This window comes from Trachinotus anak, unplaced genomic scaffold, assembly GCF_046630095.1.
Source record: "Trachinotus anak isolate AG129_WGS33_773 ecotype Australia unplaced genomic scaffold, CSIRO_AGI_Tana_v1 ptg000003l, whole genome shotgun sequence".
Taxonomy (NCBI): domain Eukaryota; kingdom Metazoa; phylum Chordata; class Actinopteri; order Carangiformes; family Carangidae; genus Trachinotus; species Trachinotus anak.
The window spans coordinates 6366664-6641954 of NW_027273854.1; the positions used below are offsets into that span (position 1 = coordinate 6366664).

General features: G+C 41.9%; 29 protein-coding genes across 74 annotated transcripts in view; 16 read left to right on the forward strand and 13 right to left on the reverse strand.

The window, feature by feature from the left end:
• Window positions 1-4408: 4408 nt before the first annotated feature.
• pde4a (phosphodiesterase 4A, cAMP-specific) lies at window positions 4409-45785 on the forward strand. Of its 3 annotated transcripts, none has more exons than XM_071469792.1 (15): window positions 4409-6463; window positions 29062-29247; window positions 29722-29758; window positions 29951-30021; window positions 30818-30867; window positions 32134-32246; window positions 37631-37724; window positions 37849-38012; window positions 38300-38398; window positions 38483-38647; window positions 38803-38902; window positions 39538-39692; window positions 39796-39918; window positions 41206-41388; window positions 41621-45785. In XM_071469792.1, exons 1-15 carry the CDS (start codon window positions 6168-6170, stop codon window positions 42149-42151), a joined length of 2367 nt encoding a protein of 788 aa, XP_071325893.1. In that variant the 5' UTR covers window positions 4409-6167; the 3' UTR covers window positions 42152-45785. The 3 variants fall into 3 exon arrangements, with proteins under 3 accessions (XP_071325893.1, XP_071325902.1, XP_071325911.1); XM_071469801.1 differs by lacking the exon at window positions 4409-6463 and adding an exon at window positions 26320-27350; XM_071469810.1 differs by lacking the exons at window positions 4409-6463; window positions 29062-29247; window positions 29722-29758; ... (1 more) ...; window positions 30818-30867; window positions 32134-32246 and adding an exon at window positions 33198-35171.
• Window positions 45786-46737: 952 nt separating this feature from the next.
• prkcsh (PRKCSH beta subunit of glucosidase II) lies at window positions 46738-54432 on the forward strand. The gene is made up of 18 exons (XM_071469822.1): window positions 46738-46893; window positions 47164-47330; window positions 48519-48635; window positions 48777-48872; window positions 48960-49017; window positions 49159-49276; window positions 49782-49911; window positions 50183-50267; window positions 50640-50718; window positions 50861-50944; window positions 51025-51180; window positions 51271-51361; window positions 51767-51836; window positions 52046-52135; window positions 52236-52310; window positions 52402-52501; window positions 52614-52770; window positions 54033-54432. Exons 2-17 carry the CDS (start codon window positions 47225-47227, stop codon window positions 52755-52757), a joined length of 1599 nt encoding a protein of 532 aa, XP_071325923.1. The 5' UTR covers window positions 46738-46893; window positions 47164-47224; the 3' UTR covers window positions 52758-52770; window positions 54033-54432.
• Window positions 54433-54751: 319 nt separating this feature from the next.
• elavl3 (ELAV like neuron-specific RNA binding protein 3) lies at window positions 54752-73089 on the reverse strand. Of its 16 annotated transcripts, none has more exons than XM_071469861.1 (8): window positions 72664-73089; window positions 65475-65694; window positions 65279-65382; window positions 62880-63033; window positions 62509-62737; window positions 61933-61986; window positions 61289-61327; window positions 54752-60486 (listed from the first exon to the last, which is right to left on the reverse strand). In XM_071469861.1, exons 1-8 carry the CDS (start codon window positions 72670-72672, stop codon window positions 60159-60161), a joined length of 1137 nt encoding a protein of 378 aa, XP_071325962.1. In that variant the 5' UTR covers window positions 72673-73089; the 3' UTR covers window positions 54752-60158. The 16 variants fall into 16 exon arrangements, with proteins under 16 accessions (XP_071325962.1, XP_071325936.1, XP_071325944.1 ...); XM_071469835.1 differs by having other exon boundaries at window positions 54752-60507; XM_071469843.1 differs by having other exon boundaries at window positions 54752-60507; window positions 65475-65691; window positions 72664-73088.
• dock6 (dedicator of cytokinesis 6) lies at window positions 70988-107241 on the forward strand. 12 transcript variants are annotated; one of them, XM_071469660.1, is made up of 51 exons: window positions 70988-71064; window positions 73895-74020; window positions 83476-83563; window positions 84544-84722; window positions 84940-85008; window positions 85156-85282; window positions 85740-85952; window positions 86797-86882; window positions 86999-87065; window positions 87332-87481; window positions 87659-87739; window positions 87968-88124; window positions 88258-88406; window positions 88771-88864; window positions 88981-89143; window positions 92293-92410; window positions 93215-93285; window positions 93389-93527; window positions 93656-93757; window positions 93855-93941; window positions 94317-94548; window positions 94918-95082; window positions 95187-95362; window positions 96103-96204; window positions 96629-96715; window positions 97158-97253; window positions 97367-97507; window positions 97712-97825; window positions 97944-98114; window positions 98305-98444; window positions 98561-98730; window positions 98843-98994; window positions 99301-99483; window positions 99759-99885; window positions 99997-100081; window positions 100215-100311; window positions 100417-100551; window positions 100899-101051; window positions 101215-101373; window positions 101466-101566; window positions 101655-101847; window positions 102011-102154; window positions 102296-102427; window positions 102552-102566; window positions 103115-103240; window positions 103327-103416; window positions 103510-103746; window positions 103843-103986; window positions 104164-104270; window positions 104366-104539; window positions 105451-107241. In XM_071469660.1, the coding sequence occupies exons 1-51, from the start codon at window positions 71003-71005 to the stop codon at window positions 105491-105493; spliced, it is 6519 nt and encodes a 2172-aa protein (XP_071325761.1). In that variant the 5' UTR covers window positions 70988-71002; the 3' UTR covers window positions 105494-107241. The 12 variants fall into 12 exon arrangements, with proteins under 12 accessions (XP_071325761.1, XP_071325768.1, XP_071325777.1 ...); XM_071469667.1 differs by having other exon boundaries at window positions 95190-95362; XM_071469676.1 differs by having other exon boundaries at window positions 88276-88406.
• Window positions 89203-92017, reverse strand: angptl8 (angiopoietin like 8). The gene is made up of 4 exons (XM_071469973.1): window positions 90929-92017; window positions 90300-90449; window positions 89982-90092; window positions 89203-89882 (listed from the first exon to the last, which is right to left on the reverse strand). Exons 1-4 carry the CDS (start codon window positions 91232-91234, stop codon window positions 89874-89876), a joined length of 576 nt encoding a protein of 191 aa, XP_071326074.1. The 5' UTR covers window positions 91235-92017; the 3' UTR covers window positions 89203-89873.
• A 1811-nt stretch (window positions 107242-109052) lies between the features above and the next one.
• Window positions 109053-126446, forward strand: kank2 (KN motif and ankyrin repeat domains 2). Of its 3 annotated transcripts, none has more exons than XM_071469763.1 (13): window positions 109053-109178; window positions 115403-115487; window positions 118428-118510; window positions 118823-120184; window positions 120516-120701; window positions 120814-120919; window positions 121168-121806; window positions 121903-121990; window positions 122565-122784; window positions 123180-123322; window positions 123561-123761; window positions 123862-123960; window positions 124885-126446. In XM_071469763.1, exons 3-13 carry the CDS (start codon window positions 118474-118476, stop codon window positions 124939-124941), a joined length of 3138 nt encoding a protein of 1045 aa, XP_071325864.1. In that variant the 5' UTR covers window positions 109053-109178; window positions 115403-115487; window positions 118428-118473; the 3' UTR covers window positions 124942-126446. The 3 variants fall into 3 exon arrangements, with proteins under 3 accessions (XP_071325864.1, XP_071325874.1, XP_071325881.1); XM_071469773.1 differs by lacking the exon at window positions 109053-109178 and adding an exon at window positions 110041-110178; XM_071469780.1 differs by lacking the exon at window positions 109053-109178 and adding an exon at window positions 113530-113608.
• Window positions 126447-128842: 2396 nt separating this feature from the next.
• On the forward strand, window positions 128843-129695 carry LOC139613378 (hemoglobin embryonic subunit alpha-like). The gene is made up of 3 exons (XM_071469985.1): window positions 128843-128990; window positions 129083-129290; window positions 129481-129695. Exons 1-3 carry the CDS (start codon window positions 128893-128895, stop codon window positions 129607-129609), a joined length of 435 nt encoding a protein of 144 aa, XP_071326086.1. The 5' UTR covers window positions 128843-128892; the 3' UTR covers window positions 129610-129695.
• A 1299-nt stretch (window positions 129696-130994) lies between these two features.
• Window positions 130995-131835, reverse strand: LOC139613411 (hemoglobin subunit beta-2-like). The gene is made up of 3 exons (XM_071470029.1): window positions 131680-131835; window positions 131348-131570; window positions 130995-131225 (listed from the first exon to the last, which is right to left on the reverse strand). Exons 1-3 carry the CDS (start codon window positions 131769-131771, stop codon window positions 131097-131099), a joined length of 444 nt encoding a protein of 147 aa, XP_071326130.1. The 5' UTR covers window positions 131772-131835; the 3' UTR covers window positions 130995-131096.
• A 908-nt stretch (window positions 131836-132743) lies between these two features.
• LOC139613394 (hemoglobin embryonic subunit alpha-like) lies at window positions 132744-133606 on the forward strand. The gene is made up of 3 exons (XM_071470010.1): window positions 132744-132901; window positions 132994-133201; window positions 133392-133606. The coding sequence occupies exons 1-3, from the start codon at window positions 132804-132806 to the stop codon at window positions 133518-133520; spliced, it is 435 nt and encodes a 144-aa protein (XP_071326111.1). The 5' UTR covers window positions 132744-132803; the 3' UTR covers window positions 133521-133606.
• A 1543-nt stretch (window positions 133607-135149) lies between these two features.
• Window positions 135150-135990, reverse strand: LOC139613401 (hemoglobin subunit beta-2-like). The gene is made up of 3 exons (XM_071470021.1): window positions 135835-135990; window positions 135503-135725; window positions 135150-135380 (listed from the first exon to the last, which is right to left on the reverse strand). The coding sequence occupies exons 1-3, from the start codon at window positions 135924-135926 to the stop codon at window positions 135252-135254; spliced, it is 444 nt and encodes a 147-aa protein (XP_071326122.1). The 5' UTR covers window positions 135927-135990; the 3' UTR covers window positions 135150-135251.
• A 906-nt stretch (window positions 135991-136896) lies between these two features.
• LOC139613387 (hemoglobin embryonic subunit alpha-like) lies at window positions 136897-137759 on the forward strand. The gene is made up of 3 exons (XM_071469997.1): window positions 136897-137054; window positions 137147-137354; window positions 137545-137759. Exons 1-3 carry the CDS (start codon window positions 136957-136959, stop codon window positions 137671-137673), a joined length of 435 nt encoding a protein of 144 aa, XP_071326098.1. The 5' UTR covers window positions 136897-136956; the 3' UTR covers window positions 137674-137759.
• Window positions 137760-139058: 1299 nt separating this feature from the next.
• Window positions 139059-139899, reverse strand: LOC139613414 (hemoglobin subunit beta-2-like). The gene is made up of 3 exons (XM_071470045.1): window positions 139744-139899; window positions 139412-139634; window positions 139059-139289 (listed from the first exon to the last, which is right to left on the reverse strand). The coding sequence occupies exons 1-3, from the start codon at window positions 139833-139835 to the stop codon at window positions 139161-139163; spliced, it is 444 nt and encodes a 147-aa protein (XP_071326146.1). The 5' UTR covers window positions 139836-139899; the 3' UTR covers window positions 139059-139160.
• A 1624-nt stretch (window positions 139900-141523) lies between these two features.
• On the reverse strand, window positions 141524-142536 carry LOC139613427 (hemoglobin subunit alpha-B-like). Its single transcript, XM_071470068.1, has 3 exons — window positions 142376-142536; window positions 142058-142268; window positions 141524-141760 (listed from the first exon to the last, which is right to left on the reverse strand). Exons 1-3 carry the CDS (start codon window positions 142468-142470, stop codon window positions 141632-141634), a joined length of 435 nt encoding a protein of 144 aa, XP_071326169.1. The 5' UTR covers window positions 142471-142536; the 3' UTR covers window positions 141524-141631.
• Window positions 142537-143522: 986 nt separating this feature from the next.
• On the forward strand, window positions 143523-144454 carry LOC139613422 (hemoglobin subunit beta-A-like). Its single transcript, XM_071470055.1, has 3 exons — window positions 143523-143686; window positions 143889-144111; window positions 144206-144454. The coding sequence occupies exons 1-3, from the start codon at window positions 143595-143597 to the stop codon at window positions 144335-144337; spliced, it is 447 nt and encodes a 148-aa protein (XP_071326156.1). The 5' UTR covers window positions 143523-143594; the 3' UTR covers window positions 144338-144454.
• Window positions 144455-145622: 1168 nt separating this feature from the next.
• Window positions 145623-146922, forward strand: LOC139613438 (hemoglobin cathodic subunit beta-like). 2 transcript variants are annotated; one of them, XM_071470087.1, is made up of 3 exons: window positions 145623-146055; window positions 146438-146639; window positions 146753-146922. In XM_071470087.1, the coding sequence occupies exons 1-3, from the start codon at window positions 145964-145966 to the stop codon at window positions 146879-146881; spliced, it is 423 nt and encodes a 140-aa protein (XP_071326188.1). In that variant the 5' UTR covers window positions 145623-145963; the 3' UTR covers window positions 146882-146922. The 2 variants fall into 2 exon arrangements, with proteins under 2 accessions (XP_071326188.1, XP_071326179.1); XM_071470078.1 differs by having other exon boundaries at window positions 145642-146055; window positions 146438-146660.
• A 3708-nt stretch (window positions 146923-150630) lies between these two features.
• LOC139613448 (hemoglobin embryonic subunit alpha) lies at window positions 150631-152102 on the forward strand. Its single transcript, XM_071470100.1, has 3 exons — window positions 150631-150788; window positions 150895-151102; window positions 151879-152102. The coding sequence occupies exons 1-3, from the start codon at window positions 150691-150693 to the stop codon at window positions 152005-152007; spliced, it is 435 nt and encodes a 144-aa protein (XP_071326201.1). The 5' UTR covers window positions 150631-150690; the 3' UTR covers window positions 152008-152102.
• A 1662-nt stretch (window positions 152103-153764) lies between these two features.
• Window positions 153765-154612, reverse strand: LOC139613461 (hemoglobin subunit beta-2). Its single transcript, XM_071470126.1, has 3 exons — window positions 154455-154612; window positions 154124-154346; window positions 153765-154001 (listed from the first exon to the last, which is right to left on the reverse strand). Exons 1-3 carry the CDS (start codon window positions 154544-154546, stop codon window positions 153873-153875), a joined length of 444 nt encoding a protein of 147 aa, XP_071326227.1. The 5' UTR covers window positions 154547-154612; the 3' UTR covers window positions 153765-153872.
• A 1807-nt stretch (window positions 154613-156419) lies between these two features.
• LOC139613468 (hemoglobin subunit alpha-A) lies at window positions 156420-157365 on the reverse strand. Its single transcript, XM_071470138.1, has 3 exons — window positions 157203-157365; window positions 156904-157111; window positions 156420-156675 (listed from the first exon to the last, which is right to left on the reverse strand). Exons 1-3 carry the CDS (start codon window positions 157295-157297, stop codon window positions 156547-156549), a joined length of 432 nt encoding a protein of 143 aa, XP_071326239.1. The 5' UTR covers window positions 157298-157365; the 3' UTR covers window positions 156420-156546.
• A 1661-nt stretch (window positions 157366-159026) lies between these two features.
• LOC139613453 (hemoglobin subunit beta-A) lies at window positions 159027-160043 on the forward strand. The gene is made up of 3 exons (XM_071470113.1): window positions 159027-159188; window positions 159452-159674; window positions 159789-160043. Exons 1-3 carry the CDS (start codon window positions 159097-159099, stop codon window positions 159918-159920), a joined length of 447 nt encoding a protein of 148 aa, XP_071326214.1. The 5' UTR covers window positions 159027-159096; the 3' UTR covers window positions 159921-160043.
• A 959-nt stretch (window positions 160044-161002) lies between these two features.
• On the forward strand, window positions 161003-172612 carry nprl3 (NPR3-like, GATOR1 complex subunit). 4 transcript variants are annotated; one of them, XM_071470160.1, is made up of 14 exons: window positions 161003-161436; window positions 162412-162481; window positions 163866-163904; window positions 164676-164808; window positions 165963-166037; window positions 167259-167412; window positions 167641-167719; window positions 168162-168299; window positions 169273-169429; window positions 169916-170022; window positions 170375-170504; window positions 171232-171421; window positions 171515-171707; window positions 172210-172612. In XM_071470160.1, exons 1-14 carry the CDS (start codon window positions 161241-161243, stop codon window positions 172373-172375), a joined length of 1827 nt encoding a protein of 608 aa, XP_071326261.1. In that variant the 5' UTR covers window positions 161003-161240; the 3' UTR covers window positions 172376-172612. The 4 variants fall into 4 exon arrangements, with proteins under 4 accessions (XP_071326261.1, XP_071326275.1, XP_071326253.1 ...); XM_071470152.1 differs by having other exon boundaries at window positions 161098-161436; window positions 167638-167719; XM_071470174.1 differs by lacking the exon at window positions 163866-163904.
• A 585-nt stretch (window positions 172613-173197) lies between these two features.
• On the reverse strand, window positions 173198-174924 carry mpg (N-methylpurine DNA glycosylase). Its single transcript, XM_071470187.1, has 3 exons — window positions 174512-174924; window positions 173970-174174; window positions 173198-173778 (listed from the first exon to the last, which is right to left on the reverse strand). Exons 1-3 carry the CDS (start codon window positions 174776-174778, stop codon window positions 173336-173338), a joined length of 915 nt encoding a protein of 304 aa, XP_071326288.1. The 5' UTR covers window positions 174779-174924; the 3' UTR covers window positions 173198-173335.
• A 7571-nt stretch (window positions 174925-182495) lies between these two features.
• Window positions 182496-210165, forward strand: rhbdf1a (rhomboid 5 homolog 1a (Drosophila)). Of its 2 annotated transcripts, XM_071470199.1 has the most exons (19): window positions 182726-182869; window positions 200661-200805; window positions 200913-201052; window positions 201635-201742; window positions 203233-203446; window positions 203904-204110; window positions 204338-204460; window positions 204619-204782; window positions 205157-205408; window positions 205513-205624; window positions 205734-205808; window positions 205907-206068; window positions 206175-206275; window positions 206370-206433; window positions 207039-207133; window positions 207229-207304; window positions 207633-207733; window positions 208812-208965; window positions 209083-210165. In XM_071470199.1, exons 2-19 carry the CDS (start codon window positions 200689-200691, stop codon window positions 209500-209502), a joined length of 2685 nt encoding a protein of 894 aa, XP_071326300.1. In that variant the 5' UTR covers window positions 182726-182869; window positions 200661-200688; the 3' UTR covers window positions 209503-210165. The 2 variants fall into 2 exon arrangements, with proteins under 2 accessions (XP_071326308.1, XP_071326300.1); XM_071470207.1 differs by lacking the exon at window positions 201635-201742 and having other exon boundaries at window positions 182496-182869.
• Window positions 210166-210400: 235 nt separating this feature from the next.
• aanat2 (arylalkylamine N-acetyltransferase 2) lies at window positions 210401-212112 on the reverse strand. The gene is made up of 3 exons (XM_071470220.1): window positions 211658-212112; window positions 211286-211440; window positions 210401-211147 (listed from the first exon to the last, which is right to left on the reverse strand). The coding sequence occupies exons 1-3, from the start codon at window positions 211821-211823 to the stop codon at window positions 210842-210844; spliced, it is 627 nt and encodes a 208-aa protein (XP_071326321.1). The 5' UTR covers window positions 211824-212112; the 3' UTR covers window positions 210401-210841.
• A 3184-nt stretch (window positions 212113-215296) lies between these two features.
• Window positions 215297-224594, reverse strand: mgrn1b (mahogunin, ring finger 1b). 2 transcript variants are annotated; one of them, XM_071470244.1, is made up of 17 exons: window positions 224252-224594; window positions 222815-222933; window positions 222566-222654; window positions 222303-222449; window positions 221516-221633; window positions 221201-221267; window positions 220960-221003; window positions 220803-220850; window positions 220090-220158; window positions 219830-219989; window positions 219581-219690; window positions 218689-218903; window positions 218217-218328; window positions 218060-218105; window positions 217855-217959; window positions 217392-217437; window positions 216792-217132 (listed from the first exon to the last, which is right to left on the reverse strand). In XM_071470244.1, exons 1-16 carry the CDS (start codon window positions 224337-224339, stop codon window positions 217397-217399), a joined length of 1578 nt encoding a protein of 525 aa, XP_071326345.1. In that variant the 5' UTR covers window positions 224340-224594; the 3' UTR covers window positions 216792-217132; window positions 217392-217396. The 2 variants fall into 2 exon arrangements, with proteins under 2 accessions (XP_071326335.1, XP_071326345.1); XM_071470234.1 differs by lacking the exon at window positions 217392-217437 and having other exon boundaries at window positions 215297-217132.
• Window positions 224595-226299: 1705 nt separating this feature from the next.
• Window positions 226300-233210, forward strand: cdip1 (cell death-inducing p53 target 1). 2 transcript variants are annotated; one of them, XM_071470438.1, is made up of 5 exons: window positions 226300-226455; window positions 228414-228563; window positions 229362-229520; window positions 230117-230393; window positions 231316-233210. In XM_071470438.1, exons 2-5 carry the CDS (start codon window positions 228488-228490, stop codon window positions 231425-231427), a joined length of 624 nt encoding a protein of 207 aa, XP_071326539.1. In that variant the 5' UTR covers window positions 226300-226455; window positions 228414-228487; the 3' UTR covers window positions 231428-233210. The 2 variants fall into 2 exon arrangements, with proteins under 2 accessions (XP_071326539.1, XP_071326548.1); XM_071470447.1 differs by lacking the exon at window positions 226300-226455 and adding an exon at window positions 226573-227141.
• A 196-nt stretch (window positions 233211-233406) lies between these two features.
• Window positions 233407-235317, reverse strand: polr3k (polymerase (RNA) III (DNA directed) polypeptide K). The gene is made up of 3 exons (XM_071470456.1): window positions 235070-235317; window positions 234803-234890; window positions 233407-233592 (listed from the first exon to the last, which is right to left on the reverse strand). The coding sequence occupies exons 1-3, from the start codon at window positions 235178-235180 to the stop codon at window positions 233465-233467; spliced, it is 327 nt and encodes a 108-aa protein (XP_071326557.1). The 5' UTR covers window positions 235181-235317; the 3' UTR covers window positions 233407-233464.
• A 302-nt stretch (window positions 235318-235619) lies between these two features.
• snrnp25 (small nuclear ribonucleoprotein 25) lies at window positions 235620-237727 on the forward strand. Of its 2 annotated transcripts, XM_071470428.1 has the most exons (6): window positions 235620-235737; window positions 235846-235971; window positions 236727-236817; window positions 236966-237071; window positions 237194-237268; window positions 237375-237727. In XM_071470428.1, exons 1-6 carry the CDS (start codon window positions 235660-235662, stop codon window positions 237430-237432), a joined length of 534 nt encoding a protein of 177 aa, XP_071326529.1. In that variant the 5' UTR covers window positions 235620-235659; the 3' UTR covers window positions 237433-237727. The 2 variants fall into 2 exon arrangements, with proteins under 2 accessions (XP_071326529.1, XP_071326520.1); XM_071470419.1 differs by having other exon boundaries at window positions 235660-235971.
• A 96-nt stretch (window positions 237728-237823) lies between these two features.
• Window positions 237824-240442, forward strand: LOC139613605 (lipopolysaccharide-induced tumor necrosis factor-alpha factor homolog). Of its 2 annotated transcripts, XM_071470406.1 has the most exons (6): window positions 237824-237926; window positions 238812-238967; window positions 239109-239243; window positions 239331-239420; window positions 239998-240145; window positions 240249-240442. In XM_071470406.1, exons 2-6 carry the CDS (start codon window positions 238829-238831, stop codon window positions 240355-240357), a joined length of 621 nt encoding a protein of 206 aa, XP_071326507.1. In that variant the 5' UTR covers window positions 237824-237926; window positions 238812-238828; the 3' UTR covers window positions 240358-240442. The 2 variants fall into 2 exon arrangements, with proteins under 2 accessions (XP_071326507.1, XP_071326500.1); XM_071470399.1 differs by lacking the exon at window positions 237824-237926 and having other exon boundaries at window positions 238291-238967.
• A 147-nt stretch (window positions 240443-240589) lies between these two features.
• The window catches only part of mrtfbb (myocardin related transcription factor Bb), a 76213-nt gene continuing 41511 nt past the window's right edge, over window positions 240590-275291 (reverse strand). For 4 of the 7 annotated variants that reach the window (XM_071470297.1, XM_071470312.1, XM_071470305.1 and 1 more), the window contains 14 exons: window positions 257338-261246; window positions 253963-254028; window positions 249495-249550; window positions 249306-249381; window positions 248911-249072; window positions 247827-248008; window positions 247242-247388; window positions 246084-246331; window positions 245707-245839; window positions 244666-245604; window positions 243768-243878; window positions 243364-243495; window positions 243202-243262; window positions 240590-243121 (listed from right to left, as the gene is read on the reverse strand). In XM_071470297.1, the coding sequence (XP_071326398.1) occupies window positions 242676-243121; window positions 243202-243262; window positions 243364-243495; window positions 243768-243878; window positions 244666-245604; window positions 245707-245839; window positions 246084-246331; window positions 247242-247388; window positions 247827-248008; window positions 248911-249072; window positions 249306-249381; window positions 249495-249550; window positions 253963-254028; window positions 257338-257437 (2859 nt within the window). In that variant the 5' untranslated portion in view covers window positions 257438-261246 and the 3' untranslated portion in view covers window positions 240590-242675. Of the gene's footprint in view, window positions 243122-243201; window positions 243263-243363; window positions 243496-243767; window positions 243879-244665; window positions 245605-245706; window positions 245840-246083; window positions 246332-247241; window positions 247389-247826; window positions 248009-248910; window positions 249073-249305; window positions 249382-249494; window positions 249551-253962; window positions 254029-257337; window positions 261247-275291 lie in introns of those variants that run through there. The other 3 variants (XM_071470287.1, XM_071470329.1, XM_071470337.1) reach the window with 3 other exon arrangements.

Sequence of the window (275291 nt, forward strand, 5' to 3'; positions counted from 1 at the left end):
CACAGAAAAACAAGCTGAAGTTATTTCACGAGTCCTTTTAACACTTAATATAAATGACCTGAGAGCCTGCTGAAACAGTGTTACATATCACTGCAGCTCCACCACGTCTGGACATGCCTGAATCTCACCCTCTCTTCCTTTCTCACACAAACACCCACGTTCTAGCACGTTCCATTTACTTTTCATTGTCCTGCATACGTGTAAGTGCACACATGCGAGCACGCAGGCACATTAGCTGCACGACTATTGCTCACTGTCAGGGAAGAGGTGTGGGTTAATATTTCATGGCCCTCCTCTGGCAGAAAGTGGATTCATTTCCCAGCATTCCCGGATGCCCGATGGGTAGACTCAGTGTGAGCCAGAGGCCAGACAGGCTGTTGATGGGCTTTCTGCTGGACATGCGGAGTTCACTGCCCTCTGTGATTGGTTCTTAGCTGTAATGGAGAAATTCTTCACAAGTGAAGTTTAAGATTAAATATCTGAATATATACACACACAAACTCTCTCCCATACACACAAATGGTAAGAACGCATTACACACAGGCCTGCACAACCAGCATATACTGTACTGTAAGTAAGACTGCTTGGCATTTCAATGATTCCTCACAATATGAATCTATAACGTGGTGAGCCATTGGGCGAGGTAGGTCATAATAAATCAGATGCTCTCTAAATGAAGCGTGCAGCTGACTCAAGCAAGAGGAACATTTCTTTTCCACACCACAATGGAGCTCTCCAGTCCGCACTGTGGTCCGCGGTCATTTCTTCATCCACTTCATCCTCCTTTCGTTGCTTTTTTTTTTTTTTCTTAAAAAAATTATTTGGGATAGAATATAAATAAAAAACATGATGAACTGGCTCAGTACCTTTTCTATGTCATCATGACAGAAAAAGATGGCATCAGCATTTCAATACCCTTTCAGTGTCATTGTATATAAACATATTAGTAGAGTTAGATGCTGCTGCTGAGTTTACTGAAGGATTTGAAATTTCTTTCACAGGCAGTTGGATAAAAATGTTGTTTTAGAAAAATATTACCTGGCTCACATTCCCAAGGTCTGCCTGTTTTTTTTTTTTTTTTACCATCTTTTGGTCCCTTCTAGATGAAGGTGATGTGGTCAAAAGCCTGGATAGTTAATAAAAGTCTAATACAGGACTCTGTGTGGGCACATTCATTCATATTTGGTCAAGGTTTTTGAGATGAAATAAAAGCAAGTGTGTTTCTTTAGTTAGCGTGTGAGAAACAAGAAAGGTACTCTGTGAGTCTTTGTGTGCTTATTCGCCTTCTAATGAAGCTACTGAATCAGATGTTTAACTGTGCTCAAATCGTTCTTCGGAGATGAAATCCTCACAGGGCAGTTCAACTTAACTGAAAAGCATATTTTCATTTTAAAGGCTGAGGTGTTTCCCAGAGAAACAAAACTCTAATCAGTGATTCTGCAGCCTGGAGTTGCCCATTTAGGGGCATTTTTTTCTGAACCCAAAACAGCCTTTTAATACAATGCTGTTTTTTCATCATTCCATCAGCTTCAAATAGGTAAATGCAGTTATTTCAACACATCCAGCTAGAGGCAGCTTTCATTTTGTCCTGTTCATTTTCTAAGGACGTGTACTACAACTGACAATTTTCTCTCAAGGAGACAGTATTGAATGAAGTTTAGCACAGCTGCCCTGAAAGAAAATAATATTTCAAAGTTAGAATTAAATTGCAGATTTATTCTGTGTGGTAGCAGGGACATCAAGTAGAAGAAGGTATAAAACTGTAAGCAAGGCTGAAGACGTGCATATACAAGCAAAAACATTTCATTTTATAAGTAGTTCAGGGTCAAAGGGCACAATCTATTCTCTTTATTTTTGAGCTCAGTCGGATCTAAATTATGTGCAAATGTAAGAGTTGATGTGTGAATCCTGCACAGATGCTGGTTGTATGATTAAATTTGTCATTTCTGAGATTTCTGTCATGAAGAAACTCACAGTTCAGGTTTCTGATTGTGTTCAACCTACGTGTCGTCCTCAGATATTCCTGAAAGCTAACAAAACCATACACACAGACTGCGCATCAGACGTACACATCAACATCGAGATTCTCTGACTCCCTCTGAAATAAATTTGCATTAGTCAGCGACAAGAACCTCAACGACTTGACATTTTCAGCTTGCCATATTTAACCCATTTTAAAGGATAAGACAAGCAAAAAAGCGAGTTCAATTGTGTTGTGTTTTTTTTTTTTTATATTCGGCTGAGAAAACACTTCTAAAATTAGGCCTGCCCTGGCTTTAAAGACACAGACAAAATGATTAATGCTTTTCTGTTGAGCCTGAACTACTGCAAAGCTTCTGCACGTGCCCCCGCAAAGCTTCTGCAGCTTGGCTCCGGTTTATAATGCTGCTATTTTTCTCTAAAGGTAATTTTTCTAAATGAGTTGAAACCACTTCACTTCAATGGGTTTTGTGGAAAACATTTAATGATCATGATGATTTGAATACTTTTGAAGCCTTGAGATAAGAAATCTTGGGCACTGCCAGAACCAGGCTATAACAGATTACCTTGGTGATACATAATTTATGATATGGTGATATTCAGCAATCAGGTACCAAGGCTACATGTTCACATTGTCACTTAGTTATTTAATGTAGTGCTAATGTAGCCCTTTTACTTTGGAGTATATTAATTTGATGTTTAAAATCACAGCTCAAAGCAATATTTATTCATGTCAGGCACATCACACAGAAAAGGCAACGGCAGTATGTTTTTCTTCAGCCCGACCTAAGCGCAGGATAAAATAATGATTTAATTGAGGCTGAGGCAGAAAGGAAAAGAGTGAAAAAGCATGTGGACAAGAGAGAAACAACAGTCTATTTCTAAAGCCAGTAATTAGAGTATAGATAGAAAGCAGACTAACAGTCTATGCACTCACAGCCCTGTGAGGTTACAGAAAAAACAAAATTATTGATTCAGTGGTCTCTTCATGGTAATGCACTTGTTTATCCAAAAAAACCCCAGAAAAAAACCCACAATGTCTGACGGTTTGCATAAAGGTGTTGATGTCTTGTCAGAATACAGGGGATATTTTGATATATCGGGGAGGAGGAGGCAGAAAATGTTACATGTTTTTTTTTTTTCATTAGTGTTCATAGATAGAGCTTGATATGACATTTCTTTCTGGTCACATCCTTCCCTTCTGTTCCAATCTATCACAGTGGAGGCACCACCCGTGTGGAGAAGTGAGGGAATGCTTTCAGGAGACCCCAAGGAAAACTGGACGTTTAGTTAATTCTTAGTGGCATCGCTGCTTCCCGAGCGCAGCTTTTAAGCCACCACAGTACAGTGTGGTGCTACGTTCTGTAGACAGTGGCCATTTGTCTGGACTGGCCTGAGGTGTGAGGCCTGAGGTTGGAGCAGCCCATGCTGTAGTTCAGCCAGTCAGCATTGGATGGAGCCAGTGGGTGGGACTGAAGCAGTTCTGTGGCTTTATTAAAGTTATTACAGTCTGGAAGTACCATCTTTTTTTAAATTCTGTTTTCTTGGATGCCTTCATTGCTTCCTTGCTTGTTGTCAAACTTCATATTATTCAGAGCATCACTCCTGAAAGCAACCAGGGTTGCTGACGGGGGAAGAAGAGCAGGAGCAACAAACAAGTTTACAGTACATCCAAACATCAGTCGCTCTGTTTTTCAGCTCCCTAACTGTGTCAGGGTCACTGGTGGCAATATGCAGAACAACTCAGATGCCCTGTTTGCCAACAGCCTCCTCCAGCTCTTCTCAGGGAAGCCTGAAGGAGCTTCCAGGGCAGCCGAGGACGGGGCTGTAATGAGTTCACTCAGCATGGTGCTTCCTGGTGGGCTGCATCACCAACAGGAAATGTCTGAGAGGCATCTTTTCTCAGTGTCTGGATCACCTTTTTTTTAACTCCTGCTTTTGAGGAGCTATTACTGTCCATCTAAAGCTGGGGCAATGATTCAGGAGAGCACGCTCATACTCATCACAACCACGTCATATTCAGCTACAATGCCCTTCAGTGCAAAGGTTAACACAGCTGCAAACACCTGAATGTCACTGAACTAATCAGTTACTAGACCGCAGCTGCACCTTGATTACAGCATGACCCCGGTGTTTGACACCTATAATCAAGAACAAGCTTAATTTAATAAAGACAGCTCTGACTCGGAGTGTTCAGGTCTATTATGCTACGTTTTAATTTCCAGTTATCTAAGGATTATTTAAAGGTGATAAGGCAAAGCTAACATAACTCGCTTTATGCTCCTGTGAAGAAATCAACTTGTACATCTTGACATTTGCTAGTTAACCCATCGCAGGGTGAGTGAACATCATCTTTAGCCTTATTTTTTTTTTAAATTTTTTTTTATGCCAGTTATATTGTTGAGTAGATTCCAAGTCTTAACCAGATTGATTTTCATTCTTTATCACATAAAAACAAAACAAAGGCTGCCAGGAAGGTGCTGAGATAATGTAACGCACTGAATGTGAATTACAATAACTCAGCTGAAACAGTGTGAGCCCTTCAAAATTTGCAGATAATAACAGTGTGTTTCTTCTATCTCTGTAGCCCACCATGTAGCGCCCTTGGTAGCAACTGCTCAAAAGTGACGTCTGATCTTTACATCATTTAAAATGCACAGTAGATCACTGCACCCTGTCAGCACATTGTCACGAATGTCACCAGTCACATGCTGTCATCCGAAGTGTTAAGAGCACCATTAAACGTGGTGGCCCCTGGTGGGAATAAGACCTTTAACCCAACAATGTTTTTCCCCTCTGCAGCTCCCCCTGCAACAAGATCTTTTTGCTTTTGTTCCCCTATCTAAAAATACCACACTGGATGCTGGGGCACCATGGGGAGGACTGGGAGGTCTTTTCACTCCAGGGTGCTCACATGTGAAAAATATAGTAGCTACACCTCAGGCTTGGCCAGGGTGAGTCAAAGTGAGGATTTTCAGTTACAAATAGGTAAAATGATGGACAGTGGCGTTTTAGCTGTCATGCCTGTTATGGAGCTCCCTGCCCAGCTGACACCGTTTAAGCAATTTGTTGTGTTTGTTTTCTGTCAAGGGAAATGCGCGGTGGATGAGCGCACAAGAGGTTCAAAAGCCTCCAATGCTGAAAAATTACTGAAGAGAACAACCATCCAACCACCACACAAAGAGTCTGGACTTACCGAGAGAGAGAGAGGGAGAGAGAGAGGGGGGAGAGAGAGAGAGAGAGAGAGAGAGAGAGGTGGTGGTGGTGGTGAAGCCAATGTTTGTCGTCGAACTCCAGCAAATATGAGGATGGGAAGATAATGGCCCACACTGAGCAGGAGGACTGAATCTCCGCAATTATCAGTTTGTGTCCTTTTGTGATGCATTCTGACAAAACAAAACCTGAAGAAGAGAGTCTGGACAGCAAAGAACAAAGGATCGCATATGCTTTTTGGACATATCCAACCGTTCTTCAGACCATCCTGATTTACTGAAGAAGGATGGTTTGATGGTCTGAGTCCAGTTTATTATCTTATTGAAATCACTGGATGCAACATCTCCATGGAGGAATTACTGGAGACTTCAGCGGTGTGTGTGCGCGCAGAGACGCCGTAGCTCTACATGAACCGTGATAGATTTAAGTACTTTTATGGAAATTGATTGGAAAATTCAGCTCAGCTGAAAGACAGCAATAATACCACAGCACACATACACACAGAGAAAAAGCCAGCGCCGGGTGTCTGCTCGTCTGTGTGTCTCTGCAATAAGTGGCTGATAAAAAGCAATAAATTCTCTAAAATAAATACAGTCATCCGGCTGTGCGCCATGGGCGACGAGGCGTCAAACTTCAGGAGAAGCAGCAGGACCGGTGTCTCATCACCAAAACCCAGGACTGGTGAGGATCAGGGCAGAGAGATTCTGGACTGAATTCAAACTGATCACCACTGAAAACAATGAGATTAATGATTCTTGGATGACTTGTCAGATTAGCACTGTGACAGTTTTTGATGTTATTCAGAAAACAGGATTCAGATCTGGGCTGTGCTGGACTTGGTCACTTTGATTTGTTCGCTCAGATCAAGTGGCAGAGAGGGACATGAACCGTTTTGCTTTGTGCTTGAAATAAAAGAATACAGCCATATTATCTAATCAATAAGTTAAAAAGGGATCTTAATTTTTTTTTGCACTATGATGGAAGCACCACCATGCTCGAAGAAGAGCCTGTCCCTGTCGCTCCCGGTTCCGCGGGAAGGACAGGCGACTCTGAAGCCTCCGCAGCATCTCTGGAGACAACCCCGCACCCCGATCAAAATCAAACACCGGGGATACTCCGACACCGACCGACATCACCACCGGCACATGGAGCGCTCCAACGCCGTGGATACGAGCGACAGACCAGGACTGAAAAAGTCTCGGATGTCCTGGCCATCCTCTTTCCACGGGACCACTAACACATCCATCGGAAATTGCGTCGGGCATAAACGGTAGGCGAGAGAGAGAGGTGTGCATTCCAAACATCCCAATAATAGCCCATGACAGCCCACAAGGCATATGCGTAAACGGGAGGGGGGGTGGGGGTGGGGGCATTTTAATGAGTGCGTAATAACGCAATGTGCCTGAAGGGTTAACTGATGTGAGGCGCTTTCTATCGGGAGGCGGGACGCGTGGGTTTTCAGTGCTGATGCGTTATGCGTCTTTGGAGAGACTGTGTCAGATGGGCATGAAGCGCAAACCAGACCGCCCACTCGAAACGCAGGAGCAGCATCTGTAAATACCAGTAACATTTTAAAGAGCGTCCGCATGTTACATATAGTCGATAAGAGAAACGAGGCGCGGTGGGTTTAATGGCACCAAAGGTCTAGTGGGTGCGTCCATGCGTGCAGGGCTGAGATATCTGCCACTGTGCGCTCTCCAGTCCAGGCCTTTATCAGCTTGTTTGCAGAGGGAAGTCTGGGGCCCAGTGGGCCGACCACCACAAGTTTAAGCCCCTGTTCAGGCCACAGGGTTGCACTTTGCTTAAGTGTCCTCCAGCCAGACAGTGTGTCTCTTTACTCCAAGAGTAGCTGATCCTGACCTCTGACCCCACGAGGTGTTGCTGAATGAGGTGAAAACAGACTCTCCTGATGGTGTAAATAAGATGTGACAAAGTTATGAAGTGTTACCTGGACCTGTGTGTGCAGGAGTGTCTCTCAGATGATTTCTAACTGGCACACTGCGGCTCGTCTCTGATCAGATGTGACAGCTCAAAAATTCCCTGCATTAGGGAGAGGACACTGACGGGCCCCGGAGACAAACACAGCAGAATTACACGAAGCTAACAACTCCACCAGCACTTCAATCAAATTACATAATGCATGTTTATCAAGCTGATTTGATTAAAGGCAGTTAATTAAATTAGTCATGGAAAGGTAAAATTCTGATATGATAACTTTGTCCTTACACAGCAATTGCTTCATTTATCCTCTTAACAAGACACCGACTGAAGCACCTGGGTGTTTTTTTCTTTATTGTTAAACAGCTTCTTTTCCATATACAGGGCACATTTTGGAGAACACCCAAGAAGTTGAGCCTGTACAACATGGGTAGGAGTGAGGTTGGCTGTTGATGTGACTCACTTTTGTTATTTCTCACATTTGTAAAAAGGGGGCAGGGGGTATCCCTGTTTCTGTGAGAGATACAGAGAGAAAATTCAAACTATAAATGCATGTTTCCGGTTTGCTTCCTCTTCCACTCTGTCCTTTGTGTGGCCTGAAATCCTCAGATGTTCTTTCAAGTGGAAGAATTAACATGTTGGACTCCCTTATTATCCCCCTCACCTTCTCCCAGTCACTGAAGTCGCACTCCTTCCACTGGAGTAACACATTAAACAGGGTGATTATTAGAGTAATAACACGTCCCCTAGAGTGCGGTGGATCTCGCGAGGACTGTTGGGGTCCTGTATTTTTTTTCCTGTCCCGTTATTATTTGTTTTCTTTCTTTCATTTTTTTACTTCCAATGCCACAGACGCCTTCCTGGCAGGCCCCTGGGAGAAGGGCCAATTCCAGCTGACTGGAGGAAGGGCCGATTTTGTATTTTAGTCCCCAGGACACACACTGAGGCAGTCCAATCTTTAGTGCATTGGGACTGACTCTGCCTGCCCTTCTCCTTCTGTGGGCGGCAAACCATGAGAGGGCAGAGAGAGAGAGAGAGAGAGGTAATTCGATTCTGACAAGCTCAGTTCTGAGAGTACACCAAGCTGGCTCCAACTGAGTGTGTGTGTGTGTGTTTGTGTGTGTGTCTGTGCCTTAGCACATCCGTGAGGTGATGTGTACAATCTGTGGGTGTTTGTGCTACACACTGATCAGGAAGGAGGGTGCTCGGAGGAACGGAGGCTGGTAGATGAATGTTGTGTGTCATGAGTAGTGCTGAAATGCTGCACGCACTGTGTGTGTGTGTGTGTGTGTGGAGGTATTTATGAGTGGGCTGTGCACAGGTTAGTGTCTGACCTGTAGCCTGTATGGATTGCAATAGGCCTCATTTTATCTGTCTTCATATCAGTGGGAGGCCAGAGGGATTTCCATTGTGTTGATATTGTTTTCATTCTGTTCACATATTACAGCGGCTGTATGTTCTGCCTCTTTGCTTATGTCTGAATAGAGGACGCTTCAAGCTGGACGCCTCATCTCCTCGCTCGATTTATCAGGCTGTGTGAACATCTATGCGGCTACAGCAGCTCTGTGTCTTTAGCTCAAGGATGAGTTGCATTGTGTCCATCCTATGCAAGGCAGCACCAATGACATCTGCTCTCACTGCTGTTTCTGAGTGCTTTTATCTACATGCACTCAGTATCGTACCCTAAATCCTGCTCATATCGACAATGTTGTTCGGATCAATTCATTTAACAAACAAAGGTTTTAAGCAAAAAATGAGGCTTTATATTTTCCTGCTGAGATTTTTCTATTTAAAGATGTGAATCAAAGATACATTTTCAACATTTTAGCTTTGTGCAAACATGTTTTTTTCCATCATAATGACAAATACTGTAAGATCACATTCATCAGCTAAGGAACATGAAGTGACTTTTATTGTTGGAGACTGGAAAGAGTCATTGGTCTTCGATTGGTTTGACACTGATCGACCCAGCGGCTGACCTTAGTGTCTGGAGGAAGCAGGCCGCTCCATCACTGAAGAGTCGGTCAAGACCTCATCTGGATGTTCGAAAGATCAATAAGTACAAGAGCTGCTGCTGATATTGTTTCGGACAAGGTTCAGGGAGAAACAGATCATGTCATGTTACTGTAATTGATACAGCTGCTTTTGAAAATGAAGCACTCCCAACAGTCACCAATCCAGGGATGGGTGTTGTGCAAGAGGGATGCTGGGTGTTAATTGTTTGGAGAATCATTGTCTGCGACTGTTTTCACTCATCTATTTCTGTCGGTGTGTTGTATCCCACAAAATGGCAGTCTTAGTGGCAATCAGCTCCCCCACCAAAGAGTGTCAGTCTGCCTCCTCTTCCCACCCCCGGTGTCTTTTGTTCGACCGTCTTTTTTGTCAGAGGATGCTAATACAAGCGTATCAGTCATCAGGTCCCATGCCCAATACGCTCTGGGAAGTTCCAACACGAAAATGAATGACTGACACCGAACGAGTAACAGCTCTTCCCGCAATTCTGTTGCTATGGTTACACGTTTTGTGCATTCGTAGAATAGATTTCATTTACCCAAAAAAGGCAAAGCCTACAGGCACTCGACGGGCTTGACTGCATAGGTTGTCAGTGTGTGGCAGATCCCACTGGATGTGCATCATGGCTTGTGTGTTTATGAGGTGAATAAGTGAATATTAATGCACCGCTGCTGAAGAAGTGAAGTCTGCCGAGTTTAATCACAGCGCAGAGCCAGTTTCCTGTTCAGTCCTCAGCAACAATTTTTAACCAAAGCTTCCCTCCCTCCCTCACCTACCACCTTTTTTTTCCCCACACTGGGATCCAGTGCTGATTTGTAAGCTGCTCTTTTTTCCTGCCTGACTGGCCGGCTGCCATAATAATTTAGTCCATAATAAGGTACAGCTCCAGTTAATTACCACAATGGCTGTATTTTATTATTGATCATACATTTACATTTCTACACTCCAGAAACTTAAAGTCTCATGCAGAGTGTATTCAGGAATTATCCCAACAAATGTGTCTTAATAGCATTAAGCAATAGACCTCTTATCTCATTTGTGTAGTGGAACCATCTGTTTAAGCTACAGATTGCACTCTTCTGTGAATACACTGTGCTTTCTCACTACCCTCAGCGCTAATTAGTATCTGGAGGCAGTTCATGCACGGGAACGGCACTCACTTTTGGTTGGCTCAGGCAGATCCCAGAGAGCTCAGGTAAAAAAATCCCTCTGAGATCTTTTAGCGGTGACACCAAACAGGTTGCACGCTCGAAGGGAATGTATGCGGCTCTCATCCAAGGCCCTTCTTTTGTGTTTGTTCTCTGCTCATCAATTTGTCTCACTGGAGGACGCAGTAGGCTCTCACAGGCTCCTCAGATACTCAGGCCACTGGTAACTACATTTACACAGTCACTTTGCCTTGTGAATTGTCTGGAAACCTTGGCATCTTTGCATTTTAATTAATTTCACACTGATTTTTTTGTTGTTGTTGTTGTTTTTTTGTTTTTGACAAGTGTGGATGGGCAAAGATCCCAGCAAGAGGAAACAAAATGAGCTATGGTGTCAAAAATCCAAGTTGCAAACAAGTCCACCTGTTACCAAAATGTTTCCCTGATTGAAACAACCAGTCTGCTCACATTATTTCTGCAACAGCACCCAGTTCTTATTCTCCTTCTCCTTTCGTGTCATGTTCATGTCCCCTAAATGGCCTTCATGGAGCTTTCTGCCACATTTAATTATGTGACAGTTTCCTCTGCCTCTCTCAAGATGTCCATTTTGATTATAATAAGCCTCATACTGGCCATTTCTTTCTTATCTAATAATATTATTTGAGTCAGTCTTTTGTCCATAAAAATACAGTCTGATTGCTGCATTTCTCCCTTTTTGATCCTCTATCCTCTCAGCGCTTTATTTCGCCCCAGTGTAAATGGAGAATATTGATTCCATCTCTATTTCTGTTCTCTTCTTCATCTCTATTGTGTGGCGCGTCTTGCTGCTGTAGCTTCGGAGATTCTCTCTGATAGCCTTGTTCTTGCTTACAGCGGCATTAAGCACACAGCATCTCTGTCATAAATCTATCATTTTCATCCCACTCTCCCTCTGTTGTCCACTGAGATCATCAGCTGCTTGCAGAGTCTTTCCCCCCTCGAAGCCATATCTGAATCTCAAACCTTTGTCTCCCCAGTGGTGGAATGAACTGCCCACCACTGACAGTGTGCAGTGCCTCATATCCTCCTATAGCCGTCTCCTTGAAGGTATTTTACACGGATATAATTTTCTTCATGCTGTAGCTGTTTCTAGAAAAATCAGACTTCAAGGGCAGAGCAGACACAAATACCCTCATCATATGTCTGCAAGTCAGCTGTCATTAAAGAGGGAGTTCAAACAGGCCTGTGCATCAAAGAGCAGTCTTTTTGAAGAAAATATAGTTAACTATTTTGCCATTAGATGAAAATACATACTGGAAACCATCCTGTGCCAATTCAGGATGAACTTTTCTTTAGATTTATTTCTCAACTGACACAAAAATAAAGCTTTTTAGTCATAGAAATTGTATTTTATGCTTTGAGCACATAGGCTCTAAGAGGGACTAAAAGGGAAAAAAAACCTTTTAAGTGTAATCAAGTCTCCCACTTCAAACCAAGAAAAAGGCCTTCATTGCTGAGACTTGGGAGAATTTAAATGTCAAAATGTGCAGCACATTCAGTTTCAAAATAAGTGGTAGTCTTTCACCTCTCAGCAAACGGCTCTGCTTGAGGGAAAACTGTAATATGCTTGTTCTGTGTGAGATTTCCTCTCAAGGTAGATGTGTGAATAAGGATACTGTGTCCACCATAATTCAGAAACAGCCGGCGGTCTGTGATGCTGTGGCGCAGAGTGACGCCACTGAGGGGACAACCCTGCTGAAATGTGCTGCAGGCTGCTGTCTTAAGCACAGATCTGCCTGAAATGACTGAGACTGACAAACTCTCTGTCAGCTGTGTGTCAGTGCAGCACACACACACACACACACACACACACACACACACACACACACACACGGTGGAGCAGAGAGAACAAACAGCACACACCTGTCGAGCAGGGCACCATGTCAGACTAATGTGAGGTGCATCAGGGGAGAGCACTGGGAGAGTTTAGTTCAAATCAAGAACTCCCAGCAAATCAGAGCTGAAAAGGATGAGTGCACCTGGAAACCACACTTGGCACGGACAGATACCGTTCAACTGCCAGCGTCTAATCTGCGGTATCACTTCCAGACCTCCTGCCCCGGGACAGTGTCCTTACCCAAAATTACTGGTGTAACATCAGCTTCCCTGGATGATTCAAGCATGTCAGTCCTGTTTACAGAAGGACAAATGGCATTAATACTCACCATGTCACAAGGTTCTTTACTGTGGCCCAGTTCCAGCAACTGGGACCATGGCTCTGTTCAGAAGTTCATTTTAATTCCATGCGATGTGAAACATACTCTACATCATTTTGTGCTCAGACAGCGTTGACAGAAAAAGGAGCATGTCTGAGAGTGAAATATAACAGGAAGTAGTTTGTTGTCGCCCATTCTTGGTCTGACTCAGCTCTGCTGTTGTTGTGTGAGCTTGATTGTTGAAAAGCTGCAAACAACAGCAAATAACATTCGGTTGCTATCGAAAACAGTAACAGCACAACAGCTCGCTGAATGTGCCACTAAATATTTCATAGTGTGCTAATTTGGAAAGCAGAAAACCAAATCAGCCAGAAACTGTTAATTGTCATTTGGGCTGTTGTTGGATGAAAACTGTGGATCTCCTATGCAGTGATGGAGGAATGATTCCAAACCTTCCCTTAAGTAATACCACAATGTAAAAATACTTCATTATGTAAGTACAAGTATGACAATAAAATGTACTTTAAGTTGCAAACGTAGAAGTACTCATGGAAAAATGGCTCCTATGAGTGTTATGCTTTTATATATTATTATCATTATTGCTGATGAAATTGTGTGTAAGCAGGATTTTACTGTTTTAGGTCAAGTTTGAGGTCTTTTGACAATTTGATATATTCATGGGCAGTTAAAGCTATAACAATAGGTTTTATTTTATGTTATTTTTAGGTACATTATTTCCCTATGAAATAAACTGGAGTAGATATATAAGTAAAGTACAACTACCTTTAAACCATGCTTAAATACACAGCTTGAGTAAAGGCGCTCCACAGTGAAACTAACAAAAGCAGCCTTGTTTTTAGCTTCATGACCAAGCAGTTTTGAAAGAATGCATGTTGTTTTTAAACTTATTCACCTCCATTTGTTATAATTATATTTTTCTCTTAAAGTCTTTGGTTTTCAAAAATATATGTCACAATGAGGGCACGTGTTGAATGTGTATTATTGCCTATTACAATTAGGAAACAATGACACGTGCAGCGCATGGTGCAGTACACGTGTACATGTGTATACTACAGTAAATTTTTACTGTATGTTGCTGGTGATAATTCGATGCCAGCTGGGGCTTGTGCTCAGGAAAGCACTGCATGTGTTGCTTCCCGTCGAAAATAATTATTTATTGCCACCGAAACGGAGTGATTCAGAGACCCGCCAAAATAAAACAGATGTAATAGATTTGTGTGAGGAGAATCTGTGTGTGTATATATATATATATATATATATATATATATATATATATATATATATATATATATATATATATATATATATATATATATATATATATATATATGTAAAATAAAACTGACAATCTGTGCATCTGCAACAAGGTTTGTGGAAGCACTTGATAGTTTTACATAATGCATGAAGCAGCGTATGATTTATAGCTGACCAAAGGTGTTGTACACAGGCTGATGCACACCTCTGTTTGGGCTCCTGACCTCTGCTGCATCAGACCGTGAGCGTAACCCATCTTGTCAGAGCAGTGAGCCTGTTTCTTGTAGGTCATGTTCATGTTCACACATTAACACTCAACATCCAGGCTGTTGGAGGGCAGAGAGGGGAGAAAAAAGAGCGTGGCCCGAGGGTTCAGGATGGTATTTTCATTTGATGCTCTACTTTTCAGTTTGAGATCTGTTTTTTTTTTGAAGATTGCATTTTTTTTTTTCTTGGGCCAAGCCCACAGCAGGAGTCTTTCAGTAACATCCTCCATTAAACTCTGACTGGATGAGATTTCTAATGATGCTGATGCAGGCTGGGAGGTGTATTTTACCCCTAACAAAAGCAAAGTAATTAACAACAGTGAGGCTTCAGTTTAGGTTCTCTCTCTTCCTTTCTTCTTGTGTGCATGTGTGTGTATCAAGGGGGTTATTGTGTGATTACTTGTGTGGACTGGAAGTATTGTTGTGAGAGTTTTCCTTCAGAGTTGAGTTTTTTCTTACTCCATGCAGCTTTCTTCCCTAAGCGTCTCTTTTTTGTTGCTGCCATTTTTTTTTTAGGAAGAACTTGAAAGGCTTCTTGTGCAATCCACAGCACTATCAGTGCCCAGTAAAAGTTTCAAAGTGTCCCTGAGCAAGGATACCTAATCCTCATGTGTGTTTGCATCAGCGTAGTCGAGAGACACAGGCTGGAAAGAAGCCGAAATCAGCTCAATCAACACAAGAATTTTCATCCTCACTCTCAGTTTAAGTGCCAGGAAATACTAGTGAAAGATTCTGGTGTAATTGCAGCTGCGGCAACAGCAGCAGAAGAGGAAGGAAAAAGAAGTGGGTGCTCCCCTTGCACACAGACGCAGCCTGCTTTAATATAAGACAACCCCTGAGCCCATTTCTTTGCATCAAACAGGTGGAACGAGGGAAACCGACACCAGGGAGAAGGTGTGAAGATAAGGAGAGCGGAGAGGAACAGAAGGTAAACGTGGCAAATGAGAACGCGGGCATGTGTCTGGAGAATACAGAACGAGGGCGGTTGTCTTCACAGATCACTGGCAATTGTGTATTTTGTCACATCAAATTTGATGCAAGACCTGTCTGCGATTGGTCGAGTCCCTTGCCGCTCACAGCCACGGATGCACGGGCCAGTGATGTTGTGTACATGAACGCCAGCCTTCCTCTCTCTCTGAGGGTGCTATAAATAGGGGGAGAGAAGCCTCGGGCTCCCAGTGTAATGAGATTAAACCAAACCAGCCTCAGCTCCCAGTGTTTTATTGAGCTTTATTTCAGTTTTCATTCCGCGTTGCAATATGTATAAGAAAGATATTGAGTGTGGCTGCTTCTGCGTGCTAGACAGAGTCTATGTAAGAACATTTTGTTGGGCATCAGTGTGTCAGTGTGTGTTTACATGCTTTTAAATGTGTGCGTGTATGTGTGTAATGTCCTCATTTTGCACGCCGCAGGGCATGGCACATCTCCTAAAGATGTGTTCATCGTGATGGTAAAGCATTTGTCACCATAAAATTGTTCCTGCACGAAGTTCTGTCCACTGGCTTTAAATCACTGTGAATTCCCCCACTCTGCTTCCTGGCTTTCCAGTAGTTTCCATGTTAGGCATGTGTCTGTTGCTGCCAGTGGAAAAGTGATAGTTAACCGCAGCGCACACACAGCTCGTGCATTGCCTCTGTTGAATCCTGAACTGTGAAAGGCAGACAGAGCACAGTACCGGTACAGCTATTGTGGCCGAACGTCTTGTGTGTGAGCGAGTGCACGTGCGAATGCTTTTGTGAGACGGTAAGTGTCTGGGGACATGCAGAGTGGGAGACGTGCATTCTGTCTGGACATACTGCTGATTCTCGCAGCCCTTACTGTGGCGTTTTGGAATGATCTGCTAGACTCTGACTGCGTTTTCCTACCACGACGCCGAGGCCTCATTACCCAATCACAGCTTCTTCCTCCATCATTATACCATCAAGTTAGGGAGCGCTTGGCTCCCTAGGTTCACTCGATTCTCAGCTGATAAATATATCTCTTATTCGTCTCCAGTTTCTGTTCCCATTAGCAGTGAGTTTAACATTATCAACATCTTATCTGCACCTTTAAGACTCATCACAGAACATATTCACCAGAAAAAGGAAGACAGCAGGTCGGAGCGGAGCCTCTTTGCTTTTATATCTTTTCCATCTTTTACAGTTTTGTTTGCATATCCTCTAGCTTTTATTTAGCATCCTCAGTGCACCAACCTTTCCAGCCACCTTTGACCAGATTCAGACAAGAGAGAAGAACCGTTGAGTCGACAGGACAGGTGACTTTTTGTCAGCTTGGGCCACTAGTGACAGAACAGAGTCAGACAGATGCTGAAAAGTTCAAACTTTCTGGCGTGATGTGATGTGAGGAGAAGAAGAAGCAGAGACAGACAGGGCGCCTCTGAATTGGAGAAAATTTTTGACATCTAAAATTACAGTGCTCATACTCAACAAAAATTGGGAATTTTGAAGGTCGACAGCACAGTGAATGACATAAGAATAAAAATGAGAGACAGATCATCAGACAGCCCTGCTGCAAGACAGGCCTTGAGTTCAGAAACAGGACAAATTAATCCACACAAATAATTCTGTCTTTTCCTCTCTAATGGTATTGAGCTGCTATCTAGGATAATCACACTGATGAGTTTCTTATTGTTCTCTTACTAACATGATTAACGCCTATTATAACAGCACTATAATTGGAGTACCGTTTTGCTAATTGTCCTTGTTAAATTTATGGTATATTTTATCTCCAAGGATGTAATTTGCCTGAACATGAAATACTGAGCTTTTGATTTGGCAAAACTGATGATTTTATTCATCTTTTTCAGAGTATAATTCTTAATGATATAAATGCACAGCGTGCATAAAAAAGTGTTACGAACAATAGGCTAATTTAAAGCAGTTGTAATTTATGGTTGTTGTTGGATCAAATGAGTCTGTGTGATGTGACAGTGGCTGTGTGATGAACCCACAGAGAATTACCACTGGTGCAGCTCAGATAGGCTTTATAGCATCTCATTGTTTTGGTTTTCCACTTCACTCTCATAGCATCATTTTTTGGCCGTTCAGAGAAAAAACTCTAAAAGCCACAAAGTCCACAGAGGAAGGCGATCACGGTGGATGCATGGGTTAACAAAAATGTCAGACTTGAACATTTTAACCATCAGTTTGCAATGTTGGTCTCTTTTAACCGTGACCTCAGTCATTCCCTCACATTAACCATGTAGTTACTACTGTAACCTCACCAACAGTGAGTGATCTCTCCCTACACAAGAAGTTTTAGTGCCTGATCCACAGTGTTGTAAGGTCAGAAGTTTATTTTTAATGCCTGTGCTGTCTTGCTGATAGTAGCATCAGATCAGAAAATGCTTGTGTGTGTCGCTCTGGATCAGCGGCATATTTTGTTTTTGTTGGAACATAATGGAGCGTTTAGTGGGTCAAGAGTTAAATATTTCTCTCAGGGGTCAAAGGACACCAAAAACTAAAAGGAGTGTGACTTACAGGTCACATGCTAACAGCTATTATGTTTGCATTATCAACTTTGAAGGTGTTAATCTGTCAATGTTGCGTACAAGGCTTGTTTCAGTGGCTTCATATCACTTATTGCATATTCCTATAGTTTTCCTGGTGGCACTCATCATCTGGAGCTTCTTTTTGACTGCATTTTCTTTTTAGATCAGCTACTTGCAGCACGGCCATAGGTTCGTACATGAGGGACAATACAGCAGAGACCAACGGGAGAGAAACAGATCATTGGTGCCCTCGCTTTTGTTCAGCCACGCCATGAATGCATGACAATACAGAGCATCAAGCTAAATGGACCATTTCACTGCATGTTCAAATCAACCTTGTGTGCTTTCTCACTCTGCTGTGCATCCTGCCCAGCATTTGTTTTTGTACCACATTATATCAGTAATTATCTATCATTCCAGGGTAATACGCAGCCAACCGTTTTTGTGGAGGGGAATATGCGTGACGAACTGGATGCCAAGATTGCTTATTAGTTCGCATTTCACTTGCAGATTGGATTAAATATGACATAATTTGAAATTACAGAAGGGATATGGGGATTTTGAGACCAAGAAAACACGAGAGAGAGATTAATAGATAGATAGATAGATAGATAGATAGATAGATAGATAGATAGATAGATAGATAGATAGATAGATAGACTGACTTGTACATTAGCCAAGAGTGGTAGACTGAGGGGAAAGACAGATGGAGAAAAAGATGGAGAGAAAGATAGTGAGATGGTGAGGAGGAACAGAGCCACGGTGACACAAAGGTAGCTCTGGATGACTCACACTTCTCTCTCCCTCTCTCTCTCTTGCTCTCTCTCTTCATCTCTCTCCAGTCTGGATTAAAATAAAAGAGGCCCAGCAGCCCCAGCCTGCAGAGAGGGAGTTACGCACTCCATCTCAGAGATAGGCTGATGCACTAAAAATACCACTCCTTGTGTGGGCTTGTTTGGTGAGGGGAGGGGGGGGCACCCAGCATGGGGAGAGAGGTTTATGGATTTGGTGGTATAGTACAGACAGATGATATCACTACTTTCCACAGTCCAGCTCCATTGCATTTCCAGCATCTTTCAGCCCATTTCTTTTCTCATCGTCTCTGTACTAATTGGGTTTTGAAGTGCGCTCTTCCACTTTCTAGGAATGCTGGTCACTGCAGTTAAAATCTATGTCATTAAACAGGATTGAGTCGGATGCCGCTTTTATCTAGACCCCCATTCCTTCTTTCCATTGCACCCCCCCCCCCCCCCCCCCATTGCTAGCATCTCCCCTCTGAGAAACTCCATTAAACATCAAAAGCAAATCAATATCATTTTATTGCTCTTGCTGCTGCAGAGCAGTTTCCACGCCGAGGAGTTTGTCTCTCAACTCCTAATTTATCTGGATGCGAGTGGCAGGAAACTAAACAGAGCACCAAGTGAACACGTCGCTCCATCTGTCATCTCTCAGGATGGTTCTCTATGTCAGCTGATCCATCTGTTTAGCCCTGCCTCAGTCTCCACAACAGCAGAGAGGAGGAGAAATACCACAACGCTCCGGTAACACAAATCTACAAGGTGCTTGTTGAGAGGAACAATGCTCATAAAACAAACAGTTCCTCTGGTAGCTTCCCTGATGTTTTGGAATCAGAAGGCTGGTTTATAAAAAGAGCTGGGTGTAGGGAGTCACGATTCTTAAATACTTACCTTCCACACTAAAAAGCCTCCAGGGTCACAAAAGAGATTTGCATATGAAAGTATAGGACGCACCGTGAAGAAAGAAGGATGAAGAGTGAAGAGAGGAGGGAGAAGTGGGATAAAAATGGGTTTCTGCCACTCAGCTGTAATTAGTCATTTTGCATATGGCCAGAGAGAGGAGACATAATGAGAGAGACAGGAATAGGGATGGATGAAAACAAGGACATAGAGAGTTGAAATGAAAATTAAAACAACTGTCCTGTCGAGCTATGCTGACTTTGTCGCCCTGTGTTTCTAATTTATGCTGCAGAAGCAAACATACCAACCAAGTTTTTTTTTCATGGCTAACCAGTGAAATATTCTGTCCAAGTCAGTCAACTGACCTTAGTCCAACTGAGCATGTGTTTCACTTCCTGAAGACCAGACTGAAGGCAAAAGGGCCACAAAACAACCAGAAATGGGAAGATGGCTGCAGTACAAGCCTGGCAGAGCATTACCAGGGAACATACCAAGTGTGTGAATGTTAAGACCGCAACCAAATATGAAATGTGATGACTATTTATTTTAACTTGTTGATTTACCTCCTGTAAAATTTGGGTTGGACGGACCTTTGCCATTCATCTGATGTCAATGTTTATATATGACCTCAGCATTTTAGGTTTCAGATCAGATCTAATGTGCTGGAGTACAGAATCAGCAAAACAAAATAATGTATCTTCACAGATAGGTCATATCACAAAGTCGCGTCTAAACAGATCTGAAAGTCAAGCAACTTGTGAAGCAGACACAACCGTGACAGAATGAATCAGTCTCCACCTGAGGAGACACACCTGCGAGTTCAGAGATCTGCTGATGGCGATGTGGTTGGTTTCGAAGATTACAGAGTGTAAGATAATCCACACGGCAACAACAGAGCCAAAATTCCTCAGGTGAAAGAAAACACTGCCCTACGAGCTTTGTGTGTCTAATGTGAAGGAATCAATCCGGGCAGAATTTATTTTGTGCAGTGCATTAATAGATTAAGAGGGCTGTCCTTTCACAATGTGGAGGGCCTGTTGCTGATTATCCTGTCTAGTGTAGCACATAAAATAAATCCCCTTCCTGTGGCATTTGCCAGGTGTGCAACTGTGGCCAGTCCCTGTGGGTTCTTCCTGAAAGCCGTCCTACACTTCAACACTCTCTGTGTTCGGCCGCCCGGAGCTGGGTTGGTGATCCTGTGGGCAGGATAATCTGCTGTAATCTCCGGCTCTGTGATCTGACCATGGCGCAGCTGAGAGCTGGACGGGTGGGAGAAGCTACGCCTGGAGCAAACAGGGGAGGGGTAGTGGACAGGGCAGGGCTGAGGGATGTCAGGACCACTGCACTGTGAAAATATTATTTTGACCTAAAAATATAAATGACCAGGCTGCATTTACATTCAGTGTTAACTGATCAATTACAGGAGCTGCTTGTTCTGTTTGTTCATTAGTTGTTTTAATGTAAGATTCATGAACTAAAGATAAACCGAAGCTATTAAAAGCAGCGAGCAACTGCTCAGTCATTTCAGAGTTTCAAATCAGATTTTCTTTCCAGTTGCATTAGTCCTCTAGTCCTTTCAGTAATGATGGACTCAAGGTTGTAATATTCCATGCACATATTGTGCATAGCCAGATTCAGTCCGTTATTAATCCTGAAATGTGGATCTCTCTGCCGCTGTGGTGACTTATAAACTGAGAATGTGGGGGTAGGGGCTGAAGTGGATTTGAATTTTCATCAGGGTTAGCATTGTTTTCATTTTTATCTGAGAAAATATCTGACTCATCTTAGATACATGCATGAAGAGACTCATAACAACCTCCTATCACGCAACTGTATTCAAACTGGATAAAGAAGGGCTTTCCGGAGAGCGCTAACGCCAATACAATGTGTGCTGGGAAGTATGCTAATAAGATAATGATGTTTCTTAATTCACATAATTTGATAAATTTAATGAGCATTCAGCTGCCAGGTCACAAGAAGTCACAAAGCTTGAATACATGATTATAAGGTCTGAAATGGTTGTGGCTGTGATAACTAGAAATTTCATCTAATTACATTAAATTGGCAATAACGGATCAGATTTCAATATGTGGCTTGTCTCCGTCTTCTCATAGCCCACAACTGTTTATTCCTGCTCCTGTGTCCTGTCTTGTATTTTCTCCTCCCCCATGTATGCCAGTGCTTTATGCTCATCCTAGCTCTGTGCAGCTCCAGTTGCCAGATGCCCTCTCTTTGCCCATGTGGCGTGGCGCCAGTATTCTGCTAGTCTCAGGTCTTCCACGAACGAATCATTTGGGTGAACAAACTGAACTGAATCCCTCCCTGAACCGATCTGTTCATTTCAAGTCACTGATTCATTCGCAGGGATACGCTCACATGGAGGTCATGCCTCTCTCCAAGCTAACGGCTAATGTAGCCGGGAGTTAGCACAAGATAATCAGTGGCTCCACATGAGCTGTTGTTTTAACAGACTTCCCCAATAAACACAAACTTAAGATGTTAGGCTAGTCTGTATGAGAGGAGAGCGTGGAGACGAGAGCCTCAGCGGCTCAAACTGCCAGAATCAGGCCCCACAAGTTCAAGGATAATGTCAAACTGTAGATCAGTTAAAAAAGTCTTTAAAAACCTGCGTCATCTCCAGCATTCAGTGAAGAATCTTTTAAAGGATCAAGAACTATAAATAGACTTTCTGGCATATTTGTCAAAGCCACAACACTTCCGGTTCCCAGAGGCCGGGGCTCATGATGAATATACACTGTTTCATTTCAGTGAGGGGATGCACGCAGACAGCGCTCCAGTCATGCAACGATTCTTCTGAACGATTCTTTTGAACGATTCTTTTGATTCTTTCTAATGAACTGATTCCAGTGATTCGGGACGCTGAAGAGAACTGCTCTGCACATCACTGTCTTCTGCTTTTTGTGCACTGTACTGTAAATGTCGACATTAAAATGGAAGCACGACTTGAGCATGCCTCTGTCTTTCTTCCTCTCTTGTCATTGCCTGAGAGGCACAAAGGGCAGGCTGAGGCAAGTGGAGATGGCAAGCCTTCTCTGGACATGTCATTCGAGATGCGTCAGTTACGGGCATGTTGCCCTAAAAGCATGCCTCAGCCTCCCTGAGAGTGCTTCACAATAAAACAGCTTTAATGTGTTCAATAGATGATTCAACTGCAGCCATAGACTAAAGCTGTGATTATATGGTCAGCCTATAAAAGTAGCACCCTTTTCCCAATTTGCAAGTCCCCGCTCCTCTTCCCTTCAACTCCCCTCAATGCCACCCCCACACTGGTAGCAATCAGCCAGGTGCTAAATGCCTGGGTGAGGCACAGCTCATGGGTGGGTGGTGTAGTGGGGGGTGGGGGGTGGGGGGGGAGTGAAATTGCACGTGGAAATAAGCATCTGTGCCTGCTTGGCAGAGGAGGAAGCGGGGGCAGGAAATGACTGTCCTTCTCCACTGAGGCTGAAAGTATGGACTGTGTGTGCGCGCACATGCGTGTGTGTGTGTATCGTGGGGAGAGAGGGTGATGGACACAGGCAGGTTAATCATTAACTTACTGAACTGAAGAGAATGAAGAAAAGGGGGGAGGAGGGGGGATTTAGTGGGAGTTTTTTTTTTTAAGTTGCTTAAATGAATGAGCATTGGCTCATCCCCTCAGAGAAGCCTGATTAATGCCAGCGTGCAGTGTGATGGAGGGAAAGGAGAGCTGACACCAACCAGACTGTTGGGAAAACGCTGATGTGGCAGCAGCCTTCCCCAGCCACGGGCTTCGCCGTGATGACTGTTAATGAATAATCGATGGCAAGAGAGGGTCAATGGAGGGGATGTATGTAAATCTCCTCTATACTCTCATACAGACTTGCAGGTTTAATTAAACTAATCGCTGCACCGACACGGGGCTCCCAAGCCCTTTGAAGCCTGCCATATTAATAATATGAAATCAAGCTCTCTCTTTTGTTGCAAGAATGTGTGCAGAGAAGAGAGAAAATGAAGTGCTGCTGCAGAACAGTCTAATTTTCCCGGCTTATTCGGCACGCAAGAATACTCTGTAAGAAGAAGTACAGTGTTAATTTAATAACCAAAAGCTGTAACTAAAGCAATACCTGTGCACAGGGTTTCCCCAACCACAATACAAGTCAGCTAGATGTTACACAGCCACTGCACATGCGATAAATGGGCATTACATTTTCCATGTGAGCGACCACGTCTCTCAGTCATGCAAAATGAATCAGAGTGTCGTTGTTAACGTATCCATTACCGTAGGTTTGTCCCCGGCATGCATCAGCAGGGCACATGTGAGCTAACAGACTGAGGCGGTTCAGGTAGCAGGGCTACATGGGAGCTTTAATGTGCTCCTCTCGGTTTGTTATCTTCCTGAAGAAGGAGTCACTCAGCTGGCACAAATCCCCTTCCCCTCTGAAACCTCTGATCATCATGTCATTGTCCGCAGCGATACACTCCGGGGACACTGCTTTCACATAATGAAATCAAGAAAGCTGCCCACTGCCTCGGCTTGTAATCACCCTGTTTACAGTGTGTGTGTGTGTGTGTGTGTGTGTGTGTGTGTGTGTGTGTGTGTGTGTGTGTGTGTGTACATGCATCTAGTTTGCCTTTTTATAGTGTTTGAGTGAAAACAAAAGAGCTTTGGCATTAATGCTCATCTGTGTGTGAGCTTAAGTGCAACATGGGGGTGTGTTTTTGCCCATGCGTGCGTGTGCGTGTGTGTGTGTGTGCGTCCACGTGTATGCATGAGTCACTTTGAGAGGTTTCACCAGCCATTATTAAGCTGGGACTCTGTATTTAATAAGAGATAGAATAATTGTCTCTTCATCAGCTCTCCAGAGATTACAATAGTAACTGTCATGTGAATTACAATTCTTGACATTTTCCCAGAGTCTGTCTTTGAACAGCACTGTTCAAACAGGCTGCACGTGAGGCCTCTTCTTTGGTGACTTTCCAAGACGAGCTCCACCATCCGTTCCCGGTGCATCATAAACAAACTACTTTCAACCAGGAAGAGAAGGGAGGAAAAGACTCAGAGGGGAGGGTAAACTACTGTATGTGGAAGAGGCAAGAGCAGAGGGGGAAACAGCTTGACAGGGCATCTTATCTTCACTGTGTTTTTCTTTGCAGTGCTCAGGCTTTAAGCTGCTTGCTGAAAGGTGGAACATTGAATTCATGCAGCAGGTTTCGCTTTTTCTTTTCCTTCCTATTTTTTTTTTTTTTTTTTTAGCTAGGTGCTCTTGCAGAAAAAAAGCTGAAGAAAAAAAAACAGATGCTATTCACAAGTCGTCTCATTTGAGCTCTTGTTTGGTATGTGGTGCAGAGGGTGTATTCAGATTGTGAATATTTTTGTGCCTACACAAACACACACACACACACACACACACACACACACACACACACGCACACACAATTTAACATGTCCAATCTGTGTTCCAAACACAGAGGAAAGGTTAGCCCCGCTGACGAAAACAAATAGTGTTTGGAGTGAGTTTTCCACTGAGACAAGCAGAAATTACAAATTCAACTTAATCAAAATACACATTGAAGGACCAGAAATTTTAATTTAAGGACAACTTTTTCCAACTCATGGTCCACTTGAAAATCTCAAGTCTCAAGAGTTGGGGGGGGGGGGGGGGGGGGGTCACTTGTTTATTCACCTCTTGACTCTCTTTCCTTTTAATTTTTCCTGTTGCTAACCAGATATCTTTTTTAATATTCCAGTTTTTGCCATTAGCACGCAATCAGACTGAGATAACAAACAAGTATAGAATGTGGTCCGGCCGTCGACAACATAAAAGCTCATAACACAGTGATAGGCCTTAGTGAGAAAAAAAAAGACAATAAAAGGAGTGTTTAAATATTCAAATTAAATTAAAATCTCATTTCACTTTAAATATTAAAAACATTATAATATTAAAAACATTATTTGTATGCAAATGACTTGTTGGCCCACTTGCAATACCTTCGTGGCCCACAAGTGTACCCCAGCCCACAGGTTGGGAACCTCTGATTCAAGGCGCTTGTCTTAATTACCTGTGAAACACTGGCCTGGAATGTGTTAACCATTATTTTAAAAAGCATCTTAATAAGAAAAAAACAGACATCTACACATTCTCCCATTTTCTAATGCTGTTTGGCACCTTTTCATTTAAAAGGAAAAAAAAAACTGTATTTCATGAATAAAAAAAACTCTCTGTAATAACATGGTTTAATTTCTCAGTCACAAATGTTATCCTGGAGTATTAGTCAGTACAGTTCATACAGTCAGCCTTGCTTTGTAATTTGCGACTGAGAAATTCTCATAACTTGCTCCTCGCTCATTTCCTTCTCTCCACGAAGGAAATTGCCACACTTGCCACAGTGTTGTTTCAACATGCCATTTTGGCAATTCCAGGGTTAATGAGGTTGTTACAGAGCTATTAATCAATACCTCCTGTTATGAAAGTAATAAATAACACCTAAGAAAACAGCAAACCGGACGCCTGCAGTGCCTCAATAGATGTTTTAATGTGGTTGTTTTAATTTCAGTGTTTTAATATTTTGTTTGCTTTCTGTCTGTTGTGTACCATGCATTCTCTTCAGCTGTAAAGCGGATTGGGACCATGCTGCATGGTGAGCCATAAACTTTACTGATTGATCGATTGGATGCCTCCAACATAGTTTTTATAAACATGCCAGTAACATGTTTGTTTTTTTCTTTCTCTTTTTTTTTTTTTTTTGTTCTTTTGAGTTGCAGAGTGTTAGAACCCCCCCTTACACTGCTGTCTACAGTGTCACTGCTGAATTAGTTGTGGTTGACCTAATGCACCTCGGTTGAAAGCTATTTCATGGTCTAATTGTTGCTCGTGGAGAATATTAAGGTAGCACTGTGTCTGTTCACATCTAAAGGCCATGGAAAGTGCTGTTGGTGAGCAAGGCTGTTGATGTCAAAATACAAAATATTTTGGGCGCAAACCTTGCACGCTCTTCAGTAGAACGTGTAAATATTTACAGGGGGGTATGAGTCAAGCCTTTTGCGCCTTTCTCTCTCTCTCTCTCTCTCTCTCTTTTCTCCTCCTTTTTCTGGGTTGTTCTCTATCATCTCTTCGAATTCTCATCACACTAACTCTGTGTGTTGCTGTATTTTAGTGCCTGTGGTCTGTTACTCTTAGTGATTAGCCTTCCTGTTGCTGTAGAGGAACTGTGAGCTGAGAGATAAGGAAAGTGAGACTACGTGCTTGCAGTAGGGAGGTGCAGGAGAGAAGCAGCAACACATACAACATGAAGGGCAAAAGGCTGGCTAATTAGGAAACTGACAGAGGACACCACAGGCCTCTTGGTTGTTTTTTTTTTTTTTTGTGTGTGTGTCAGGTGTCAGGAGGGTTGTGAATGTGAGGCAGCAACCTGGAGCCCGGACAGCGACAGAGGCCCGGCTTGGGCCCGCCCCCTCAAACAGAGCTGAGGTAGTGAAACATCAGAAGAGTTCTCCTTTGTGAGGCTGTCAGTGCTGTGGAGCAGACCAACCTCAAACAAACCTGCACCGGCAAGGATTAAGAAGAGCTGCAGAAATCCAGGGAACAAGCTGAGAATGCAAGAAGGGGGTGGGTGGGTGGGGGGCCAGAGTTTAAGCATCCATGGCCTGAGGATCACAGCGCTGGATGTGCATGTTGATGCACTTTGACTGCCCTGGCATGAGACATGTGGGCGAGCAGGACTAAAGGGAGGATCAGGCCTTGTTATTAGATCCTGCTCCGGACTGAGGACAGTTTGCACCACGCACGGCAGGTGCTGCGATTCTGTCTGCCTGAGACGTGAGTCGACATACTAAGAAGTACATGAGGGGGGAACTGCGTGGGAGGGAGACAGCCATACAGAGAGAGAGAGAGACAGTTTCAAGTGGAGGCTGGGGGAGTTTTCTTTAACTGGTCGGCTCCAGAGGGGCCAGAGCTGGCAGCGATGAGTCAGAGGAAGCTGACACGACAGCTGAGGTTGTGGGAGAGTCCTGAGGGTCCACCTCCTGCAACCTCTCTCACCTCACCCCTGTCACCAGTCGATCAGTTTCGAGGACACGGGGGCTCTGCTCTGTTTCGACGTATGAAACTAAACCGCAGTATTCAGGATCACGGCCGTTCATCTCACTGTATTTGCAGGTACAGTTCTGCATCCAAGCCATTGACCTATCATTTGGCCCAGTTTACATATATATATGTATATCACATGGTGGGTCTGCATCACTTCAGATGAGGTGTGAGTATTTGTGCAATGTGACTTTCATGCCACTCACTAAAGAGGATTTCAGAGTGAATTATTCCACGCACATGCTGTAATAAACATTGCCAGATGGATGAGATTTGGGGAAGCGCTCATTTCACAAAGTAGGAGTCTCATAATTAGTCTCAAAGTTTGCAGAAAAAAAAGAAAAGAAAAAAAACAAAACAAGGATTAACTTGTGCAGCCTGTAGAGGGTCTCCCTGGCATTTTTGATGTGTTTTTCATTTCTGAGGAAACTTGTTTAATGATAATGTGATCTGTAACCATAGTCACAAAGCCTGCTGGAGGAGAGGAGTGGCTCCTAATTGGCCAATTTAGAAGTTAAATCTAAAAATATCATTCTTCAAGCTTAATTTTAGAAATGAAACTGAAAGGTGTTCACAGCTGTGTTGACAACAAAAGTTTGAGAAGTTTGGGAGGAGTGGGGAGGTGTTGTGGAGATAAAAGTTCTACTACATTAAAAATAGATGCTGTAGCTACACTGCAATCTGCTTCCCTCTCTGTCCTTGTCATCCCAACATATGACTGCAGCCTGAAAGCCACTATTATATATTAATATTATCATGCATGGAAGTCTTGTAGCTGATTTAGTGAAGAACAAACCTAACAACAGTTTAAGTAGTATATACATTTCACAGATATTGTCAGATAAATTGGTATCTGTCTGTACCGTTGCTACAAAATTCACAAAATATAACTCTAAGCCCCTGTTCAATCAACCGTGAATTCATTTCTTGGCTGCAAGATCAAATCTTTCTTTCATCCCAGAAAACAGTTGGTCTGAGGTAGTTTTTTTACTGAGGGCTGCTGGAGAATAAAGGCTTCCTGACTGCAGGTGTTGGTGAGAGAGAGACGAGTGTAACTGGAGACGCGTGTTGCCGTGTACCCTTTGGCTAAGCTCGACTTTGAGTGGATCTGGCAGATTAGTTTCTGCCTTGTGTTTCAGGTTTAATGTTAATCAGCAATGTGCTGGCCTGATGCTGCATGGACAGATGCTGTGTTTCACTCCAAACTGAAAGGAGAAGACAGACATTGATTTAGAGTCCTGCAAATGTCCAAATGTGCCTCTGTTTGGATGCTAACATCCACCTCCTCTCTTTTTTCTTGTCGGTGAAGATGTTTCTTGGTGATGAATAAAGCAGTCGTAATATTCTTACAGAGATCTCAATCCAAATCAAAAATCTCAATCACTTTCGGCTTCAGACAGACAGCTTTGGCCCAGAGAGAAGCTGGGGTTGATGTGGTTCATTTGCTCACTTTAACACAACTCACTCTAAAATATGATTTGTCAGTAATGTGTATTTCTCAGGGCAGCCTGGTGGCAGTCTGCCAATCCAGCGGCACTGCGGAGTCACAGCTGCACGGGTTCAATGCTGCAGCGGGTGTCACATCTCTCTTTCTTCAACTTCCCCTCTCAGACATTTGACATAGCAAAGGAGGATGGTGTGAATGGCTTGTGTTTTGGGTGTTGAGGCTCATCTTGCTACTTTTTTGGTGTCACTATCAGATGGGAGCAGCAGCCGAACACACACCTAAATGAAATGTAACTCATGTAAACCCAGTCTCCTCCCTGTCTCCTCAACCCCTCAGCTTCGACTCAGAGAATGGTCCCTCGCCAGGCCGCAGTCCCATGGATTCGCAGGCGAGTCCTGGGTTGGTGCTTCACCCTTCTTTCCCCCAGAGTCAGCGCAGGGAGTCCTTCCTGTACCGCTCGGACTCGGACTACGACACGTCCCCCAAAACCATGTCACGCAACTCCTCCATCAACAGTGAGGGGTAAGCATGAAGCCATCATCCTGGATCCATCACGTGGCAGACAGAGCTGAAACATGTTTTTTAAACCCACAGTGTCCTCTATCTCTCTCTCTCTCTCTCTCTCTCTCTCTCTTTCTCTCTCTCACACACACACACACACACCGTGACTGCACATTATCACAATCAACGCAGCAATGGTTGTGATTGTAATTATGCAGGCATTATGCTAATGAAATCATGATGAATCCTCTTAACATTAACTGTTGTGCTCTGTTTCCTGGCTTGTCTTTCGGTAAGTTTAAACCACCCAAAACCTTCCATTAGTGTGTTTCTGGATGATTTCTCTGTTTAGACCCACATAGGTCTTTGTAAACACCCAGCTCTCAGATACAGCCTCTCATATAAACATTAATATTGAGCGCCTCAGCTGCTGAAACCACTCACATTCATCTCATTCTCCACTGTTTTTATTCCTCTCCATCTTTCGCCCTGCAGACACGCCGAAGACATGATCGTCACCCCTTTTGCTCAGGTATGTTTCCCTCGTGGACCTCGTCTGCCATGTTTAATTGCTGTAAATGACTAGAAATTGTGGCTAATTAGTGCAGTGAACTTGTCCCCCCCCCCCCCCCCCCCCCCCACACACACACTCTCTCTCCCTCCTTCCCTCTTCCTTCTTTCCCTCCTCCTTCTTTCCCTCCTACGCTGTCCATCCATCCCCCAGGTGTTGGCCAGCCTACGAACTGTAAGAAGCAACTTCACCATCCTCGCCAATGTCACAACACCCACTAACAAGTCAGTATCATGCTGTCAGACACCCCTTCCCCCCCACTTACACTCGTCACGACTGCCTGCTTTGTTTGCAGTGTGTGTTTGCTGATGTCTCCTTCCCCTTGCTCCCATGGGGAAACACTTTTGCCATCATGATTAACCGGTTTATACTTATCAGACTGTGCTGAAGGAAAATATGATCTGTATTATTTGGCATCTCTCCAGCTCCCTGGCTGAGGACTGAGTGTAGAGAACACCATGCCTCAGATGTATGTCCCTGACTCTGTACCCAGACGATGCAGACGGTCAATAATACTAAAATTATTTTCCTTTGTAATGCAGTAGACTGAAGGAGCTAGAGTTGGCAGGCTTTTAGCTCCACGTCAATATGATATATAAAGCAATGCACCACAGAATTATCAGCATCTATAATTATGCAGTGTTGTGCCCTGCGAATGCCTCCGTCACTACACAATTATGAAATCGTGAAGGCTATTTTAGAGGAGAGAAGAGCTCAGGCTTTGTCTTAGGCTATTTTTGGATATTTCAATATTTGAAGTGAAGCAGGGGAATCTTTATGGACTTTAAAACATTCACACATTGCAGCGTTATCTAATATTCAAAGACATTTTAACATGCTCCTGCATTTGTCTCCTTTAAGGGACCTATAAATGAATAACATACGTGAACATATTTATATCCCCTCTGTGAGCCAAGCCTTTTGTTGCCTCATCCTGTATAGCTGAGTGTGTGTTGATCCCCAGCAGGGGGCAGCAGTGTGTCGTTCTCTTTCTGATGTAAGGATGTGTTTTGTCCACAGGAGGTCACCAGTGACAAGCCAACCCACTGTTCCCCAAGCTACACTCTCTGGTAAGTTGTCAGCTAATTAAAAACTCTTAGTCCAAAGTGTCCCACAGTCCCCTCACACTGCATTAAGGACACACTGAGGTTCCCACACTCCCCAAAAGCATCATCAGGAATGAAAATGACTGTAGAACATCACATGGTTATTATTGAGGAACTGTTTAATTAACCGCACTGCACACATTTTAATAGCTCTTAAATAGTTCTAATGCTTAAGCTACAACAGATGTATGGATTAAGAAAAAATAAAGCTTGTCATGCACACAGTAGATGTGTAAAGTAAATGTATGAATAACTTGAATACATTTTCGCTCTGCAGAGATTTTTACTACACTGAAACTCAGACTAAATGCTTTGACCTACTTTGTTAGAAGACAAATGTTGGGCAAGCAGCACTGCAAGGCTCTTTGAACACACCCCTCAGAGTTTGATGCTGCAGCAGTGGAGGGCCTCACATCAACACTTTTATTTAGTTTTAACCAAATATTTGAGGCACAATCAGTATTTCCTGACCATACGCATTATATTTCAATATAATGTATTTATAATCAAAGGGTGTCAATATATATATATATATATATATATATATATATATATATATATATATATATATATATATATATATATATATATATATATTACACTTATATTTTTGTTAGTCAGCTGTTAATCACTTCAAATTTTGTGCTGTCTTACTGTGTTTACATACCTCACCAGAAATTGTACAGTGATTTGTTGTGCTCATAAACATTTCTGATATTAAAAAAAAACAAACAAACATGTTCATATGAGACTTAGATTGAATCGTCTATTTTAGTATGTACATTAAAAGAACTGTCAACCAATTTTAGAGTGAGATTGATTTGGAATTTAATTAATCATTTTAGTGTTACTCAGCTGGTTATAATTTAAAATACACGTCCATTTAACTGTGTTAAGAAAAGTGACAGATATCAAAACATTGTCACAGCATCATAAAGAACAAATAAATTAGGTTTAATTGTTGTCTAATGTGATTATATATTTAATTTTAGAGAGATAGCTGTATGTTGTCTATTTAGATTATAATTTTTGTGTTCTTTGGCTGATGGATGGAAACTTGGAAACTCAACTCTTAAATTTTGAGTCCAGTTAGTGTCAAATTACTGAGCTGCAGAATGAGACAGATCACTTTAAATGGAGAATATTATCTGCTTTTATGCCACTGTTTGTGCTCTTCCTCTGCTGCTGGTCTACATATTGTCTGTGTGTTTGTGTGTCCGTCCTTCCCAGAGGAGACATACCAGCAGATGGCTCGGGAGACTCTGGAGGAGCTGGACTGGTGTCTGGACCAGCTGGAGACCATTCAGACCCACCGCTCAGTCAGTGAGATGGCCTCCAACAAGGTGCGCATCATGTCCGCACACAAACTCACTCCACTTCTACCTCATGGTTAACTCAACACGGTGCCAAGCGTCGTGATGAGCTTCTAAAGTTTATGTTTCGTGGTTCACAAGAATATTTCACCACTTGATGGGATATGATCATGGGCTGCAGCTGTGTCACTCAGTGTACAAAATACATTTTTGCTAACTTCCTGTTTAAGCTTCCACTCTTTGGGGAACACAAACAATGCAGCTCCACCGAGGAAAATTACTGAGGTGAAGAAAATAAAAACATAACCCTGCAGGATTACCGTGTGAAAGTTACTCAATAGAAAGCCATCAGCTGGCTTGACCAGCCTCCTCTATCACTATGATCATAAACACGTTTTCATATAATATTGTTTAGAAAACCAGCTGCTGAAGTAATCATGTGTTGCTCTTTCTACTGCCGATAGCTCCAGTTTGCAAAGGGTTGTCTTGAGAATATATGTATCCTAGGTTTATTTGTGGTAGTAATTGTATTGATAAATAATTAATGTGGGCTGCACCACATATGTGGTCAACCATCCTTCATGGCATTTGTTAAATCGCACTGACAAACATCATCGGTTGCTGTGGTTAAGCATTTGTGTTTATAACTGCAAGGCATGCAGAGAGGTTCAATTGGATTTTGATGCATCCTGCATCATCTGCGTCTCCATGTCTGTGTGTTTGCACATGGACAGGCTTCAAGTATGCATCCATTTGTATTTGTGGAGACATGCAGACACACACACACACAGAGAGAGAGAGAGAGAGAGAGAGAGAGAGAGAGAGAGAGGGGAGGGAGGGAGACTGTCTGTGGGTGGGGAGGACATGAGGGGGAGGGGGGAATGGGTCCTGATGCTGATGTCTCTGCTGTAACCTTGGTTGCTATCGCACAGCAGCAGGGTCTGCCCTTCCCTTTTAGTCATTGGTTTGCCACTCTGACCACAAGCCATGTGGTTTGGGCAGCAACCAATGATATAGAGGCAATGCTCCTTTAATAGTGTTCAGCCTTAAAGAGACAGCATCGTGTGTGCTTGTTTGTTTTATTATAGAAATTCTTCCCGTGTTGCACTTATTATCAATTAATGGCGGAGTTCTGTGTGTTTACAGTCAGTCAGGCTTATGATGACATGAGGGAGAGATGAAAGGAGAGTGCTCGGAGGACATTGTGTGTGTGTGTGTGTCTGTGCGCGTCTACATGTGTGCAAACAGAAGTCTCCCGGGGTAAACAGAGTCTCTGTGAATATGCTGCCGCCTCTCAGCAGCCGCAGCTCAGCCACAGAAATCCTCCGCACCGTGCCAACATGGAGGTACACACATGACTGTTCCCACTCAGTCTCTCACTCTCACTCACACCCTCACACACACACACACACACATTATTTGCGACAGACGTACATGCTGTCTTGTCGCGCATGCGCACTGGGGCTTGGAGCGGAGGCAAGCGCCGACACGGACACGGACACACACGCACGCACGCACGCACACGCACACGCGTCTGCAGCCACACCGCCTGATTAGGCTGCGGGAGCCGTGTTCAGCATCCAGGGAGCGGAGGCAGCGCACCGGAGGAGGAACGGCAACCTGAAGCAGGATTAGACTTCTGGCATCTCGGCCGGCAGAGGCATGGATTGACTTGGAGCAGGGGAGAGAGAGGGGGGGGGACCTGGATAACAGAGCTGTCGGGAGGAAGCCTGACTGACTTGTGTGTCGCTGGGATCGGTGTAAGACGGACACAGGCGGGTTGTGGGACTGGGCCGGGCCTCTGGATCCGTACCGCGGGGGGAGGGGCAGTCGACGCAGGGAGAGGGAGCGTGTTTTTCCAGACCACAGCTCTGGTGTGATTCTTTCAGCCTGACCGTCTGCTCCAGGCCTGCCTGCATCCCTCTCTGTCTCTTTCTCTCTCTCATCCTCTCCATCCTTGTTTTTCTCTTGCTATCATCATCTGCCCCCCCCCCTTCCCTTCCCTTCCCTGATGTTCCTGCTGTCATCCAAGCTCCCTTTACCTCCATCATTCGAGACTACAGTCATCTTTCCGCTCTGCCGTCACCATCTCTCCATTCCTCTCACCTCCATCATCTAAATTTTTTATTACTGTTTGTCAAGCAGCTCAGCTCCCACAACATCATTTTTTCGTTTACATCTTTCTTACATTCCCACTCATCGACTCCTCTCTGTGCCCTTCAGACGGTCCCTCGCTCCCTCTCCCCCTCTGTTTCCCTCCATCTTCCCTCTTTCGGCTCACATCCACCTCTACCCTGCAGTGACTGTAGATTTGGGTCAGTCTGCTCAGCAAATGGGATGAGATGTAGTCTCCACAGCAGCCGGATCCAGGGGGCTCCTGGTCTGCCCGTCAGGGGGACCCTCATCTTTGGACCACACTAAGGCTGGAGCCTGACTCTGGACTGACTGGGTGGCCTGCTTTGGGGTGCTGCATGTAGGAAAGGACAGTCTGCACCAGCAGCCCCTACCCTCACCCCTTCCCCTGTTCCTTCGCCCCCTCTCGGGGCAGCCGTCACTCTGGAGTGTCCCGGCTTGACTGGCTGTGGCCTCTCCCCACACACCCGGACGACGCCCTCATGCCACTGGGGCACCTGCAGTGCCCCCACCCCGCTCCACTACCGCACCTCCTGCCTGTGCCATCGGCCCAAACCCCCCGTCACCCTCAACATGGGTGTGGTGGAGGCCATTGACCCAGCGCCATCCTCCTGCCCCTCGCCTGTACCAGGGGGCTACAGGCTGCCCCGCTCCTCCAGCTACAGCCCCCTGCAGGGGAGGGCAGGGGCAGAGCTGGACCTCGGTGCGGCTGCTGGAGGGGTTCTGGAGGGGGGTGGGACGGCGGCAGAGCGCAGGACGCCCTTAGTGGACCTGTTCTGTGAGACCTGCTCCAGGCCCTGGCTCATCGGCTGGTGGGACCAGGTAGGGCTTGGGGAGCTTGCAGAGGGCAAACAAGGCCTGGCGGTGGCCATCTTGGATAGATTCTGTGGACTCTTAAAGTTTTACTGCTACATCTGTGTATACATCAACAACTCATCTCTCCTGACTCCATGTTCTTCTCTTCTCATCCAGCAGTGATGGTGTCACTCTGTGAATGTCATGTGTTTATAAGGGAGAATCCTCCAAGATGTTACCTGGGGACTAGTTTATCACAGACTGAATTTATGGGGTGACAGATGGTTTTGTGTGTCTGACAGTGGCTTTGTGAGAAACTGTGAGGCAGAATATTGGCGAGTGTGTTCCTGTACGTAATTTAAACATGAATCCACTGAAGGGGGACGGTGATAAAGGCACGGAGTTTATTACCTCTGCTCGGTGTTTCTATATTGCAGCAGCACTGTAAACAAAAAGACAATATCAAACTCATCCTTCATTCTTCCATACCTCGTTTACATTGCTGTCTTCTGAGAATACACTGAGCTGCTTTAAATCTAAGAAATAGCTTTAGGACTTTGTGGTAAGTAGTCCAGTTGTCTTTACTGCAGGTACATTGCAGTGTCACATAATGTCCGTTTCCATCCTCCACACCTGCGTCCCACATCCCTCTGTCTCTCCCTCCTGTTTCCCTGAGGCTGGCCTCAATACAGACTTAAGGAAGTCAAGCGTGTTGCCAGTGAAGGACGATGCTTATTGTCTCAGGACTGAGTAGATGTTTCTTTTTGTTCCAGTTTTTGTAGGTTATGCCAACATCCTGCAGCCATAATGTATGAAATTAGACCCTGTGGAAGTTTTCTTTCATATATCAGATTTGCCTGTGATGTGGTTTCCTGCCACTGTGTTACCAAGACAAATTGTTGCTTTTGTCTGGAAGGTTTTATTGAATGACACTGGGCTAATTGGGATTATATTATTCACTTCCATCTGAATCACATTGTGCAGGTTGTGGATCAGTGGAAGGTCACATATTGCACGTGGGCTTCTGTATTTACGTGGTACTCATGAACGTAGACAGTTGCAGGAGATAAAGCCCTCATGGGGTCCCTCACATGTACAGGTGTGTAAGTCTGTGTGTGTGTGTGTGTGTGTGTCCATGTTCATGTGTGTGCTGTGCTTGCATGTTTGCCTCATTAGTCAGTGTGAGAGGAAGAGAGCTGTTTGTCCTGGCACTCGGACTGGCACTGTGGAAGTGTTGGTTGGCAGCTATGACTCAGCGTTACAGCATTAGGGAAGGAAAGAACGAGAGACAGCAAGAGAGAGAGGAGGAGGTTTGGGCTGAGCCTGCTGCCTAAGTGTGCCACTGGGCTTAAACTGGCTTTCCTGGCTTCTGATGACTGATTCTGCCTAACCGCTTCTACGACTTGCTGTCACAGTACCCATTTGCTTGGCCTATCCTATAACGGGCGCCTGGCTGGGTAGGATAGGTGGAAAAAGAGAGATAACTGACGGGAAAAGAGTGAGAGATGTTGGGAATGGGTGAAGTGTGTGAAATGGCAGGAAGGCAAAGTGGAGCCTGTGACAGAGGAGGATTTTGGGGCTCAAGGGCAGTAGTGAAGAGTGTTGTTTACCTCGAGAGGGAGGGAGGAACGGATATAAGCAACAGAGAGACATAGAGAGGAAGACAGCAGAAGAGGGGAGGGTTGACCTTGGTAAAGGTCAGAGACACCTGCCTACTCCCTCAGATTGTCACCCAAGCAGCCACCGCTCGCACATCAAGCTGAAGGACTGACTGTGAGGAGGCAGTTGCCACGGCAACCGCTCTGGTTGCCATGGAGATTGTTATGTGTGAAGGATCAGTCAGTGGGACACAGACTGAGGGGTCTTGTCCGAATCACATTGTACCTTCACATGACTTGTGCGACAGCAAACTACAAAGCCTCCAAATACCAGCGTTTAGCTATAGATACAAAAAAATAAAATTAAAAAAAAAAAAATCTGAAAGAACATTCAGGAACACTGTTTTCTGTCTGCAGGGATAATGCATTCACTTAATCACATTTGTGTCTGTACTGCACGGACTGGCAGACTAGCTGTTCACGATTGCCACGGAAGATGTATGGAGAACAATGCACACAAACGTGCCATATCACTGCAGCGTATCGATACACAGCAATGAAAATGCAGGCACATTGAATTGGAGTATTGAACAGTATGTTCTCATCTGAGAAAAAGAAGAGGCGTGATTCATAATTGATTTTCTCAGCCTTTAGTGAATGAAGCCAGATCGAGGGTGATAATTTATTTTCTCATATGTGAATCATAGGAATGTCTCCTTGTTGTGTATTGGTGCAAATGGAATCTAAAGCACAATGTTAGCAATTCTGAAGGTTTACCAGACTGCACGTCTCTACATTTTTGGATATGTCAGTAACCCTTTATGCTTTTACTTTGCACCCACTACTCAAGTTGCTCACTTTCTGTCTCTGTCCTGTCCCTCCCCCCAGTTCAAGAGGATGTTGAACCGGGAGCTGTCCCATTTGTCCGAGATGAGTCGCTCAGGGAACCAGGTGTCAGAATACATCTCCACTACCTTTCTAGGTAAATCAAACCTGCCATCCGTTTGTGACCAGCCACTATAGCAAGTCCCTTATAGCTTTGACCCCCAAGTGCACCCCTCCATAAGTCTCCATCCTGGCTGACCTTCAACTGTTGATTCTTCCAGATAAGCAGAACGAGGTGGAGATCCCATCCCCGACACTGAGGGAGAGGGAGAAGCCCATGTGTCACATCAGCGGTGTGAAGAAGCTCACGCACAGTTCCAGCCTTTCCAACTCCACCATGCCTCGCTTCGGAGTGAAGACTGAACACGAGGATGCGTTAGCCAGGGTAAATGGATGGAAAAGCAGCCTACCAGATGCAAGTTGCCGCATATACATGCACATAAAGCCACACTGTAGATAACAAAGACAGACTGTATGTGTTTCCTGTCTCGCTTCTCCACGTATTCTTTCTATGTAAATATAATTTCATTATTCACGTTCACATTTTTACAGACTTGTTCAACCACAGCCTCACCTCAGCACACAGCCACAGCCACCACAGCACACCTCACCTAAAACAAACTGCTTGATTGTTGTGCTGCTGTGCATTATTGTTGTCTGTTGCGCCTTCAGGAGCTGAATGACTTGAACAAGTGGGGCCTTAATATCTTTCGTGTGGCAGAATTCTCTAATAACCGACCCCTCAGCTGCATAATGTTTGCCATCTTCCAGGTGAGAAAGCGTATACAGTGGATTATACAGTAGCCTTTTGATTTATCTGCGACCGTCAACCCTGTGGACTTTTCCCTGCTGCAGGAAAGAGATCTACTGAAGACCTTTCGGATCCCTGTGGACACATTTGTCACTTATGTGATGACCCTGGAGGACCACTACCATTCCAACGTGGCCTACCACAACAGCCTCCACGCTGCAGATGTCACTCAGTCTACTCACGTACTGCTATCCACGCCGGCTCTAGATGTAAATACCAATGACAAAGATGCAGCGTCAATACAAATACCAAATGCACAGATAACTTCACGTTCACAAATACCAGGCCTAAAGAATACAGTTTTTCAAAGTCTAACTGCAGTTGAAACTTTTTTCGTCTCTTCTCTTTCATCGCTCTCTCACAGGCTGTGTTCACTGATCTAGAGATTCTTGCAGCGTTATTTGCCGCTGCCATCCATGACGTGGACCATCCAGGAGTGTCCAACCAATTCCTCATAAACACCAGTGAGTTAAACATAAAGTCATAAAAACATAGAATGGGGAAAAAAAAACAGATTATACCATGAATGCAACGAGCAGCAAACAAAAAGCTGCTTTTGCTGAAAAAATCTAAATGGATTAAGATTGAATAGACCTGAAGTGTGTGGTATGCGACCACGACTAGTGAGCATCAACATAAAGAAAGGCCTTGTTTTTTGCCAACTCTCTAAAAGTCTCAGATTTTAGAAAGGGCACGAGGCAGCTAAGCTAAGTATAAGTATAATATAAGCTGTTTTGACAATACCTGGTGTTTTATGTCTTCCCGCTATTTTTAAACTCTCATTTTCAATACCAGTCAGTTTTCATGTACATTTTTGCTGGACTTAGTGATTTCTATATTCAACATGAAATGAATTTAAAAATCCTAAATTTGGCCATGTGATTAGTTTATATATAATTATACATTCTTTTTATAGTTGCTGATGTATATAACATACAAAGTTTAACTGAAACTCTTCTTTCTGTTGGTCTTTGGCCCCGCTGTTGTCCTCATTCTGACTGTCAAAGCAGCACTTTTCTTTTCTTTATCTTCTGTTCTATAATTTGTCTAAATGGAGCTGATGCAATTACTAAATATGTTGTGTATGCCCCCCTCCCAGACTCCGAATTAGCCCTGATGTATAACGATGAGTCTGTGTTGGAGAACCATCACCTAGCTGTGGGCTTCAAGCTGCTTCACGAGGACAACTGTGACATCTTCCAGAACCTTAGCAAGAGGCAGAGACAGAGCCTGAGGAAACTTGTCATTGATATGGTGAGTGTGGTCAACACATTTATTCTCTATCTCTGTCATCTCCTACCACCTTTGCTGTTTTTTCTCTAACGCCTTCATATCAATTCCCCACGATCCCTCCTAGGTTTTGGCGACAGATATGTCAAAACACATGAGTTTGCTGGCAGATCTCAAGACGATGGTGGAGACCAAGAAAGTGACGAGTTCTGGAGTTCTGCTGCTCGACCACTACACTGATCGGATACAGGTGAGGTGTTTTAGCACGGTTCTGTGCCTGTTATATAAGAACTGAACATCACTGGAGCACTGAAAGGACATATTTGATTCATTCAGAGAGCTATAAAATCAAAACGCTTGGAAAGCTTGGCAGCATGTGAACACTGGCTGTAGAGTTGGAGTAAAGGGATATATGATCAGGTAAAGGCTTATTTATGCTCCTCTGTCAAAGTGTGGCCCCTCTGCACGATGCGGCTTGTATGTGGCAGATATGGCCTTGTTATGAATTATATGCCCCTCCTCAAAATGTCATGGCATGTGGTGGCTATGTTGAGTACATGTGAGCCTCAAGAAGCCAGGGCTTTTTTGTATATTCTCTAACCTCTCTCCAGAGCTCTGAGTTGTTATTGTATGTTTTATTTTATGTGATTTTGTTTTTGTGTGTTTGGAACAACGTATTGCTGCTATCTTGGCCAGGATTCCCTTGAAAAAGAGATTTTATAATCTCAATGGGACTCACCTGGAGAAATAAAGCTTAAATCAAGCTTGAAAGGCTAAGCAGTACATTTCAGTAGCTTGGAGATTACAAGAGGTTGAGCAATACAGAGACTAAGCTGGGTCTGATTTAACTCTCTGGTCCAAATCTATAGGATGTAGGATCTACAGGCTGAAAAGTATCTGATTGATGGGTTAATTGTTACTTGGTTTTGACAATGAAGATAGAGAAATCTTATGTGGGGCAAGATTTTGTGGTGAGCAGGAGCCTCGTGGGAATGAGTTTGAGGGATGGCAAGGTGATCTACTGTCTCCTGGAGATGCAATCCAGAAATACAGAGATGTTTTTTGACCCGATTTGACCTGTATGTAAATTTTGGGAAAGTCAGAGGTACGGTTCAGTGTGATCAACAAAAGCTAGAATTTCAGCTTTCATAGACAGGTCCATGGAAAGGAAGGAAAATAAACATGCAAGTGCTTCTTCAGAAATCCAGTGTAGTAGCAAGAGAGCAAAGGAGGAGGTGGATGTTGCCTCTGAAATAGCGTTCAGTGGTGGTTCAGTTCAGTGTGGCAGTTTAAATCCTGACTGGGTCTACAACAAGTTCTTCACTGATAATTATGATTCAAGAGTTGTGGAGCATTAGGCAGGTCAGAGCTGTTCTTGAGTTTTGGGATAACTACGTGACTTGAAGGCACCCAGGCAGGGTTAATAGTTATAAGTGGTTGCTCTGCTAAAAAGTCAAATTTCTTGTCGTAGCAAGAGGAGACAAAATAGCTGAGCCAGAGTCGATACATTAATGAGTGGCTGACTGTGTTTTTGCAGGTGCTGAGGAACATGGTGCACTGTGCTGACCTGAGCAATCCTACGAAACCCCTGGCGGTCTATCGCCAGTGGACGGAAAGAATCATGGAGGAGTTCTTCAGGCAGGGAGATAAGGAGAGGGAGCGAGGGATGGAGATCAGTCCCATGTGCGATAAACACACGGCGTCTGTGGAAAAGAGCCAGGTAAATGATCAGCACTGGAATATACACACACACGCATTGATACGATTCTGTTCACAACTGGATAACTGATAATGCTGTGGGTGGGGCGATGACTACAGTGCAGAGAGTGAGCTGTCAGCTCTGATCACAGCAGTCATCCTCGTGCATTTTTAATGCTGCTTTGCAGGAAGTGAAATGACACCACTGTGCTGGTTTATATGATGTTAATCATACTCTTCTTCTCGCGACGCAGGTGGGCTTTATTGACTACATTGTCCACCCGCTGTGGGAGACTTGGGGGGACTTGGTGCACCCTGACGCCCAGGATATCTTGGACACACTGGAGGACAACAGGGACTGGTACCAGAGCACTATCCCACAAAGCCCCTCGCCGCCGCCGATAGGCCAGGACAAGGAACTAAACGCCTGCATGGACAAGTTTCAGTTTGAGCTCACCCTTGAAGACAGCTCTCAGAGAGATCAGGGAGACGAGGATGACAAGCCCACGCCAAACCATGTGACGCAGGACTGCAGTCAGGGGGAGGAGGAGGAGGAGGAGGAGGAGGGTAAAAAGGAAGAAGAGGAAGACACGATGGCAGATGAGGAAAATGAGGACATAATAGAAGAGGAGGATGAGGTGGCAATGGAAGAGGAGGAGGTGGAGGAGGAGCAGGAGGAGGAGCTGAAAGCTCAGCTGGAGGTGAGGTCTGAGAGGGAGAGACTTTCTGACACAAGTCCTGTAGAGGAAGAGGAGGATTCTTCTTCACAAGCTGAAGATACATGAGTTCTGCTCCTGTATCTCCCTCCTCACTTGCACACATTATCTTGTTCATCCTTTCAATGGCCAAACCAAGAACAAATAAGACTGCAATGACAATACAGACCTTTAAATATATTTTTCAAAAAGGGAATAAATTAAAATCGCTTAAAGAGAAGTTAATTACACAGCAACTGTAGATTTGGAGTGGTGACGAGTCCTTCGACCGATTTCACAATGAACTTTAGACGGAGAGGAATTTAGAAGAGCGTTAACGATGGGCAACTGAAGACAGCGTAGCACTCTGGGACTGGAATGCACACACATAAACACACATGGAGTGACACACAAACACATAAGAAGCAAGAGCAGGAGTAACGCCAACGCAATGTGTGTGTGTGCATGCGTCAGTCATGCAGTATAATTGTCCATCCGTACCCCCTCCTTACACACACACACACACACACACACACACACACACACACACACACACACACACGTCTGTTTGTATGTGTGCATTTACATGAGGGACATTGATCAGTAATGAATCTCTTTGGAATAAGCCATCTCTTAATGGAGTATTAACTAGTGTTCAGTCAGTATTAGTAATTCATGTTTGTTAGAATCTCAACAGAAACTGTTCTCCTCAGAAAAGCTACAGTCCGAGTGACTTTTTTTTTTTCCATTTCTGTCGGAAAGAAAAATAAGAAAAATCCACAGAGTTGGAGGAGGAGAGAGGAAGAAATCGGAGGAAAGGAAGATGCTGCGACGAAGGGGCCGCCGGGTCCCATACCCCTTTTCCCTTTACGAGGAGAGTGCTACTGGTGCAAGATGGCTCTGTGCCTTTCTGAAACACCAGCTTCCTGAACGGAGCTGTCGTGAAGCAATGCATTGTGGGACAGGAGTGTCTGATTTTGTTATCATTTTTGATTGTCTCTTGTTAAAGATCTCTCTTTCCTGTTCATGGTATTGTGGTGTGTATCTCACACGTACAGTTTCTGTGGTGATATGTTTTAAGCTGTAAGTCTTCCTTTGTTGCTCTTCTGGTAATATAATAACTCAGAACTCTAGATGCAGAGCAATCACTACCACCACCACAACCACCAATGGACTCTTTCCAGCTTATGGTTTTTTCTTATTAGAATAATTCTTTTTTTTTTTTTTTTTAAACTTTCTGAGAATAAGCCATGTGATGCTTTGATGCATAAGTTTTGCCTATTTTCTATTTGACAGTTGCTAAATACGGTGAGAGGGATACAGAATTATTTCATCAGCAGAACAAACTTTCCACTCGCCATCTCACGCCCACTTGCACTGTGTGTTTTATGTCTCCTCATACTCAAAAATCTCACCAAAGTAAAGGACGAGAAACTTCAGCGGGTGAAGTGATTTGAAGGAAAACAGATCAGGGAGGCAGAATGTCAGGGGAAAGAAGTGTGACTTGGCCAAAAGGTCCAGCAATCCCTAATCATCCTTGTTATGTTTGATGCTTTTTTGCCTTAATGTCAGATGCAGGATACATACCTGCCAGTATGTAGATTTATAAGATATATAATAGATATCCCAGTATATTTATATCACGTCTGTATGCTTATTTCTGTGAGTATCAGTGTGTCTATACACAATGTATCCAACATTGCATTTGGAGGGGAAAGGGTAACATAGCTGCCAATTAGTCGTTATGTTGTTTCTGTGTTTGGACCAACATAAAGAATGTGTTGTTTTTTTAATCAGTACGGTAAAAGGACTACTTGACAGCTTCCTGTAGGCAGAACATTAGCCATCGGAGTTGAGATTTTGCAGGCGATGAGAGCGATTAAGGATGTCCTTTGTTGGAATCTGACCAGATATCGATTCGCTGACATGACAGAGTTGACGTGTGTGCTTGTTTGCGTGGCTGAGTGTGTGGTCATGAGTAAGCGAGTGAGTAACAGAGAGACAGAGGATGCACGATGCTGAAGATGTTGTCATGTGTGTCATTGTTCGCTCACTGGCATCACCACATCTTGTTGAATGGTGTTTGGGATCTGATCAGCACAGCTTAAATTGGTCACAGTTTGTTTAGGTGTTTGTTTTTTCACAGGGTTAAAAAAAAAAAAAAAAAAAAAAAAAAGAAAGAAAGAAAATAAAAGAATATGAGTGTGGTTCTTTTGAAGGTAGGCGCAAGTTTCTGCAGGTCAGTAACTGAGCTTATCTGAAGACACCGCAGCTCGGTGCAACAGAAGCCTGTGTGTTTGACCTGCTCTGTCGCAGGATGGAGCAGAGCTGCGGGGCCGCCACACAGGCTTTCATCTGGAGGAATGGGAATCCAGGATTATTATTGCAGTTACTAATATAAAAGATTCCCATATGCATCGGCCTTTTACTTTAAAGATATTGCTTTGTTTTTGTGGCTTCTTCTTATGTCATAAGCTATAAAAACATTAATATTTAATTGCCATACAAACACGATACTGTAGCAATTGTTTCTTATTAAGAAAATTATTCAATTGATTGATTGCTGCCATTCTTTTTAAATGATGAAAAGAAAACCATGGGAAGTGTTTTCTTTGAACAGTTTGTGTACAGTTTATTTTTATATCATTCTGGTGGATGGTCTGGAAAATGAATCACGTGTTGATGATATAGCTATAAGCATTACCACTCATGTATATAATGTAATTTTGGATTGTATATTATAAATTTATCCAAGTCATAATGATTGACAAATAACCACTTTAGGTTGCTAAATGAACCACTGAAGCACTGCAGGCCACATCCTCACCTTTTCATCCTCTGATTATATTTTTTGCTCACTTGTGCTAATGTTTGTTCACATTTTGTTTTTTTTAAATTGTGAACATTTATTGTTAAAATCAAATATATTTGTACCAGCACTTTATTTCGTCAGGTTTTGAGGCAGACAGTGTGTTTCAGGTAGTGTACAGTCTGTGCTGGTGGTTTGGTCATTGGCAGTCACTTGTTGATTATACCCCATTGGGCCAAATCACAAACCATTGTGCAGTAGTCAATGTTAACCCCTTTCTAGAGGCATAATCCAACTAGTCATTCTCTATTAAATGTCCATGTGAGATTGAACTTATTTGACTGATAAAGTCAAATGTAGGCTGATGTAGTCACATAGGATGTGACACGTTCAAAGAAAATAAATGTGTCCTTATCTAACTTGGCCATTTCTAGTACTATCACCACCTCTTTTTCTTAGTAACTTTAATCACTAGCCTGATAGCCTCAATGTCCGTCCCTTGGTGGCCTAACTAGCTGGTTGCCATCGGGTTTGCTGTCAGGTTACTTTGTCGCTGACTGACTCCCTCTGAGAATAATTCTCTGGGCTGTAATTCATGTGTTTGTTCACAAATAAGAAAGATTATTCAAGGGAAAAAAAAAACAACATGAAATGATTGTAATATTTGTAAATGATCTTGCTGTAACGTGTAAAATGTGTCCAAGTTATTTTTTATTATATTATTTTTATGAAAGTTTTTCCTCTTGACAGAGCTGAGGTGTCATTTTGTGAATAAATGCATTTAATAAGCAAACATCTATATATAAAACAATATTATAGTATATCAGTATATTTTTCTTTTATTTCACTGTTCAGTACTGTAAAGTGTGTTAAAAATACAAATAAAGTAAGTTTTTTATATTAAATGCAACACAATTGTCATGTTTGTTGTTATTACAGTTTCTTTATCAGCATTGTTTGTATGTATTGTTTGCATTAATACTATTCATTCATTAGTCCAGTGACTGGCAGTATTGTATTCCTAACTGTGGGAAGACAGGCAAGACTGTATTATGAACTGGATATTGCAGGCAACACCCCTTGGTCCTTAGGGGCTTCACAGGTCCCAGCTGCTTACTGGTCTTAATGGTCTGTTGTGTACAGGGACTGCTGTTTGGACATACTGTTTGCTCCAACATAGGTTTGTATCCATGTGCACACTCTGTTTTTACAACTGTCCAGTCTATCACTATGTGAGATTGATAAAAACATATATGATTTCATGAATGACAGGATACATTCGCTTAACATGTATTGGTGATTATTAAACACATAGAGAATATTGATGAGATAAAGTACAGTGCAAAAGCGTTAAGATGTTTTGGTTGTTATTCATCACAAAGCACCATCTAGGACGTCTGAGTTATAATGATCCCATACAGCCAGAGTCATTACAGAATATCTTCAGCAACAAGAACAAGCAGTCCTACAACAGATGGTCTGGCCACACAGAGCCCTGATCTCAACATCATGGAGACAGAAGTCACAGATTGAAAATGCACTTTGTATGAAGTTAATTGATAAAATCAGAACTATTCGTGGCATTATTTATGAAAGCACATTTTTATTGCACGGTACTGAACCATTTGAAGGATAACGGCAGTTTTAAAATAACATCTACTATCTACTTGGGGATTATTTACTTCTCTGTTTTTTTTCGCTAATATTAAATGATGTGCCTAGATAACAGTGTAGACTTGTCTGACTCTGACATGAGATGGCTGCATTTTCACCTACACCCACAATCCTCTTCTTCAGACAGGTGCCACCGCCCTCCGCCAATCACAAGCGCTAAACCAACCGCTGTCCAATCACAGTGAAACAAAACAGAGACGGGTCGGGATATACGCATGCGCTGTGGGGCTACGGAAGTAGGCTGTATGATCGACCGACTGGCGGTGGTTAGCCATTAGCTTGTTCTCTCAAAAGAAAAACCTGAAGTGTTCTTCGTCTCTGGCGGTCTTGTTAATCCTGTACACTCGAGGTATTGCGATGTTTCTGTAACATTATACGTGTAGTTCTTATTTTTGCTGTGTTTGTCGTTTGCTTTTTGCTAAAGTTTTACGTAAAGTTAGCATTAATTTGTTAGCTGAGTGCTAGCTAACAAGACGTCTCATTCTGTCGAGCAACGTAGAAACTATTGCAGATGTGTCATGTTGTATTGCCACTAATATATCTTTATTAGCCCTGTTAAGGCTTGTCCACTGTGGTCACGGAGTCCTTCCTATATTCATTTACAAATTGTGGTTGACAGGCGGTTCCGGTATTGTTGGATCTTGCTAAACTGTGACCCAGTGTGGAGCTGCACCATTAGGATGTCCTGTCACCACCACCTCCCCTCCCTCTTTTCCCTCCTCCTGCTCTTGAGTGTGGTAATCTCTGCGGTGGAAGTGCAACGACCCCGTGGTGTACCTCTATCAAGTAAGCAATTACTTGCTGGGCGGTGAGCATTACCAGTGGGTTGCGTAGCAGCCAGTGGCACATGAAAAATTATACAGAGAAAGGAAAGAATGGACTCTTCTAATTATCAGCAAATTCTACATGCAAATGTCCTACAATCAGTCAAGAAAGTGAAACTAATAGACTGGCTTCTACAACAGGACAAAAATGATCCAAAGCAAACCTCAGTCCACCTTGAATTACTTCAAGAATCACTAGCTGAAGCTTTTGTCTTGCCTGATTTAATTTGGTGCCCAGACGTTTGCACATGTTATAGTTCCTGTTAAATTTTTATGCTTCTGTGCCAGCTACAGCTGTGGCCAGAGGCATTATGATTTTAGGTTGTCCTCTTCTCGTGAACTTTGTGAATGCCTTGAGGGAATTTCTTAAATTTAGCCCAATCATTGGACTGGAAACAAGGATGAAGTGATTAGATTTTCAGAGGTTTATGTATTTAAATGATATCATTTGGCTCAACTCAGTGTAATTTATTTGTTAGATTTAATTAAAATTTGTTAATTCAATAAAGTTTGATCAAATGGTACGTTTAATTCATTTCACTCAATTTGAGTAAATTGATTTGATTATAGATTATATAATTTCACGAAATTTAAATTAATAAATTGAATTAATTAGATTTAATTGAATTGATTGAAAATCAGATTTGCTCATTAAATCATTTCAATATTTTTGATTTAATACAGTTGGAGTTTTTTAAATTAATTTATCTAATTTTTATTTAATTCATTGAGCTCATTTTCATTTAAGTAAATTGAATTTAAGTAAATTTAAAAACCCAATTTTATTTTATTTAGTTTAACCTAATTTAAATTATTAAATTTAGCATCAGTTAATAAAATTAATTTGGTTTCAAATATTTAATTGATTTATTGTATTAATTGATTTATTTTAATTCAATTCAATTTATGTAGTTAAATCTAATTCAGTTGCTTTTGTTTCTTGTTTGTCTTATTAACATTTGGGGAAAAGCTTATTGTTGAGTCTTGCTGTGCACAGGTTGCATTTATTTGCTCTTAATTCAAAAATTAACAGAATGTGCAGTATGCATAGGGGAGCCCAAACTTTAGCATCAAATCTGTTGAGTGAAAGTTCATTATCAGCTCTCTGAATGTAGTTGTCATGGCTTTGACTTGTTTCCTCTGTTGACAGAACGGCAGTTCTATGAAGAGGGCAAACCATTTACTTGCCTGGATAACTCCGCCACTATTCCCTTTGACAGAGTGAATGATGATTACTGTGACTGCAAGGATGGCTCTGATGAGCCAGGTGTGTATATCCTGCATGTTGGAGACTTCTGTACTACAGTATACTCAATTAGAGAAAATAGCAACTGATAAATGTATAAGAGGTCTACTTAGTATAGTTCTCACAGCAGTTTTGTTTATTAAAAAACACATTTATTTGCAGGCACTGCTGCTTGTCCCAACGGCAGCTTCCACTGCACCAATGCAGGTTTCCGACCAGCCTTCATCCCCTCCTCCCGCATTAATGATGGAATCTGTGGTATGAATTTTAAACTTGGCAGACTATTTTTTTTTCAGGTGTGTTGTGCGGTCAGGATTTTATGTAACTTCTGTGTTTCCTCTACAGATTGCTGTGACACAACAGACGAGTACAACAGTGGTGCTGCCTGTCAGAACACGTGCAGGTGGGAATGTTTTTCCATTATAACTGTAAGAACTTACATCTGCTTTACAGAGTCTATTCACATGCTACACATTAAGTTTCCAGAAAATGTTGAATGGTTGTTTTTGTTGAGTCATTTTTTTACATCATGTGTGATTTGTAGGGAGATGGGGCGCAAGGAGAGGGAGAGCCTGCAGAAGATGGCAGAGATCGCTAAGGAGGGCTTTCTGCTAAAACAACAACTAATACAGGAGGCAAAGAGGGGCCTAGAGGATAAGAAGGTGTGAATGACAAGAAAACCTTTTGGTATATGTTAGTACAATAATCAAGATCCAGACCTCTGAAACATGGATTATCAGTGTCAAAAATATTCTAGAGATACGGAAGACATATGAAGGTGTCTAGCTATGTTATTTTTTCTTATGCACAGTAAAACTGAAGGCAGTTGTGGGCTGGGCCTTATATTGGGCACATCCTACTAATTCCCTGCCTGGCCTGGTTCTCATCCAGACACTAGTTGCATCTGAATTTTCCTATTTAAAAAAACAAACAATAAGCTGATTTTAGAGTAACAAAAGATGCTGGGGGTCTCAAGTTGACATGGAGGTTATTAGTGGCACACTGCTGTTATTCTTTCCTGTTGCCTCTGTGGATTGTGTTATAGGACTTTTCTTTGTGAGCTGTGTTGTTGTATTCGCATCTGACAGTTGTGTTTTCCAGAGTAGATGTTAAGGCATTGTGTTCATTGTATTTGGTTTAATTTATTATTTCAATTGGTCTCAACAGGCCAAACTTGGAGAAGTTCAGGTCAGCAAGAAGGATCTGGAAGACAAGGTGGAGGCTCTGAGAACTGTAAAGGAGACTGCAGAGCAGCCAGAGAGAGAAGCTAAAGAGCGCCATCTGAAGGCCTGGGAAGGTAAATTAAGATTTGGAAGTACATCACCATCTACTGTTTGTACAGAACACTACATTACAGATAGTATTGTCTATTTTATTTACACTTTTTGAGTTGTACTTAGTTGCCTGGAAGTCACACACATACACTTATAGTTTTCAAAAAAACATCTGATGGAAGACTTCTCTGGCCAGAAGTTTAAATTGTTTCAAAACGTTTAGCAGCATTGCACAGAAGTACATGTGTGATCAGAATCACTGATAACTCAACACAAAGTTTATTTTTGTTTCAGATCAAAAAGCTCTCATTCGTATGGAGAAGGACAAAGCCAGGATGGTGGAAGTGTTTCTTGAACTGGATGATGATGCAGATGGCTTGTGAGTATCAGCACCCTCCAGAATTATTAGCACTTATACTGAGGGAAGGTTTACAGTGTTGTGAAGCTTACCAGGGTCAACTTTTAAGAACAAAGTAAAAAGAAGTAATGAAAAAAAGAAAACAGTGAATATGTTCACCTGGAACCATACTTATTTTAAGTGGTCTTGTTGAGCTGTACCTTTTGTAATGGGGATCCAAAATGCTACCACACAGCAGACTTGATATGCTATAGAGATCACTGCCTTTTCTGAACAAAAAAAATGTCTGAGAATAGATTTTGGCTCTTTAAAAAGATTGTATATTCGTGCCCTATATTACCTACACTTGAGTTGCCTATAACTTAGTGAATGGTGTGTTTTTGTTTATGGCAGTGTCTCAGTGGCTGAGCTTCTGTCCCATTCTGAGCTCAATCCAGATTCAGATGATTCATTCACTGAAGCCGAGGCTCAGGTAAATCTTTTCTTTTTGTATTTTTCGAATAAAAACACTGCCTGTTATAGTGTAGTCATTAAATGCAAATGTTTTGAAAATTGTAACACATCCTAAGAAGCTGAACAAATCTAAACGTGAGTATTGTCTTTGCTTTGTTTAGGGATTATTGGGAGGAGAGGACAAAGTGGATACAATAGCATTTGAGGCTGTTTGGAATAACATCAAAGAAAAATACATATCAGAGGTAACAACCTGTTCATTCTTTTAGTAGACTCCATGTGTAAAAGCCCCTGCTCCTCTAATGTGTGACTTTCTTGGCATCAGGCCACTGCAGACACCCCAGCACCAGTGGAGACTCCACAGGAGGAGCCAATCTCAGACAATGACTCTGAGCAGTACCCTGAAGATGACATCCCAGAGGATGAAGAGGAGGATGAAGAAGAGGATGACGATGATGATCCAGATGATGGAGATTATAAGGCAAGCCCACTGACTTTCTCCATCAAACTTGTACTGGATGACTCTAAAGTTTATTTTAGTGAGTCATTCTTATGTGTGTTTGATATGCAGACCCCTCCTACGACAGCGACTCAAGAAAAGAAAGACGATGATGAGGGGACTATGCCACCCTATGACCAAGAGACACAGAACCTCATTGATGGTAAGTGTGTGTATAAAACTGAATGACTCATCCAGTCCTCAGCTATGAGTAAGTGAGTCATACTGTAAAATACCAGGGAAAAAAACACAAAGATGTGACTGCAGACCTATTAGTTTGAATTTTGATATAATTTTAATCTTAAAACTCATCACCCATTCTGCTAGAACAAATAAATGTTTATTAGGAGAACAAAACAATTAATTGAACAGTTGTGTTGCTTTTATTTGACAGATGTCTATTTGCCTGTGTGTTTTTTTTTTTTTTTTTTTTTTTAATAAAAGCATCAACAATAAGTCATGATGTTTTCAGGCTTTTTTATGTGTGTATGTAAGCACATGTGTAATACTTGTATGGTTTTGGGCTGAATTTGCCATGATGTTACATTTTACTTCATCTGATTCCCAGCTGCTCAGAAAGCCAGGGATGAGTTTGATGAGGCAGAGCGAGGTCTCCGGGAAGTGGATGATCAGATCAGGTGAGTAGCCAGGCTGAATGTGGACAAGCTTCTTTGCCAACAATGCTATCATCAGTGTTTTTTTTTTTTTGTTTGTTTGTTTGTTTTTTTTCACCATAACTGCAGTCTAATTTAACACAGCAACAATGGATGATGATCGGTGTGCTATTAGTTCAAGACCGTGTAATACAAAAAGAGGTTACATGTTGAATTAGCTTTTTGTTTTGCAGGAACCTTGAGAAGGAAATTTCCTTTGACTTTGGACCCAATGCTGAGTTTGCCTATCTCTACAGCCAGTGTTATGAGTTAACTACTAGCGAGTATGTGCACACTTTGACTTTGGAAAAATTGGTCATTTATTTACTAAGTATTAGTAGGTATAAGTTCCTATTATAGTTTAATTTTATCTTTTGCTTTCAGGTACATCTACAGGCTCTGTCCGTTCAATAGAGTATCCCAGAAACCCAAGTATGGTGGATCTGAAACTAATCTAGGGTAAGAGAATATCTGTGCTGTTTCTGCCTAATTGCAGTGTTTATGAAGCACACTTGACTTAGCCTGTACTTTTTCTCTTTTTTTCCTGTAGAACTTGGGGAAAATGGGCAGGTCCTGAAGATAACATCTATTCTGTGATGAGGTATGAACATGGAACAGGATGCTGGCAAGGCCCTAATAGGTCCACCATGGTGAGTCTCAGTTAATCAGCCCTGACTTGATGTTTTCTGTGCTTGATTTTACTCCCAGTGATTGTTTCTCATTGGATAAAGTACTAGAAAACAGATGATCATTGTCCCACAGGTTAAGTTAACATGTGGAAAGGAGACGGTAGTGACATCCACGTCAGAGCCGAGTCGCTGTGAGTACCTGATGGAGTTCACCAGCCCTGCTGTCTGCCAGGAGCCGAGCATGGATTCATTGCTTCATGAGCATGAAGAGCTCTAGGTCCACTTGATTTGTAAGTAACATTTGTGTGTGTGTGTGTGTGTGTGTGTGTGTGTGTGTTGCCAAACCTCTATTCTCATCTATCTCTACAGCCAGTGTTATGATGCCTCTATGATTATCTGAGACATAATTCCACACCATATTGTGGTGAGAATTAATATCTCTACAGGATCTCAGTATTTATCCTGCTTAGGATCTCAAATGGATCCTATGTCCAAGATTGATTACAGGAGGCGTGTTTTTGACTGTAAAGATACTGCACTTGCAATTGACTCATCTCCATTTCTACATGGTGCTTACCCAAGCAAAATAAAATTCAGTGACAGTCAGACCTGCATAATATGAAGGCAGCATTTCAGCTTTTTTGTGCGAGGAAAATCCCTGTGCGATTACATCTTCACTTTAGAAGAAGAGCAGGACAGCAGCAAGAGTAAGGTAAAGGCAACTTCATTTACAATGCACATATGGGTGAGACACATCTTGTGGTATATAATATACGGTGGTATATTGTGGCAGTGTTCTCTGGATACATTAGACTGGCTACAGTATTGTGATGTACCCTTTTGCCTTACTGGTGCTGTTTTGCATTGATCCTTTATTGCAGACATTTTAGCTCTAAACGTGTTCAATATTTTTGCTCTGGTTACAGATAATGTGATAGCTTGCAATATATTGCGAACCACAAAAGTTGCTTTTCATGTGATATCACAGTTACCTTGGCTATAGGTTGTGTATTTTGATATCATATTGTGAGCTTTTCTGTGAGGCCCAGCTCTGATGCTGTACAGAATAAGTAGATATCAGGTGTAGCCTCCCTTGAAATAAACAAGGGTTATAAAAGGCTACTGTAACATATTACACATTTTCAGATGGATTTGATGTTTAAACTAAGATTTAGCTGTTTTTCCTCTCCTGTTTATGGTTTGTAGGAGTGATGGTGATTATAGAAAGGATATTGAACAAAGATTAACTTTATGATGGTGATAATAGTGTGGATTACTTAAGGTTTTCCCAAGAAAGTGTGGAGGTGAGAGGGTCTGGGACAAAAGTCTGTCTTGTACTGAAATCAACACAGCATCTAACCCAAATGTAACTGCTGACTCCAAAATAAAAAAAAGAAATGTAGATCCATTATTGGTCTAAATGCTTATTTCTCGGAAAGTAAACCTGCTGGGATTAATTGCAACTAAATAGTTCTTCTCCTCTAACAACTGGGAAGTCGTGACTTAAGTAAACAAGCCATTGTAATGACCGTGTATGGTTTCTCTTTTGCAGGTTGTTCCAGAGGGACCACACAGTCACTGCAGCAACATGATGTTGCCATGCTGTGAGCAGCACCACCTTGGTGTCGGTGAACAGTCGAGAATAAATGATGGAAATTCCACTGAGTTATGTCGTCTACACTTCAAATTTCCACTGCTACCTGTTGTGATTTGCGTCTAATGTAGAGTCATTCCATTGTTTTGAAATAAAGTTCTTTTTATCATACTCCAAACTATTGTGTCCATTTTAGACTCTGCCATGACAGCCTAAAGGCATTTTATTATTACTAATCTCTATTAAAACTGGTGGCTTCCAAATCCAGTATAAGGAGTTTTAAGTAATTGAAGTAATTAGATACACGTCTAAAACTTGAATAGTGGGAAATAACACCTGAAATAAGATCTGTAGTTGGGGGGGGAGGCAAAAACCCTGCACATAGATATTTAAAAGCAGTAACATATTCTTATGTGCTTTCTTTCATAATCTCATTCCACTACACACTGTACTTTTATCTGCATTAGTTTAAATATCCAAAGACCTATTACATAACTAACTGGAGAACTTTATGAGACGTGTTGGCATCAAAAGAAATTCAAATCTTTTGTTAAATACTAACATACCAGCCTTAGTTAATGTGAATACATAATTGTTGAAATGACATTTCAATTTATATGTTTGGTTAGAAATTTGTTCAGTTATATTGTTTTGACAGACAATAAAAATCAAGTCGCTCATATTTGTAACTTTTATTTTTTTCTGGCATGTAAAGTACAAATAATTAAACAATTCCATGAAAAAGTCTTCAAGCGTCTTCAGCTGAAATCCCAGTAATAAATATCCTAGACTAAACTGAAAGGTTTTTTTTTCTTTGTTAAATTTTGACATTGTTCATTTGGTCATGTTTGGAAGTATGAGATTTTGTATTTCTTCCACTGATATTGGTGTCAGCAGAACTGTTTTGATCATTTTCACCTTTGATTTGTTCTACCATTCCAGGAAAATGTAAGAAAAACATCACTAAGTTACTGCGTCCCCTCTTCTAAATAAATAGACACAAAATACAGTTGGTTGAGAAACAGAAGGACCACTCACCCCTTTACTACCCTAGAGACTCCCAAGAAAACCTTCCTGCAGCTTTTCTGAGGTCTGTAATATTTTGCCAGAGCTCCTGGCTGGGTTTCCAAAGAATCTTTGTTTCAGTTGCACAAATTGATATTGATATTGGTATTGATACAGCTGAGCTTTTACAGAAACAGAACCCCTAATATCCTTTTTTTTTTTTTTTTTTTTTAACATATATTAATTGACCCATTAGCCTAAACAGGAAAGCATCTTGAGAGCATATCAAACCCAGGACATCTCTGTTACTGGCTATATGCTGGACCCTCAAGTGGACCAAAGCCTCACTACAGGAGCTGTCCCATGTCTCAGGGGTTCATCGAGTGGTTGAAAAACAAGACTGTGATTAGATTAAATAATTAAAAGATTTTCATTTAACAAGACAAACAGAACACAGGCAGTAAAGGCATAACATCTAGCACACAGCATGTATGTTTATACACTTCAATTAGTTAAATATAGCAGTGCATTCTTTGACTATGGAGAACGTTTCCAAATCGTACTTCTAAAACTGTTTTTCTATTTGTCCCCCTTTTAAGAAACGAAATGGTGTAACCACAATTTTGGCAAACTTAAAATCTTTTAAACTTGCAAATATAATGAAATAAACCATAAATATACACAAAACATACTTTATACGAGGCAATAATAATAATCATAATAAATAGTTTTTAAGTTAACAATAAGTTAAAACTACAAGCTTAAAGTCGCCCAAATAATACAAGTTTGTTGGCGCTATTTTGAATTTTTTCTGTTTAAATTATTTTATGTTGCAACAAAAGCTACCACAGACTTTTACAAACACAATTGAACACAGTTTGATTGAAATAAAAAAATCTAACTAAGTCTAAAATCTGCATACACTGTAAAAACTGCAACTAATTAAATAATGGAAGAAAAATAACAAACTTTACCCAATCAATGCAACCAAACATAATCTTTGACCCATGTGTGTTCTCTATGGCAACATCAACAACACAAATACGCTAATTTAACAAGTGAGTCTTGATATGTAAATGAAATCAATAAATTACAGGAAAAAAAATGATATTTGAAATTGACATGGGCTAAAACTGATGATATATTAGACAGTATTCCTTTCAAGGTCATTGAGAATTGCTCTATTAAGTCAGCCAGATATGCATTTTGTTTGAGCTTGCATGGTCAGAGCACAAATTAGGGGCTGAGGAAGTGATTATGGAAATTTATAGATCAGAGCTCTCATTTTTTGTTAATGAGTCTGTTCATTTTTTAAATGTTTCTGTTTGAACTTTTGCTCCTTTCACTATTCCGCAAACCTTTTCAGTGTGACGTTTAATTTCTTTTTTAAAAAATATATATCATTTGTTCTCAGTCAATATAAAAACAAAGCACATTGCACTTACTGTTCCATAGGAAAGTTTTTTTGTCTTTTTAAATGATTATTGTTGTTGCTCAAGCAGTGTAGTACTGTTTCCTGCCATGGTCCTTCGCTCTACATTAGGTGTAGGTCTTTGTATAGACTGTGTATGAAAGGTTGTTCTGGGCTGTGGGTTTGGTTTGTGGGTTGACTGTACTACATTGGACATGGCTGGGTAAACGACTCCAGCTGCAGTTCAACATGGCCTGTTATCTCGGTCGTTCCTAACGTCTTTCACTGGTCTCATCAAGTGCTCAGTCCTACTCTGCTATCTCTTGCAAATTGCTCGACCCAAAATAGCTGGATTAGTCCTTTATGTGGTCAGCTCTGGGCACACCAGCGACAGTCATTCAGAGTATTTCAGGGGATGAAACAGTATGTGTCGGATTAAAAGATGCCAGAGCAAGTATTTGAGGTGGTGCAATGTTAATGGTTTTGAAGGATTAAACTGGTCACAACACAAAGCAGATGATATATATGTTGGGGGAAATACGTTATATGGATGCGTACGATTTTTCCTTTGTCAAAAGGTGAATTCATTCATTATAATTTATTTTTGATATGCCTTTTTTTCAGCATGAAATGTGTGCAAATGGGAATGCTTGCAACTGTTTCATGTTAGCATTTGGTTTAGTGGTTTTAGGATTTACAAATGCAAACTGATATGCGCAACTTAGATATTCAAAAGTAATGACAACTGAAATTGTAGAGGGTCCTTATTCAATAAATAACATAGATTTGTACAGCAATTACTCAGGGAATAATATAGTTAGTCTTAATTATCCTTCTTGGTACTGACTTGCAAAGCAATTCTTTGGCAAAAATCAAATCTATATAATCATAAAGAATCATGCTCAATGTCCATTATTAATTGGTGAAACTTTTTTGAGTCTGCGTTTTACCTTTTTATTTGCAAGCAGCAATTCAGTTTTTCAGCTGGGCAGTGAGCTGGTCTCACTGTGGCTTTGTCTGGGATTCTCAAGTCAAAGAACTTCACTTCACTGCACCATCATTGAAGCAACACTGTACACAACTTCAGGACAAGAGATGTGAGTGTGTCTAAACACTCAAAGGTATAGATGTGTCTGTCAGGTTACACCCCCAACTGATTTTACTTTTTTTTTTTTTTTTTTTTTTACATCAAATTTCGTTCTTGTTAAGTTTGTTGTTTTGATGTGGTTGAATGGTTAGGTTTGTATGAGATACAATGTTCCTTCGCCCCCTCCCTAAATCCCCACCCATACACCGCATGCTTGTTCCCCCTTGCTCTGCAAAGATCAGAGGGTTTAAAATAAAGCCATGCGATGTCCCAATTTTTCCAAGCTTAAGAATCTGTAAAAATTCAGCACAAGGTCTTGTTCTTTTGTATGTATAAAAATAGATTTATCTCTAATGTAATCCTTTCAAAGAGATCGTCCTCTTTGGCTAACACAGCGTCATTTAGAAAAGCAAAAGCAAAATGTCTTGAATATAGTTGACCTTATTCAATCTATTATCATGTGCAGATGTCTTGATATTTAAAGACATTAGCTCTCCCCATGGTAAATCTTAAGTCTGGTCTGTAACAGACATTTCGATGAGACAGGTTGGCCTTAATGTTTCATCAGGGTGCCATAAATAATTTTCATGCAATTGGGTTGGGGATATTTTGAGAAATGCTATTTTCGTGATAGTGCCAAACAGATCTGAAGCAAATAAATAAATACCTGTCTGTTGTAAACAGAAGTATAATTATGACACTTATTTGCAGGCTTGATGTTGTACAGTCATCTTTTGATAGGGCAGGAGTTCAAAGTTTCTGGGAAGCTCATAAGAGAATAGAGGGGTTTTTAAATAAAACTGAAGAGCATTTCTAAAAGCTGGAGGAACTGGTAACCTTTCTCCTCAAAGGATCAATGATAATTTTAACATTGCCAGATATCATTGCTCACACGCCTGACTCTAAGTCAGCTTTAAATGTTCAGCCATCAGGAACTGCAGTCCTCTTAATCTGCTCTGTGCATGTTGTTACTGTAGAGCCCATGTATTCTGCTGATATGCAAAACTTTGACCTCATTTACTCAAGGAGCTTCTATCTGTGCACTAAACTAAAGAATAATACCGGTGCTCTTAAGTTTTTGCTCATCTTTGTTACTTCTCTCAGTCCATGGGTGTGTTGTTTGGCATTTTTTCAGTTACCTTATGCAGCCACATGGATCATAATTATATTGATATGATCTAATCTTCCTGTTTCTATTTATCTACACAAATCTGAAGAAATAACCTCTCTTAAGTATAGTAACATTCAGGATCAAAGCACGTCAGCTAGAACCACATAAATTAGGTTGACGTTTACATCTACTTTGCATTTTCTCTTGACACCAAAGTCAGCTAAAAGGATCTCACTCCAAATCAGGACTGACCGAGCCATGCAAAGTAAAATGGCCTGTGGATAACGTACAATACAGGTGCCATACAAAAAATGATGCAAAAATTGAAAAAACACCGGTATTTTCCTTTGATGTGGCTGTGTTATGGTGAAACGGTTTTCCCCTCACATTCGTCGTTCTCTTGCCCACAAGAGATTTATTAATGAACACTGTCACCATGCGAGTACTGCCACTCTGCAAGTTCACAGACAGTCCGCTTGTGTTAAATCCATCTTGAGGATAGATTAGACAAAGTACAGGAACTTTTTTGTATTTGTGGACTAAATATGTGTATATCTTCTAGTTAACGAACAGTGTTTCTGTGATACGTAAGTGACGATTGTGTTGTTTGGTGTGAGACTGTGAGGGAAAGAGTGATGGCCTTCGGACTACTCTTTTCTGTGACCAGTATTTGTATTCATTAGTTAACCTAAATCATATTGGGTCTGAGCTAACAAGCTCACATAGGGTAGAGTAACTGCCTTTACGCTAGGCACCACCTAATGCAGGTCAGGAAACAGTAGTCAAAGTTTCTAGAAAATGCTTACATACTCGGCTATTATAACCACCTTAAATATTGAATATATAGTTATATTTTAATAGACGTATATAAGAGAACACTGTTTTTAATTTCATTTTCTTTGATCTAAAAAAATCGCTGATTCAAAATGCCCAAGTGTAAAAAAGTGACAACATCCTCTCCAGCAAGATAGTGGGAGAGATGGTGGGGTAAGAGTTTGGGTAAATTGCACATATTCGTTCATTTAAATTTTTGATCGTTTTGTTCATCAGTTGTCATTATTTGCCTGAATTCAATCAAAGCACTCAGTACACATTCTCTGTCACATTCGTTAGACTGTCTCCAAAATAGATAGCTCTTGCCCCTACCCAATAAACCAGCTACGTACCCCTTTCTAATTCAATCCAGGCAAATATAGGGAAGGACTAGCATGTTGTGTAAAGAGAAAAGAAAAACTCCACTAGTGTGTTTGTTTGAAACTCTGACGTGTGTATGCTTGAGTATGGATATGTTTGCTCATGTGTGTGCATGTATGTATTTATCTGCATGTCTGTGTTTGTAATAATATATTATGAATTTGTGTGAGAATATGTCAGAGAGAGACTCAGTCCAGGCCCATGTAGAGTGATGGCACAGGGAGCTCAGGTTGCTCTCCCTGCAGGTCGAAGGAGCTGGTGCCAGCAGACTCTCTCTCAGGCCTTGTGCTGCTTGCTGGTCTTGAAAGAAACCTGCAGCACGCGGTCACCCAGGCGGTAGCCATTAAGGCTAGCAATGGCCATGGCAGCTTCATCGTAATTGGTCATGGTGACAAAGCCAAAGCCCTTACATTTGTTGGTGGTGAAGTCACGGATGACCTTGACATTGGTGACGGCGCCGAAAGGCCCAAAGAGCTGCCACAGGACGCTCTCGTCCGCCTCAGGGGACAGGTTGTACACAAAGATGCACCAGCCGGCTCCAGTTGGACCAGTAAGGTTGACCCCGGCCAGGCTTGTCATGCTGTCAATGGTGATGGGCGAGAATCTGGGGAAGAGAGTAGGAGAGCTACCATGGGTGTCATTCTGAAGTTCCACTTAGCATTCAGTGCTCTATACTGTCTCTTATGAGCATTTATCTGCGAGAAATGATAAAACTTGTAGTTGGGTATGGAGTCAAGGGACCCCATCTTCATCCCCTCTGCTGTACAGTAAGTAGGTAAATATGTGGGCACCACAGTGGCTCCAAACTACCCGTTTTCATACAAAATGACACTGTGTGCACTGAGACACAGACACCCACACAATCTGCATATTTTCTCATTTTCTCTGCTGACCAAAGCCTCTGGAAGAATTAAACACATGAATCACAATGTTCAACAGAAATCACAGTATTGAACAAAACACAGAAACCTAGAGAGGGATGAAAAGCAAATTGGAATCAAATCATACAAAAACTGGAGCAAACAGAGGAGACGCAAACGGAATCTGGTATGTCCATGCTGGTGAAAAAAAGGGGACATTAAAGCAACTGAAACTGACAATGTTAGTTCATAAATAAATACATACATAAATTATTTCTATTAATTAAAACAAACGAACAAAAAGGTTAAACAAAGCCATGCCAGAATACCCTGCTGTTAGAAGGCTGCATTATTGCTTATTGCAATTACAGATAGTATTTTGGCGTCTGGGCTGCTTCTCTAACATGGTTTAATGGGCAGTGGGCATTAAGAATTATGGCCATTATATCTAATTTTGAGATGAGGTCAGCAGGTGGTATTCCGGGCACTTTGTTTGAGGTTTTATTTTGGCATGGATGCTTTTGAAAGTACACCTTTGGCATTTACCTCTTGACTCCGTAGCTGGCGTTTAGTAAATTGTCGAGTCTGCAACGCAAGAGGGAGAATGAAGGGGATGCAGAAGTTAGTTATGAGATCTACAAGGAAGGGGGGCTGTCAGTTAACATGTAGCTCCTTCACCAGCTGGCCTCCAGAGGGCATCCTTCACTGCACCGCAGTCCCAAACCATCCAACCACAAACTGATGGCTTGTCAAATAGTCCTGTGAATATGTGCTTCAGTTGGATTTTATTGTTATAAGTAAGTTCAGTTGTTTAAGCCCAAAAATAGGTTCCCCTTAAATAGTTAAAATACAAGATAAATAAATCCTGTTTCCTAGGCCATTTTACATCTACCGAGTAAAAAAATATTTTTCATATTGAGAAAGTTCATTCCAACCTCACAGGATACCTTAATTGGTTTGTGAGGTTCCATAAAATATTTCACATTGAAAGCCTTTGACTGTTAAAGCTTTTGAACCTTTATCCATAATAACACAATAGATGTGGCCAGTCTTTGGCAATTTCAATTATTATGATGCCTATAATGCCTATGAAATATAGGCAACACTCAAAGGTTCGGTATGATTCCTCTTAAACCAATATTTATTTAGCTTTAGTTTTGTATTGTACTTGATAAAATCTGGTCTCTTACATTGGTTTTGAGCTGTTATTTGGATCTGGTCCCTTTCCAAGTGAAGGGATCACGCTGCAGTTTAAAAGAAAGTCAGAGAAAAAGAGTGAGAAGGAGGGACAAAGCCATGTTGTCATTTCCTTCTTTATGATAAAGTAATGATATTGCCAAAAGAAACAGTTTAAGTGTTAATAGTGACAGAAAATGTTATGTTTTTTTCCTTTGGAATGTTTTCGACCATACAGTTTTCCTTATTATAGAATTACACCACAGTTGCTGTTTTTGGGTTGTGCGACTTCATCTTCATCTTCTCTCAACTGTTCTTGAATGTAGCCACTGAAGAATATTTACTCTTAGCCACTCTCTGGTGTAGTTGAGGCTTGATAATTGTCAAAAAACCTTTTAGAGACTTGACTTTGACTATTGAGTCGGTAATGCTAGTCCATTTGGTACAAAACTAATGAAATGTTGACACGCTTAACACCTGGCATTTAAAAGCAGAGCAGGGTGACCTGTGATTGGTCTCGAAATAGTATCTTTTTATGGACTATCTGTTGGTTAGTGATGGACATTCTGAGGGTGGTAAAGGTTCAGTACCTGAAACGCTGAGTCTGGTGGTGCAAAGGCCCCGTGTAGCGGCGGGCAGCAGTCTGGTACAGCTGAGTCAGTAAGGCCTGGCCTGTCTTCTGGCTGGGGTTGTTGGCGAACTTGACAGTGATGGGCTCAGCGGCACCCAAAGGCTTCTGTCCGTTCAGACCTTTGATGGCCTCCTCTGCTTCATTTCGCTTGTCAAACCGGATGAAGCCCACTCCTCGTGATATGCCTGCTCCGAATAAGAAAACAGACCAATGTCACTACCTTGGCATCAAACACTGTTGCTGCCTCCAAGTCTAACTGGCCTGACTGGGGTAGATAGAGTTCATCCAGATAAACTCTGTGTCAGCATGAGATGTGAAATAAGGCTATACCTGTAACTTGGTCCACTAGGATGCGGGATGTGATGATGCGACCATATTGGGAGAACAGTTGCTCCATGTCTTTCTGGCTCATGGTCTTGGGGAGTCCACTCACATAAAGGTTGGCATCACGAATAGAAGCCGAGCTTGGCCGGGCATATGATACCTACAACAGACAAATAAAATAAATCAATATTTTCCATTTTATTAATATACCCCCCAAATCGCACTCGTCTCAGAGGGCTTAAATCAGAAAAAAGAAACAGAGTTCAAGTTAAGGAACATGTGAAAAAGACCTGATGTAAGCGGACTGAGTTCCCAAATAGTGCCCAACAGCCTTTATTTTGACTCCAACTGATTTCTCCACATTGGTCATCTCCACGGACCCAGCTTGCAGTTTGCTATCTGTGGATCTGTGCCCTTAAGCTCAGACTAACCCACAATGAAGCAAACTGATACCAATCATTAGTTAACAAGCCCAAATGTCAACTTTGTTTTGCACTGAAAAACGTCAGCCTTAGTGGATATATTTTCCTGAATTCACCAGTGACTTAATTAGTGCACAGCCATTTTTGGTGCGTCTGTGTTTATATCCCTTATGGTTTACTTTTGGTCTACTTTCAGAAGATTTTAGATCTAGTACTGCTGAGGAGGATCTGATTGATTTTAAAAGCCATGCACAGATTCTTGTTATTGTGTTTATGGGAGCATGAGAACACATGTGTGGTAGATAATCCAGTTCAGTGCATTGTTGGGAGTGCTGTGTTTGTGTGTGATGGAGAGACAGAGTGAGTGTTGTCTGAGATAGGCTGAGCTGCCCTCCCTGTCCTGCCTCCTTCCTTTGTCTCTATCCTCTGGGGGAGAACAGCTCCACTGGCAAACAGCAAACAATGTGGTGCATCACAAGACTTGCAGAATCCTTGACAACTTATAAACACACTGCTCTCTCTCTCTCTCTCTCTCTCTCTCTCTCTCTCTCTCTCTCTCTCTCTCTGTCTCTCTCTCTCTCTCTCTCTTTCTCACACACACACACACACACACACACACACACACTGTTTACATGTGTTATGTGTGTAAACAATATAAAGCCTAAAGAATTTTACCACCCTTGGAAGTACTTGTAGCATTAAAATCATGTTGTGCACAGGCACAAAGAAAGCATATTATATGTACATCATCTTTCAAATGAATACAGGTGTTCTGATTTCATCTGTCATTACTAAGCACCAGTGTAATTGTGTACACAGACAGACAGTATGAGCAGGAGGGTTGTGTGGTGCAGTGATTAGGGTGTTCTGGACGAGTCAGGGGGGAGTTGCTGTGTTCAGGGAGCAGAGGCTGCCCTATAATTAACCCTCTCCCTGTCGCTCCCACAGTACAGATGGTGCCTGAAGCCCATATGGCCTCTAATCCTGTCATTGGCATTCTGCTCTCCGAGCTACCCCCTACCCTTCTACTGTTGCCCCCCCTCACAAATCACCCCTCTCTATTGAAGCTCTCTGAAAAATCAGAAAGATAAAAGTGTGGTGTTGACTGCAGGAGTTATTTTTTAATTTGTGAATTAATTATTAAGAACTTAATTATAGACAGAGCCATCTATGTATAGACAAATCAAATAATTAATGAATGTGAAAACATAAGATTAATAATAAATTAGAATAATTGGCATGATAATTTTCGCTTCTTGGTTGTTCCGGAGTAAGAGTTATTTCTCTTGTATTTGAAAGCTTATGCATACTGTGAATCAATATTATGTATAATACAATATGCATTTTTATTCCTCCAAAAAAGTTACCAAATCCAGTACTCGGGGTTTCCTGCTTAAAAGTCATTGTTTGATCAGTCATAAGTCAGAATAAATGTCCCTATTCATGAACAGCTGTTGGAGCTTTCACCTGCTCGGCTCTCTGAGATTTGATTTTTCCGTCCTGCCGTTTATCTCAATCTTTGATCTACTTTGATCAGGTTGGGGGGATGGAAGGAAGTAGCATTTAATGGTATGCCCCCCTCTTTCCTTCATCTGATTTTGGGACAAAGAAGCCCCCTAATTAGCCTAGATTGGAGGCAGATGGGGTAACCTGGACTGACCCTTGTGCACCACAGTCAGGCTTCCTAATTACATTTCCATCACAATAACCTCTGCATGCTGTCCGCCCCTTGCTTTCTGACCTCCACTCTCTCCTTCTCTTTTCACCCTGTCTCTCACTTCCTTTGTTCTAGCCACTGCTCCCTTCTGCCTCCTCCTCCCCATTTTCCTCCCCTCCCTCTGTCACGTCTGTTACCAGCTCTCTCAACCCCCCACCCCCCCACCCCCCTTGACAAAATCTCCACTTCCTTTCTTTTTGTCTAGCACGCCATCACGCAATCAAAAAATGAAGAGTGAATTTTGTAGACAGTAGAGGTCGCCTCACCTTGATTGTTTTAGTCTGTAGTTTGAGACCATTGAGTGTGTTGATGGCCTTGTCGGCATCATTTGGATCCACGTAGTTTACAAAGCCATATCCCAAACTCTGACCTGGAGACAAAGAAAGAGGCACAGTGATGTCAAACATTATCAAAACCAGTTGAAGCACAAATATTTTTTTCTGAGTGGACAAAGTGCTGTACCTGTTATCTTATCTCTGACTAGCTTGCAGGACTCAATCTCTCCAATGCTACCAAACAAACTTTTGAACTCTTCCTGGGTCATGTTCTGAGGCAGATAGTTGACGATCAGGTTGGTTTTGCTGTCGTCTGTGGAGCCGTTGGTGCTGATGACTGGACCGTTTGGCAGACTGGTTCCGCTTGGACCGTTGGACACCTGGGTTTCCATGGTGCTGATTATCTGCTGAGGAAGAGGGTGGAGTTAGATTCATAATTCACACCAACACACAAAAGGGCACAGTGGTGATGTTGCTGTACAAATATCGTAGCATGTCTACTATTATAATATATATATATATATATATATATATATATATATATATATATATATACTACATACATCTAATGATATACTATAATACACACACACATGTAAGCCACACACAGACTGTCCACTTTGTCACTGTCAGAAGGAAAGGTCGGGAATCAGCATTGCTAAAATAGAGAGGGATACAAGGTCTGATTTATCATCTCCCCTCCCCCCATTTCACCCCGTCTTTCCTCCTCTCTTGCTCCCTGCCTCTGGTCCTGCAGATGTCACAGTCCCCTTTTCCTTACTCCTCCCCTCCCCCCACTCTTTTCCAGGGTCAAACACCATTACATCATTACACAGGGATGGATAATAGTGATGGTGGTATGTGAGGCTGGTGAGAGGCTTGGGGAGACGGGGGTGGCAGGGGTTGAGATGACGGACAAAGAGGAGAGTGACAATGTTAAATGGATTTAATGCTACAATAAATGAGGAATAACACGGTTTGGTTGTGAAATAAGTCAGGATTACACATTTCTTCTTCTGAATTTGTTAAGGCTTCTTTGTGGTCAGCTGACTTTTATTTTTGTAAGTAGAGTAAGGGTGTGGGTTGGTGCACAGTATAGTATTTGTGTCTCTTGTGTTGCTCTGGAGCACACCATGTTGCTTGATTTGATCCACAGGGGATTCTCAAGGAACATCTGTGTGGTCAGAAACAAAACTTCCTGCTCCACTTTCCCTTTCCCTTTCCTCACATTCAGCACCTACTTCTCCGTCTGTTCAAATTGGATTTAATGTCATTTTAGGGGTACAAACTGAAAACCTGCAACATCAACATTTAAATTTTACATCCTACTTTATAATGCACATATTGAATATAATTACATGAAATATTTTGATGTTCAAACGTCATCATATTAAATATTTGATTCATTTCACTTGTGCATGTTTAGAGAATTTGTTCTGTGTGTTCTGTTGAAACTATGGTGCATTTCAATACTTGCATTCCTTTTCACAAACAACACTGTAAAGTGTCTAGATGAACAGTTTTAATGTGCACTTCTCGGGCCAAAATGTAAATTATTTATGTCAACTTGTGGGTTTGAGCTGTTGCAGATCTCTAAGTGGTGGGTGTTATGTATGTCAATAAGACTACATCAGTCTTCTCTAAGCTCTTGGGATCTTACAATGTAGTCCAAAGCAACAAAGGGACTTAATTAATGAATGTTCAGAATTATTTCAAGATTATATTCAAGAAATGTCCTGACTTGATGGAAAAATAGGTGTCACTGAATCACATAAGCATTATTTATAAAAGAAATATATACCAGGCAATTAGCTTCTCTAGCTTTCTGGATTATGTTCTATGATAACACAAAACCTGCTTTATTTTAATGCCCAAAGAGGAGAGAGAATTTTATGCTTCCTTAAGTATTTTTCTTTATTGTGAACCTGGTAATCATCACTGAAACAGATGAGGACTTTCTTTCAGGATATGAATCTCATGTGTGGAAATTTGGGCTTTCACAGTTCCCTGTCTCGTGTAAATACACCAACTTATCGTATTTGTATTGTGCTCTGTTGCGCTGTTATAACTAAATTCATCTCTTCAATCGTATTTTCAGATCTATATGCCATTTCATGTGTTCTCTCTCCATGTCTAGCATCCACGAATGGGTCTGTCCAATCTGCCTTTTTCCCTCGTCTCTGCAACCTGCTGCCTTGCTTTGAGCCTCACCTCGACTCAGGTTGCCCAGGTAACAGACCCTCAAAGACTGCATTGTTTCTAATGGCTGTATGGCTTTCTTACTTTAAGCTCATTGTGTGTTTTGATCTGTGCCTCTTAGGAGCAGATATACAGGTCAGGCATTTTTCCTCCATGTTTTAATATTACATGACTTTGCAGAAGCAGGAAACATCAGTAAGATGAATTGATTATGACAAGGTTTGACAAGGGTTAAGAGTTAAGACAGCCTAAAAATAAAATACTTCAAACACACATCTCAACACAGAGGGAGGATGATGTAGAATAGCAGTCTGCCATGTAAAGAGCTTGATGCACAGCTAAAATGCCAGCTGAGTGTACGTTTTGTGCTTTTATAGATGCTGATATGAGTAATAAGGGTTGACAGAAGAGGTGGAGTCAAGCTTTTATGTTATATTTATTGTAATATTAACCTTGTACATCATTGTTTGATGTGATGCATCTGACTATAAAAATTTGAACAAGTGAATGTGTCCCAAATATGACAAAAGCATTTTGACAAAAAAAAAACCACGCACATTAGGGCCAACGGAAATAACCCTCAGCATGGCAGAACACACATCCCCAGTGAAAAGTGTGAAGTTATATAATTCACAGAACCACTGAGTAAGGGCTGGACACTGAGAGTGGCTGACACAAGCAGCAACTGAGACTTTTTTTTTTTACAGAAATAGAGAGAAACAGCATACTTTGAGGTTGTTTTAAACAAATTGAAATGATAAAAGCCTCAGAGGATTGTTTCATCTTTAGCCTGTCATATTTTATATTGTTCACCAACAGCAAAAATCAAATAGTCTAGAGTTTGGTTTGCAGTAACCAATGAAAAGAGACAATAAGTCATTGTGATTTTGCAGGAAGGCCTACAATAGCATGAATAATCCAGTATATCCAATATAGATCTACTCCAGATATATGCTCCAGACATTTTCGACTACTAGAGACAGTAAAAATGTTTACACCAGGGGTTCTCTGTAACCATGACATCCGTGGTGTAAATAAGGCCCAGCTCTTTTGTAGCATATCATTACCAGTATATCTCAACACATTTCTTGTTAATCTATGTTAATCTTTTAAAAATTGTCTTTTAAAATTTCTAAAAGATTCCTGTTGTTAGGGTGCCACTATGCGCCCCACACAGTTTTTTTCTATTTTGGGGTTCTGTGAGATCTCCCTTAATATTTAATGTACTGCATCAGCATCGCCTACACATGGTCCCAGACTTGCACGCAAACAAGAGCCCTGCCTCCCCTGCTAAACACATGAACCCAGACTTGCACGCAAACAAGAGCCCTGCCTCCACTGCCAAGCACATGAACCACCTACACTGTACACTATTAAATTACAAAACGCAGGAGCATTGCATGACTAAATGTAAATGCAGTCACTGTTCTCTGTCTTCTGATGCTTATGATTTCTGCTGTGAATGCTACATGTTACAGTGCACTAAGAATCAACAGAAAATACATTTGAAGGGCAGTGCAGTATAACATAGAAGAGAAAAGGACGTGGTCGCCATCACTATTCTGTTTCTGGCATGTAGTCCCAGCAAAGAAGATTAAAGTGTAGAGGTGAATTTGTTCGCTGTATGTTTTTATATATAAGTGAGTTATTTTAGTTATCTTTGTGTAGTAAAACTAATCATCAAAGTAAATCACAATAAATGCATATATATATATATATATATATATATATATATATATACACACACACACACACACACACACACACACACATATATATGTATGTATGTATGTGGAAAGAGAGAGAGAGAGATATTGATTTGATATATTTTTTAAATTAACAATGATGACTAAATTTTTCCTTTTAATATATAACCTTGTCTGTAGTCCACATTATATAAAGATTTTTTTTTTTCTGGAAGGCATGAATCAAAACTGAACGCTAGGCTGAAGTGTAAATGAGCCTTCTAAATAACACAGATTACAGGATTATCCCAAACAAAGGGCATTAGCCACACTCTCTGCAGCTTAAGGGATCATGGTGGCAGCTGTAAAACAACAGGACGACAGGAGTCACAGCTCATGTCAGCCATGCACCGAGGCTCCCTCTTATTCTCCGCTCCGCAGACCACAAATAAAAGATTTCTAAAAGATTTCAGCTCCCTGAGTATGGGCTGCTTTGATAAGATGGGAGCAGACAACAACGTCAAAGGCTCGGGGAGACAAATCTGTCTTGCGGGTCCTTGCAGGATGCGGGGCGCTATCCAGCGTGCTGAAAAAGGGAGTGGCTTTCGGACGGTCTCGTCTGAGGCCACAGAGGCCCGTGAACACCACCGACTGTTTTATTTTATATTTTGTAGAATATGAAAGCGTTTTAATTCGAGTTATTAAGAAAAAAAAAACAAAAACAAGCATTTGTGGCTATTTAAATATGATGCAGATGTATTACAGAATCCCTCGATTTCTCTGTCTTCCTGATTTAGACCTTTTTAAAAGGCAGGACTTGTGAGCTCTGCAGGCATTCATGAGCCGGAGCGCCTTTTTGCTGAATAAACGTATTGAAACGACCAAACAAAAGAGCCACCCGTTCCTCCTCTTCTCTCTCGCAGAGGCTATGGCAGCACTATGAATATTAATGTAAACAGTGGCGCTTTGTGTTGTGGCCAGGGGCTGCAGGACTCTCCGGGAACAATGGCTGTTACAGTTGCCAGCTCCAAGTCAAAAATGCCATGATAGGTCAAATTAAAAAGATAAAAATCATAAAAATCGCCGATCGTAGATATTTATCTGTTGCTGTGGATCGTTTTCCCGGACAAAATAACCAGACTTGTATTTAGTGATAGTTGTAATTCGAAAGCTGGGTAGCTGGAGCACTGTGTAAGGCCAATAACCACCATTATTATTAATAGAAATACATATTGTCAGAGAAAATATTGTTCCATAACCCTCGTAAAATTCTAAATCAATACTGAAGCCAGTTTTATGTACCCTCTACAATGAAAGGACGTGATCAGTATTTGTTTCCCAAAAAGATGATTGTGAGGAAAAAGAGATTCATTTTGCTGTCTCAGAGATGGAAGGTGCCTCCTCTCTCTTTCTGCCCTTCAGGCTTTGTATTTGCTGCTGATAATTACATGAAGTCATGGGCAACAGGAGGCAAATCACCGCCTTACATAATTGCCTTTAACGTCTCATGGAAGTTAGACAGGTCATGTCTTAACTGTAAAATTAAAAAGTTACATTACTGTAATTTTGAGGGAGTCCAAAATGGCCTCTAACCTTTTAAATCACCACCACCACCACCCCCCCCCCCCAAAAAAAAAAAAAAAAAAATTACGTTTAGATTCTATACAGGCCCAGCAGTTTTTCTGAGACACCAAACACCTGTTTATGCTGGTTTACAGCGATGGCCTCGGCTGTCCTTGTCCTTGAATTGTGTAAGTGCCTTGGAAAGGTTATCTGACTCAACGCTTTTATTTGCTTGGCACTGCGGTACAGGCATGGAGGACTGCGGACCATGTGGAGGGGAGCTACGGCTTCTGTCGGTGTGACACCGTCCAGGCCTGCGAGGGACAATAGGTAGGCTACTGTACAGCAAAGAGAAAAATCACACTGCACTTGGAAATGTGTCAAGTGGATGGTTGGAGCCTTACAGATGATGCAACAACGTGCTGTCCACATCCATTTTGCACAATTTTTTTTTTGAAGCAATATTCTGGCCATTTGAAATTCAGTGAGACGAGATTTGGAAGTTGCTCTTGGTACTATTTTTAGAGGACAACTCAGTCTCTCACATCCTGTTCTTTCTCTGGGTTTAATAATTTATGTTGAGTTCCTGCTATTATTAGTGACTGAGCAGACGAAACGTTTGATCGGGTTTAGATATAAATTAAATTTAAAGGGAACATTTCCTTAAACTAAACTAATAAAATAGTTTAGTGATTTTTGTATATCTCACTTTATTAAGCAGGTTTTTAACACCTGTCTGTAATTTCGAAGTTGGACCTTGAACAGCATCCACGTTTATTATTCATATCCCGGCTTCTATAATGTATCGTAAATGTGCCTGGTCTTAATTGGTCTGCCTCTAGAAGTCAGCCGAACACTGCAGGGCAAGATTTTAAAGCGGCGCAGGCCGTTTGACGCTTCAAGGCCCTCGCTTGGTTCTCAAGTCCAGCAGAGACACGCCCAATCCGGCCGTCGGCACACAGCGAAGCGACTTTATCGCCGCTCACATCTCCTTCCATCCGCCAGGCGCAACGCAAGCATGGCCATCTTGTACGTATGCGATGTGCTACTTGGGAGGAAATGCGCTTAAAATGGAGATGTCCGTGCGCGTCCTTACTGTCGCGGCCTCTGAGGTTTCCAGCCCATTTACTCGGTTGCATCGCAACGAGAACCCTGAGGAATTTGGACTTTGTCTGATTCAATGCAAACCAATGGATGCGTAATCCCCCCACCCCCCCACACCCCCTCCCCCTCTCGGAGTGACTCGACCCTTTTTTTTTTTTTTTCTTTGCCTTGCTGGATGGGCCCTCAGCCTCCGAGGCATCGTGTTTTGTCTCAGAAACTCGTCTCCAGCATCCTTGTGCTGCACCAGGCAAAGAAAGCAAGTCCTCCCCCCACTGAACCCACCGCCTCACCGCCTTTCCATCACCGTAATCCTGCGGAATTCCTCAGTCTTAACTCCTGTATCATTAAGGAAATATATTCACAGCTGCGACATTGAGGCAGCCGGAGTGGTTGTGCTACAGAAACGTAAAGCCCCTGCTGTCTAAAATGGCAGGATAAAGACTTTATCCGTGGCTGAGGATGACTGCAGGCTGGAGCGCAGCCGGCATGGCGCATCACTCAGTGTGAGATTGCTAATTGCCACTATCGATCGGTAATCTTATCACAATAATATGGCATTGCATATTGGACAGGAACGTAGGACACTAATCCCAAAGCTCCTCTGTGTTTTGGCATGTGGGCACAGCCACGGAGCTCTGTTTAAAATGATACTCATCTCCACTGAAGGTACATCAGTGGGAAATATGTGAAACAAATCTGTGTATGGCTTTATCACATGTGTACATGTAGTTAACAGCACATCCAACACAAAGGACTGACATATCATGTAAGCATGCTGCTACAACATCCCCTCCACAGATATAAAAGAAATAGAGTAATACGTACAGTAACCATTCTTGACGTACAATGAAAGAAATCTAGGTCCGTCTTTGCACTGGTCTTGTAGCTGAAGGCTGAGTCTCTATGTGCTCTTCGGCCTTTATGTTATATGGCCCTTATGTTCTGTCAGGAGTCCAAATTAAAAGAAAAAAAAAAGAAAAAAAGGAAAAAAATACAATCTTCGCCAGGGGATCTCAGCCCTTGAGATTGTAGGTGTCCTCTATAGGATGAAAATGAGGAGAAAGGGGTTTTCTACTGGATGATGATGAGGGAGAGCGTTCTCTCCGTGTGGCGTGGGCGATGGTTCAGAAAAAAAGAGAAGCAGTGATCCTCAGCAGGGTGTGTCCAGGGGAGGGTGTTCTGGTTCTGCTGTTTTGTGTGTGTAATTCCCTGCTCCTCTCGCAGTGTCCTTCTGTGCCTCTGCTGCAATGTTCTTCTTTTATGCGTCCTCCTGGCTGGCAGAGCGCGCTGCTGATTGGCTAATTGTGCAGGGAGGGTACTACATGGCAGCCATTGCAATGCGCTCCTCTCCCATTATCCCCTTCAGGAGAGATCACCAAGAGTCCCCCCCACCCCACCCCTCACCACCCCCACCCCCACCCCCCATCCCTTCCCTTTTCCATCCCTGCCCTTCCATCTCTCCACTCCCTCCTTCTCGCTACCCTTCCTTTCTTCCTGCCCCCCTCTTCACACACACACATGCAGAGCGGAGTGAATAGGGCTCCACCTGCACTTTCAGAACAGATGGGTGCAGCAGAAGACAGTGGACTTGTCTCTCTCATTCCCCACACTTTGCACTCACTTCTCCCTCGGCATAGCCCCTTCCTTTCTCTCTTATTCTCCATTTAGGCCTGTTTGAAACCATTGCAAACAACTTGCTTTGTCTTTGAGAATAAAAGCGACTTTGAGTGTAGATCGGCAGACTTTCTGAGCCCACATTCTCGACTGATAATCAGACAGAATTGCAATAATGGGAAAAAGAAGACACAAAATATGCAATAATTGGGTGTGAATTGGGGCTAGAAACAAAGCATTAAATCTATAATAAGACCAAGGAGTGGATGATTTCTGGACCTCTCATATGCAAGACAGATGGCCAGCTATAGGGTCAGGTGCAGACTCGAGAATAACAAATTAGATGGCCCCTGAATTAATTTATGTCCATTCAATGAAAAGCTGAGAAAGGTGCAGTTGTAGCTCTGATCAGGCTGTGCTCTTTTCCTTGTTTTATCAACAGAACTGTGGCCAGCAGTGTTTTTTATCTCACTTTACGACATCCCAGGACCCAGTATCCTCTTCCTGAGGAGTTCTCATCCCTCTCTGCCCACCTCCTGCTGCTCCCTCCTGTGTCCCTCGCTGTGTGGTGAGTGCTCACTGAGACATGCTGTTTGGACTCATCTATAATGCATCCCCTGCCCCGGGACATCATGTGTGACAAATGACCTATTTCTGTGCAGACCCCCATAGGGCCTTGACCTGGGGGGTGGGGGGGTGTGTGTGCATGCAATTGTGGGTAAATCAGTGTATGTTTGTTTATTTGTGTGTGTGTACGTCTGGGGGCCGCTGTTCATGTGAGGAAGTGAGATGGTGAAGACGGGGTTGCGCTCCGTATAAGTTGAAAGGCTCCTGCGTGTTTTTCTTCGGCTGACGTGTGGACAAGTGGTGCTAATATGAGCCCTCCTGCAACAACAGTCAGTTACTCTGCTCTCCTCTCCCTAACTGACCTTGAGGAGTGTCCTCAGATGTCTGTGGCTGCAAGGAATGATGTTGCAAGGGAGGAAATTGTTTGCATTATTGACACTGGCCACTTGCCTTTGAAGGATGTTAGTCTATAATCACATGGAGATATCGCACAGGACACCAAAGTCACTCATTTCCTCATTCTGTGTGTGTCTCATTGTTTCTCCCACCTTCCAGTCCCTACTACCCAATCACTCTTGTATACCCCCTCGTCTTATCTGTCATTGTCCTGCAGTTCCTTTCTAGTCAGATTCTGAACATGGGCCCTGTCTGATATTTTACATAATTGCCTTACATAAGTAGAAAGCTCAACTCGGAGCTTGGATGATATTAGTGGAGATGAATATTGCATGAGGAAAGCACTCGTTAAGCGTTAATAAGAGGATAGAGATGGAGCCCCACTGTCAGTCTGTCTTAACCCCGCCCCCACCGTTCTGTCAAGCAGTGACTCAACTCAGCTTGGATGCGTTGGAGCCTTTGAGTCAGTTTGTTAGAGAGGGAGGAATAGTGTGTCTGTGTGAAAGTGCACGTGTGTGTGTGTGTTTTTCTGCCGCTGTGTTTAGATGTCTGAGAAGAGACGGTGAGATTCGGTCATTAGGTGCTTGTGTTTTTTCCGTCTTTGTTTGCTGAATAAAAGCGGCTCTTGTAACACAAAGGCGCCCAGGTCCGTCAACTGACTGCAGCCCCACTTACAGTTCACACTTAATGTGAATAAATGGGCTTAATTGTGGCCCCTCATTAGAGCCCTGGTTAGTAGCATGGCAGCTGAATCCTCCCTGTGGGTAAGAGGGTATTTGAAGCGCCAATCGTACATTACTGAATCAAAGGATCAAGCATTGGTTTTGCTTAAAAGCCTTTTATGTTATTCTACTGATTGTTTTCTTATTGTTAAAGGTTCCTCCACTAGTGGTGATTAGGAGTCTTCTTGCTGTGGTGCTTTTCTCTTGGTATATCGTGGAATGCTCCTTGGTGCCAGAGGGATGAACTGTGGGCTGTCAAGAGGAAAGATGCTAGGCACTGTTACCTGTACAATTATCCTGGAAAACATTTTAGAAGGAACATCAAAGTGCACACATTTTACACAGCACTCTTAGTTTTAACTGTACAATTTAATCTCTAAAGCATAACCATAAAATCCATATGCCAGCAGTGTGTGAATTTCTAATTTATTATGTATTTGAACTTGGGCTAGTACATCTATAATGATATAAAACCTTGTAAATTGCAAAACCCCTTTAGGTCTGAATTCCTTAGCCTCATCTCCATTATTCTCGTAGTCTTACATCAAAATGAATGCCTGTTGCCATTGCCCTGCGGTAAGATAGTGGCCTATGAGTGTGTGAAGGAGAGCAGGAGAGAGGGGGAGAGAGGAGGAGAGTGAGAGAGTGACACTATGACAGTGTATCTGGGGGATGGGGAGGATGAATCAGCCTCAGGTCTGGTTAATTCAGTGGTCTCTCCACTAGGCCTGGCTCTTGGCAATTCAGGGTTTTGTGGCAGCAGCAGTGAAGCAGTTATTGCTTTCAGGAAAGGATCCAAAATTAAATTAGCCTCTTTTTAAAAGGACATTTGTTGATAATGGCAACTGGCCTAATTCAACCCTTTATGTATGATTTTGGCAATTTTCTTGTGGTCTCCCTCATGGGTTCACTCTTGCACTTTCTCCATGTCTCTCTCCTCTCTTCCTCTCTATGTCTTTCTCTCCCTCTGTCTGTCTGGATGTGTTGTCTCAGGGCTATTATTAGAGTAGACAGGCTGGTGGGAGGAAGTCTCTGAAGTAGACGCTCTTGTCATCTTTTTATTTATGGATTATATTTTGCTTTCCATGTGCCTGTTTAATTCTTTGTGTATGGTTATGCTTTTTTTTTTTTGTATTTATTAATTGCAGAATGGGATATTTAAACTTTCAGGCAGGAATGCTCCATGTCCTTATTATTTCACTAAAGGAAAACCCGTGTATATGCTGACACACTTAAAACCTGTTAATGATACGATTATCTGTGCCACATCTGTATCTTCACGTGTGTATGACTGCTCCTGTGGCTTTGAGGTGGGGTGGGACAGGACTAACCTCCTTTGCAGAGACCATGTTTTACTCAAAACCTTTTTAAATATAAAGCCGTGGTTATTAATCTTTTATTTTGTCCTGTCTGAGTTGGTATCTAGGGAGAGACCTTAAATACACAAAGCTCTTAGACATTCTCTTTGTTTTTCTCTCGCTCCTTTTCCTGCTGCTCTCTTTCTATCTGACATGAAAAAAACACACAAGTGACAGACGCAGAACGAATAGATGAGGTGCAACTACGCCTGTTCCTGTTAAGCTGAGCTGTTTTCAGCTTCATGAACTGTATACATACACAACTTTTAATGAATAACAAATAATGTAAAACACATTTCCTGAAATGTTCTGATTGCACTTTCATGCAGAATGTCCCGTGTTTACTTAGAAGAGAAAAACTAGATATTGGATTGATAACATTGGCTGTCCGAAGGGGTTATGATAATGTTTCCAAGAAAAACTCTGGTTTATCCATTATACTCTATTTTCTCCTCCTCCATCTTCCTCCTTCCTCCTCTCCTCTTTCAATCTCTTGCTCTCTCTCCCTGTAGTCCAGCCCCCCCCATGGCCCTCCCCTGTTTCAGTAATGGGAGACTTGAAATCAATAGCACATTAGTCTGGCCGGAAACTCTTGTGGAATTAAATATGAATGACTGAGATTGCAGCTCTACCTGCTGCTGAGAGAGATGCATGATGGCTCTTGGGGATATGAGATTTTTTTTTTTTTTTTTTCCATTCCTCCCTCCAGTAAACAGTCAGGCCATTTTGTGCTGTTCTTACAGCTTTCCGGATCACTGGGCTACCGTGTTTTGTCGGAGATCAGTGTGCGGCACTATGGACTCTGATAGGTATTGTTGGGGTTGTCATTTCGTCTCCAGCACTGAAGAGTGACCAGTCCGATAGCATAATTTGATAGAGCAAATGTGATCGTGGACGTCACAAAGCCGCGACAGCTCAGGAGGCAAGAAGAATCAACCGGCCACACCCATCCTCCAAACACAACAGCAGCAACATTTGAATATGAAAGAGCTCTCTGGTTATTAGCAGATTGCATCTTACTTTTTTTTTTAAGTATTTCCTCCAAATACATTGTATGCCTTCTCTTTCATTTAGCGTTCATATTTGCTGCTCTGTACATTAATTCTGGAACTTTTTACATGCAAATTTAGTTACTTGGTCGTCTTCCATTTTCATTAACTGGTTCACTATGTAAAGTGGAATCATTTCTTTTAACATGCTGTTCGGCTTGAAAGCATAATTTGCAAGGTGGTTGGAAAGTGCTGGCTGGTGGGAGGAAGGTAATATGAGACAAAAAGCCACTGCGTAAGCTTCTGGGAATTAGTAGAGGCTGGGGCATCAGTAAGCTAATACACATCGATGATATAGAGGTAGATGTATTTGCGAGCTATATTTCATCCCATCAGAGATGAAACGGTTTGTGACAGATGGAGTGATATTGTTCCCCTGTACGGCCCATGAGTGCGGCCCCTCCTGTTTTCCCTCCCTGACAGATGTAGGGGGAGGACCACAGTGCACTCTTCTTTCTTTCATTGATTTGGGTGCTTGAACCCTTAGGGACTGGAGGACGGTGTTGGGATGGGGGTGGTAGTAATGGTGATGGGGGTTTAGTCATTTCCTGCAGCATAGAACGTGTAAAAAGTCTATAGGAAATGCTGTAAAGAAGTCATAAACATATTATATGCATATATCTGCATACATTCAGACATGGAGCACACTAATAGCAGTGTGTGCACTGCACTAAATGGAGCTGGAGGGAAATATTTCCATAAATCTTAGTTAGTGAGTGGCAGCAAAGCACGCATCCATGCATGTAATGTAGGCAGAGGAGAAAGTGGGGCTGTTTTCTTTGATTAGCTGAAATTGTTTCAAGGACACCGGGGAGGTGAATACCAAGAGCTGGAAGTTGGTGTGCAATTAAGCAGATTTTTAGTGATTCAGCAAAGAATACCTTTAACCCCCCCCCCCCCCACCCCCTCTTTCTCCAAAATCAGCCTGTAGGATCAACATTCAGAGACTTAACAGCTGCCTTGTAGCAGATGTGTCCTGTTGCTACACCTCACTCTCTGTCCCGGGAGGGGAAAGGTCAAACCAGGGGTGGAGGATGAAGCAGAGACTCTCCTGAAGATGCTACATGTTGATGCTTTGAGAGAAACAAACAAATGAGCATCTGCCTCTTCCTTCTGTAGGAGGCCACCACAGGATGGAGATTAGAATAAGCATTATTGATTATAATACTCAGTCTGGTGTAATTCCTCCATCCTGCTTTAAGAGCAGCTGAACTAGCAAGATCTAAAAACAAAAAACAGAATTATTTTTTTCTTTACCATTGAAGCTTTATATCACATTATCTGCCTCAGAAAAGCATTATCTTTTATCTTTCTTTTAAATAATTCTTACATGTGTCTTTTTCAGCTTTTTTGGTAATTGTTTTTTCTTTTTATCTGAAAGACAGATTGTGGGTTTGTCCTTCCTTTTTAGGACTTAATGTTGTTAAAGTTTGCACTGCTGGCAGAGTAATATCCTGGAAGCAGACCCCAGTAAAAAGTGGTTAATGATTTTAATAGGACTCCCTGGTGGGGTGGGATAGAGAGGGGATGTGCCCTGGCCACGGGCGCGTGGCGGTGGAGCAGGTGGATGACGGGCAGCTGAGTAGTGGGCTCCAGGGGGAGGGGGGCATCCATTTTGGAGGACTCTTGGGGTTGAGAGAAACCCTGAAAAAAAGGCAACCCCATCTGGAACTGAGGTGGGGGCTCTGGTGTGAAAGAGATCTAGTGGGTGGTGTCTGACACTCTCTCTTTTGTTCTTCGGTAACACAGCAGTGATGGTGGTGGTGGTGGTGGTGGGGGCTCTGGCTGCCGTGGGGGCTGGGCGCTCAAACAATAGTGCCGAATCTAGGAATTGAAAGCCTTCGATGAACAGAAAGGCAAGGAGGCAGGCAGGGAAGGTGTGGACAGAAGGATAAAGCCAGCATGGGTTCAGCCCACTTATAGTACATGGGCTTTCCAGCTATGCAAGGACGCTGCAATGTCACACAAACACACAGTATATCTGCCCAGTAAATCTTTTTTGAAATGTTGATGATAAAGATTTAGAAATATATTTCTTCAGGTTAGATTTATGGGATATGTCTGAGATGTTTATGCATATGAAAGCAGAGAGAAGAACCATATTATATTTCATTATTAAACAAATCAATTATGGAAAGCACCACTGTGCAATGAATTAGAATTTACTGAACCTTGGAGCGGCCGAGAAAGAGCGATGAATTTTTGCATTGTGGTGGAAGAGTGCCTGTATAGGGGAGAGATGGAGAGCGTGAGCTTCATTTATTTTCATTAGTGGTGTCTATGGGCCAGACCCATGCCTGCTCTGATGCTGCTCTGACTGCTGCTCCATGCATATACATATATCCCCGAGACGTCTGTCCTTGCTCTGCTTCAGCCAAGCCTCTGTCACGCAAGGTTAATTTTTCCTCCATCTCCCCTCTCTCCATTTTTCATATCTCTCCTATACAATTCATGCCATTCATCAGCCATCTCACAGAGGACGGCCCGAGTACCTGCAGCAGCTCTCCAGGGTGCTGAATAGGACGACTGTGGGCTAGAAGGAGTGAGCAGTGGAAGGGAGGGCTGCAGCAGCGAGAATGCCTATATTAATTCTTCTTAGTAGGCATAGGGGTATAGAGTGATTGCAGGTGGGGAGGAGGGAGATGTAGACCTGCCATTACAATAAACTGACAAGTCCTCCATTAGTGAGAAGAGTCACTGACAATGTCATCTGTCATCAGCTCAAACAGGACAGAGAGAGGACGCTGGCAAATATACAATAGAGTTTCAGACATATTTGTTTTATCCACCTTAAAGAATCCATAGCAGCCATTCATGGTTGTTTGTTTGAGAATTTTAATATATTCATGTATTAAGGGGCTGACTGATGAGACTTTCAATCCCTGTTTGCCAGAAGGCCACTAAAGACAGCTGTAGCTATTTCTCATCTCATTGTAGAGGTCAAATTTGAAGACTGAATCTTAAACAATCGCTGATGAGGCAAGGCTTTCTTTCTTCTCCAACCATGGTGAACAGCCCCACCTGCTGGCCTAGTCCCAGTACAACACTATAGATTATCTATTGGGGACAGGATATAAAGCAAGCAGTCCTCTAGATGTTGCTATTGTGCCTTTTTTTTTTTTTTTTAATTCTAATTCTATCCCAATGAAATTAAATTGGCATCAACAACAGGACCGTCCTTGTAAAGAATGTAACGGATTAAAAAGTGAATCAGAGAATGATCAAATCATGTTCCCCTCATTCAGCACAGTTCATGCCAATTGGTTTTGTATGTGGTGTTTAACAGAGTCATGTAATCAAAGTAAGGAAAAAGCACCGAAGCAAGACTCCGTGGGAGTATCGGCGCTCTTGAAACTTCTTTGGTCCGCTTCCTAAATTTTATACAGAAGTGAAACCTTAAACTGAAGTGGATATGCGCCATTATCAGGTGGCTCTAAACCGGTCAGGTGAGATTTCTGCATGAACAGATGGTGGAAATAGCCACCTAGGACAAGCTGGTCAAAACAGTGGAGACAAACAATAAGACCGGAAGTGAAGTGATGATTTCTATGGCGATATGAAATCGAAAAGCATCATAAACCTTCACTTACATTATTATACATATATAAAATTACACCGTAAATTATATTATATAAAACCGATGTTGTATCGTTACGTATAACTTACTAGAGAATTTGTAAGGGAGAAAAAAAACATGGTTTTATTTTGAAGTTTCACCGGATATAGTACGTCTATCATGTCCGACTTGACACAAACGGCCACGGTTCAGCTCCCGGCCGCTAGGAGGAACAAGGAGGGATCCCTGCCCGGTCCCAGCGTGGAGAAGGAAGCGGTCTGAGTGTCCGCGTCCACCGCAAGACGGGACGGTGGAGGAGGGAGAGTGCTTTCAGTTTGACTTCGAAGAGTTTCTTTACATGGGGACAAAAAAATGACATCCACAGCCAGCGAAAGGAGGGCGTTCGCTCACAAAATCAATCGGTGAGGCTCCAACAGAAGTTTATTGTTTAACAGCCCGCAGTTGGTGTGAGAGTGACCTGCTGGACGACACGGTACATATAGCAAGTATGCTAGGATTTCTAAAGGCATCACTGACCATAAATCGGTTGATATAAACACAGCTGAAAGGGAACAAAAGTTTGCCGGAGCAGTTTGCGCTCTCACAAAAGGTCTGTGACACTTTGAAGAGTTTAATAACCTGTGTGTCTACGTTATGGTAGCATCGTAAGAGCATTGTCACCAACAATGATTGAGCCACTTAAGGATAACACTGTGAAGCTGAAGGCTAATCTAACGAGTTAGATGTGGCATTAGAAAGTATTGAAACCGAGCAAAATGCTGTATATCAATATGGCAGTAAGTGACACTAGGATGTGTTGTTCTTATGTCGTGTGAACGCCTCGCAGCATTAATGTATTAACCTGTTTCCACATGTTGTAAACTGGTTCTCCCTCTCCACAACAAGCTGCAGCACTGCATGGACTGGAAATCTGTTCTTCAACCCTGGCTTGGAATAACATGTGTATTTGTGGAACTATTTGCAGACAAATCCCTAATCCCTATTTGCTGCAATTGATTTTTTTTTCTTTACAAATGTGACTTCCCGAACCTTTATTTTGTCCAGGGTTGTGCTATTCCTCTTGAACTGAATCACTCTCATCTTCACAGTTAATTTGACTGTCAAGAAAAAGCTTAGCCTTGTGCCCCCAGAAGCCTGTGAGAAAAAACAAACAGCATCACAGATTCTTATCATTGACCTCCAGTGGATTTTTTTCCTCCTCAGTGAAAACTTTGTTTGAAGCATTCCTGGATTGTGTTATGTTTTTTTTTTTTAATAGAAACTCTGGATTAGGCTCCATCCCAGGACGGCATTTTTTTGTCACTTTATTTATATGCCTGTTCATCACCAATAACATCTAACAGTCTCCTACTGCATTCCCCAAGTCCTGTCTTTCCTCTTCTTAGTGGGACCCAGACCATTGTTTAGTGCCGGATGCAGGAAGGGGTGGGAAGGGGTGTTCTAGCTATTGCAGTCGATAGCTTTCCTTTTTCCTGTTTGAAATGGAAGTGTATAGAGCTGCAGAAACTGGTTCCACCTTGTCTAAGGATATAGCATCGGCTCATGAAGTTTAAACAAGCTACTTTCAAAGAAAGCTGTGTCATCTTCAGGATTTTAGAAAGCCTAGCTTTATCTTCGAGATGTGGTGTAAAGGGCATAGATCCTCTCTGCAGTGCAGTCTTTGACCATTGATGCAATGAAGACATGAACCTTAGCTGTGCAATCATCATCATTGTTTGGGAAATGTTAAAGCTTCTGCAGCTGTTTATATGAGAGAAACACACATTTTGTAGTTCTAGAGGAGCAGCTGCTTTCTGTTTCAGTTTTTTTTTTTCCTGCATTGTCTTTCTTTAAGCCTCCCATTTGCCGTTAGTCCATAAAGACCATGGACAGAGCTCTGGCTCTGTGCCTGCTCCCTGGAGCCAGCTCGCCACCTCTCCATGGGATCTGCTCAAGTCCCCATTCAGAACAGCTGCTGGCCTTCAGCATCTCTACCAGTACCAGAGGCTGAAAACTGTGACAGGGGGAGGGCTTAGGAGATCGTATAGGCATCTCTTTGAAACTTAGAGATTGAGCCGTGCCAGTGCAGATGAACTTTGTGCTTCTGCAGTCTGAAAAACATAATTGAGTGTGAAGAGACTGTGTGAATTAAAGTTTTTCTTTTGTTCTGGGATTTGTACCTAAGTGGAGTATGCAAACATTGGCATCATATCGGATTTATGCATCCACACATCAAATAAAATGCTTTATATTTTATTTATCCTGAGATGATTTTTGCAGCTAGTTTTCACAGAATTGTCATGTCTCGGGCTAATTTGTGCTTTTGTTCTCTGTTTAAATATCTGCCAAATCTTTTATGTCTTTCTCTTGCTTAGGACGGTTGCTGCAGAGGTCCGAAAACAAGTATCCAGAGAGTATGGTTCTCCTCAGCTGTCAAAGAAACGAGGCGGCGCACACCACCCTGTGAGTCACCCTGTATTTAATCTGCTGGAGTTTGAAGCCAGCAGGTTTGAAGTCCCAATTAGCAAGGTCAGAAGTTGATGGGTGTAACTTTGTGAGATACGTTTAAGTAGTGTAGGTGAGTGTAGTTTTAATTAGTGCTGACAGCTGGCATGAAGGGAGGTGGTTTTGAAACATGATATACCTGCTCCTGCTCACCTGTGTTGTTTTACAGCTAGGCTCGGTTTCTGCATGGATGCTCACCCAAAATAGAATAAAGGGCCGTTATATAAGATACTTTGTTTTGGAAAATGTCTGTCACATTACAACGAAGATGTCCAAATTTGTAATTAGTCCAACAGAAATGTAGGAATACTCAGTGGGCTCTGCTGTGAACCAGAAACCCCTGAGAAAGCAGACATAGGTTGGGAAACAGAGTCTGTTTACTCCTTGTACTGTAGAAATGTCTCATATGGGCAAAGGAGACAAGCTAAAATATGTTTTAGGTTACTGCTGACGAGGTGATGTATTAAACTCTAATTTACTTAAGTGCTTCAGTGGTTTTATGAACAGTGTGTGACTGCTAGGAGTAGTGGCTATGGCTGATTCTGCTTTGGCTGTAACCCAAACAAAGGAGGGGGAGTTTATCGTGAAGAACTGAGAAAGTGAAAACTGAAAACTGAAAATGAAAAGTTATCAACCTAACGCAGCATTTAAACACAACATTAATCTGATCCTTTTAGCATCTTTGACATTTGTACATGTACACTGTGCAAGTTTTTGTCAACTGATTGTTGTGTTTAGTGGGAAATGCCCATAATGAAATGACTTAACACTAACAGAATATTTTCTGTGATACATACGCATATTCACAAAGATGTGTAATAAAAAGATGAATATTATCAGTCTAGCCTTGTGTCTCCTGTCCTGCTGATCAAGTTGGGATCTGTCATTATGGCCATGTCATAGTTAATGGTACATAATATTTTAATGTTGATTGACAGTTGCCCCTGACAGAGGTGGTTGAGCCCGTAGACTTTGAGGAATATGTGAGCAGTCACGCTCCGGCTGTGGAGCCTGGCCCCCTCAGACAGCTTACGGAGTTCCCCCAGGATGACCTGGAGCTCCTCCAGCTGGACAAAGAGTGCACTACACTGGAGCCCCCACTGCCAGAGGAGGAGGAGTAAGTCCAGCTGCTAATGGCCAACACAACCCTCATACTGTAACATACACATCCCTCTGTGCTTTTTGCAGTGTCACACACAGAGGATTAATATTACTGTAACGGAGGACAAACATCCCTGCAGATAGGAACAAAGCCTTCCTTTCTGTGACTCTGTGAGTGAACATAAATATTAAAAGCATGTTTTGCTCAATTATTAATGTGTTTTTCTATGTAGCTCATTGGATCCCAGAGTGAGAGATGCCTTGGCAGTCTACACAGATGACTGGCTTGTCATTCAAAGAAAGTAAGTGGCATCAGCTGTGTTACCAGTTGAATTAACCCAGTTTTTTTCATCCATTGTTTAATAATGTGCACCACTTTTCCCCGTTCACGCTCCAGGTGATTGACAGTTACATTATTACTGAGATAACTTTTTACTTTTTTTTTGTAGGTATCAGCGCTACAGCACCACATACACCCCTCACAACTCTGAGCGACAGAGGGAGAGGCAGCAAGGGCTGGTCAAACAGACCTTTGAACTGGACGAGGCGGCCGCTGCTGAGCGCCAGGATGACCAGGTAGCTGATGGTGGTATTCTAAGGACTCGTTATCTGAAACACTGAAAAGCCAGTCGTTTAAGGTTCATTAAACACATTATACTGATCTGCTGTACATACAGTGTTGCCAGGAGTAAAAGCTTAAAAGATTTATCATGCTCCATCATTTACTACCTGGACAAAGAGATGGAGAAAATAGCCAGCCAATGAGGCGCTTAGGAGTTATGTAGTATGTTATGAGTAAATTCTGCGCAGTGAGTTGATCATATGGAGAATGAGTAATGGATTAATGGATATACCTTGCCCATTATCCACTGCACATTCTCCATATGAATCATATTTAATAGGTATTGGTAATAAGGGAATAGGATCTATAACGTATTGTTCTCCTCATCTTTCAAAAACATCTTTGCCTGCAGGAACAAAAACAAAACAAACAAATGATCTCACCTCTTTGTCTCACTCTGATGTGTTCCAGGATGACGCAAAGCGGCGCTCAGTTAGTCTCGATGAGACTCCTCGGGGCAGCTGGGCCTCCAGCATCTTTGACCTGAAGAACTCCTCCCCAGACGCTCTGCTGCCGTCCGTGCTGGAACGCACAGCTGCAGAGGACATGGACCACCGCAATACGGAGGCACGCCTGCAGGGGCGCCACAGTGACCTGCTGGGCCTGTACCCTCCCCCTGATGAGGTATGTGTCCAACGAGCCGAATCCTCCTCTGTTGTGAAACAGTCTATGTCAAAAGTAATAAACCTGTAGATTATTATTACATCGTAATTCTTGATCATTCGTTTTTATTAAGTAATACAGTTTCTTGAGCTTTACCCAGTTGATGCAGGGTAGTATCAAAATCAATGGAATTGATTACATTTTTATTAAATACAGGCTTATTATGCTCATGGGAAAATGGGCTGTGGCCCTGCATCACACAGGAAAGGCCACATATTTAACAAGTGAGGTAATTGTCTAAACCTTAATACAGTAAGGAACTACACTGACAGATATGTTTCTATTAGGGAAATGATCTGGTACACAGACAGTGATGCATTTAGAGGCGTTTGTTTGAAATTAGTGAAAGAACAACTTAGTAGTTTATGTTTTCAGCAATAACCACCAAAGCTACGGAAAGTCAAATGTCATGAAGAAGAAATAGTTTTCAGTACTATCTGCACAGACTGATTTTAACTTGATATCAGAGATCACTGCTTGACGCTGCAACCAGCAGAGCACTCTGATGGAAATGTTAGTATATGCAGCTGCCATTTGTTTCCGCTCGGAGTAACATTATTGGATGTTCCCATAAAGTGGAAGCACAGCCTCTTCTATGGAACTGTTTGCTTTTCTTCCCTCTGTGTTCTCCTTCTCTCACTACATCCTTCTTTCTTTATATCTGTGTACACACCCTCGCTTTCTCAGCAGCCACGTTGCCATGACATCTGTGTAAATGTTATGCTTTTGTGTGTGTGTGTGTGTGTGTGTGTGTGTGTGTGTGTGTGTGTGTGTGTTGTACATGGCTCTGTTGTTTGTGTGACAGGATGAAGCAGTAGAAAGATGCTCTGTTCCTGAAGTGCCCAAAGAACACTGTGGCCAGAGGATCATGGTCAAGTGTCTGTCTCTGAAGTGAGTAACATTTTGAATATAACTGACATTTATATCTTCATCCACTGATTAACTGTTAGAAATACCCCTGATGCTTTCCATATTTGAGAACCACTGTATATTTTGCCTTTCCTTAGGTTTGAAATAGAAATTGAGCCAATATTTGGAACACTTGCCCTCTATGATGTCAAGGAAAAGAAAAAGGTATTTTTGTTACAGTAGATCAGATTTGTTTTATTTGGTACGATGAGTATTCTTCCAATGACTTTCAGTCTGTAAAACCACTTACGTAATGCTGAGCTCATGCTCAACTAATCGAATTTTCCTTGTCTCAAAACAGTCTAAGTGGTCTTGCGGTTTAGATCACTGAGTCATAACTGGATTAAAATCCCTTGACGTGCATTTCCATTATCATCTTTCCTTCCCCTCTCTCTCCTGCTTCCCGCTTATCTCAATCTTCCCTCCAACAGATCTCTGAGAATTTCTACTTTGACCTGAACTCGGATCAGATGAAAGGGCTACTTAAACCCCACACACCTCATATAGCCATATCCACACTGGCCCGCTCCGCCATCTTCTCCATCACATACCCTTCCGCCGATATCTTCTTAGTCATTAAGGTACTGAGAACCCCCAGTTTTACACTTTTACACTGACTTAATGTTAATGATTTCTCATTGGTTAATTCAGACATTCACTTTCCCTTTTATCCAGCATTTTAAGGGCGACTTATAATTACATTTAATTTGAATACACAATGTCCAGATATTGCAGAATGTACATCTTCTGTATTTCAGCTCGAGAAAGTCCTTCAACAAGGAGACATTGGTGAATGCTGTGAACCCTACATGGTCATGAAAGAATCAGATTCTTCTAAGGTATTGGAGCCAAAATGTATTTTAAACTGTTGCAATGCTCAGGGCTGGCAGCCAGCATGTCATTGGACCCTTTTACAGTCTAGTCACAAGCATTTCTCAATTCTCTCTGGTAGCTGCAATATTTACCATCTTTTTTTTTTGTCCTTCAGATGTGCTGGCCATTGCAGATATTTGAACCTACGTGTTTTGATTTTAATTTTTATCATATCTTGTCCACTCCCACTTCAGCACAAAGAGAAGCTGGAGAAGCTGCGTCTGCAGGCAGAGCAGTCATGCAGTCGTCTTGGTCAGTTTCGCATGCCTTTTGCCTGGACGGCCATTCACCTTCTCAACATTGTCAGCAGTGTGGGAGGTCTGGATCGGTCAGACCCGGACTCTGACTCTGGTACTGCTGACTCCAAACATGTCCCCACTATCATACAGTCTCCCACATGTACATACACACAGCATTCAACTATTGACAGTGACAGAAGTATTGTGAAATTAACATTCATGCATTTGCCTCTCTAATACAATAGGATATGTCCTCCTTCCAGAGCGAAAAAGTCATGGAACGTGGAATGAGAGGAAGAAGAAGGCCTTTGAGCGCATGAGTGTTGGCGACGACATGTGTAACTTTGCCACTTTCCGACCTGCAACACTTACCGTCACCAACTTCTTCAAACAGGTCAGACTCTGTCTAGGAGTCATACTTATGCCTGGTGTTGTTTTTGCGTTGTTACACTTGTAACACTTGTACACTTGTGTGTATATATATATATATATATATATATATATATATATATATATGAGAGGAATAGAACTGGCAAGGAAACAGTTTACATTATAAAGTATAGTAAAGAGAAGAGATTCAGGCAATTGTTGTTATTTTAGTTGTGTAGTTAAACATATATTCTAATGCAGATTATAACCTGCAGTTTCCACCAAAACGAGTGTGCTCAAGTTCAACCACAAGTACTGCCTGTCATTATTTTGTGTAAGACTTTTGTAATCCCAATACAACCTGTGTCCTCCTGCTTGTGTGCATGAAGGAGGGGGACAGACTAAGTGATGAGGACCTCTACAAGTTTCTGGCAGATATGCGCAGACCATCATCTGCTCTGCGGCGACTGAGACCCGTTACAGGTGAGCATGACTTCCACACAGTCAAGATATTTACTGTGTCTGTAAATATGATTCATGTACAAATATCCTTCGTGTCTGTGTCTTGTTGTGTATCTATGACTCATTTTGTCCCTCAGCCCAGTTGAAGATCGACATCTCTCCAGCTCCGGACCTGCCTCATTACTGTCTGTCACCGGAGCTGCTTCACGTCAAGCCTTACCCCGACCTGCGTGTTCGCCCAACCAAAGAGGTGCAGGAGTTCCCTGCTCGCTATGTATACACTCCACACACCACCTACAGGTGAGGGTTCACCTCTCAAAGTCACACACACACACACGCTGTAAGTAGCAGGTTCTGAATTTCAAATTAAAACACATTTTTATTTATATCATTGTTTTGTAAAATATATAAATACAAAAACAAGCATTTATCTCAGAGTTTTTCAATATATGTTAAAAATAACCCATGGCACTGTTTGATGAAACAAAATCTTCTAATAATTTAATACCTTTATTTGAATGGCTAAAAACTTTTTAATAGAAAATTTACAAAGTACATCAAAGTAAAGACAAAACAATATTGCATAAGAAATACACTCAGTTGGCAGTTCATTAAGTACATGTAGCTAAAACTAATGCAGTCAAATACAACAGTCCTGCAGTAAATCCTCCCTTCACAGAGGTTATAATGGTCAGTTTTTATTGAAATTGTTTCAGAGAAGTGTTGATTCTGTTTCAACACAAACTGATTATTGTAACTGCTGTGTGTGTGTGTGTGTGTGTGTGTGTGTGTGTGTGTGTGTGTGTGTGTGTGGGGGGGGGGGGGGGATTTATCGCAGGACTGCTGTATAAGACTGCATTAGTTTTAGCAAGTAGATGACAGCTACAAAAACAAGGAAATAATCATAAGCGTGCTGAGGGAAAATATGAAAAGGCTGTACAGTAGATCTGTAGTATACATAGCAGGGTTGGAAGGGAGTGCAGTGACGTTTCAGAGATGAGCTGTAGGTGGGAGACCTCAGTGGTGAATCTTAAATCAGCTATGTCATAGCAGGAAGGGAATAAAATGGTAAATTTAATGAAACGAAAAACATCAAAAGTTCAAAACATCAAATGGATATTTTGAACATGTGACTCACCATCTTCTGCAGTTTAGAGAGCTGCTCATTCTGAGTCTCTATGTTCTCTTTTTGAAACTGGGTCAAATGCTGTAAACCTCTCAAGACAGTGGAGTGCTCCTCTGCTCTCTCCTAATAACAGGAAAAAAGTTAAAGTAACCTGTTTTCTGTATGTCAATAAATCAGTGATATTGGTATTCAAGTATGTAAAATTGTCTGGTGCCTTTGCATTAACCAGAAGTGAATGTCGGCAGGCTGGGGGGACACGGGGCTAACGGTAAGGATTGTTTCTTCTGTCTCTAAACTGTCACTGTAAACAGGCTTTCAACTTTCTGTTACCTGCAGCTCTTTGATGCTGGTGGGTACCGAGTTGTTGAGATGCATCTCCAACCTTCTCACTTTGGTTTCCAGCTCCACTTCTTCCTGCTCCACGCTGGCCAGCCAGTCTTTAGTCATCTTGGTCTGAGCTTGTTGCTTTGCCATCTGGTCCTGTCAAAAGAGCATCTGTCCAGATTATCCTCTTCTCCCCCACTGACGATCCCAGTGCAGCTGGCAGCTGCCTGCCCCACAGTTTAACATGCAGCTTTCTAATGACACTCTCACTCTCTTATCTCAGATAAAAGAGTTTGATTTATCCATATACATCAGGAAAGTCAATTAAAGGATCATATGATGAGGTCTTACAAAAGAAGAAGCACAGAATAGTTACTTAAAACTTTATGTAGACGTGGTATCGGCGTTGTTGTGGTTTTTAGTATTTTTTTCAAATCACCAAAGACCTGCTTTGTTATGTCTGCTCAGCTGTGGACACAAGTGAACACAGAAGTTTAATCTGATAAATTGCCTCTATGTTCCTGTGCTCCTGCATGTTTTGGCTTCAATTCTCAGCGGTTATCTCTCTTGTAACAACACAACCATGCAACATCAAACGGGAAATCAGCTGTTTACATATTTTTGAGTTTTATTACCTGTAGCAACTGTATCACTTCTTTCATCTCTTTCTCTACCTCCGCTGCCTGCTCGGTCTCCTGTCCCAGCTTTTGGAGATTCCCTTCATGGGTCATCAAAGTCTGGCTGATTTTCGCTATCTTTGCCTCAGTGGTTTCATAAACATAGTTAAGGGATTCGCTGAACTGAATGACACCAAACATGAGCACATTGACCTCTTCCTGCGGTGCAGCCTTGTCTTCCATCTTGCTGGTCTTGGTGAGCGGAGCTGCATGGACTGCTCTTAAACCCCCAACCACACAAAGGAAGCACAGGCCCCAGATCATGTTGATAATAACTGTCGCTTACAAACTGACTGAAGTCTAGTCATCTGTTTCACTCACTCTTGTGTGATTGCTTTTCCAGCAATTCAGAAAGTTTGCTTGATGCAAAATCCCAGAAATGACGAAGAAAAGGTGTAAAAAATAATATTTGTCTGTCACAGCTGTGCAGAGGTGAGCATCATCAGAATAGCTCCTGGATGATGAAGTTGTAGGTTGGTCACTGCGCCTTATATTTGGATGTGTACATGCAACACCGTGGTAAAACATTAGCTCGGCGGTGGTTCGATCATAGGTCTTCTCTGTGATCTCAGTGACCTTGCCCTGAAGTTTAACCCTAAATGACATTTTATCATTTAGGTCACAAACACATGTGACATACATAACTATGTATGTAACACTTGTCTTTAATGCTTCCCAGTGAGCATTGGAAAGCATTCGCAATCACAATATGTGCAGTAAATGTTATTTTATTTCAGAGTTGTGTGATTTTTATGGGGAGTCATGGCATCTTGACAAGTGAATAAAATCTGCTGTTTCAAAATATGAACAAACGTTACCTCTGATGTTTGACTTGGAGAGGAGCTTAGGTGACTTTTACCAAACAAATCCACCGCTGGGTCACATTTTTCCCACATGTACACATAAAACTCAATGTCATCCCTTTTCTGTCAATAAGAATATTACATGTTTTTTTTTTTTTAGGTTTTCAGGAATGGTTGATGCAGCCTGATGTGTAACATTGTTGACAACTTCAGCTGAAACCAGGGATTGAAACATTAACCGTCAAACAGTGTTTCTTTAACTCCCTCATGGCTTTGCACAGTTTTTACTCTGTCCTTGTGACCTTTCTCTCTTCTCCAAGCCAACTATGGTCACAGTTTAAAACATGATATCAAGACAGCCATGGTTAACATATGTCTGGTGGAGGCAGCCACTGTCATGAGGCTGTTTCAGAAAAAGTGACATTTTCTACATGAATCATGAAGTGCACGGCTCACATGAAAGTAAAAAGCCCTCTGAATGAGACATTAATGTGCGCCTTGGATTGTTTTGCCTTCCAGGAATCTGCTATATGTTTACCCACAATCTCTGAACTTCAGCAGTCGTCAGGGCTCAGTGAGAAACATTGCTGTGAAGGTTCAGTTCATGGCAGGAGAGGACCCCAGTCAAGCTTTGCCGGTGAGTCACAGTCGAGGATAATCAAGTGACATGACTGCGGGTAAAATGAAATTCCAGTTACAAAGAACAGCTTGGGGCAGTGAAATGCGATATGATGTCCTCTTGGGGAAAGCAAACTTCTTCAAAGCAGCGCATGTTACACAGCAAATGTTTGTCATAACCGATTCTTTTTTTTTTGTTGAATATCAAATTGCCACAAACCACAAATTTACCTGTCTTGTATCTACCAATCTCCCCGTGTAGACCTTGGAAATCACTGTTAAAAGTTTCTAGTTTTCTCCTTCACAGAGGCTGTGGTCAAATTAAATTTATGTCAGTTACAGTGGATTCCAGTGGTGACAAGCTAAAGCGGAACTAATGTCAAAATGATCAGAGGAACTTCTCAGATCGCTCTTCCAACAGAATCCTTTTTTTGTTATCTTATTATCTACAGGCTTAGTTTATTCAAAACACTGAAATCCAGCTAAATATACTGCACTGCAAGAGTATTGCTTTAAACATTGGCCCAGTTAAACTGTTGTGATATCACCTAATATAGTAGATAGCATAGATTGAAATGTGTCTATGTAAATTGCTTATTCAGGTTCATAGAAGATTTTATTAAGGTAAAGGTTTCATCATGAATTGCAAATGTTTAAGGTCAAAAATGTGTTGGAGATTTTTCAGCTTAAACCTGATGATGGTAACAGTGCAAAGTGTGGTTTAGTTGTAAAGTGAACAACACTCAGTGAAGTTCTGGAAACATACTGACTGAGATTCTTTAAAGCAGTGATGTGATTCTGACTAAAGAGTGCCTCCCATTAGGTCATCTTTGGAAAGTCGAGCTGTGCTGAGTTCATGAAAGAGGCGTACACCCCTGTCATCTACCATGACAAGTAAGGCTCAGTCACCCGCTGACCCTCTACTGGCGTCTTTCCAGCTTTTCTCCTTCCTTCGCAGTGTCTTCTGTTAACGTTTTGTTTAACTCGTGCCCTGAAGGTCTCCTGAGTTCTACGAGGAGATGAAGATGAAGATTCCTGCCAATCTGACAGACAACCACCACCTGCTGTTCACCTTCTACCACATCAGCTGCCAGCCCAAACAGAACACTCCTCTGGAGACCCCCGTGGGCTACACTGTGAGCACACTCCTTCAGCTGCCGCCCCCCCCAATTTAACACATCCACCCACACACACTTTTGTTTGAAAGCTCCTTCTGTTGTCTTGCCATCGGTAAGAGGCCATATTTCTCTCTCTCTGCCTGCAGTGGATCCCTCTGATGCAGCATGGCCGACTACGCACCGGCTCCTTCAGTCTGCCCGTCTCAGTGGAAAAGCCTCCACCCAGCTACTCTGTGCTCACCCCTGACGTGAGTGTGTTTAAAAGAGATTATGTGAATATCAGTTTGCCTGCCATCACCTGCTCCTTTGTGAGTGTTAAATGAGTTGGTTGTCACTCTGTGGCAGGTTCAGCTCCCAGGCATGAAGTGGGTGGATAATCACAAAGGAGTGTTCAATGTCGAGGTGACAGCGGTGTCCTCGGTTCACACTCAGGTATGCATATATGTTTTTTTTATACTGAGCACCAGTGGAATGAGGTTGGAGTTACAGGGAGAGGTCTGGCAATTATAATGATTAACATCAGCATCTATAGGTTTCATTTAATGTGAATGAAAATGCCCATAGTTGTTCTATGGAAACAAAACTGTCACAGACAGTCGACAGAGATGCTGCCAACTCAGAATTCTTTAAAGTCTATTACAGCTCTGTAAGTGAGCCGTGTCTGGATGTAATTTCTTCTTACTTTATATTCAAAAACCCACAGAGACCCTGAATCCTGTCATAAAAGTATTGGGTAATATAAAGACAGTGCTGCCTCTGCTACTGAATTCAGTCGGTGCTTATTATTCACTGTGCTTGTTCCTGTAGGACCCCCTCCTGGATAAGTTCTTCACTCTCGTCTATGTTCTGGAGGAGTACTCCTTCCCCTTCCGCCTGAAGGATGGCATCATAACCGAGGCTAACATGGAGGCAGAGCTGAAGACCAGTATGGCTGCACTGAGAGGGGCTCTGCTGGACACCTGTGTCAGGTTTTTGCACCAGCTGCTCAACAAGCTCATTCAGCTCATCATCTACCCACCTTGTATCGCGGGTCAAATTGGTGAGTGAGTTCTGAAAGAGACCTATTTTATCTTCATTCTGCCTCTGGAGATTTGAAGTGCACCTGGAACAGGGCTAAAATGCTAATTCTGACAATTTAAGTGGATGATTTGATGATTATTCATATCATAATTATGGTTCTTGATAAACTGTTAAATACCCTTAATGTGTCTTCCATCAGTTACATTGACATACAAGACAGAACACCTGATACGCCAGATAATGCAGTATCTATTACTCAATAGATCAAGTTGTGTTAATGTTTTGGTTTGGCTAAACATTACCGTGACATCCTGAAGCGTAAGTCAAACTACGCATAAATCACTCCACAGTTATGTAAGTTAATGTGTGGCTCATTCTTAATCTACAGTGAACCTGGGCCGTGTTGCCTTCGAGGCTATGGCTTTGTTGGTCAACCAGATACACAAGAACCTGGAGGGGAACCAGGATCAGCACGGCCGCAACAACCTGTTGGCGTCCTACATCCACTACTGCTTCCGCCTGCCCACCGCCGAACCTGTAATGCCCCCGACGGGTGAGTCCCCAGACTAAACTACAGATAAACAGAGAGACGGGCTTTCATTTGACCACATTTCAATCTGTTGATTTGCTAACATTTCTTTTCCTCACCTTCATAAGGAGCAGGCACCCAGTCCTACGAGATGCCAATGCAGTACGCCACCTTATCGAGAGCAACAGCCCGCCCGAGCAGCCTGCACCTGTCCCGCTCCAAGAGCATCAGCAACTCCAACCCTGACCTGGCCAGCACGCCAGTTTCTCCTGACGAAGAGGTGCAAAGGATCATAGGGAGCAAGGTGAGTTTATTAGAGCTGTTACTGTAGTTAGTGTGTATGTAAGATCTGGAAAAGCTTTTAAGACCTTTTGAAGGTCATGACAGCTGTTAAATACTAAAAAAGTTCTTCTTATATGTTGTGAGAAATCTGTACCAATGTATTTGCACATTAATTTTAATTTTATTAATGTTATTCTGTGTGGCATTGAAAAGGTCTTGTAGTTATGAGTAATGAGTAACAATGTTATTTGTGATGGGGATTGTGACTAGTTTGCTTCCCTAGTACATAAACAAGAAACAGCAGCACAAAGGACTGTGTCTGTATTTTTTTTATGGTACCCCTTGGGCCACATCCCCAAACTCTTTATCCAATATTAGTCTCTTATTTTGTTGTAATGATACTGCTGCCCTCCCTTGTCTCATCTCTTCACAGCAGATTCAATAGTCTGAGGCTGACTGAGAGCTCTGTGCCCTCAGTTAATGATGCCGTCAGTCAAAAATGCAATTACGCTTTGTGCCGCTGTCCCTTGTGATTCCTACAGTACCCCCAGCCCTTCTTTTGTTCTCCCCCCTCTTGCTTTGGTTTCTGTTTTTAGCTTCACTTTTCACATCCCTTATTTTTGTTTCCTTGAAAAATTTCTCCTTCATGTAATCTCCTGTGTGGTAATTATCTTCCCTCTACTCACTGTGCCCTTGCCTCTTGCCGCTCTATGTGTGTTTGTGCGTGTGTGTTTTGTGTGTGTCTCCGGTGGCTTATGGCAGGGCATTGACCGCTCCCACTCCTGGGTAAACTCTGCTTATGCCCCTGGGGGCTCCAGATCTGTGCTACGCCGGAACCCCAACTCCAGCTGTGAGCTCAAGCAGGTGCCAAATCCCTCCTCCTCCTCCTCCTCCTCCTTCACCTCCTCCTCCTCACCTTCATCATCTCCATCTCCATCCTGAACAATCTCTGATCAACTCTCGTGGGTCAACTCCTACCTCAGTTCTCAGGAGTTGTATATATACGTGTGCTTCTTTCTGCCTGTCACTGCTAGCCATGTACGCTTCTTGATCCACAACGACACGTTCTCCGTCCTTTACAATTCATCTTCTCACCGCCGCTTAACAGACCATATCTGTTTTTGTTTGAATGACGCACTCTCTGCCTGGGGCTCGTCAGATTTCTTACCAGCCTTGCGCTCATCAGAGTTCATAGAGAGTTCTCTGACCACCCGTCCATTTCCATTCATCCATTTTCGCATCGCTTTGTCCTCATCTCTGTGTTCACTTCACCATCACTCCATGTCAGGCAAACGACCGCAGCTGCAATCGCATGTCTGCCTTTCTGGACAGCGTGGCCTTGTTTTCAGTTCCCACAAGGCAGATTACCAAGAAGGTAAAACTGGCATCTACTATAACATCCTGTAAAACTGGCAGTCACCATTACAGACTAACACATTTTGATGTCCTAACATTCATCAACTGTCAATATCATTAACACTAATCAACATTCACAATTGTTACTGTGTGTGAGGAGTTAAACATTTGCTTCTTGATACACTTACAGTCAATGGTTTATTGTGTTGATTTGTCTGAAGATTTCAAGACTTAATCTGTGTTAAATATATTTATATCATCAATGTTTAACCTACAATAATCTTCTTTTTTTTCTTTTTTTTTTTTAAATTGTGACAAGGACATGAATATCTTTTACAAACCACAGTTACTCGCTCCTTGCGACGACAAACGCACACAATTTTAATCTAATTAGCTCATCTAGTTTCTGAAATGGTTTCCTTGTACGAGCTAAAACCTGGTCTGTGTTGGTTCATGCCTAGCTCCTGCATGAGGAGCTAGCTTTACAGTGGGTGGTCAGCACCAGCACAGTGAGGGAAGCAGCGCTGCAGCAGGCCTGGTTTTTCTTCCAGCTTATGGTCAGTATGCAGCTGAACACTATCTAAACAGTCTAAATCTAAAGAATTGTAACAGCAGGAAAGGTAAAATTTTCATTAAGTGACTAGGTTTTCTTATTTGCCCTTTCCTTCAGACAAAGAGCATGTCCCATCACTTATTCCTCACCTCGAAATTAGACATTCCCAGGCGTCAGCGTTTCCCAGACCGCTTTGTGGACGACATCGCTGCACTTGTGTGTGCCATCAGTGCAGACATTGCCAGCAGATACCACAAGGTACACATTAGCTGAGTATTGACCAATAAAAGATGACAATGGTTTTAACGTTTCTGTGAAATAGAAAGTTGCCATTATGCAATGCTCAACCAGTATTCCACTCAGTGATGGAATTAACCTAATGTACAGTATCATGTTTTTCCTTTTTGTCTAATTATATCCACCCATTTCTCTGGCATGAATATCTCCTCCTCTCTCTCTCAGGATGTGGAGCTTGTTGAGAGGTTAAACAGCAGTCTGGCCTTCTTCCTGAATGACCTGCTGTCTCTCATGGACCGGGGCTTTGTGTTCAACCTCATCCGCTCCTACTACAAACAGGTGCCTTTTGCCTCCCTCCCCGTTTTCCTCTAATATCAAACACGCTTTTACTCCCAGTGCTCCCACGCATATTTTAAAACAGCTTTTACTGTCTCAAACAAACTTGTGTGCTAAATAGATTGCCAGCAAGCTCCACACAGCGCAGAACCCCAGCTCTCTGAATGCACTGAGGATGGACTTCACTCGTATTGTCTGCAGCCACGAGCACTACGTCATCCTCAACCTGCCGTGCTCAACGCTCAGCCCTCCAGCCTCCCCCTCCCCCTCAACTTCCTCCACCACCTCACAGGTAACTGGAAACTGTAATTCAACTTTTTTAATTCCCTTATCAGGTGTCATGTTATAGAAAGGATGCAATTGATGTTTACTTCTGTTGGTTGATTGTGCTGTTTATTTTGGGACAAAAATGTAATTTAACTGAACTAAAATCTGTTGTTACTGCCCTCTTATTCTTTTATCCCTCTGCTCACTGTCCGTAGAGTTCAGCATTTTCCAGTATGGTGCAAGACCAAGGTGTGGCCACCATGTTTGAGCTCTCCGTCCCTTTTCGCCAGCAGCACTTCCTGTCTGGTCTGCTGCTTACCGAGCTCTCTCTCATTCTCGATCCTGATGGAGAAGGGTGTGTTGTTATTAGTTGCATATATACTGATTTCAGCTCATTTGAGAGATGGAATCTTTAACACAGTATAGTGCAAAGTCTGAAACACACTGATATATTATGTTATTTACCCACAGGGTTTTCTTCCTTCATAAAAAGGCCATTAGTGCAGTTCACTCCCTGCTCTGCAGCCATGATGCGGACCCCCGCTACAGTGACCCTCAGGTCAGAGCCCATGTCGCTCAGCTCTACCTGCCCCTCGTCCCCATTGTCATGGAAACGTTACATCAGCTCCACGACTTCTCTGGTCAGAAGAATAAATATGCAGTCCACTAACATTGTTATCCACCTCTTCAGAACCTTGAATTTCATTTCTAGTATTATTGCACCTGAAAGCGCTTTTCTTATTTCTCTTATAGACTCCTCGCCTGCTCGGGTCCGCCATGCCTCAGCCCACACTGACGATGCTGACCCAGACGGTAGCAGCACTATCAGTCAGTCTGTTGCCATGGCGATTGCCGGCTCCCCTCTGCCTCATGCCAAAGCCAACGCATTTGCGCTACCCACAGTGGTGAGTGATAGTGGCAGAGGTCAGGCTGTTCCCCCGGGCCCTGCAGACTGGTAGGACATAGGTTGGCGTCTGTGTGGGAGGCTGCTGCCTCAGTTTGACAGACAACCACTCTGGCCTTTCTAACTCCACAGAAACACTCATTCAAAGAGCATTTGCATTCTTTCCATGCTGCTCTGTTATTCTGGAGTACAACTGCTCCTCTTAGCCTGTAGGTGGCTCTCTGTTCATTTTCTTTATAACTCAGCCATTTTGTACTGAAGCAGATTTCAAGACTGGCACTGAGTTTTGTGTGTTTGTCTTCATCAGGCCGGGCGCCAGTCCAGCTCTCTGTCCGCCGAGTGCAGCAGGACTCTGCTGGTGTGTTTCCTGTGGGTGCTGAAGAATGCAGATGCAGCTCTCCTGGAGCGCTGGGTGTCTGATTTGTCTGTGTTGCAAATCAACCGCCTGCTGGATCTGCTGCATCTCTGTGTCTCCTGCTTTGAATACAAGGTACAATAACCAGGCACTGCCACTACTATGAGCATCCTTCATCACTGATACACACAGTAGGAGTCAAAAACCATGTTCAGATGTTAAATTTGGATGTGCTAGAGCAATAGTACATCATTACTCAGCATTTCTTTCAAGCAAGTTTACCGTCTTAATTAGCAGATTATCAGCACTGTATCACATTTTCCACCCCTTTGCTGTTTACTTTTTTTTTTTAATTGAATTGACATTTGTTTCATTTGTCCCTAATTTGTGATGTTTGTGTGTCGTTGTAGGGGAAGAAGACTCTGGAGAGGATCAACAGCCTAACCTTTAAAAAGTCTCAGGACATGAAGGCCCGACTGGAGGAGGCCATACTGGGCACCATTGGGGCTCGTCAGGAGATGGTTCGCCGCTGTAGAGGTACATTAAATGAGAGCACAGTAATGGTGTGTGTGTGTGTGTGTCAGTATTCTTGTTTGAAGTGTTAGTTTGACTTTGCTCATGGAAATTGTAATTTGTTTACTCTTCCAGAGAGGAGTCCCTACGGCAGCCAAGAGAACGTTAGGTGGAGAAAGAACGTCACTCACTGGAGACAAAATACAGACAGAGTCGATAAGTATGTAATTAACATTAATTACATCAATGCTAACCAAAGCTGTCAATTTCTTACCTAATAGTTGGAGATTAGAATTTAGATTATGGACTCACATTTGTGTAACTGACTGACTGTAACATGAAATCTATTACAGGACTAAAGCTGAGGTGGAGCAGGAGTCTGTGGTGGATGGAAACCTAGCTACTGAGGCCTCTCTGATAGTACTAGACACACTGGAGATTATAGTCAAGGTAAAACAATGGAACAACAACATCACCATGCTAAAGGCAATGGCCTTTGTTGGCTGTTGACAGTATTCCCCTGTTGTAATATATTTTTTCTCTGTCCTCTCTCAGACTGTGGTGGCGTCAGAGCTGAAGGAAAGTGTTTTAGGCGGGGTGCTGAGAGTGCTTCTCCACAGCATGGCAGGCAACCAGAGCGCCCTCTTCCTGCAGCACTGCTTCACTACACAGAGGGCTCTGGTTTTCAAGGCAAGTACAGTTTATATTAGTGTGACAAGTGTCTCCATTAAAGCCTATTGTTGTTTTATTATGCCTTTTAAAAAATCTAATATTAATTTAGCTTGATATATTAGTAGCACACTAGTGCTTTTTCTCCCTACTTGCAATCACCGTTTCACACGACCCTCGGACTTGTGTTTCCATTGTATGAAACAAAAAGAAAAGAATTTCATGTGTATCTCTTTTTATTTTGTATGCTGCATTTGTGTTTTATGATTGTGCTAAAAAATAAAATTTTATAGAAACAAATATTAAATGTTATTTAATATATTTTTGCAAGGAGTATACAAAGTGAGAGAGTGTGTTTTTATTTGTAGTTCCCAGAGATGCTGTTTGAAGAGGACACTGAGCTGTGTGCAGACCTGTGCCTGCGTCTCCTTCGTCACTGCAGCAGTAGTGTCGGCTCTGTCCGAAGTCACGCCTCCGCCTCTCTTTACCTCCTCATGAGGCAGAACTTTGAGATTGGAAACGTAAGTGTTGAGATTGTTTTTACATTTTGATGTTCTTGCATGTTCTTAAAGAGGACATGCTGCAACAAAAAAGGATCTACAAAACACACACAGGATGTTTATGGAAAGGATTCTCCCATCATGTTGTAAGCCACAGTCTTTCCTGTTTCTTTCCTTGGGGCAGAACTTTGCACGAGTGAAGATGCAGGTCACCATGTCTCTGTCCTCACTGGTGGGAACGTCACAGAACTTCAATGAGGAGCATCTTCGTCGGTCACTCAAGACGATCCTAACATATGCTGAAGAGGACTTGGAGCTCCGGGACACGCCCTTCCCAGAGCAGGTACGTAAGAGCCGTCACACTGTCTGTACAACATCGAGAGGTGGAGCTGCCAGACTTAAATAATATGCTTTGTTGCACTTCTGAAACTGCAGGTTCAGGATCTGGTGTTCAACCTGCACATGATTCTTACTGACACTGTGAAGATGAAAGAGCATCAGCAGGATCCAGAGATGCTCATTGACTTAATGTACAGGTACTGGGATGCCCATCAGTAAGACTGGTATATAAAATTAAAGTGTCATGACTAAAACTAAAAGATATTCTCTCCTTTTTAACTTCAGGATTGCCAAGGGCTACCAGAACTCACCAGACCTACGTCTTACGTGGCTCCAGAACATGGCAGGAAAACACTCTGAGAGAGGGAACCATGCTGAGGCTGCACACTGTCTGGTCCACAGCGCAGCACTGGTTGCAGAATACCTCAACATGCTGGAGGACTGCCGCTACCTGCCAATTGGTTGTGTCACATTTCAGGTTAGTGCAAGCTGGTTAATTTGGTGACTGATTCCACCATGAACACTGTGTTGGCAGCAGTATGGCAGAATGAGATACGATCACCAAACTCAAGCCTGTGATTGTTGAAATGAGCAAATCTAAAGATTATATGTTCATCATTACGTCTCTGTTTTTCCCTCAGCATATTTCATCCAACGTATTGGAGGAGTCAGCGGTATCTGATGATGTCCTGTCTCCAGAGGAGGAGGGCATTTGTGCTGGGAAGTACTTCAGCGAGTCTGGCCTGGTCGGCCTCCTGGAGCAAGCAGCTGCCTCTTTTAACATGGTACGACTCACATTCTCCAACCACATGGTGACAGACTGCATGTTAACACAGCACACGGTTACAGCCTTAACATGGCTGAGGGAGTGTTATGTGATCGAGTGGTATGTGTAGAACTGGCTCTCCATTGTGCTGTAACCCCAGGCGGCCATGTACGAGGCCATAAACGAAGTGTACAAGATTCTGCTGCCCATCCACGAGGCAAACAGGGACTTCAAAAAGCTGGCTACTGTCCATGGGAAACTGCACGACGCCTTCAACAAAGTCTACAACCAAGTGAGTTAACAGCTTGATCTTAAAATCAAATCACCAGCAGTTGTCTGTGCTGTCGGTGTTGATCAGAAAAAGAACTTTGTCCTCATTTCTTTGTTTGCTTCTTTTCTTTTCTCAACTTTTCCAGAGTTCAGGATGGGAGGTAACAAGCTCATTTGTCATGTTGAGTGTACTACATTTAAAATAAAACTGATCCAGAGATTCCTTTAATTTTGTGTTAACAATGTTTTCTTTCTTCCCCACTGCCTGTTCTCTTCTCCCCTCCTGTGTGTGACATATTCCTGGTGAGTGATACAAAGGTTGCAATCAAGCTTTGACATAGTTAAGTTGTGCCACTGTTATAAAACAGCTTCCATTCCTTTCTGCCGCCCTTCTATTGTGGTCAAACTACATTTCAGACTAAATAGACTTTCCTATAAAAGTTGTTCTTCTATTGCTAAACCTGTCATTTCAACATTTTATTTTGTGGAAAAACAAGCAACAACGTGTAGAATGTTTAAAAAGAAAAAAAACAGTCATGTACTTTATCCACAACCTCCATGAACACAACAAATCAAAAGATTATCAGCTCCATTACATTAAGAATCTCTCTAAAACATAAGCTGTATGTCTGCTCCATGCTGATGTTAGTTCACTCAGCCTCTGCGCTGTTTAATAATCTCATGTTTTTATCCTTTCTTTAGTGTTTAGAGAATGTTTGGGACCTACTTCCGTGTTGGTTTCTATGGCTGCCGGTTTGGAGACCTGGATGAGCAAGAGTTCGTCTACAAGGAGCCATCAATCACCAAATTAGCCGAGATCTCCCACAGACTTGAGGCATGTTAACTCATCATGATACTAACAAAGGTGTCATTAGAGATTTATGAGAAACGTGTCTAAAGATGAATCTGTTTGATGCTCAGGAGTTCTACTCAGAGAGGTTTGGGGATGAGGTGGTTGAAATTATCAAGGACTCCAATCCAGTGGACAAAAGCAAACTGGATGCAAACAAGGTAACATGATATGTATGTTTGTGACTCATAATGTACCACAACAGATTTTGCTAAAGATATAATGATACTGATATGTGTTTGTATCTGTTGAAGGCCTACCTCCAGATCACCTACGTCGAGCCGTACTTTGATACATACGAGCTAAAGGAAAGAATCACTTACTTTGACAAGAACTACAACCTGCGTACCTTCATGTACTGTACTCCCTTCACTCTGGACGGCCGAGCCCACGGCGACCTGCATGAGCAGTACAAACGCAAAACCATCCTGACCACATCTCATGCCTTCCCTTACATCAAGACACGCATCAACGTTATCCACAAGGAGGAGGTGGGTCTCTGTCTGGGGGGGATTTTTTGTCAGTTGCCAACAAAATGTTGGACATTGATAAAAGAAGATACTTTATCTCATTCTGTTGTCGTCCAGATCATTCTTGTGCCCATGGAGGTGGCCATTGAGGACATGCAGAAGAAGACTCAGGAGCTTGCCTTCGCCACAAACCAAGACCCTGCAGACTCCAAGATGCTGCAGATGGTGCTGCAGGGCTGTGTGGGCACCACTGTTAACCAGGTGTCTGTTTATATACTTGGAAATAAAATAAGAACGTAGTGGGCACATCTGAACTGGCTTCCCTCACGTCCTCCTGGAATATTAATCCCACCAGACGGGGGTTGAAAGTCTGGGTCAGTGTTTTTAGTAGTGACTGACATTCCTTAGCAGATATGTAACAGGTTCTCTCCCTCACAGGGCCCCCTTGAGGTGGCGCAGGTCTTTCTTTCCGACATTCCTAATGACCCAAAGCTGTTTCGCCATCACAACAAACTGCGCCTCTGCTTTAAAGACTTCACTAAGAGGTGATGACACACTCCACAGCCCAGACGCAGACTGCTGTGTCACTAATAAAAACAATTCCCAACTCCCTGTGTCTTCTCTGCTCTCCCTCTTGCAGGTGTGAGGATGCCCTGAGGAGGAATAAAGCCCTGATTGGACCAGATCAGAAGGAGTATCACAGAGAGCTGGAGAGGAACTACAACAAGCTCAAAGAAGCTCTGGGTCCTCTCATCAACCGCAAGATCCCCCAGCTATACAGAACCCTGCCAGCTCAGACTACACAAACACAACGGTAACTTGAGACATTAAACACACACACACACACACACACACACACACACAGAAGCACACCCACGCACTGAGACACACAAAATGAGCTCATGCTGCTTTCTCCAACCCCATCAAACCAACAAAAGAGCAACATAAAACTAAACTTTATAACAATCCAGGTCATAGATTCAAACACTCTGTGTTTATCACCAGTGAATCAGCGTGCTCTCAAAATTTAGTGACCCTAATAACTGTCGTGTTTCTCTTTCTTTTCTTTTTTTTTTACATTAATTAACAAAAGAAAGTAGGAGCACTTCTTGCAGTACTCCAGCTTGTTTGACTATGGAAACTATCACCATATGTTTTTGTTTTTTTTCATCTGCTTTTGGCATCAGCCCTGGTTTTGCACGTGAGTGTCTGTGGACTGCTGGGCCATAATCAGAAACAGAGCTACAGTCAACAGCACCTGCCACAGTGACGATTCAGTGCTGAGGAAGATTAGCTTGACCTTCCAAATGAATTAAAAATTAAAATGCATGTTGAAAAAAAAAAAAAACAAAAACTCTTGCGTCAGTTGCTTTGTGAACTGTTGAAAAGCAACTGCATGAAAATGAGCTGAATAAAATAATGAGGCGGTTTCACCTCAGTCTTACTCTTTGAAAGAAGATACTCATTCAAAGTCACGTCGGCTCATTGTGGGACACCACAAAAAGACATTATTCACAGTTTTCACTCTAACTCCTTCACTCCCCGGGTCAGATTTTCTGCCTCGAGTAAATTTTAAAGTAAATTACCCATATGTCACAAAATCTGATGTTGCACTCATTGCACCTCAGTTCATTTTGCTGATTTTCTGACACATTCTTCAGGTAAAGTAAAACCAAACTACTTGGAGTTAAAGATTCTTTATTGTTTTGCTTCTCTCTCCTTCAGGAACTCCTACAGTAGGTCCAGTCTCCGCAGAGTCGACTGCTGAGGCAGAGAAAACTGGATAACAACACAGAACAACAAGCTCTAGAAATTAGCACCATGTCCTCCCGTCTGTTCCCCCTCCCCCCACTGCACTGCACACCAACTGTCACACGCACCACCCTCCTTTACCCACCTACCCCCTCGGCCACCCAGCCATGCCATAATCCCCCTGCCACACACACGCAAACACACACACACACACACTTGTCACCTCTTTCCCATCTCCCCCATTACCACTACTCTCACACCTCGGTAGGAGAAAACCTCGGCTGTTTATGCTGGAAGGTTATCTGCACTGTAAACATCATCATCTGGAGCAAGGCTCTGACATGTCAGCGTTTAAAACCAAGCTTTCAAAAGCTGTCTCCTCACTGACAATCCAAAGTAATCTATCCGAGTCTGAACTGGTTTTAACTTTAGTTTTTACAGGACTAGAGCTGCCAAACACATTTTGTAACCAAATCGTTTCTGGGGGTTTGTTCATGAACGCGTCTGTTTTACTTTTGCTTCTAGTGTTTGCTTTTGAAGACGCTGTAAGTCGTCTGTTTTGTGTCGTGGCCTTATTTAATTTGAGATTTTCTTCTAAACTATGCCTGGTAGTGGTCAATGCCAGACTTAGTTATTAAATAGTCCCAGGGAGTTTTCTTTTATTATCAACAGACCAAATAACTGACATTCCTTCTTCCTCAGGTCGTCACATTTATCTGCCCATCTCTTGTTATAAGAATTCATTATAGAGAGGAGGTGGGATCAGAAGACTGAGTCCAGGAGGGACATACTATAGCTGCAGAGGAAAGCATTACTGTGTGTGTGTGTGGGGAGGGGAAAGGGCAGGAACGGATGTTTAAATGTGTTTTTTACACTGTGAAATTCTCCTGTCATGCACTGCCGTCACATCAGATGTTTATCACAGAAGCACTGCCTTCAGCCAGGCCGTCCCCTTCACCCACACAAATATGTTCAAACTGTGACATTTACTAAATTTACTGCAGTACAGTCTGATAACTGGATACATCTTGTCTGCCTACTTTAAGACAGACTGTATTTGAACTAGAATATATATATAACTATAATAATAAGCACTCCACATGTCTTATGTGTCCACCATCCTGGCTGTGGAAGATTTATATTCATTGTAGCCATTAACAACTACTGTATCTATTACATTGCACTATTGTAGTACAACAAACTGCAGCACATTAACACTGTAACTACTAAAATATCTGTCCTTTTGTTTTTTATGAGGCTGGAAATTGTTTCTTAACCAATTAGATGAACATTTTGTTATTTATTTGTGCTTTTTTTACTGCGTTCTATTAAATTTCTCTTCCTACGCCTCTGTTCAGCTTTTAATTGTGGGGCTACAGAGCTAAAGAATAGAAACTGTAAACACAAGGAGTAGTTTAATTGCTAATATCAGTCACTGTGATACATTCGTGGAACAGTTTTTAATGACAATTATTGAAAATATGTAAGATTCCCATTATGGCTCCTCAATAGTGATTTTATACTGTTAGCATCACATTGTAATATGGTAATTCAGTCTTTAAAGGGATTTATTTTTTTGTTTAATTTTCATTGCATTATCATGTTTTTAGCAGAGCAAGTGTTCCGGTCTTGGAAATATTTTTGTGAGTCTTTTTTGTATATTTAAACACACAGAACAAAGCAGAAATAAAGAAAAAAAGACAGATTCAGACCATACAGAACATGTGCATTGAGCCAGTTTTTTAGTAAAGGTATCTGACGTTATTCTCATGTTACTTGCCTCAAGTCTTGTATCAAGGTGAAGGAGTTCGTGTCCAAAGAAAACATTTGTAAATACGTGTGGATATATCACTGTACACATATTCCTATTTCTGGAAAACATTTGAATTTCCCAGTTCGGTTCGTCATGATTTTATTCCTGCCTTAATCAAGCTCTTTAATCAGGAACACCTGGTATGCCTGTGTGACGAACGTAATTACCTGCAGTTAACGATGTGGCTGAACAGGGGAAAGTGATTTCACTGATTAGTTCACCTACTGTTGCCTTCAGTAAATATGACAACATGCAACTTACAAACCTCAGCACTTTGATCCCTGATGCTGGATCACATTACTTTCTACATTTTTACAAGGCAGCAATTCACTGGAGTTTCTGTTGACACACAGTGATAACAACACCAGGCCTTCGTTTTACCATTAGTGTAATTTGCTCAGGCGGGAGGATGATCCATATTATAGCCTGCAATGTTTGTGTAACTTCCCAGAATGAAGCAGCCCGCATTTATAATTTGGCACTTCGCAACATCTTGTGGTGACCCACCCAATCAGAGCTGAAGACCGGAAGTTTTTTAGCCAACAAGATCAGTCAATAACAGTGTCTCTCCAGATGAACTCAAGAAATGAAATGGAAGTACAATATCAGAGAAATATAACTTCTGAAAGGTTACAGCAGGTCCACACTGGTGAAAATATTAATGAGAAGAACTTTGCCTTAAAAACACAACACAGTGCAACTACATTAACTGTGTGGCTACAAGTTTAGCTGCTATGGGGAAACTTAAATTCTGAATTAAAATCTTACTGTGAATATTCAATTTCTTGCAAGTTTTGCAACTTAAAAAACAAGATTTTGAGATTATACAGAATGAACCCATAAAATATTTTGTGGATATTCTTTCTTTAAACCATATTTCTTACCAGAATGGCAAACATTAATATGTAGTTATTACATTTTTTGTTGTTTTTTTTCTGTGTGTGTGTGTGTGTGTGTGTCTGAGTGAGTGAGTGAGTTTTCTCTTTCACTCTGGTTTTTCGTTCTGGTGGTTTTTAGAGGTCCTAGATGTCCTTTCAGGTTCTTACAGTTCCTTACAGGTACTTGAACAACCTTGAATGCTCTTGAAAGTGCTTGGCAGTCTTTGATGGGCCTTGAAAAAGAACCTTGATGTCCTAAAGTCTTCGGGAGATCATTCCACTTAGGTTCTTTGACGTCCATGGAGAACCTTCGGGGTCCTTCCAGGCTCTTGATATCCTTGGAGCTTTGAGGATTGTGCAAGAAGCCAAGTACATTTTACCTGCAAACTATATGATCGGTTAATAAAATATGATGAACTGTGATAGATCAAAAATAACTGCATACAAAAACTAACTTTACTTCAATTAGCTACAGCATAGAATGGTGCCTTTATAGTAATAATAAAAATTCAGTAATATAGTGTTACAATTACAAGGGTCGTTCTGCACGATGAGTATGTTTACTTTTGACTTTTGACTAGATCTACCCTCATTGGGTTCCTGACAGGTCCCTCCATTGAGGTTCCTCATGTCCTTGCTGGGCCATGGAGGTGCTTGAATGGGCTTTATGGTCACTGAAGGTTGATGGGGGGGGGGGGGGGGGGGGGGGGGTTTGGATTTCCTTGAAGGTCCTCTCCTGTAGCTGCATGAAAAAGCATGGATCCTCGGAGGGCTGCGAGGGCCTTTGAGACCCTTTAAGACCCCTGAAGATGGTGAGGGTGGGTGGACTGAGTGTGTATGAGAGAGGGAGAGAGGGAGCCCTGCTTCTTGGCCTCACGGTCGCTGGCGCTTTAAGAGGAGCGGGAGGGGGAGGGGGAGGGGGGTGCGGAGCATCTTGGCTGCGGTGTTTTCGTCTCTCTGTCAGTGAGCGCTCCTGGGCCGAGGCGGCTGAAGGGATTTCCAGAGGGCAGGTAAGACCAGCAGAAAAGAAACAAAAAAAAAAAAAACCAACTTACACCTCCTCTGTGTGAAAGCTGCCGCGGACTCTGTAAAACTGTATCTCAGAGCGCCAGGGACGAGGGCGCCTTCCTGCGAGTGGGACTTCTTTTGTGAAGCGGCGGTCCTGCCCATTCCCCCGCTCCTCTCTCTCTCTCCCCCCGAACTAACGGGTCTTTATCCTCCTAAACCAACCACATCCCCTGTTCCACCCGTGTTTCTGTCTCATGTTCTGACTAATTTTAATTTTTTTTATTTCCCACTAGTGTTTCTGTAGTATTTCAGAGGAATGTGTAGCGGGCTCTCATGGTCGCTCCTCCGGTGCGTTCCTTTTTGTTTAGAGCATCATTGGAGGCGACCTCGGGCTGCAACAATCTTTATTATCATCATCATAATAATAACGGGCTGCTAATTCTGTTGCAGCCAGAAGTGTTTGTCGTGATGAAGTGTGCGATTAATGATTTCACCGGGTTTAATTCTTATCATATAGATACAGTTATCTCTAGAAAAGCTGCATTTTCCGGACAGTATCCCTGTAAATTCAAAGCACACTGTTGTTTTCGTCCCCTGTTATTGATTTAAGCTGGAGTTTCCGTGTTGCAGCGGCCCTACAGTAGTCCATACCGTAATGTTGCGTTCAGAAATCTTATCCCACACGCCATTTCTTACCCAGCAACGCATCTGGGGGTTTGTGTCTCTTTGCCGTTCGTTATGAAACTTTCCCTCATGCCTCACACATGATTTGTTGCAACAAACCGGCCATTTTTTAATTTGACTTTTAAGAAGGGGAAAGCTCACTGAAGACTGTAAGGGCTCCGGGGAGAGGGTGGGTCTGTGCGTTCTGCAAGTTTTCATTAGTTCCAGATGTTCATCGGCTTCTCGCCTCTCACATTTGCTCATCCCGCCGCCTGAAGCTGCTCAGTGGTCGCTGAGGGGAGTTTATGTCCTCGGAAGACGGATGAGGGCAAGAGGAAGGTACACAAGACTAAAAGTCGAATGAGTCACGTTTGTATAGGCAGTACTCACTTGCTTTTTCTTCAAGCACCTTGGTGACCCTCCCTGACTTCCCTTAATACAATAATTTGAAGGGTCTTCGTAGATAAAATGCACAAATGTACGTTTTTCTCCTGAATTATGTAATTATTTCATGTGAAAATGGATGGCTTTGTTTAATATTAACTTTGTGTGACGGGATGTCTTATGACATGTGTGGCAAACTGTCCATACTCATCAGTATCCACATCAGATGTTGTTTTGATGAAGGACATGCAGAACTTGGCAGGATGAGGGGGTGCAGTCATCGGCCTGTTACACTGCATCATACAATACACCACTGTCCTGCCGTTGTGTAATGGACTTCTGGCTGCATTAAATCACCTACCAGCAGCTGCAGGGCACTCAGATGGGCTCTGTCCTGTCAGTCATGCTGTTACATGGGCAGGCTAGTGGTTTGTGGCTCCAGTATTTTGTCTACTATTTAGTATATCCTCATATTTAATCCTCACATTACAGTACAGTTCAACAGCACCATAGCTACAGCTAGTCGCATCTGCGCCTCTCAGCTATAGTTTAAAAAGACCACTGAACATTATGACTTTCATGAAGGTAGGACATATTGCAGGGCCACTGTAATAGTTTTAGCTAAGTGGACCTCATAAACTGTCAGCTCTATATATTTCCTTACTGTTTTGAGATCTAATGAGTGTGAGTGTAATAACAGTGAAAGCTGACTCTTACTTGCTTGCTCGGGGACCCCCCTGGAATCCCATCAGAGACCCCTGGGAGTCCCCCAGGCTGCACGTTTGAGAATTCCTGCTCAGGTTTGTCTGCAGCTGGAACATTTTTTTTTTTGTCTGAGCTGGAATGTGATTGTCTCATTACAGCATTTGGACACAGGGGTGCTGTGGTGGAATGCAGGGTTATAAACCCCATTTGCACACTAGGCCACACGCCGGGCATTTAAATGGGTTAGCGAGGCTAATGAAATTACACCCTGAACCCGCATGAGACTGTCTGTCACTGTCTAGTGAGGTCTACTACTAGTTAGATGTTTTGAACAGTTTTAGAACATGATGAATTATTTGTTCGTTTCGTTATCATTTTATGTTTCATCATTTGAAATAAGGAGGGTTAGTAATATAAGAGTGTTGTATGATGTTGCCAATGGGCTTTTTCACTGTACATACTGTACACTGTTGTCTTTTCTTCTTATAGTAAATCCAAAATGAGAAACCCAAATATTTTCTAATTTTAAGTGTTTTGCATCCTCCAAATCAGGCTATAAAAACACCTTTTCACACAATCACAGCTTAGTTTTCGGATAATGAAGTTTATCTTTTTGTCTAAGAGGTGGATTAGTGTAGGCTATAAGTCGTGGATAAACAACAGCCCAGTATTATTATAGTAATTGGTCAGGACAGTGAGGGTTAATACTCCTACTTAACTATATTGACGGGGGCAACCAGTAAAGTAATGTTTTCAGTGAACATATGGTCTAATCTGGCCTTTGAGGTATTAGAGATAGTAAATCCTTATCTGCCTGAATAATCTGACTTCTCCTTTAATAAATGAATCACTGAGAAAAGCATGATAGACTGTTCTGTCCAGCAAAGCACACAAACATGTGGAGATAGTCAGTTCTCTTGGCCTGTTCTGTTGTCTACATGTCCACAGAGTCTTTTGATCAAGAGCGCTCTTGAATCAGGAAGTAATTGACAAGATCCCTGTGAGGGAACCACTTAACTCGATCACCGCCTCAGTCAGATTACTTCCTCTGTTCTGCTGTGCCATCCGCTCGGCACCACAACACACGCTGACCTGAGCTTTTAACCCCGACGCTGGTGCTCTGACCATCTGACTGCAGTCTGGACTTCGTCTTCCTCCCCTCCAGACCCCATATCTTCCTCAGAACAGTGCAGAGTTCAGCCTCTCTGCTCGGCATCATTCTTAATCCCCACCTCCACAACTGCACAGGAATTTTCTCCCATATGCCTTTTTTTTTTTAAAGGTCTTTTTTCCGGTGCCGCTCCTTGCCGCTCAGTCCCACCCTTGCTCAGTTTCCTGTTGGAGGTCAGCACAATGACCAATAGCAGACTGGCGGGTGTTTACTCTGCTCCCGTTCCAGGAGTAATGTGAGCTTCACGGCCCCTCCCTTTGGCCATATTCTAGCTAGCCAGACTGCTGCAGCCCAGTGCCGTCTGCTCCTCCATACCACCACTCCTTAATGTATAAAACAGGGCTTTTTGCTAAAGGGCAGAGAATCCTGGAGGGGACGTACCACTGGGTAATGATTTCACTGTCCGGACTTTAAAGCCCAAATTAGCCCAAAAAACCACATGTACACCAGCAGCATAAGAGCACACTGTATTTCCATGTTGATATGAGATCATCTGGCCCCCGTCACGCTTGATAAAGGCCCAACTTTCAAGCAATGACGTACTATGTGAAGCCACTTCATGCTTAGTGACAAATGGCTGTTGTTGCCTCTACATTTAGCATTCTGTAGCTTTTCAGGAGAGAAATTTGTTTTTAATTTTTTCTGATTCATTATTCATTCAGCACCAGTTGGTTGAATGAAGCCATCTGTGCTGCAGAGTGAGGAGGAGGACAGAGAAGTCTCAGTAGATAGATCAACAACTGGGTCTCCTGTTGTGAACTTAATGTAACATCTAAAGCTCTGCAGCGCGTCTATGTTAAGGTTTTTGTGGCCTGTTACTCTGAGAAGAAAAACCTCTGAACAACAGTCAGCTTTATATAGTTAGAGAAAGTGCAGCTTCTCATAGGGATTCTCTATTGTGGGTCTATTTTTAGGAGTGGAATGCACAAATGATGGTAATCTTCTAGGCGGAGCCATTTAAGATTATGAGGAAAGGTCCTTTGAAACTTTATTTACCCATTGTGAGCAGTCCTTGTAGCCCTCTATGTGATCTTTGTGGTGTTCTTCCTGCATTAGCAGGAGTGGACTACATTCTGGTATCAGCAGCAGGATTTGCAGTGATTCATACTGGTGGAGTTCAAATCTGAGAACAGTCATGGTCTTCTCATTCGAGAAGTTTCCATCTAAAACTCTCAGCTAAAACTCTTTTTTTTCTCCCCCCCTCTCCGTCTGCAGTTTTGCCTTTCTTTCCTCACATTCCCACTCTCTTTCTCCCACCCTCCCTCACATACTGTACTGCTCTCCTCTGCTTTCTCCCTCTTTTACCCCTGCTCCTTTTTTTTTTCTTTCTCATTTATGCTCTCCTTCTCCTTGTTACTCTTTCTCCTGGGCTGGGAGGAAGTGACTGGGTTGTTTCTGGATCCTTAGGGAATAGAAGGATGGAGCTCCCTTTCCTGTAACCCTTTCTTCATCAAACTCCAGACTGTTGCCGCACATCATCCCTGTTTTTCAATCTCAGCTTGGTATGATGTAAGTGGCACATACACTGGCACAGACATCAGAAAAAATGTGCATTGTGTCATCAGGCTGTTGCTAAAATGTTTCTACTTATTGCAGGATTAATACATCAAAAACACATCATCACGTTGTCAGATTTATCATCGTGAAGACAGACAAATTAAAAGCAGCTAAATCACTTGGCTATCACATCACCGGTGCCCTCACCTGAATAAATCAACTTAAAGGCTGCAGCTATGTTTGTTGATCTGTGGGAGTCTTCAGGCCTGGGACAGTGTTGGCGTGTCGGGGAGATCTGTGTGTTTTCATCTGTGCTGTGTGGGAGTTGATGGGAGTTCAAGTTGTCTCCTGTAATGTTTGGTATTTGTTTCGCACAAGTATTTGCCATCTGCACCAACAGGGGGTTAGAGGTCCACGTAGTTCACGGTCTTTAATCCTTTGAGAGTCATTTTTGGCATTGATATATAAGTTTCACTAATCAGACAGGGATGTATTTCTGTACATGTGTTTCAGTATCTTTCATAATTAGTAGCACAAATAGGGAGTCATTTTGGAGCCTCAGGCACTTGTAAGTTTAGACATCAATCACTTAGTTCTGCTCCTTGTATTTCCAGTCTCTTGTCAGTGTGTGGGTCCATACCAGCACTTCATCAACTATTTGTTTGTTTTGAGGCAAATTTCCTTGCCGCACACTCATACACACACTGTTTCTCTCTGTCTCTCCCTCTCTGAGATGCCCCTCCTTGCTTTATATTAGAACCAGCTGTGGAACTAGAGGCTGAATGAATGGCTCTTTGTGATTTGGCTGTCGTTCCAGTCGAAAAGGTCTGTTTCTGCCCCTACCCCTCCACCCTCTGCGGTATTGGCATGACAACAATATGAAACAATGGACCGAACAACAGCATGTCTTGTTATGATATAATGCAAAGGTCACCTATCACTGTTTTTTAGGCTGCGAGACCCTCCGACAAAATGTCGTCCACACTTGCACGGCAGCCTGACTCTGAGCAGCCGCGGCCAAAGCGTGAGAATCAGCAGACACAGTCATACAGCTTATCTGTTGGACATGCACGCAGTAGCTACAGCACAAGCTTCAAGTCTGTGTTGTCCGTGAAGGGAACACCTTGCAAGGCTCATGAAGTCAGTCTAGCCATAAGCCTTTTAAAGGTGATCTGTGCAAAGGATGGCTGTTCCCACCAAACTGGAGGGTGTGTGCGTGTGTGTGTGTGTGCGTGTGTGTGTGTGTGTGTGTGTGTGAGTGTGTGTGCGCACCGCTGGATTTGGAAGTCTTAGTCAGACAGGCAAGAAAACAGAAAACATTGCCCAATCACATGGCAGGGAGGCTCCCAGCCTTGAATTGATTAGAGAGGCTTGGATTGGAGAAGGGAATGGGGTGGGGGCAAGTGTTTCTAGAAAGCTGGGAGAGGAGGAGTGTTGCTTTGCATGGATCAGACTTGCACTCGAAGGAGGTCAAAGAGTGATTGGCATTTCATGGGGGTGTATTGTTCACATCCGACTTGTCAGTCAAAACCACTGGAATGTTTGGGAATGTTTTTTCTGCCTTTGCAACCTGTGTTTATAGTCTTGCGGGAGCCACTCTTTTGTAACCTGTCATAAGTCTGTTTTTATGTCTGTGTCAACAGAGCTACACACCTTTAATGGAGTTTTACAAACATCCCCTGATGACTACTTGTCTAGATATTTCCTTTTATTTTCATGTGGTTTACATTTTTCAAGGATACAACTGTTACAAACAGAATATGTGACTGCCAGGTTTCAAGTTTCCCTTATTCCCGTTTCCCACAGGTGCTGACTGTAAGAGTGCAAGAAAAGGAAGGGAGAGCGAGGAGCCTGGGGAGGAGAGATCCCGTCCTTGCAGCACAAGCAGCTGGTATGAAGTGGAAAATAAATCCCTCTTTTCCTAATTCACAAACCATTCCCAAGCTTGAGCAGAATAGCAATCACCAAAGGCTGAGAGAGTCAGTAAGGCAGTGGAAAAATCCATAAAGATCTTCTCTGGGTGGTGGGAAGAATGGTATTTCTGACTTTGCAATAGTGAGGTCTAATCCTTTGTAATGGCAATAATAATAAAAAGGTGACTCAATGAATGGAAGCAATGAGTTTGATAAACGTGGGAGAGCTGACCTCGAAATGAAGGCTGGCATTTTAAATTGCTCCTCTGGGTGGTCTCAATCCTCTGATACACCAAAGACACGGGAATCTATATACACACTGTAAATCAAATCCAATTTTTCCTCCTCCAGATACTCGCATGCAAAAGTGTGGCAGCAAATAAATGGACCTGCAGCTCCCTTGCATGTACACACTCGGTCTCTTTTCAGTTGTGAGAGTTCAGAGAGGCCAGCATTTAATGCAGTTATCCACGTGACATCTTACAGGACATACTGCAGACGTCTAATTTGTGCTGGATGACCTGCATCGTCGCCCCCCCCCCCCCCCACCCCCAGGGGTGTCCTAATCTTAATAGCGGGGAATGGAGGGAGGCGACCAGGCGATGTTAACTTCCTTTAGTATGGTATGCAGCTGTATGGGGAGGTAGGAGGGGGCAAAATGGGGGCAAGGCATTTGTCCTGGATGAGGCTGGCTGGGGAGAGCTGTCTGAAGAATGAAGGCGCACACTGGTTTCTGTTCACATGTCATCTCAAAGGAACTCTGTTTGAGAGCTGAGAGAGAGGGAGGAAGGTCAACCACTCCACCCCACACACACACACACACACACACACACACACACACACACACACGCGCACTCAGGGGGAATACGTACACACTTGCTAACACATCTGAAACACCCAGTGAGCCAGTGTTGGAGAAGCAGATGTGGAGGCCTGGTGGCGTAGGCGTTTTGAGGGGGTGATGTGGGAGGAATGGCACCCAGAGAAGCAGTAAGGACAGAGACGTTAGAAGCAGAGAATAATGTGAGTTTGAGAGTCAAGATAAAATCTGAAGGAGTAGAAAACTGCATTTTGGATTTCAAAGACTGGACTGTGTCATCTGTCATGTCTGCTTTGCTGGATGCTAAACCGCAGACTCTAATTATATCTCATCAACTGTCCCCTGTCAGCGCTGTCCTCCACCCTCCTGTACACACACACACACACACACCGCTCGCCTTCTCTCCTGCTCTCACTTTCTCACAAACGTAGTCATACACACTGCACTGTACAGTATGCAGCACATAATCAGTCTAACACTTTCATTCCATACTTGAGATAAACAGACTCTGACGCTGTGTTAGGAAGGCAGGGAGCCAGATCTCGCCTGTGATGCTTTTAATTTGTCGTTTTGAGTGTTTCATGAAATTATTCCAGATCGCTAAAAACATTTTTTATCTGTGATGAAAGACTGCTTTTGTTATCTTGTGTTTATTGGTTCCCAGCAGTGCTCCCTATGTTCTTCTTTTTGCTGCAAATTCTTCATATGCAAGCTGAAATATATTTGGTTCAGTGCTTGGGTGCTTAAATTTAATAGTAGAATCCTTTTAATGAAGTACTTTTAATTCTGTTCATTTTAATATGGGTGGGTCAGTATGCGCACACACAGCATTTCCATGTCTGACAGTTTGTGAGGCAATGTGGAATGAGAGGGGTGATGAAGGGACACAGATAAGAAGAAACATTAAAGTGACTACAGGACTTCAAAAATACCAAGTCAATTTAGTCAGTGTTTCCAAGTGTCCTACTTTTCACAAACGAGCAAGCACCGACTAGGGTCACAAGATAGCGAGAGAGCGAGGGAGATCGAGAGAGCTCCACATAAAGAGGAGACTCACTGAAGAAACAGAAAACCAGCCTTAAAACTGAAGTGAACTGAGTATGTGCTGAAAAACAAAGTGGAGGTTTGGAGTCCAAACTTCTGATCTTAGCCCCTTTAAAGTCTCAGTAATATAACGATGTTCAACTGGCTAAATCTGTGGATGGCTTAAACATTACATCCCCAGTTCCCACAAAGTGATGACCTAGAAAGTTAATCTTTTCCAAGCAGACACAAACTCGGAGGCACTGACGTTGTGGGCTCTACAACGGTGCTGGCACTCTGTTGCTCTCTGTGGGAGGAAAAAGCACAATCTTTTGTTTATAAAGAGTGGAAATGCATTACCACTGGTATGAAAAATACATTGAAATTCACTACGCTCTCTGTGTAACGTAATGAGCAAGTGAATGCGGTGGGAAAGAGAGAGACAGTGACCAGCTGAAACCTCCTGATCATCAGCTGACGTTGAGAGGGGGAGAAAGCACCAGGAAAGCATAAAGAGAGAACAAATAGAGAAGAAGAAAGAGGAGGGGGGGAAGATGTGGAGAAAGTAAAGGAGAGAAAGAGGAGAGAGTGTCTGTAAACCCTAATTTGAGAGGCGAAGTTCGCGTGCACAGATGATTCCTAATAAGGTTGTAACTGGCAGTCTCAAACCTCTGTCCTGGAATTAGCTGCCAGGAAACTTTCCCCTGTAACTCCTCTTCTCTGAGCGCTATGAACAGAAACAAACACACAATCGACTGTGACCCGCTAGGCTCTGAAAAATGAAGGGATAAAATTAGAAAGGAGGGGCATGAGGGTGAAGTAGTGAAACAGTAAAGCTATTTCTGACCATGACACAAAAAAAATATGATCAAAAAGAGCAATAATTCAGTGCTCAAATACAAGCTCCATGTAGTGTACTTACATCGGCACAGTGTAAAATATGCCCGTGCACAATCATGAATTACTAACCCCTCTCTTCTTATTACTGCTACAAAACGAACCTGTTGTTGTTGTTCTTTTTAAAAATATTTCATGTGCTCATTTGTAATGTCAACCTGTATCTGTGTGTCCACAGGTGAGAGTTGGTGGGTGACTGTTTGAGTACCAGCCACAGGCTCATTATGGCTCAGGTGCTGCATATGGACCCCGGCTTCCCAGGTGCAGCTTCTCTTTATTTTTTACCAGTAATACTCAACGTAATAATGAAGGTATTTTAGAATAATTAATTCTGTTTGTGAGGATTTAAACTGTCAGACAGCTTGTAAGTAATGGACTAGTTGTTATATCCCAGTACTTAGAGGGTCAGGTTATAGTGAAGTCCACAATTCCACTTTGAGCCTAATTTGGTGATTGTTTCAGAGTATATACATAAATACACAGTAGCTGAGAGTTAGTGCTATTTTCTAAAGTCTGAGCCCAAGATTAGACGCAGATTTCCGTTTGTTTAAAGTTGATTTCCTTCCCCCTCAGGGAAACTCAACCCGCCTGCTCCCCCTTCCCTGCACGGCAAAGAACAGGAGGCACCCTACTCAGTGGAGACCCCCTATGGCTACCGTCTGGACCTAGACTTCCTCAAATATGTTAACGACATAGAGAAGGGAAACACTATAAAGAAGGTGCCTATCCAACGCCGGCCGCGCTATGGCTCCCTGCCTCGTGGCTATGGCTACGCCGGCTCCTGGTGGACGTCCACAGAGTCTCTGTGTTCGAACACCAGCATGGACAGCCGGCACTCCTCCTTCTCCTACTGTGCTCCAGGCTACCACACGTCGCAGAGACCCAGCTTCAGCACGGCTCGGGTGGAGAAGACCTTATTGGATGCACGCAGGAAGCTGGAAGAGGAGAAGGAGGGGCGTAGATTCTCCAACCTGGGCAGCATGCACAGCAGTGTGGCAGGCTCCAACACCTCCATCAGCAGTGCACACAGCTTCAACCGGGCCCATGGTGGAGGCGGATCCTTTACCCCCATGAGTTCTGGCCTATCCACCCCAGTGACCCCAACCCCAGCCCACCTGCAGCATGTCAGGGAGCAGATGGCAGCAGCCCTCAGGAAGATAAAGGAGCTCGAGGAGCAGGTGAAGACCATCCCTGTGCTCCAGGTTAAAATCTCTGTGCTGCAGGAGGAGAAACGGCAGCTCAGCGTCCAGCTGAAGAGCCAAAAGTTCCTGGGCCACAGTCTGGGTTTCAGCCGAGGTCGTCCCCGAGGGGAGCTCTACATCGACATCCCTGAAGAAGAACAGAGCACTGGAGCTAAAAGCAGCAACAAGTCAGCAGAGCCACTGTCTCCTACCACACCCGAGGGCTCCAAACAAGACTCAGGCTGTGAGATTGAGGACACAGTGATTGTGGGTGGAGCTCGACCGGATGCAAAGCGGGAGGTGCGCACCATTGGAGTGGGGCCAGAGGCCTCGAGGGGCAGTCGGCAGGTGGGAGTTGGGGTCCGAGAGGAGGATCTGGGGCTGCTGCCCGAGACAGAGGCTCTTAGGAATCAGGTGGGTCAGCTGGAGGGCAAACTAAAGAGGACAATGCAGGAGCTGCAGGATGCACAGCAGCAGGTCGCAGCAGTCCAGAAAACTCCTCAGGCAGAGCATCCAGTCATGGCTACCAGCACGGGCTGGCACGAGCCACAAGGCTGCAGCCTGCACACTCTGGTCAGCTTCACACAGCAGCCCCAACAGAGGGAACAGAGGACTGTGGGAATCCAGGTGTACACATTGGAGCAGCCTACTGTGGTGGAGGTGGGCACACTGCTCCGAGCGGAGACCTGCAGCTCCCCCTCCCTTCAAGCAGCTGGTGGGGTTTTGGAGGGCAACCACAGAGGACCAGCAGAAGGTCTGGATTCAGCTTGTAGTGTCCTCTTAATTACCTTTACCTGAACAGTCTTATGCAGTTCAAAGCAACAGGCCTCTGTGAAGAATATGATGTTCTGTGTTTGTTGACTTTGTCAGTGAGCTTTTTGAGCCTTGATGTTTTCTGGCACTTTTCAATTTAACTAACTTCACCTTGAAAAAAGACTATACAGGTGTAACCAATACACTGACCAGTAAACTCTTGGGTTTGTGTCAACAGCTTGAAAAATGTCAGAGAAAGTAGTTTACTTTAGTTTTTTGTATACCTCCATATGATATTAGATGAGTTGAAAAGTTGTGTGTGTGTCTCACAGATACTCCAGTTGAGCTGCCGATCGCAGTCAGCTCCAAGCAGGTGCGCGATGTCCTAAAGAGCGAATTGTCCACCTCAGTACCTGTAGCCAACCCTGCCATCGTTGTAGGAACGTCTGATAATCACATTTGTTTGATGCATTCTAAAGAAGGAGAGACCATCCAGTCACAAGAAGGCCCAAAGACCGGTAACTGGACTGAACTCTGCTCACAACACCCCTTAACTGTCACTTGACTTGTCTTAATTTATTCACATAACAGGTTCCAGATGTTTGTATGATTACTGGTATCTTTTTACAGCCACATCTCCTCAGTCTCTGAGGTCCATTATGAAGCGGAAAGCAGAAGGCGAACCTGGCTCTCCCTCCACTAAGAAAAACTTACAGTTCATTGGAGTCAATGGAGGGTAAGTGTCAGTGACTGAGTGCTGTGGCAGTCGCCCTTCCCTGGCAAAAGTTTTTCATCCCAGATGTGTGGCGTGAATTTCTCTCTAGTTGGAAGAAAGTAGTGAATGTTCACACACTGAGCCTGTTCTAGCCAAGGGTCAGAGTTACAAAGTAGAAATGCATTTGTATTCCCTGTTTCTGTACAGTGATAAAACAGGTGTGAGTGTCAGCTGTTTGACATTAAATTCTACATGTCCTTTTCTTGCAGTTATGAATCCACATCATCGGACGACAGCAGCAGTGAGAGTTCAGATGAGGGGAGTGACTCCAGTGAATATCATGAAGCCAGAGAAAAACTACCAGAATCTACAGTCCAGCACCAGCAAACAACCCACACCAAGGTTTCTCAGCCCCAAGAAAGCAACAGCGTACCTCAGCAGGCCACTGCCAAACTACCAGCCGTCATTCCAGAAATACAGCAGAGTCCCAGCCAGTCTGCAACTGTAGCCGCAAGACTGCCAGACAAAGTCCCCCAGTCACCAGCAACGGATACAGCTGTGCAAAAATGTGCCTCACAGCCACCAGCCTCAGACCCCACCCCGATTCCTCCATGTCCAGGAAACGTTTCTGCCTCGAAAGAGAGCCAATCATCAGAAAAGCACACAGTCACACGGGAGATCATCTCCACATCGTCAAGCTCTGAATCCTCTAACCCTTCTGAGCAAAGCTCTATAAAGTCCCCAGTTACCTGTTCTTCATCGCTGTGTGTCACTAAAACCACTGAGATCACCAAGCAGCAATACACCGTCCAGTCAGAGGGAACCATCCTCTCCAGCCAATCAGAGTCAAAGCCAGCAGCTGAAAGCAACACAAATGACACTGCCACAGCATCGGCCAAACAAGTCAGGTAAACGTACACATAGTTAAGTGAGTCTGTCAGTGAGCATCACCTTATCCATGAGCATCAGTGATTGACAGTGTGTTGTCTCCTTGTCTCTCTCAGACTGGAGCTGAGCGAGTCCCTGATGTCAGCTCTTTACACCCTGCAGAAAGCCCTGGGGGAGCCCAATGCTTTCAGCCAACAAGGAGCAGTAGGTGTTCAATTGAATTCACTTTGTTTAACCAAGATAATCCGCTCAGGATCAGAGCTGCTTTCCAGGAAATGCAGGAGTGTCCTTTTCTTTTGTACTGACAAATACAAGGAGAAGCACAGCAGGCTTATAAATAGATTTGTCTTTAGTGCACATTCAAACATCTCAGTGCATCATGATCTTTGTCCTGCCTCTGAAAGCAACATGTTTTTGATTATGCCATTTTTGAAATACAGGTAATAGGTTCCTTACAAATAAGATGTGTGTTGCATCTCTAAATGTTTTGATTGGTAAAGAAAACACACTTGAAGCTTTTGTAATACAAGGAGTTTAAAAACAAAAAACAAGAAAATGGTTTGCTGCATTGAAATTGAAAACTTAGCCCTAGACCCAATGTTTTAACATTTATTTCAGCATTTTCATAAGTATTAGAAGAGCAAACTATACATTTGCTGTGTGTTTCTTCTGAGGTTTGCAACAAACCCTTCTCTTCCTCCTTTAACTCTCATAGCCTGTCTGCTCAGTCTGTCAGCGTTTCTGTGTCTCTAAGCGTCCTCATTGTGTCTGATCTCAGAGAGCAGCCTACACCACCGTGCTGCAGGAGTGGCTGCGTGTGTCCTGTCACAAAGCTGCCGACACAGCTGTTGTCAAGGCCTACATGGACACCTTCGCCTCAGTCTCCCCTCAGCTGCTGGAGTTTGTGATCAACATGGCAGATGGCAACGGGAATACAGCGCTTCACTACACCGTCTCCCACTCCAACTTCCCCGTGGTGAAACTGTTGCTGGACACTGGTGAGTTGTGTGTTTATATGTGTATGGTGTGTGCTTGTGTGTGTCAGAATGCAAGTGAGTATTTAGGGAGAAATGAGAGAATAGGAGAGAAACGATTACACAAGTCTGATTTAAGTTTTCTATGTTTTCCTGAAAGAAAATGCTACATTTGAAAATGATGATAATAATGATAATATAAATTTGAATTTAGACAATATCTGATCTCGAAAATGTTCTGACAGCTTTGATTTAAATTTAAATTGATTTTTACTTGATATTTCCAGTCATGTCCCGTATCAATCATCAGTCACCATGAGTGTCACACATAGTCTGAAGATACTCCTGTCTCTGACATGTCATGCATCCCTGTCTTTGCTTCTGCTGGTGTCACACTGATTGTCCTATATACCTGACAGGCCTGTGTAATGCTGACAAGCAGAACAAAGCGGGATACACAGCCATCATGCTGACAGCTCTGGCTGCCTTCCACTCTGACAGTGACCTTCAAACCGTCCTGCAGCTGCTGCGCACCGGGGATGTGAACGCCAAGGCCAGCCAGGTGCGCCCTCTACCGCTCACTAGATTTTACTGCAGCTCCACACACAACCAGACACATATCAGAGCTGGGACAGTTTTTACATGTGCTTATCAGATCTCTGCTCGCCACTGGTTTGTTATGCAGATGCAAACTGCAACATGTAAAACGAACAGTCTAAATGACAGTTTGACAATGACAATAGTAATGATAAGTTAGCCCCACATGTTGAAGATGAGGGTAAAAATTTTGATGTTTGCAGGCCGGTCAGACGGCACTGATGCTAGCGGTCAGCCACGGTCGAGGGGACATGGTGCGGGCGCTGCTGTCCTGTGGGGCACAGGTCAACATCCGTGATGATGACGGCTCCACGGCACTCATGTGTGCCTGCGAACACGGTCACGTGGATATTGTGCGTCAGCTACTGTCTGTTCCGGGCTGTGATGCCACTCTCACCGATAATGTAAGCATATCATATTCCCTTCCTGCTTCCTCTCTATCTCTCTCTTTCTTTTTTGACAAACCCATCATCTCCCCATCATCCTCCTGTTGTGTTTTTACAGGACGGCAGCACTGCACTGTCCATTGCCCTGGAGGCCAGCCAGAACGACATTGCTGTGCTTCTGTATGCTCACCTCAACTTTGCAAAGCCTCCTTCCCCTGTGAGTGCTCTCGTACACTGACAATACACACTTATTGTTGTCATAAGGTTAACCATTTTACACCAACATCCAATGAGTGTGTTTACATCCACACTGGTATCCTGGTTATGATTGGGCGTTTGGAGTATCCTGCTTAAGTTTTGTGCGTGTAAACAGCTTATCCCAGTTTCAGAAACCTGGATATAGTTTCTAGAGCCCTCTAATAGAGGCCAGGATAATGTGGCATGTAAACACCTCAGCAGGTTTCAGAACCATCTCATAGTGGCTGAGATGGTGAGAAATCAAGACACACCTGCTGGCACACAATCAGAAACCTGGATACTGTTATGATCATATATACAGGGATATAAAGAACCAGGTTTTCATGTTCCTTCTAAACATTGTATCCAGAATATAATGAAAAACAGGATATGGCTTAAAATCAGGATACTAATGCATATGTCAATGCAGTGAGAGAAATCTTTCAAAGACAAGGAAGAGATTTTCCACAAATTTGTCCACTTACAGACTCCTCGATAAGGCATAATGTAATGCAGCCATGTGACTTCTTTGGCTTAAAGGAAGTGGAGAGGGGTTTTCTGGGAAATGTAGGAAATCACAAATTGAAGAAGACGTAGATGAAGCTGATTGAGAGTAGAAGGAAGTAGCACAGAATAACTGATGGAGAAAATGTATGTTACATATCTGAACTTGGGATTTTTCTTTAAATTTTACACAAAAGCATTTTGTAACTTAACAGAATGTGTATTTGTTTTCCTTCCATTCGTGTTATTAATTTTCTGCAGTAAAGTAATGTAACTGTGTTTCTGCAGTATGCTTGGCCTTAGCTGATGATACAAGGAGCTACACCTCCAAAATACACCAACACTCATGAATGACATAAAAGTTCTCAACTCTTATCCCTCGTTTTTTAACTTTGTCTAGGTTTCACCTAAGTCTCCTCTCCTCGGTTCCTCTCCTCCTTCTGGCGAAACAAAATAAACCAGGCTCCCTCCGTAGCTGACAGCAGCTCCACAGCCAATCCACAACAACTGCTCATATTACAGCATGATTTTTTTTTTTCATTGTGTAATTAAGAAAAACATTGTGTTTGTGTGTATGTGTTTGTTTTCACCCTCCATAATTTAAGTACATTATTATGTGTGGATACTTACAGCTTGCACCATTGTTATCTGTTGCTTTTTGTACACAGTGGTCTTTTTTAATCACAGTGGTGGTTAAAAACATGGATTTCTTGTGTGGTACAATCTGAAAACTGAACATCTAGGGAGGCTGTATTAACATTAGTCCAGTCCTGCAATAATCAAGTTGTCAACACTGTTTTTAGTGGCACTTACCAGTCGAAACTGTTCACTACAATTACATCATACAGTTCATTATTATACACTTGTTTTTATTTCATACAGATCTCATGTTAGTTGCTTTATAGAGCAATATTTTGTCATTGTAATAGGTACAATAGTAGCATCATTATGTGTTTGACCATCACAGTCATTTGGAATAACAAAAGCCACCCTCTTATGGATAAGTGTCCTTGCATCACCGAGCTCATAGGTGCTACAAAAACATAGCACAGAAAACACCACTTCAGCAGTCTATCAATATTTATACACAAGATTTATTTACGCTAGAGTATTTTTGATATTGACTTTTTTTATTCCGACTGAATTCATGATCTCCAATGATCATGATTTTTGTTTTCCAGGCCATTGTTTACCGATGACACCTTTTTAACCAAACAAAATTCATTTTATATGTCAACCACAATTTTCAAATTAAACCCAAAGAAGTATCTCTCCTGTGAGCTCTGTGACACTGTATATCGTGGTGATAATATTAACACAGGCCTAGCTAACATCAGTGTGGCAGAAGAGGGAGGTCAGCGATAGTCTCTGTAGGCTTTGGTACTGCAGTCTTTGTATTTTTATAGGTGAAGGTATCTTGGATGGTTGTAAGGAAGGATTAGAGTGTATCTGTGTCTGTAATATTCTGTGCTTCAAAGATTTAATAAGACTTAGTTGAGAGACGACTGAAAGCGCCGGTGAAGCCACCTCTGCTGTGGCCCTGCTGGTAAGAGTTGTCAGGGAACCAGAAAGTGACTGATTGGGGTCTTAAAAGGATGTGCTGTGTAAGATATGAATTTCGAAAATAATATATGTCAATATAAACTTTTATGCCTAAAATCAAATTCCTTGAACAAAAGTGCATAGGCTATTGATGTCAAAATTTCTATTACTTTTTAAAGTTTTTTTTCTCAATTTTCATATTCACTTTTAAGCAATTGAATTTTTATAAACTTTCAACTTTTTAATTTAAGTATCTATCTTTTTATACATGTAGAATTTTTAAGCTCACACCCACTTGTAACCGCACAGCTCTTTAGTTTATGTTTTATGAAGGTTTATCTAAAATTTTAGATTGTGTTTCTCCTCCTCTAATTTGTGCATTTTGGAAAAGCAATGAATTAATAAATGTGGACCACACTGTTTCGATTGCATTTATTCAGAACTGCCCTTTTTGCTTGCTCGTAAATTGCCGTCAGTGATGTAACACATGGTAAAAACAGTAGTCACCAGCCAATGTACTACATCAAAATAACTGTGAATAAAGTCATGTTTTTTACATGATAAAAAAAAATGGGTCATTCAGGGGGAAAACAGAGAAAAAGACCCTTTGTTTTGTATATGTTTGTTTTACATTGATGTGTCACTTGAAGTGCACATTGGGGGAAAAGTCCACTAGGGGGCGTTCCAACACAAACAGGTCAAGTCCTTCCCTCAGTCTCAGGCACATCTCTGGCATAGAACAACACTGAGCACTGTTTTCTCATTGTATGATCCACCACATCACAACTGTCCTAGCTGCAGTAACCTGTTGTAATCCATATGCACTTTTTAACTACATGTCATAAAGTTAAATCTGAGCATCATTACAAATTTGAGATGAATTTTCCTATGATGTTACCAACAATTCTTATACTTTCTTCTGGTGGCCTTCTAGGGGTCTTATTTCTGTGGTTTTCTACACCAAGTGGTCACTGTCTACACAATGGTGGTGTAGTATTATCCCTGTTTGTCTAAGTGGCTCCACAGGTTGACGTCTCCTCACCATGAGGCTGCGCCCAGCTGTGATCACAGATGCAAACAAGCCTACCTTGGAGCCACTGTGACTCTTCTCAAGTAACCTCTGAAAGAAATGTAAGTACATCTTGCAGGGTTCACATGTGAGCTGGAGGATTTACTGTGATTGTGGATGGGGCTTGTGCACACAGGATGGTCTTGACCACAGCTCAAGGGAGACTGATAACCCTTGACTGGCTGGTCCATGGTTTCTCCAGTGGACATTGTGACTCTAACCTGATTCATGGCAGATCTGGGACCAAATGTTTCTGTCAAATGTTAAAAGTTTCTGGCCTTGAGCTGTGGTATGAGGACAAAGTGGAAAACAAGTGAAAAAGTTGTGCAGCTTGATTTTTGTCCTGACTGGAGTGGCTTTTTCACAACATGGAGCATCTCTTATAACCGCAAGACATTGCACTCCGGCATGCAATAATCTGTCTTCATATTCCATACGAAGTCTATTTTCTTCTCACTTTATTTGGGTGAATTTGACCTGTTCCTACAACAACCAGCCAATGGACAGCAATATCCATTCCTTTAATACAATAACGTGAAGCATCTAGAGAGTCGGCACTGGTCACAATCTCGAAGAAAAACAGTCACAGTTCCAGCTGGTTTCCTCAGACAGCTGCTTGTCTTTGGGAGGAGTCAGTGAAATAACACACCAAGGTAAAGAAGTGCCTTTTGTCTGCACCACAACAGTGTTGTTGTGAACTATAGGTTACACCCACCAACCAATCAGCAATGAGCTATTTTTGATTATAATTAAACAAAAAGGTCGAACTCACAACTGTCACTCAGACAAACCTGCTCCTTCCCCTGTCTCTTAATTCATCATTTCAGTCATTATTTTCTCACATTACCTTTAGTCCCTGCCCTGATCATGACCACTATCACATGAAGCTGAACTGGAGAGCAACTAAATTAAATGTTTAGAACTGATCATCGAGTTCTGACTGCATCCACATATGATCTTTGTGAATGACGCACAAGTTTTTCCCAGAAGCTTATAACTTTACACTAGACATCAGATAAGAGGAGCTTATCTATTCTTTCTCTTGAGTGGATCCACCCTTACAGCTGTGGTGCAGTGGGCGAGATAAGCATTAGAAACAAACCATGCTTTGGCAGAAAACACAGAAAATGACTTCACTCTTCACATTGGAAAGTTTCCAACTGATAAACAATTCTATTAATATTCCTGTGTTACAGAGCTTAGATTGAAAATGGGTCGATTTTGCAAAACCTGTGAATCAATTGTTTATAGAAATACAGGAGGCGTATAAACTGCCTTATGCTCTGCCCTGCATGTAAGATTACTTCTGAAATATTTACTCCAGTAACAAGATTTTTTTTTTGCCCATAATCATTACTGACAATTATAATTCCAAGTTTGGTTCCAGAGCCACTGACTAACACTGATTAGACCTGCTTAGCCTCTGACTGTTTGAAATGTTTGAGCAGAGGAAATAATTCAGTCTGTTGCAGCTGACAATAATAACTGCAGTCAGACATCAGCTCCATTATCCCTTTCATTCTGTGGAAGTGAGTGAACTGTGTGTTCTGGACTGATTTCTGCAAAAACCTGCGATCATATTGTTCATAGAAACACAGTCGGCTTATACACTGTCTAGTGCTCTCAGTTTGGTTGCAGAGCCACTGTGGGAAGGTCTCTGTTTATCTCATGCAAGCTGCAGCCCATCACTCACTCTATCTTGGAGGTGGTCCCGGGTGCGCCCACGCTGCGCTCGTACATAAAATCTCCGCGGTTTGCGCTGAACACGGCATTCAACGAATAGTCAAACAAGGGAAGATGACCAGTCTCACCGCGAAGGACAAGAGCACCGTCAAGGCCTTCTGGGCTAAAGTGTCTCCAAAAGCGCAGGACATCGGCGCTGATGCTGTGTCCAGGTAACTCTGACAACACAATCATGACTCTTGATGTAACCCAGTCCACCTTTAACTGACTGACTCACATTCATCCGCTTACTTCTTTTACCCAGGATGCTGACCGTGTACCCGCAGACCAAGACCTACTTCGCCCACTGGAAGGACCAGAGCCCCACCTCTGCCTCGGCGAGGAAGCACGGAATCACCGTGATGTCTGGAGTCGCTGATGCTGTGACCAAAATCGACGACCTGAAAGGGGGGCTCCTGAACCTCAGTGAGCTGCATGCCTTCACTCTGAGAGTGGACCCTGCTAACTTCAAGGTGCAGAGCCAAAGCCTGTCATGTCTATGACGCGCCTGTCAAACTGTGACCATCATCACCATCAGCCTGCCCTCTGTCCAGGCCCTACATGTAACACAGGAATACTGAAATATAGAGTGAGGCGCAAAGAGGAAGCTCGGGACCTGCAGATATCCCCGCATGTAACGTGTGTGTTATTGTCCTTCCACAGATTCTCTCCCACAACATCCTTGTGGTCATGGCCATCATGTTCCCCGTGGAATTCACCCCTGAGGTCCATGTGTCCATGGACAAGTTCCTGGCTTCTCTGGCTCTGGCCCTGTCTGAGAAATACCGATAAACAGCAGGAGAAGATGACGGAGACCGCCGCATCAGCTGACTCTGCATAATGAATAATAAATCCATGGATGCAGAAACGCAGAACAATGTTTGTTTTCTGGTTCTTTTGTGATGATTTGTGTGAGACTATATTTGAGTATGGATGAAATCTCAGGAGAGTTTTAAAAGTGTGTTCTTTACCTCAAAGAGTCACTTAACCACCACCACCACCAAGAAATCAGTAGGTCATACTCTACACTTAACAGAACTGTAACGATTAGGCCTCCGCGGTTAATCGATTATTTATGAACATTAATCGGCTAAAAACAACAGTTTAATCAATAAATAATGATTTGTAGCTTTTTTTAACATTATTTGAAACATATGAGGCCAATGGAACCATTTTTAAACACTTACAGTCTTTTTCAACACACTTAAATTTCGAAAAAAGAAAGAAAGAAAGTTTTGGACAAATTCTTTTACTCAGAATATTGGAATAAAATAAATCCCTATGTGGCTTTAGTTAGTTACTTGTTTCATTAAGAATGAGTAAGATGTGACAGCCTTAACCAGCCAGGAAAAGGGAATTATTATTATTATTAGTAGTATTATTATTAACAATAATAATAATAATAATAATAATAATAATGGCCTCTTATTACATTTTTCTCATATGTTTAAATGTAAATAAAGGTGCAAATTGTTGTTTATTGATTAATCTGCCATTTATTTTGGTGATTAATCGTTTATTCTATAAAATGTCCACAAAAAAAGTGAAAAATGTCACAATTTACAAATGAATCTTCAAATGTTTGTCAGACCAACTGTCCAACAACATTTAGTTTACAATGATATGAAACAGAGCAAAGCAGACAGTTCTTACACTGCTGCTGGAACCTGGAACCAAATCATTTTTGGAACTTTTGCCAAAAAATAACTTTAAATGATTAATCCATGATCAAAATAGTTGCCAGTTAATTTTCTTTTCATTGATTAATCGATTAGCCGGGTAGTTGTTGCAGTTCTCTTATGTGTTAATGTGATTTTCTTATTCGTAAGTGTTGTACTGAACAGACGTGAAGAAAAACTGATGTGAAAAAAACACAAATAGAAAAGATCGCTGTCTTCAGTTCTGGCCAGCACTTCAGTGGAGCTGCTCATATAGATAGACATGTTCCCTCTGTGAGGAGAACAGCCGTGACAGCAACAGTAATGTTATCAAAACATGATTTATTTATTGCTCTGTTGAACTTATATATGAAGCCACATTGGTGTGTGAATGTTCATATCTTTTTAAGCTCCATCCCCTGTTTCATCAGCCCCACTGTTTGTTTTTTGTTTGTTTTTCAACTCGAATGTCATTTTTCATATTTATATGGATGTTAGGTATATTCACAGACAAGCGACTTGTTGAATGTGCTGTTTTTTATTCGCTTTCGACACATTGTGCAAACAGAGTTTGTCAACGAGTGATCAGCATGTGACGGTCTTCTCCTCTGCTGCAGCTCTCTAGTGGTACTGTCTTCCCAGGGAGGACACCACCACGGACAGGAACTTCTGGAAAGCTGCCTGGACCTCACCAGTGAAGTCTTTACCCATCCTAGCGGCAATCACGATGGTGAGGCAGTCAGCCAGCAGCTGCAACACAGCACAGCACAGCACGGATCAGAAGACACCAACAACATGAGGGGTGAGGCATTCAGGGACAATCATTGAATATGGACAACAATTCAAATCTCGTTTGTTCCACACAGTATTACCCTGAAATTGTCAGGGTCCACATGCAGTTTCTCGGAGTGCAGGACGCTCAGCTCAGCGTAGGTCTCCTTGATGTTGTCCATGTTCTTCACAGCCCGGTCCATGCCGTGCAGGACAGTCTTTCCGTGGTTTGCAACCATCGGGTTTGAGATGATAGCAGTGGCGTTGTAGAGGTTTCCAAAGCCGCCGAAGTACCTCTGAGTCCAGGGGTAGACAACCAGACACCTGAGCAAACATATGAAAAAAAAAAACATGCATAACTTGCAATTCTAAAAACTTCCCAGTTATGCACAAACCATTTCTGTTTGCAATAAAAACAGAGAGGAGGTCTCACCTGGAAAGAGCAGCGGGGCCCACGTCCTCATAGTCCATCTTGGAGAAGATGTCCTGGATGGTGGCGCGCTCGAAGTCTGTCCATTCAACCATTCTGCCGGTTCTGTTTTCCTGTGCGGGTCAGAAGATCCAGTGCTCACCGGCACCAGATCCAGGGCTTTTAAAGCAGCCCCGCTCCCCTCCCAGGGGCGTGTGATCGGATGGGCGGTGGGACGGACAAGTGCTGTGTTGTGGATTTACAACAATGATAAGAGCGTCTGAACCGTGAAGATTGTTCCCGAGACAAAAATAGAATCAGGGGTTTGGTGGTGGTTCAGCACAATTACCTCTCTGTCCAGTGTAAATATCCTACATGTACATCCCAAAGACACCACAAGTCCACCAAACTAAAGGGGGTTGTAAATCAGCAAATTAAATGTTACACCTACAAAATATGTATTAGGCCTATATATAAAAGAATGAAGTGCTGTAACTGAAATTTGCTATTATATAAACTAATAGACTCAGTGAAGTAATTGTAATTAATAATGTAGGCTAATAAACTCAAATAAAACTGCAACATTTCCTAAAATCGTATAATTTAACCCTAGACATCAGATAAGAGGAGCTTATCTGTTCCTTCTCTTGAGTGGATCCACCCTTACAGCTGTGGTGCAGTGGGCGAGATAAGCATTAGACACAAACCATGAGTTGGCAGAAAACACAGAAAATGACTCCACTCTTCACATTGGAAAGTTTCCAACTGATAAACAATTCTATTAATATTCCTGTGTTACAGAGCTTAGATTGAAAATGGGTCGATTTTGCAAAACCTGTGAATCAATTGTTTATAGAAATACAGGAGGCGTATAAACTGCCTTATGCTCTGCCCTGCATGTAAAATTACTTCTGAAATATTTACTCCAGTAACAAGATTTTTTTGCCCGTAATAATTACTAACAATTATAATTCCAAGTTTGGTTGCAGAGCCACTGTGGGAAGGTCTCTGTTTATCTCATGCAAGCTGCAGCCCATCACTCACTCTATCTTGGAGGTGGTCCCGGGTGCGCCCACGCTGCGCTCGTACATAAAATCTCCGCGGTTTGCGCTGAACACGGCATTCAACGAATAGTCAAACAAGGGAAGATGACCAGTCTCACCGCTAAGGACAAGAGCACCGTCAAGGCCTTCTGGGCTAAAGTGTCTCCAAAAGCGCAGGACATCGGCGCTGATGCTGTGTCCAGGTAACTCTGACAACACAATCATGACTCTTGATGTAACCCAGTCCACCTTTAACTGACTGACTCACATTCATCCGCTTACTTCTTTTACCCAGGATGCTGACCGTGTACCCGCAGACCAAGACCTACTTCGCCCACTGGAAGGACCAGAGCCCCACCTCTGCCTCGGCGAGGAAGCACGGAATCACCGTGATGTCTGGAGTCGCTGATGCTGTGACCAAAATCGACGACCTGAAAGGGGGGCTCCTGAACCTCAGTGAGCTGCATGCCTTCACTCTGAGAGTGGACCCTGCTAACTTCAAGGTGCAGAGCCAAAGCCTGTCATGTCTATGACGCGCCTGTCAAACTGTGACCATCATCACCATCAGCCTGCCCTCTGTCCAGGCCCTACATGTAACACAGGAATACTGAAATATAGAGTGAGGCGCAAAGAGGAGGCTCGGGACCTGCAGATATCCCCGCATGTAACGTGTGTGTTATTGTCCTTCCACAGATTCTCTCCCACAACATCCTTGTGGTCATGGCCATCATGTTCCCCGTGGAATTCACCCCTGAGGTCCATGTGTCCATGGACAAGTTCCTGGCTTCTCTGGCTCTGGCCCTGTCTGAGAAATACCGATAAACAGCAGGAGAAGATGACGGAGACCGCCGCATCAGCTGACTCTGCATAATGAATAATAAATCCATGGATGCAGAAACGCAGAACAATGTTTGTTTTCTGGTTCTTTTGTGATGATTTGTGTGAGACTATATTTGAGTATGGATGAAATCTCAGGAGAGTTTTAAAAGTGTGTTCTTTACCTCAAAGAGTCACTTAACCACCACCACCACCAAGAAATCAGTAGGTCATACTCTACACTTAACAGAACTGTAACGATTAGGCCTCCGCGGTTAATCGATTATTTATGAACAGAAAATTAACTGGCAACTATTCTGATAATCAATCAATCATTTTAAGTTATTTTTTATACAAAACAAAGTTTTTTATACAAAACTTTGGTTGCAGGTCCTCCAGTGTGAGAACTGTCGGCTCCACTCTGTTTCATATCATTACAAGCTGAATGTTGCTGAACATTAAGGTCTGACTTTTGAAGACGTCCGATTTGTGATGCGCATTTTTCACTGTTCTCTGACATTTTATAGAATGAATGATTAATCGGCTAAAAACAACAATTTAATCAATAAATAATGATTTGTAGCCTTTTTTTAACACGATGTTAAACATATGAGGCCAATGGAACCATTTTTAAACACTTACAGTCTTTTTCAACACACTTAAATTTCGAAAAAAGAAAGAAAGAAAGTTTTGGTCAAATTCTTTTACTCAGAATATTGGAATAAAATAAATCCCTATGTGGCTTTAGTTAGTTACTTGTTTCATTAAGAATGAGTAAGATGTGACAGCCTTAACCAGCCAGGAAAAGGGAATTATTATTATTATTATTAGTGTTATTATTAACAATAATAATAATAATAATAATAATAATAATAATGGCCTCTTATTACATTTTTCTCATATGTTTAAATTTAAATAAAGGTGCAAATTGTTGTTTATTGATTAATCTGCCATTTATTTTGGTGATTAATCGTTTATTCTATAAAATGTCCACAAAAAAAGTGAAAAATGTCACAATTTACAAATGAATCTTCAAATGTTTGTCAGACCAACTGTCCAACAACATTTAGTTTACAATGATATGAAACAGAGCAAAGCAGACAGTTCTTACACTGCTGCTGGAACCTGGAACCAAATCATTTTTGGAACTTTTGCCAAAAAATAACTTTAAATGATTAATCCATGATCAAAATAGTTGCCAGTTAATTTTCTTTTCATTGATTAATCGATTAGCCGGGTAGTTGTTGCAGTTCTCTTATGTGTAAATGTGATTTTCTTATTCGTAAGTGTTGTACTGAACAGACGTGAAGAAAAACTGATGTGAAAAAAACACAAATAGAAAAGATCGCTGTCTTCAGTTCTGGCCAGCACTTCAGTGGAGCTGCTCATATAGATAGACATGTTCCCTCTGTGAGGAGAACAGCCGTGACAGCAACAGTAATGTTATCAAAACATGATTTATTTATTGCTCTGTTGAACTTATATATGAAGCCACATTGGTGTGTGAATGTTCATAACTTTTTAAGCTCCATCCCCTGTTTCATCAGCCCCACTGTTTGTTTTTTGTTTGTTTTTCAACTCGAATGTCATTTTTCATATTTATATGGATGTTAGGTATATTCACAGACAAGCGACTTGTTGAATGTGCTGTTTTTTATTCGCTTTCGACACATTGTGCAAACAGAGTTTGTCAACGAGTGATCAGCATGTGACGGTCTTCTCCTCTGCTGCAGCTCTCTAGTGGTACTGTCTTCCCAGGGAGGACACCACCACGGACAGGAACTTCTGGAAAGCTGCCTGGACCTCACCAGTGAAGTCTTTACCCATCCTAGCGGCAATCACGATGGTGAGGCAGTCAGCCAGCAGCTGCAACACAGCACAGCACAGCACGGATCAGAAGACACCAACAACATGAGGGGTGAGGCATTCAGGGACAATCATTGAATATGGACAACAATTCAAATCTCGTTTGTTCCACACAGTATTACCCTGAAATTGTCAGGGTCCACATGCAGTTTCTCGGAGTGCAGGACGCTCAGCTCAGCGTAGGTCTCCTTGATGTTGTCCATGTTCTTCACAGCCCGGTCCATGCCGTGCAGGACAGTCTTTCCGTGGTTTGCAACCATCGGGTTTGAGATGATAGCAGTGGCGTTGTAGAGGTTTCCAAAGCCGCCGAAGTACCTCTGAGTCCAGGGGTAGACAACCAGACACCTGAGCAAACATATGAAAAAAAAAAACATGCATAACTTGCAATTCTAAAAACTTCCCAGTTATGCACAAACCATTTCTGTTTGCAATAAAAACAGAGAGGAGGTCTCACCTGGAAAGAGCAGCGGGGCCCACGTCCTCATAGTCCATCTTGGAGAAGATGTCCTGGATGGTGGCGCGCTCGAAGTCTGTCCATTCAACCATTCTGCCGGTTCTGTTTTCCTGTGCGGGTCAGAAGATCCAGTGCTCACCGGCACCAGATGCAGCTTTTAAAGCAGCCCCGCTCCCCTCCCAGGGGCGTGTGATCGGATGGGCGGTGGGACGGACAAGTGCTGTGTTGTGGATTTACAACAATGATAAGAGCGTCTGAACCGTGAAGATTGTTCCCGAGACAAAAATAGAATCAGGGGTTTGGTGGTGGTTCAGCACAATTACCTCTCTGTCCAGTGTAAATATCCTACATGTACACCCCAAAGACACCACAAGTCCACCAAACTAAAGGGGGTTGTAAATCAGCAAATTAAATGTTACACCTACAAAATATGTATTAGGCCTATATATAAAAGAATGAAGTGCTGTAACTGAAATTTGCTATTATACAAACTAATAGACTCAGTGAAGTAATTGTAATTAATAATGTAGGCTAATAAACTCAAATAAAACTGCAACATTTCCTAAAATCGTATAATTTAACCCTAGACATCAGATAAGAGGAGCTTATCTGTTCCTTCTCTTGAGTGGATCCACCCTTACAGCTGTGGTGCAGTGGGCGAGATAAGCATTAGACACAAACCATGAGTTGGCAGAAAACACAGAAAATGACTCCACTCTTCACATTGGAAAGTTTCCAACTGATAAACAATTCTATTAATATTCCTGTGTTACAGAGCTTAGATTGAAAATGAGTCGATTTTGCAAAACCTGTGAATCAACTGTTTATAGAAATACAGGAGGCGTATAAACTGCCTTATGCTCTGCCCTGCATGTAAAATTACTTCTGAAATATTTACTCCAGTAACAAGATTTTTTTGCCCGTAATAATTACTAACAATTATAATTCCAAGTTTGGTTGCAGAGCCACTGTGGGAAGGTCTCTGTTTATCTCATGCAAGCTGCAGCCCATCACTCACTCTATCTTGGAGGTGGTCCCGGGTGCGCCCACGCTGCGCTCGTACATAAAATCTCCGCGGTTTGCGCTGAACACGGCATTCAACGAATAGTCAAACAAGGGAAGATGACCAGTCTCACCGCTAAGGACAAGAGCACCGTCAAGGCCTTCTGGGCTAAAGTGTCTCCAAAAGCGCAGGACATCGGCGCTGATGCTGTGTCCAGGTAACTCTGACAACACAATCATGACTCTTGATGTAACCCAGTCCACCTTTAACTGACTGACTCACATTCATCCGCTTACTTCTTTTACCCAGGATGCTGACCGTGTACCCGCAGACCAAGACCTACTTCGCCCACTGGAAGGACCAGAGCCCCACCTCTGCCTCGGCGAGGAAGCACGGAATCACCGTGATGTCTGGAGTCGCTGATGCTGTGACCAAAATCGACGACCTGAAAGGGGGGCTCCTGAACCTCAGTGAGCTGCATGCCTTCACTCTGAGAGTGGACCCTGCTAACTTCAAGGTGCAGAGCCAAAGCCTGTCATGTCTATGACGCGCCTGTCAAACTGTGACCATCATCACCATCAGCCTGCCCTCTGTCCAGGCCCTACATGTAACACAGGAATACTGAAATATAGAGTGAGGCGCAAAGAGGAGGCTCGGGACCTGCAGATATCCCCGCATGTAACGTGTGTGTTATTGTCCTTCCACAGATTCTCTCCCACAACATCCTTGTGGTCATGGCCATCATGTTCCCCGAGGAATTCACCCCTGAGGTCCATGTGTCCATGGACAAGTTCCTGGCTTCTCTGGCTCTGGCCCTGTCTGAGAAATACCGATAAACAGCAGGAGAAGATGACGGAGACCGCCGCATCAGCTGACTCTGCATAATGAATAATAAATCCATGGATGCAGAAACGCAGAACAATGTTTGTTTTCTGGTTCTTTTGTGATGATTTGTGTGAGACTATATTTGAGTATGGATGAAATCTCAGGAGAGTTTTAAAAGTGTGTTCTTTACCTCAAAGAGTCACTTCACCACCACCACCACCAAGAAATCAGTAGGTCATACTCTACACTTAACAGAACTGTAACGATTAGGCCTCCGCGGTTAATCGATTATTTATGAACATTAATCGGCTAAAAACAACAGTTTAATCAATAAATAATGATTTGTAGCTTTTTTTAACATTATTTGAAACATATGAGGCCAATGGAACCATTTTTAAACACTTACAGTCTTTTTCAACACACTTAAATTTCGAAAAAAGAAAGAAAGAAAGTTTTGGACAAATTCTTTTACTCAGAATATTGGAATAAAATAAATCCCTATGTGGCTTTAGTTAGTTACTTGTTTCATTAAGAATGAGTAAGATGTGACAGCCTTAACCAGCCAGGAAAAGGGAATTATTATTATTATTATTAGTATTATTATTAACAATAATAATAATAATAATAATAATAATAATGGCCTCTTATTACATTTTTCTCATATGTTTAAATGTAAATAAAGGTGCAAATTGTTGTTTATTGATTAATCTGCCATTTATTTTGGTGATTAATCGTTTATTCTATAAAATGTCCACAAAAAAAGTGAAAAATGTCACAATTTACAAATGAGTCTTCAAATGTTTGTCAGACCAACTGTCCAACAACATTTAGTTTACAATGATATGAAACAGAGCAAAGCAGACAGTTCTTACACTGCTGCTGGAACCTGGAACCAAATCATTTTTGGAACTTTTGCCAAAAAATAACTTTAAATGATTAATCCATGATCAAAATAGTTGCCAGTTAATTTTCTTTTCATTGATTAATCGATTAGCCGGGTAGTTGTTGCAGTTCTCTTATGTGTTAATGTGATTTTCTTATTCGTAAGTGTTGTACTGAACAGACGTGAAGAAAAACTGATGTGAAAAAAACACAAATAGAAAAGATCGCTGTCTTCAGTTCTGGCCAGCACTTCAGTGGAGCTGCTCATATAGATAGACATGTTCCCTCTGTGAGGAGAACAGCCGTGACAGCAACAGTAATGTTATCAAAACATGATTTATTTATTGCTCTGTTGAACTTATATATGAAGCCACATTGGTGTGTGAATGTTCATAACTTTTTAAGCTCCATCCCCTGTTTCATCAGCCCCACTGTTTGTTTTTTGTTTGTTTTTCAACTCGAATGTCATTTTTCATATTTATATGGATGTTAGGTATATTCACAGACAAGCGACTTGTTGAATGTGCTGTTTTTTATTCGCTTTCGACACATTGTGCAAACAGAGTTTGTCAACGAGTGATCAGCATGTGACGGTCTTCTCCTCTGCTGCAGCTCTCTAGTGGTACTGTCTTCCCAGGGAGGACACCACCACGGACAGGAACTTCTGGAAAGCTGCCTGGACCTCACCAGTGAAGTCTTTACCCATCCTAGCGGCAATCACGATGGTGAGGCAGTCAGCCAGCAGCTGCAACACAGCACAGCACAGCACGGATCAGAAGACACCAACAACATGAGGGGTGAGGCATTCAGGGACAATCATTGAATATGGACAACAATTCAAATCTCGTTTGTTCCACACAGTATTACCCTGAAATTGTCAGGGTCCACATGCAGTTTCTCGGAGTGCAGGACGCTCAGCTCAGCGTAGGTCTCCTTGATGTTGTCCATGTTCTTCACAGCCCGGTCCATGCCGTGCAGGACAGTCTTTCCGTGGTTTGCAACCATCGGGTTTGAGATGATAGCAGTGGCGTTGTAGAGGTTTCCAAAGCCGCCGAAGTACCTCTGAGTCCAGGGGTAGACAACCAGACACCTGAGCAAACATATGAAAAAAAAAAACATGCATAACTTGCAATTCTAAAAACTTCCCAGTTATGCACAAACCATTTCTGTTTGCAATAAAAACAGAGAGGAGGTCTCACCTGGAAAGAGCAGCGGGGCCCACGTCCTCATAGTCCATCTTGGAGAAGATGTCCTGGATGGTGGCGCGCTCGAAGTCTGTCCATTCAACCATTCTGCCGGTTCTGTTTTCCTGTGCGGGTCAGAAGATCCAGTGCTCACCGGCACCAGATGCAGCTTTTAAAGCAGCCCCGCTCCCCTCCCAGGGGCGTGTGATCGGATGGGCGGTGGGACGGACAAGTGCTGTGTTGTGGATTTACAACAATGATAAGAGCGTCTGAACCGTGAAGATTGTTCCCGAGACAAAAAAAATTAGAAACAGGGGTTTGGTGGTGGTTCAGCACAATTACCTCTCTGCAGAGTGCGAATTATACAAGGACAATCAGGGGGGGTCAACTTTTTCTGGGGGGGTGGGGTGGGGGGCAAACCTGCCTGCGTGCGCACGGCATGAGAGCAGCAGCAGCATAAAATAACTGACGACAACAGAACTGTGGACATTTCTCACTTTGCTCTAATGGTCTGAAGAACTCGATAACTCGCTGCTGCTCTGTCTCCTCTGTCTGTGCCGTCATCGACCTTAAACTCACCACGGAGCACAATTATTTTACCCAGGGAGGCACGAATACACAATTAGGTTTTCTGGTAGATTAAAAAAATAAAATAAATACAACTGTGATATGATGTTATGATACTGAAGGGTTAGGGGTTAAATTGGGCTCAGCTCCAGTCCACAACCCCTGTGAGTCAGTGATGGAGTGAGGCAGGTAGGAGAGTAATTTTTTGTTTTCAGTCACTTCTTGGTCGGTAGCAATTTTCTTTTAGTTGACTTTTATAATCCCCACTACACGGCACAGTTGACACAGTTTCGTTCTGCTCTCAGCAGTACTACATGTACACCCCAAAGACACCAAAAGTCCACCAAACTAAAGGGGGTTGTAAATCAGCAAATTAAATGTTACACCTACAAAATATGTATTAGGCCTATATATAAAAGAATGACGTGCTGTAACTGATAATGGTATCATATAGGCTGAATGAAGTAATTATAATGAATATTATAGGCTAATTAATTCAGATGAAATTGCAACATGAAAAAAACAGAACAGATTAATATGGTAAACTTACAATTAAAATCACCCAAATATGTACAATAGGCTCAGGTTACAACTTCACGTCATCCACCAGCAGAGGGCGCTCAGTCGGTCCCTGACTCACAAATGATCCCGTTGTCTGTGTGTGAGCCCCCACTCATAGAGCCAAACCTACTCCCATTTCCAGCCTCTGCACTGACATCTCATCCCCTGTTACAAGTTAGGCAACATGAGGATTGGATCAAATGATTATTTATTATTTATGAAAGCATAGTCTTTTATTCTAACTTTCTCTTCCTCACTTCTTCCTAACTTTAGGGTGTTATTACAATTAGGGCCCCCTGGCGGATTAATTCGGCCATGGCCAAACCTACAAAAATGAAATAGCTTGCAAATGCACATGTGGGCTACATGATCATGTCATGTGGTCCAGTATCCCCACAAGGGGAATATATATGTATATATATATATATATATATAAATACACAATTAAATACACAATTTGATGACAAGAACTATATATATATATAGGCCTATATATATATATAGTTCTTGTCATCAAATTGTGTGATAACTTTTCCTAATATCATAAATAGCTATAAAATAATAGGCTATAACAACCTCCACCGATTACCAATGTCATGGCTTTTAATGCCTCGACTTTATGAAATAAGAAAAAATGTTGAGTCTAAAAAGAAAACCGACACTTGGAAATCTTTATGTTTGTGTTTTTATTGAACAAGCCCCTATGGACAGGGTTGTGGACACTGTTTAATGACCTGCCGCATGTAGGCAGTCGATGCTCCCGGATCGCTGGGGCTTAGCGGTATCTCTCGGACAGAGCCAAAGCCAGTCTCTGCAGGAACTTGTCAAAAGCGACATGGACCTCTGGAGTGAAGTCTGCAGGTAAGTACATGGCCAGAACCAGGAGGATGTTGTGGGCCAGGATCTGCGGTTGCGCAAGAAACACAGATTAGTTTCAGTCAGCTATGAAAAACATCTTTTGAGATTTGGAGTCATGCCTTAATTCCGGTGACCTCATTGGACAGGTTTTCTTTTACAAAAAAAAAAAGGACCGGCAAATAATATTCAATAGAATTTAATATTCCTATGATGTGTCGTTGTCATATTAAATTTTTAGGTTGCATCAACAGTCCAATCCAATCCAACAATCCTATATTGATTTATATATATATATATATATAAATCCTCAACAACCCCAAACACTCATCTGTCTTGATCTTACCTTGAAGTTGGCGGGGTCCACCCGGAGCTTGAAGGCATGCAGCTCACTGAGGGAGCTCATAGTGCGGGTAAGATCATCGATGCCTTTGACGGCTTTGCCCACGCCTCCCATGATGACAGCACCATGTTTCCTCACCTGTGGGTGCTGAGAATTCAGATCCGATCCCCAGTGGGAAAAGTAGGTCTTGGTCTGTGGGTAGGCAACCAACATCCTAAAGGATATAAACAGAAAGAAATGATTCACTACACACCACGCTCTGGTCTCGTTTAGGACGCAGCGGTGCCGCATTGACAGGAACATTCACGACGTGGATCTTACCTGCCCAGGGCTTCAGCACCGATGTCGCCGGCCTTGCCTTCAGCTTTGTCCCAGAGCTTCTTCACCAGGGCCTTGTCTGACGCTGAGAGACTCATGGCTGCTTTTGAGTTTTCAGGAAGTGAGAGAGAATATGGATCAAAAGATGCTGCTGAAGTGGATTTGTCATAGTGTCTTTATATCAAACCAAACGTTACCACGCCCATGTATCAAATCCAAACCGCACCCTCCGTCTGATAAAAAAAACTTCTAGAAGTTTTCATTGCCAGTTTTATTTGATAAAAGTCACCACTCCCCATATATCACGTAACTGCCACCTCAGTAATTTGGATGGAATTCTACAACTCTAGAGACTGTTTTGTGGATGAGTCTGCAAATTGGCTGTCGATGATGTGTAAACAAAAATAAGTAATATGCCACTGTGGGGGAAAGAAAGGCTATATTTCTACATGGAAGCGCCACTGTCGGTAGAATTAAGTGTATTTTTTGGGGAAAAGTCATAATATAGGCTCATAGAACTATAATGTTTCAGAAAAAAATATTTTTTATGAATATTTTTTATGAAATTCAACGTGTTTTAAACAGATGACGATTCAACTGTGTGATCAGTTTAGAACAGTAGGCTATAGGCTCCCGTTTTCCATTATAAACCTGTTATAACAAGTGTTACGACTATTTTGCCCTGCAAGCCAATTATAACAACGAGGGTAGACGAAAAGACACACCTTTCTGTAGCCTATAATGCAACACAGCTCAATAGCACCACAAACAACATTCTCACAAAAAAAAAAAAAAAAAAAAAAAAATCACTGAATCAACATCAATTCAAGAACTGAACATTATAACCTTCATGAAAGCAGAATTTGTTGCAGGACTGATTAGGTTGTAAACTGGTGCATAGGTCTATGCAACTGGAAACTCGTTAAACCAACAGTCATATCTTAACAGGCTCCTTAGATGGTCTTATCGAACCCATCTCGGGAAGAAAGAAAAAAAAGTCAATTTCAATCCAAAAAACATATCTCTACTCGATCGCTGCCAATTTGTTCGAACGTCATTCGTCGAGGACGCAACTTGTCCAATCAGATAGCTCCTGGGCCAAGAGGCGGGGCATTCAGGAATGAATAAAAATTGAAGTCAAGCACATCAGTATTCAGATAAAAAGGCTTTTGATCACAGAAGTAGTTTGACTAACGTCGGACGAGACACACACACCGTCACCATGGTCGAGTGGACAGATGCCGAGCGCAACGCCATCACCTCCCTGTGGGGAAAGATTGATGTGGGCGAAATTGGACCCCAGGCTCTGATCAGGTGAGCTGTCTATTCATTTCGATTCATGTGTTGTATAATATCATTGTGATGTAGGCTATGTTTTCTATTATCATTATTATTATTGGTAGTTTTCTTAGGACTTTGTATACCCAACTTGTCATCACGGTGGGTCACTTATCACTGTTTCAATGCCCCTTTGGCAACTTCTATTTATGTGTCCTCATGATTCGTGCCATTTCAGGCTTCTGATTGTGTACCCATGGACTCAGAGACACTTCTCCTCATTTGGCGACCTGTCCACCACCGCCGCCATCATGGGAAACTCTAAGGTGGCCCAGCACGGTAAGACAGTGATGGGTGGGCTGGAGAATGCCGTGAAGAACATGGACAACATCAAGAACGCTTACGCCAAGCTGAGCGTGATGCACTCCGAGAAGCTCCATGTGGATCCTGATAACTTCAGGGTATGTCACCACCCCTCACACTCGTCTTCGTGAGTGGATCTGCCCAAAACATTTCCCTTAAATTCAACCATGTCTATTGTTTCCCTCACTTTAGCTTCTTGCTGAGTGCATCAGTATTGTTGTGGCAGCCAAGTTTGGCCCCTCCGTCTTCACCGCTAGTGTCCAGGAGGCCTGGCAGAAGTTCCTGGCTGTGGTCGTCTCTGCCCTGGGAAGACAGTACCACTAAGGGTCTGGAGACGCAGTTCACATTCAAAAAATGTGCAGCAGTCCTACAAATGTGTCCAAAATGTCTCACATACCGCCTTGTAGCTGCATCAATGAAATAAAATTCAAATGAAATGCATCTCTTTTTGTGTGTGTGATCGTTTATAAAAAAACAATTTAATTAAACTTAGGGCTCTCACTTCGAATTTCTCTTAGAAAAACAAGGACGAATGTCAAAAAAAAATTACAAAATATTCTACCAGCAAATAATGATATGATGAACTTTGTCCCCTCTGCTAGATCTTCAGTATGATGATCCAGGTAATAACAGCCCAACATTATTTCATGTTTAAACGAACATTTTGTCTTACAGTTGTTGCCTGCAGCTGAAGCCAAACCTACAAAGCTCAATAAAATAGCTGCACATTTGTAAGTGAGCATTTGCAAAAAACAAAAAAACTTTCAGTTGTTTATTTTAATTAAAAACATTTTTTTTTTTAAATTTTACCTCAAAATAGTAAAGTTCTTGGGTTTCACTATCATTAATGTTATTAGCCTAAAGATTTATATGAACTCAACTCATCTATCCGTGTCACTGGGGGAAAAGCTCCCCAGCGTTAATGGAAACTCAAATGAAATTCTGTGTGACCAGTTGGTCTAAAGGCTATAATGAAAAACAGGCGATTTCCCAGGTGCTGTGGTGGTGGATATGAAAAGTAGACGGGTGTTAAAATAAAATTAGTGTTCATAATATCATGACCTTATATCCGAGGGATAAAAGCTGCCAGCTCGCTGCTGTTGGTCTCAGCAGGTGCGGTCATCTTCATGTGGTGATAACGGTTGAAAATATTATGTGTGCAACTGATAAAAAATGGTTGGTGTCAATAAATGAATATTAAATGTATTTTTTGATTAGAGCCAACTCAAGGCGAAGTGTCTGCACTGCCTGTATTACCATACCGACTCTCTCTATTTATGCTGCTTGTCATAAATACATATAAACCTGTTTTTCAAAGACTAGATCTTCATGGTGCCTCAAGGGCTTTTTGTTACAGATTTGTTGTTGTTGTTTTTTTTTTTGTTTGTTTTTTTTTTTTTTTTTTTGGCTTTTGCATGAAAGCAACATTCGTTTATTTCTGCGGTTTAAAAAACAAAGTTAGCTGCATCAGGTCACTTGAGGACGAGTCTGTCACGGACCGAAGATGCTGAGGCAGCTTTCGTGATATTAAGTGTTGCACCTACCGATAATTGATTTGGGCGGGGGAGGGGGCCCTGAATGTTCAGATAATGAAGGCCAAGCATAATCTAGGTTTAACACCTTCTATGAGAAGGTAGAGCAGGGCCAAGGAAATGGGAAAGTTGACGTATAATGTTCATGTGAAAAGCTTTTTTTTATTTTTTTTAATTTGCTGTCAGGCCATCGCTGGACACTGCGGGTGTTTTACACATCAGTTCAGGTGCAGGTACCAGTGACATGGTGCTGATACTGAGAGCTGCCCTACTAACCATCATCATCATCATCATCATCACCCCTTCACCTGTATGCTGAAACCAGACGCCCTCTCATGTCTCTCTCCCTGCTGGTTACTGGTTATTGAACAGAAGAGCTGATCACTTCTCGCTTTAATGTATTGATCACACTGGTGTCATGGTGAAGTGGACTGACAAGGAGCGCAGCATGGTCAGAGCCGTTTGGGAAAAGGTTAATATCGACGAGGTTGGACCGGAGGCTTTGGCAAGGTAGAGGATGTGACTGAACAAATTGCTTCTCATCTTTCCAAACATACAGGTTCGTTTAAAGACCTTAATAATCGAATAGCCTATGTGGAGCAGAGTTGCGGGTTTTGTCATCGCCTATAGGCTGTATGGGCCCGGTTCAGTACCATGAGACTTGTTTGAATATTGGTTTAACTGTGAAATTGTGGAATTTAACATACTGTTCCTTTAATGCTTAAATTGAAAAGATCTTCTCATAAGGAAGCCTGGTTGCTTTCCCTTCTTTGCAGCATATGCCTGTGGTGATCAAACATCCTCATCCTCATCTCTCTTAGTTAAATAATACAGAGGAGTTAAGAGTTTCATGCTCGATTAAAGTTCGGCGTTTTTCTCTTTTTCCAAACAGAGTTCTGATCGTCTACCCCTGGACCGAGCGGTATTTCGGAACATTTGGAGACATCTTCACCGTCACGGCTGTTTTGAACAACGCCAAAGTGGCAGCCCACGGCAAAGTGGTGCTGACGGCGCTGGACGCGGCAGTGAAGAACATGGACAACATCCCGGAGACATACGCTGCCCTGAGCCGGCTGCACTACGAGAAACTGCAGGTGGATCCAGATAACTTCAGAGTAGGAAACACTCGCCCCCACACCCAGAGCAAAAGCCATACAAACATACAAACAGCGCAGAGCCTTGACCCCTGTCTTTGTCTTGTCTGCAGCTCTTGGCCGACTGCATCACCATCTCCATCGCCTGCAAACTCAAGAGCGACCTGGACCCTCAGGTCCACGCAACCTGGCATAAGTTTCTGTCCGCTGTGGTCGACGCAATGAGCAGTCAGTACTACTGAGGAGGAGAAATGATAAGAATAAAACCCACATTTAAACCCTGTGTCGCTGTGTGTTTTTCTTCCTGTCCTGTATGACCTAACATGTGAGGTGTTACCCAAGCATTTACTGTAAGTATGAGTCTTTAATGTGGGGTTGAAGTCCTCCAGAGGTCCTCAACTGTACTGCAATTTCCCAATGACCAATATCAATATGGGCTCAGTGGCATAAAATCACCAACACCACTTTACATCACATATGCCTGAATGGCTATCAGCAGCATCTGCATCTCTTTGTAAGTCCCATGAGTGATAAAGTGTAATTGCCTTTCATTTCACCCAACATCTGCTCTCACAGGAAAGAACAGTGTATTTGTGTTGAGTCACTTATTTTTCATAACCAGTTTCTTGTATTTTCTATTTATTTATTTTTTTTGTTAGTCCATATGGAATCCTGCACCTTGCCCAGGACACCTTTGAAGATTGACTGAGGATGTCACTGAAGATAAAATGGCAACAAAAACCAGTCTGAGCCTGTGGCACAGCTGAGAAGATGATGGTTGTTGCTTGGTCCTCACTTCAGGTGGGTCATTTCACAGCGGGGGGTTCTGAGGTGATGCATGCACCAAAATATATAATGCTGTTCAGTGCGATGATTGTCCTAGTGTGCTTCCCTTTGTTGGTGGATGTTTACACTGTTTACAAATTCATTTAAGATATCTTATAAGACTTTACATATTGTCCCATGGTCTGATTTTTACCACTCAACCAAAGATCCAACCAAAATACATGATTGCCCTCACCACCAGAGAGTTAATGAACCTGTGACATTTGACTGTGGTTTTACTCTTGATATAGACTAGCACTAAGTTGTAATAGTATGGCAATACTGTACTTTGATTGCTTTGAAGTTTTTCAAACTGTTCTTATGGCAAAGTTGAGTCATCACAAACAGTGTCAGGTATATGCATGCACTTTAAGAGCAGGTGCAGTAAAAGGCAGGAGGCAGAAGGTAGGTTCAGAGTTTTATTGTCTTGGGAAAAGGGTGAGGGGCAGAGGGGACTGCAGTTTGTGAGAAAACCCACAACACCAAAGGAGATTGTTTGTCCAAAACATGAGCAAGGTATACAAAAAACACACACAATTCTCCTAAGTGATGATTGAACTTGCTCAGTGATGGGCAGGAGCTGCCCTCTAGCGGTGGTTCTTCGGGCACGGTCAGGGAGGGCAGCGGCTCGGACAGCTCGCCGGGGCCACCGCACTGTCAGCGGCTCCTTTCGTGTGCTCTTCTCAGTAATGATTCATGCTTGATTAATTGAACCATCACACTGATACAATGACAGACCACTACATTGCTTACAAAGCAATAAATCAAAGATGGAGCATGTAGAACTACAATGATGGTGGAAGACGTCCACTAGAGGGTGCTCCGACATTATAACATGAGGTCAAGTTGCCTGCGCTTGTTCCTGTGATCCATTGCAACACCGAACATTGTTAACATGTAAATCATTTTTTGTGATATGAATAACAAGTAATTTTTTTTTTACAGGCTATGATATGCTCATACGTATAAAAAAAAAACATACAAGCATAAAGTGTCTGAACTCCTCCTTTTCAGTTTTACTTTCAAACATCACTGATATAAACTTCTAACTGTACGAGAACAGATTACAAGCCTAAATTTATAGAGTTATCCTCTGTATCCTGGCACCTGCTGATGAGTTTGGTGGTTATACTGGGTCCTGAGCCCAGGTCCTGCAAATAGGACCTAAATCACTGCGTGGGGCTTGGCTGGGTTACTGCCCAGAGCACTAACTTTATCAGGGGAAAGGGACTGATACCATTAAATAAAAGAGGATGATTTTTTTGTGCATGTTATTCATGACAAATCTTAAGGACCAGTAAAGTACAGGGCTCTATCGATGCAACAGCAGGCGATAGGCCATATTAATGACATGAGATTCGGTAAGATATAACATGCACAAAAAAAATAAATAAATAAATATGCAGCGAGCAAATCTAATGACAATGAGAAAGGAACGGACTAGCTCCACAGTCTGAAGGTTTCTTCAAGATATATTTTACATAATTCAGTAAAAATGTGCTTTTGTTCAAAGGTGATCAAGGTGATCACCGTAACGATCAAAGGTGATCGTTACACAAGGATGCGAGTCAATTTAATGAGCCACGATGGTCCCGTGTCTCCATGTAGAGGCAGGCTATCATTTTGTGGGCTCAATTTACACACCTGTTTTAAAAATACACCTGTTGAAGAGTGAGAAGATGGGCTTAGCCTCTCTATTGAAAATGCACAACGACAGCTATGGACTTAGTCGATGGATGAATAGATTTTGTATTTTACCTGGCCAAGGTGAGAGGTGCAGCAGACCTAATGTCGCATCTGTCCATGCAACCCACTGCTGTTATGTGACTGCGTGAGCGTGTGTCTCCAGATGTGAAGCGCAGCCAGTTGTTTTCACGCCCTCATCCCTTAATTCCCCGCCCACGGCAACTGAGCTGAAACAGCTGGTGCGGCGTGACTGCAACTGGTGTGAACAGAAACAGGACTTGAAACAGGTTGACAAAGTAAAGTCATTTTGGATCTCTGGATCAATCATCATGTTCTAGCAGTCCGATAAAGCTTTACCTGGATTACCTGGCTGCCCTACGCATGCGCTGTAGGGCAGCCAGGTAATCCATAAAACCTGAAACAGGCGGAGAAATAACTACAATTTCACCCACACCAACTGTGTTGCAGTTTATGTCTGACTAAAAATTTATCTTGTTCCCCTGTGAGCGGACCCACCCTTTGAGGACTGCAGCACTGGTTCAGATAAGCCGCAGACACACACCATGTGTTGGCAGCAGGCCTCACTGCGCATGACCCCGCTCATCGTCTTGGTACCAGCTGATAACCAAATCCTTCAATATTAATTAATTGCAGAGCCTAGATTTTAAATCAGTATGAGTGGACCGTCACTGCCAGATGTTAACACTGGTTTGACCTGTCAGACGTCTTGATGTTTGTCATATCTGCTCTCTAAATCACAAGATTTGGATTTTGACCAAGTAGACCTAGTTTGTGCTTTAAATGAGGCTACTTTATTTTGACGAAGTGCTGTAAACAATGAACCCTCTAAAACCTTTGACTGTGAGAAAAGTAAAAAGTCTGTCATTTCTGCGGGTAAACGGCTTTAAAATCAGTGCCAATGATACATTTTCGATTTATTTCACCTGTGGGGAAGACGTGGGAGATTTTGGATTCGGTCCAAATTGAAAGATGTTTATAGAAATACGTCACTTCAGGATCAAGTCAACTCTTCAAATTGAGCCTAAAAGCTCACAAAGCTTGGCACAAACCTGAAACAAGAGTTAAGCTGAGCTTGCACACAGGAGCTCATATAGGTCTGTTGCTTCCTGACCGATGCATAAAACATCTCCCCGCCCATTTTAATACAGTAACACTGGCTGCTACACACTCGTGGTTTGCAGTGGCTGTTACTGGAAATGTGTGTTTTAGATTTTTTAGAAGTTTGCACGCTGGCTTTAATGACCTTCTTGAGTTTCTTGGGTAAATGAATTTGAAAATGACTTATGTTAACTTGTTCTCTTGGTCAGTTTCATACAGGTCTTTCAGGGCGAACATTAGAGGTTTTGTGTGTGTTTATCTCATGCAAGCTGCCACATATCATTTGGATCCCGTCCAAATGCCACGCAGCCTATCTCGGAGGTGTGCCCATGCCCTATTTCATGGTCTAGGCTCCTATATAAAAGCCCCACAGTTTGACTGATCGCGGTATTCAACTCCAACCAAACAATCTACAGGCAAGATGACCAGTCTCACCGCTAAGGACAAGGACACCGTCAAGGCCTTCTGGGCTAAAGTGTCTTCAAAAGCGGAGGACATCGGCACTGATGCTCTGTCCAGGTAACTCTGATCCCAAACTCGTACAATCTGCTCCTAAATACTGTTAATTTGTTTCTATCCATGTATTACTTGCTCCCTTGTTGACTTATTCACATTTATTACCCAGGATGCTGGTGGTCTACCCGCAGACCAAGACTTACTTCTCCCACTGGAAGGACCTGAGCCCCGGCTCTGCCCCGGTGAGGAAGCACGGAATCACCGTGATGTCTGGAGTCGCTGATGCTGTGACCAAAATCGACGACCTGAAAGGGGGGCTCCTGAACCTCAGTGAGCTGCATGCCTTCACTCTGAGAGTGGACCCTGCTAACTTCAAGGTATATGTCACTGCTGATGAGTCTTTAGGCAACTTCAGCACATTGCATTTGAAATGAAAAGGCGACACAGCTTTTATTCAAGGGTGTTTACTGGGTGACCAGGAATTGTAGCTCTCTGCTCCTACATAGTCCAAAGATCTGAGAGCTATTCATGAAACTTCATTTGTTGGAGCACAGACCCAATTGCATTCTGCCACTATGCCTTCTCCCAATAACATTTTATATTTAAGACTTTATGTATGACTTTATGAATTTAAGATGTTATGGCTTGTGGTGCAGCTGATGTGTTCAGGCATCTTGTGAGAGGGCAACACAAAAAACAAAAAACAAAAAAACAAAACAAAAAGACAAAAAAAAAACAACAACAACAACAAAAAAATACTTTTTGTATTTATGATTATACATTTTTTTGGTATTACAACTGTACATTTAATGTCTGTGTGTCTCTTGACCACCGACAACCTGTCTCTCAAAAGCGAGTGCGCCTGCGCGGCTGCTGCAAACCTCCTCAGCGTCGCTGTCCACGGTGCTGAAACCAAGCATGAACTTAGTTTTGAGGCAACTGGACTAAAACGACCCTTGTTACACATTATAAAATCCGTAAAGGGCCATATCAGGCTCATGTCAGCTGGGTCTGAAGGTAGTGTTTGTGAGGGTAGATTTAGATGCAGTAGTTTGCTGTGATGCCAGTGATGTGATGTCAGTGATGCTCCATAGACGTTGGGTTGAGCTTGTGATCTGGACTGGCGGTGAAATGTCACCATCTCTTTCCACAGATTCTCTCCCACAACATCCTTGTGGTCCTGGCCATCATGTTTCCCGCCGATTTCACCCCCGAGGTCCACGTGGCTATGGACAAGTTCCTGGCCGCCCTGGCTCGTGCCCTGTCGGAGAAATACCGGTAAACCGCGAAACGAGAGCAGGGGACGGGAGGCGGCCCGCAGGCCTGGATTCTCTCCGTCAGTCTGATTATATGAATAAATGATCAAATGCAATCGAACATGTCCTGGTTGTCTGTGTGGTTGAGTGAATTTCTCCGGTCAGATCTTAAAGGTTTCAGTCGGGTTAACAGCGCACATCAACACAGTGGGACTGAAGCCTAAACACACGTCTGCGATTGTTCAACATGTTATTTATTTATGATATATGAAAATATAACGAGAAGAAGGTTCTGAAAACGCGTCATAGTTATTCACAAAACAGAGTTTAAAAAAACTCTGTCAAGGCCAGAATTAATGCAGAAGAAATCAAAAGAATTTTCATACATAAAACTGTGTGAAATGTAATGAACTGCATATCTACACTACTACTACTATACTACTACTATTATAGCAAATACACTATTAGGCCTGTATATGCCTATAGTGTAATATACTCTGTTCTCTGTAGGCCACTGTGCGTTCAGTGGTATTTAGACACTTAAGTCAAAGTTGAAGTATCACAATGCATTCACATTCATTATTATTAATCATTAATAATTAAATTATTAAATGATTGTTATTACTATTATAATGTAAGGACACATAAATAAATGTTCCCAAAGTCACAAGTTCAAAGATAATAATAATGATGATAATAATATTAATTAATTAATATTATAATTGTATGTATAATAATAATAATAATAATAATAATAATAATAATAATAATAATAATAATAATAATAATGTATAATTAATATAATATTATTATTGATGATGATAACAATAATAATAATAATAATAATTGTTAATGTTAAACATTGTTATTATTATTATTATCATCATTATTATTATTATCTTTGAACTTGTGACTTTTGGGAACATTTATTTATGTGTCCCTACATTATAATAATAATATTTTAATCATCATCATTATTATTGTTATTATTAATAATAAAACTATACTATTATTATTATTATTATTATTAGTAGTAGTAGTAGTAGTAGTAGTAGTAGTAGTAGTAGTAGTAGCATTATCGTTATTATTATTACTATCATTATTATTATTATTATTATTATTATTGATAATCAGAATTTAACTACACACACACACACACACATATATGTATGTGTGGCGTAAGTAGTTAAACTGGGTATATAGGCCTTGTTAAATCACTTGTTAAATAATAATATAGGCCTATAATATATTGAATATATTATACAATAATATGGAATATAATGATATTACTAATATATAATACACACATATATGTATATGTATGTATGTACGTATGTATGTGTTTGTATATATATATATGGGTGTGGGTGTAGCGGCTTGTTTTACCATATTCGCGGGGAGTGAGTGTGAGTGTGATGCTAATATCCTTAATACACAGACTTAGACACACAACACACAAACACTGACGCACACACCTATGATATATTAATGATGGAACATTTTGAAATGGGACATTCTGCATAATGAGTCCTTTTATTTGTTGTCTATTCCTAATTAAGCACATACTGCTTATAATTATAATGTACTTTAACTTAAGTAAACTTTTCAGTGCAGGACTTGTACTTGAATCCTATTTTTCACATTGTGGTGTTGAAACCTTGAAAGGATCCAGCTCTTCTACTCCAGAACACACGTAAATATATGTCGTAAACAAGGCTCTTACATCAACAATTTGTCATGGTTGTGATACGACCATAAACACAGACTGAGAAAAACAAACATGTTGGATATGCTTATTGTTTTATTTATTTGTGCTTTAAAGGCATTATTTAAAACATAGCTTTTAAAAACACGATCAGCATGTGACGGTCTTCTCCTCTGCTGCAGCTCTCTAGTGGTACTGTCTTCCCAGGGAGGACACCACCACGGACAGGAACTTCTGGAAAGCTGCCTGGACCTCACCAGTGAAGTCTTTACCCATCTGAGCTGCAACCACGATGGTGAGGCAGTCAGCCAGCAGCTGCAACACAGCACAGCACAGCACGGATCAGAAGACACCAACAACATGAGGGGTGAGGCATTCAGGGACAATCATTGAATATGGACAACAATTCAAATCTCGTTTGTTCCACACAGTATTACCCTGAAATTGTCAGGGTCCACATGCAGTTTCTCGGAGTGCAGGACGCTCAGCTCAGCGTAGGTCTCCTTGATGTTGTCCATGTTCTTCACAGCCCGGTCCAGACCGTGCAGGACAGTCTTTCCGTGGTTTGCAACCATCGGGTTTGAGATGATAGCAGTGGCGTTGTAGAGGTTTCCAAAGCCGCCGAAGTACCTCTGAGTCCAGGGGTAGACAACCAGACACCTGAGCAAACATATGAAAAAAAAAACATGCATAACTTGCAATTCTAAAAACTTCCCAGTTATGCACAAACCATTTCTGTTTGCAATAAAAACAGAGAGGAGGTCTCACCTGGAAAGAGCAGCGGGGCCCACGACCTCATAGTCCATCTTGGAGAAGATGTCCTGGATGGTGGCGCGCTCGAAGTCTGTCCATTCAACCATTCTGCCGGTTCTAGATTTGCTCTTAGAGTCAAGTGTGAGTCAGAGCCAGATGCAACTTTTAAAAGAACCGTTTCACTCCTCCCTTTAATATGCGATTGGATGGAGTGGGGCAGTGGGCTGGCCAAATGTTGCTCTACGGATTTGCAAAAAAGATAAGGGAAGGACAAATCTGCACAGCCCAGATTGTGTATGAAACGGAGGGAAATACAGGGGGGCAAAATCCCCTATTGCTGATTGCAGTCTGTGATTTTATCAGGAAAGTTGTATGATATAAAAAGAAATCACCGATATAGCCTACTGCTTGTGGTTGTGCAGTTAAAGAAGGAAGAAACTACAACGAATAGCTGTAAAGGGAGGGGCCGGATTTGAGAATACTTCCATGATTATTTCATAGGAAAGTAAGGAATTTTACGCTTTAAATACTTTTAGCAAACCAGTCTTTTACTTAACAAAAAAGCTCCAAGAAATTCCTGGTATATGGGCTGCTACAGTGTTAGCTTGAATTTAGATTAAGTTTTTTTTTTGGCAGTATTATATACCACTATCGTACTGTGAGGCGTTCGTGGTCTGGTTCTGTTTGCAATAAATATTCAAGTTCAAAATACAGTAAATTAATGGTGGTGTGGCTTCGTAAACCGTGTCCAAACCAGTGCTCACACAAGGAGCCAATGAATCCAATAGAGGGCGCTCATGCACATCAGTAGTTTCTGAGTGCTGCCTGGCGGGACCCTCCCTATGATGCAGACCGTCCCACTAAACTGAAAGGTTATCGGCTGATGTAAAATCACAACTGATAAATTCTCTCCTACGAGCTCAGTTTAGCCAGTGCGTTTATCAGAAAGCGCAATGCTTGCAGATTTGCAGTGCAGCCTACAGAATGAATACTAACTCAAAAACAAGTCTGCAGTAGGTCTCACAGTGAACACTGACGTCATCATAATCATAATGTCCTCTAGCCCGTTTGTGGCTCTTTTTTTGTCACAAAGCTGTATTATGTTACAACAGTAGGCTATAGCTGCACTGGAAAACATCCTGCACATTAAAGACATTAAAGCCGGTTATGGTGATCTATTTTTTTTTTTATTGTGCCCTTAAGTTGACCACTTGTCATAATGGTGGCTTATTTTATCCCATGTTGTGATAAAAAATACACACACACACACACAATGGACCGCTGAAAAGAGATGATTAATCTCATTTTAATCACAGTATTCAGTGGGTGGGCTCCTCAGTCTGCTGGGTAAAGCAGCACCTCGGACAGCTCCTCCGCGTCCCGCCGGCTGATCAGGCCCCGGCCAGCGCAGCGACAGCCGCGGGATGAGGAGCCGTCAAGGGCACATGCAGCTCGGATCTGTCACAAGGAGTCTCCCCGGTCAACCGGTGACTCGGGCAGCCCCCCCCCCCACCCGCCCCCACTGCTGACAGTCACACTGCTCGGACCAATCAGCTCCGTGTGCTTTACTACCGCCATATGAAACAGTACTGACTTTATTTGAATCCTCGGCCTATGTATTAAACGTTAAATAGCGCTACAGCATCATTTGCAAGTGGCCTTCAGTGATAAATGGGTGGCCCAACATTACTCATTAGTGTCACAAAGGACCTTTTTAATAGGCTGAAGTTAAATGAATTAGCTCCAATGAGCCTAGAATTAAACAGGAATAAAAAAAAATAAAATACAGGCTATTATCATTATAGGTACTTTGAAATATATATTCAATAAAACTAATAATTATTTTAAAAAACCCATAATTAATACAAATTAGCAAAGTTTTTACTTTTTATTAGTAGTATTTAAAAATGTATGTGGGACTATGGCTGGTGTGCAGGCTGTTTAAATTAAGAAGAAAAGACAATGAAGAAGAGACGGACATCTGGACATTTCACATTTATTCGATTTTATTACCAAGCCCTTCCATTTTGAAAAAGGGATCTTGACATTGCTGTGAACGACCCGCTACATGTGCTGTAGGCAGTCGATGCTCCCGGACCGCTGGGGCTTAGCGGTATTTCTCGGCCAGAGCCAGAGCCAAGTTCTGCATGAACTTGTCGAAGGAGACGTGGACCTCTGGGGTGAAGTCCGCGGGGAAGGTCATGGCCATAACCAGGATGACGTTGTGGGCCAGGATCTGCGGTTGCGCAAGAAAAAAACCATAAAATTCAACTTCGCAACATGGGACATATGGTGATTGTAAAAGTAGATACATCCTTATAGCCTACTACACTTTAATAGGAAGAGATGGAAAACGTGCATTACTTGTGCAACACTGTTATAGCCTATGGCTCCCGGACTAATGGCCTGGTGCACATTCAGTTGGGTATACAGCGGGCTCTCCCCCGCAGTGATCGTTCCTTACCCTGAAGTTGGCAGGGTCCACTCTGAGCTTGAAGGCATGCAGCTCGCTGAGGGCGGAGAGGCCACCCACAAGGTCATCGATCTTGCCGACGGCCTCTCCCACAGCTCCCATGATGGTGGCGCCATGCTTCTTCACCTGTGCAGAGTCAGGACTCAGATCAGACCAGTGGGAAAAGTAGGTCTTGGTCTGCGGGTATACAGTCAGCATCCTGCCAGACGAGGATCGAATAAAGGAGAGTTAATAACCTTAAGAAACGAACAGCATGTCAGTCTTAGGCAGTGACAGTGGACACAGCTTACCTGCCCAGAGCCTCCCCTCCAATCTCAGCAGCCTTCGGGGCCGCTTTGTCCCAGAAGGACTTCACCACGGACTTGTCCTTTCCAGAGAGACTCATGTTTGCCTTTTCTTCAAGTTTTCTTGACTGAAAGAAAAACTGTCTGATATGACGATGCTGGTGAAGTCGATTTGTAACAGTCTTTTTTATATCAAACCAAATTGCACCACACCCCAGTATCAATCTAAACCACACCTCCGTGGAAGAAATTGCCAGAAGTTTCCAAGGCAGTTTCTGAGATAAAAGTTACCACTCCCTTTTCTATATTTTTATGAGTCAGTTACTTTACATAGTTGAAAATGTCATGGATTTGAATTTATCTGCAGGAATTCATTTGATGTAAATAACGGTCACTTTATAAACATGAGTTCTTCTAATTTGAGGTCTTTTGACTTGAGATGCATGACTGAGGGTTCACTCAGGTAATTGAATTAAGCTTTTAAAGAAACAAAACCAGCACATTAGCAGACTCCCCAGCATGGAGTTGTTTGACAAGTAAATCCCTCCGGAAAGTCCTTTCTATAAAAACAGACACGATGTGAACTTTTTGCTGTCTGTAATAACCTTCATTTTATATTAAGTCAAGATTGTTTCTATTCATAGCCTGATAATAAAAACAATACTAACCATGATGAAGGTTAGAATTGAATCCAGTTCCTACTCCCATACGCTTAAAATTTTGTTCATTATAAGTTTATTATTGTGAGAAGCCTGACATGTTGTCTTAGTACTGACTCTTGTACAAGAGAGCTTCATCAGCTGTGGCTGTAAGATCCTCTACAAATGAAAAACCGACTCTTTAAATGTAAAGGAACACAAGTCTGTCTCTAATGTGTAACTGAACAGTCAGTCCTACATTGATATCTTAAGTTAACTGCACTAATCTAAAGTGCAGTTTACACAGTTTTGCACTTTGAAAGAGAGTTGCACTTGATGGATAGTGTGGGTAATTTCTAAATCTAAATTTTGACAAAATGATGCAAACATTCATAAAATAATACATAGACGCTGGAATAACTAAATCATTATACTATCAAAAACACATAGATTACAAAGGAGGTCTTGCAATCTGCTCTTTGATGTTGAGGTTTGCAGAGAAAATAGACAACTAAATGAATAAATAAATAAATAAGTGATTAACAGAACAGCAAAATCAAGAAATCAGCCATGAAAATAATACCAATGTACAAACTGCACGACAAAGAGAAAAAGCTCCAACAAAGTGAAAATAACCTTATGACAGTCGTGCAGTCTAAAAGGACTGTGTTACAATAAGTATGATAGAGATTTACTTTGTCATTGAAGTGTTTTATAAGGTGTTTAGTTTTCCAGTCATCTTGTAGCCCATAATGAGGTTAATGATAATGTATATTTAATGTACTGAAGGTGAAAGAGAGGGCAAACCACATTCACAGAGAGGTTCAAAGACATTCTATGAACATTTAGTGACCTTTAATTCTGACCTGGAGATTTAAAGAAAATTTAGGAACTGATGCAAAAAACTTCACCTTTAACCTTCACCAACTGCAGCTTGGACAGGGTAATCTCAACCTAATTTTCAATGTATTGTCTATATTTTATTGAAATTACATCAGGTCTCAGAAGAGTTTATGCAGTTCTGGCGTTAATCTGCATTTTATTCTTATCATTTTCTTCCAGTGCTGGCAAAGATCTCTTGTAACTCATAACAGGTAACAACCCAACTTCTCGTCCACTCTGGTCCAATCAGATGCTTCCAGGGCTGAGAGGTGTGGCGTACAGTAATTAATAAAAACCTCCAGAACATCGGTCTTTGCTAAAGGTTTGTCATTAGAGATTTTTTTTTAAAAAAAGATCAGGAAAACCTTAAAGTCGTAACCATGGTCGAGTGGACAGATGCTGAGCGCGCCGCCATCACCTCCCTGTGGGGAAAGATTGATGTGGGTGAAATTGGACCCCAGGCTCTGGTCAGGTGAGCTGTTCATTTCGATCATATGTGTTATGTGCAATTATTATAGTGTGTGTGTGGTTGTTTTTTTAATCAATTTAAGCTATTTATCCTTGACCTGAGACAAATGTAGTTCTATGTAGCCCATTTAAGTAATTTGACATTGGCTGGTTTCATTTTATACATGTTATTATTTCCCACACCATCATATTACTGTTATTTGGTCCTTTCCTCTGGAAACAAATTTCAAGTGTTTTGAACCTCTTCTGTCTATCGTGCCACCTCAGGCTTCTGATTGTGTACCCATGGACTCAGAGACACTTCTCCTCATTCGGCAACCTGTCCACCACCGCCGCCATCATGGGAAACGCTAAGGTGGCCCAGCACGGTAAGACAGTGATGGGTGGGCTGGAGAATGCCGTGAAGAACATGGACAACATCAAGAACGCTTACGCCAAGCTGAGCGTGATGCACTCCGAGAAGCTCCATGTGGATCCTGATAACTTCAGGGTATGTCACCACCTCTGACTCTGCACAGATCCTTCGTCATGAACGGTTTATTCTGCTAGACTTTTCACTGACAGTCTCCTTAATGTAATCATTATCTTGTTTCCCTCACTTTAGCTTCTTGCTGAGTGCATCAGTATTGTTGTGGCAGCCAAGTTTGGCCCCTCCGTCTTCACCGCTAGTGTCCAGGAGGCCTGGCAGAAGTTCCTGGCTGTGGTCGTCTCTGCCCTGGGAAGACAGTACCACTAAGGGTCTGGAGACGCAGTTCACATTCAAAAAATGTGCAGCAGTCCTACAAATGTGTCCAAAATGTCTCACATACCGCCTTGTAGCTGTTGCGAAATTCACCAAATAAAACCCAAATTATAAGTACCGTTGTCTCTGTTCGATGATTTGTAAACGTGATTGTTGTGGCATTATTTAGTTTATGTTTCTTCCCTCTTTTCTTAGCCTCGACTCAGTGCCAATTTCTGTTTACATTTACATAAATATTGCAAATAGCCAACATATATGGAGGGATAATTATCCCATGGTGAACTGGTTGTCTTTTCAATTCGAGTCCATCCAATCCACACCATCATAATCACTACTGTCACTCTGAGACTAAACCTCGTTTTCTCCATCTTACATGGCTCCCATTCAAGGTTAGAATTCAATCTATGGTTAATCCAGGATTGGGGTTAGATGAACTTCACCATTTGAAAAGACCTTATAACTGGATTATACTGAATTAAATCATATCATTTGGTATATGACTTTTTTTTTTTTTGACGGCTATTATAGCTTCTTTAAAATGTACAGTTTGATATGAATGGGTGCGGTCATCTGAAATAAGTGATAACAGTGCATTAAAATGCTCTATCATGGGGGCGACGTCTGGAAATTGTGGAACTGTTGCCAATACATGAATATTCAGTACGGATGTTTGACCTAAAGACTATATATTAAGCTTGAATGTATATTATGATTTGGCGCTATACAAATAAAATTGAATTGAATTGAATTGAATTGACTGGATATGCTTGTGGTGTTTTGTTACAAATGTAATACATGTCTAAATCATATTTACAGCAGGATACGCAGCCTCAACTCAGCAATGCGCCATCTAGTGGACATGGAAAATATTTATCAGAGAGAATTTGTTGTCAGGTTTAATCATGTTTTAAATTCGCATAACTTCATGTATTGAGCCTCTGTTCTACGGCCTGGATATTTTGACTTATTTTATTGCCGCACATCAGCTTTATGAGACGTTATTTCCCTTTATAAGAAAGCGAGTAACTGTCGTTGCAGCTGGGCGGATCTTGTAGCCGCGGTTTCTGTTTCAGTCGAGCATCTTTCGAGGTGACACAAAACAATCACAACAATACATGGACGTACGGATGAGAGAATTTAATATCTAGGTCTCTGAGTTAAAACCAGTTAGACAGTAATTTGTCAAGGGACGGTGTGCATGGTTGGTAAACGTTGATACGAGCTTCGAGCTAGCGTTCACTGTTTGGTCGTTGACGCCGCTGGCGGCCGACTTTATTGTGTCGCAGCTAACGTACAGTTAGCTGGGATGCTACAATGATGCTCAACCGATCAGCCGGGCTACCAGATGACCGAAAGTCCATGTACAGTCAGCCACATAAAAGCGTGTATAAAACCGGGGATAAAACCAGCCCTATTAGCGTCATACTGGTTAGCTCTGGCAGCCGAGGGAACAAACTGCTCTTTCGATACCCTTTCCAAAGAGTGGCTGAATGCCCGTCATCTCTTACAGGTAGGATTAGCTTTAGCATCGACCAATTCACAACTCATCACCTGCTCGTTATTTAGGGAAACCAGAGCCCCCAAGGTCCTATTCTCACTGAATTACACATCTACAGGGGCTTTACATAGTAACAACACCTCACAATATTATCCAGTACAGTACAGTTGACCAACAATGTGTATTGTCTGCGTAAAGCTGTGGCTGTAATCTATAAGGCCACTGTTTTAGGACTATGACGTTTAGGAGGCTATGTGTTGGAGTAGTCTATTTCTGTCCACTGTTGCTCCTCCTGAACAACAGCTTTCCTTTTTCTGCACATGTTGTTCACTGTAACCTACAGCACTTGTGCACATGTAAAGTAAAACTGACAAAAAAACCCTCAATCAAATCAATATCTCATCTGAACACTCTTCGCCTTTAAACAGAACCAGTTGTCCTGCTTGCACACAGTTTTTCAAAGTACTTGGCAGGAAGGTTGTTCAAAGCATCTTGGAGAACTGAACTTGCCAAAAATGTCTTCTGTTGATTTAGTTAGTTGTTTCAAGATCAGGTCTCTGTGGGGACCAGACCATCTGCTAGAGGACTCTTCGCCTTCTTGTCTCTCTAGATAGTTCTCTATATAGTTTCTTTTTGGCTGTACATTTGGCGTCGTCGTCTAGCTGCAGAATTAATTTGTGTTGATCAGATGGTATTGTGTGACAAATATGAATCTAATCTAACGTGCCAAACACTGAAAAACCACACTGGCAAAGAGCAGCAGTGGCAGACCATAACCAACCCTGACACAGATCCTTAATGACAACAAACGCCTCATACAGTAAATGTTTGCATAAATCCATCCTCTGACATGTTTGAAATTCAGGCCATCATTTGACCACTCTCCTTATTGTTGTTCTTAACCAGTCAGAATCTTGAACAAATGCATTTTGTTTTCTCCCAATTAGTATAACCATGTGAACTAATGCTATTATTTCTGTCCACAAGCAAAACAACGAAGTCCATACGCACTGAACACGACTGGGGATGGTCTTGAAGATCAGGATGGTGATTCAAGGTATTTGTTTTGGTCTTCATCTAATATGACATTCATTACATAAAATTGATTGTAGGTGGACACACAGCCCATTCTGAGATCTACACAAGCCTTTTACTCTTAATATATTTTCACTCCCAAAAGACTTTTTTTCCAAGAAGAATTGAGGAACTTGACCATGGTTAATTTAGCTCATGTGACTGAGTATTATTAAACAATTCAAAATGTATTTAAGAAACAAAACAAGAGAAGGTGATGCTTCAAAATGTAACACTATCACCTCACTGTGTGTTTAAACTTTGTCATAGCTCAAGCTGCTGTTTGAATATGTTCATTTACCTGAACTGGTAAAATAATAGAGGCTACTTGATTGTTTCTTAATACTTTAAATAAACTTGGTCATACAGTGCTGTTTTACACACATCAGATGTTTTCTCAATTAAACTTGAATGGTGGCAAGAATCTGTCCATCATAGAAACATTACCAGAGATTGGTCATAGATACAAAAAAATAGGATGTTGGCAGTGCTGCATCATTTTATTGTTTTCTTGTTCATCCACCAAGGGAAAGATAAAAGAGGGAAGCTCCCGTACATGGATGCAGCAGATGTAACCACGGTTTAGTTGAGTAATGTTCAGGGCAGTGCACAGTGCAGACAAAGTGGAGCCACTCAGTTTTTCCTCTCAGGTATTCTTGATGAGTGGTTGAGCTGTCAGGACTTATGGACAACTCTAACTCCTCTCTGTCTGCACTCTCAACGATGTGAATGTCTGTTTCTGTAAAATACAAAAATGTCCAAGCACAGAACCTTTCAGTTTTGTCTCTTGTTCAGAGCAGCATCATGCTGCTGTTTGACAGATGGTAATGCTGGTTAGTTGCAGGTTAGTTGGGTTTAACTACTGTGTTGTGAAAAGCAGCCAACAACAGCGTTTAAACTATGAGTTCAGCTCCAGGCATCCTGAAATCTTTTTTTTTTTTCTTTTTCTCAGTTTTTGCCCACTGACTCCACTCCATACAGTATTTTTTGTTGTGTACTCCAGGTTTACGTATTTTTAAAAATAGATGACCTTTAACAACAGCATAAACCAGTTTCACTGTCTCTGATTGAGTATTGTTAAAACTTTTAGTTGCCTTTATGAGGTTGGCATTTAAACACATATATCTGTATGATATGTGATCTTGAATGCCAACCTTAATGTCAACATTAATGACATTAGGCCTTAGACAGGGTTAACTGGTCATTTTGCTTGAATCAACATGCAGACCAGCGGTTTCACATCACAGTTTCACATGTTTGTTCGGGTTGTTTTGATGTCCATTTAATGCATTCAGCCCAACTGTGTGTTGCATTTTCCCTTTTGTTTGCTTTTTTTCTTCTTTTTTATGGCCCAATTCCCATTTCAGAGAGCAATCTCCACTAACTGACGAACAGTTGGTAGCAGGGTAAGACCAAATCATTCTAAACCACCTTTCCTTCGCTTAGATCACCCCTGTCTTTTTTTATCCCCTTCTTTCCTATTTTGTGTCCTATATGGATCCCCAACCCTAATCTAAAGAAAATCCTTGTAAATGATCTCTAGCAGATCCAGTGAATCAGTGTTTGGTTAATTTGGGATTTCAGTGTTGCTTTCCTCTTTACCGTGTGCCTTTTTGACAAAAGAAAAATCCAACTGTTTAGATATAAAATAAATATGATTAAAGTTCTAATTTACATTGATTATGTTACCTGTAGCATGTAGACTCAGCATCATAAAACAAAATGATAATCAAATGCAAACTGCAATAAAGCAACTACAACACATTCTTTTCAAATTGTGTCGGTGCGGTAAGTCTATAGTGTGTTTAATTTTTTACTGGAAGTTAAGGGCTTGATTTGTACACCTTTGATCGCAGCATGAGTTACTTAAGTCAAACCAGCATGAGTCTTTCACGTTCTTCATCCATACAGCGACTTCACTTTTTTCTGCAAGGAGACCTCTTCTTCTTTTCTCCTCTCCAGTAGCCACACAAGCCTTTTCATTTATACTCTGATTGTTGAATTAGATTACAGGCAGATGCATCTGATTAACACAACTCCTCTTAGAGACAGGAATGAGAAAAATGTAAACAAACTGAGCTAATTTAAGCCTTCTCACGTGTCCCAGCTGTTTCTGTGCTGGAACTCCCTTCGCACCCCAAACAGTTTCTTACTGAGTCTCTTCTTCCCTCCCTAAGGTTCTCTGACATCATCCTCGCCACCATCCTGGCCACCAAATCTGATATGTGTGGAAAGAAGTTTGAACTGAAGATAGACAATGTTCGATTTGTGGGTCACCCTACTCTCCTTCAGCACCCTCCCATCATTCAGGTAGGAGCAAATGAAGCCTAATGAAAAGATGCAGAGTCATTCTTTGAACTAAGTTGTCAGTAAGTGTAAACAAAATGTTTATACATTCTCTGGTCAGACAGCTTGTTTTCCATTGTTAAGAAAATCAACATGTTATTGTAGTTCTGCATATATATTGTACTGGGTTCAGGGATTTGTGATGTGTGTTTTGCAGCAGCCAGTTTTTATAACAATGTCAGTTAAAAAAAAGTGAACAGTGCCATCTTGAATTCTGTTAATATTATTATCATAATATTGACGTGTCTTGCCATCTGGCTTTGATGAGACCATTTCTCATTTCGCCATGATCCTCTAAAATTTTGTCTATCAGCTTTAAACTTGGAACTTTTTTGAACAGCAGATTGACCAATCAGCAGTGCCCCCTACTGACAGTTTTCTTTTTCAGTCTGATGATGTGTTGCCAAGATAAAGGGATCTCACAGGGGTTGGAGACAATGACATATGAACATATAAGGACAATGCAGTACAATTACATTTGCTATTTTTAGGTGGACCTGTGAGAATACCAGGAACAGCTGAGCCTTTCAGGGTCCATAAAGGTTGATGAATTGCAGGCCTGCTGCATATCGTCGTAGCAGTGCAGATTTCATTGTTTCCACCCCTTTTCTTATTATTAATATTTACGTTTGCCCTTGTGCTACACACTCAGTTTGCAGTTTATTAATGAGAGCTAGTGAAAAAGAATTTAGCCTAATACACCGGTCCTGCAACAAATCCTCCTTTTATGAAGTGTACAAATTTCAGTTTGTGTTGAAATTGTTTCAGAGAAATGTTGATTCAACTTTGTGGTCATTTTGGAGGCTGCAGTTTTTTGTGCTATTGAACATTACTGAATTATATGGAGGGAGGTCCACTCCATGTATATCACTAAATGACAGCAATGCCTCTCTGCATGATGCAATACAGTTCAACAGCAGCACAAACTACATTCTCCATAATTATCATACAGTTGAATCAACACCTCTTTAAAACACTTTCAATATAAACTGAACATCATAACCTTCATATCATATCTTATCCATTAAATATAAATTTAGATGCTGTCGATTTACATTTTACTCATATTATTGTAAACCTTAATTATTTGATCAAAACTGTGTCTTTTTCACATGTAGGTTTCTAAAACAGATCCTTCACCTAAGAGAGAGATGCCCACGATGATCTTGTTTAATGTGGTCTTCGCACTCCGGGTATGAAAAGACTTCTTTAGATTTCTTTTTTCATAGTATTGTAAGGTATTGACCATACCCTGTAAAGTGCCAAATAAAATTAAATTAATTGAATTGAATAGATTTGTAGTGGTAATTGTGGATATTATGGTCATTTATAGAAAGGGTTTGTGTATAGCAAACAAAATGGCTGTTTGCTCTATCAATTAAAATAATATGGAGCATAAATGTTAATATTATAATATTACAACTTCACAGCACAATTAAGTCAGCTGACTGTGGGTGGGACACATACATTTTGTCTTCTGTTAATCTGTGTGTTCTGTGAATAGGAGGGTTGTGTGTGTGGGTGATAATATTCCAGTATATTCTATCTGTGAATGCATGGGAACTCAGAGGGAGGAGGGGCCAATTTACTATGCTTAATCATGCTACTCAATGAGGCACAGCCGGTTCCTGCCCATGCTGAGTCACTGTACCCAGTAAGTCTTAGTAATGCTGAGATGGGGCGAGAAATGCCCAGTCATGTTTTGTCGATGATATCTGCCCAGCAACCCACTGGGTTGTTTTAATATGGGGGCATTTCTTCAAAATTTTGGTCAATTTTGTGTATTTGATTATTGATTTCATAATATTTAACCATTCAGTCATAAATGGATTCCTAATTCAAATTTGTACACCAGTAAACCATTTAATGTTATTGTACATGTTCCTTCATACAGATTATCTTTGTGTTTTATCCTCATATTCATTCCATAATAAAACTATGGCATCTGATCTATTTCACAATGCCAAGAGATTATGTAGTTTAGAGATCACTCTCTGTTTTGTCTGTCTTTATTTACATAACCGAGGAAGACAGAATATTAGAAACATCCATCATTGCAATGAAGTCCCACCACTGAACTTCAGAAATACAAACATCAGATGTGGCAAAAACTTTTGGACAATAAGAATGTCTCAATATAAGCTAAACAATAAATATACTGGATCACACAAAAAAGACAATGTACTAAATATATGATTAGATATTTAGCATATATTTAATCACAAGTGAAGTTTAAAGCTCAATATTAAAGTGTACTGTTGACAGACTGATGATGTTGACATGAATGCTAGCTGAGCTGAGCTGACACATAAAAGCACTCATATTGTAAAGGTTGTAATCACCAAGTTGTATAGATACAACTGACATGTTACACTGTTTTATAATTTGCTCCCTCTCATCTTCGGCCTCTGCAGGCAAACGCCGACCCCTCCGTCATCAGCTGCATGCACAACCTGTCACGACGCATTGCTATAGCCCTGCAGCACGAGGAGCGCCGCTGCCAGTACCTGACCAGAGAGGCCAAGCTGATGCTGGCCGTCCAGGATGAGATCACCACCATGACTGAGAGTGAGATACACACTTCTCACACCTCAGACCGGACACCAGATATATGTCACTGTCGCAGTAAAACTATACAACGGCACAGAGCTCATTGTAAATCATGCCATACTTTATATTTAGAAAAATGGAGCTTGTCAGTATTTTAACATTATAATGATGTATTATTGTTAAACCACTCAAGTTTAGATTTTAGTCTATTTTGACAGTGTTCTCTGTTATTCCTGATGCCAGCAGATGGAAGCCCCCAGTCACCATTTAGGCAAATTCTCCCCAAATGTAAACTAGCCAGGGACCTGAAGGAGGCGTATGACAGGTGTGTGATGAGACACATTTCACGTTCTTTAGCTATTTCTCTCTTTTTTTCTTACCATTCACAATGTATGTTGTCCATATAGCTGACTCTGATACTGATGTTTACAGCTGAGAAAGTGGTAGAAGTGCTCAGTCATGTCCTCTTAATATCTGTGATGTTTGTACCCCGGAGGCTTCATTCATCAGAGACATCACAGTCTCATTGGGTCATTTTAAATGGCTTCTGTGTATTTTATATCAGATAGCACTGATGCATGATCTAAAAATTCAGTTTTTAATGGATTCATAATTCACATGTGTATGTCAGTAAATGATTTTATAGTATCCTACATGTTCATTCATACAGACATTTTTTTTTTTGTTTTTACATCTATTCTGCATGAAAAATATGGCAGCTTTATTCAACAATGCCAATATTAATCACGATATTGATGTTTTGTCAGCCTTTGTACAACCGGTGTGGTGCGACTACATATTAACAACTGGCTGGAGGTGAGTTTCTGTTTGCCGCACAAGATCCACAGGATTGGTGGCAACTATATCCCCCCAGAGGCATTAGAGCGCAGCCTTAAGGCTATAAGGTGTGTTTTTATTTTTTATTAACAGTATGTTTATCTACTTAATCTTTATAATTGATTAGCAGAAAATGAACTGTTTACATTAAATCATAGGGGGCAGATGCCAGTTTCTACACTTCTGGCAACACCCCAGTCAACAGTTATGGACCATGATACTAAAAATGGCATATCACAACCAGCCACAGCTACTCCACCCCGTGGCCCCTTCTCAGTATCATGACAGAGAAAACATTTTCTCATGCAACATTTAAATGAGGTTGGGATATGCCTTATCATTTCCCACGCTTTCATTTATTAGGTAGGAAATTTAAAACATTTACTATTAGTTATTACCATAGTTTCCTTCTTTTCCTCCCACAAATGCAGCACCATAGTGTTCATTTGTGATTCTGCCTTGAGTAATTGTCAGCTCAGAAAATTCGAGGTATAACATTTTAAGTTGATCTGTTTGAAGGAAAAGAACAATAAGAAGTGATAAACTCGTGTCCCTAACACTTAGATCCAGCCAACCTGCATGTGTCTATACATGCGTTACGACCCTTAATCTGTGTTGTTAGATACACTTGTTTACCCACAACAAGAAATATCATTTTGTTATGTCAAAGCATTGTGTCTCTAACAGCTGATTAAGGGTTTCGTATTTTGTGACCTCCAGTACTCTGACTTACTATTTTAGTATCTGAGAAAACCATGTAGTTTTCTGTGGGCTGTACTGCCCCCTATTGTTTCTTCAGCTTACCAACATCAGAGTTGTGATCAGCATCTGCCTCTCCTTGCATTTCTGTGTTACTGAAGCTGAATAAAATATAGAAAAATAGTTTAAATTTTCCTTTCATCATAATGGTCAGTTTGTGATCTCCGATACGCCCAGTTGCCCAAAAGCTGATTCCTACTGGCTTCTACTCAGACAGTCTTGACCTCCACAGAGAGGTTCTGTGGATTCAGAGGCTGTATCATATGCTGTTTGCTCCTCCAGACCCTATCATGCCCTATTGCTGCTGGAAAGTGAGAAGGCTCTGCTGAGCCAGCTTCCTCTGGACTGCTCGCCTGCAATGGTGCGCCTCATCAAGACCTGCTCAGCGGTGAAAAACCTGCAGCAGCTCGCCCAGGACGCTGACCTGGCGTTACTTCAGGTGCAGAACACTCACGCCACCTGCATCACAACTTAAAATTCTGAGCACTTTTTCATAATTTAAAAAAGATTATTTATAACTGCATACAATAATTAAGCTCATTAAGTGATGACTAATAAAGTGTTCAGTGATTGTATTGTATTTTAAACCTTTGTTTAAATACAATACACAAAAGGAAATCATAGACTATGATCTCTTTACATGGAAAAATGTGAAATAAGATGCAAAAAAGTGCAACAATGAGATCTGTTAAAGATATACCAATCAATAACACAGGTTACTGTGTTGATACTGCCATCTAGTGGACAATATAAATACACTCAAAGAGAGTTGAAGAAATGTCCCAAGTGTAATAATAAGAAAATAAAATGTTGCATAATTATTTTCACTCTTCACTTGTGATGCTTTTTTTGGTTTAGACTGCTTATGTTTTGTTGCTGCTATTTCACATCAGTAATATTACTTGCAAAATATTCCCCCACTCAGATCTTTCAAATTGCTGCCCACTTGGTATACTGGGGCAAGGCGATCATCATCTACCCGCTGTGCGAGAACAACGTGTACATGCTGTCCCCTCATGCCAACATCTGCCTGTGAGTGTCTGTGATGTGTGCGAGCCAGTTGGCTGTGCTGGTCACTGCACGACTAATGAGTCATAATTTTGCTGAGCGCTCATCCATGCCTTTATGTCATTTACACCGGTCTCAAAAACACATATAAATTATTATTACATTCAGATTTCCATAGCCTGCACATGTTAAATCACCTCAGAATGGGTTATGAAAGAACTATTGATGGCCACTGGCTGTGCTTGTCATTTTCTTCTGTATATACCAGACTTTAAATACTTTCCTTTACAACACTGTGGAAAGTGAATTCAAAAGAGCTGTGCTAATGGAAAAGCTCTGCGCTGTAGACTAACCTGTGCTGTCTCTCTCTGGATAGATACTCACCACTGGCTGAGCACTTCGCCCAGCAGTTTCCTGGTCATGATCTGCCCTCCATGTTAGCCAAGTTCTCACTACCCGTCTCACTGGCCGAGTTCAGAAACCCCCTGGAAGCTCCTGCACAGGAGGTAGGATGATTATTATTACTGTGAAAGTAAAATCTATAACATATAATAATAATATGGTAATGAAATTCCAATATGACTGTGACAAAGTGAGATAATCCCACTGGTTTTTGTTTTCTCATCATGTGTTTTTTCTTATGTTAGTGAAATAATCTGATTTGTATGTTTTGTTTTCCAGTTAGAAGAAGGAGAAAAAAAATCCTTTTCGCTAAAACCACCTGAACAAAGTGAAATGACTTGGAAACAGCTGTAATTATGGAAGAATGTTCCTTGTTTGAAGAAATATTTTTAGATTTAAGAATAATTGACTGTGTCGAAAACAGATATTTTTGTACAAATTAAGAGCAAATAAATGTGAAATTACTGTTTCCTGGTAAATCCATAGTATTTATAGGGCTATTACTGTAAATTTGAACACTGTATTGCAAGAGCAAGACCATCTGGTGATCGTCTTCGACCGGTCTTGTTTTGGCAGAGCCGTTTGAGCATTGGGGATGAATTATAAATGGCAAAGGGACATCAGCTACAGCGTCTGCAGCCTCCATTTTTTATGAGAGCAAGATCAGAGCCATGGCTCTGTCTTGTGGCTCTATTTTGAGCTTGTATGTCACCCACTGCTGATTTAAAACATATTTGACCTGGTTAGGGACGTGTGCGTGCTCAGATTCACTTGCTCAATGTTTATGCTATGCTGAGCTGTAATGCAGTTTGCTGCCCTGCTCCCGACCAGGCCCAGCTGATACAGATGGTGGTGTGGATGCTCCAGCGCCGGCTGCTGATCCAGCTGCACACTTATGTTTGCCTGTTGGTACCGCCTGGCGAGGATGAGCCAGGGCTGAGGGATGAAGATCCTCCGCTGGCTGCCAGAGTAGGGGGCCGTAGTCTCAGCACCCCCAGTGCCCTCAGCTTTGGTTCCCCAAGTATGTCCTCACTCTGCTCACCTGTCTGCCTCTGCTCTTAGGTGTAACAGCTAATATATAATCTCCTGCCATCTGTCTGCTCCCTGTGCGTAGCCAGCAGTGATGACATGACCCTCACCAGTCCCAGTATGGACAACTCCAGTGCAGAACTGCTGCCTGGTGGAGACTCCCCACTCAACAAGAGGATGACAGAGACGCTGCTCGCCAGCCTGTCGGAGCACGAGCGCCAGGTTATTCTTAACATCCCTGCTGCGCAAAATCCCGAGGATCTGCGGATGTTTGCCAGGTAATTCAGCCTGCCTCAAACACACAAATATTCTGTGTTTTGTTTTGTTTTTTTATAGTGTGTGCAGCAAACGTTTCTAAACTCTCCGTTGCTCTGTGCTTTCATGCAGTCAGATTAACAGATGGGATAAATTTTAGCGAAGATCCAGTGACTCATTTTGTGTGAATCACTTCCATGTCTCTTAGGAAATAAGATGATAATTGTGCAGTGGTTTGGAAAATAAAGTTATTTTAATTGCATCCACAGAATATTGAGAAATGTAATTGGAACTATTGGCTGGAGAGTTGAGATCATTTGCTAGCTGTTAGCTGAGACCTTATTGAAAATAAATTATGTCTAGAAAGCTCACCAATCGGGGAATCAGTGCTACCTACTGCAGAGTGATGGAGAATGTCATCAAAGCTGTGAAAGTCCTGTCTCATGGTTGATTTATACAGATAATAATCCAGTTAAACTCTAGCTGTCAACCCATTTTTCTGCCTGTTATGTCGACTGCTTTCAGGCTGCTGCATTATTTCCGGGGACATCACCACCTGGAAGAGATTATGTACAATGAGAACATGAGACGCTCGCAGCTCAAGACGCTGTTTGACAAGTTCCGCAGTGTCCTTGTGGTGACCAACCACGAGGATCCCATTATTTCAATCTTTCAGTCACCCATGGAGTAGTGGCACAGAGACGGCGTCAGGTCTCACCAACCGGAAAAAAAGATGTCAGTTTGAGAGCATTTAATAGCCTGCTGTGCTCACAGCTAAGTGCTTTTGCTCAACAATGTCGTTTTTTAAAATGAACTGACACAATGTTTGCATCAGTGTTTGCAGATTTACAAAATGTAAAAAAGTGTTTTTCCTTTATGAGCCAAATGTTTGTTTACAATATTAAATTATTTTGTACATACCAGAAAACACCTTGTGTTCACTGTGGATTGTTGGGAAGATTGGTGTTGTGGGGGAGGGGGTTAACTTCATCATCCCCCTCTCCCAGATGTGTCAGATCATGTGCACTGACCACTGAGGGGCACACTGAGTAATGATCATTCCAGACCTCCAGCTACCTCTTCTCAGGAATCCCAGAGGTGGCGAGAGAAAGACGGCAAGAAAGGGAAGACTCTAAACATCAGATGGGCTGTTTTTGCTTTGAGGGAAGCAGAGTGTTCCAAACATCTGTGAAATCACTGAGTCACTGAGGAGAATTTCCCAAGTATGAATGTTTATTAAAAAACACAGATGGAAGACCTGAACAAAAGAGACTTGTGAATAAAGGTACGTTTCAGAACAGATTTTTTTATAGGCACTGATAAATCGAGTCTTACTCTAGCTGCTTTAAGTTCTAATCCTCCGGTTCAGTTCCATGAATAGACTTTGTGGAAATAAGTAGCAACTTATAAAATGGATGAGAAACTTTTTGCATAATTTGTGCAGATTTGAAATTAGACTCTCAACCAGTCGAGGAGGTTATTCTACCATCGTGACTTTTGAAGAGCTACAAAATTACAAAAATTGAATGGAATTATTTCAGAATGTATGCATTTCATGTGTATCAGAGGTACTGTCTTCTTCAGTTTTTATTTTGCACAAGTGAAGTCCACAGTGGGAACAGATGGCAGAGTAGTTCGACGAATGTTTCTGTTAAGTCTTTTTGACATTGTGCTGTCCTGTGTCAGCCTGCACATCCAAAGCGTTCATTACATATCCAGACTGTGACTGTCTCTCTGCCTCTTTATTCACTACACTGACACATGGGTGCCCGCGAAGATAAAACCTCCATGGTTTCTTGGCCCATTCGCCATGGGACTCAATTCCAACGCGAGGTGCTGATACTATATCACAGGGTTGTGCTGGACTTGTGTTGGGGTCCCTCTCCAGCCACACCTCTGGGTCTGAGACTAGGTCTCGACGGTCAAAGCAGCGGGGTATATTTAGAGCCTGGCACAGCTTGGATGGCCCGTTGCAGAGCTCCTTGTCCTTAAGTTGCCGGGCTCCCTCTTTGCGTCTGGCTGCCCTCAGCTGCCTCATGAGGGGCTGACCCTGCAGGGGCTCAAGGGAGCGCAGCAGCACAGCAGCACCCTCCCCTGTGAAAAACACCACACAATACGCATCAGTCAGCAAGGCTCCACTCTGTCTCCTTCCTCTTGCCCTTTACCCACTGAGGATAGAAAGCAAACTTGTGTATAGATTTAAAATCATATTAATCATGAGAGGGAATATTAGACCAAAAAAAACAAGGTCCTCTTTGGGGGGTGGGGGTGTAATGCTTTTTCACCTTCACTAGACACATTCATACAGAGGTAGATGCCATAGATTGGGTACACATAGATTGTGCCTGGCTTCATGAACATGGCTGCGTTCCTCTCTGTGCGTTTGCCTCCTGCTGAGTGTGAAGCTCGGTCGTCCCCTCCCAGGTAGGCTTCAGTTTCCACTATTCTCCCACGCAGCTCAGTCCCATCCTCACACCTGCGGACCAACACCTGCAGGGACAAGGAGCAAGACAGATCGTGTTTTACTGTGATTAGAAAATGTATGAATTCATTAGTCAGCCAACAGAAGATGAACTGGCAACAATTTCTATAATCCACTAAGCAAAAACTGTGTATATATGAAGTAAATATCTTTTGGTCAGTCTTTGCTCATTGTTATTTCTGATCTGGATGTTTTATTGTGGTCTGGGGTTTGAGACTCCACATGCACTTCTCAAAACCCTTAACCTGCACTGACACTAACTTTATTTCAAGCGTATCCTCTGCAGAGCTTTACAGCGCTTTCAGAAATAGAAAACAAATGGATGTAAAAAGAAAAAGGGGAGACCTTGCCCAGAAATGCTTTAGCCAAACTGATGCAAGGTTGGTTGAAAAAATCCTGCCCCAGTCTGTGCTGCTGGTCAGTCTTGGTGAAATAATGGCTTCTCTCCGTCTCAGCACTTGGAGTATGTTTTCCACCCTGGACCGGCTCCTTCAGCTTGGCAGGTGAAAGCTTTCGTTTCACTTCCGTCTGGTTTTTCTGTTTATGTGCTTGTTGTTCAGGTGCTGCCGCTGCCACTGCCATTGCTAGCATCTTTCTTTTCCTCCCTGCCATTACGTTACTGAAAACCACTTCCCCCACGCCGTCAACGTCTCTTTATAAACTCGGCAACACCTTTATGTGGTTTTAAACCTTTTACTTCATAATTAATGCTGAGAGCTGCAGTGGTTAGCATATGAACGTCAGTTAGCTCCGGTGGCTAGCTAGCAAACAGGAAGTGGATGTTTTGTGTCTCTTAAAGGAGCCGCGCACCCTTTTCCTGGAGGATGTGAAATCAGTGCTTGACTATTGATTATGTTACAATTTAGTGTTTCCTGTTAAGGCTGCAAGAAGGAGGGTCCATTTAATGTATTTTTCCCCTTTCATTAAATTCTCAAACATGACTTTGCAGTCCAAAGTTTTCTTCCTGCTGATAGGTAAAACCTCCCCAAACAGCAGCCTCTTCCTGCTGCTCTCTTATCTTTTCAGCCTCATTTAAAAACAGTCCCCTCTAATAAGAAGTTATAAATAGAGCTGCCGTGCTCATGCCTGCCTGTGCCCAGGAAGTGGATGGCGCCAGTTTAGCTCCAGGCACTGTGGGTCCATGTGGCTTTCTGGAAGACTAACAGTGTGTGACATGGTTGTGCCACAGATTACAATTTCATGAGGGAATTACAAGTTTGCTGAGCTGTTGTTTGGAAGCGCTGTGCTGAGCCTAAAGCTCATGACTGCATGCACTGATTGATATAGGAATGGATGCATAGGCTGATAGATGGATGGGAAACCTGGCCGTTCTCTTGCTGTGATGATGAGGAGTCTTTTTCCTGCCTGTTAGACTCAAGTTTAGCAGTTTTCTTCTCCAGATCCTCCAAAGCCTTCTGAAGCTGCAGCATGGGTTCTGATACTTCCCTGTCTTAAATCTGAGAAGTCGATATGCTCTGGCTGGGATTCATCCTCTGCAGCTGGTTTGGTGCTTTGCTGCTGCTGCTCCTTGTTCTGTTCTCTGCTATAATCTTATCTGAAAGATGCACGCTGTTCATGATTTGATCAATTTCACAAATAAAACAGTTGCACACAGAGGAAACACAGAGGGTTCACAGCAGTACACAAGAGCTTAGTTTGTGACTTGTGTGGAATCATTGTTTTTGTATTTACTTCTGTTCTGATTTAAATTACATTGTCTGTCTCCATATTACATTACATTGCATGTCATAATTGAATGCCAAATACTCGATACACAAACAAAACATAAAATGTGTGGTCAAAAATACATCCTGATAAATGAAAAGACAACATTTTCCTTTCTTATTTGCACTTTCATTCTCGAAATACTATAGTAATGATAAGTGCTATACTCATTTTAGGTATTATGTTAATCTAATTAAGTTTATCTACCAGTCATTCTTTGTCTCTTATTTGATAAAAGTCAAAGAATGAGAGGCTCTAGGGAGAGGCTTAGATCCTTAGAGAGGTGCCACATAGTGCAGCATACTCATGAAGGCAGCCTCGTGTTGTCGAAGGGCACCTGTCCTTGGACTGAAGATACTCAATACACATTTTTTTTATGCATAACAATAATAAAATGCCATAAAAACTCCTAGTTCAAATATTTGCATAGCTAGTCATAGCTCTCCTTGCACCTATTCTGTGTTATCGCTCTCTTATCGCCTCCTTGTGTATTATCACAAATTGCAAAACTTTCCAGGATTGAATTCCTGAACCATTATTGTTTTGATTTCCTCAGAAATCTCTACTGCGGGATCAGAATGGTTCCAAATGACAAAAAATGGTGCAGGAGGTGTGGACACAGAGTCCTGGACTGACTTATTGAGCCAGGATAGGAGCCAGACAGAAATCTGCTGAGCATGTTCAGTAGAAAAGTCCTGGCATGGGCTGTTGACTTTGCTGTGGCTGGTGAACTGGTGAAGGCCATTGTTTGCTCTGACTGTGTTTCCACTGCCGGTCAGCGGTGACGATGAGGTCCAGCACAGGCAGTTTTTATTGCTGCTGCCACTGATAATCTTAGCAGCCACAGCTTGGCTGTAATATTGCATTCTGGATCACTTTCAATTCCAGCAGCCACCTCAGCGATAGTGACGTTGAGCGAGGACGCCAAAGACTCATCTGTGTGTGCAGATGGACGAGCAGAATGCAGGCACACTGAAAATATCTTACTACAACATGAGTCAGAGAATCCTATGAAGAATAACCTCTTCTCGTCGTGCAGCGTTTAGGAAGGAAGTAACTCATAATATTTGCTTCTGAGGTCATGAGGTTACAATTATCTCTGATAAGGTTTGAGACTTTACACAGTGAATTGTTTCACTTTGTTTTAACTCTAACATCAATCTGTAAATATCTCTTCATGTGCCATATATAGTTTCACTAAAGCGACACACTGGCACTTCTGTCTTCGGTTTATATCTGGCTGTATAAAAATATCATATCAAACACATGACTAAAATGGACCAACCAAAAATAATGTCACTATTTTGTCCTGTTGTGTTTATGATCTAATCTTTTCTTAGGTCTGAATGGCAGGTCCATCAGTGCAGCGCTCACACAGACACACTGTATCGAAAAATTAAAATGCTTTGCCTGAGTGAATTGGTACTTTGAAGAAAGTGTCAAAATTGTATTTACCCATATATGTGTGTGTGTGTGTGTGAATGTAGAGCGAGAGAGAGACAGAGAGACAGAGAGACAGAGATGTTACATAATATATATCCATCCCAAAGCCTGTCAATATATGCTGATATTATAAACAGTAGGGCCCAAAAGTCTGAGACCACTTTCTCAGAATAGGAAGATAGACATGGTTAAAATGAATGAAAAAAATAATTAAGAAAAACATATTTAAGCACATATAATTTGTATAAGCATGTTGTTTTAATAAATTTGCAAATATAAATTAAATATATAGCATGAACATATACGCTCACAACATGTTATACCAAATTCATCAATATATTTTTAATATATGTATATATACAAATTTTGCTCTTTGTATTTGTATGTTGGTATATTTATATATGGCAGCATCACTCTTGATACGGGGACAGATGTCATGTAGTACATTTCTGTGTGGGTATTCTTGATTCTTGATGATTGATATAATGTTGCATCTCTTTTATATGAGAGTCATGATTTAAAAAAAGGACATCCCTGATGTTTGTTGTTGTAAATAGACTCGGCAAACAGTTCGTGGGAATGTGTCAGAGCTTTTGAGCTGCGGAAATAACTTCTTGTCCTATACTGTGTTTAACTTTGTATTGCTTACATGACATCATCATATTTTTATAAGATTATAAGACTTTAGTGTTAAAAATCCTTATTCATTTACAATGTGTGGCAGTGACCAGTTGTATTATCATGTGGTAGTCTCAGTGTCCTTTCAGAGGCCTTTTCATTGTAAATTGCTGCATTCTCACTGCTTTTTCCCTATCTTGTATCATTTTCTTCTTTTAACTTTTCTCTCTTTTATCATTTTCTTCTATGGACCACATGTCCAAAAAAACAAACAAAACAAAAAACAGAAAGCTCAACTCTCTCAGCTGCTGCTTCATATACAAACACTGGATATCAGCCTCAATATCGGCTTCATAGAAACCTCCTCCAGTAGCACCTTTAACAACAATTATTCTCTTAAACAACAGCTTCTTTCTAACCAGGCCAATTAGTGGTAGAACCTTGTAGTCATCTGCATCCACGGTGTTCAATGGGATTAATTATTAACTGATGAAAATTAATGATTCATGAGTCTCTCTTCGTGTTTGCTGCAGAGGTGTGGTGTGTGTGTGTGTGTGTGTGTCTGTGTGTGCTGCACAGGTGGCAGGATTCTCACTGGGAGGGGGAAGCAGGGGGTTACTTCACATGAACAGACACCATGCTCCTGAAGAAACCCAAGTTTTCTTTTTTCCACATCTGGGATCTCGTGCCCACAGTTAGGGGCTACTGGAAGTATGTGCCTACACCACTGGGGATTTCAAAGGTTTTCCCTTTGTTTATCTAGACCACATAGATGCTTTTGTTCTGTTTGTTTTGCATTATAGGAAATTAGAGAGATGCCTAAGTGGAGCTGTGGGTGGGGTTCAAGAGAGAAACACTTGAGAAAAAACTCTGCAGAGTCTACTTTTTAAACCTAAATAGACCCACAGTAGTTTTCCATACTAGAGAAGTTTCCAAACATAAATGAGAGAGTCAGTGACAGTTTGAAGGCTGTTTATTACAAAGAAAAAAACTCAGTCTTCCAGCTCTCGGGTTTATTGATTGAGCCTGCACTAAAACCTCCACCCCCCTGACCTTCCTCTGTGATAACAGTTGCCTTGTCTCAGCTCACACCTGTAGCTCTCAGAGGAAACAATCGTTGAGTCGGGGAGGCTGGGAGGCAGAGAGGATTTCACCGGCCTTATCACAAAAACAAGGGAGTGTAAATCTGCTAAAGATGATCACACAGTGAAATCCTCTCTATGCCGTCTTTGATTTCTGTGACAGCCTCCTCCTGAGGAGCAGGTTGCCTTTTCGAAATGTGTTTCCTTTAGCTCCCAGATGCCATTAATACTAACAGAACACACGGACATGTTCCGTTGTAGCAAAAATAATCAACCCAGAAACCACCCTGAAAGTTATACGCTCTCACATGCTTGTAAACAGTGTTTGGCCTCTTTAGTAGATGTGGTAGAAAAAAAAACAAAAAAAACCCTCTGTGGTCTTCACCCAGAATGATGGTCTCCCTTCCACTTCTCCACGTGGTTCAAGGAAGAGGAAATCTTTTATGGACCGTCTGACGATGTCCTTTTGGTTAAACATTACCCTTGTACTCAACCCTTTTATCTGCGTCTGATTGATGGGGCATCAGGGAGCCTTGAGTGCTCCTACAGGTTCTGCGTTGCTTCCTAATTGCTGCCTTTGCCTCAGCTTCAACCCTCCTCAGTCCCAGGGGAGACCTCACCATTAATTACTGTGACTTCATGGTATATCATTCAGGGACTCCTGGCAGGCCGCTGCACGGTCTTTACATACCCGAGCGTATGTAAAAGAGTTGATGAAGTCCAATAAACTCATTCCTGTGGTGGAAATACTATCTGTTGCTTAATTTAGGAGCAGGTCTCTGAATCAGCTCGATTTGCAGCGTGGCTATCAGTCACGCTGGCAGGGACGAGACCCACGGGTGCAGGGTTTAGAGAGGAAGCTGTAGGTTTTCATACTGTGAACTAACATACAGGAGCAGTTGTAAGACCTGTCTGCTGTTTGTCTATTGTATATGTTTTTAGCCACATTTGAACTGATTAAATTCACTTGATGCAGTGATTGATTAAAAAAAGGATGATTCTTGCAACCGATTTCTCTCACAGGAGGAAGGTTTGTGTTGGCTTTTAATTGAGGAGGAGGTATTCGAAACATAAAAAAAAGCACCAGAAACACAGGTATGAAAGTTGGTGACTTCAGTTGAATATATATATAGAATTGGTTGCTTCAGTGACTTTTTCGCACACCCTCCAGTTGAAATTGTGGCAAACAAATGTACAACAAATGTAAAGTTGAAGAACATGCTAGGAAATACTGTAAGAGAGTATTCTCTCTTACATTCTGCTTCATACTTCTATTTCACGACATTATAGAGAAAAATATTGTGCTTTTTATTCCACTGCCTTTATTTGAAAGCTGTAGATACTTTGCAGATAAAGATTTTTACATAAAAACATGTGATCACAAAATATGATGTATTATTAGAGATTAAACTGTATCGTTACTTTCACTTAAGAAAATGATGTGAATACAAACATTGTATTGATTCATTTAAATTGAACACAAGAGCAGTCAGCCAGTCTTATGATCTCTTATTCTGGAAACACAAACGGATCATCTGCTCTGTCAGCATGAAAATGAGACCATATTATGTCTTCCTTGAGTTTAACAGCAGAAAGGCACTGGCTGCCACATTCACTGGAGCGTGTCTTAATCGAGAAGTACATCAAAGCAACCACGAAGGAGACTTTTCCAGAAACCTGAGCCTTTTGTGCCCTGAGACCCCATCTGAGGAAAGCTTTGTACACGGTGCCCCTTGTCAGCACCTCAGAAACCTTCTGCTTCCTAACATCCATCTCTCTCCTGGAGAATATTCCCAGGTGGGTCTGAGCTTTCACTGAAACTACGAAGGAATGCACAGTAATGGTCTTTTCATTGGCTGGAGAAGCAGCATGTACCTGATGCAGCAGAGGAGCTCTGTCTTGTCTCATGACAAAATGTGTTTTTATGTTGTGTACAGAACTCCGGACGAACAAAACAAGAGGCAGCAGGGACAACAGATGTGTAGTGTTCTGGCTCAGTTTTATAGGCCTCAGTCGACCATCAGCAGACCCAAACCCCAGACTCATATAACGCCTACTGCTCATTGATTTGAAGAGAAATGGTGACATTTATATAATAGTTAGAGAATAGTTAGACAATCAGTTTCTTCATTGGCTCAGTAATAAGCATCACCGGACATGGTAGTTCCACTGAAATGCAGTGAGAGCAAAGGGGTCGGGGCAGTTGCTCGACTGATCATTATTATCATGAGATGTCATGATTATCATATGGTAACATTACATGGTTTGTCTAGAAAAGGACCAAAAATGGGAGAAATGTGTGAAGGTTTATGTAAGGCATTTGTAATATTCCTTTGCCTCATGAACTGTTATTTATTTCAGCTTTAGACACACTCCAGTCAGACAAACCCAAACTGGAATTTAAGGAGTAAAGTCCAGAACAAACTTATTTTCATGAGAATAGGCAGATGGGGGGAGGAGGATTGTCAAACCTCTGGTGATCTCTGAGAGCGCCCGGTATGTGAAGCACAACCTCAAATGAGTCGAGAGACGTTTTAAATCTTTTTGCTAGTTGCACTTTAAAAAATATAATAAATTTTGGTCTCTGTTAACAGCACTTTAGCAAACCCTTTAATGTCCTGCAGTTCAGCCATTTATTCGATTTGTACCAGACGAAGCACCACTAGGTGTTTCTTGCTTTTGTATGATTAATGTAAGAATTTCAAATTCTCCAAGTTTTGATTCTGTTGCTCAAATCACAAAATGAAAATGTACCATTTTTTTTTGTTGTTGTGAGGATGCTTCATCATGGCGTCTATTTGTCAGTGTGTGAGGCCCATAGGGACATATGACTTAGGTCCCTGTTGATGACGTTTTGGAGGCATGACTCAAACTGCAGATGGCAAAGACAGAAATTAAGGCCACGGATGTATTAAACTAATATTATTACAAGTGATATCACCAATCTAATGTGTTTTTACAAATTCTAAAAATCTAATAGTCAGGTTGAAGACTGTAAGAAAAGTATATGACTTTTAATCATGACACCTTTGACCCTTCTGATGGAACAAAATCAACTGCATTTCAGGCCAATTATCAATAGCCTATATTTTTTTCTTTGACACTGTGATTTTTACATTATTGATCTCTCATGTTAGATCTATATTATTATTATTAGTAGTAGTTGTAGTCGTAGAAATAGTAGTAGTGCTATTATAAAATTAACATTTAACATGGGCTATCATTTCCCCATAGAGAGTTTTACATTATGGTTCACTGTTGGAGTGGATCAGTGCAGACAGAGAGCGTTAAACCCCGGTTTCTGTCCCCGGACCCCACTCTGACTGAGGATATCGCTTAGTCACCGCCGCTAACCGGGAGAAGCAGCGCCTCCCTGTGTACATACCGATTGGTTGACGTTCTTGACGGGCTTGCCTTCTCCTCAGACCGTCTCCAGTCCAGGGCGGGGCTGACTCTCCACCAAACTGAATTAGGCTACAACCGGCAGAAGAAAACTTACCCCGGGTAGCTCCATGGAGCAGTGTGGGAATGCTCTGTCCGTAGGTGGGAAGCAGAGAACCGGACGGCAGCCACATTTCGGCCACACCATCCTGGTGTCCCGCCTCAGCTGTTTGCGTGCTCGGGAGTGACCGGGTTCGGCAGCACGGCACCGGGCTCGGCTCAGAAACATCTGCGGGGTGGAAAAGACAAGCGCGTTTATTCCTGCGCCGCTGTCAGGATGATGTGACAGATCGCTCATCTGCCTCTTGGGGAAACATCTGTGAAACCGGATTTTTTTTTTTTTTTTTTTTTTTTCTTCCACTGCTGGAGATCATCTGAGCCGGTTGTTATAAGGGTAAGTTATGTCATTATTTCGTGACTGTCTCCTGTGGTCGCCCATACGGAAGGCGGCAGGCGTGGGACGCGCTCACGCTTCGTGATCGAGGAGGATAAACGATCTTATCCCAGTCGACTGGATTACTGGTCAGTCGGTGGACATGGGAGCCCCCCAGATGCAGGGTGAACTTAGTCAGCAGAGCATCATTTAGGCTACAGGGTGCTGTGCCATTTCCGCTGCTTGTAGTGTGGAGTTCTCATAGTGAAAGTGGGCTGTTTAAAAGGCTTATAATTGGATCTACCTTTAGGCCCAGTCACCTTTTAAAAAAAGTGTGAAATGCCCCCACACATTCAAGGGCTGTTGAAGTGGAATTAATGATGTGTGAAATGAGCGTTGTGTCCATTAGGGGTCACAGGCTGATAAGCGTAATTACTTTTTTTTTTTTTTTTACTTAAACTTGGCCAAATTCAGGAGAGATTAATTAGAGCCAAAGGTTTGACGGAGGAGGGCTCTGTCTAAATACAGGTTTGAATAAAGGAATGCACCTAAATGACTATGCTGCTGAATAACACATCATGCTCTAAGTCACACCATGATCTCAGTCATCCCTGTCATCCTCCTCTTCCTCCTACTCCCTCCCCCTCCAGGTCATCATCAGCATCACAATTATTCTCATCAGTTACGAATGTTTACGCTACTGTCTGTGACAATTAACATCATGGCATCATTTCCTCCTTTTATCTCATAGATGGTCGCAGATGGAGATGTTGAAAAACGTAGATGAAAACACATAGTGTCAGCTTCTCATATCATTTTCCTGCATTTGACCGCTTTCGACCTGGAAGTGTCATTTCTTCCTTAGATCTTTGCTTTCTTCTGAATCGTGGCTTTCGTGACACACGGTGACTCAAAGTGACTCACGGCAGAGAGTCACAAAAGGACACGAATTCCACAAAATCACCACGTGTGGAGCGGCCACCTGAATGTCAAGATTTGACTCATCAGGGCTTGGAAGCTCCAGGACAGCAGCCCACATATTAACAAACTTCAGTCTTGTTGACATCGGAAAGTTTACGCACTAGAGTGTCCCCCAATACCTGGGCAGACTGAAGTGAAACCGTAGCCGTACTGTATTAAAAACTGCTGAGTTATTTTGGCAGACAGGACATAGGAGCACATGGCCCGGTTTGTGTGCCCAGTGTTCCTGAAACCTTATCACATGGAGGGAGGGGGATCATGGCTCAGGGTGATGTAATCACACCGATAAAGCAGGGCCCTGATGTGTGATGGTGGCAGTCATGCTCATCTTCTGTATTGGCTCCAACTGGACCCCGGGGAGAATATTCCCAATGTGTGTGTGTGTGTGTGTGTGTGTGTGTGTGTGTTTGGATGTTTATGTGGGTGCATGTGGGTACATGATACTTGGAGGGAACTGGGGGCAGCTCTGCTGAGGCAGGTGTACCATCCAGGCCGGCCTGTGTTGACTGGATGGTATGTGAGTTTTGCAGGGGGCTGCTGAGGGGGCCACACTGTAGTCATGCCTGCATGACTCATGGCGCGGTATCTGTCTGTCTGTCAGTCTGGCCAAGTGCATAGTCCTGTGCAACTGCCTCATGGTGTTGCCTTCAAAAGAGCTACAAGGCAGGTTTTTACACTCGGTGATTATGTTATCAACATTCAATTCGTCAACAGATTTTTTCCTGTGCATCTCAAAGCATGTAGCTCTATGCAATAGCAACATTGTGATATTTTACATATGTGGTCTAATCTCTTCTAATCAAAATGTATCTTCAAGCAGGACACAGTTGCTAAGCCCAGAATGGATGCTCTTTGTAGATTTGATGCTCTGCTGATGCGATGACACAGTCTTCAAACACAAAGCCGCCATAGATTTTCCTGGAAGAAGCCCTCAGAAATGTGAAATGGGCCTGTTCCCGAACATGGGTGTACTCTCTGGTGATTGTTGGTCATTTTCTCCAGTGTCTGGACAGAGTTCTGTCTGCATTCAGATGAAATGAGCGTCACGGGGCTGAACTGTTCCATGTGTGCTGAGCACATGCTCCAAATAACCTCAGGCTGTTACATCAACAAACACATCTGTATCACGAGTCGAAAATTTGCTCACTTGAAAATCCTGACGTTTATATTCATGACTGAGCAGGTAGAATTTTGTAATGTATGAATGGATTCTGTAATTGTAAAAGAACATGTATTTCTCAGGAGTCCACTGTATTGTATAAATATGCAGGTTATCTATCATTTAGGATTTCACATTTTCACATTCTGTTGGACCCCTGGACCATGAGTTTTGACTTAAGTTTCCCTTAAGCTACTTTTAATATCATTTAATATCATTTAATATTACGTATCTACTTATTCCTAAGTGTAAATGAATTTTAATTTGAGCAAAATATTAAAACACAAGACACCATTTTTTTTTTTATGCCTGTACTGTTACACCACAGGGGTTCGTTAAGTTTTGTGCCTTATGTTATGGCCCCTTTGCCAAAATCCAGCTTTAGATACGTGGTCTCTTTGGAAACTTTAGGATCTTGGCTGGATTGACCGGCCCCAACCACTCGGCTATCGGGTCGCCCTGGATCTTGGCTGGATTTAAAATATTTCCCTGTGGGTTTGAAGAGGGCTTGTCCTCTCATCATACACGCCCTGTAAATGATTGAAGAGGTTAACAATCACACAGTGTTCACAAAAGCTCAGCGACTGTAAGTGTTATAGAGCTGAATTACTTATTTTTTCCGGAGGCTGTCACGTATCAGTCATCACAGCCAGCATCTTCTTTGTGTGAAAACTACTACAGTCACGTTTGTCTTGTGGGCTGACTTGCTAATGTGAGGCACGGCAGCGGTGTCTGGAGAGGTCAAACATGTTGAACGACTTGTTCTGCTACTTCTGAGACAATACGCATGCTTTCCTGCTAAATATATTGGTTGCAACTGTTCCCACAACTGAGCTCAGGCAGACATTAGCTTACAAAGCGTGTCAGGTGTGGTTTTACAAGGGACTGATGGTGCAAGAGCCCACAGGCAGTGTTTGATCCAATCCTCGCTGGTGCTCGCTCAGCTCGTACCTTGATGACTTTGATGTGGTTACGGTTTTGACTAAGATGTCAGGAGTAGGAACTGCCTTTTTTCTCACATCAATAATGTGGTATTTGCGGAACAGCAGAAACTGTGTTGTGTCTCCGATGTCTGCCGTGCATATGTAAATAGGACTGTAAGCAGATACATTCTGTCTTGTCAAAGGAGGGAAAAACAAAACAACAAAAGGTGAATCGGTTGTGGTGCATTGATTTTAATTACACAGGAAGTGTGGTGTTTGCTTGTACAGACTGTCATTTAATGAAGTACAGTGCACAGGCTGTTGCACGGTCCCAGAGTGCTTCCCTCGCTGACGGCTTGGTTGTGTGACTCACAGCTGTTGCGTCCAATTGTTCCCATCCCATGACATCGAGGTGGTGGCATGATGCAGCGGCAGCCATGTCGGTGAAGTCAGTTGTGATGTAATGCTGTAATGCAGCAGCAGGGCTATTTCAGGTTTACCTCTGAGCCTCCAAGGCCTTCGTCTGCCAGCGTGCCACCCTGCCCTTCTCTCAGTCAGCACCTCATCTGTCACGAGCCAGACAGTCATACATGAACCGGTATTCACAGAATGTACTAGAAAACCTTTGATGCACAGGTTTGGAGAAAAGTGGGAGGTGTGACTAAATTGAAAATACAGGTTACTACGAATTGTTTTCACAGCTCCTCGGCTGAAGCCGACATTAGGCTGCAGCAGGGATGAAAACATCTAATTTGGGTTTGGTAGTTAGAGGGTGTCTTTGGGCCCATAGCTTGTGTTCTCACTGACACGGTGTCTGAGGCTGGTTAACCTCAGGGCAAAGCTCATTCTCACAGCTGTGGGAATGCTGTGTGTTTTTTCCCAGAAGGCCAGAGCTTATAGACAAGCAGCAATGGCTCCTTGAACTTTGGTCTTCCTTTTTGAGCATGAAGAGCTCTTGAAGGGCGTGTCGCAGACAACCCCACACATATCTTTCCTTACCTGGTTCCTGTCAGGTATGTTGCAGTTGCATAGTCTTAATTGAGTGAAATCCATTGGCAGAGAATTTGGTTTCAAAGCTCTCACAGGGTTGCATTACAGCAGCACGAGTTGATAGTGAACTTGTGAAAAGCTAATGCAGTCTCCTTGTTTGAAAAGCACCTTAGTGTGTGCACATGACTGATGCAAGTTGTTAGTTACAACACATGAACTCTTTCTAGAATTTGATTTATTAGAAATAGACCAATACTTAATATAACAGAAAAGACATCCACATTATTTCATGCTTTTTGTGTGTGTTGCTAATCCACATGGGGGACTAGTAAAATGGGAGCACCACAGGCCTCAGCTTTTAACAACAGCACTGTGTAGTGTCTGTTTACTTTTTCTCAGATCATTGTCAGGCCAGAGGACCAGCTCAAGGAACACCCTGAGTGATACAGTATCCCAGCACTGTTACAGTGGCAGTGATAGTGCACTTTTAAATAGGATGCCCCCCCCTGCCCCAGCCCCCCCACCCCCCACCCCCTTCTATCTTTGGCACAGTCAGTCGTCATACCCAGAGGCTGTGAATCCTCATTGTGTACCAGACTGCTAAACTCAAGTTGACTGTTCCCTGAATGGAACTGCACACACACACACACACACACACACACAGAAACACACACACACACACACACACACACACACACACACACACACACACACACACACACATACACACAGAAACACACAGGAACACACACACAGTTACATGTGGACAGTTTCGACTATCCTACCAACGTCGCATACCATGCACCAAACTCACTCCAGTAGCTTTCCCAGAAATGAGGGTGTGTTTTGGACTCCTGTGACTTGTCTTTTACTGTTTTTTTTTTTCAGAAGAGGTGGATCTTAGTCAGTGTGAATGCTCCTTTTGTTTTGACTGAACTTGAACTATTTAAGTTTCGAAATACCACCGCTGAGGGGTCACCGAAATATGCCAGATTTGCATCTTTTTAAATGTTGATTTATAGGGTTTTTTTTTTTTTGTTTTTTTTAACACAAATAGATTTCAGTTTATCTGATGGACTCATGTGAAATATTTGCCAGTCAGACTGACTGAAGTGGCATCAAGCCAGGCACCATTGGCATATTTGAACAAGTACCTGATCCTGTAACTCTCAACTTTCCTTTTCTGCTGCCTCTGCCTCTCTTCTCGCTCGTGCCAACTTTCCCTTGCATTTGCCAGCTGACAGGGCTTGTAATGCCGCGTGCCAGGGAAAATGATGTAAAGCCTCTCATTTATGGTGCCCAGTTGATCACGCCCAGTTATAGTGAAGGCATCACGCTCGAAGCCTATTATGTGGTGAAGCATATTCATTTAAAACCAAGCAAAAACAAACATGAACAGTAATGCAAATCAGCAGTAATTTATTCCTGGTGCCTTTTACGATTTTGTACTCCCACTCTGGGACACAACAACTTTTTTTTTTTTTTTTTTAGTTTCACTTCTCTCATCTTGTCTTAATCAGACATTCTGTCTCTTCACCAATATTATATTTCCTGATCATCTGCCGCTCCTGCATGACAATATTTGCCTGGGTTTAGCAGAGTGAGGAAGTGTCCCTATGTGTGTGATCTGTGACCTGAGGGAAAAAGTGACTTTATTTCCAAAGACAAAGAGTCTGTGTGTTTTCTTCAGTTACATCAGGAGTCAGGAGGCCTCCCCCTCACTGGGCCTGGGACTGTCCCAGTGGACCTGCCCCAGCCTTCCCAGTTTTCCTGTGCCTTTGTTGGGAGTTTTCCACAGATCTCTCGGCCCAGCTGCATGGCTTCATTCTTCCTTCTTCCTGCTCCTTTATCCTCACTTTTACACCTCCCTGATCGCAGCTTAGAGACCCTGGCTTCATGGGTGTTCCTTTGGGTGCCCCCCTCCCCCAACATCCTCAGAGTAGCCTGTATCAGAGTCTGATTTATTAGCTGGTAAATAAATGAGACAATCTGAGGTGAAATGCAGTGGCAGATGGAGAGTTAGAGAAATAAATCTTGGAGGGATATGATGTTCTTTGATCACTGATATGTTCTGTTGCTGACTTCAAATTCTTTTGTGTGCACAGATACACAGAAGGGGTTAGTTTTGGGCTAAACAGGCTATTTGTAAGTCTTGCTATTGCTACATAGCCAATATTAGCATTAATGGCTGTTTAACAGTCTAGAAGAAACAAGTTCAGCATCAAACTTAATTTCCTAACTCGCCAAGAGCTGTCTCCAGAGGTGGAAATCAACGCCAGTGTTAATCTTGTTTTGATTCTATTACAATCACTTCTTTTCTTCTAATGAAGTTAGCATGTTAGCCAGCTAGCCCCGGTGCAGCCAGCTCCTCTCGTCACTTTCCGATAGCAAACATAGCACAGCTCAGAGGGCGTTTTATATCCTCTTATATTGTAAACACTATGATGGCTGAAGCTCTTGGCAAACGACCTTCACCACCATCACCCGCTCCTGGCAAGAAACCACATTTGTGGGCGACTCAATAGCCAAGTGGTTAGGCTGCATACCATGTGGGTGCAAATGCTCTGAGCAGGGGAGTCCCCGGTTTGACTCCCGCCTGGCTGGACTCTTTGCTGCATGTCATTCCCCATTTCCTGTAACTCTTCACTGTCCTATCTGCAAAATAAATACACAAAAAGGCAAAAAAATATATAAAAAATTAGGAAAAGAATCCACATTTGGTGGCAGAGAAAACGTAAAAATAGCCCCTTTAATGATATCAGCACTGGGATATTGGGAAAGGCTAAAAAAAGTGAAATTACACTGTATATATACATTCAACCTTATTAAGGTTACATTTGATGTAATTTTGATTCTTCGGTGGATCAAAATGTTTCGGATTTAGTGTTATTCAAAGCAGTAATTTAGCATGTACGGAGTAATACATACATGTTCTGTTTTCTTTGAATACCAGTCATAGACATGGCGCCGCCTCGATGAGTGATTCTCACAAGTTTCGACACAAAGACCCAAATCTCACCTCCATATTTATCTGAGTCATTGCTCCATGGTTTACATTGCTCACAGCCTTTGCTGAAGTGTCTTGTGACCCACATTTGTGTCCCACCACAGGGACTGAGTAACCGTCGGACCCACAGATTTCTCCTGTGGCTCAGAAATGTCAGAGCCTGTATCAGAAACACAGTTTGTATAGTTAACTTTATTCCTTTTTTTAACCCCGCAGTGTGAGCGGAGCTTATGTTGTAGTTGATATATGTGGCATTGATTTGTGTGTTCTTCCCACCACATGCAGCAGTGGGAACGAGAGCACATACTGTAGCTGTGAGTAAGCACTTCTGTTGGTCTAACCATTTTATCTGCCATAAGTCAAGCCCAACTTTGTGCTTGTACGACTCATTTTAATAATGCTTCTCTGCCGCTACTCCTTCAGCCGCTTATTTGCCTGTATAACAGATGAGAGAGATTTAAATATGGGACCTTTATTAAAATGACCTGGTTGTTGTGTGTGGAACAAAAAACGGTTTCCCCTCCCTCCAATCCAGAGGGGAACCAGAGGACTGAATACAGTAGGTCTCTGTGGATGTTGCCTCTGCAAAAATAAATCAAAATCCTCCTACCTGCACAGAATCAGGGTTGCACTGTGATCCCAAACAGAGAATCCGTCTCTGTGTGACACTGATATGTGACGTTAAAGGTGTTGCGGTGCAGGAGGAGGCTGCTGGTATGACCTCAGTTAATAAACCCCTGGTCTTCACTTGGCTCTTAACTCAGGCTGTGCACGCCCACATCTGCACACTCGTACACATACATGTACACACACTGACACCCACGTGTGTGCATGTGTGCACATGTCCACAGCCTGCAGTGTTGAAAATCAATGTAGTCAATCAATAATCTGTACTGTGGGCTGCTGCAGGTCTGCAAATCTTTCAAGGAGACATTTTCTGAAATTGCATGTGAAAGTCACATCCATCTGAAGCTTTTCAGTCATTTCAGCAAGTGTGTGAAATGAAATGTTTAAAAGATTGAAAATGGTAAAAAGAAAAAACCTTGATTGGACCTTGCTATGAAGGTTAAGTCAACCTATGAAAAAATACAGAGATTTTAAATCAAATTACTGATATATGGTGATTCATAGTGACAGAATAAATTAGTTCATCATTTAAATATTCTACCGTTAGACTGAATGATTAATATCGTGGTATGCCATGTTATATGTGCTGCACATTTATGATACGTTTCGTCACACCTAAGAGATTTCTTGATGTGGGTGTTTGTCCTCTCGTGTTGTTAGAGGTTTACAGAGTGTGCTTTTAGAAAGATTTGGCAGCAATTTGGGAACATCAGAGTTTCTGAGCAACAGAAGAAAAGAAGAGGGGTTTTCCATCTTGCTCAGTCTGCTTTGACCAATTTTGAGAAAAAAATTGCTATTAGTTGTTTTGTTTTTCTTTACATTATAATCCTGAAATCCTTAAGAATTGAAGAGTTAATGCTGACTGCGCCACAGGTGGACCGAGTGTGTTTTGGAGAGGCTCTTTGAATTAGGTATTTTATTCATCATCATGCTGTAGATTACATTACTGTTTCAGAAGCTAAATTTTATAATTTGACAGGAATTCAGTTTCATCAATTCTTTCCTTATCGTTTTTAGAAACCCCCTTTAAACGCCAGCTTGCTGGTTGATTTTGAAAAGTTCCGTGTCATAAAAGATTGGACAGCCTCCATTCTCTCTTCTGCTTAAATCCATGCTAATATGGATAATTCCCATTGTCCCACTGCTACAAGCCACACTTCATCAGTTCTTTTCAATAGACGTGTCAGCTTCGATGTCACAGTACACTGAGATCTCGCTCTCTGGCCGGTCTGTGCAGGGCTTGGGGTGGGCGACAGGCCTGACTCAAACAAGGCCCATTATTTTCAGCCTGCAGTGACGTATGCCCTATCACAGCCAGAGGGCTGAGATGTGTATATTTAAATGTGCAGTGAGGATGTGTTCCTGTGCATGTGAGCGAGTGTATGTTGTTTCCGTGGTCGTGTGGACAGGACACGGAGAATGCGCTCGGTCTGTGGTGTGTTTCCTGCCTTCATTTGCACGTCTCCCCCTTCCTCTGCTCCGCACTTCCTTCCTTCCAGCAGTCCACAGTAAAATAAGCGGTAACCCGACCTGGCTCTATGCTGGTGGTCTCCCACAGAGGATGTGAGATGACAGAGCTGATGGCTCTCCTTTCTGACGTTTAAAAAAAAAAAATCCTGTTGATTGATTAGATGACAAAGATAAACCTAAACAGTTGTGATAGTAACGTAACACAACCTGACAGCCAGCAGTGCTGCTTTTTCTCTGTTTATATTGACCTGATGACCTCAGATATAGTTTTCATCCATTAAACATACACTCCAATATGATGTCTCTGCTAAACCATAATGACGTTAACTGAAGTAATTTTCTTAGCTAGGAATTTGCTTAGTCCACCATTTCCATTGATGGAGGAACGAAAACTTCAGCTTGCTCTTGCTTTTTTTTTTTTTGACTACGATCAGGCTGCACAATGACCCTTGTTCAGCCCAGTCCACATCAGGCCCTACAATGCAGCCTTTTGTAGTCCTGATTCAGGCTGATATCATGGTGGAAACTATTTAGATGGGGATCACATGTTGTTAGGGCATGCTGCTTGTGAGATTCTCCTCTTACTCACTTAACAAGAGAATGTCAAACCTCCTGCAGACAATAAGATGCTTGTTTTTAGTCTCAGGACACAGTTTGGGAGGACTGGGATCTCTAAGAAAGATGGCTTACTCCCCTTTGTTGTCTAAAGTAGATTCTCTCGTTAAGCCATAAATTGCAAGACCTTGCATCAAAGCAGGACAGGTCAAGGGGTGAGAAACACACCCCAATCTTGTCTGATGCCAATATCATTAATCTTCTGATTATGGCAAATAGTGTGAATAGAGATCTTTGACGTTTGCATAATTCATAATTTTGATCCAGTTTGACAACCCTTAACTAATTTTGGAAATTTAATATGGAAATGAAAGCATTTCCAAAAGCCTTTTAGATTTATGAGACACTATGTCTTTGTCTGTAATGTTACAAATTATGTGACAAGCCTTTTTAAAAAACATTTTGAATCCAATTATAATAAATTCATTTGCAATATGCAGACAGATTGTTAGCTTAATCTAATTGCTTCTCTCCTCTCTGAACCCAGCCAGCAGAATAAATTATAATATTATATATTGCTGATTTGCTGCAAAGCCAGATGTTTTTTATTTGTCCTCTGTAGATCCACCACAGTTCTCTTTTAGCCTCTGGGGTTAGGACCAGTCCTCCTGAGTATCACAGCCTTGTTGAATTTCATTAACGGCCCTCAAGACACAGCTTTTACAGGCCGGGAGCATTTTATCTACTGTTTGTCATGCACATACTCTCTGTGCCCCAGAGTGGAGCTGCTAGATTTTCCCACTGTGTTAAAGGCAGTGAGATTCCTTGTAGGGTACAGCTGGAGATCAAGCAAGCAAGTTGATGATAAGCCTCTACTGCAAACAAAAAAAAAAAGGTTTCAATTGCTTTATCCCAAAGCTGCGGCTGTGGGCTGTTTCACAGTGAGCTGATTCAGTGGGGTGTTAACTGATCTGGTCACAGAATATACACTCAAATCTCTTGTTATTGTATAAAAAACATGTCTAGTTGTCTTGGCGTGTGGGATATATATAGCCCGCGCCATGGGGAGTTTTTTTACTGTCAGCTGCTTCCTCAAGATTAGAGGCACAAACACAACTCTGGACTGAGACATGATACAGATTTACTAAGTGAGCCTTATTTTTCCACTGAAGTGAGGACAGGCCTTTGCTGTGAGCTGAAACAGACGCGTTAACAATGCTGAGAAAAGAGTCTCTTTGGCTGCGGGGCCTCAGCCCTGTGTTCACAGCAGCTCCAGTACGAAGTATGAAGTAAATAATTCACCTGTGCGGAATGACTGAATAATTCAAGTGCTGAATTAGCTATGCATGTAATAACGTTTCACCTGTATTTCAAAAGGATATAAAACTTTGTGCTAAAGCAGAGATGATATTCTGTTTGTAAATACACTGAGATTAAATTAATTATATGTCCTGGTTTCTGTTTACCAGTAACACGCCTCACCTCCCCCTTCATATTGATTTCCTGTGCAGGATATTGCTGCACGGTGAAAGTCTGGGTCTTGTGCTGATATAATAAGCGAGCGCAATTTTCAAGGACCTGCATTCGCCTGGCGATATATAGAGGAAGAGAGGAGGACGGTGGTGCAGGCAGAGCGATGGCGGGCGCAGATATTGTGTCTCGCACAGAGATAAATGGACACAGCCCAGCTCTGTGAAATGAGTTTGTTGCGCACAGCTTTTGAGAGATGTTGTCATGTTTTGCTTTTGTCAGAAAACAGCCCACCGCCCAGAGATCTGGAGCAGGATGTGTTTTTGTGTTGGTCTACAGTTTCATACGGACGCACATTTGCAGTTGACTTCTATAAATACACCACATGCATGCAGCCCGCTGTTAGAAGGCCATTTATACCTTCATGAGCTATTCATATCTCTGGCACTCGATCCTGTCATTTAGTAAACACTGTTATGACAGTGAGGGAGCCTGGCAATGGACCTGATACAAATCTGTCACTCCAGACTGAAACCACTGAGACTAAAAGGTTAAGTCTCCATTGTAAAATCCCACCGAGTGCTGACAGCCTGAACTAAATACCTGTGGAGCACTATGGGAAAAAGGCATGGCCTGCTCCACCCTTTTTGGCTGGGCCTGCCATCCATGCCCCTACTCTCAAGCACCCAACTTGCCAGTCGCAGCAGCCCCCCCCCGCCCCCACCCCTCAGCTATCCATGACACTTGATCTCAGGGTCAGCTGCGACGGATATTTCTGCTGCCTCTCTGCGCGTGTGTGTTTTTTGATGTCGTAAGGGCTGGTATGGTATGACAGCCTGTCACATGTCACTAGGGTCAATTCAGACGACTGCAGCTCTACTGGTGCTAAGATGCGCTTCAATCCCGGGCCTGCGGCTGTATTTTGCAGTGTTTTCTTTCTTTCTCCCCTGTAAGTTGGGCAGAGAGAGAGAGAGAGAGAACTGAGGGGCTTTAAGCCTGGACTGTTTACGACAGCTCAATTTTATTTTTGCTGAGGAGCAAAGTGTGGAAGCCATGTGTTAGTTTTCATAGTCGCCAGAGCGGCCAAAAAAGAAGAGACACATTAGAGAAACGCTCTAATTACTCCGTTAGTTATACTGTACATGTGACTCTGTGTCCAAATCAACCTCCACAACTGGTGAAGTCACCTGGTATTAATGTCTGCACTACAGTATAATACATTTATTTTTAGTGCCTGTTTCTTTTCTGTGTTTCTGTTCGCCTCACAGTGAAATATCAGTAGCTTTGTAGTTTTCTCAGCTTCTTAATTCTTCCTGGTCGGACGCACAATGTTCTATATAAAGATCAAAAGCAGCTTGCTGCAGTTAATGCGCAGATGGGCCTCAGATGCCTGTAGAAACTACACAACACACATGCCTGCAGTGTTATCAAGTGCAAATGATTCATGTTTAAATCTTACAACAGGGCAAAATGCTGGATCTGTGTCTACTTCATCAGATTGTTTTTCAAATGCCTCCACCCATTCACTGGAATAGATATGTGCTCATTAGTTTCTGTTCATGATTATGACATCCCATTTAAGGGATCTACAGCTACTGTACATTAAGCTTGATTTCACAATGACGACACTGAGTGTGACTGATGTAGATAGCATTCATTGGTCTGATTTGTCTTTCATTGTTGAGGAGAACTTTTAGAGTATTTCTCGTTACATTAGTCAGAGAATAATTTAGGAGAGTAACTGTTTGAATAGTGTTGTTTCCCTCCATTGTTTCCAGTGTCAAGCCTCGCCTCCAGCGTGGAGTGAAACTAAAGAAACAATGGATAGTCGCATTTATAGAGAATGACTAACTGTTAGGGTATGGGGAAAACCAAACATAACCTGTTTGTGCCATCAGGTTTTTAGGGAATCAGGAATCTGACTGCAACCTGCTTCAATTACACAGAAATGCAGCAATGCCACTCAGTATTCAAAAGCTTGTTAGTACATGGAAAAATGTTTTGGTGGCACTACGGTGATGATTTGAGACAAAGTGGTCAAAAAGCTGAGCTGTGGCGGCAGCAACATGCAGGAGAAGAAAGGAATGAAAGAGGGAAAGACAGAGCAAAGGCCTGAGGCCAGGAAGCGCTGCAGCTCTCAAGAACGAGGTATCCGGCCTTCTCGCTACTCAGATTAATGAGGTCATCCATCATGGCGCCTGCCCGTGCACGCTAGGCAACGAGTCCTATTTTCCACTGTCCACCCTGCCTCTACAATCCCTGCCGGGAGCAGGCAGGGCCCTACTTGGCGAGCCACCTGAGGCTCTGTCAGCCTCAGTGACACGGCTCTGTCAGCCACCCTGCAGCTAGCCTGCCTCCTGTAGAGTAGCGCATAGCAGCGGAGTACACACAGTACCCGGAAACCAGCCAGCTCCTGTCCATAATGGTTAGACTTCATGTGGCTTCCTGCGCTGCCATTTCAGCTTGGTTCAGTTTCAGCCAGAGATCTTGAGGAATGTGGCGAAGGCATGCACTGAGATTAGAATCGGCCCTGGACAGAGAAGATTTCAAGAATGCACAAATATGTCTAATATGACTATCTCAGAAATGTTTAATTCATAAATTATTTTTCTAAAACACTTGATCTGGCTCTTTGTAGATAATATGGGTTTAGCTCTTTCTTTTCCCCTCATGTACTGGAGTGAATAGGGACTGGAGATTTTAAATAAGGCATCTGCAGAAAAGATGTCAGCTCCAGTATAAAAGAGGCCAAGGCCAGATTACTGTTTTATTTATGATGAATGACAAAGAGGAGGGCAATGTTCCCTGGCAAGCCTCTGTGCATATTTGAAAGGGAAGAGCGGCCTGAGAAAAGAAGTTATGTTGTACACAATGAAACAAGTCTGAATTGAAGCAGAAGAGCAGCTCCCACCCCCACCAAGCTTTATCCCTCTAGTTCAAGGTGGCACTTACCTCCGTTCACTGAGCCTGTCTTCTGTGGGCTCTAAGCCTCACCTGTGACAGCTGGACCTCTGTTGTCATAAGCCAGTCCCTTTCTCTGCATGACTGAAGACCATTTCCCAAGCGATTATATTAAATGATGGCATGGAAAGCTCCACTGGGCTCGAGTTTGTATGCAGAACGTATTACAATAGATTGCAGCTCACCAGACAGAGAAACAGAGTGCTGGTTATGCCTGTCAGCCCCAGTCATTATGGCCCGGCTGGACATCCCTGCACCTGGAGAGACAACAGCTTGTCCTCTGTGTTTTGTCCGCTTGTCTGTCTTCCCCTGCCTAATGGAGAGAAGAAGTGGCCTGAGGAGACAATGTCAGCCCCACAATTTAAAAACAGTCCGTGCAGGATTGTCATGAGTCTCAATAACTGAGTAGGAAGTGTTAGTTTCTAACAACGACCAAACGATAGCAGGAAGCCAATCTTGCGAGGCACAGTGTGCAGTCATGGGAGTGGGTGTTTTTTTTTTTGTTTGTTTTTGCCCCTCTTTAGATGTGAATCTTGAAGACAAAACAAATCTTTTTAAGAAACTAGATTAAATCGTGTTGGTCTGAAGAATGTGAGCCTCAAATCAGCGCTGGGAATGTAAACACTGTGGGAAACTATTACACGCTTCGAATTGTTGCCATACGACAGCTCAACCAGAAAAAAAGCACAATCACCTTGAGAACGAGATAAGATATTATGGTGAGTTAGCTAAACAGCTGCTCGGGTTGAATAATATAGTCTCGTCTCACTGAGCTATTTCTTTAAGACCCATTTTCATCTTCTGCTGTTGAACTTGACCATGAACAGATAACACGCTCTGTCAAGGGAGGGCTCATCCTCCAGCCTGGATAATTGCCAAACGCAGAATTCAATCAGCTCTCCTTCCCCCCAAGGATATCTGCTTCTGAAGGACTTCCTGCCCATGAAGACCCCACCCATCTCAGTCAGGGACCAGCCTCGGGTTCCATGTTGTCTGTGCATGGATTTGTAATCATCACTCATCGGAGAGATGACTGGCAGTTCGAGTGCGGTGAGAAACGAGTGAGAAACTCACGGTGAGAAACGAGTTGGTGGCTGTCGTGGCTGCGACGATGCCAAATGTTCCAGCTAAACTGGAGTCGCAGGCCCGTGCCAGATCAGCTGCCATGTTGCCTTTGGAGGAGGACGAGAGAGACAGAGGGAGACAGGCAGCCACTTGGCTTGGCTGTCTGACGAATTTTGGAGGTTTACCTCGGGCTGTGACCAAATGCTCTTAAAACCCACTGAACAGCACGGCTGCACTATTGCTGCAGCATCAAGTTTTGCAGACGTTTTGCAAGTTCTGCAAGACTACTTTTACATGTCTACAGCGTGTGGGATGCAGATGTTGAGTAATGCCTAAGGCCTCACTGTCATTTTAAAGTCAGATTTTTCAGCCATCACCTCACTTCATTTACATAGTTTTGAATGTTTTTGTAAATTTGTCTGTGTGGGTTAGATCTGACAACAAGTTAGACAGCAGGCTTAAAGGAACTATGAGGCTGTAATTGCCTCTAAATGGCAACCAATCACACAGAGGCCACATGCAAGTAAGAACGAGCTGAGTGGGAGACTTTAGGCAGGAAAAAAGCCCAGAGCAGAAAGCAGGAGGAGAAGCTCACCGCAGGAACAATGGGAGTTGTTAAGTGTGTGTCCACCCATCGCTCCTTCATTCTGTGGAGGCAGAACAGCAACGGCAGAGCACTCAGGGCAAACAGAGTTAATTCAGGAGGAGCCAAAGCTTAGGCAATCAAACAATGTTTTGCATGGAGGAAAATCTGGTTCCCTCACTGTCTGCTTTCAGTTCAGTTCCCCTCTGCTCCAATCCAGAGCGAATGCCCCCTCCCCTCCCAGATCTGCTCTGTATCAGGAGCCCTGCTGTTTCAACTAATAGTGAAAGTAATTAAATGTCGGGTGTTCTAGCCCGGGGCGAGAGAGAGGGCTGTTGTTGTAACAGTGAGTTGTGCACAAGCTGAGATACTGCCGTCGCATTTGCATTTCCCAAACGTTAGTAGCCAGTCCATGAGGGGGATGAAGTGTGGGATGATTATTCAGTGGATTTACACACAGATGTCCGAATTTTTTTTTTTTTTTTTAGTAAAACAAAATAAGTCATAAGTGAAGTCAGCACATATACGGGTCAAAGTGGAGCAGGGTGAATAGGCTTCAAAATGTCACTTTGCTCTGGCTTTAGTCCAGTCTACTTTGCTAATCTCGTATCACAATCCAGTCAATGTCACTGGAGGTCAAACGACATTCAATATAAAATGTGCACGTGGTCAAAACCTCCCACACTGGGAGGTAATGAAAGATGAAACCCACTATAATAACTAACAATGCAAACTGTTGTATTTCAATCACCCCATCTAGTGTTTCTCCTTTAACTTCATTGGCAGAAGTGTCAGCATATAATGAAGTAACTGTACCCGTGTCTTTGTGTGAACTTGTGAATTGAGAACTATCTGTCAGCAAGACGCAGACCCTGTTTAAATACTAGCACATTGGTGATGACCTCTGCTGCCCTCAGTCTGAGGTTTTCCTGCTGTCTCTGCTGAGACACACTGACAAAACTTCCCATCATCACTTGGGCTAAAACAGAAGCCTGTGGTGCATTAAAATGGCAACGCGAAGCAGATGTGGTCACAAGCCGTGGACGTCTTTTCAAGGAACTTGCGCTGTAACAAGAGAAGTGAGGACGTGACCTGGTGTGGCTGCTCAAAGCTCAAAACCCTTGATGTGACTTAAAGACTTAGGCATTTTAACTGAATGAAACGGGAATGGGCGGGAAAGGGATTTTTTTCAAATTCATTTGGTTTTGTAACAGCTCCAAAGCTGAGGAGACAACCTCCTTTGCACGTTTACACATTTGCGCTCGTTATTTTGTGCATTCCTCTTTCCTGCAGGGTGAAAAAAATAGCTTTAATGAATCATGAGTGCACAACTATGCATAACTGTACACAATTTTTCGTGGGATGCTGCGGAATCATTTGAAGTGAAAACCATGGCTGTGCGCTGTTAACGGGTAAATGAGCTCAATTTTTCATGGGAATAATGGGAATTAAGAAAATGACAGGAAATGAACCACCAGGCCCAGAGAAGTGAGGTTAGACGGTGGGACAATAAAACGAAGGGCTGGTGTTAACAAGGCTTCAGCTACAGGCAGGCTGTCTGATGCTGAAGTTTACTGTGCACCTCCTGTGGTCCACAGGCCTGGTCATGGGAACGCATGCACACAGTCATTAGGCTAAGAAAGATGTCTGCTGGAGACAGAGCTACTTTTAACCACCCAGGGGGATTAAGTTTGACTTTAACTGTAGAATTAAGGGATTATTTTTAAGACTGCAAACTTCCTAACTCTGCAGCACAAATATTTATTGCTTTTTTTTTTAAATGGCTCCGTGAACTGTTTTGGGGAAGCAGTAAACAGCTGTAGATTGTTCTCTGTGGTTTCCCTTTGACTATCTAATGAACAGAAATGTGTGAACGCCCATGCTTGAATCAAATAAGGGGCCTTAGCACCCTCTTGTGAAACAATTTTGCAGCACAAACCATTCTAACCATCATGTTAAAAGCTGTTAAAGAATACCATCACATTTTGAAACTTATCATAGTTTCTTTTCCCTCGGTGTAGCTGGCAGGCCTGGGGTGGGACAGAGAACATGGCTGAACCACGGCGGGAGAGCACCAGCAGCCTGCAGAGGAAGAAACCTCCCTGGCTCAGACTGGACATTCCCACAGCTCAGATGTCGCTAGACGAGCCTCCCACTTTTGTTCAGGTGCTTTTTTTCTCACCGAATTCTCATCTCATGTTTGTTATGGCTCTCTGTCTACTGTGACTTGTGTTTTCACTTTTTCTCTGGGTTATGTGTCATTTCTCATGTAGCCGGTGAAGAGGCAGGGGTTCCTGCGCAGTATCAGCATGCCAGTGGAGACCACTCACCTCCAGTCCCCACCCCGCGACCTCTTTGACACCCGACGGCCTGTCTTGCAACGTCAGTCATCCATCACTCAGACCATAAAGAGGTAAAAGGCAGTTAGCAATACACTGGGCTGATTTTATATATTGACATATTGATGTGTGTTCTAGCATTACCTCATTCAACACCTCATGCTTCTCAATCTCATGCAAGATTACAATATGAATTTATCAAATCTTTCGCAGTGTAGCATGCAAGCTGTGTTGTTATTTACATCAGGCAAACAACAGTGTGTGTTGTCTACCTTTAATGAAATGCTATGTAATATAAGCAGGACATGCTTATATGAGATTCCTGAACCAAAAGGAGGATATTGGCAGCCTGTGTCCCGTGGCATGTAAAAAATAACTCTTCCATATATCTCCAGTGTTTCCGCTTTCCTTACCTTTTTACAAATTGCATGGCTGTTTCTGATTAACCACCTCAGTATCATGTGCCTGGTAATCACTTTCCTAATGTTGTCAGTCTCAATGAAAAACAAGTCTTCACCTAAGAGTCTGCTTCGCGCTCTCTGCATGATGGCTACAGCACTGTCCAGCTGCACCTTTCCTTCTCACTGCCTGTTGTTGTCTTTTCTCTTTCCTCCTCCTTCCCTCTGTCCCTCCGGCCCCGCTCTGCCTGGTCACAGCAGCAGAAGGGTGCACTTTGAGCGGATTAACACGGTGCCCATTAAGGGCCAGCGGGCTGCTCGTCGCAGCACCAGGAAGCACCAGTCGCTCTCCAGAACCCTGCTCAGGTACGGCAGGAAGTCCCTCACAAGACTGCAGGTGTTAGGGTCAGGATGAAGGTCTGGTGTTTACTCACTTGTTTACGATGAGGAAATAAGTGAGTATGCTCTGTGTATGTTTAGCTTACAGTGTGAAGTCTGACATTTTGCCAGTGATGCTGTAAAATTTTGATTTATTTTTAAAAATTCACTCTGACATTGAGTGTCACATATATAAGGCCCACATCACAAGATTCACAAAAAATGTTGTTTGTCACCCAGCTACCAGCTGTTGCAGCTGTGAGTCATGTCACTGCCACAAAGATGTTTTAAATGAGTCATAAGAGGACCCGAAACCAAAAGCTGTTATTTCCCTTTTACAAGTTCCTCTTTATTTCTGAGCTACAGGAATGATCCAGCATGACAATGGGAGGGGTCGCTCATTTCCTCCCACATCTGTCAAACAGCATCACACACAAGCAGCTATTGCTTCTGACTGCTACATGGTTTCAGGCTGACATGCCAGGTCTCATGGCCTCTTTAGCGGACACTCATTAGACCATGATTGTGTTCAACCATACTCATAGAAACCAAGGTTAGCGAGGGCATGTCAGCTGCTGCAAAGAAAGGCACACACATGCTAGAATATTAGCTGCTGAATCATGTTGCTGAAAACAAAACAGAGGACCAGGCGACCCATGAGAATAATTCACGCAAAGAAAGACTGAGCTGCGCTAGTTAGAAATAGATTTCAACCTGACTTCACTGCACATTCATTCTGCAGCTGGTAATTAGTGAAAAAAAAACCCAGCTAGCTCGCCTGAGCTTTCCTTTGAAGAATGTTTCCACTTCCACTTCCTGGCCTCAGGGTGCAGTAACATTGTTTGCTCTGGTACTTATTAGGCTTCAAATACCAACAACGCGATTACGTGTGTATCCAGAAAGGTTCGGTGGAATGGGCCAATGGGGAGAGTGGAGTGAGACACAAATAAAACCTCTGAAAAATCCCTCATTCTCTGCGTTAATTGGATTTGGTGTCTGTTTGTGTCAGTTAAGATTAGGAAAAATCTGAATGAGTTGGATTTTATTTGCAGCATCAGAACTACAGTAATCCTCTTGTGCTCTCTGTCCTTGAACATGTGGACTGGGAGTGTGTGACTGTGCACCATGCATACACTCACACACTGTTAGAATTTGTACCTACCTGGCTGTCTGTCTTTCCCAGTGTGTCTGGGCATAAACATGCCCAGGCTTGTTCTCTTTACTGCTCCTATTACTTGCACTATCTGGGCCACTTTTTGACATCCTGGGGAGTGCGGGCTTATCAGTCCCTTGCATGTTTGCTGTCCCACTCCTCCATGTACAGAGCTCTTCAGAGGGTCATTTAACTAGTCTCTTTATATCTCTTTTGTAACTTTCACCATGCCAGATAGGATTTAATCTCTGTCTGTGAGAAAGGAAGCATTTATGTATGTGAGCTTTGTGACCCAGAACTGAAAGGTCAGTGTTTGTGGTGTTAGGGGAACAGCAGACTGGTTTGGAGTCAGTAAGGACGGCGACGCCACCCAGAAATGGCAGAGGAAAAGTCTGCGCCACTGCAGCCTGCGCTACGGAAAGCTGAAACCACAGGTGATCCGAGAGATGGATCTGCCGAGCCAGGACAACATCTCCTTAACCAGCACTGAGACCCCACCTCCTCTCTACGTCCCCTCCTCACAGCATGGCATGCAAAAGGTGAAGGAATACATAGTTTGTTTTGCTGTTATTTGAACAGATTTTTGTATGAAGATATGTAATACCAATGGCAAACAACTGTGTATTTTAACCTTTAAAAAGGAACAAATTCCGGGCTTTTTCCAAATTTGCAAATACAGGTATTGATCATTCTTTCAATCAATCAATCAATCAAAGTATTTTAATGATCCCAAACTGGGAAATTGTTGCATTGCAGCAGCAGCATAACTTACAATATGTACAATATGATACAGAAAGTAACAAAAAAGAATGTTCAATATTTCAATAAGGGCACAAAAATTCTTAGAAAATTCTTTCCGTCTCTTGTGTTAAATTAATCTTATTTACAGCATCTGCTGGAATGTCTCTTGATAATTCATATTGTAATAATGCAAATGGATTTACTGCTCTTTCTCACCACCACTTGGGATCACATTTGGAACCTGTTGGTCTCCAGATCGTGGACCCACTGGCGCGAGGACGAGCCTTCCGTATGGTGGAGGAGGTGGACGGCTACAGCGTGCCTCAGACCCCCATCACCCCCGGAGCTGCCTCCCTTTGTTCCTTCACCAGCTCCCGCTCAGGTCTCAACCGACTGCCTCGCAGACGCAAGAGGGAGTCGGTGGCAAAGATGAGCTTCAGGGCCGCGGCAGCGCTGGTCAAGGTGAGTGATGGAGATGAAATCAGATTAAATACAAATATGTCCAATGCTTGAAAGAATGACGTATATATGAAGAACAAACAGGAAAATAAGTGAACCAGAACACTTGTTGTGCACATGTTCCTTTCTGTACTTTATTGGACTTCATTGGCACTGTATTATTTTGTGATGTGCTGTGATGGAAAGATTATGTCTGTGAATGCACATATGTTTATTTGTGTGTATCTCAGGGGCGTTCATTACGGGAGAGCACGCTAAGACGGGCCCAAAGACGAAGCTTCACCCCTGCCAGCTTCATGGATGAAGATGTGGTCGACTTCCCTGATGAACTGGACACATCCTTCTTTGCCAGAGTAATGCAGGAAAAACAACAGTGTTATTTTGCTGTTGTTACTATGCAACCATATTTAGTTACAACTGAATAATAATTCTTATTTTCAAAAAAACCACTTGGGATTCAGATTTTCGTCACCTCTGCTCACTGTTTTCTTTCCACCGTGTTCACTTCTAGGATATTATGATGCACGAGGAGTTGTCCACGTACGCGGACGAGGTGTTCGAATCACCGTCTGAGGCGGCCATGAAAGACACGGAGCCCAGCGGCAAGAAAGATGAAACGGAGCTGACAGGCAGCGCCCTAGATAAAACCGAGCTGGAGAGAAGTCACCTCATGCTGTGAGTTACTGTGCAACTGTGGCCACAGTGTTAGTTATCCAAACTATGATTTTTCAAATAATCATTAACACTGATTCATCTTATTGGAAAGATTTGTATACAGTGAATTATAATGTATAGGAAATATAAGAATTATAACCAGGGTGCAATCCACAATGATTAGATTTCCTCAGCTCTGTCAAAAACCAGTCTGACACAAATATGAATATTATTGATATTTTTTGGTGATGTAGCCAGGTGATGAGAAAAAAAGGCCCAAATAATGGTTGACATGAGACACAAAACAGATTGTCATCTTATTTCTTCACCATCAAGCTCATAAACCTGTTTTCATTTCTGTGTCTCTCTTTCATCCCCTCTGTTACCTCTTCCAGACCTCTGGAGCGCGGGTGGCGTAAAGTCAAGGAAGGAACTCCAGGACCACCGAAGGTGCCGTTGCGGCAGGAGGTGGTGAGCGTCAACGGACAGCGGCGTGGCCAGCGCATCGTTGTACCTGTCAAGAAGCTTTTTGCCCGAGAGAAGAGGCCTTACGGGCTGGGCATGGTGGGGAAGCTCACAAACCGCACCTACCGCAAGCGTATTGACAGCTACGTCAAGAGGCAGATAGAGGACATGGATGACCATAGGTACTGTACTGCACCACATATGACTAATGAGCTCTTTCTCTCTCTTCCCCCAGTGGATGACACTGATGGATGATGAGTGCTGCTGTTTTTTTCTGTCTCTCTAGGCCTTTTTTTACATACTGGATCACCTTTGTCCATTTGCTCATCACTATCTTGGCTGTATGCATCTATGGCATTGCACCAGTGGGCTTCTCCCAGCATGAGACAGTTGATTCTGTAAGTCTGGCTCGCTTGTGGTGAACATCTTTGTCAACACGCCTTTTTTATTTTATTTTTTATCTCATCTCATTTTTACTCTTTATGATTTGGATGTCTTCTTATTAAGGTTTTAAGAAACAAAGGCGTATATGAAAATGTCAAGTTTGTGCAGCAGGAGAACTTCTGGATCGGGCCGAGTTCGGTGAGCGCTCTTCTCTGCGTCCTGTTTTCAACAGTGTTACACGTAAAAAAACAAAAAAATAACAAAAGCAATAATCCTGTGTAATTGTCTTTGAATAGGAAGCTCTGATCCACTTGGGGGCCAAATATTCTCCATGCATGCGGCAGGACAAGCAGGTGCATGAACTTATCAGGGAAAAGAGAGCTATCGAACGCAACTCTGCCTGCTGTGTGCGGAATGATCGCTCTGGCTGTGTCCAAACCTCAGAGGAGGAATGCTCGGTCTGTAAACGAACCCAAATCTTTGTTTTGTGACCTTTTTGCGATTCAAAAACAGGTCAAAGCTGTGGGCAATTTTAATTCCTTCCCTTTGTGGTTTTATCTCTAGAGTACTCTAGCTGTGTGGGTGAAGTGGCCGAGGCATTCCAGCACTCCCCAGTTAAATGGTAAAAGCAGACAGTATGGCTCTGTGTGCCATCAGGACCCCAGGTGAGACACACTTGAAGTTTCTCCTTTTATAGTTCAAAGCATAAATGAAGTGACACTGGTTGGTGATGTGTGTCTGTTGTCTGTCTCACTGCAGGATATGTCTAGAGCCTGCCTCAGTATCTCCTCACGAATGGCCTGATGATATCACCAAGTGGCCAGTGAGTACAGTAAAACTGTATTTGGTATTAAGACACTGGTATTAAGACTCAACCCTATAGATCAGGTGTTCTGACCTAAATGAGACTTAAAAATAATTGTTAAAAATAAGACTGGTTTGTTTAAAGGGTAGAAAAAATGACATAGTCTGTCCCTCCTGGAAAATATGCAAATATATTGCATGATGTTACCAGCAGAATATTTTATTCTTCTCTCTCAGTCTAATCCAGTTGTAGGTTAAGACCAGTTTTTTTTGGGTTGTACAGAATTGCACAAATAAGTTTTCACCCCAAAGGAAATACCACACTATTTTGAGTGAAATGGACTCTGGGATAGATTATGAAACAGCACAAAACCACTAAAATGGGCAGTCTTCAGGATTTTAGCTCAAAATGTGATGTCTCAGACATCCAATTTTTTTACATTAATGAACCTGGGTGGGGTATCGCATTTCGGCACTGTGTTACTGTTTAAAATTGTCTTGTCTAATGGGTCTGTGGACATAAAGTGCCACAACTCAAACATCCTGTTGGGGTTAAACCTAAAAGAAGTCCCATTTAGATCAAACTTGAAATATTGACTGTTGTTCCTCTGCTCTGGCTTTTAGATTTGTACCAGGTACAACACAGGGAACCACACCAACCTGCCTCATATAGACTGTACCATCACAGGCCGACCCTGCTGCATAGGAACCAAAGGGAGGTGAGGAGAGCTTGTGAACATTTATCCTGTACCTGTCTGAAACGTGATGGGCGACTCGTTTAGTAGATGACTAACTGCTGCTCGTGCTCTTCAAGGTGTGAAATCACATCCCGGGAATATTGTGACTTCATGAAGGGCTACTTTCATGAGGAGGCGACTCTCTGCTCCCAAGTAAGCATCTCTCTACTAAGTACATACAAATGAGACTTTTTTTTCTTAGTAAAAATGGGGAGAAGCTGTTGCGGTGCAAAATTTCATTTCTGCTATTTTTAATCTGGCTTACTGGTTTGTGTACTTCCTGAATACCAAACCAGATGGAGTGAGAGCTCCCCAATCATCTCACTGTGCAGGAGTCTGTCTTCATTTGCATGTTATGATCTTTGATTGTCACTTCAGTATTATTTGTTATACTGTTTTCTTTCCTTGATAGATTGTGGTTGTATCTTTCAGTTTGACTGCGGGGCATTCATTAATGTGCTTTGCTCTGCTCCTCCCTCAGGTGCACTGCATGGATGATGTATGTGGACTGTTGCCTTTCCTCAACCCAGAGATCCCAGATCAGTTTTACAGGCTCTGGCTCTCACTTTTCCTGCATGCTGGGTGAGTCAGTAGCCATCGGACTTCTGCTTAATCCGACGGAGAAGAAACAGACAAAGAGAAGGGGAATAGCATAAAAAAGAGAAACGCTCAGTGTGTAAAGCATTTACTACCAAGTAGTACCAATAATGCAAGTCTTGTTACCCAGAAGCTCATAGGCCAAAATGAGGCCAGCCTCTGAGTCAGTTACAGCAGAATATGAATAGAGCAGAAAATCTGTTTTGTCTCAGGCCAACAGGCTAGATCAGCATTTTTAAGGAGTATGTTTGCAATCAGCAGTGAGGAACAGGATGTTTAAAAGATCAGAATTGGTCAAATATGTTGGCACATACAAGGGAGTTGACTCTAGTTGTCAGTAACTCTTAGTGTCCTTAAATAGTGCACACATATGCAGAAAGAGACGAAACAGATCCAGATTATTATTTGGAGCTGTACCAAGTTGTACAAAGTCATAAATTTCAATATCGTTTGTCTGATTTTTTCACATCAAGATCTAAATATTATTTCCTGAAAAAAATGACAAACAATGCCCTATTTCATAATATTTAGGAATGTGGGGAAAAAATTCCTGGATTAAGCTCATCAGCACCAGAATTTAAAGGGTTCCTCCCTGGCCTGGGCCTCATCCCTACAGCAAGTTTGGTATAAATCGGTTCAGTACTCCGTAATCCTGCTTCTAAACAAGCAAACGGACAAACAAACATTTCTGGGTGAAAACATAACCTCCTTGGCAGAGATAATATAGCTCCACTTTGGTATAGTTTAGACCTGTCAGTCAGTCAGTCAGCGCAAACAGCTGACCTCCCTGTTAAGAGGAGCAGAGCTTCATCTTCACGCCGGCTGTTATCTGCCTCCCGGGTAATTAAACAAAGTGCCTTGACTACACGAACTCATTAGGCTCCAGTGAGATAGAGACTGATTTTATTGATGGGCAAAGTTATCCCCCGGTCGGCTGTTCAGGTGTTTGCCTCTTCAACACACAGGGATTATCTGCCCGACACGTGCGGCTTTTCAGCCACACAGACACACAAACATCACATTGCACACACATGAGCAAGTTTGTCCACATCTGCCCTCCCAGGATTCTTCACTGCCTGGTGTCGGTGGCTTTCCAGATGACCATCCTGAGGGACCTGGAGAAGCTGGCGGGCTGGCTGCGCATCTCAATCATTTACATCCTCAGTGGCATCACGGGCAACTTAGCCTCAGCCATCTTCCTGCCCTACAGAGCAGAGGTGATCACCCGTTAAAGCCCCACACACAATAAAACATCACAGTGTGTTTATGAGTCATATTGTGTGTCAGATTTATCGTTCTCGGGCTCACGTCTTCCTCTGCTGTCTTTATCTCAGGTGGGTCCAGCTGGCTCTCAGTTCGGGATCCTGGCCTGCCTGTTTGTGGAGCTGTTTCAGAGCTGGCAGATCCTGGCCCAGCCCTGGAGGGCCTTCACCAAGCTTCTGTGCGTGGTGCTCTTCCTTTTTGCCTTTGGGCTGTTGCCCTGGATCGACAACTTCGCCCACATTTGTGGCTTCATCTCTGGCTTCTTCCTGTCCTTCGCCTTCCTACCCTACATCAGCTTTGGCCGCATGGACCTGTACCGCAAACGCTGTCAGATCATCGTCTTCCTGCTGGTGTTTGTCGGGCTCTTTTCAGGCCTCGTGGTGCTCTTCTATGTCTACCCAATCAAGTGTGAATGGTGCGAGTTGCTCACCTGCATCCCTTTCACGGACAAATTCTGCGAGAAGTACGACCTCAACGCTCACCTTCACTGAGAGCGTGGGCCAGCGTGAGCTCGTCGGGAAGGCGTCAGGTCAAAAAGACGCGGACTGACAGGTGATATCAGCCAGTCTGTGTCTCCACTCTGCTCCTGTGTGGCCGGGGACTGTCACCCCCTCTCTGTGAACTATGACAATATGCTTGTGTTTTTTCTACTCTTGTCAGTATGAATACCTATGCCACTCATCATAAAAACTTCCTTTAATCACCTCCCTGTTCACAGACAGTCGTTGTCACTCCCTCACTGTCCGGTGAAACAAAGGTATGGCACCTCTGAACCTCGTCAAAGCTCCCAGCTGCCCTTTACATGTGAGGTAGGAATTAGACAAACCAGCGCTGGTACAGAGAGAAGGAATTTTTCTTTTTTTTTTTTTTTTACATTCACACTCCAGACATAGGTTTTATTATTATTCAGGCAACCTCATACAGAAGCAGGGACGAAAATCAAATATTGATACCTTTGGTGCCTTGTTGATAAATGTACCAACTACTGCCATATTTTTGTTACATTATGCTGAGCACTCGAATGTTTTCTTTTATTTGTTTTATTGCTTCTCAAGAAGTGATGATTGTTTTGAACACGGTAGTGTTTTAGCTACCTGTCTACTCACATGTAACTGAAAACAACAGTAAAAAAAAAAAAAAAAAAAATCTACAAATTCAAATGGTCTGTGACTTTCTCTCAATTACCAGAAAATGCCTTTTGAAGATGAAAAGGGTTTATTCAAATTGAGCCGCTTTTTTTTTTTTTTTCTCGACTGACAGTCTGAGCATTATTAATGTCTGCATGATCAGTGTGTAGGTCCTCAAATGACTCTCTCTTACAGCACTGATGCTGAATTCATCAACTGTAGATTTATATGGTTTACAAAAATAGAACAGTACTCAAGGTCACAACCCAAGATTTAATGCATTTATACGATATTTTCTATTAATTGCCTTGATTATGTTACAAACCATGAAATGTGAACGATTTGACAGATAATAAATAAATGGAAAAACAGTGTTAAGCCTACAAAGGCGATATGCTACTGGCAACAAAAGGATTATAATTTGATGTCTGATAAGCCCGATTATCATAACTGGTTCATTTCTTTGCATGAAGAAGTGAATTCCACTCTCGGTTCCCCTCTGGCCTCACACAGTCCTCACTCCTTGTGCAGTGGGTCAAGGGACACTGTGAGCTGCTGACAGTAGGATGCTGAACCCAGTCCACTGGTTTATGCTGGCCCTGTGCTTCTATCTGTCCAGCTGTGTTTTATTTAATATCTTTTCTGCCCTGAGTCCATTTTAGTGGTGGGTAAGTGGAATAAGGGTGGGGTAGGGATTGCGGGACTAGCAGCCACTGTTCCGCCTTGCGTACGCCTGCCCTCCGAGCGTGTACTCCATCTCGTGGAAGTGCATGTTGGACACAGAGATGGCCGACGGCCCTTTCTCTTTGAAGCCGGCCTTGAGGTAGAAAGGCACCAGGAAGTCCTCACAGATCAGCAGAGCTCGGCGGAGGCCCGGCATGCAGCGCAGGTACTGCAAGTAGCGCCACAAGAGGATGGAGCCCTTGCCTTGCTGGCGGCAGTGACGGTGCACTGACAGCACATGGATGTGCACAGTAGGGGTATCTGGGACGTGCTGAGTCATGGCCTCCTGGAGGAGGGAGGGTAAAGAGAAGAATAAACGATGTCAAAACACAATGAGCAAAACGGAAATAAAACAATTAAAATCACTAATTTGCACGGAATACCAAGGTTTATCATAACACAGATTGTCTGTACAACTGCATACTTGCGAAAGCCTCTCCTTGTCCCAGCCAGAGCCGATGATGAAAGCTACCAGCTGTCCCTCCTCAAACCAACCCAGCGAAAGCTCAGGGCACTGACTCAGGAAGTTAAGCACCTCATCCAGGGTAAGTGGACACTCTCCAGACACAGAGACAAATGCTGGGGGGGGGGGGTGAAAAGCAGCAGATCATACAGTGAGTTACAGTAAAGTCCTGGGACGAATGATGGTGAAAGAAACATGCTTTCCTTCAGTATATTTTCTTTATAATATACATGTGGAAGGTCAATCAAGTTCTCACCTCATGAGACATGCAGTTAAAACACCTCTCAGGTTAGTTGTATATTGTGTGTAATGTTTAGGAAACACTGGACTTACCTTCTCTCTCAATCTCAAACACACTGATGGCGTCCTGTGGCGTGAGGTTCCTGAACTCGCTGGCGGGGAGCGTGTGTCGTCTCTGTCGCAGAGGGCTGACCACTCTGACAGGCGTCTTCAGAAAGAAGGGCTTGAGGAACGGTGAGCCGCTGACCTGCTGTGTCATGGTGCCTCAGTGCTACGAGATACGAGGTGGTGATCACTTCTCAGAGATTGTCTTGTTTATCTGTCTTCTTCTTTTCCAGCCTTTTTAAAAAATTTTTTTAAATATAATTTTACGCTGGTGATTTCAGTGATGCAGTTGAACTAAGTCAAAGCCTGGTAAGAAAACTCCCCCTGGTCTCCGTTAGTCTCACAGCTCTGACTGCACTGTAACTGACTTCAGCAGGCAAGATGCTGACCTTTGTGTCCCTCCTGCTGACTCGTCCTCCTCCTCTTCTGTCTCCCTGCGGAGTGGTCCTCTCAAAGTAGGATAGCTGTCTGTGCACGTGTTTTCAAAGTCTCTAAATCCCCTGCTCTCAAATGACAGACATTGTTTCGGGGGGTATTTCCTGTGTGAATTACATTTGAAGAATACAGTGTTTTAAAAGGACTGTAGTTGTGCATATTTTAATCAGGCACTCACTTTGAATATCCTCGTATTAGGGTAGTTACAGCGATTATTTGTTTAATATAACCCACACTGTCACTAAGAAAATGAATAAGAGTGATTCAGGGAGACTAATCACAACTTACTGTACAATACTGGTCAACAGAGAAAAGATGTGCAGATGTGATGATGGGTAAGAATGAATATTTATCTAGTGAATGTATGTTGACACATTTAGGTTTTTCAGGGTGGGTGTGAGGCGAGACATGTGGCGTGATGTGATACCCATGCTTTTGGAGATCAAGGGCGTGTGGGCTAATTTAACCGTAGCGAGTGAGGTGGGGGGGGGGGATTTGTGTGGATTGCTGTTGGGATGATTTCATGCCTCAAAGAGGTTTAGCACAGACTAATTAAATGAGAGAGCACTTGCTTTGACTGACCTAGGGTAAACCTATTTACACAGACTGTCAACACAATATAGCAGAATTTCAAGGGGGTCATTTGAGTTCATTCTAAATAAAATGTGTTTTTACAGAGACATATTCTCACTACTCCATATCATTAAGTCTGTCTTTTATTTAAAGTTCATTATGTTTGCAAGGTTGTAAAAGTTTGGAAAATCCTGGTTTCCAAACATTTCATCATTAGTTCTAAGTGTAATTAACATTTCCAGCAGCTGTTCGTTGTCATTTATTTGCAGATAATGAAAGGAAGCTAATAGAGGATGCGTATCTGACCTGTTTTCAACTGGTCGTAGCTCATTTATTTCTCTACAGGCTTCACACCACAATCTCCTGGCCTGAGGCTTAGCCCTAATATTGTTTACTGTAGCTTCAGGAGATCAAACCAAAATAGAATTGTTTGAAGGATTATTGTTTCGTCCCACTGCTTTCTTTTGGCCTCTCCCACAGTAATGAATGGGGAAATCTCCTTTATTTCAAGCTACCTACTACGTCATCTGGACAGCTGGCCAATGGCAAACATGAGAATATCTCTGTCGCTGAGGTCATCAGATGTTAGAGGCGAGCACTGTTCACAGATGAAATGACCTTTTGTGACCTGCAACTTTGTCAATCTGTGCGGCCTGAGAGGGGAGGGGCGGCCTTCGAAATAATTCCTCATGGCCTCTTAAAACAGCCCGATGGAGCCGACCAAATGACAAGGTCGAGCTTTGAGAGTTACAGAGACATGTTTCAGCTTTTTGTATTTAGGAACGGAGACTGTAAATGCAACATATGAGAGCTGAAAGAAGATTAAACTCGAACTTCATATTTACATAGATACACAATACAACCTCACTGACCTTCTCTAGCTGAAAGCGCCATAGACCCTAATCTCATTTACAGCGTGTGTGTGTGTGTGTGTGTGTATACACATACACTTCCACCCACATTTTCTCAGTGTATTATGTTTTTATAGGCAAGCTTGAGGCCACAGTGTAACTGAATCCTCATTAAACTGTAGTGTACACCTGCTGGTCCAGCTGAGCAGAGAGCAGCAGTTAACCATTACTGCAGAGGAATGTCATTATGTTGGAAATATGAAACACCCACCACACACAGGTTTAAAGTGCTCGGTAGCTGGAAAATTCAACCAAATGTGAACTGTCACTCATCAGCCGGCTGCTGCACTGAAGTGCGCTTCACCTGCAATAAACTATGACATACTTGTTCCAAATGAGACCATGCTGTATACTGTAGATCACACATAAAAATATAAATATTTGAATCTATAAATAACAACTATTTATTGAAATTAAGTGAAAAATATCAATAAATGAATAAATATCCACAGAATAAATTACATATAAATCTTTGTTTTATCAATCAAAAGTCGAATTTTATGTTTCTGGGTTGATTATAAATGTATATAAAGTATGAAGCAATTTTCTATAGTGTTTAAAAGCATTTCTGGTAAAAACCCACAAAAAAACAGCATCAGTAAAACAAAAGTAAAATCTATAATTTTATCATCTAGAATTAGTTGCAGCAGACTAAACCTGATTAGTGCTTTTTAAACTAAACTGATCCAATTTAACTGTTGTTAAAAGTGCATTTGCATGCATGTGTGCATCCATGTGCCCTTGTGCACGTTTGTGTGTGTGTGCTTGTTGGTATTCATCCACTTGGCTCTGAGTCAGCTCTAGTTAATTTGTTGACAGTGCAGGTTGTTCCGTGTTATCCTCCAACCTCCTGCTACCAGATGCAGTTTATTCACCAGCAGGAAATGAACCAACTCAAACTCTCACAAATGTTCCTTTAAACACTGAGGGACATTAATTTATCAACAGCGTAAAGCTGTAGTTTAACATAAGGCATGTTTACAGGACAAACAGGAATGTGAAGTCACAGGTTCACACACAAGCCTTCAGGTAGAAGATTAACTGAGAGCCTGTCTTTGTGGTTTTACAGCAGGCCATGGTCCATGTGTTACAGGCAAATACAAAGACAGTTTAACCAAATTTCACACGACAGTTTTGTTGTCTGCTTGTCCAGCAGAGGGCAGTGTTTACCCTGATGGAGGACTCACCATGATCAGGTTCATTCAAAGTAAAAGACTCTTCAAAATACCCGTCTGAGCCTTTGATAGTTTTGGATTTTGCTGTAGTTCACTGTTTGAAATAATTCAGTTCTGTAGTTGTAGTTCTGCAAGGTAGAGGGGGAAAAGTGTATTGTCACAGAACCTTTTCAGGATACACACAAATATTTCAGTGCAAGCAGATTTCATTCATAAACTGATCACAAACATTTTTGCATGGCCACAAATGTACTGGGGCATCTTTTAGGTTTAATTTTGCATTTTCTTAGCATTGCTTATGCACTGATGGAATTACTTAAAGCATGCTTCTTCATTACATTTTACATTACTTTTCTCCCTTTAAGTCACAGGCCATTCTTTCAACATTAACCACGTTACACCATCCTCTACCCACGAATAGTATAACTGACTTGTTATGGTTAAAGTGAATCATTATCTAGAGCAATGTCCTTCTGTTAGTATTCTTAATTTGCAGTGAACTGAAGTATGATGGGTCAGAAAACAGGCGGTAGTTGAAGTACTGAGTCTTTGTTGTTTATTGTTATACACATGCTGCTATACACACGAGGAGAGACAGGTATTGATTTTACAGAGAGCCACAAACCACCTACTGTGGAGTTATCCTGGATACCAGGTCAATAGTGGTCAGAACAAGAACAGGAAGGCACAGTGTCAAGTTGAAATGGCACAGAAGAAGAGGGGGAAAGACAAAATAACCACAATACTCAAAAGCCATGAGAGGTTTAAGCGTCTACAAATTCACATGCAAATGCTAGCCCAATTATTAAAATGCAACGTTCGCACCTATTGCATTGGATGTTTTCCTTCTAGTCAAACATACATTAAGAGAATCCACTTGAACCTAAATGCTAAGATTAAATGCATAATTGATAAATGGTCATAACATAGTAAATGAACAGCTCAATTTAATATTGCTCGATAACAAGATACATTTGTCCAGTGGTATGAAGTTTGCGATAGAAAAAAAAAAAGGCTCTGTACATCAGCATCAAAAATCCTGTCTGTGGGCTCAAAACTGTTGTGTGTTGTAGCATTTCGAAGAACACTAATGTCCAATGCAACAAGCAGGCAGCCATATCAATTCAAGGCACATAGATCTATATGCATGGCGCTACACATACAGGACCAAGGTACGTGAAAGGTGTTGCAGCCACACAAACACCCGACCCCCTTTTTTTGCAGCTACATCACATAAGCAGACACTGGCCACACACACACAAAAAAAATTAGACTGTACAGAGATCAGCCACAACTACAACAAGCACACTTACTGCGCCATACTGAGTCAGTCAGCATACATGTAGCTGGAGCATCTATGCTTGTTGCAGGCTTTGACTGTCTTTGAGTTCAGCTGTTAGGGTGTGAATCTGTAGCTCTTATTGATTATCAAAGTTTTAAATATGTGCATGTTAACTGAATCTAGTCCCATTACCTCAATATCAGGATTTTTTCTATATAATATGCAAGTATACAATTTTGAAAGTAACTACACAGGATTCTAGTACAGTTATAATACAGAGATATCACATCTTTTGAAATAATAAAAAAAAACAAACATGTAGATGTTTAAGACTGAGGACAGCTTAAACTCATGTCGTCATAAACTCTTGTTATAAGGAATGGATTATAAACCAGTGCAAAATCACTTCAAATGGACACACAAATACATAAGTAATAAGCTTTCAAATTTCTGCTCATGACTGAAAATGCTCGACCTGACTGGAAAAACAAGTTGTCATGTCATTAATGTATTTCACTGATGAACACAATATCTAAACACAAACTGTATTTATATTTTCTTCTGAATTTAGCGTCAAGAAATCGATCCAGAGCTAATTTAAAGTAAGTGTGCTTAGAAGCACCACCATGACAGGTAGTGAAATATCTCTGGAGTCCACATAACTAGTCCACAACTTTGGCCAAGACACACAAGTGAACACCATCTGACAGTTAATGAAATGTTTTCAAAGCTGGGGAAACAATATCTTTTTTTTTTTTAAACATCAGTCATAGAGTACCAAGGTACCAAGAGCATGGATCAAATTTCTTTTCTAATGTCAGACATTAATGGGATAAACAGTCCTCCCTTGTCCTGGTGAACTTCCTGTCAGGGCCTTTGTCGACTTTTGGGTGAAAAGGAACAGAGGGACTTTGATGATCTTTGTAAAGCATAAATCTGTTGTGATGGATGGGAGGGAAAAGGCTGGATCAGAGTCAGGGGTTGAGATGCTCGTCCTCCATGTGAAGGCTGCTCGTGGGACACAGGAGAGGCTGGCTGGAGCAGTTTGTGCTCTGACTTTTCAGGCTTTCTGTGGACTCAGATGAACCTGGAGAGCAAGAGGCAACAGGTAAGCAACACGACCCAAAGTGTGACTTTCACTAAGAACAGAAACACATGAGAAACAGTTCTTATTCTTCATATGATAAGTCTTCATTAAGAACTGGCATATCACAGCAAATTCACAGAGTAATACCTGCTGGATCTTTTTTTCTTTTCTAGCTGCGACTGACAACAGGGATAATGATGGAGAACAGGTAGTAGAGCTCATACACAGAGAAGCAGAGCAGACAGGAAAGCCTACATACCACAGTTATTCCTCCATACCAATAGAGCAGGAATCGGGACCTAGAGCTGCCCAGAGTGAGGCAGTGCGAAGGGATAAGATGACATGGAACAGGAGAGGAGTGTTAGGAAACAGAAAGAAGCACAAGAGCACTCAGGTTAGATGCAAAGCACAGGGAATCACAGCCTTAAAGTCTTGGACTTAAGAAGAGAGACATTGGGCTAGAGTGCCAGAACAGAGATTTATCAATTGGAAAAGAGTAAAATAACCAAGAACCAGATGATTTTAGGAGCTGCAGTCAGTGCTCGACCTGATTTACAGATTTGCTCTAAGATGTCACTGTAAATGGATTAATACATAAAGATATTACACACACAATTCCCAGTTCTTCCCTTATCTTTTATTTCGTTCCTGCTTGCAGGGGATTTAGGATTTTCCTTTACAGTCTAATATTTCTTTTTTGGTCCTGACAGAGGGTTTCTCACCCGGCAGAGACAGGTCGCCTGGCGGGTCGCTCTCTGTTTTGGTCAAGCTGCTGTGTTCGCTGCTGCAGTCCTGCAGGATGTCTCCTCCAGAATGCATCCTGTCCTCTGGATCACCCAGGAGAGTGAGAAGAGCATCAGCATCAACAGTGTCACTCCCACACTTTACTGACTGTTTGTTTACCGAGTGCCAAATGAGAAAACTCACCATCATCTGGAGACAGGGAATCTGCCACATCCTCGGTTGCTGTGGCCTGGAAGAAGATGGAGAAAGGTCTTAAAGTTTTAAATAGTTTTTCTTTTTTTTTTTTTTGGTCTGCAGCAAAATCAAAGTCTAAATATCAGGAAGTGAAGTGGCGGCTTACGTCTGTGGGGGCGGGGCTGCTGGACAACAGCGTGTGTGGCTGAGCATCAGACATCTCGGACAGCTTCTCCTCATCCTCCTCCTGGATGGGAGAGGATGGAGACCTGAGGGTGCTGGGATTGGGAGACAAGGCGAAACATTAATGAAAATATGAAGATACAACTAAAACAAGTAACTCAACCAATCAGTTACCTACGTGGGCAGATCTTCACTTTATATCACTACATTTAAAATAAATGATAAGGACCTCCAGATGTTGCAGCCTTTAGAGTAAATAAAAATAATAATAAAAAAAAGAAAACAAATGGCTTTAGACCTGTAGTATGCAGAGACCACATTCTAAACTAAAACAGGCATAGCAATTCACTAATGAGGAAAAATAACTCAATACCACATCCTTGTTTGAAGGGGTTTGGGTGATTACTAACAGTCACGTGTTTGTGTAAATGTAAACACCCTCAGTGTGAGGTTACCTGTCAGGTGACTTGCTGACTTTGCTTTTCTGCAGACTCCCATCACTTAAATGCTCCGGGGAGCTCAGTTGTCTGCCGTCACCACCCAGACCCCCTGAGAAGTTGATTTCATCGTACAGGGGTGCAGATGGGATGGCAGGAGAAACTGACCGCAGACCATTCAGAGCCTCTAACAGTGAGATGGGCTCAAAGCCGGGAGGAACCGAGTCTGTGCTCTGCAAAAAGACGTACACAGGGATTGATGGTGACAATGCACACTGAATGTAAAAAAAAAATAAATAAAAATTAAATCATATAATTCATAGACAGGCTATTAGCAGTTCAAGTGTCAGATCTCCAACTCTTAGTCTGTTCTGATATATAGTATACATTTACCTAAATAACACAAGGGCTACATAACATGGAGAAAATATCTGATATATGACAAACTGATGCAATGCAGCAATGACTATGAAGATGCAAAAACATACAAATCTAGGTTTTCATCTTTCTGTGGAACAAGATGTCAGCTTTTAGCAACTGATGCAACATTTCTCGCATATCACTCATTAGCAGCTGCTTCACAGAGCCTCTCATCATGATCATAGGGGCTACAAGGCTCTAAGGCTGCTGCCGTCAGATAATTACATGAAGAAATATAGAGCAACTTGCTGCCCAATAAAAGCTGGTATAAATCTAGATCAACTTCTTCCTTTTTGACTTTTTTTCATTGAGTTAACACATGTTAAGGTAGGGATGGACTTAATTTAACATGAGTCATACTCAGCAATGCTTTTATTGCAGAACGTCTCATTCTGAAGAGATGAAAATATGTCATGCAGTCCTGATGTTGCTGTTGCTGCACTTCATAGCCAGGTTTAGCTGATAATACACAGATGTGCATGAGACTTACTGAGTGCTCGTCATGGTCCATAGTCTGAGCCAGAACAGGGCTGAAGGACACAGGAGAAAGAGCTCCAGGCTTTTTCCTCACAGCTCTGATCTGCAGCAGGGCTCTAAATGCTGGGTAGAAGAACACCAGGTCAAATTAAGCACAATAATAATGCTGTTTTGTACTGTTACACTTTGACGTTCCTTTTTTAAATAGCATGCCTAATGCACCTTAAAGAGCAGAACTTTATTAAAATAATTTAACACTTACGCAGCCTGCAGATTGGACAGTTGTTGGCCTGGTAACGAAGAGTGTCTGCACAGGAGTTGCAGAGACACAGATGTCTGCAGGGCAGGATGAGCGTGTCTCGCAGGTCTGACAGACAGACAACGCATTCGTTGCTGTTGTCACTGTTCTCATCATCGGAGGGCTAGAAAAAGAAAAATTTAAATTGGAAGCCGTATAAATAAAACATGGCTGAACGTTTACAGCATTGTGATTGAGGTATAAGGTAACACGACCACTCAAACCTTGGTTTCTTGGTTGTTTTTGTTCTCAATCCCGTAGATCTCCTGTAAGAGGTAGCTCACACGGTCCACCTGAAAAGATATAGAAACAGAACTTTCCAAAGGGCTTGGCAAACTAAATGTATAAAATATTATCTCCAATGTCTTGTTTTCTTTTTTTTCTTTTATTGTGGAAAGGGATGAAAGCAGTGATACACAAAAAGTGCTACATATATTTCACTGCTGAATGTTATTTACAGTCTTAAAATTAAAACAGTCACGTAGAGACTGTAAAATGACCTTAAACCCCTTGTAATCTAAGTTTATATTCAACGTCTACTTAAGACATCACTGCCAGACTCCCAGGGGTCTCGGCGCAGATTTTTGCAGCGTGTAGGTCTTTCAAAAGCTGCAGATGGTATGAGGATCAAAACAGAATGCAGCTGCAATACTAAAAATAGTTAATATTTCATTTAGTGCGATTTGCATGAGCCGTTTCTAGAATGTTGACCCTGTGTCCTTAAAGATCCATCTTTCACTTCACCTGCACTGCGTTAACAACATGCTGTGCTTCATAAATTACTGACTGTACTGCCATGTGATTTAAATTATCTAAAGCAGAATATTTATGACAAATGAAATGAACAGATCATCATAAAATACATCCCCCTTCTAACTTCAATGAAATGCTTAATACTAATAATGTCAACATTATAAACAAACATTTATAAACTTACAATTTGTTTCTGCTTCAGAGGTTTGACAGAGAAACTGCCATCAACGTGCTGGAGGTAAAAAAAAAAAAAAAAAAAAAAACCAAACATGTTTAAACTCATGTAAAAATTTGTTTTATACAGATTAAAATGACTCACTTTTATATGGATGCGTACTTACTCTTTCAAATGCTGCCAAAAGTACATGAGCATGTCCAAGGCAATCTTGAAAAAAGAAAAGGAAAACAGTGTCCTTGTTAATACAAATGTTGACCCAATGATTATTTTAGTTTGTAATTCATCTATTAACTTTGGCATGACCAATAAATTGCCTAATAACTTCTGAGCTGCTATCTTATGTAACATTTGTCTGCCAGTCTCAGTAGAAAAGATAGTAAAGTATTGTAGCCCCAGTAACCTACCGTCTCCTTCATCAACCACAGCCTGGATAACCATGGGAAACACTCCTCGATCAAGGTCAAAGTTCAGCTTTAAGGGAAAAGATACATTTCAGTGAAGTGCAGTTGTGAGTACAGGATAAGTAGGTGCCTTCAGAGTATCTGTGTGTAATAATTCAAATGTTGTGCTGATACAATGATGTTACCCTCTGGTAAAAAAGTGTGCTATTTAAATGTATGTGGAAGTTATTTACCGACATAAACCAAAACCAAAAAGACAATTTATTTTTGTGATGTGTGCTCCAGTAATAAACTCCACTAATTGCTGCAGAGACTTACATCTTCCTCTTTCCACTCGCTGAAATCTATCTTGAAAGATGGCATGGAGAACTGCTGGCTGACCCCTCGCTTGTAATGCACAGTTTCAGAGACCATTGATGAATCCTTTGGGCTGTACCTAAACACAGTACGATAAACAGAAAAATGGTCAGTGTGCAGGAAGATGAACGAATCATTCTAATGCACTCGTTTTTCCTGAGAGACATGCAGACATCTATCAGTGTGGGTGGTCTAATGGGAGCTGTCACATTTTAAGTCATCAAGAAAATTCATTAGTGTCTCTAGACAAAATGAAAACAAAGACATCTAAAAGGCGCAGGGCAACAGTGGCAATATCTGATCTTTTTGATCCCAGAAAAATGAAGCCTCACTCAGTCTCATCATAAAACAATAACTTCAGCATGAAGTCTTACTTTCATCTTCTTCTGAGTCTTATCTGCAGTATCCATGGTGACTGCTGGTTGCTAAGGACCCACCGTATCTATTCTAGTCTTTGTGCTCTAAGGCTTGAATCTCACTCCCCATAAAACAGAGTTTAAATGTTTTTACAAACGAAAAATGAAGCTGCAGTGTCAATTCAATTGATCTGATGAAAATTTGAACAGTTAATCATCTCATAGACAGATACCAAGTGCCCTATGTTTGTTTTAACTCAGAAAGTGATGTTTAGATTTAATGAATAGAAAACCAGATAAGTTAATTTTTTAGTAGCTGTTTATCATTTGTGTTACAAATATCTGAAGCTTCATCAGATTTAGTCCCATAATAAAAGGGATTAAATTCTTACACTGCCATCCCATTAGTGAACTCCTCAAACGCCTGGCAGTAGAGGGTGATGGCCACCCGAGCATCAGCATCAAAGGTGAACTCCACACCATACTGGACCTTTGGTTTTCCGCCGTCCTCCACCGATGTGTCAGAGTCATCTTTATATCTGGGATGAAGAGGTTTGACAAGCTTTAGTTCAGCACATTTGAAACTCTTTTCCTTGAAACAGTTCTTTGCTCTGACTGCGATTTGTATATCATAATAGTGCCTTGTGATCTTTACCTGACCAAACGCAAAGAGTCCTTTCTAATGTTGACCAGACTCCTCAGGGTTTTCACAGGCTCATGGGGTGCAGGCGTCACATATGGGAACTAGTGAAATAATGACAGCAATATGACTGATGATATGTGGTTTGAAATTGTCAATATTGTTTAATTAATCCTATTACTAACAATAAACATAGAACTACATCATCATCTCTGGAAAATATACAATACTGAACTTTCCGATCACTAAAACATCAGTTTTCACCTGCACTGGCCTATTTCCAAGGAAATTCAGGTCCATGTTTTCTCCAAAAAGGTATCCCTCTGGATGTGGTGTGTCAAATTTCTCTCCTCCCATGAAGAAGTGGCTTGCAAAATAATTCCCTGAGGACAACCAAGAAAAAAGATGAATAAAGGCAGTGTGAGAAAGGCATGGGTAATTTTCCTTGCTATTTTTGGTACATTGCTTTTTAACTTTTAATGTTTATATGCAGTTACTCCAACTGATCTGTAAAACAAAACAAAAAAATGGTTTAGCTTTACAATGTAAAGTGAAGTATAATATGACTCTTTTAAATACCAGTTTATATCAGCTGAGAAAAAAAGTTCATGAGAGATGCTAGGTTGACTAAATGGGGTCAGTACATAAAACTTGAGTTACACATTAGGCAGTCACACAACCCTATGCTACTGTTTTACATCACCCAACATGCAAACAACACCACTACCCTGAAAAAAAAAAACTTCTTCCTATAGCATTCACATCAGTTGTAGCATGAACATGATTATTAATATTTATATATCTAAACAAGATTTTTAAATGTAGTAATTTTAACTATCCATAAACAATAATACAGGATTTCCAGTAACTTTACTGTCACCATATCAGTCCTCATGGGTGTATACTGACAGGATTATATGACTAGCTGAAAGGCCAGCCCACAATAAAATGTCTGATTGTTTTTTATAGGGTTTAAAATCAGCCAGACTTCTTGGGCTCAATTTGACACACCTGCCCTCACACTGTGTTAACACTGTCTGAGGTTTTCTCAAAAAGGAGGTGAAAGTGTCTTTAAAAGTTAAGGCTATAACATTATTTCTGAAAATATCTTTGACATTGCATAACTACCTAAACAACTTTAGTTACCTATTTAGAATTTCCCCAGAAAGTTAATAATGTATGTATCTATCTAATCTAACAGGAAAACGAGCTTTAAAAATGTTTGTTTAGAAAGCTGAAAAACATTTGTGTGTCATGTCTCTCACAGTCTGAATCTTTTGTGTCACCATCAATTTACAGTGGTTTTAAAAAAAAAAAAAAAAAAAACTTAATCGAAGTCTGAACATTGAATTTTGATGTTAATGCTTGGTGTATTGTGATTACGATGCTGTAAAAACTCAATAATAAACAAACCTGCTTTAATCCAGTACAGTGTCTGATATATTATAAGACTACTGTAAACATCACCAGATTGTCTGAGTAACGAGTGACCTCTCTGCAGAAAAACACTCAAATGTATATGGGTTCACACGCAGTCATTATCTACCTATACAGCTTACGATAATCAAACATTTAAGATAAACCGATTAATACCTGACAAGGTAGGAAGTGCTATGTGTCTCAATATGTGGTCGTGCTTTTCGGAAGACCAATGGTTATGTGGAATTTGAATTCAGACAAGAGACATGGCCGATCACTCACCAGATTTGGGTGGAAATCGATAGGCCGAGTTGGCCTGAATGTCGATATCCTCAACACCAGCGATTCTGCGGCTCAGGATGGACCCCATCTTTCCCTGCTGGATCGCCGAGGTTAGCTACGGTTAGCTAGCAGCTTGGCAGCTAACGGCGCGACAGCAGCTCCGATTAGCCTTGCCTTCAGGGCACACTAACGCCGAAACAGAGATGACATCAACGAAAAACAAACGCCTTCGTCAGTTTAACATGTTTCAAGTTTAGTTAGTCGGTTGCTACGCTGTGAATGCTAACAGGAAACAGGCAGCGACGGGCGAAGGGCTGTTGTTTTGGCCGAGCTCTGCTAACGTAGCAGGGAGTCAACCTGATTGGCTGTATCCAGGCGTCCTCAGAAAGTCAGGGGCGCTCGCCTTGTGTCAGGGGACCGCCCGGCGGAGAGGTCAGGGAGGGGAGGAGGAGAGCTGTTAAACCCTCCTGTTATGTTCAGCAATGGTGTTCCCGGGTCAATTTCACCCAGTGCATGTTTAATTATCCAAAAGATGTCCGAAACCAGAAGAATCCTAACAAGCACTGTGAATATTTCATTACTAACTCCATTACTAACTATTCTATCAATATTTAGTGCAATGGTGTTCCTTACCTCTAACAGGTAATGGTTCAATTAGGATAATTCACTCATTTTTCATTAAAAAAAAAAATTTAAAAAAAATGCATGTTTAAACTTTTTAATGTTTCACCACTTTATTGCTTTTGAAAGACCAACATATGAAACACAATAGTTTTACATAACATTGAAACATAACATTTAAATTTTGATTTAAATTACACTGATTACACTGATTACACTAATTAAAGCAAGCAGAAGAAGTTTCATACTGAAAAAATACTTTTAACTATTTTTCCTAGATCTTCAAACTTTAAAACGGGTTAATTTGACCAGGAACATAACAGGAGGGTTAATGAAGTTTGAGGGACAAAGTAGATGGGGTCTGCGATACCTCCCCATCAAGAGGAAACCAAGAGTAAAATCTTATCAAAACAGAATAAGAGAATTGAAAGAAAAGAGGTATCAATAGCTTTTATAAAATATATCAATAATCGTATAATCATGTTAGTTCCACTATAATTATTGTCTGTATATCATGTCCCAGTTGTGTCACAGCTAAAGGCTTCATTAGGTGTAATTAATGGATTCATTGATTGTTAATGAATGGTTTTCTAATCCTCCAGCATGACAATTTGCAAACACATAACTTCATCATTCATCTCTCCAAGCCATTCAGTATGCAGCTATAAATATTAGTAAGTAAGTAATTAACAAAGGGCGATGAGCTAATGTTGGAGAAGAATTTTCCAGAACAGAACAGAAAACGCCAAAGAATTTCTTTGTTAAGGGGCCAAGTCTTTTTCCAAAAATATGTGCGAGTGTTTGCTGTCATCTGGTGGTCAATTCAGTCTCCTCCATCATGGGTGTTTCCAACTAGACCAGTCAATTAATGCAAAATTACCAACACTGATGCTGTTGTTTTTATTCAGTGTAATTTAATGATCACACTCATAATGATTTTTTATGATTTTATATGCATGACACTGTGTGTTAGCTATTGATTAAGTGATTAAGTGTAAATACTCTCAGATTAACCACTGCCCCCTGTTTTACAAAAGGACAGACTGGTCACCACATCAAACTATGGTTAAAAACTTATATTGTCAATGTTAAAGTAATCACTGATAATAAGACGTTAATACTGATATTAACAGCAGTTTTATTATTAACACTATCTTTTACTATTAATTGTATTGTTGCATTTCCTCACTGTGACTACTGGGGGGCAACTCATGATTTTAAATACCCCCCAAATCAACTGAGACAACTTAAAGCAGTAAATTCCAATAATATGTTCAGATGAATAAATAAATATTAAAATTGATATGTAGACGAGGATAGACAAAGTTATCTCTAAAACTGTATTTAATTTATTATTATTTCAACGGAAGCCCCTTACAGCCCCTTTTCTGTCGTGTATATTCAATCTTCGTGTTTATTTTTAGGAGTATGCGACAATGGACTGGAGTAATTTTTTCGCGTCTATGTGTGTAAACGATAATTACTGACGTGAGGAGTTAATCCGCCTCAACGGATGTCGGAGCTGCTAACGTCAAACAAACTTCAGCTACACCGCGGGCGAGCTGCGGTTTCCCCACAACCAGGTAATGTGGCTTTTTGGTACACCGACAGCTGAATAATTACAGCCGTGAGCAGAAACAGTGTTTCGCGATGTACCAGACATCCAGTTTGTTGATGTGTAAATTTCTGGCTTTATCTTTTAGTCCGTGCTTTCTGTGCCTAAATTGGCGACGCTAGCTCGCTAGCTAGCTAACGACTATTAGCAAACATGCTTTGCTCTGCTTTGCTTTAGCTGAACAAACCCATCCCTGTCTTTTAAGTTACCCAACCAGCTAAGTACAAATAAACACTCGCTATCACTCGCTCCTTAACCAATTATAGAAGCTAGGTGAAAGAAATTATCGTCCACCTGTCAGTTAACCAACCCTGGTAATGTTAACATCACTGTGTTATATCCGCTAGCAACCGTGTCAGTTAATGTCAATAATAATAATAATAATGTTACATGCTTGTACTAGATACGAGACCCGGTTTAAATTAGCATAAAGCCTGGCTTCCACTAGCCCCCATTACGCAACTAAGTTGTTCATGGTCAGTTGTGCAAGTAGTTTTGAACTGGATTATCTGGGGAAGGATTAAAAAACAAACATCAGCTAGCGTTAGCGAGGTAGTTGCTTAGCTGAGAAGCGTTAGCATTAATTCAGGAGCAATGCCTCACAGCAAACTTTGATTGTTTTTTTTTTTTTGTTTTTTTTTCCAAACGGGCACAGTAAGTCGTCTTTTTGTGATTAAATGTCACTGCTGATTTTGAGTCAGTCAGCTGGGTTTTGTTAACCCGATTTCGGGAGTAGTAGGGAGTTCTGCTGAGTGGTAAATGACGGTGTTTGAGTTTTGATTTTGAGCTGCATGTTAGCCACTAAAGTAACACCATTATTCTTTATAGGAGTATTCAACATCACAGAATGACATCCATCCGATTGTTTGAAACTAACACTATCCATTGTTATTACCTCTGCCAAGCAAATTTTGTTTGCGCAGTGTCTGTTGGTTCATTTGTCTGTCAGCAGGATTTCAAAAAAGTACTGAACCGATGTGCACCTTAGGTGGAGGGACGGGGCATGAGTCAGGGGAAGAAACCAATACATTTTGGGGCAGATCTGGATTATTTACTATGAATTTGAATTTTTTGATCTTAAGGTTTATGTAGTGCTGGTCTTGAAGAGGTCTGCGCCCTTCTAGTTTTTATATTACAGGTTGCCAGATTCCTCAGGTGGAATCTTTTTTGTTAGTTGTTTTTTGTTAGTTGAACATATTATATATTATGTTGAGTGTGTGGACAGTAATCCCATACTAAACATAGCCTCAAAATAACCCAAGAAAAACAACAACAACAACATGTCTGTGACGCAATGAATGACTCACCTGACCCAAACCTGAGAAGCCTCAGTTTGTTTCCGGTAAAGTAACATTTTTTTGAGCCCCAGCCCAAACAGTTGCACAGTGCTCTTAGCTGTGTTCAGATTTACCTGCAGGTCTCTACGGTCATGTCATTATAGCAAAATGACAGTACAGATGTGTGTACAGATTTTTTTTTGTTAATACCCTCTTAACTGTGCTGATGATTACCAGGGTACGCTTCCATTACTCTGGAGTGTCATCTTTGTCAATTGATTGTACTTGCAACATCCTATATCCTCATGATCTGGTGTTAGAAAATTAGTAGTTTCCACACAGATATAAAAGTACCATTGTTTTTATGATTAGTAATAACAGACTGTAAGCTTCAATAAACCAGGGCAATAAAAGAACATTAACATCATCATTCAGTGTTTTAATCACACAACTGCTGAAAACTCCTCCACATTATGCTTGTTCTAAAACTTGGCACATGTGTAAACTGACATCAGCAGTTAAACCATGTACCTCATTAGCCTTTTTGACTGTTGTTGGAACAGTTTATGACTTGGGAGAAGCTTGTGTCAGAGAGTAATGAGGTATGGGACTTTAACCGTGCATGTTTTGTTTTTTTTAATTCTCACAGAGTGAAAGTCCACAGGAGGGTTGTGAGAGGAGCTCTGTGTCCATCCCCTCTCCCTGTCCAGACACCCGGCCAGTATGTCCAGTGATCCTCCTCCTCCGTACCCCGGAGGTCCTAGTGCCCCGCTAATTGAGGAGAAGAATGGACAACCTGGTAATAAAACAAAATGTGCAGAATTTTGATGAATGTGAAAAAGCACTTAGAGATACAGTCTTTGTGTTGACTGAAGTCCTTCCTTTAATGTGAGACACGGCAGTTAAGACTGTTTTCTTTGTTTAGTTTAAAAGAAATATGGTTTGCTATGTTATGATTTTGAGACATCCAGTGTTGCAAGTTAAGTTTGTCTTCGGATTCAATTTTCATTTCCTTAACTCCAAGTCACGTTTCAAATCACAGTTCTAATAACAAACCCTTTTGTAATTTGTAAGTTTTGCTTCATCAAATCAAAAATTGATGATCAACTCCAGAATATACCTCCAAACACAGGAGGTGTTTACTGATGACAGTAAATGGTCACTATCGAGACTTAAAGATAGTCCCAGAATGCACTTAACTAATCACAAAACTGTCACAAAGAAGAAAAGTGTCTCGAACACATTGCTCACACTGTGCCAGTGCAAACTGACTTGGAAGTTTGAGTTTGGTTTCATGTTAATTTGAGACTGAAATCTGAACCTAAGTTTCAGTGATCTTTGTGAATAGCTCTGATGACATTAATGTAACTTTTTCAGGTATGAAAGCAGGTTGAATGGATCTAAACCACAATATCAAGAATACAAATAACTTTCCAGGCATATATAGATGGGGGCCCTTACATTTCATTGATAATAGGTGAATTGTACGTTATTTACTTAGATGTAAGATAGAATATTGTGGTGTGAATTCTTTCCTTTGGTTGACTCTACCTTCAATTCCGTTTGTGTGTGTGTTTGTGTGTGTGTTATCTTGCAGAAACAGTTCCTGTAAGAACTGCTCCTCCACAGGGACAGCCCTTGCCTCCAGACTACGGTCCTCCACCCTACGAGGCCACACAGCCAGGCTTCCTTCCCCCACATGTCCCTGGAGAAGGGCCCATGCCGATGCCGATGCCGATGCCAATGCCACCTCAAGGTGCTGCAGACAGATACCATATATAAAATAAAAAATAAAGCATCAAAACATGCTGACAGAAACTCTGCCACATGTAAAGTTGTCAGGGCTATTGTGTTAAGCAAATGTGTTAGCTAATGTCTGGCCTTTTGATGAATGTAAATTCAATGTTTACTCACCTTTGTACATGGGCTTAGTCTAAAAAGTCCCCAGTAAAATATCTGGAACTTAAGCTTTCTTCACCAGTCACTGATTTACTTTGGCTCAGCTTCAGTTTCAGTTGGTGGGAGCCAGAAAATCAAAACAAAGAGTATACATTTGCTAAAAGCTGCATAAAGCTGCCATTTTTGGTGTTAATTCTCAGTGGGTTTGGTAGTACTAGTGACTCTATCACAATAGTTATTGGATTCAGTTTTCATTGTTAGTATCACTTGTTGGAGCTTAAAGATTATTCAAGAAAGAAATTCCAGCAAGAAACTTAGGTGACTTTATTGTTAGTCCTGTCAGTATCTACATTGAATGTACATAGAGTATATTCTTCAGTTCATATAAATACACAGGACGTTTAAGTTTTTAATTTTTTATAATTTCTCTAATTTATTCTATTTTTTATTCAGGTGGCCCCTACCCACCGCCCCCAGGTCACTTTCCTCATCCGATGCCAGGACAGATGGGCCCTGGTCCCAGTCACTTTGTCCACATGGGAGGACACACAGCGACCGTCCTGGCTCCTCCAGGGGCAGCCACCACTGTGACTGTACTGCAGGGGGAAATGTTCCAGACATCACCAGTGCAGACTGTGTGTCCACACTGTCAGCAGGCAATCATCACCCGCATCTCCCACGATGTTGGGCTCATGAACACACTCTTCTGCCTCTTCTGCTTCTTTGTAGGGTAAGTAGATCACATTTCACAACACAAGCAGAAAAGATGTTTGATAGCAGACTGATTAAGGTAATCTAAACATGTTTGTGGCGAGTTTTGTAGCATTGTGAAAGATTATTGTTGGCCTCAAACTGCCTGCTTTATGAATATATGTTACGCACATAAGACTAAAGGGTGGCTAAGGCTAAAAGTGAAGCAGCTCTTAGTAACACAGGGCTCCTTCAACTGGATACAAGAATTGAGGTTTTCCAAGCTGGGCTATTGAATGTACAAAAAATTTACTGAAATATCTAACAAAGCTATAATCATGTCTTTTATGTCTTTTATTGTCTTGTTTGTCCATTGCCTGGATCATGACCTCTTGGTACAATCTATGATTGTCTTTTAATATTTAAATCTAAAGTAGATAGTGGTGCAAACTCATGATCATGCTCTTTTACTTTCTGTTAGTTCAGCCTGTGCTCAGCAACCCGCTTAAATGCAAAGCAAGGGCAGCTGCTTACACACATGCCGACACATGCAAATTTAAAGGGACTGACATGCAAATTAAAGGGGCGAGACATATGCAAATTCAAAGACAAAATATGCTCTGAATATGCAGACATTTGGAGTTACAAGAGTGCCACCAACACATTGACAAATCTGTCAACTTGCTTGTCTGTTTTGTATTATGCACTGGCATATCTTGCATAAAGAGCTGTCTGTGGCCTCTATTCCACTAGGACACACAGGGAATACAATCATTATAACAATGTCACTTAGAGTTATACTGACAATGTTCTTGACTCCAGAGGTTGTCATGTTCAAACAAATTCACGTGTTCTTCCACCACAACACTTTCTGGGTGCTGAATGTATAAAACCATGTGCAGATGTTTCAATTTATAATAATATAAAATATGATATTTTGACTGTCTGTTCCTCATTTTCAGGTGTGATTTAGGCTGCTGCTTGATTCCCTGCCTGATTGATGACCTCAAGGATGTGACACACACCTGCCCCTACTGTAAGGGCTACATTTACACATACAAGCGTATATGCTAACCACCGACAGCTGTATGCTACAGAGACATGTACATGCGCCACACATAAACTCACAGCTCCTCCTGCTGGTAGTGTCAGGCTCCCCCCCCCCCCATTTTTGCAAAGTGTTGTGTAGCCCTCTTAAATTGTAAGTGCAGTTTTCTCATGACTTCACAGAATATTTACTGTATATATCAGCATAGCTATTTCATGTATAAACATGCATTTAAAATGTACAAATCTCTCACTGAACTACAGAGGATGTCAGGCACTAAAATATTCAGAGGTTGATGAGTAGCAGGCACATGGGTGCATCTGATTCTGTATGGAAAAAGGCTTGTGATGTTATGCATGTAAATGAGGGAAACATATGGAAAGACAACCTCAGTTAGAGAAAACTGTGAAAAAGGTCACTTTATTTATTAGAAATCATCTGTGAAGCTTGCTCAGAAGCAAGAAGCGTTTTGAAGTCAAACATGCTGAGTTACCATTGTTGTTTTTTTTTCTCCCTTATTTATTTGAAGTATTTTATCCACTATTTTAACAACTGTCTAATCTTAGGAACTGTGAACATTTTTGTCCATGTCTGATAATTTTGTTCTAACAGGCTTACTTTTTCTTGTTATCATGATCCCTTTTTGAATGTGAGCAAATTAACCAGATTGCCCAAGATTGATGTTACTTGCTATATTTATTAGTCTTTGGGGATTCAGTGAGCAGTAACAAAATGTTTAGAGATTTATAGTTGAGCGATTAGACATCGACGCCCTCTGTCCATGCTGTACTTAATTTTGAGAATAAAGCTAACATTTGCACTTTTAATTTAAAATTAATGTCCCTGCCCGCCTGCCCCTCTGACAGATTCATAGAAACTATCATCCTCAGAGAATTGTTTGTTTTAGGGGAAAAGATGCAATTTACAATTCATCAAATGAGCCGTGTATAATTCTGGCTTTCACTGGGTTAGCTGTTAGCTCACCCCACCCCACCATACCAGCACTTATTCAGACTGTAGCAGAATTGAAGTAGAGTTGGCAGATGGAGGGTTTTACTGTTACTGATGAAGATGCAATGCATGACATCCTGGTAACCCTGTGTCCCCTCCCTGCCCATATCTCTCTATATTCTCATCGATGCTGCTGGCTGATTTTTGCTGCCACAGTAAACAGGTAGCTAGTTTTAAGTAGAGATGTTGGTTGACAAACAAAAGTGATGGCACCATCATCACATAACACTGTTTAGGCTGTTACCCTCTCAATATGGCACCAGCCCTTTAAGATTACCTGCATTGCTCAGATGCATGTTAGATAACTACAGATGTCTTAGGGCTAATACTGTAATTACAAAAAAGTAATCTCTCTGCTAGGAATAAGCTTCAAATAAATGATTGTATCAGTCATCTTGCAAAATGACATTGTGATTCCATTGAGATAAATACTAACAACAAAAGGACCATTGTAATACCACAGCATGCCTGATCTGCCATTCACCTTTGCTCGCCAAGTGCAGCGTTTGTCTGCATGAGCGACACATCGAAATGAATAATTCTCACTGGTTAGTTCCTTGACTATGTGCATTTGATTTTTTTTTTTTCTCTTGAAGCTAGCTAAGCTGTGCAAGAGTGTCCATTTTGAGTTGAAGGATTGCTTTGAACTTTTAATACAAAGTACAGTATGCCATTGTTGTGGATAATGCTGATCTGCATTGCTGTCTAAATGTCTGTGATATGTATAACTATGTAAGTCAAAAATTTGTTTGACTGTTGTATACAGGTACTATTTTATCAATAAAAATCAGAACATGATTTTTCATTGAAACTCATTTTAATGTTATCTGGAAACTTCATTATGCCTGGAAAGTGAACGTGACCACTGCATGTAACCATGATCTGCAAAGACAAAAAGTGTTTGTTTGTCCAGCTGTGCCCACACAATGGGAACTGCACAAACCTGAAATAATCAAAACTCAAGGCCTGTTGGTAATAAATAAAGGCTCTACTATTAATAATCTATGCCACGTGAGCATTTAATACATTAAAAATATCAAAGTGCAAAGGTGTCAGTCTCTCCATCGATGTCCACACTGGGCATTGCAGCATTTGTAGAAAGTCGTCATTGGTTCGTCAGCTGATCTGGTCTGAATCTGCATGAAAAACGCCCGAGGATGCTCACACTTGGGACAGGTTTCTGAGAACAGAGACAAAATGGAAAGTGTCATTGACATTTGGTTTGTAGTGTAAAGAGAACACAAATCGCCTGTCTGAGTCAAACCTACACAGGAAACATTTCAATAAACAAGTCACATTCAAATTTCATTAGCATTAGTATCAGAACTAATTTTATCAGCCAAGGAAAAGAGACACTGAAGATGAGTTTCAGCTGACAGTCTACTACAAAGTTCAACTGTACTGAACAAATTTGACAGAGCTCAGGGGGCCACATGCAGCCTTACATAAATGCTCTACACTGTGTATATAGTACAATTTCATGTGTTACAAGATGATCAAAATGAAATAACCTGAAGCTGATAAAATCCATTATAATACTGCACACACAGAATAAGGCACACCTTGTGGTATCAAGGCTTGTGACAGTGAGTCTTAATAGAATTTCATATTTTATGTTACAGGTTTTAAATTATTACCATTCAAACCACTAGTTATTCTGCATTTGTAATAAAAACCTGACAGCAGATCTCAATGGACTTGAAGATGAAAGTTTAAATCAAAGAAGCACAGTGTGGAATGTGTGTTCTGTTGCTGTGGGCAAAAGATTCACAACTTCACAAAGAGCTGATGAACACAAGTGAACTATTACAATATTTAAATTTGCCACCATGATGATGTATAATAACACAGACTCCCCGACTCTACTGAATGTGGTCATTCCATTATGAAGAGCTTTCAATGACAGAGAATGTTATAGGCAGCTCGCAGTAAACTGTGTGTACCAAAGTGCATAAAGACAAGTTTGGTAGACACACACTACCTCATGCACAAATAGATTGTATCATTCAAATACTGTAAAGTCTGCAGCTTGTGTTTCTCATGTTGGATTTTGAGGCCTGCTGCAGATCACTGTCCTGTTGTAGAATCCAGCCCCTTTTTACTTTCACTGCCTCAAGTGATAGATGTAATGTGCCCAGAATACAACTGTATATACTTTTGTACACCCTGTATTTCATATATGTGAATTTGTACTTAATAAATTCAATTTTCCAGTTACCTTAATATAGGTTGAAACCGCCGCAGAGATATCAGACACAACTGATGTGTCAAAACATGCATTACAATTTAAAGTAAGGTGCAATCAAGTCAGGATACTAATATAAAACAGAGACAAGGAGGGATAAACAAAAGTTTACACTCAAAGACAGCGAGGCCAGGGAGTCACTCACCAGCTGTTGAGTCCACGTTCTCCCAAGCTGCAGCTCCACCAAGAACATCATCCACCTCTTTTAACTTGGGATACTTCCTGTTGTTTACCTGCCGCCAGAAAAACAAAAACCCTCAACTCAAGAAAAATCCACCAGCGAAACCTGGAGCAGTATCTCAAATACAAAGCGCCATGTCATAAATCGAATCAGTAACACGGTTTGTAGGTATGACACAGTGTGTGTGTGTGTGTGTGTGTGTGTGCCATGATGTTTAATCGGGTAACTCACCTTTCTTGTGATGTTGTGTACATAGGGACAGGTGTTACAGGCGAACCTCATGCACTTCTGTCCTTCCTCGACAATTAAAACATTCCCACAGGTCGGACAAAAAAGCAGCATGTTAGCCGAGAACGATGTGTACCACCAGCTGGAAACTGAGGCAACAAACCCAAAATAACCACACGATCTCACACGGACTGCGAGCCCCGTTCAGCTTCTCTGCCGTAAACAGTCTGGAAACATGTGCCGGAAACGGCGCCGGAGTTCCCTTTTTTACAGCTCGGCGGGAAACAAAATATAAACACAGAGTGTGGTTTTGTATTAAAACAGCGAACACATCCGAATAATGATGTAGCCTTTAAATAGTGATATTCACAGCAATACCTGGCTGTTTAATGAAATATATCAGTGTCTGAAATTACGTCTACTAAAGGGAACTATTGATATTGAGCAAAGTTATCCTTCCGGTATATAATTTGTGCGGTACTCGTTTGTTCGCTTGCGTGGATCCGCAGTTTTCAGTGAAGACAAAAAAAGAGCCGTATTTAGTGAATCTGAGAGTCAGTGAAGCGGCTCTGCTGCTGCTGTAGCTCCTGGCGATGGAGGCGCAGAGTCGGGACACCGCCGCAGGAGCACAGTCTGCGGGGGAAGATGGGGAGGAGGCGCCGAAGCACAACCTGGCAGCCCCTGATGCAGAGGAGGAAGATGGGGAGGAGGTGCAGAAGCAGAACCTGGCAACCCCTGATGCAGAGGAGGAAGATGGGGAGGAGGTGCAGAAGCAGAACCTGGCAACCCCTGATGCAGAGGAGGAAGATGAGGAGGCTCTTCCTCACTCAGAGATCCTGGATATTTTCGAGGAAGGACTCGCTCGACTTGTGCAGGACCCTCTGCTCTGCGACCTCCCAATCCAGGTGTTCTAGCCATCAAATATTGAGATGACTCTAAATCTGCTGAGAGCCACACTTGGTTAAATTAAGTTTCCACATTTCACAGAAGCCAAGTGGACTCTCTGAGATTAAACTGTGTTTGTGTGTGAATCTAGGGAAGGTCATCTATACTTCTCAAACACTGACAGTTCCCATGAATTGTGAAAAAGGTTTGAACGGATAGAAGACCAGAAAAGTGCTTCAGATTCTCTGCAGAGATCTTTCATTTTTTAAATTCATATACACAACAAGCCAGAAGAAAGGACGGTGTCATTTTTTAGTCTGGTAAATAAATCAAACAATTCATGAATTATCAAACTTATTGGCATTTAATTTTCTGTTCACTGACTAATAATTGATTGAATAATCGTTTCAGCACAAGCTGAAAGTTCATGATGTTTTACCTTTTTGTTTCCAACCATATGACTGAGTGTCCTATTTTATCAATGCCTGATTGACAGAGATCAGAATCTGCATAGATACTGTAGGTAGAAGCCAAGTCAAAGTCAAAATGAACTTTATTGTCAATACGGCCGCATGTACAAGACATACAGATGAATCGAAATAACGTTTCCCTCAGCCCCTGCAGTGTAACCATATAAAACATAGGAAAGACTCAAAAAATGTGTAAAAAGAATAACATTAAAATATGAATATAAAAGTAAAAATATAAAGTAAGAAATATATGAATATAAATAGAAGATGTGCTGTAAAATGTTCTTCCTGATCTTTTTTTTAAGGTGACTCTGGAGGAGGTAAATTCTCAGATTGCTTTGGAGTACGGTCAGGCCATGACTGTGAGGGTTTTAAAAGCGGATGGTGAAGTAATGCGTAAGTGTTGAACTGTTTCTATGTCGTTTGTCTATTCTGATTACATTTTTCCGTCTTTTCTTTAAATGGGTGGACATCACTGCACAATTTGTATTTGTCTTATTATTATTATTAGAACTATTAATTTAAAAAAATGTTTCTCCCTAAGCCATAGTCGTGGTGCAAAATGCTACCGTCCTTGATCTGAAGAAGGCCATCTGCAGATTTTTGGAGCTGAAACAACAACGTGAAGGTGGAGTGAAACATATCAGCTGGTAAACACACACAGACACACACACACACACACACACAAACAAACACAGGAAGTCAAAAGGGATTTTAATATTTCGAGTTATCATTTGTTTCACTCCCTATCTTTGCTTCCTTTCTTTTACAGGAGATATGTTTGGAGAACTTATCATTTGATATTTCAGGGGGAAAAGCTTGACGATGACAAGATGAGGCTTAAAGAGTAAGTATATGAACTTATCACTTATCTCTGTGATTCCATTATCATCAACACTGTTTGACCATTTTTTCACCTCCTAATTTTTTTAAATGTTTATATACATCTTCAGCTACGGGATCAGGAACAGGGACGAAGTGACGTTCATGAAGAGACTGAGGAAAAAGTGAAATATTTGCCATGATGGGGAAAAAAAACACCAGTTCCCGCAGCGTGCACTGATGCTGCCAGTTTCTCAGAGTTGAAGTGACTTTGACAAAGTATTCATAACAATACGACTTGTTTTATTTTAAGTGTTCAGGACGGTCATGTTGTGAATATCTCAGTACACATTATAAACTCTGCTGTTTCTTAAAGAGGCCACATGTGAATAAATATCTGGGATACTGGCTGTTGAGCCCCTCCCCCCTTTTTTTACTGTGTTTTTTGTATAATTGTCTGCAAATATTAAAATATATTAAAGTATTTTATTTAATGTTTTGTGTTGTGTTTTGAGCTTCTATCTCAAAAGGAACATTCTGCAACATTTTTTCAGACGGGGCAGTTGAAAATGTTACGTGATGATTTGAATATTTCCCTGGTAGAAATGAACAGTACATGCCCTTGTTTACCTAGTTTGAATTTTACCTGCACAGGGCACAGTGGGAGCAGCTGAGGAAATTAGGTAACACACACCCTTTTTCTTTAATGTAATAATTTTCTCTTTCATACAGTTTAAATGAGACTTTCATGACGTTAGCAGTTGAGATGTTTGAGGAATGTTTCAGCTTCTTACAGTGTAGTAGAGAGTATGATGTAGTTCCAGTGACAAGCATTAGACTTGAGATTTATGTTATGCTGTTTATGTGAACTGCTGCTTTGAAAATTACTTTTAGCATATTATCTATTAGTTTAAATGATTTTTTTGATACATCTACTGGCTCAACATTAAAAAGATATATATATATACACATATATATGTATATATATAAATGTATATATATATATATATTTTTTTTTTAAGGAAATGTTTGACTCAATCTTAAGCTTATTTTGTGACCAACCAAACTGAAGTGTTTTTTTTAATATGAATTTCATGTTTTGGACTTTGTACAGTGAAGAGTGAGTGTGCCTTTTTTTTTCTGGTCAGCCTTTTATTGCTTTTGCCTAGTTTGTCTAATGTAAATTTGCCAACAATTTGGAAATGAACAATAGCACTGTTGCTCTTGCTTCTGTTGTATAATTAAGCCATAAATGGATCATTTACAGCCAACACATAGGCTAGGATTGCTAAGAATTGAAAATATTAAGAGTATGAGAAGAATGTAAATCAATTGACCTGATATAATGTTAACATAACATTTTTACAAAAAAAAAAAATCTGATGTTTGAATCTATAAACATGGTGGCGCAGATACGTGCAGCCGCTCAGCACTCTATTGCTCTAAACCACAGGACAGAACATTAACAGCATAAACACACAGACAACACACAGACAACACACAAATAAAGTAAAGACTCTAACATATGAGACCTTGGCTAAAAACAATCCCACAATTCCTATTTTCAGCTTCATCTGGGTTCACCATGACTTCAGTCAAAGATCTGAAGGCAATATCTGCAGAACTGAACTACCTCTCACTGAAAAGGCAGCAACTTCAGGAGAGGAAGAAAATCCTGAGCATATTTCAGGAATTAAGGAAACGTGCTGAATTTGGACAAACAGGTGACATATGGAAGCATGACAGAAATTTATTTTTATCAAAAACCAGACAGATATTTGGCACTTGATAATAAAGTAGCACACCAAAGATACTTATTCCATTGTATCTTATATGTATGAGTGTTTTTTTTTTTTGTCTACCAGAGGAAGCAGCCTCAAGTCAACATGAGATCGACAGCATTGATGACAAACTGAAGCAACTGACTGAAAGAAAGGCTGAACTCCAGAAAAGCCGCGACACCATCCTCACTGCCAACGACAAGAAGAACTGCGTGAAAGGTGAGTCCCAACTTACTGCAGCAAGTCATCACTCCATCGTTCTTTGACCTTGTAACCACCTTTTTCTTTCTTTTTCTTCTCTGTTAGAGGTTAGGTTTGAGTCCAGTGAGAAGAGTGCACCTGATCCTCCTCTTGGCACAAATATTTTCTATGTTGAGCCTCCACCTACGACCCCTGGTGAGTCAGTGATGCACGGAGGCTCATTTTAACACTCACATCTAGTGAGAACAGGATTTGGAGACTTTTGGGTCTGTGTCAGGCCTACGTCGGTGCAAAAAAAAAAAAAAAAAAAAATATATATATATATTGTGCTTCACCTGAGCAACATGTTTGCACTGTGAAGGCTGAAAAACTCATTATTCATTTGATTGACATTCGCTAGACAGTTGTATCTGCAAACACAACAACAAAAAAATAAATAAAAAGAAAAGAACAACAAGGTGCAGTCAGTCCCAGTGCATTCACTCATTAAGTACTTTTGCACCTTTTTAGGACGACTGAAAATATAAAGATATAAATCTAATCAAAAGTTCATACAAACTCTGCTCCCCGATGAAAACCATTTATTCTTCCAATTCATCTGTTGATAGCCATATTTCTGACGACACAGCATAAACATTTTTATTTCTGAATGTTTTAGAGAAATATGTATATAAATAAATATGTATGTATATATATATATATATTTATTTATTTATTTATTTTTTTTCATGATATAACTATCACTTTCACACATCATTTCTTCTCTTCACAGCCCCTAAAGTGATTCTGGATGTGGAAAACCTTCCTTCATGTCCATGCAGGACACAGTGCCCAGAATGTCGGCAGTACATCATGACAGAGACTTTCACCTCTGTCAGCAGTGTGACCTGGCTGGTGTGTGTCATGACAGCTTTGATTGGGTATGAACCTCCAGCTCTTTGTCCATGGCAAATTATTTGCCTGTTTGTGTAGCCGCGGGTGCACGCTTCCATTTGATTTTTGTTCCTGTTCCTTGTTTTAAAGGTGTGTGGCTGGTTGCTGCCTCATTCCCTTCTGCCTCGATACGTTCAAATCTATCACACACAGATGTCCTAAGTGTCGATCATCAATCAGCACTATCAAAAAGCTCTGAGAGAAAAGCATGCAGTGGAAGACTGAGATGACACTGGACCATACAACCTAATGGTGAAGTAGTGTTTCAGCAGCATGGCTCTTTTTAATGGACTGAAGTCAGAAGCGTGTGTATCAGATGTGTGATGTTGACTGTTACAGAATACAATTTTAAAGATCTGTTCACTTCTGTATTCAGGCTTTAAACACAGTGAGCTGAGTCTATTTGTTCAAAAAAAACTACAAAATTTAACTTTTTTGTTGTACTGTTTTTTAATAACAAGCACTAAAGGGTAAATGGCGAACTGCAGATGCTCATAGGCCGAGTATGAAATCCCAAATAATCTCTGTATTTACAAAACAACTGCTACATTTGTATAAAAGATAACATAAATACACAATGTGTAAAACACATGGCATACAAACTATGCATTACAATGTTTCCTGCTGTTGCATTATACTAGTATAGTAAAGAATCTTTTTTTCTCATTCCAGCACATAATCCAGAAAGGGTGACATTTGAATAGTCAAATGAGGCACTAATTCGGCGACAGGAAAAAAAAAAAAGGAAATGAAAAATAAACCAGTCACATATGTTCCTTTTCACAACATTCAGACGTGTTTGTCAGCGATGCTCCAGATAACCTGCAGAGGCAGAGTGAATCCAAAATAATCCAACAAAACAGCAAACTGCACTGTCAATTAGGCCCAAACACACCCAGCATGGCGCCAACACACTGTGCTGCTGTCATGCACCGTCTTGTGCATAAAGGTTTATTTGACACTGAATTTTATTTCCTTCATACAAGATGTCGTCTTTTGTAATTTGCTAAAAAAAAAAAAAAAGAAAAGAAAAGCAGATGTGGCCAGCAGGTGTCACTACCATACAAATCAACTGCAATGCATTATGGTTATTTCAGAATAAAAAGAGGGTAAAGCACAAATGCACACTGGGTAATACTCATGAATACTGTTGTTTCTCTGTAGGCTGTGTCTGTTGTTACTCTGTACTGCTATGCACAGAGATCCTGGTGTAGTATGGCCTGCCACGTTTGCACTTCTTCCTTCTTGAATAAATACCTGACCAAAAAAATCAAGCTGATCTTGATTCAGTCATTTAAAACCTGTAAGAGTCACTCTGCCAGATTTTAAAACAGTGAATGATGTTCCAGTGACAATTTATTATTATCTACTTGGACACAGTCTTGACGGTGCAACACAGTAACTATAAGTGAGGATTCTCCTTTTTTAAAGCTTATAGAACAACTGGTCTTACAATATAATACACAGTGTACAGATGCACACTCCTTTTTGTAGTTTTCCTATCACCCATGAAAGGACAATAAGATTCGACTGATCTGCAAGAACCTCTGTCAGAAATGCTTGACACTTAGTGCTTGTGTGCTTACAGTCTGTTCTGATAGTAGTAGTAGCTTCTGCTATTACCACAGACAACAAAACAATGTACATTCATTAAGATCGGAGGGCGAAGAGGACAAATGTGAGAAGAGATTGATAACAAATCAGCAGTAAGCTCAAAAGTTACTTCCACTATCAGCTAAAACTGCCAGTACCAGTCCTGTCATGTCATGTCATGTCAGTCTCTCCAGATAATCAGAGAAGCAATCCAGCAACGTCTAAAATGACACTGCATGAGTTGATTATTACTGATTCATCTGGCTAAAAAGCAGAACAGAGCTGCCCAAACCTCAAACAGCTCTGACCATCTCACGGAAACAAAATCATTCCTCCCTTAAATTAAAAATGATGTTCATCTGAAATGGCCCTGACAGGTGTAAGAGTTCACCTTAACAGAACTCAGTCCCAGTTCGAGTGCAGTTGTTCTGGATTTTGTCCGTCTTCAATAACGATTTGAAACATCCACTGATGGATTCATCGGAGCCGAACTCAGATGAACTTGACCTTATCTTTATCACACAATCATTTATTTTTCGGGTAACAGAGAGTACAAAGTACAAATCGGACATATTAATGGTCTGGATCCAGAATGCAGAGATGAGATATTTTCTCAACCTGCACGTTTAAACCTCCATGACCCTCTCTCCTACGCTGCACTCCACACTCCTTGTGGGATGTGTTGTGACCTTCTACTGTTCCCCAAAAACTGGCAATTCCCACTGCACGCTCTTTCTGACGTCCACTAGTCCAACTGACTTCCCTTTTCCTGCCGTTCTATGCACAATTAGACAAGTAAATGCACTTTTTGATTACAAATAATATGCAGTATATGGATTACATACCAGTAATATATTGATTAATACGCCTTATACTGATGAACATACCAGTTATGCACTGATTATCCAATTTACCTCATTTCCATCAGCACAGTTCATGAGAATTCAGGAAGTCAGAAGAGAAGACACCCACTGGTGTTGACATGTCTGCTGGCACAGACAGGGTAAGGTCCAGCCAGTCCATACTGTCCATGTTGGTGTTGTGCAAGGTCAAAGCAGAGGGTGGTGTGTTTTCATTAAAGTCCACGTCCATGGTGACTATGGGTGAGTGTAAGTCCTCCATCAGCTTCAGTGTTTGAGGCTCAGTGTCAGCACCTAGTGTGCAGTCCAGGAGGGAGTCCAGCTGGGTGTCAGAGGCCAGCGCTGCCAGGCTGGTTGAGGGTTTAAGGGGTGAAGCAGGCAGCTGGCCCACTTGGACCATTGGGGGAGGGCGGGATAAAACCATGTTGATAGGAAGGGTGGTTACACTGGCAGTCACAGGGAGAGGCTTGTCCAGGCTGGGAGGATCCTGTCTGATGAAGGGGGAGATCTCTGAAAAAACAAAAAGTGTGAAGATCCAAAAACATGATTGTGTTGATCTAATTTACAAAGAAAATTCCGGTATTTCTCACCACCACTCTCAATCAACACGTCAAACAGGTCATCCATCTGCTGGCTGGCTGCAGTGGGACCCTGCAGAGAAATAATAACCAGCAAATGTTTTAGTGGCTGTTGTAACAACTTAGGGATATACTGTACAATACAGAGTATTACATTGTTATTTTATTTTTCACCTGAGCAGCTGTTAGCATGCTGCGTGTCTGCTTAACTGCATCCTCATAGCGGGGTGGGTCTTTACACTTCGACACGTGGTTTGTGAAAGTTGGCTGCTGAAAGATCAACGGTGGTTGGCTCGGACTGGGGGACTGTTGAACAGGAAAAGACAACAGTGGGTTACACCAAATGAAAAACAGGACACATCTGACCCAAACCATCATTCAAATGCAGGCCACATTGTACAAAGAAGTAAATAAACCAGGGTGCCAGTTATGCATTGATTATACAAATTTACCTCATTTCCACCGACACAGTTCAAGAGAGTCCAGCCACGAACAGTAAACAGTGAGCAGTAGCTGCAAAGTGTTTTATAGAAAAAAAGGAAAGGGAAAGTATAAAAAACTAAAGGGTCATTCTCTACCTTATTCCTAGGTCCTTTGGGGAGGGGCTGGCCAGTGGAGGCTCCTGCAGGACATCCACTAGCTGGAAATGTGTTGAGTAAGCTTTGTGCTGTGGTATCCATCCTCCATGTCTGCAGAGCAATTTAGACAAGTCAGCATCAGCATAGAGGCATGCATTAATGCAATCAATGTGGGTCAAATGCTTTCTGCTGCAGCTATGGAAAAGTAGTGCATTGCAACACGCTCTCTGTGGGAGATACTTCTGTTTAAGTAACCAAGCAGGAGAGGATCAGTGTAACTGGGAATTGCATCACCAGCTTTTAAGCAAAATAACTTAAATGGAATTGTTGTGGGTTCTCTTCAGCTGAGGCATCAGTTTGCAGTGCCACGCAGTGTAACTCATGAGTGCTGTGTTTGCATTGAGCTGCGGCTTCTGTTGCTAATTCTGGCTGCGTGTTGGGCTCAGAGCAGAGGGACGACAGAGGGCAGTAAGGGCGCTCCGGTCAGCCCTCACTCACCACCTGCCCCAGAAGCCCATGTTTCCACAGGCCTTCTTTTGATGTGAGTGGAATATTTCACCAACCAGCTGAGGCCTGTTATTACTGTGGCAACGAGCAAGATGTATTACCCATGGTAGCACGTAATTGATTGTTAGTGAGAAAAACATATGATATGTGATATATTAAGTGGTGCCATCAAAAACATTGCGCCCCCTCTATGATGTGCAACTTAACGACAATTTACTGCACAGAAAACAGACTTTATGATTTCAGGTGCACACACGTTTCACGTGCAATTGATCACATACAATTCAAGTCTGTACATTTTAAAGGAATCCAAATCTACCTCAGCTGATAGTGATGACAAATAAGGAGGTAGACTGAGGCAGTCTGCACAAGCATTAGTGTGTTTTCTTACCTTTGTCAGTGGCTGAGTGTGAGTGCTGCATTGCTGTTGTAATGCTGCTGAGGCCTCTATTTTCTGTGGCACCTGTCCAGAGGTCTGGATGAGGCCTGCGGCTGCGCTGCTAACAGTAGGATGTAATTTGATGCTGTTGGCTGGGAGCTGGATAGTGACTGCTGAGGCAGGAAGGGATGCAGGCAGGAGGATCTGCGCTCCGGCCTGGACAGACTGCAGGGTTTCAGGCAGCTTGATGGTCTGATGGCTGATGATGAATTGGTTTGGAGCAGCTAAGTGGCTCTGATCTGCAGCCTCCTCCTGTTTGACCAACACTGGCAGACCAGGAGAGCTACAGGACGTGGAGCAGTTTAAGGGGGACCTGTTTTCCTCTTTGATCTGGATGGGAGCAAGAGGGCTGAGCTGAGGTGGAGAGTCTCCTTGCTGACTCCTCTTCTCCACCTCCAGCTGCATCTTCAGTTCCTCCACCAGCCTCTGCTCCTGCTCCAGCTTCCTCATCAGCTCCTCAATCTGACGCTCCTTCTCATGCAGACGTTTGTCCTTTTCAGAGTCCTTCTCATGCAGACGTTTGTCTTTGGCAGAGTCTTTCTCATTGGACCTTGTCTCTGTGGGACACTCCTCCTGTGGAGCTCTCTGTGGGGAGCTCACACAGGGAGCAACATAAGTTGGAGACAGAGCATCTGAAGTATTTGCCGGGCTGTCTGCCATACTACTGTCCTCTATGCCCAGACCGGACACCTTGGAGGCTATAGGGGACACAGGTGGGGTTAACCTTATGTTTTCAGACTGTGAGGCTGCTGTGACAGCTGTTGTTTCCATGGCAGCAGCAGTCTGGATGTTGGAGGTCTCCTGATACAACTTTAGCCTCTCTATCAGGTCTGTCTTAGTCCCAGAAACGGGCAGAGATCTGCGTTTTAGTTCCATTTTCAGCTCAGCCACCTGTAAACATAACAGATTATCATAAAATATCTCTCAAGACTTTGCTCTGCAGCATGCATGGGGTGCATATAGTCAGACTATGTGCAGGCAGCAAAGTGTCACCTTCATCTCATCCAGATTTGCTGGTAAGTGATCCGGCTTGCGGTTCGTCTGAGTGTGGCGGGGCTGCACAGGAGCAGAAGCAGTGTTTCCACTCAGAACACTGGAACAGCTGGTTTGTACCTCAGTTGCCGGTCTGTTGTAATAAGATGGAAGAAAAAGGGAGTACAGAGTCTGAACTATCATCCATTTTTCACAATTAACAGCTTCTGTGTAGGAAACCATGGGCAGGAAACAGCAGCTGTGGCCAAACAGTCATGGCAGAGAGTCTCACATTCTCCAAAACCAGTTGTGGGCATTTGATTGAGTTTGTAGAAAATTAAAATTAAAGTAAAAAACGAATGTAAAAGGAATGTTTGTGCTGCTGAATGAAGACATACTTGACTGTGGCAGGCAGGACGGCCTGGTAGTTGTACTGCTGCTGTTGCTGGCTTAAGATCTGCAGCTGCAGGAACTGCTGCTGCTGCTGCAGGAGGCGGGCATAAGCAGAGTCCATCGGCACTTCATTGAGCTCCTGCTTCTGGTCTGGAGGAATGTACTGATGGTACTTCAACTTTTTCACCCATGGTTTGGGCTCTTTGCTCTTTCTGCTGCGGCTTTTATCGCCAGGTATCTTGGGCAGGCTTTGCTGCAGAGCACAACAAAGAAAAGGGGCATGTAAAACCTGAGAGGAGCATCTGGAGGAAATTTGATCCCTGTGACTGATCTCAGTCCAGTTTATCAGGGAATACAGTTAACATTGCCAGTACCAACACTGCAAGCCTTGGAACTGATACTGGATTTTTATAGCTTGAAGCGCTGAGGTGGAACATTGTTCTGACACCCGATGAGAACTGCAGGATGAGGAAACGGGTAGTGGAAATGTGACCCTTATTGTTTTACCACCTGCAATTACAGGATACACATGAAAATGGCTTGGCATAAGAGCAGCAGGTCCTAACTATGAAACCAGAAACTCAAGTTGGGTTAAGCAAGCACACACCCTCCAATTTGTCAAATTCATTCCCCTCATCATATTCCAAGGGAGGGAGAGTTCATCTTATGCTCAGAGGATAACTGGATTATGATAAATGCACAAGTCATTGCTTCACCCCCGTCCTTTGATTTTTGGCTTAGATTTTACACGGCCTGAATGAGGAGCCTGTCTGAGCCAGCCTGTCATTTGACCCTAATTGAAGACAAACTGTAGCTGGCACACATTTAAAACCAAGGATTTGTTAAATGACTTAAACCCTGTTGTTCTTTGAACTGCGTTTGACTTGGCTGAATACTGACATTCAGTTCACCCCTAAACTGAAGTGACTTTCACAATGACAAAACACAGACTCTGTGTCTTTTGACATTGTATCTATCATCACATTCCCAAAAGAAACAAACCCCCCCCCACACACACAGTAAATAAATCAGACAGACAGAGAGCTGAGGACCAGCGTCCAGTTTCATGTCAGCTCATGATAAACTAAATGAACTCATCTTTTAAAATCACTGCCCCTTAAGTTTAAGAAGACTTTGAAATGACTTTTGCCAGTTCAGCTCACCTTCACAAGAACTGGCCCTGGTGTGATACTGGGGACAACAGTGGTGACTGGCTGAGCTGTGGATGTTTGTGGGTTGCTTTGTTGCTCCTTGGTCGAGACGAGGTTGACTAAGTCTGGTGTGGACTGCGAGTTAGGTGGTGGGGAGTTCTGAGGAAAGAAGAGACAGAGAAAAAACTCCATGAGCCGTTCGGTAAGAACAGTGAAGCCGCTACGCCTGTTAATCATCATCTCACGCAGGACAGGGAAAGCACCTCAAATGAAACAGTATAACCAAAAACAGGTTGATAAACACAATAAAATAAAATAAATGAGCACGAAAAGTTCCAACAAATTGTGAAAAAATACATTATACACGGTTAGTACACTGCATGTGCGTGCAGTAAAAAAAGGTAATTTGGGTCTCAAAATATTATTTTTCTCATAAGTGAAAAATTGTACCACTGACATCAGATAACTTCACTAGGATCAAATGCAGCGTTCAACCTTAACACGACAAGTTTCTTATAATTTCATGACTCAGTTTGTCTGCTGACATGGACAGTTTATGTTTTAAAAATTGTAATGGTTCATGAGGTGTTGGTTTACCTGTTTGGGAGAGTTTACTTGAGAGGAGGATGGAGTGGCTTCAGTCCCTCCAGACTCCCTCAGAGAGGCCGAAGTGGAGCTGGGAGTTTCCTGACTGGAAGGCTGTTCTGGTGATAAGGCATCACTGCTGTCCTCATCAAAGCTGTAAACATCTGGCGTCTTAGAGTAGTTTACCTTATCACCTATGAGGTCAACATCAAACATAAACAAGTACAACTTATGATTTATTTAAAGGATAAATCAAAACTGAAAAAAAGCATTTGTCAGACTGAATTTTTAGCATGGCTGACAGTGTAGACACACAGTGAATGCTGCCTGCTGTATATCCTTTATACTTTTTATGACTGCAAAAGGAAAACTTGAGATATCAGTGACTGATGAGTGGGGGAGCAATCACTTGAATGTTCTCATAACAATACAGTACAGATGTAACAACAACAATCTAGTTGCTAGTGGTGCTGCAAGGGCATATTTAGGTACAGCAGTGCTTGCTAAAGTCAGCATGCTAACATAGTTACAGTGGCAATGCTAACATGTCATGTCAAAAGTCAGACTATCAGCAGAGTCACTGGGCTTCTACCTCTAGGTTCAATGAATTCAGTGGTAATCCATCATATAGTTGTTATGGTTGACACTGGCATCACTTAAGCTATGGCAAACACTTTGAACTGCACTCACCTGTATGAAAAGTGCTTTACAAATAAAATTGATACAGAATAATAAAGGTAGCCTCAAAATATTGAGTTATTCTGCTTAAAGAAGAAATGGTCAAGACGGAAATGTAGAACAGTTTTTAAGTTAGGGTCAACTTCTCAGAACCAGATAATTGCAGATAGGTTGTCCATCACTGAGTAATGATATCAGACTGCCAGACATTTCTCACTGCAGGCTTTTGACTCCTCAAACGCAGGTGTAATAAAGGTAGTAACAGCTAGAAGTGTACCTGATATGCTGCAATACTGGCTTGTATTAATTTTCTGGGTCTTTTGCTGGTGAACATGGCACCACAGTGGGCTAAAACAAAATGGCTTAATGGCTCAGGCCTTCTAACAGTGAGGATACAGTAGTGTTGATGACTATGTACCATTGGTGACCTCTTCGCCGGCGGAGTCCACAGGCAGGATGTTCTTCTCCACCAGCTCCATGGGTCCAGGTCGCTGGGCGATCTTCTCGTTGAGATCATCAGCCAGTCTGGCCCTCTTCAGCTTCATCTGTGTGGCCTGCAGGGAGGGCTCAGCCTGCGTCTCTGATAAACACACAGAGGATCATTGGCTATGATCTGGCCAACATCAGACAGTTCCTTAAATGCTTTGTCAGTCTGACTCACAGCAGCTTCAACCGGACCTCACAAAGATATTTATCTGGTTATAACTTTGTAAAACAAAACAGGCAGCAAGTTCAGACAGATGAATAACCCCCTTATTCATCTCCCTTATCTAAGTGCTATTAACCAGTAAGAACACACAGCAGGATGGTCACCTTGTAGGATGTGCATACGGACCAGCTCAGATCGCTCAGGTCTCCTGCAGAGTTTGTGCTTTAAGAAGTTCCCGGTCTGTCAAGGAAATGAAAAGTTTGTTTTTCTTCTTATTATGAGAACATAATTTAGATGTAGATGAATAAAATCATGATGATCAGCAGTGTTGATGACATTAGCTGATGTCTTACCTTGGCTCTCTCCAGGCTGCGAATCTGCTCATGAAAGGCAGCCGGTGTTTTCAGAGCTATGAGAAGGTGAATAAAGAAACATCTGTAACTTTTCTCGGTCTCTATGTTTCCATACACAAGCAAACTGCTCCTTCCATTTCAAAATAAATACATATTATAATAATTAATAATGACATTTTAAAATAAACATGGGATGATCTTTTTGAACCTTTGCAGTCTGCTTACAGGCCTGGTTGCTCTGCTAAAACGGTAAATGATCTTTTGTTCTCTATAGATTCAGATTCCACCTCTGTGCTCTTACTTGATTTGATGCAGCTTTTATACCTTAGATCGCTGTATACTCCTAAACCAAGTGGAAAAACAATTTGGTGTCTCTGGCCAGGCTCTCATGTGGTTGAAGTCTTACTTATCTTTAAGTAAAAAAAAAACATCAATATTTTCTGATGTGAAATATGGAGCACCCCAGGGCTCCCTTCTTGGCCCTCTGCTTTTCTCTCTTTATACTTCACCTCTTCACCTCATGCAGTGATGGAATTAATTTCCACTGTTCTGCTGTCGATTATATTTGATCAGTCTCTCTCTCTCTCTCTCTCTCTCTTGATATATTTTTGTTCAATTTTATTGTCTTTTATTGTCTTTTTCTTGTCTCTCTTCCTCCTTTTATTTGATATTGTATCTCACCTTGTGTTATTATTGTACTCTCTTGTTGTGATTTGAATGAATAAGCAGAAGTTCAAATTGGCTGGTTGAAGCATCTATTAATCCAACTCTGCTGGGAGATGTTTGGCCTGTGGCTGCCCTTTTGGAGCATGTTGAATCACATATCCATCTTTTACATGTATTGTGACTGGCGTGTTCTATGAGCTGAGGGGTATCCAAATTTCTTGGCTGATGCGCCTTTTAACATTTTCATTTTTATTGAGATTGCTTTTTTGTTGTGATTCACTGTAAAGTTCTGTTACTTCGATTCTAACAGATGTCACATCTTTAATTCACATAGTTCAGTTAGTTGATTAGTTCATTAATGGTGAACTTTCGATCAAAAAGAGGGGGGCTACTTTTTTCAACTCTCCAAGGGTAGAGGTCATAGAGAGCTCATATTGTTAGACAATAGCTCAATGTTTAATTTCCATTATGACTGATAATGTCCAGAAGGCCCCATTCCTATCCTCAGTAAACATGACAACCAAGGTCTTATAGATAAGGATGAGGGAAGAAGCAATAACTCAGAGAGGATTGCCCAGATCCAGATAGTTCCGGTTCCAGATAGTGATACATAGTAAGGCACAAGGAAAGAGGTGTAAGAATGATCACATATAGGTGAGGACTGAGAAATGTGTGATGTAACCATGTAATGCCTGATCTCTATACACTCTGTTAGAAAGGACACTGGTGTGACATTACTCTGAATCACTTGCTGACATTGTTCTGCTCATCATTTTCTCCTTGGCAAATCAAGCTTTCAATAAATACTTCTGCTTGAGACATCTGAAATCTCCTGCTGAACATCTGAAATCTCCTGGTGAGCTCACAAGAATTTCCACCACAATGCTCAGCTGCGTTTTCCCGTATAAACTGATGACCCCTCTCAAATGGTCAAATTAGAGGCCTTGTCTGCTGTGAAAAGCTGGTTGTTCAAAAATTTCCGGCTCCTAAATTCAGATAAAACTAATATGGTAAATCATTGGCTGGACACCAGTTTGAACAAGTTACAGTAACCGTGCGAGATTACTCAAAGTTGGACAGCTAAGAACCTCGTTGTTTGATCCTACCCTCTCTTTTGAGCAACACATTAAAGACATCACCAAGACCTTTTTCCACCCACGTAACATAGCTAGAATTTGGTCTTTTCTATGACAGATGCTGATATCCTAACTCACTCCAGTCATCTAGACCGGATTATTGTAATGTTTTTCTAGCCCTGCCATTTTCCAGTACTAAAAGTCATCAAATGATTCATAATGTTTTTGACCAAAAAAAGACTCTACCAAATTTAGCTTCCCTTCTTTGGGTCCATGTCTGACCAGACTTTAAGGTACTTTTGATGACTTGAATCATAAATGGACAGGCCCCTTTGCATCTGATCTCCTTAAACCTTTCCAATCCTGTCCTCTTCTTTATGTCCAGTCTGTCCTCTGCAGGCTGCAGGGCCTTTTCCTATCGTGCCCTCTTCTTTTGGAACAACCTCCCTGCTGACGTCTTTAAATCCAAACTTAAAACCCATCTTCATGTCTTAACTTTCAGTTAGTGGCCGGGTACTCCCACCAGTGGCTCAGTCTCAGTGAATCCATTAAACCTAGTACGTACAGCATAGTCCGTGTTGTCCTGCCAACAAGGAAACTGTAAACTTTCTGATAACCACTGTATCTCTCTAACCCTGTGTTTGTTTATTCCGTCAAGCACATGAGCGTCCAGGCTGTGTGTCTCTTTCTCTCTCGATCCTCCTATTTTCTCCTCCCTGTCCTCTCTTTTCATTCAGGCTCCCTGTGCTGGACCATTTGCCATCCTGGGACCTCTCTCCCTCTTCCGGCTGTTGGTGCCTCATTACAGATGTTTTAGATCTGGATCTTCTTCCTCGAGTAGTCCTGGCCTCCTCCTAGCCTCCTCCTAGCCTCCTCCTAGTCTCTTCCTTCTCTATGTGATCCTTTTTGTGTTTGTTTCCTCCTCCTAGACATGTGAATGATGTGTTTGCTTTTGCCTCTTGTATGTTTGTGTAGTCTGTGCTCTCTCCAGGTCTTCATGGTGGAGAGGGGGTCATGTGGCTCAGGTCCTATCTGTTGGCAACACCTGGGAGTTGCTTGATGTCCTTCCATATCATATTCTTTATTAATGTTACACTTCATTATGTTTTCATTTTGATTGTCCATACTGTAAAACTACTTTGTGTTTCTACTCTGTATACATGATACTATTGCACATCTCTCCATCCTGGAGGAGGGATCACTCCTCTGTTGCTCTTCCTGAGGTTTCTTCCATTTTTTCCATTTTGGATTTTTTGGGGAGTTTTTTCCTTTTTTTCCGATTTGAGGGTCGAAGGCTTAAAGATTGTTAAGCCCCTTGAGGCAATTTTGTGATTTGTGATATTTGGGCTATATAAATAAAATTGGACTTGACTGTCTTCTCCTGGATATGACAACAGTCACTTTACACAATAACTCAGCTCCAGTGTAATCTCCATCATTATTTTCATGTGTTTTGTCTTTGTTCTGCATGAGTGTGACATTAGCAATAAACAGAAGCTCATGGGAGTCCAACAGGAAGTGTCAGCTTTACTGATTCAAGCAGAGAGGAGATTGTTCCATGCAGAGAGTAACTCTTTGATCTCTCAGAATAAACCCATGCTGCTTTAGGCGAGGTCCGGCTCACTGACTAGTCACCTCTGCTATGATGGGCACTGTTTGCTTTAAAGACACTCAGACCGGGGGGGCACTCTGAGGAGTGTGTCAGAGGAGCAAAGCAAAACATTCCTGCTCGTCACCTAAATCTCAGTGCATACCTACCATAAGACTATAAGTGTGGGAGTAGCAGAGTGCTTTAGTGGAGAATAGGAGGTTTGTGTGCACACCACGCCTGACCAGGCCACAGAGTGGGTGACTGACCTCCACTGAAGGCTCAGTCGTTGACTCATTTGGCTCCGTGGAGCCAGAGAGGAGCTGAAAACCTGACTGCTGGAGACTTCTCAAGAGAGAACAGGACAAAGAGGAAGAGCTGTGTCGTTTTCTCTTTCTACCTTCCAAGCTATCAGCATGATTCTGTCACAGATTCAGCTTGTCTTTTATTAGGTGTTCTCAAAAACACAATGCTCACCCAGGGAAAGTAGCACAGGGGACTGAGTCTGCTCCACTTGTGTCACATCAAAGGATGAATGTGGATGGTATTAAAGTAAGAACTAGTCCTTTCTGTTTTGGCACTGGTGTGCTGCTTGGTGGCCAATCTGTGTTAAATCTTTGAGTCATTTTCACCATTGGCTATGTTAACATGAGTACAATGATGCAACTATTAGTGGGAGAAGAATAAACCTCAAGGTTTAGAGAATAAAACTGATTTATGTGCAGATAATGTAATTTTGCCATTTATAAGACTCTAAGACTGAAAACAACACGCCCCCAATACGGCAGATTAATGCACAAAGTGTAATCTTTTTAAAGCCCTTGACAAGTGGTGGACTCAAATAATTTACTAGAGTAAACTACACTACAAATATGCTCTCTAAAAGCCGTTTGGTTTGGTTGAATTTCATTTGTAATACTGTTCAAAAGAGAGCAACAAATAATTAGTAAGTAGTAGCTAAACTCTAAGTAAAGTAGAAGATAGTTGTGAAAGAAAGGCATCCTAGATTCAGGGTAACGGGCACTGGTTTCTTTCTTTGTGGCTGCCTGGTTTTCCATAAAATAGGTGCCAGTCAATTAATGTCATTTTTTCAGAGCGTAAGGTAAGAGTATTGTTAATGTGTGATGTGAATACTCACGTGGCATGATGCCTTGCTCTACAAGCTGCTCCCGAGTTCTCCTCTGCTGCAGACAGAGCTGGAGGACTGTGAGAGTGCAGAGACAGAGAGGTCAGAGTTCAACTTTTACCAGTCAGAGCCAACTCTGCTGCGTCAACTAACAACCATCTCTGGCTTTAAACAGTGAAACCTGCCAGACTTCAAATCAAACAAAGTGCTTATTATTTCTCAATCAATACGCTACCCCAAAAGCCAAACAGTAAAGCCTGTTCACCACCACAGACATCCTATTCACTTCCTGTACGGTTTTAACTGGGGTTGTTAAAAGTACCGCACATTTGACAACGGTTGGACTCAAATGTGATTGGCCCAGAGCTTTCCCAGTGAGAGTCAATATCTCTGTGTGGGATGCAAATGCATTCAGGAATCAAACAACGTAACAACAGTACGGAATACAAGCAGATAAAAGAGGGATTAATGTTAGAGCCGTAGTCACGATAAAGAGCAAAACTGGAGATGGTCACGATGCCACAGACAGCGGAGAGAGTTTTCAAAATGTAATCTTGCTGTGGAACATCAAAGACATAACTATCTTCCAGCAGAAACTGTTGAGTCTTGCATGGAGACCCCACATACAGTGGTTGTCCTCAGTCCTCAGTGATGTTTTCCCATCAATATAAACTGTAGTGAGACCCCAGTTTAAACATTTATAAACAAGGGAGCGTGGACATGTTATTTCAGTATAATAACACAGCTCCGTGCATAAAAAAAACAGTTTGAAGAGAAAGGTGACGGGTGATGGTGACGAATAAGGCGGCAGTGTGAGCTACATGAGGCCCTTATACCACTGTAGCGAAGTGAAGCCGGCTTAGCTAGAACTACTCAGTGGCTCGGGGGGAATCAGCTACTCCCACACACACACACTTGCACTCGCACACACTCACACACACACACCAGACCTGCTCAACTCTCCTGGGAAAGGCGCTGCGTCTGAACAGGCCTCTGTGACTCACTCTAGCAAAAATAAACTGGGCAGCTGTGAGAACAAGGCCTGGGAACCATGAAATTTGGGGGTAGTTAAGGGGGTGGGATCTCCAGTCGTATGCAGAGCTGAGGGGACGTTCACGGGCTTCTACTGGTGGGCAAGGGAACACAGAGCGACAAGAGCTGAGGCAAAGGGTGGGAGGCCGAGTCCATTCTCACAGCAGCCCATCAACTGTGGGGCAGAGAACACAGTGTGCCTGCCCCGCCTGCTGTGTTTCCTATTACAAACCCAAGCCAGGGGGGTTATGGTCAGCATGAGACAGATCATACCAGGAGATTTAAAAAAATTGCCATTGGTTTGTTTCAATATTTATATCCACTGTGACTTGGAGAGAATGCCACAAGCAAGAAAATTTATGAGTGCATATTACTACATATCAATAACATCAAAAGCTGCCTTCCAGCGCCACAAGAGAGAATGTAGAGTTTAATTTGAGCATCCGTATGGGGGTACACCTCATGCCCGGGGTCCTCCTCACTTTCTGTCATCTTGCATTCAGCCTGAACCCTGGCTAACCTCTCCGTGATGCAAACCGGCTCCGCTCTCCTGCTCACCAGCAGAGCGTAAACAGAGGTTGTGGAGAAACACAGAGAGAGGACTCTGCTGAAATCCTTGTCTACTGATGTAATCTCTAATCTCAGACCCACGTTGTTCTCAGCAAATCATCCCTGGAGGTCTCCCATCAGACCTTTTATTTTATTTGACTTTTTTTTTTCAGTACAAATAAAAAATATTGTTTGGGGTGGCTACAGATAGTCCCTCGCCAGACAAAGCTGAATTTAGTTTAGAAACAGCCTGACACTGGGTTATGTTGACTTTTCTGTTATAAATACCAAAGACTTTAAACAAAAATCCAATTTTAGCAAAGATTTGTGCATCTATAACCAGAGACAGACATGCTAGTTTATCAAAAATATCCTTTACTGCTTTATATGGGGCAAAAATTCTACATATCTTCAATTTAATGTATAGACTCTGTGTTATATTGGAAAAATAGAGGCAAAACGACACAGTCGTCTTGTAATCATTCAAAGGGTCTATAAACCATCAGCTGAGTTGAGCTGACAGAAACTTTATTTACATGTGGATAGTTTGTCAATGTACACCAGTTTCCCAGAAAATACAAATTATAGTGTTTCTCATTTCATCCTACGCTTCAACAAAGCAGGAAATTCATCAGTAAGGTTTACACACTACAAATAAAATGGTTGTTATACAATGATTGAGAATGTATGGAAGGGAAGATGAGACTGTTTAATGCTGAATTTGAACTATTTCTAACTGCATATGAATATCAACGTAAAACACACAGCTCTGAATTTGAGCTTAGTAGTATTATTTTGGTTAGAAACAGTTATATTTAGTCAGACCATGAATAATAATTTGTTGAGATAGAACTTAAGCAAAATGTTATGCATGCAAATCCTGCATGACGGCCCTCACAGAATGGAACGGAAAATTTGCATATTTCTTGCATGCAACACACACCCACTAATATACACAACTGCCATTTGAGTGTTGTTATGCATTATTCTTACAATAGTAAACAGTGACGTTGTGCATCAGTTTTGTAGGATGCAAAAATATTGTATCTTAAAATGTACCTTACATAGGTCATGAAGTTTAGTGGCTGGTAAATATTTTCATCAAAGTGGCCTCACAGTTACAACAACTAGGCTATAATCTAGTACAGAAGCTCAACACCATCGACATTGGTTTTTATCATTAAAACACAGTTATGTTGTGTTTTACCAATTAAAAAAAAAAAAAAAAAAAAAGGAGTCCACATTACTCAAGGCCTGGTCTAATCAAAGAAATTTGCAGCTGATGAATGCACCACAAGGAAGATAAGAAATATTCAAATAATGACAGGATCCTGATCGGCAGCATAGCTGCATATTGCACTTCATTTGAATGAAGCTCATTCGGTGCACTTAAATTACAGCTGTGAATTCATGCTTAAATTGTGTGACAGAAAACCATAACAATATTTCAGCAGAGTGCCAGTATAAACATAAGCAGTATAAACCGATGGGTATTCTCTCATAAATCTCTTTCTCACAGACTCTGACTGTCTTTGTAGAACAAGTTCAATTTATTATCCATCAGAAATCAATAGTCTCTCCTGTAAGAATGATGCTTGGCATGAGTCACTGTGATGAGCGTTACTGTTGCCCTGTCATTTCCTGTTAGGGCTGCATCCACGTCACTACAACACCCTTGCCCCTGCTGCCAGCATCAGTAAAGACTAACAAGAATAAAAAAAAATGAAAAAAAAAACTTAATGCTGATTATTCAGACAAAACAATGAAATGCATGCGGATTAGACGAGAAAAAGAAAGGAAAAGCACCTGATTTGAATTTACCCCTGCAGATGGAAGGGGTCTCCACATCAAGGCAGGCCATGGAGGACAGTGGTGGTTCGCTTGGCGGCCAGGTCTGGAGTCCCATGGAGTGATGAGGCCAGTGGAGAACGGGGGAGTCAGGGAGAGAAAAGACCCAGCTCTGAGCTAACGACAGCTGGCTCTCAGAGCTGCACACAGTCCCTCCTCTCTGGCTCTGTGCTGGCCTCAGTGGAGAGAGTGTGTGAGTGTGAGTGTGTGTGTGTGCATGTAAGTGTGTGTGAGTGTTCAGTCAACGTCAGGAGGAGGGAACACTGTACTGCTCATGTTAACCCTCGCTGGGTCACTTTGTTCTACTCACAGAGGACTCATCAACTTTTTGATCACTTTGTGATTATCACATAATAATCAATATGTCTTAGTTTGGAAATTCACTCAGCAGGGGACCAAATCATTCGCTGGTAACCAAAACAGTCAATAAAAACAAGCTGTTAGGAATTTTTTAGTGAGTGTTTTTTTCCTCTATAAATTTTTCTAACACTAAATAACAATGACAGGAACAATCACACTGCGTCCTAAAGGACATGGAAGCTTATCTTTCAACATTTTTTAATGATTAGTTAAGGAACTGGCTTTGATTTGTACAGTCATTAGTGTTTTCATTGTTGTTTTCCATTGCAACACCATTGATTTATGGCAGCTGATGACAATTTCATCATTAGCTGTTGTTTTAATTCCCAGATATCAAACTTGTATGTGACTGTTTATTTAAAGAAAATGTGATGAGCAAATATTATACTAAATTTCAGAGGTGTATAAAAATTTAACAAACAAGAGCTAAAATGTGGTTCATCCAAAAACCATGCTTGTTCATGGCTTACAGTGGGGGTTGGATGCCATTCATGACTACAAATGCACTGACAGGAAGTGAGATAAAAGGGAATTACACTAATTGTGGTGAGTTCCGTGTGTCTCAGTGGATCCGGGAAGCCTGGTTAGCAAACATGTCAAAACTAAAGAGAGGGCGTCATTTCCCGCAAAGGATCTGATGTCAAGGTGAAGATGCAGAGACACAGGATGCGCTCGATCCCCCTGCTGTTCCTGTGATGTGTCTGAACAGGACAATGCATGCTGGGGAGGACGGGGCTGCTGCGCTCTGGATTAATAGTGTTCACTTGTGGGATCAAGAAATATGCAAGTCAAACAGCATGGGGACAGGGGAAACATGGAGCTTATAAAGTAAATGGGACTAGTACAGTCAGACGCAATATGTTATGACAGCTCACCGCTGAGATTGAATAATGGTGAACAACAAGGCCATAAAAAATATGGGAGAGTTTGTTGCAACAGCAGGAATGTGGAAAAACATCTTTCCGCATGTCACACAGTCCTTAAATACACAGAATTCCTTTGAGTTCACGTTTTGTAAGTGTATTAGTCTCATAAACATAACAACAGATTTTATGAATGCCTTGTACACCTGATTTGTCGACAAGCAAAACCTCTCCTGCATCGAAGTCTGCTGTGGGCTCTCAAATTCCCAGACCAGTCAAGAAAAACGCTGTTTCTCATCAACTCCTGTCTTAAACCACAAGGTAGTTTGTATCAATTCAAGATGTTTTCCATTCACATTGAATATATATTCTATTATATTCAGATCATCACTTTCATTGATGATCTACATCCTTTTAGCACCGCAACTATTTCATTGCACTGACTGTTATTAATGGCCATTTTAGCTTGATGATTATCATGTTCACTACATTATTACATCCACCTGCTCCCCACTGGCCATTTGTTTTCACTATCTTGTGAATTTATAATTGTTCATTTAGATCAGAGTGAAAACACATGAGTTTGCAGCTGCAGTCACGAAACAGTATTTGATCGTCACGCAGGTTTGTGTTGAAAGATGTAATTTGGTAACTCCATAACAAATCATATCATTGTCTTAAAGGCACCGTGCAAGTATGAGAAGATTAAGTTGGCTTTCACACTGCAGTTTGGTTCAAAATTATATATTGTCTTTTATTTTATATGTTGTCTTTTATTTTTCTGATTCCTATTCACATCGCCCTATTACAAACAAACCCATGAAGTGACATGGTACAGCAGGTAACTCATTCAGCGCTTGTCATTGTGTATAATCAGCAGTACATGGACCAACATGAAGAAATCACTGCTTCTTATCTCAGTTTTTGAATTGCTGCTAAAATCACTTATCTACTGTGCTAATATCCTGTGGTTGGTCTGTTTTGCTTACACAAACCATAGCTACAGTATGAACCACACAACTGAGACCCCTCTTCTCAGGCGGTCTCTTTTGTTTACCCCACAACAGAGTTTGATTGTACGCCTTTGGTTTGGTTTTATTCTGTCAACAACTTGCACACAACACACAACACTTTCCACACCAGCCTAAACAAATGAAGCTAAACAGACAAACACACTGGTGCTGCTGTAAACCTAACCAAACAGATTAGGTCTGAAAACAGCCTACAAAAAAAAGTTTAAAGCTTTATGTTATAGCCGACAAATTTACAGTGTAGTTTTTGTGCATATGGGTTTAAGTACCTATAAAATACTTAGAATACAATATGATGGAAGGACACAAAAACCTGCATTAAAAAAGAGGCAGAGAACAGGGGTATTCAGTTAAACAACAGCATAGTCACTTACTAATAATGCATTGAGTTACAATTAGGGAAAGGAGGGGGACTGGAAAAGAAGCGGGGCAGTAAGCTTTCACTTGGGTTTTATTACCACTGAGGGACAGAAAAGTCTCCAAAATAAGTCACAGCAGAAATGAGCTCCACAGCTAATTTTCCTACTGGAAAATGTGTTAATCATGCTTATTCAGCTTCGTCCACAGCCTCCCAACTGTGGCTGAGCACCACAGATCTTCAGGTTAACACAAGGAGAAAAGCAATGCTTCATAGTTATTACATAAATTTAAATAAATTATTCCACTATATTTAGTTTATTAGTTCCTCAAAATATCAATACACTTTCCACACACTTTCTATCTTACTCACAATGTAATTTATTTCTATGAGACTCTGTGTACCTAGGTACACTGTATTTGTGCCGACATCAACTTGAACTTCTTCAGTTCAAGAGCTTCATTGTCATTATCCAAACATAATGAAATCACTGTGTACATTCTCACAAACGTTCTCTAAAATGCTAAAACTAGATTAAAAAAAAAAACATACAAAAAAAACAAAACAAAAACAACGTACAGTACAGGGAGCTTGTAAAAATGTATGGGTGTATATATGGCATACGTAAAAGAGTAAAATCTGAAGTATTTTATTTGGCACCCGTGTGTATAAAAACAGCACTATAATATCTCTTAAAAATTGCCTGAATCATATTATTAGGAATTAATTATAAGTAATTATACCAGATTAAAAGTGATGGGTTCTGGCCAGCTTGGTGGGAACCACTACACTCATTGATGCATATAATCACATTTATCTGCCCTATGGCAAGTAAAAAATTACGTATAAATATTTGTAAAATGTAATCAAAGGCAAAACATTTCAGTGACGCAATCATGCAAAATAACTTTGTTGTAAATACATAACAAATCCTTTTTTCCCAAGGAAAGACTTTGATTTCGGTAACTAAGCTGTGATTATGTGTTGGCTTCAAGACGCATTTCTGATCTAATTCCTAACTTCATTCCACAAACAAATCGCTGAAAAGAGTTTGTTTTCCCACAGTGGCCTTGCTCTTAAATGGTCAACGTAAAGTATGTCTTACCAAACTCTGATGTCTTGGTCACTGATTCTGCCACATTTATGTCCACTCACTGGTGTTGCAGGCCTTGAGTCGGCAGCAGCAGCAGCAGCAGCAGCAGCAGCAACAGCAGCAGCAGCACTGTGATGTCAGTGAGGCACCACTCCCGATCAGCTGGGAAACCAGGAGTCAATGTTTATTTATACTGGATTATAAACTAAGTGCAACTCTTTTGTTTCTCTTAAATTTTGTTCATAAATGCGTTTAAATCTGTGGTAGTGAGCACATCTTGATCCTCCAAGATCATCCATCCACCTGACAGGTGTGGCAAAACAGGATGCTAATTATGCAGCCTGATTATTGCACAGGCGTACGGCGAGCAGGTCACAGTAAAAGGTCCCACACAACACAATGCCACAGATGTTCCAGAATCAGAGCTGTTGAATGGTCGTTTCACTACCATAAGGTTTCTCCAATGTCATTTCTGAGAATTTGGCAGTACATCCAACCCGCATCATAACCGCAAAGCACATGTAACCACGCCAGCCCCGGACCTGCACATCAAAGCCTCTCCATCTGTAAGATTGTCTAAGACCAGCCACCTGGACAGCTGGTGCAACAGTTGATTTGCATAATCAAAGAATTTCTGTCAGAAACCATCTAAGGGAAGCTTATTTGCATGCTCGTCTTGACCTGACGGCAGTTTGTCTCTTAACCGACTGCTCACCACAGATGAATCCTGGTTTTCACTGTGCCGGGCGGACGGCAGACAGCCTGTACGGCATCGTGTTGGGGAGCAGTTTACTAATGTAAGCGTGGTGAACAAAGTGCCCTGTGGTGGTGGGTTGGTTATGGTATGGGCAAGCATAAGCTGCAGACAGCAAACACTGGTGCATTTTATTGCAATGTGAATGCACAAAGATACCGTTATGAGATCCTGAGGTCTAATGTTGTGCCATTCATCCACCATTGCCTCTTGTTACAATATGATAATACACAGCCCCATGATGTCAAGGATCTGTCCCACCGAAGCCACCAAACTGGAGTGGACCAGCAATCGACAACCTGATCAACTCTGAACTGCATGAGGCAAAGAGTGGTCATACCAGATACTGTCTTGTTTTATGATCGATGACCCTCCCCCCCTAAAAAAAAACTCTGTAGCCCAAGTCATGTGAAATCCATAGTTCAGCGTTCCTTATTAAAAGTCCTTTTTCAAAATAAAACTGCACATTTTAGAGTGGCCTTTTATTGTGACCAGCCAAGGTCACACCTGTGCAACAATCATGCTGTGTGATGAGCGTCTTGATTGTCCACACCTGTCAGGTGGAGGGATGATCTTGGCAAAGGAAATGTGCTCACTACCACATTTTTGTGAACAACAACAGAGAGAGAGAAACTTTTTGTGTGCTTTTGTGAGAAAAAGTCTTAGATCTTGTTGCGTTTATATTTTTGTTCAGTGTATATTGTTGAGAATAATGCACGGATATGAATCAACCATACATAAATTGTAAAGGATAACCACAGTGTTCGTCCCATCACACCCATCATTTGGAGTAGCCTGATGTGTGAGAAAAACTTGGGCGTAGTAACAGTGGGATGAGCAGTTTTCGTGACACAGAAACCCCCTGATGACTAAGTACGAGCTGCAGATTCCCATGGCCACACTCCTCTCAGCCATTGTTCTCTATGTAATGATATTTCAGTGAGGAGCAGGCTGTACCACATGACACAAATTAGAAATGACGAGAAGGTTAAAACTTGCATAAATATCTAGAAAATTTTGGTAATAATTAAGTTGTGAAGTAGGATCCAAGATCTGCCATTAGAAAGTAAAAACCTAAAGGAAAAGGAAAGGGGGCCTGCAACTCCCATGTCCATTGTAATCTTGTTGGTATCGTCGGGCAATTTGTAACATGAGCCTTGAATCTTAGCCAGGAGTGATGCCAGCAGCTTCCACTGTGCTTTTCATGTTAAATCCATACTCTCATTCAGAGTGCTTCTTCGTTTACATGGATGATGTAAGTTCTAGTACACACCATCAAGGCTGTTACACTGACAGAATATTGATCATGATTTTAGCCTGGATTTCACTGAAGATATGCTGTAGCTTCACTACAGTTATGTCATTTATTGTTCTATGTCATTATGCAACCCAGACCGCACCATTTCCTCTTAGGCACACAGCAGTTAGTGCCGGTTAGCTTCCTTTTTTATTATTTCCCCCAGTGTAAAGAGGAAAGCAAAGAAACAAACACATTGCTAAAACTGTTATCAATGAGCAGGGGAAGTTTCTGCTTCTTAGTTTTGATTCGGATTGTCCAAGTAAACCACATATAAAAAACTGATTCCTTGATACTTGATACTATATAGATACTATAACAGATACTTGACGTTTTTTGTGGACAAAACACTAAGACCCCTGGTCTGACAGTCTTTCAAGTGACATGCAAAGTAAGAATACAAATGTGTTTGAGTAATTATTTTAGATTTAAGCTTTAGATCTATAAAGTTAATGCTACCATAGCTTTAGAGGATACAAAGTTCACTCGTTCCTGCAAGATGAAGAGATGATTTCTTGTGATTTTGCTTGATTTGTCCTCCAAATGATTTTACCAAATATGTTCTTAAGAAGACTGAGCGCTTGCTGGTCTTCCCTGATAATCCATGGATCAGGGATTTTGAGTTATTGCCATCTGGTCTTTGCTTTAGGGCATCAGCTGGACAGACTGAAGGATCTACAGCATCTTTTGTTTCTGTGGTTTGTTGAGCTCCTGAAGCACTGGAGCTGCACCTGGAGTTAAACTATCAGATTATTAGTTACTGACTGGAACTAATTGTTTGCAATCAATCAATGTGCTGATCATGTTTGATTATCGATTCATTTTTGGTCTATCAACTGTAAAAAAAAAAAAAAAAAAAAAAAAGCCAATCACAGCTTCCCAGTCTGACCAAAACCCAAATATATTCAGTTTACTATGATAAGAGAGGTAGCAAATTTGGGAAACTGGATTATTGATCATCAAAGTGGTTGCGTTTGACTTTGGGACGAGGGGAAGGTTTGCTTAAGGGTTCGAACGGATGGCTTTTTGTTAGCAGTGTCTCAGTTGTATTGTGTTTTGTAACCGCTGCAATTACTGCACTGCAACTTAAAGAAACTGGATGTACAACACATTCATCACACTCCATTAAAATCTTTTATCTTCTCCCCTTTTTATCAGCAGTCAGCAAACATATAATGTGAGGTGCACTGCAGGTTTCGGTGCTATAATGCCTCCCTGACACTACTTTAGAGCGATACTGACAATGCAGTAACCCTCTCCTGTAACTTCACATCCTGTCCTTATTGTCCAACTATATTTGCTACTTATGTCATGATGGTTTACTGAAGCAGAAATGATTCTTGCAGGATATTTCCTTTGTATGTTGAGGGATACAAAGAGCTGTGTACTCCCCAAACAAAAGCCCATTAATATATATCAGTCCACAATGTTTCCTGCACTTATTTCTTACCAGTGATGTCAGAGATTGCTAGTTTGTGCGGCTGTGCTGTCATAATGTCCTGGTGAGAAAGTGCACAGCAACCCCATCACTGAGATCCTGACAATCTCATTAGACTCTTGCCAAAATCCACACTTCTTTTTCCCCAGATAAAGTTTCTTTGAACATCAAAGCACTCATTAACATCAAGTCCCATGTGGGGGCTTCAGACTAACACACATACTTAGGTTTATGAAATCATGCTCAGCTTGTTTTTGCTCACGGTACAGCAGAGTGTCAAGGTCAAACTACATTTTGCAACAAACACATTTGAGATTTAATTTCCATCACATAAGAAGAACAACACTAAAGGTCAAACGAACTCCTGAAAGACCTTAAGCCGATTTCAAACCACCACTTAAAGGCTTTGGGAGTAACGCTTTTCTGATGGTGCCTGCTGACGGGCACACGGTAATCAAGTTCAGGTGCACTATGATGAGGGAGTCATCTACACTGTGCCTTTCAGCTCACATAGGTATTTCCTATAAACCCCAGACTGCGTCAAATTCCTTGTGGTTTTTTCACTGGGGTGGTTCCAGGAAGAATCCCAGGGAAGGTCTGGATAAGATGCACGTTTAAATTAATCTAGGTGCAGGTATGGGCAGCAGACAGCTCCTTCCATAACACACAGCTCATTCCTGGCCCGCTCTCAGCCAAGATGTCAGACTGAATAAGATCGATTTGAGTTTAGCCAGCACATTGTTGTGCACGTGCTGCTACACCAAAGACAGATGTTCGCTTTAATCAAACTATGAATCTGTTAATCAAACTGTTTCTCAAAAGTATCAGGTGTTGGGCTGCAGATGATCGATTGCAGGGTTACAAAGCACTGACAGTTCAAGCCTTAGAGAGGAGTTATTTATCATGGTAGTGAAAAGTCTGGGTGGCTGCCATGGCATTGTCTTCGGTAAAGGATCACCTGGATCTAAGTTTAGTCGAAGACAATAAACCAAGAGTGAGTTTTGCTGATGGGATGCAAGTCATAATCTTCTGCATGCTGCCTGGTACCTGATCAGCCTTTAAATGGATAAAGATATAAAAAGGATTCAACAATTCAAATCACAAACGTGAGCATATTTAATGATGCTGAGAGGGACTGCACGTGTAACAAGAGGTTGCAGTAAAACTGGATGTTCGTTTTCACAGGGGAGTCCCCACAATAAGCAACTACCATCACATCCCGTGAAGGCCACTGCAGATGGTGGGAAAGCCAGAGGAAAATCCCTGTAGGCCTCCAGTTTTCTTTGAAGTTGCGCTACACGCAGCTGCCACAAGAGGCTAAAAAAGGCAGGCCTGTGGCAGCTTTGGCCACATAAACATCATCACCAAAAAACAACTAATTGCACACACTAAGCAGAAAGTAAACATACCAACAGTGGCTCACAGGCAAACTGTAATGGCTTTCAAGCATGTGCGTCAACACACAAATAACCACAAATCATTTGCACAGTATTTGCTCTCTTACATGAACTGCATTAACTGGGGTAATCAAAGACTTACATTCTTTCCCACGTTTTATTATTGGTAAATAATGATACTGTCAGTTTGACCAAGTGTTTCATCAAGACTGATAATCAGTCACTGTTTACAACAATTAATAGGGAAGCAAAGGTTTGCAAAAACTGTTGTTTTTCCATGACATCCAAATGCCATTGTAACTGACTGGACTGCTTTACTGTAACTATGACTACAACGCAATGGTGCAATACAAATGTGACTGAGTCAGGTCGCAGCATCAGATGGGTGAATTTGTTTCATTATGTGTGGTATTTTATTGAGAAACAGCCCATAAAATGTACTTGTGGCTGAGTTGTCATCTGTATGTTTCATCTTTTAGACTCATGTACACTTAAGTGGTTAAAACATCACAGATTTCCTCTCCCCAACTTTTCTCATTAAGTCACCATATCATTAACCAAGTTCATAATATGCATATGTGTCCCATTGTTACTATAGTACAGTACATATAGTTATGTATCTCATACATTTCATCCATATACCTGTGAAATTACCACTGTCACACAGAATGAAAAATGATAATTTCACGCTGGAAATCAATAAATAAAGAAGAGATGTATTTAGACAACAGCTACTACACAGAGACACTGTGCGCTGTGCAGAGGAAGCCAGATCAAACCACCATAAAGGTCAGCTGGTAATGGTTGTTATAAAATGGTTTGATATGGGTCCACTAAAGTGAGAGGCATCATGCCATTGCAAAAGTGCTGAATGAGTAATGTATGAGTAGATGGCTGTGAGGAACAGAACAAAGTAAAGTTGGAATAAAGGAGGCACAAAAATGTTGCCATGGAAAAACAACTCAGCACTATAGAGCATAGAGCAGGAACAGGCTATGCTGCTAAAAATAGCTGATTGTATAGACAGAGCAAGCAGCTGGATGGGGGGGGGGGGGTCTTTTCCATTTCTGTGTGTGTCTGGGGTATGAGGGCATCCCCCCACATCATGCCAGAAAAGAAAGTGTTACGACTACAGCAAGGGCCGGGCAAATCTTTCACACTTCCCCTCTAACATTCCCTGATTTCAACAACCATAACTTTCCCATAAGTCTAATTAACCCTTGAGTGGCTGTTACACACAACATGAGCCCCCCCCCCCCCCCCCCCCCCCCATTCCCTCACTCCTGGTTGGACCCAGCCAGCAGTGTGCTTGGCAGGGGGTTGGTTAGGGGTCGACCACAGACAGAAATAACCTCTTGTTTGCTCACTGGCACGCTGTAACTCGTGGTGTTGTTCTGAGGGCCAGATGGGGGACTTGTGTTTTTGTCTGGAATCATAGTGAAACAGTTATTTAACAATCATGTTACAGCTGCAAGAAGCTTCAAATGAGTAATTTAAAACTAACACATGGAGAAAAAGATGGATAAGATAAGTAAATCCAGTCTTAAAAGCATTTTTTATGGGATAACTTTTACTTTTTAATTCTCAAAAGCAAATACTTAAAAGCTACCGTCAGTAGATTTCTGCATTAGAGTTGTAAGGACTGCTCAGACGACTGCTCAGCTGTGTTGTACTTTATGTAATACAATCACAGGCCTGCAGCTCTGCTGACTCAAAGGGAAAACTTTGTTCTTTGTGTCAGCTATAGTTTTCATGTTGCATTAGATGTATGTGCTTTTAATAAAAATGAGATTAACCGCAACCTGGTTTTAGCATGTGGCACAGTGACAGACTGATGAGATGATGGCATCACCAGAAACTGACAGTTTTAGATTTTGTGAAGTGTAAAAAAGTCATTACTCTAAATTACTGTTAATGCACCAGGCTTACACGGAGGCAACATGCCAACATTTGGCACCACCTAACTTTTCCATGCCTGAGTGGAAAATGAAAACTTCTTCCCCTATTCAGTTTGGGATATTAGGAGTCAATGTGCAACTAAAGCACAGTGGAGTCATGGGTAAATCTTAACTTTAACTTTGAACATTTTCTTCCTGAACTCTCCATCAACACAGCCCAGTAGTACGCACATGATTCTTGTGTCCCCAGAAAAAAATCAGGAATAACATTTGTTCATTGGAATAACAGGTAGCAATAACAGTGTAACCATGGCCTCAGCCTCAAGAGAGAAGGACAGTCAGAGCAGCAGACTGTGAAAATACAGCCCAGACCACAAGGGAGGTATTAACTGCCCTATAAATGCCAGAAATATGAAGTGTACAGTGTTGTTTTCAAATGGACACGGTATAATAAAAGCTATACACTTAAGATGGTAAAAGGTATAATAAAAACCCAGTGTGGCTCACTGGGCATCCCACAAAAACACTTTGTCCAAGGAGAGATGTGGCGTAAAATATGTAAAATAATGTCCCTTTCATGATGCATATTAAAATTAAATATGATACATTACACTGAGCTGAAAATTAAAAGTTTACCTAAGACCTCTTAGTTTTTGTGTCTGTCAGATATGCTCCCTCTATTCAATTACTGTCATCTCCTTCTAACTGATTTACTTCCTGAGTCAGCTATGGGAAACAGTGAAGTTACCCTGATTACAGACATTTCCTTCCTCCACCATTCACAGCAATGCCTGGAATGGCTGCAGTATTTACTCAGGCCTGAAGTGGTAAACTGCAGATCCCACACCCACATGGCATATGCATCACAGGCCATAAAGGCCACGGGCTCCTGGGAGAGTAGTTTCTCTTAATCAAGACAGAAAAAACTATTATTTCACAAGAAACATGATGCAATCAGATAACCTGGAAACTAAATTGAAACTAAGTTTCTGACCTGTTTGAATTATATCTGCTGATATTTTCTTTTACATTTATGACATGTTTTACTTAATACTTACTTTACTTAATTCATTGACATGTGGCGATGAAAACGATACAGCTACAACTAGCTAAGTAGGGTACATGAGGACCATTATAGAAATATTACAGATTTCCTGCCTTGCAAATGCAGTCATGAAATCTCTTATCCCTAATTCAAGATGAATTGATTGATGATTCAAGTGAACAATACTATGTGTGAAGCCACACTAACAACCTGGAGATCGAGGTGGATTCAAATATTGCTTCTTAGTGAGAACGCCACAGATAACTGTTGGTTGAACTACGCTGCCATCTAGTGCAATAAAAGGGGACAATAATAGGTGTTCTCATAAACATTTCCCAGTGCAGTGTAATTCCACAGGCCACTTCCTTTTCAAACAGTATAGTGTGGAGGGAGTCATCATTTCTGCCCTGTGATTACTTACTGTAGGAGGTATAAGTCTCACAAAGAGACATAATAATGTAAGCTATATGAAAAAGTGACATTTTATGCTTTAGTGAGGACTAAAACCAAAAGCAGCTGTAGCCTTTGGCAACATGCTCCTCTAACCATCAGAGACGCTATAACTGAAAGAGAAAGTGGCAAAACACATCTTTCAATTCATATGTAAATGAGCATGATAAACAATCATATAACATCACCTGCTGTGTGGTGGAACGTATCAGATAAACACTGGACAGTCGCCCATAAGATGGAGGCATAAATTACCAGCTGTGGTGTTTCTGATTGTTCAGCATCTCGGCCAAATTTCAGTATCATCTAGTATCATCCAGTGTTGAAATTGACATGTCTTGCCAAGATGGGCCTGTACACAGTTTTGTAAAGCAAATACAATTCTTAGATCAGGAGCAGTTGAGCTGAACTGGATTTATGTGAGTCTAGGAAACAACCAAAAAAGATTTAGGCATTTATGTGAAGATTAAATTAATGATTAAACTTTAATACCTCCTTACCTTTATAGAGACCGGACAGCCTGGGTGTAATTACAGACACAAGGGGGCAGTGAAGTCATTATGTGCTGCAGCTTGTCAGTTGGCTCCTTTGAATCTGGGAGGTTAAAATTATATCTCAAGCGTTGCTTCAGTATCACACAGTGATAATTTTAAAAATCGATTCAGTCCACAGGCCCCCCCATCAGCTCTGTCCCAAATATAGAGCTAAGTATGAAGCTACAGGAGTGTGATTATATTAGTCAGTGATTCTCTCCCTTGGAGGCGAATCGTTGGGAGTGAATCCATCATGAATCTGCAGGACTTTATCTGTTCTGAAATGTCCATCCAGACTAAACTAACGGTTGCTGAGGTACCCATGATCAGGATAACTCCATTTAATTTTAGATTCACATTTACTTCACTCATTTCAATATATTATCATCATGAAGTATGAAGGGGTCGGATTAAAAGTTTTATACAAACTGAAGTACATATTTTATTTGAGTCAACATAAGGTCAATTTTTCAAAAGGGATTTTATAAACTGGGGAATGGCTACTAGTCCCTCTTAACACAATCCGCTGCTTAGCTACATCAAACACAAAGCCAAAGCTCATGAATCTGTACTATATAAAACAGCTGTTTCTGTGTCTCTTGAGTGTCTAGCTAAGGCTAATGTTTGATTCTAATGTAAGCCGCATGGTCGCTTGGGGTGCCATGACTACCTGGGGACACAACAAAAAGATTAAAAATTAAAGCGAGGCTATATGAGGGCTTTGTTCAAGGATCAACTGTGCAAATTTTCTGCTGAGTTATCTTTATCTGAATTCATTATGTTGCTTTGGTGCCACCTGCAGGCAAAATATCATCAAATTTGCAATAATGCTTGGAGTTAATACAAAAATATCTTTCGACTGTTCAAAATATCTTATATAGCAAACTTGGTAAAGACTGAATGAAAACCGGTGAAACTAGAGTTACCACGTCTCAGTTATATGACTCCACCAACCAGTCAAGTTGGAAGAAAGATGGTCACAATCTCCCCCTCTGTTCCTCAGTTACAGTAATGAATAATGGCCAGAAGTGTTTTTGCAGAACACTATGATGTCACAGTGAGTTGACCTTTGACCTTTTTCATATAAAATGTCATCACCTCAACATTTTATCCTTTTAGACATTTGTGTGACAAAAACGTGTTGGTTGGGAGGTCACAGTGAGCTTGACCTTGACCTTTGACCACCAAATTCTATTCAGCTCATCCTTGACTCCAAATGAATGTTTGCGCCAGATGTACTGAAATTCCCCCTGGTCGTTACTGAGATATTGCCACGGCTGTCGCTGGCATGGAGGCATACAAATCATTTGCAAAAATCTGGGAATGGGCTCGGTGCTTTATAATTGGACCCACGGTAGAACAATTGGGTCTGGATCAACATAAAAGACTAAATTTGTTCCTTGGCAAGTTGTCAAGTTGTTTTTGAGATATCCTGCAAACAAAGACACAAACAGAATTGAAAACATCTTGCGTTCTGAAGTGAAATACACACTTTGCTCATTTGAAATCAAACTTGCAGCAAACATCAGGCTACAACAAATCAGCGACAAAAAGCAAATGTCTGATGATGTCTTAAACAATCTCCACGTTTCTTTTAATCTGAGACTAATTTCAGTAAGAAATCTCCCTGCATTCTAAAGAAATGTGGAAGAATGTAATTGCAAAAGCAAATTGTATGTTCAGCCTTTCTCTCAGCACCTACACTGTACATGAAGAAATGAAGACAATCAATGCAACTGATACTGCAACATCCTTTTTGCTAAACCCAATCCCAGCAAGGATATGAGGCATATTGCATATTTAGTTTTAAAAGTCACCAGCGAAGAGTCATCCATTGCTCCTGTGGTTTTCCAAAAGCAATCCACACTGAGCTCTTAAGTGAATGAGTAATTTGATTAGATTCATTTCATTTTCAAACAGCATGTTGCTCTCTCAGCGTGGCTGAAGCTAAGTCCTCGGAGTCTGCAACAGTGATTAAGGCCTATGCAAATAAATCAGCCTCGACTTGACTCTCATTGAATGTAAATGTCAGAACAATTTGAGAGGTGGGACACTGTCATTTGGCAAAAACTTCACTGGAGCCGCTGAGGTTTCTCAGCCCTATCAACTGGAAAAGCATGACATTTGCTTTAAAAAGATAAGAGTTGAAGGGTTGATATGAAATCCCCTTGGGTGCAGTTTGCTGAGAAGCTTATTAGCCTTTTCTTTTTTTTCATCTATGACATTTTATGGTTGTTCATTACTTAACACAATAACTCAACTTTGAAAAAAAAAAAAAGAAAAAAACACAAACAAAAACAAAAGACACACTCAGTGCAATCAGACATCTATTTGTTTATGGGTTATTTGGAGGTTTTTCTGTCATTTGCTATTTGCACACAAGTAGTTTATAGTTAATTGATTTCAAATGACTAACAATAATATGGCTTTCTGAGGAACCCAGGGAACAAACATATATTAAGAGCAACACAAACAACTCTAATTGAAGTCAGGGCTGTGACTAACCTTTATTTTCTATTATTGTTCAATTTACCAATTATTTTCTTGATTAATCAATCAATCATTTTGTGCATAAAATGTCAGAGAATCTTTAAAAAAGCCAATTATAATTTCCCAGAGTCTAATGTGTTGTTTTGACTAATTATCTCCAGTCAAAAGCCCAAAGATGTAAGCTTCCTGTTACACAAAACAGGAGGAGAAGGCAGCAAATTCTCACATTTGAGAAGCTGAATTCCTTTTTGGACCTTTTTGGACACTGCATGCTGCCGAAGAGCGCAGCATTTTTGTCTGGGTTTCCAGGAGATGTTGGTGTTGTGAGGCACACTTAAAAGAGTTCAGCGTGATGCAGAATGAAAGACCACAATCAATGCAGTTTAGTCTACTTTTGCCAACGAGCCATCGTCAGACGTTATCAGTCTTTATATGCTCAAAAATATCATTATCAACATTATTGTTAGAAAGGAATGAAAATGAATTGTAACTTATGTGTCCATGTGCTGTATCAGTGGCTTGGGAGTCAGTGTTTGAGTGTGATGGCAAATAAATATGTGAGGGCTGTCAGAAAATAAGTTCCATAAAAGCACCCATTTTGGTCAGAATTTATAGCTGTGATGTCCACAGTTATCAGTTTCAATTCAACTCCACCGAACGACTTGGGCAATAACGCTGTGAAAATACTGGGCAGAGGGAAAGATGTGGAGAGATAAGTGACTTGGGGAAAGCAAATTTGCAGAGAGAAAGAAAACAGCAGTAAAATAAATGTCTGTCCTAGCTGGGGTAAAATACCGCTCTGACAGGAGCTCGGCCAAAAAAAAGCACAATTTATCGTAAATGGAAAAGTCTCGTGGTCCCGGCAAGAATCAGGCAGCTTGATCACGTTGTCAAAATAGTGTCACAAGCCGTGTTTTGAAATGTAGTGGCAGTGACACTGACTCATTAAAACAAGCTAATGTAAATCAACATGATGAAGTACTTCATGTCCATGATTTATTTAGACAAAACTGCAACACTGAGAAAATTTTTTTTATCTGATTCTACTAAGAGGGAAGTATTTCAATCCATTGTAAATTCATTTTAAACACATATCACTTCACTGTATATTAATATAACTGCCTGCAGATCTGGATGTTCTTAGCCACTATTTGCAGATGATGATTAGCTGGGTAGACCTGAGACTTTCCCTCAAAGGTCAAATTTAGCCCCAATTTGATTTGAGAAACCCAGCCAAGAGTGTGTGCGTGTGTGTGTGTGTGTTTGTGTGCACATCTCAGCCGAATTCTCCCAGAGTGCATGTTAGTGAGATCAGCTTTGCTCCAGTAAAATGTGTGGGCTGAAAATAGGCCTGATCGAAGAATAGTGTTTCATATTACGTCGCACAGGAGACCCATGCAGCTGAAGCTCTTACTGATGTCCCCTTCACTGCTCTAGACTGAAGTCTCCACTTCTCCTGAACAGCACACAGTGGACTTTCACAGGACACTGGTCAAGGTCACATTATCACAACACTACACTAGCAGAGACCCAGGACAGTGAAATGAATTTTAAACATTACTGTTCGTGTTACTGTGGTTGTCTTTCTCCTGACCTTGAATAATTACTAATTATAGAACTAAAACAAATTTCTTCATGTTTTGTTGATATAATTTAGTTTTTAAAATAATTTAGCTTTAAATTTTTGGACTATAAATGTTCATATAAAAGATATATAAGAGTTTATTATCACTCAGCTCTAAATTGTGAGTCATAAACTTAGTCCCTTGACTGACCGAGTGTCTGGTTTTATTTTTTTATTTGAAATAAAATGTTTTGATTAAGACTTTACCTCTCACGGTTGTGCTTTTAAAGCCACTAAAAATAATCAGAGAAGCCACCAGCACTGTAAACATAGTAATGGTCATTCTGTGAGCTGGCTCACCTGGGAGCGGACTGGACGCACATTCAAACGTTACAGCTACAGTTGAGTCACAATTCTCTGGGATATGTGCCAAGGCTGGCAGCCCAATTCTGGATATCTCTGCTGTGGCAGGTCCACAGTTTTCTCCCTCCAAGCAGCTAATGTTCCCAGCACCAAAAGTATTAAGGCCCCCCCCCCCCCCCCCCCCCCCTCCACCCCCATACCAGACCCATATATCTGGGTCTCTCACTCATAATGCATCGCCTGCAGCAAGAGTGTTTTTGAAAGGCAAGGTGAATACTCAATGACATCTGAAAATAACCACCTACAGCTGTGATTCTTGAAGTTCGCTAAGGTAAAGCTGTGACAGTACATGTTTTTCTTTGGCTAATATTTCAAATCAGTGGCGGTGGGGCGTCACGGGTTAGTGATGTGTAACATGTAACTTTTATGTCATGGGTCTGAATCCACTGAAGTCATTTCCGTTTTCTAGTATTGTCTAAAACAATAGCAAAACAGAATTGCACTAATAGTAGCAGTGTAATTCTGCAATTTAAACATCTTTAGTAAATAGATGTGGAAGTGTTCATCCTTTGACGGTACATTTCTGAGCATTGAAAGGAACTGTTTGACATCTTGGGAAATACACTTATCATACACAAATCTTTTTGCTTAGCTTAGGAAACAGGGGGAAACAGCTAGCCTCAATCTGTCCACAGGTAACATAATGTGCCTCCCATCCAAGCTATAGCTCACTAATTAACACTTTATATCTTGTTTCTTCAAATAAACATAAAGTGTGAAAACAAAAATTTGCTGTTTTACAGGTGTTTATGTGCCGGACTATTTCTTGGCCACAGCCAGTAACTTCCTGCAGTCTTGACTGGTTGCCTGGCAACTGCTCAGAGCCAAGAAATAGTTCGGTGCACAACCTCCTGTAAATCGACGAACTGTCATTTTTACACTTCGGTTTTTGAGCGGATTGAACAGACAAAAATAAGT

Bases quoted from the DNA above. Each gene is read 5' to 3' on its own strand.
- pde4a (XM_071469792.1), top strand. From the start codon at position 6,168: ATGATGGAAGCACCACCATGCTCGAAGAAGAGCCTGTCCCTGTCGCTC. The intron at 37,725-37,848 runs GTAAATCAAACC...TGATTCTTCCAG, and splicing joins CATCTCCACTACCTTTCTAG to ATAAGCAGAACGAGGTGGAG. The intron at 38,399-38,482 runs GTGAGAAAGCGT...TCCCTGCTGCAG, and splicing joins TAATGTTTGCCATCTTCCAG to GAAAGAGATCTACTGAAGAC.
- prkcsh (XM_071469822.1), top strand. From the start codon at position 47,225: ATGTCCTGTCACCACCACCTCCCCTCCCTCTTTTCCCTCCTCCTGCTC. The intron at 50,719-50,860 runs GTAAATCTTTTC...TGCTTTGTTTAG, and splicing joins TCACTGAAGCCGAGGCTCAG to GGATTATTGGGAGGAGAGGA. The intron at 52,311-52,401 runs GTAAGAGAATAT...TTTTTCCTGTAG, and splicing joins GGATCTGAAACTAATCTAGG to AACTTGGGGAAAATGGGCAG.
- dock6 (XM_071469660.1), top strand. From the start codon at position 71,003: ATGTGGAGGGGAGCTACGGCTTCTGTCGGTGTGACACCGTCCAGGCCT. The intron at 71,065-73,894 runs GTAGGCTACTGT...TTTTATCAACAG, and splicing joins AGGCCTGCGAGGGACAATAG to AACTGTGGCCAGCAGTGTTT. The intron at 95,083-95,186 runs GTGAGTCCCCAG...CACCTTCATAAG, and splicing joins ACCTGTAATGCCCCCGACGG to GAGCAGGCACCCAGTCCTAC.
- elavl3 (XM_071469835.1), bottom strand. The intron at 61,987-62,508 runs GTACTGAACCTT...TTTAAACTGCAG, and splicing joins CACCAGACTCAGCGTTTCAG to CGTGATCCCTTCACTTGGAA. The intron at 61,328-61,932 runs GTAAGAGACCAG...CTTGCGTTGCAG, and splicing joins AATAACAGCTCAAAACCAAT to ACTCGACAATTTACTAAACG.
- angptl8 (XM_071469973.1), bottom strand. From the start codon at position 91,234: ATGATCTGGGGCCTGTGCTTCCTTTGTGTGGTTGGGGGTTTAAGAGCA. The intron at 90,450-90,928 runs GTAATAAAACTC...CTCTTTTGACAG, and splicing joins AAGTGATACAGTTGCTACAG to GACCAGATGGCAAAGCAACA. The intron at 90,093-90,299 runs GTAACAGAAAGT...TCCTGTTATTAG, and splicing joins CCAGCATCAAAGAGCTGCAG to GAGAGAGCAGAGGAGCACTC.
- kank2 (XM_071469763.1), top strand. From the start codon at position 118,474: ATGGCTCAGGTGCTGCATATGGACCCCGGCTTCCCAG. The intron at 120,185-120,515 runs GTCTGGATTCAG...TGTGTCTCACAG, and splicing joins CCACAGAGGACCAGCAGAAG to ATACTCCAGTTGAGCTGCCG. The intron at 120,920-121,167 runs GTAAGTGTCAGT...CTTTTCTTGCAG, and splicing joins TTCATTGGAGTCAATGGAGG to TTATGAATCCACATCATCGG.
- LOC139613378 (XM_071469985.1), top strand. From the start codon at position 128,893: ATGACCAGTCTCACCGCGAAGGACAAGAGCACCGTCAAGGCCTTCTGG. The intron at 128,991-129,082 runs GTAACTCTGACA...TCTTTTACCCAG, and splicing joins GGCGCTGATGCTGTGTCCAG to GATGCTGACCGTGTACCCGC. The intron at 129,291-129,480 runs GTGCAGAGCCAA...GTCCTTCCACAG, and splicing joins TGGACCCTGCTAACTTCAAG to ATTCTCTCCCACAACATCCT.
- LOC139613411 (XM_071470029.1), bottom strand. From the start codon at position 131,771: ATGGTTGAATGGACAGACTTCGAGCGCGCCACCATCCAGGACATCTTC. The intron at 131,571-131,679 runs GTGAGACCTCCT...ATGTTTGCTCAG, and splicing joins GGCCCCGCTGCTCTTTCCAG to GTGTCTGGTTGTCTACCCCT. The intron at 131,226-131,347 runs GTAATACTGTGT...GCTGTGTTGCAG, and splicing joins TGGACCCTGACAATTTCAGG to CTGCTGGCTGACTGCCTCAC.
- LOC139613394 (XM_071470010.1), top strand. From the start codon at position 132,804: ATGACCAGTCTCACCGCTAAGGACAAGAGCACCGTCAAGGCCTTCTGG. The intron at 132,902-132,993 runs GTAACTCTGACA...TCTTTTACCCAG, and splicing joins GGCGCTGATGCTGTGTCCAG to GATGCTGACCGTGTACCCGC. The intron at 133,202-133,391 runs GTGCAGAGCCAA...GTCCTTCCACAG, and splicing joins TGGACCCTGCTAACTTCAAG to ATTCTCTCCCACAACATCCT.
- LOC139613401 (XM_071470021.1), bottom strand. From the start codon at position 135,926: ATGGTTGAATGGACAGACTTCGAGCGCGCCACCATCCAGGACATCTTC. The intron at 135,726-135,834 runs GTGAGACCTCCT...ATGTTTGCTCAG, and splicing joins GGCCCCGCTGCTCTTTCCAG to GTGTCTGGTTGTCTACCCCT. The intron at 135,381-135,502 runs GTAATACTGTGT...GCTGTGTTGCAG, and splicing joins TGGACCCTGACAATTTCAGG to CTGCTGGCTGACTGCCTCAC.
- LOC139613387 (XM_071469997.1), top strand. From the start codon at position 136,957: ATGACCAGTCTCACCGCTAAGGACAAGAGCACCGTCAAGGCCTTCTGG. The intron at 137,055-137,146 runs GTAACTCTGACA...TCTTTTACCCAG, and splicing joins GGCGCTGATGCTGTGTCCAG to GATGCTGACCGTGTACCCGC. The intron at 137,355-137,544 runs GTGCAGAGCCAA...GTCCTTCCACAG, and splicing joins TGGACCCTGCTAACTTCAAG to ATTCTCTCCCACAACATCCT.
- LOC139613414 (XM_071470045.1), bottom strand. From the start codon at position 139,835: ATGGTTGAATGGACAGACTTCGAGCGCGCCACCATCCAGGACATCTTC. The intron at 139,635-139,743 runs GTGAGACCTCCT...ATGTTTGCTCAG, and splicing joins GGCCCCGCTGCTCTTTCCAG to GTGTCTGGTTGTCTACCCCT. The intron at 139,290-139,411 runs GTAATACTGTGT...GCTGTGTTGCAG, and splicing joins TGGACCCTGACAATTTCAGG to CTGCTGGCTGACTGCCTCAC.
- LOC139613427 (XM_071470068.1), bottom strand. From the start codon at position 142,470: ATGAGTCTCTCAGCGTCAGACAAGGCCCTGGTGAAGAAGCTCTGGGAC. The intron at 142,269-142,375 runs GTAAGATCCACG...TATATCCTTTAG, and splicing joins GGTGCTGAAGCCCTGGGCAG to GATGTTGGTTGCCTACCCAC. The intron at 141,761-142,057 runs GTAAGATCAAGA...GCGCAACCGCAG, and splicing joins TGGACCCCGCCAACTTCAAG to ATCCTGGCCCACAACATCCT.
- LOC139613422 (XM_071470055.1), top strand. From the start codon at position 143,595: ATGGTCGAGTGGACAGATGCCGAGCGCAACGCCATCACCTCCCTGTGG. The intron at 143,687-143,888 runs GTGAGCTGTCTA...GTGCCATTTCAG, and splicing joins GGACCCCAGGCTCTGATCAG to GCTTCTGATTGTGTACCCAT. The intron at 144,112-144,205 runs GTATGTCACCAC...CCCTCACTTTAG, and splicing joins TGGATCCTGATAACTTCAGG to CTTCTTGCTGAGTGCATCAG.
- LOC139613438 (XM_071470078.1), top strand. From the start codon at position 145,964: ATGGTGAAGTGGACTGACAAGGAGCGCAGCATGGTCAGAGCCGTTTGG. The intron at 146,056-146,437 runs GTAGAGGATGTG...TTTTCCAAACAG, and splicing joins GGACCGGAGGCTTTGGCAAG to AGTTCTGATCGTCTACCCCT. The intron at 146,661-146,752 runs GTAGGAAACACT...TCTTGTCTGCAG, and splicing joins TGGATCCAGATAACTTCAGA to CTCTTGGCCGACTGCATCAC.
- LOC139613448 (XM_071470100.1), top strand. From the start codon at position 150,691: ATGACCAGTCTCACCGCTAAGGACAAGGACACCGTCAAGGCCTTCTGG. The intron at 150,789-150,894 runs GTAACTCTGATC...TTTATTACCCAG, and splicing joins GGCACTGATGCTCTGTCCAG to GATGCTGGTGGTCTACCCGC. The intron at 151,103-151,878 runs GTATATGTCACT...CTCTTTCCACAG, and splicing joins TGGACCCTGCTAACTTCAAG to ATTCTCTCCCACAACATCCT.
- LOC139613461 (XM_071470126.1), bottom strand. From the start codon at position 154,546: ATGGTTGAATGGACAGACTTCGAGCGCGCCACCATCCAGGACATCTTC. The intron at 154,347-154,454 runs GTGAGACCTCCT...ATGTTTGCTCAG, and splicing joins GGCCCCGCTGCTCTTTCCAG to GTGTCTGGTTGTCTACCCCT. The intron at 154,002-154,123 runs GTAATACTGTGT...GCTGTGTTGCAG, and splicing joins TGGACCCTGACAATTTCAGG to CTGCTGGCTGACTGCCTCAC.
- LOC139613468 (XM_071470138.1), bottom strand. From the start codon at position 157,297: ATGAGTCTCTCTGGAAAGGACAAGTCCGTGGTGAAGTCCTTCTGGGAC. The intron at 157,112-157,202 runs GTAAGCTGTGTC...CTCGTCTGGCAG, and splicing joins GGAGGGGAGGCTCTGGGCAG to GATGCTGACTGTATACCCGC. The intron at 156,676-156,903 runs GTAAGGAACGAT...GCGCAACCGCAG, and splicing joins TGGACCCTGCCAACTTCAGG to ATCCTGGCCCACAACGTCAT.
- LOC139613453 (XM_071470113.1), top strand. From the start codon at position 159,097: ATGGTCGAGTGGACAGATGCTGAGCGCGCCGCCATCACCTCCCTGTGG. The intron at 159,189-159,451 runs GTGAGCTGTTCA...GTGCCACCTCAG, and splicing joins GGACCCCAGGCTCTGGTCAG to GCTTCTGATTGTGTACCCAT. The intron at 159,675-159,788 runs GTATGTCACCAC...CCCTCACTTTAG, and splicing joins TGGATCCTGATAACTTCAGG to CTTCTTGCTGAGTGCATCAG.
- nprl3 (XM_071470152.1), top strand. From the start codon at position 161,241: ATGATGCTCAACCGATCAGCCGGGCTACCAGATGACCGAAAGTCCATG. The intron at 162,482-163,865 runs GTATTTGTTTTG...TTCCCATTTCAG, and splicing joins GATCAGGATGGTGATTCAAG to AGAGCAATCTCCACTAACTG. The intron at 170,505-171,231 runs GTAGGATGATTA...GCTCCCGACCAG, and splicing joins TGGAAGCTCCTGCACAGGAG to GCCCAGCTGATACAGATGGT.
- mpg (XM_071470187.1), bottom strand. From the start codon at position 174,778: ATGGCAGGGAGGAAAAGAAAGATGCTAGCAATGGCAGTGGCAGCGGCA. The intron at 174,175-174,511 runs GTCTCCCCTTTT...TTGTCCCTGCAG, and splicing joins CTAAAGCATTTCTGGGCAAG to GTGTTGGTCCGCAGGTGTGA. The intron at 173,779-173,969 runs GTGAAAAAGCAT...TGTTTTTCACAG, and splicing joins TATGAATGTGTCTAGTGAAG to GGGAGGGTGCTGCTGTGCTG.
- rhbdf1a (XM_071470199.1), top strand. From the start codon at position 200,689: ATGGCTGAACCACGGCGGGAGAGCACCAGCAGCCTGCAGAGGAAGAAA. The intron at 201,053-201,634 runs GTAAAAGGCAGT...GCCTGGTCACAG, and splicing joins ATCACTCAGACCATAAAGAG to CAGCAGAAGGGTGCACTTTG. The intron at 205,409-205,512 runs GTACTGTACTGC...CTGTCTCTCTAG, and splicing joins GAGGACATGGATGACCATAG to GCCTTTTTTTACATACTGGA.
- aanat2 (XM_071470220.1), bottom strand. From the start codon at position 211,823: ATGACACAGCAGGTCAGCGGCTCACCGTTCCTCAAGCCCTTCTTTCTG. The intron at 211,441-211,657 runs GTAAGTCCAGTG...CCCCCCCCCCAG, and splicing joins GTTTGAGATTGAGAGAGAAG to CATTTGTCTCTGTGTCTGGA. The intron at 211,148-211,285 runs GTATGCAGTTGT...TCCCTCCTCCAG, and splicing joins ACAAGGAGAGGCTTTCGCAA to GAGGCCATGACTCAGCACGT.
- mgrn1b (XM_071470234.1), bottom strand. From the start codon at position 224,339: ATGGGGTCCATCCTGAGCCGCAGAATCGCTGGTGTTGAGGATATCGAC. The intron at 222,655-222,814 runs GTGAAAACTGAT...TTATTTCACTAG, and splicing joins TTGGAAATAGGCCAGTGCAG to TTCCCATATGTGACGCCTGC. The intron at 220,851-220,959 runs GTAAGTACGCAT...TTTTACCTCCAG, and splicing joins TTTTGGCAGCATTTGAAAGA to CACGTTGATGGCAGTTTCTC.
- cdip1 (XM_071470438.1), top strand. From the start codon at position 228,488: ATGTCCAGTGATCCTCCTCCTCCGTACCCCGGAGGTCCTAGTGCCCCG. The intron at 228,564-229,361 runs GTAATAAAACAA...GTTATCTTGCAG, and splicing joins GGAGAAGAATGGACAACCTG to AAACAGTTCCTGTAAGAACT. The intron at 230,394-231,315 runs GTAAGTAGATCA...CCTCATTTTCAG, and splicing joins CTCTTCTGCTTCTTTGTAGG to GTGTGATTTAGGCTGCTGCT.
- polr3k (XM_071470456.1), bottom strand. From the start codon at position 235,180: ATGCTGCTTTTTTGTCCGACCTGTGGGAATGTTTTAATTGTCGAGGAA. The intron at 234,891-235,069 runs GTGAGTTACCCG...TTCTGGCGGCAG, and splicing joins TACACAACATCACAAGAAAG to GTAAACAACAGGAAGTATCC. The intron at 233,593-234,802 runs GTGAGTGACTCC...CTCTGTTCTCAG, and splicing joins GAACGTGGACTCAACAGCTG to AAACCTGTCCCAAGTGTGAG.
- snrnp25 (XM_071470419.1), top strand. From the start codon at position 235,660: ATGGAGGCGCAGAGTCGGGACACCGCCGCAGGAGCACAGTCTGCGGGG. The intron at 235,972-236,726 runs GTGTTCTAGCCA...CTTTTTTTTAAG, and splicing joins TCTGCGACCTCCCAATCCAG to GTGACTCTGGAGGAGGTAAA. The intron at 237,269-237,374 runs GTAAGTATATGA...ATACATCTTCAG, and splicing joins GACAAGATGAGGCTTAAAGA to CTACGGGATCAGGAACAGGG.
- LOC139613605 (XM_071470399.1), top strand. From the start codon at position 238,769: ATGAGACCTTGGCTAAAAACAATCCCACAATTCCTATTTTCAGCTTCA. The intron at 238,968-239,108 runs GTGACATATGGA...TTTGTCTACCAG, and splicing joins TGCTGAATTTGGACAAACAG to AGGAAGCAGCCTCAAGTCAA. The intron at 239,244-239,330 runs GTGAGTCCCAAC...CTTCTCTGTTAG, and splicing joins CAAGAAGAACTGCGTGAAAG to AGGTTAGGTTTGAGTCCAGT.